Genomic DNA, 244,596 nt, shown 5'->3' on the forward strand with positions numbered 1-244,596 from the left:
AGGGACAGATTCTGAGCTGAGAGCCTGAGTAAATCCAAAGTCACCATCTGCCTGCGATGGAGTGTGGGCCAGAGTCTGATGTTGGTTACCTGGGATAAATCCAGAGTCACCCCTGACTGCACTGACATCAGGGCCGGATTCTGGTGTCAGCTCCCACAGAGCATATTCAGAGTCACCCCTGACTGCACTTGGGGTCAGAGCCGGATTCTGGTGTCAGCTCCCACAGGTTGTATCCAGAGTTACCCCTGACTGCACTGGGGTCGGGGCCAGATTCTGGTGTCAGCTCCCACAAGGTATATCTGGAGTCACCCCTGGCTGCACTGGGGTTGGGCCTGGATTCTGGTATCAGATATGAAATGAGGTTACTCCAGTACTGAAATGTTAATGAATAGAATTTGGGTGAGAGTGGGGTCTAGGATTGGAGCAGGAGGGCTGGGAGCCAGGACTTCTGGGTTCTATTTCCCTTTCTCATCCCTACTCATTGCATGACCCTGATTCAGTTCCTCCCCCATCTGTGCCTCAGTTTCCCATCAGTCAGGCAGATGCTGTGTGCGAGCAGGGAGGTGGTTGACTCCAGGGCTCTGGGCTGCACAGACAGGGAGCACTCTGCCCTATGAGGAGTTATTCCTTCACCTGGCCCATCTGTCCCCTCCACTGTGCCTAACCTGGGCAGAGTCAATCCCAGCAACCTCGGGGGCCCCAAGCCAGGGACTGCAGCTGGGGCCATCGCTCCCACTCCGTTTCCCTAAATATAAACAGCTCTGTGTGACCTGAATTCCTCTCCCAGCAACTCTGTTACTGCAGCCGACACACAGGCAGCAGACAGGGCTCGCCACCCACCAGGACACCTGGGTTCTATCCCCCACTCCTGGAAGGGAGGGGAGGGTCTAGTGCAGTGGTTCGCAACTTTTGGGGGCTCAGGACCCCTTTGTAAAAGTTTATGGCCTGTCGCGACTCAGTAAATAGTCTGGGGGGGCGGAGGCCTTGGGGGGGGTTTCGGTCAGCTCCTGCCCCCAGGATGAGGTTGGGCACTGCACGGCACTCACCCCACGGCGGCAGCTCCCGTGCTGGCTTGGGTAGTGCCAGGCATCGCAGCCTCTGGCGGTTGCGGCGTGGCTCAGGTTTGGCCCCGCCCACCTGATTGGACCAAATGTGTGTGGGTGGAGTTGTGACCTGGCTCATGGGGTTACAGGGCCGCCACTCACTCAGATTTGGCCTGTCTGGGTGGCTGGGCCAAACCTGAGGGGTGCTGGGACCGCAGAAGTTGCAGTGCGTGGAGCAGGGAGAGCCCAGCCAGCCCCATGGGCTAGGAGCTGCCACGTGACCCTTTGAAACATTCCGCCAACCAATTTTGGGTCCCACCCCCTGGGAAATGCTGGTGTAAGGGGTTTGAGCAGGAGAGAGAGGGAGAGTCAGGACTCCTGGGTTTTATCCCTGGCTCTGGGGTGGGAGTGGGGTTTTTTCCTCAGGTCTGCCACTGACTCACTGTGACCCGTAGCAAGCACCTTCCCCTCTCGAGGCCCCAGGGTGCTATTCTGCCCCCGCAAACCCTGCGGGGCACTGTTCCCTCTGCTCTGTGCGTGTTCACACAGATCCTAAACCCCCCACACACGGTGAAACACCGTGCACACAAAAATTTGCACAGAAGAAATTTTTTGCATACACGGCCTGTGAAAAATTAGAGGGAACAATGCTGGGGGGGGAGGGGCAGTTTTAGTGATTGTCAGCAGCACCTTTAATTACAGCTCCTCGACCCCCACACCTGAGCACAGTCAGCTCCCAGAACCCACCCGCACCTTGACCCCCATCTGAATGGGGGCTGCTGGGATAGCAGGGGGTTGGGACTGAAGAGTATCAGCTGAGCATGGAGGGAACAGGATCCAGGGCTGCTGCAGGTCAGGACTGAGGGGCATCGGCAGAGCTGAGCGCAAGCCCAGAGGTGGGCTAGCGGGGGGTTGGGGGCTGGGATGGAGGGGCACCAGCACTGATGCAGCTGGATCAAACTAGACAAAGAGAGATGAAAAAGCAACAAGCAGTGGGGTTGGACCAGGGGTGTGATGAGGAGAGAAGGAGGGGGTGGGGTACTGGGGTAGAAAAGAGGGGTGAGGGGATGGGAGGGGGTGGGTTGGTGCAGAGCCTTGGAAGCCTGTTGAAATCCCAGCCCCAGAGTAGTGTTGACACCCCCCCCAGCGGACCAGCCCCAGGGGCTGATGGGAACTTTGGGACCTTCCGAAAAAACATTTGAGTGACACAAACTTCAGCGCAACACAGCCAGCGAGAGCAAACCCAGGAGTCCTGCCAGCCCCCCAGCTCTAACTCACTAGACTCCCCTCCCCTCCCTGAGCTTGGATAGAACCCAGGAGTCTGGGAGCCCTGCACCCTTCATGCCACTGTCACTCATTCATGGCAGAGGACGATTGAGTGGACACCACATTTAAGAAATATAGGAATGACATGGGCGACATGGGCGGGGGGGGGGGGGGCATGGCAGTGGGTGAGGGGGAGGGTCAGACACAGACGGACACAGAGACAGACACACCTCTCCCACCACATCTATTGACTTACTGCCCTTGCCGGGTTCCCCTGGTCAATGGGACTCTTGAAGTCTGTGTGCAGCTCGTCAAAGGCGATGATCTGTGGGGGGAGCAGGGTCAGAGACAGCTGCAGAGAGAGACAGATACTCCCGGCCCAGCCCTGGAACACGGCTGAGTCTGGGGTGGGACATGGGGGCAGTGTATCCAGGGATCTCTTACCCAGTGCTGAGATGCAGCTGCCTCTGGGGTGGGGTGCAGGGGTTGTTTATACAGGGATCCATCCCCCCGACCTTCCCATGGGGGCTCCCCCATTCATTGAGGGAAGGGTAGGGAGTTCCCAGGAGGGTCGCCCCGGGGGAAGCAGGCGAGGGGGGGTCACACAAGCCCATGGTGGGGCTGCCTGAGGACATGATCACCTAGGCAGTGTCTGGCCCAACCCACACAATCTTATTTACGTATGCAAATCAGACCCCATCCTGCCAATTTGCACGGGGTGACCCCAACTGAGGGCTGATAAAGCCAGAGAGGAGCATCTGCAGTGCCACCCACTGGGGCACCCAGCCGGACCCCCTCACACACACATACACCTTCTCAGCTCCCCATTCTGTCACCCTTCCTCTCTAGCCCTTCTAGAGAATGGGATATGGGGCTTTCCCTTCTATGGCGCGCTGGCTCCAATCCAGCCCCAGGGCCAGGGGACTGGCTGGTTTGTGGATACAGGAGGTGGGGAGGAACAGACAGACCCTACTGCTAACAGTCACTGCTTGATAAACTCCCCAGAAGTGATCAAGCCGACAGGAATTCACCAGTCTCTGCTGCTTTGCACTTCCATATCAATAATAAAAATATCAAGGATCAGAGCAGGAGTCTGGCTCCCAGCCCCTCCCTGTTCTAACCACTAGCCCCTACTCCCCTGACAGAGCTGGGATGGAACCTGGAGTCCTGGCTTCCAGCCCCCTGAACTCATCTGCCCCCTGAAAGCCTGGATCCATCCTCCCCCAAGCGTTACCAGGGAAGTTAGCTCCCAGCAGGATGTGGAGAGACCCCGCTTCCCTGGGGGGTCCAGTTTCCTCCCCCGACTCCACATGGCTTTTCCTGGGCTCCTGCCAGCACAGCCGGCTCCGGAACAGCCAGCCCCGGAGCCCCAGCCAAATGGGGTGACTCAGCCACTGCCTCCCCATCCTCCGGGGGCTGGGAGAGATCCGGTGTGAGACAGTGGGGGGCTGGAGGAGCCCCCAGCCTGGATCAGAGCCGATACCCCCCGGCCTTCCCAAATGGAGATGTTTCTGTCACTAGCCTGAACTCAGTCCTGTTGCCGTGGTCTCCAGCAGGTGTGTCTGGGGGATTCCCTTCCCCCCTTCCAGAGCCCCTGCTCGTGAGTTTGCCCCCTCCCCCCACATTAAGCATGACCAGGTCCATCACACTCAGGCCCACTTACCAGCACCCAGAGCCTCCTGGCTCCCTGGCATGTGCCCCAGCCCCAGCTACTCCCGTCACCAGTTTCTGGGCTCTCAGAGCAGAGACTCATCAAGGTGATGGGCACAGTTCTGCTCTGCTGGTTCCCCCAGTCCTGACCCTCAGCCCCCTGCTAGCCCAGCCCTGGGCTCCCCTGACCCCCACAGCTCTGATGGTGCCCCCAAGCCAAACCAGAGCCCCCTGCTAAACCAGCCCTGGGCTCTCCCCCACCCCCACAGCTCTGATGGTGCCCCCAAGCCAAACCAGAGCCCCCTGCTAAACCAGCCCTGGGCTCTCCTCCACCCCCACAACTCTGATGGTGCCCCCCAACCCAGCCCAGAGCCCACTGCTAACCCAGCCCTGGGCTCTCCCCCACCCCCACAGCTCTGATGGTGCCCCCCAACCCAGCCCAGAGCCCACTGCTAACCCAGCCCTGGGCTCTCCTCCACCCCCACAGCTCTGATGGTGCCCCCCAACCCAGCCCAGAGCCCACTGCTAACCCAGCCCTGGGCTCTCCCCCACCCCCACAGCTCTGATGGTGCCCCCCAACCCAGCCCAGAGCCCACTGCTAACCCAGCCCTGGGCTCCTCTCCAGCCACAGTCAGATCTGAGCTGCACTTGGTACCTGTCAAAGCAACAATGAGGACTACAGGCGCCTGTCGGGGTTGCTTAGCAACCCTCACACGTGGCTTCTGTGCCTGGCAGGGGAGGGATTCTGCTTCAGCATCCTCCCCCCATAATCGGAGCCCTAGGAACAGCCTGCAAGGCCAGCTGGGGGAGCAGGGAGCCAGGGATGGGGTAATGAGGTGGCTGGCTGGACCATTTAGCTGCTGCTCTCTGTGGCTGGGTGCCTGCCCCACACAGAATGAAGCTGAGACCCCACAAATTCACTGCACATACCAGGCCCTAGACAGGGTCCAACACTCCAGCTTGTGCTGGGACGGACATAATTTTGTGACAGGCACAGTGGGGGAGATTAGGGGTCAGTGTGTGCTGGGGGTGGGGGTGGGAAGGTGGTAAACCCAGGGCTGGAATAGCAGGGGATTGGGATTGAGGGGCACCAGCAGAACAGGAGGGCTGGGGGTGAGGATTGAGGGGCACCGGCAGAGCTGGGGGGCTGAGGGTGGGATTGAGGTGCACTGGCAGAGCTGGGGGGCTGTGGGTCAGGATTGAGGGGCACTGGCAGAGCTGGGGGGCTGCAGGTCTGGATTGAGGTACACTGGCTTTGCACGGCTACAAACTCCATCCCCTCCATTTCCCCCACGCCCAGCACCTGCCCAGAACTGGAGGGAGAGAAACCAGCGTGTGACCCACCCACCATTGGTCGCCTGGGAGCCGGTCACCGGGGCAACAGGATGGTTTCCATCAGGGGGGAGTGCGCGGGAGGAACTTTCCCTGCTGCTCCGAGGGGTCAGGCACCTTGATTCCCAATCGCCTGAGTCCCCCCGATCGCCTGGGTCCCTGATCCCAGTCACCTGGGTTCTGAACCTGGGGAAGGGCAGGATCAGGGGACATCCAGAGCAATTCACTCCTTCTATTGAGAGAGGAGCCCTGGCTGGGGGAGCTCCCCCCCCAAAGGTGCTGGAACTAGGGGTGCGGGGGTGCTACCGCACCCCCTGACTTGAAGTGGCTTCCATTCTATCGAGGGTTTACAATTTGGTTCAATGACTCTCAGCACCCCCACTATACAAATTGTTCCAGCACTCCTGCCCATCCCTCCACACAAGGATCCCCCAGGACTCTGCCTCGAGTCCGGGGAACTATTCAGCCTCTGGGCTCCCCGGTGGCAAGAGGGCTGCTTACTGCTGGGGGGGGGAAATTACAGGGGGGCACTATCTCTGCTAGGAGCTTGGTTGAGGAGACCCAGCAAAGCAATGTGCAGACACATATGGGCTCTCCCATGCAGCCAAGCCCCTGCAGGGGCCAGGCCCTGACAGGGGAGTGGGGGCCCCAGGGCTGGGGCTCAGGACACCTGGGTTCTGTTCCTGGCTCCCCTGCAGATTCCCTGCATACCACTGTGCAAGCTGTTTGACCCCCTTGCCTCAGTTTACCCTCCACTGCTGGGTGGGGAGGGGAATCTATGGTTCCCAAGGGCTCAAGTGGGGGCAGCGAGGGAATGGGGCAGGGCCCCCCTCAGCACTCAAAGTATTATGGGATGTGCTGCATGTTCAGGGAGGAAAGGTCACTTATCTGTGGGGTGCTGGAGTTCAATGCAAACCCCTGACCCCCAGCAGAGAAAGGAAGGAGGGCACCACAGTGAGCTCCCCCTCAGCACACCTCTGGGGGATACTGGGCTGGATGGGCCATTGTGTGGCCCTGGGGCAGAGCACAGAAGGGTGTTAATGGCCGGGGGGGGAGGGGCCGGGCAGTAACCAGTGCTTAATTTGTAATGAAAGAGGTGCTGGGGCTCAAGCAATTCCTTTCCATCCGTAACTGATGCAGCAAGCCCAGGGCGCCGGGCTCAGCCCTGGCACAAATTAAGCACTGGCAGTGACACAACTTCACTGTCAGGACCCCTGGGGGGTTAGATGCAGGGGCCAGCAAGGCACAGAGCAGCCCGTATCTCCATCCCCACAGCCGCCTGGGACAGCTGCTCCCAGGGCTCAACCCCGGCCACATCCCGCCCTAAAGCCTCCACCGCTGTGCTGCAGGGTGGGCCTCAATAGGGGGCGCTGTGCTGCAGGGAGCAGAGCAGGGGGCTCAAGAGGGGGCACTCCCTCCTCCAGTCATTACTGACCCCACTGTGGTGCTGTGACGCGAGGAGCGGGGCAGCACAGGGGGCGCTGCAGGGAGCGGGGGGGGGCTCCGCAGGGGGCGCTGTAGTGCAGGGAGTGGGGGGGCTCCACAGGGGGCGCTGTAGTGCAGGGAGCGGGGGGGGGCTCCGCAGGGGGCGCTGTAGTGCAGGGAGCGGGGGGGGGCTCCGCAGGGGGCGCTGTAGTGCAGGGAGCGGGGGGGGGCTCCGCAGGGGGCGATGTACTGCAGGGCGCAGAGTGAGGGGCTCCGCAGGGGGCGCTGTAGTGCAGGGAGCGGGGGGGGGGCTCCGCAGGGGCGCTGTAGTGCAGGGAGCGGGGGGGGGGCTCCGCAGGGGGCGATGTACTGCAGGGCGCAGAGTGAGGGGCTCCGCAGGGGGCGCTGTAGTGCAGGGAGCGGGGGGGGGCTCCGCAGGGGCGCTGTAGTGCAGGGAGCGGGGGGGGGGCTCCGCAGGGGGCGATGTACTGCAGGGCGCAGAGTGAGGGGCTCCGCAGGGGGCGCTGTAGTGCAGGGAGCGGGGGGGGGCTCCGCAGGGGCGCTGTAGTGCAGGGAGCGGGGGGGGGGCTCCGCAGGGGGCGATGTACTGCAGGGCGCAGAGTGAGGGGCTCCGCAGGGGGCGCTGTAGTGCAGGGAGGGGGGGGGCTCCGCAGGGGGCGCTGTAGTGCAGGGAGCGGGGGGGGGGCTCCGCAGGGGGCGCTGTAGTGCAGGGCGCAGAGTGAGGGGCTCCGCAGGGGGCGCTGTAGTGCAGGGAGCGGGGGGGGGCTCCGCAGGGGGCGCTGTAGTGCAGGGAGCGGGGCAGGACAAAATCCTTACAAGTCAGGGGCTCTGTTCACACTCTGTTTGGTACATTCCCTTTTGCTTCTGACTGGAGCTGAAATTTTTCCTCGGACTGTTTCTTGATAAAAATGCCATTTCTGGCCAAACCCGACTGGCCTGTTTGCACGTTTTTGGAATGAAAAGGTTTGGCAGTGGGTTTTGAAAAGACTTTTCAGAACGAAATTCGTCGTTTTTATATAGAAAACCATTAAAAGTTGGAAAAGGTTGAAATGGGAACCAGACGCTTCCATTAACCCCAAATGCCTGGGGGAGGTGGGGGGGGTCGTTTCCTTTTGTGGGAAATTTCCAAATATTTTGCTTCTGTTCCAGGAAAAAATGTGGAATTTGTGGAATTTGCCATGAAATGGGAAATGCAGCTCACACCCAGCCCTACTCCTGTGTCCTCCTAGGGCACTCTTCAGACAGACAGGATTCTGCTTCACTTTCTGTCCTAAACTGTTGTGTGACACTGTCCTATTATCACACACACACACACACACACACCCTGCCCCCCTGAGGTGGCTGCAGTTGAGTGCCAGGCAAGGGATCCCTGTATAAACAGCCCCTGTGCCCCACCCCAGAGGTGGCTGCATCTCAGCACCAGGGGAGGAAATAGCTGACAGCCTGCAGCTCCCAGACCCACCTGGATCGTTGCTGCCAGGGACAGATCCCTCTGGCCAGGGGTCAGGAGTGGTCCCTGTTTCAAATGCATCCTATGCCCCAAACACCGCTGGGGCCCCTCACTCCTGTAGCCCCCTGCTATCCCAGCCCTGGGCTTCCCCCACCCCACAGCCCTGCTGGTGCCCCGCACTCCCAACACCCACAACCATATTTTCATCCCTGACTATTGCAAAGATCATTGCTCCAGACAGCTGTGGTTGGAGCCCTCCCATGACAGGGGCAAGTGCCAAAGCAGTTGGGCACTCTGGGGGTGGGGGGTGGGCAAGGAGGGGGATGACACAGCTGTGCTGTGATGCCCATGGGGAGGGGGCAGGGATGAAGAGGCAGTAATCTGGGATACAGGAGAGACAGGCCCAGGCTGTCTATGCAGTGGAAAGCCAAGCCAGACCCGTGTCCGTGTGGGGGAGCCCAGGCTGGGATAGCAGGGGGCTGCAGATGGGGATTGAGGGGCACCGAGGCAAGGGTAGGAGGGGGGGCTGCAAGGCAGGGCTGAGGGGCACTGGTGGAGCTGGGGGTGCAGGGCTAGGAAGGGGAGCGATGGGGAGACCTCCCGCCCAGAACCAGAGGAGTTAAACCCACCACCCTGTTATTGATACCCAGAGCCCATCTTGTAAACAGATGTAGTTCCCATGGCAACCAGCGCCGGGTTCCCTAGCTACGGCTGAGAGAGAAGGGGGGCTACATCGCGGGGAGCCCGGGATATGCAGCAGCCGTGGAACAAACGGGGGGGGCGATCCAGCGGAGGGCAATTTGGGGGATCCACGGGGGATCTGGCTGGGGGCAGGAGGGATCCTGCACGGGAGGGGGTTGGGACTCGGAGAGAGGGATCGGGCTGCGGAGGGGAGGGTGTTTGGGGAAGATCCGACCGGGAGGGGGATGGGAGGCAGTTGAGGAGACCCGGGGGAGCTGGGATACAGTGGGGAGCCACGACGGGGGGGGGGAGGGGCTAGGGGTTCTGGGGGGCAGCGCAGGCAGCCCGCCCCAACCCTGGGTTTCTTAGCTACGTCGGCTCCATATCACCACCAGCACCAGCATCGCGCGCGCACACAAACACACACACACACACGCGCACACACTGACGGGAGCCCCGGTCCGGCCCAACGCCTCCCAGCAGCCCGGTCTGGGGAGCAACCCCCAAACTGGTACCGGGCAGCCAGGGCGCAGGCCCAAGGGGCTGGTGAGAAGGGGAGCCGGGCGATGGGAACTGGGGCTGGTGCGGTGTCGGGGTGATGGGGGCAGGGGGCGACGGGGGGCAGAGGGGAACTCTCTGTCTCTCTTTCATTGCACAATTATTCACGGTTCTTGCTAGTCTTGAAAGCGGAGACTCAGGCAAAGCCTGTCAGCCAGGGACCGAGAGACGCGGGGGCGGGGGGAGCAAGTAGCTAGACAAGCCCGAACCCCAGAAACGGGGCAGCATGAACGGGGTGGATCCCCCCCGCCCCCGGCCCGATCTCCGGGGGGCCTGGCTGGCGGAGGAGGCGGCCTGACAGGGACACGGGCAGCCTCCCAGCACGCCCATCCCGCAGCCCGGATCCCCCCATCCCGACCCCCCCCCAGCACCGAACCCCCATCCCGATCCCCACCCTCCACCCGCACTCACATGCCAGATGACGAAGAAGATGAGTGAGGCGCACAGCACCAGGGTGAGCATGTAGCAGAAGGCGGCGAAGGTGAACGCCATGGTGCCAGGACGCCTGGGTCCCTCCGAGCCCGTCCGGCGTGGGGTCTCAGCCCGTGCGGCCGCCCATGAGCTCGGGGCGCCGCCGTGGGGAATCGGGCGGACCCGCCCGCCTAGGAGCGCTGCGGAGCCCGGGGCCCCATGGCTCGGGGATCCGCCTCAGTTCCGCTCAGCTCCCTGCTCCGGTTCTCGACCGGCTCCACCGCGACTGCCAGCCCCGGCCCCGCTCGCAACCAGCCGGGAGGAGGAGCCGGGGCGCAAGCGCAACCGCGTGTGAGTGTGGCAGAGAGAGGGGTGTGAGTGTGAGACAGGGAGGGGGGAGTGGGAGTGGGAGTGGGTGGGGTGAGTGTGAGGGGCTATGAGCGTGAGACAGGGAGGGCGTGAACCAGAGACAATGGATGGTGTGCATGGGTGAGACACGGAGGTGTAGTGTGTGTGAGACAGGGAGAGGTGAGTGTGTGAGAGACAGACGGGGGGGGTGAGACAGGGAGGGGGTGAGACAAGGAGGGGGTGAGTGTGTGAGACTCGGAGGGGGTGAATGACAGGGAGGGGGTGAGTGTGTGAGACAGGGATGGATGTGAGTATGAGTGAGATGGGGGTGGGAGACAGAGGGGGTGAGACAGGGAGATTGGTGAGGGTGTAAGACAGGGATAGGTGTGAGTATGGGGGGTAAGAGTGTGAGACAGGAAGGGTATAAAACAGGCAATGGATAGTGTGTATGGGTGAGACGGAGGTGTAGTCTGTGTGAGACAGGGAGGGGTCTCTGAGTGTGACAAAGGGTTTGAGGCAGAGACAATGACAATGGTGTGTGAAACACAGAGTGAGGTGAGCTGTAGCTCACGAAAGCTCATGCTCAAATAAATTGGTTAGTCTCTAAGGTGCCACAAGTACTCCTTTTCTTTTTGCGAATACAGACTAACACGGCTGTTACTCTGAAACAGAGTGAGGTGTGTGTGAGATAAAGAGGGGCTAGGGGAATGGGAGTGTGTGTGAGACAAGAAGAGATGGAAGGGGGGGTGCCAGAATGAGAGACAAAGGGGCTGTGTGAGAGAGACAATGGTGAATGTTGTGGGAGGGGTGGGGAGGGTGAGGGAGACAAGGAGGGTGTGAGTGTGCAAAAGACAGAGAGGGGGCGTGTGTGTGAGACAAAGGGTGGGTGAGGGGGGTAGGGGTGTGTGTGAGACAGAGACAAAGAAGGTGTGTGAGATGGGTGGGGGGGGTTAAGTCTGAGTTAGAGAGAGGATGGGAAAGAAGTGTGTGTATGAGTGAGTGTGTGAGAGGGTGTATGTGAGAGAAAGGGCGGGGGTGTGAGACAGACAATGGGATATGAGCAGAGACAGAGACAAAAGGTGGGGTGAGACGGGGTGGGTGGGTGTTTGGGAGAGGCTGGGGAGAGGACTGTGTGGATGAGAGAATGTGATCCAAAGGGTTTATGTGAGTGATAAAGACAGGGATAGGGGGAAGTGTGTGACAGACAGAGAAGGGATGAAAGAGAGATGAGGGAGACTGGGAGGGGTGAGTGTGAGAAGGAAGGGCGGGTGTGTGTGTGAATGTGACAGAAAAGGAAGTGTGCATGGGAGAGACAGTGGTGTGGCTGTGTGCACAAAGGGACTGGCTTTAGAAAACCATAACCAGGGGGCAGGACATGTAATTGCCTGGCTCCATATATGTTTGCACACACAAACATCCATGTGGCCTCCTGCCTCTCTACAGGGGCAGGTGGGTAATGAGGGGGAATCTTCGCTACAGGGTCTGTGTCAGATGGGGTGTGTGTGTCTGTGCTGGGTTGTGGGGTGGAGCCTGTGCCACCTGCAGGGGGATTCAGTGCGGGGGTTCTCCCTGGTCAATGCTGTCAGGGTTTGGTCCATCCTCCTCCATCACGCACCAGTAGGATCCTCTCTCCATTATTTCATTAATTGCTTTGGGTTCCCAGGAGGGGCAGGAATGGGGGGAGGGAATCCCTGAGGTGGGGCATGGGGAATTGAGAGGGGATACCAGCTGGATCTTGAGGGGATGGCAATACTGGGGTGGGAAGACTGGGGGAACTGCAAGGAGAGAGAGTGGAGGATACTGGGATTGACATGTGTGGGGGCTGCTTTGTGGAGGGAGCTGAGTATGGTAGGTTGTGTAGCTGTTCACACCACAACTACACTACAGAAACATCAGCCCCACCTGCCCACCCCCTCACTATGATCTGTATACACACTCTACAGACGCTGTACACACGAACGCACACTCTGCAAACACATGCACACACAGTGGTAAGCCAGGCACAGCAAACAATATGCTGTTTAAGATGGCCAAATGAAAAGTTATACATCTAGGCACCCAGAATGTAGGCCATGCTGACAGGATGGGGGCCTCCATCCTGGGGGCAGTGACTCTGAAGAAGACTTGGGGGTCATGGAAGATAATCAGCAGAACATGAGCTCCCAGTGCAATGCTGTGGCCAAAAGGACTCATGAGATCCTAGGATGGATGAACAGGGAAATCTCGAGTAGGAGAAGGAAGGTTCTATTACCCCCGTATGTGGCACTATTGTGAACATTACTGGAATCCTGTGTCCAGTTCTGGTGCCCACAATTCAAGAAGGAGGTTGATAAATTGGATAAGAGTGTTCATGGGTTCAGAGAAAAGCCAAGAGAATGATTAAAGGATTGGAAAATTTATAGCAAGAGATTCAAGGAGCTCAGTCTATTAAGCTTAATGAAGAAAGGTTAAGGGGTTGACTTGATCCCAGTCTGTAAGTACCTACAGGGAGAACAGAAATTTGATAACAGGCTCTTTGATCTCATAGACAAAGGTCTAACAATAGCCAAGGGCTGGAAGTTGAAGCTGGACAAATTCAGACTAGAAATAAGGCCCAAATGTTTACCAGTGAGGGGAAGTAACCACTGGAACAATTTACCAGGGTCGTGGTGGATTCTCCATCACTGGTAATTTTTAAATCAAGATCTGATGTTTTTCCTAAAAGATCTGCAGTAGTTCAGCCAGGAATTAATTCAGGGCACCTTTGGTCTGTTATATAGGAGGTCAGGGTAGATGACGACAGGGGCCCTTCTGGCCATAGAAACTAAGAATGTGGACAGGCACACACACCCTACAACTTCCCTCCATACTCAAATGCACTCAAGCACCTGTCTACACATAACACCTGCAATGTCACACCGCAGATACTCCTATTGTCTCTAAACACACAACCCCCTTTGAAGCACACACACTCTGCACAACCACCCCTATACATACACATGGTGCAGTGACACATAGCCAGACAAATGGATAGCAGCGCTACTGTGCTTGAAAACACACAAACACCTCAATGAACCATACACAAGCACCCTTACCCTAATCTTCACAAATACACCCCCTCTGCCACAACAATTTACATACATGTACCCTGTACACACACTCACGCCCCAGCCATGTCCACCAACACACATACCCCTCCGCATTTGTGTTGCACGGCACTAGGCCAGGCCATTCTCAGCTGCCTGGTCTCATCGCTCCCAATCTTCTGGAGCCCTGATGAGCACCAGCAGAGCTGCGGAGTCGGGTGCCCAGGGCTGGGACGTCAGGGAGCTCTAGTCAGGACTCAGAGCTCTGGTTGAGCTGTGGGTTGGGGTTGAGGGACACTGGCAGAGATGGGAAGGGGCCCAAAGCAGAGCTATCTGGGCTGCAAGAAGGGATTGAGGGCCACAGGCACCATATCACAGACATTAGGCCCCTCGAAGAGATCAGAAATTTCCCTCATATGAAGGTGGGGAACTCGTTTGCAGATTTCTGAGCATGTTTTTGGGTTAATTAAATATTCATAATCTGGTGTAATTACATGATGATTCATATGAGCAATAATTTTAATAAGAATGAAATGTATTATTCAAGTTTTGTTTTACTTTACACCTGACGCCTTCCCTTCCACAACACAGTACAGAACCAGTCTGTGACTGAGCGCGGGAACAACGCACCAGCCCCACCTGCCCTGTCTGACAGGGGAATGGGAGCTTGGAGAAGGCTGGGTCTCCTTGCTGTGACCCACAGCTGCCTGCTAGCCCAGCCCTGGGCTCCAACCAACCCCCCCAGCTCTGCTGGTGCCCCTCAGTCCATGGGTCAGCACCGCCACGTTGTGCAACGGACACTTGACAAAATTACCAGACTTAGTGATGGACATTGACAGGGGGCAGGAGGGGGCTCTGGGCTGAGGCAGGAGGTTGGGGTGTGGAGTGTGGGAGGGGGTACAGGCTCTGTGCTAGGGGTACAGGTTCCAGGGTGGGGCCAGAAATGAGGGGTTCAGGATGCAGGAGGGGGCGCCAGGCTGAAGCAGGGGGTTGGGGTGTGTGAGGACTCCAGCTGGGGGTGCAAGCTCTGGGATGGGGATGGGGATGAGGAGTTTGGGGTGCAGGAGGGTGCTCCAGGCTGGGATCAAGGGGTTCAGAGGACGGGAGGGGGATCAGGGATGGGGCAGGAGGTTGGAGTTTGGGAGAGGGGGAGGGGTGCAGGCTCCATGCAGTGCTTACCTCAAGCAGCTCCTGGAAGCAGCGGCATGTCCCCCCTCCGGCTCCTACATGGAGGTGCGGCCAGGTGGCTCTGAGCACTGCCCCGTCTGCAGGTGTTGCCCCTGCAGCTCCCATTGGCCAGGGTACCTGGCCAATGGGCTGGGGGCCACGGAGTCAGCGCTCTGGGTCAGGGGATGGAGGCAGCATGCAGAGCCGCCTGGCTGCGCCTTCACCAGCAACAGCAGAGATGGGGAGCCACCCGAGGTGAGTGCCCCCATGGACCTCAACATTTTTACCATGGACACTTGTGTCCATGTGAGGACACGTTGCCAACCCCTGCCTCAATCTCAACACCCAGCTGCCTGCTATCCTGGCCCTGGCCTCACTGGTGCCCTCAAGCTTGATGCCCAGCCCTCTGCTATCCCACCCCTGAGCTCCCCCTCCACACACACGCAGCTCCGCTGGTGCCCCTCAATCTCACCCCGCACCTCCAGCTCCCTGCTATCCCAGCCCCAGGCTCCTTCCCTCTGCTCCCACAGATGCCCCTTAAATGTTTGCAGGGTTCCAAGCAAGGGCCCTAGAACAATTTTTATAACAGGGATGCTGAAAGCCAAAGAACATAACTGCAAATCTGTGTGTGACAGAAGCTACTTCAAGCCAAGGGGTGTTGCCACCCCTTGCACCCCTACTTCCAGTGCCTCAGTTCCACATGGGGAGATAGGGCAGGTAGCTAGGCCAGGCATTTATACATTTCTAGCCTTCCTGCATCACACTACAGGCTTTAATGACATTATCACAGACAGTTTTTCCACAACACCCCTGCCTCATTCAGTGCACAAGCTGGACCTTCTCTGGACCCTGCTGGGTGGCTGGTGAGCAAGGAAAAAGGCAGGGGGCTGCAGGGAGAGAAAGGAGGGTCTCGTGATTAAGGGAGCTTGAGAACTGGAATCTATCCCTGCCTCTGTGGCACCTGGCAAGTCACTTAAAGCAAAATGCTCACCAGTGGTCACTAATTGTGTGTTCATCACGCTTGGTGCCGAACTTGAGTCCCTGGGGTCTGTTTTGCAGAAGTGCTGAGCGCTCACCACTGCAGCTGAATCAACTGGAGCTGAGGCTGCTCTCGCAGTCAGGCCATGTGGTCGGCAAGGCTGAGTTTGAATTCTGCGTCTGCCATGGCTCACTGTGTGGCCTTGGCAGAGTCACTATCTCAGGTCCCTTTCTCTAAAACAGGGATCACACCACTCTCCTGGGAAGGCAACTTGAAACAGGATGGTGCAGGGTGTAGGGTGCCAGCCTAAGCCCCTGGAGACCTGGATCCCAATTCCTGGGCGACCACGGGCAAGTCACCGAATGTCTCTGCATCTCACCTTCCCATCAATACAATTTGGCTAAGAACCCTTCCCAGCAGTGTATGAGACTAAACACACTAAATTCTGTGAGGTGCCCTGATGCCATGGTGATGGGCCTCCCCCTAAAAAGGACTTGAGAGTGATGAGGCAATTGGTGGGGCTCAGAGTTGGGGGATGGAGGGAGGGGGAAATGCTGCAGAAATGGAGCAGGAAATTTGATCATTTCCCATTTTGTGAGGTTCAAAAGGGCCCCTATTTTTGTCCCATTTTCCAATCAAACACTTTTATCATTGCTTTGGGGGGGTTGACCTAGATCGGGGGGGAGGGGAGGGGTTGGTGAAGGGAAAATGCTATTTTTGCTAAAACATTGGATAAAAATTGTTGGGAAAGTACTTGAGAAACGACAAAGAGGGGGTGGGTGGGTGTGAGTGAGAAAGAGAGAGAAATAGGTCATCCCTCCTCCCCCAGGAAAGGTCATTTCTCCCCCGCTCCCAACCTGAAATTTCAAGCAACTTTCTGGGAGATTCCCAGGCCTGGATCTGCCCTGGGGTCTAGGTGCTGCCAATGCACAGAGATGGAACCATACATGGCAGAGAAAGGAACTGCTACCAGGCACATTCCTTCATACCAGCCATCCACAGCAAGGAGCGAGGCAGGGCCCTGGGGCAAATATCCAGTGGTGCCTGCTCTCAGGATCTATCCCAAATCTCACACTGTTGGGCACCTTTGCTGGACTCACAACAAGCTGGCAGAATGTCACCTTGCAAGGTGTAAAATTTTTAGGGGAGAAGGGTTTACAAACATGAGCCTGAAAGGTTCAGGGATGTGAGAGGAAAGAGAAAGAACCTCCCAAGTGATTATTTTTAAAGCTGCAGGATCAACTGATGGTGTGAGCTTGGCACCGGTGGTGCAGCCTGTGACCACATGGTCAAAGTTGGACCTCAGTGCATTGACACAGGCAGGCAGAGTTCAGAGTAAATGGGGCAGCCTTTGTTGTGACATTTCTTACCTCCTGAGGGCTTGAGTTCCCAGCCTAGCTCATGTGCCTTTAATGGGGGGGGGGGGGGAAGAGGCAGTTTCCCAAGTTTTTATTTTTGAAAGGAAAAAAAAATTCTCATGTGCAACCCTAAACTGTTCAATTGTGTGCCCTCCATAGGATTTCAGCTCTCCCAGTCCCTTCAGCATTGTCACCCAGACTGCTACCACTTGAACCAGCAGCCAGAGATGGTTGTTATCCCCTGCGACCAGCCTCTAGCATAGCACATAGCACCACCCCTCTCTTTGCGGTCACTGCTGACCCCAATGCTCAATAAGGAGCTAGAGGACACTGTACTGCAGGGAGAAGGGCAGGGGCTCAGAAGGGCGCACGCTCCCCTTACAGTCAGTGCTGGCTCCAGGGGGTGTTGTATTGGAGGGAGCAGGGCCCGGGGGCTTGCCCCATGCAGTCTGTGCTAGCTTTGATGACCCAGCATAGTGCTAGTGGGTACTATGCACCAAGCTGTGGCAGGGGAGCTCTGGTGGGCAGAGAATGGGGTCTGGGTACTGTTCGCAGGGTGTGTAACCTCACGGTGGGCCCTTAATAACAAGCCTCTGTGCTTTTTGCTCTTTGCACAAACTGCGTAACAGGAAGGAACCATGGATTCAGACAGCCCTGTTTACTAACTACACACGACATGCCAGGCTTAGCTCATGACACACAGCTGGTCTGGCCAGGGTCTGAAACAGAATATGGCAAGCCGTAGGGGAGGATTCACAGACACGGCCGCTGAGGCAGGGCAGGGGACAATGGCCTAGGGCCCTGCATGATTTAAAAGGGCCTGGGAGCACCAGGCCCTTTTAAGTTCCCTGGGCAGGCCACAGGGCTCCTAGGCGCACACAGGGTGGTACCGCTGGTGGCGAAGGCCACCGGCAGGCACATGGAAGCCTTGGCCGTGCAGGAAGTACGCCCATTGACTGTTCTGCCCTGAGGTCCAGAATTGCTGTCAGCAGGCCTGCTCCCAGGTGTTTAAAGAGACACTACCCACTCCCCCCACGCTGAACTAGGGGCTGTGAAGTGCACAGAATTATTAACAGCAACCAATAAGAAACTCTAGTATAGCAGGTTCCCAGCCCAGCGCGCATTCTCCTGGGCCAAAGGGTACTTTGAAGGTGATCCATTGTAGCTGCGTTCCAGCCAGGGTCAGAGGTGAGATGCCACAGAGAGGCCACAGGCAGGGCTGGTGAATGCTGACCCTCCTAGTCTTGCTGCCAAAATCCTGCTGGATCAAGCAACCACAGGGAGGAAAGGGCCATTTTCAGCAGCTTAAAGAAAAGGAGTACTTGTGGCACCTTAGAGACTAACCAATTTATTTGAGCATGAGCTTTCGTGAGCTACAGCTCACTTCATCGGATGCATACCGTGGAAACTGCAGAAGACATTATATACATAGAGACCATGAAACAATAGAGAGTGGGGTGGGAGGAGGTATTGTTTCATGGTCTCTGTGTATATAATGTCTTCTGCAGTTTCCACGGTATGCATCCGATGAAGTGAGCTGTAGCTCACGAAAGCTCATGCTCAAATAAATTGGTTAGTCTCTAAGGTGCCACAAGTACTCCTTTTCTTTTTGCGAATACAGACTAACACGGCTGTTACTCTGAAACTTTTCAGCAGCTTAAAACTCAGACAGACAGGCACCAGTTTCCATGAAACATCAAAAGGCAGGTCCCTGGCCCTAGGGCTACCTGCAGCCTGATTTCAAAGGGCAGGTGCAAACCACAGCCATATAAGAACTTTTCAAAAAGGCCACTGGACTTTCTTGTAGTAAAGGGTTCAACAGCATAGCTTCACACAGCCCAGCTCTGCTGAGAAATAGGCCCAAGTTTGGACACTTTCACAGCAAGATTTTCCATATTTCAAAACCTTTCATCCCAAAGCCTTTGGCAAGCTGTCTATCCAGAGATCTCTGGCTCAGTGCTGAGATGCAGCCACCCCAGGGGGTGGGAGGGAAGTGCTGGGCTATTGATGCAGGGATTTTTTGCCCAGCATGGGGATCCAGCTGCCCCTGGGGTAGGGCGCAAGGCTGGTTATACAAGGATCCCTTGGCTGGTGTGGAGATGCAGCCACCCTGGGGAGTGGGGGGCATGGGGAGGGGGGGGGGCATGGGGAGTGTTTGTGCAGGGATCCCTCACCTCATGTAGAGGTACAGCAACAAGGGTGTGTGCATACCCACAGGTGTGTTTAGGGGGGAATTCCTGCTGCTGGGCAAACTCATGCTGCTGTTTCTCCTGGCTTGCAGTGACCTTATTTCTTGACAACAAAGGGCTTAAAATAGTGGATTGGTCTGTGGACAGGGGACACAATGGCTCATCCTGAGCAGCAGAAATAGCCCGCCCTCACCTCTCACCCCAGCAACCATTGGCTGAACCTGTGCTGAATAAAGGCATCTGCTATTTCCTCTGCAGGTCAGGGGTGGGGCAGGGAGATGTGCCCAATGTTGCCCCTTAGCACAGAGATGGTATTAGCAGCACACATGCACCCGTCAAGTCTGGTGTACTCCAGCTGGGGCCCAGCTCTCTGACCCACGCCCCCACACAGGGGACAGATAGCCAGGCAGGACCTGCCCCTCCCACCAGGCTCCCAGCTGCTGCCCTAATTCCCCAACTCCTGTCCCAGATCCTCCCAAGTTGGTGCTGCTTGTGGTGGCAGATCCAACCCCCAGCATAGAGGGAGCCAGTGCAAAGTGAACACACTCTCCTCCAACAGTGTGGGGGGGGGGGGGGGCGCAGCCACAGCCACCCTGGAGAGAAGACCCACAGTTCGCAGTAGCAATTGTAGGGCCCAGTCTAAGATGCTCATTTTCCATACCTCACTTAACCAGTTTCATATGGGGACCCCTCCCCAGGCAGTGTTGGTGGATGCAGGTCTATCACCCACTCAGCTCATTCCCAAGGTGGGCACAGGCACCAATCAGGGCTGAGCCAGCCCCTCTCTGACAGCCTCAGCCAGCCCTGGCCCCTTGCCACAGTGAAGCAAGTCAACAATCCAGGACAGGACTGGGTCTTAGTATTAAGGGAGATTGGGGGGGGGGGGGGTGTGTGTGCAGTGATTTCCTCTAGGTGAGGGTTGTACACTGTCCCCCTGGCCATGGCATCAGAGAACCTGCCAGGGGCTCTAGCAAGATTACTAACACCTGCATGCACAAACAGCTAAGGCAAGGGAGGTGTGATACAGTTGAGCAGCGAGCAGGAGCAAGGTATGCGGGCAGGGCCGGGGAGGTGTGATGGGCTAGGGCCCCACCCCCCTACAGAGGGATCCTATTTATGCTGCTTGGTGCAGAGACTGTGGTCCAAGCCAACACCATAGTGGGGGCTGATTGGGGGCTCAACCCAAGGCCAGAGAGGGCACTGCCACACACCACAGCCCTCTGGGCCATGCCCACACAGAGGGGCAAGCTGCTTGGTGTACCATGCACCAACTCAGAAGACATGAGGTGAGCAGAAGCATACGTGGCATGTCCTGGGGAACAGCCCCCTTCTCACCCCCAGAAAGAAGTGCCATACAAAGCCTTGGGCCCAGCCCACATAGTAGGCAGAGGGTACAACACAATGTGTGTAAATGAAGGGGAATCTTGCCTAGTCAGAGCCAAGCCCCAAAGTTCTCTAGGCCACCCTGGCAGCACCCTAAAGACTTAGTCCCTGCAAGGAAGAACTAGGAACTGCTCCAAATGGGGCGGGGTGGGGGTCCATAGGCTTTAGCAGCCCTCACGTGAACTTGCATGTCCCTCCTGCAGCCCCACAACTTGGCAAGGCTTGAAAGCGAATTCCTGCCACCCCCCACACTTTCAGTAACATCTATCCCCAGCAGGTCTCACCATAGCACAGAAACACCAGAACCCTGGGGACTCCCAAAGGGGGTGTTATCCAGTCCTCTTGCCCCTGCTCCATTGTGAGGCAGTGGCCCAGAGGCCACACATGGCCGTGAAAGAATTACAGGCACCTGACAAGCAGGAGAGGGAGTCATGCCCAGCCAGCAAGATGCCACCCCACTGCTAGGGGGAGATAGTTGCCCGAAAACATGCCCAGCTCCGTAGCTCAGTGCAACAGGCCAGCACTCCTGCTACTGCAACAGTCTAGCCCAGGATTAGGATTTTACTCCCCCCACCCCTTTGGCAGGTGTACACCTGCCCTGCTCTAAAAATGAACACAAAGCTGGGTCAAGGGGATACAGTCCCCCTCTCCCCCAGCTTTGAATCTTCCAAAATGGCAGGGGAGCTCTCAGCCCAAGGACACTGCTGTGTTCCATGGCAGCCACAGGCAGGTGAGCTCAGCTCTGGGCACTCCCAGGGAGCAAGAGTAGCAGGTACAGCTAGGAAAGGAAGATTGGGGGGAGAGGAGAGTTTAACAATGCAGCGCCTGCTCAACTGACTGGGGGCCACACTGGGGAAAGGAGGCAGAAGGTGCCCAAGCTCAGCTGTACTCAGTCTAGCTGGGGGACCCTAGGCAGGGGGCTGTACAGTGCCTGCACTGTACCAGGGCTGCCTGATCCAGGGGGGAGGGGCACCTGGCCCAGCCCATGTGTCTCCCACCTTTCTTGCGGTGCACACCCCAGCAGGCCTACTGACAAGAAGAAGGGTGCAGGCCGCAGGAGCCTCCCCGCAGAGGCACTCACCTTTATTTTGGAATTTTTTTGTTCCATTTTTTTTTTTTTTTTTTTAAAATGATGTCACTGGTGGAAAAAAAAGCCAATAAATGAACCATCCAGGCAGCTCCTCCCACTACCCTAAACGGGCATGACTGAGCCAGGCCAGACAGTGGGCACAGCAAAGGGACACACACTCAGGGCCCCAGCTTCCCCTTCTTGCCAGGGTTGGGGGTTGGTCACAATGGGAAGGGCTGACGCTGCAGAGGGGTGAGCTGAGCAGTAGAGGGCTGCCCCCATGCACTTGCCCCACAGAAAGAATAAGAGCTTCCCAGCTGGGGCAGAAGTAGAACAGCTGCTCAGTGCATTAGCCCCCCCTGAGGGCTGAGGTGCTGGGAGCTCCTGAGCCATGAAGAGCCCTGGGGAAGGGGCTGGGCAAGCAGCTCATAGGCCTCTGATCAGTTCTAAGGCCCCCAACTGTCCATGCTACCCTGAATACATTCAGTGGGCCTGGCATGGGGTGGCCCAGGGATAACTGCCTGCCCCACTTGGCTGGGGAGCACTGGGAGACAGCCTCAGCAGGGCGAGGTGAGGAAACTGAGGGATGGAGGTGAAGTGGCGGTATCAGGCTCCACTCAGCGTTCCTGGGCCAGCCCTGCGTCACAGCCACTCTGTGGCACTGTGTGAAGGTCTGCAGCAGGGGTATAAATATTGAACTAGAGCAAGGCAGTGGGAGGAAAGGGGACCCCAAACTGCAGCAGAGAGGGGATTAAACAGAAGTCTCTGCGCTGCTGGGAGTGAGAGGAATGAGAAAAGACATGGAGCCAGGACAACACAGACCCCTTGAGTGGAGGCAGGGGGCACAACCCAGAGAGTAGCTTGAGCAGTTCAGAGCAGCCTATGCCCCCACCTCCATTATTTTGCTAGTGACAAGCAACTGCCCCATGGAGACCAGGTACCAGGCAGAAGAACCGCTCCAGCCAGCCTTGGCTCAACCTTAACCACACATGAACCTTCCCAGGAAGGGAGAGAGAGAGGGGGGTGAGCCTGTCACCATCCGAGACCCCCCATATCTGAAACTGGAGAGAAGGGGACTGCAGGCAGCAGAAGAGCAGAGGCTGGGGGTGGAGATGGGGGCAGCCCCATTCACCCAGCAGGAAGGGGAGGGGAGCAGCAGCAGAGAACCCATGAGAAGGAGCCAGGAATCCTGCCAGCCATTGGGCACCAAGGACCAAGGCAAGAGGCTGCATAGAGGGAAGTTCTCAAGGGTGGGAGAGCACACCTTGCAGTCTGTCCCCACCACACACTTAACAAGGGTAAGTAATTAACACAGGCAGAGAACCCAAACCACCACCCCACCAGAGAGGTCCCGTCCCCCTGCATGGTATCATCCGGGAAAGTTGCTACTCCACAGGAGGAGGGTGCTGGACAGCACTGGGTTGGACGGTCCACTCCCCTCCCCTCCCCATCCCACCCCTCAGTCCTGGGCCTCAGCAGCAACCTCCACCCGCTGGTTTGACTGGAGTGCTGTCGATTCTGAGATTGGGTCTGTCCCCGCCAGTGGTGGCGCCAGGGCCCATGCGCTTCTTGATCTCAGCTGCCATGGTCATGAATGACTGCTCCACGTTGGTGGCGTTTTTGGCGCTGGTCTCCAAGAACGGGATGCCCAAGGAGTCTGCAAATTCCTAAGCAAAGACAGGGGAAGAGAAAGGGTTACAGACTGGCAAGGCCTCTGTCTGTGGCACAACACGGGCAGGGCTGCCCCTGTCCCAAGAGTCACCTACCCAGGAGGGCCCTCATCCCTTTGGGGAGGGGGCAGTGCTGAGATCCCTAACCAGACAGGCACCATTCAAACCCCCAACACCCAGGCAGTAGGTCTGGTCAGTCATTAGCCCCAGTGTAGATGGGGAAACCAAAGCACACCCCAGGGAAGTGATTTACCAAAAGGGACACACCAAGTGAGTAGAAGAACTGGAAAAATAAATCAGAGGCCCCTGCTCTAACTAGACCCCACTTCCCTCCCAGAGCCAGCAATAGAACCCAGGCGTTCTGGATGATGGGTTGGAGATCCTAACCACATCCCCAGCTTCTTGGTGCCACAGTGAGCTGTAGCTCACGAAAGCTTATGCTCAAATAAACTGGTTAGCCTCTAAGGTGCCACTAGTACTCCTTTTCTTTTTACAGGAGAAGACTGCTACTTCCCAGAAATTAGCCTGTTTCACCCCATCACTCCTAGTTCTCTCCCCAGACACCTGTGTCCCCCAGCCAGGCAGGTGGCTAGGAGCCTGAGCCCATGGCTGGCAGTGGGGATGGAGGCAGCCAGCACAGCCCTGGAGATCAGCCCTACTGCTGGCAAATAGCAAGCCCTTCTGAGCTACAGCCAGGCATGGCGGGGAGGAAGCATCTGATAGGACAAGTGCTGCCCCCTGGTGGGGCTTCCCGGTACTGCAGGAACATACTGCAGTGGGGACAGCCACTCAGTTGTTAGGGCCCCACCTGAGAGTTGCTGCCTGTCTGCATCTGCCAGACGCCGGAGGTGCCAGAGACAGAAGGGGGAGTTCTATCCACAAGCATCAGAGGGGCTTGCTGTGCCCTGCTCACCTTGGCGGTGGTGTAGTCCACCACTTTCTTGGTAGTGAGGTCGCACTTGTTGCCCACCAGCAACTTGTTGACATTCTCGCTGGCATAGCGCTCGATCTCCTGCAGCCACTGCTTCACATTGCTGTAGGACTCCTGCAACAGGGAACGTGGGCTCAGCTGGACAAAAGCAGGACCCCAGACACCCTGCCAGCATGCTTACAGCAACAGCTCAGAGCACCCACACAGCGGGGAGGAGGTCCCCAGCACCCCTCAGCAAGGGTGCATCTCCATTTCATAGGCAGGAAATGGATACAGGGGAAGCAACTGGCACTAGGGTCACAGTGAGTTGGCAGCGCAGCTGGAGACAGAACCCAGGAGTCCTGCTCCCAGTGCTTTCTCTACCAGTACAGCCCTTCCCACATTCAGCAACTGTTCTTAGATGCTGTTACCTTGATGTCCTTCCCACCTACTCCAGGCAGCTGCTGCCAGCCTTGCCATCTTCAGAAACTGCTCAATTCCCTATCTTCAAGGTGAATATGGAAATGAAGGCAGCGCAGCCCCCTGGGCCTGGCTTTGCAACCTGCTCGATGGGCCAGTCATGGGTACACCAGCTGCTGGCACAGAGCAGAGTAGCTGCTGCCATAGCAGTGCACAACACCTGCATCAGCAATGTCTGGGGCAGATGTGGAAGGAATGCAATGCCCCACTGGCACAGGAAGGGGCAGTGCCCAGCACAAAGGACATCAAAGGGTGCAGGAATGGATGTCACTTGGGAATAGTGATCAGGATCACTCTCTTCCCCAACAACCCCCCACCAGCCAAGACCCAACAACTCTGGGAGGACTGCCTGGTCTCCACTGTGCCACCCAGCAGGCAGGGTCTGGCTACCAACAGTCAGGCATTCTTACAGCACTGCTCTAGTCCTGGAACCAGGACAGAACCCAGGGGTCCTGGCTCCCTAGGTGCCCAGCAGGCAGCCCATTGCCTGAACCTGGAGGGACCCTGGATGCAGGGAGGTCAGGGAGCTGTCAGAGGACTTGCAGGGCCAGAGTACTTGGAGCAGCATTACCTGATCTGTTACATCATACACCACAATGATGCCATGCGCCCCTCTGTAGTAGCTGGAGGTGATGGTCCGGAACCGCTCCTGACCAGCGGTATCCCACTGCAAGAGAAGGGAAGGGAGGGGAGGAGGTGGACCATTAATCCTCTCTAGAGACAGACAGCAGCCCCTAGAGGGGAAACCCCCATATTCCATTCCCCCATGTTTCTAAGCCAGCCAGTCCCCTACCCTTGTGTAGGATAGGAGCTCGCACCCTCAGAAGGGAAAGGCCTGTATACCATTCCCTGCCCTCCAGAGCCAGTCCCCAGAGGTCAATGCAGCGGCCAGGGGCCAGATACTCACAATCTGTAGTTTGATGGTTTTGCCGTCCAGCTCAATGGTCCGGATTTTGAAGTCCACCCCAATGGTGCTGATGTAGCTCTCTGTGTAGGTGTCATCCTGGAGGGTGCAGAATGAGGTGATTACCAGGGCAGCTGGGGTCTGTGCTGAACCTTTTTCAACACCCAATTCTAGTGGTGGGGAAAGGTCATGAGCCCTGAATCTAAACACTCCTCAGACATTAACAGCCACCACTCAAAGGTGAACAGATGTCAGCCCAGTACTGGGCAGAGAGGAGGGTTTGGGATTTCTTTAAATAGGGGGCTTTTATTAAGTGCTTTGGGAGTTTGGAGATCCTGGTCAGGAGCTGCTTAGCTTCCAGGAAGGTTCTGCAGTTTAAAAAGCCTATTTTAATCAACTGTCATTCTAGCAAGACAACTCCTTGGTACCTGCCCATTGCCAAAGGACATGCAGCACCAGCCACTCAGCTGCCCTGTAATGCTTGGTATTCCCACCCCAAAGTGCTTTATGACAGACAAGACTATATGCAGCCACCTCTGGGGTGGGGTATGGGGACCATTACGCAGCACACAATGATGTGCAAGTTTAGGAACCAGATGTGGAGTTACAGGAGGCCAAATATAATCTCTCAAGATGGAAACTGACCAGGGCACCAGAGTGATTATAGAGCCTCTTGGGACAGTGTCACAGGGTCAGGACCCCAGTTTTAAGTCTCTTGCAAAAGGCAGCACCTCCAACAGCAATGTCCTCAAGCATTGCACTGGTGCAACACTGACTACAAGGGCACAGAGGTCCCTATTGAGCCCTCCCTGCTGCTCAGCACTCTCCTCCCCAGCATGATACTGGGGTCAGACTGAGGGAAGAGGGCACCCTATTACGTCTCTGCTGTTCTCTGCAGCGTGGCAATCTCTTAGCCAAGCACTGACAGGCCTAAATGTCTTTAGCTTGCAAATTTGACTAGGTCAATGTAGGATTGTTTGAGTTTTCATAAAATATGCCCAAGGGTGATGAGACCCAAGTACCCACATCTCAGACACCACAACCTCACTGCAACAGCTCTGGAACAGATGTGGCCAGCCTGTCACCATATGGCTAGCTGCCCACTGGATCATGAGGGGCTCTGCACAGGGCAGGGACACTCACAGCAAATCGCAGCAGGAGGCAGGACTTCCCCACACCTGAGTCTCCAATCAGCAGCAGCTTGAACAGGTAATCGCTGAAACAGACAGATGGAGAATGAGGAAAACAGAACAGTTCCTGACTTTAGTAGTGTGGATAACTGGGGACCTCTCTCCTGCTCAGACCAGGGAGTGTTCCCAGTTGAAGAAGATTAGAGGGTCACATTCCCACAACCCCAGCGGGCAAGGACTTGGAGTACATGTAGTGGGGAAAAGTGTATGTGCTGGCAAACAACTCTGGTGTAGGGCATGGGGGCTCTTTAAACAGGGATCCTTAGTCGGATCTGGGCAGTCAGGACTCTGCTCCCTGCCACCCACAGTGTTCAAGAGACAACAGGGAGCATCAGATGCTCCACAGGGGATGTAATTAGAACCCAAGGATCGTGGCTCCTGGCCCTCCTGCTTTAAGCACTAGAGCTCACTCCCCCCTCTCAGAGTGGGGAACAAAAGCCAGGAGTCCTAATTCCAACACTCTCCCTTGCTTTGGATCAGTGCACACTATACATTCAGATCAGTCTATTAGGAATTGCCTACAATGGCAGTATCTTACAGAGCAGGGTCACCCTCTCAACCAAATTTTGAGAGGTCCACTTTCCAGGGTGCAGCCCATGGTGGAGGTCAGAAATGCAGGGAAACATAGCATGGGGTGCTTGATTTTAGTACTTAGACTGCCTCATGAGTGGGGGCAAACTCTCTACAGGGCCCTCAGGACAGACTTGTTGCAGGCTCAGGGGATCCCAGAGACTAAGGCATTAAAAAATCCTGGAAACATTAAGAATTTGGGAACAAATGAAGCCATTCAGAGCTGGAGGCCAGAAAGGTGATCACCCAGCCATTCCTACATCTAGGGCCTTTCAGCTAGGCCAAGCCTAAAGGCCTTCACACAGCCCCTGAAATGCAGCCACAGCACAAGGATTTAGAATTTTTGATCAGGCAAAAGCCTGCCTTTAAGTCAGGTTTTAGATCTCCACACAGCCATGTGGGAGCCTCCACATATCTGCTGGTGCTGTTGGTTCTGCTGGGATTGGAGGAGTCACCCCAGGACACACTGTGGCTCTGTGGGTTGACACTGAGCACTGGGGTGGTTCTCAAACCTCTTGAGCAGAGACCCAGGTATTTAAAGTTTTAGGATCCCACTTGGTTATGGCCAGCCCTTTGCCCCCATACCAAAATGCTCACCCAGTTCTGGGGAACCTACAGCAAAGCAGAGATCCCAAACTGGAGTGTCAACTCCAGGGAGGGGGAAGGAAGAGGGCCTTTCCTAAGAGTCCTGCATGGACCATGCACCACAGTGCTGGCCTCTAGGGCTGGGTTTCTACAGAATGCAGGTGCTCTGGGGCAAGGCAGCTTCAGCTCTGCCCATCCTAGGGAGCTGGGCTCCTATCCTGGACTTGCAAGGTTGCTAAATTCAATTCTGAGGGGGTCAGTGGTGACCCTTAGCAGAAGGACAGCTAGGGCTTGGCAGTCAATCAGAGAAGGTCTCCCAGCAGTAAAGGGTCTGGAAATCTCCAGACTGTTTTTAAACTCCCTTTGAGGGAAGCAAACAGATCAAAGCCTCCAGGTCCGATCTCCGAGGAGCAAGTGAGCTGACCATTCCCCACTTCAGCCCTCTGCTCTGGGTGGGTTATAGGCTGCTCTGTCACCCACCACCCAGAACAGCTTCAACCCCTCAAATGCTAGCCAGAGATCTCTGGTCTCCAGTGACTTTCTCTGCATCCCTCACCATACTGAGCCAGTGAGCATAGCCACAGCAAGGGAAGAGACCCATTTACAGAACAGCCCAATCCCAGTCACTGCAAGTGTAATCCATCACCCCAATACATTGCCATGGCAATGCCATGTGCAATGAAGCTGGTACCACCTGTCCCTCCTTGCACAGGAAGGAGGTGACCCAGCCAAGCAGCAACTCACCCTCAGCCACTGCGACCCAAGGCAGCAGCAGAACTTCCCACATGGTGACAGTGACATGGGGTGGCCAGGAAGGGGTTGCAATGGCCAGCCTGACTACAGATCTCATGGGAAGAGCTGCTGAGTGGCTGGACATTAACACAAAAGCAGCTTAGCCCCAACCAGCTCCAGCTGGAGACTCTTGCTGCTCCCCAGTACTGCAGCTGGGGGTACTGGCAGTAAATCCCTGAACAGAAGAGGCTCATGATACATTCAGGACAGCCTGAACCAATCCCAGACAGAGACCAAGCCCTGGGACAGACTGACTGTCCCCTGCTCAAACACACATGGGCCCTAAGAGGGATTGCAAAGCCAGAACAGACTTCCATGTCATCCAAGAGTTCAGAAGGCTCTGGAAATTAGAAGCTGCAGAGCACTGAGGTAAATCACACAACGCGAGTCTAGTGGTCACAGTCTAGTGGTCACAGAAGGGGGCTAGGACTCCTGGGTTCTCCTCCCAAATCTTAGATGAGGTGATACAGTAATAGCCCCCCATTCTGTGCCTTGGGCTGCTTCAGCTACTAGATCCCACTTCCTTCCCAGAGCTGGGGAAAGAACTGAAGAGTCTTGGCTCCCAGCCCTGTGTTTAATTCCATCCGGATGTCCATCCTGGATGCCAGTGCAGTTTCAGGCAGAACAACTGTTGTCTGTGGAGAGGGACTGATTTATCACCGAGAAGGATAACCTGCCCTAGAGTAACATTCAGCCCTTTACAACCTGACTGAGGTTCTGGCCATTGGACCCCACTCACTTCCCAGCACAGCTTGCCACTAGCAATAGCAGGGCCCTTCATGTGCTTTCCACCCACACCACAAGCCAGGAGGAACTGAACTGAGAGGCCTCTGCACAGACCGTTTTACCATACAACACCAGAGACATGGTAGCACCTATCCCAAGTACAGCCCCTCCTCTGCCTCACTCTCTGGCCAGCTGAGCTGAGGCCTCTGACCAGCAACACAGCTCAGCACAGTCGCAAAGCCTGGGTGCATAAGCACTACATCCTGACAGCACAGCAGTGACACAGAGCTATACCCCAAAGCAGGGTGCAGGACGACCTATTACTGAGGCAAACTGTTTACACAGGAGCCCTGGCCTGGCCCCTGCCCAGTGCTGCATGACAGTGCAGGCAGAAGTGAAGGTTAATCAGACTCAATTGCATTGAGGGAACTGTGGGGAAAATGAGTTGCTACCAGGCCATCAACATCTGGGGGGGGCGGGGGGGAAGGAAGGAAGAAAGGCATCCCCTCTCAGCACCTCCAGCATAGGGGGAGAGCACCCCTTGTGGAGACCAGTAGCACCCTTTCTTAGAGCTCAGCACCACGACACTAGATTCAGTGCCTGCTCAGACAGAGAGCACCCACTACAGAATCACCACTACCCCATGTGGCAGCTTAGGTTTTCCACGGAGGTCTCCTATCCAAGTAGTGACCCTGCCCAGCCCCACTTTTCAGTGCTGCTGCATTACACAGCTATAGTTTGAATCCATGCAGTACCCCCCCAAATGAGCAGTAGGAACACGCAACAAGGCTCTGCACACCCAGAGCTAGACTCAGCTCTCACCCTGCCCTCCTGGTGTAGATCTAGCACTTGCCCCTGGGGAGGCTGCCTGGCTGTCGGGTACACCTGCTACATTCAACCCCTGCTTTATATTGCATACAGTACAAGCCTTTTCTAAAGGCTCATTAAGAGCCAGCCAAGGGTAGCCCTGGATACACACCAGGCTCCGCAGAGACAGCTACCCCCACAACTCACCACAAGCCCTAATTAACACCTGCCCTTTTCAAGCCTCATAGGCTCTTGCAAGTACCCAGGCTAGGCTATCAAGGCCCATTACTCCTCACAACACAACCCACTCTTAGAGAGCAACTGATAATAAAACGTAAGCCCTGAAGCTCTGGTGCTGGCAACAGGAGAGAGAGAGAGAGATCGATCCAGGGAATAACTGCTCAGAAGAGTGCTGGTAAACTGGAGTCTATGATCTCCAGACTCAAAGCCTCACCCACATGAGAAATGTATACCAGTCAGATCAACACTATGTTTGTACAGCACCTGGCATAACAGGGTCCATGTCCAGGACTCCTAGGCCACAAACTGGTGCAAATCGTACTACAGACATTTGGCTTTACAGTGGCTTGTTAAACTGCTGGAAGTTAAAACCAGGTACATTGAAACTGGAATTAAGCAGGCCTGGCAGAAGTCAATTTTTATGATTTTCTTTTCCCCCCCAATTGACAATTTTTATTTAAGAGTTTTCTTCTATTTTTAAACTCCCCCCCCACAGTTCCAGAGGTTGGGCTACTGCAGTGTTGATGGCAGGGGGTTCCCTCTGCGGCCAAGAGGCACAATATATGGGGAGGCTGCAGTCCTGGCCCAGCAGAGCAGAAGCCCCTGGTTGTGGGGGAGGCCATCCCACTGCTAAACAGCTCCTGCCCAGAGACAGCGCCCACAGACCTGGCTCATGACACCCAATCCCTGCAGGCACAAGATGTGAGGAAGGCTGGGGTCCTAGTAGGGAACTGCGGACACCACTGGCCAGGGCTTTAAGGAGTCCTTGTGTCTAGCTGTGGTGGGGAGGCCACCCTACTGCTGAATGGCTCCTGCCTGGGGTGGCCTCTTCAGTGAGCAGAAACAACTCCCATACCTTGTGCCTTCAGGGATTGGGCATCACCAATCCTGCTCGCTCATTCACTAGTCAGGAGCATGGGAGCCATCCCCAGGCAGTTGTTCAGCAGGGGGTGGTCTCCCTGCAGAGGTGGGGGCAGGTCTTCCTCCTTGCAGTCCTGGAGGAGGGTCTCTGTTTCACTGGGCTAGGAGCGCTGCAGCTTCCCCAGACTTTGCGTCTGCAGAGATCAGGTGATGCTGGCCCTTAGGAAGCAGAACTCTGCTGACACAGACCAGCTCACTCACTCCTATGACAGCAGGGATGCAGAAGGCTCCCCACACATGACCCAGTCCCCGCAGTCATATCAACTATTACCAACTGATTTGTTGATTTCAGTGTGTCAGCTGAAAGACGTTTACTGACAGTTCTAGATTAAAATCTAATCTATAAAGTCTAGAAATAACGCACCAGATTTTTAGCCAAAGGAAGTGGCAGATTCTCCATGCTGTGTTGGTTTCAAATCCAGACTGGATGCTTTTCTGGAAGGTACTTTTGCCAAACCCAAATAATTGGACTTAATACAGGGGTCACTGAGTGACACTCTGGCCTGTGATATACAAGAGGGTCAGACTAGAGCAGCGGTTCTCAAAGCTGGTCCGCTGCTTGTTCAGGGAAAGCCCCTGGTGAGCCGGGCCAATTTGTTTACCTGCCAGGTCCGCAGGTTCGGTGGATTGTGGCTCCCACTGGCTGCAGTTCACCGGTCCAGGCCAATGGGGGCTGCAGGAAGCGGCGTGGGCCAAGGGATATGCTGTCCACACTTCCTGCAGACCCCACTGGCCTGGAGCAGCGAACCACAGCCAGTGGAAGCTGTGATCAGCCGAACCTGTGGATACAGCAGGTAAACAAACCGGCCCGGCCCACTAGGGGCTTTCTCAGAACAAGTGGCAAACCAGCTTTGAGAACCACTGGACTAAAGGATCTAACTGTCCCTTTTGGCCTTAACTCTGAATCTTAAGTTTTGTTTCAGTCACGAGGAATCAGCTGAAGCTAGATTGTTTTGAGAGTGATTTATATTAAAGATCCATAGATTGTGGTCCTTTCTTTCCAGCTACTCTGGCCTACTGTGTGACATAAGTACCAGACAGCCTACAAAGGGGTTTGCATTGAGTAAACAAAACCAGCTTACACTTATTGATGTTAAATCAGTGGTTCTCAAACTGTGGGCTGGGACCACATTTTAATGGGGTCACCAGGGTCATTACACTTGCTGGGGCCTGGGGCTGTAGCTGAAGCCTGGAGTAGTGGGGCTTAGGCTCCACCTCTCCTCCGCCAACCTGTGGTGATGTAGTCATTTTTGTTGTCCGAAGGGGGTCACGGTGCAATGAAGTTGGAGAACCACTGTGTTAAACTGATGCAGCTTTCCTTGTGCAGTGCCTGCGGCAGCAAGGCCCATGTAGGGAGAGTGTGTAAACACACAAAGTGGCTCACTGCCAGCACTAAGTCCGGTCACTGCCAGGAGCAGGACGATTTTATAAGTGGAAGCCTCTGTCAGCACAAGCTGGGCTGAGGGTTCCACCTCACCGCAGACTTAACTTGGCTTCCAAGGCAAATGCAGTCCCTAACTCAAGCCCTGTTCACACAAAAACCCATTCCCCTCAAGTGTGGTGGTTTCAATTTGAGCTGGCTGGCTTGTAGAGGCGTAGGCTACAGCTCGTGCGAGCACACCTCACCCTGCAGCGTGGGTGCAAGCTAGTACCACTGGAGTGCCATGAGTCCTCCAATGCCTCCATTCCCTGAGTCTCCTTCCCAGAAAGGACAGGCCAGTTGTCCCACAATTCACTAAAGAACTCAGAGCAGCTCAGCTGACTCTAGTGCTAAGAACAATGGGATATGCTCTAAGAAGTCTTAGTGCCAAACACAAGGGAGCCCAGTACCAGCATGGCCACAGCAGCTCCAGTGTTTTCAGGCAGGGTGGCCACTGGCACTTGAATGAGGCCAACTCCAGAGCAGGTCGCTCAAATTAATGCTGGGTCTGAGGGTCTCTCAGCACTACACCAATGCATTTTATGTAGAACAGGTTTTGCTTGTCACTGACCTGTTCTGGATTCAAACCTGTGCCATGGGGTTTCACTGCCCTGTCAATGAAGGGGTGCTAATGCAGTTCACATGCCAAGCTTCAACATCCCATGAAGTTATTGCTCAGATTTAAAAATGAGGAAACAGAAGTCTAGAGATGGAAGCAACTTGACCACAGCTGCTTGATGAGTTAGTGCAAGAGCTGGGACTAGAACCCACAAATCCTGACTTCCAGCCCTCCCAGCTATCTGATAGCCTCTGCCCACATGCTATACAGATAAGAGTGACTGGTCTCCAGGGCTGTATGCAACTGTATGAAGACCTAATGGGTGAGGCCTCTGACAACTTCTCTGCTGCCTCCCACAGCCCCCTGCACAGGGATTGTGAGAAGAGAAGTGGTGTCTGCTGCATGGAAGTAGTTTGTTCCCCAATCCCAGACTGGAGACTCTCACTTCACAGCTGACTCAGGAAGATCAGACATACAGGATACAGGGACAGATGTTTCCCTAAGAACCCAGCCACATATGAGCTACTGTGACAGCACAACACCCACCCCTTTCTTGACTGCTCTTGCAGACACATTGTTCCATCTGACTTGGGGAGAACTGGTGCGCTGCCCTCCCATCTCCACTAGCTGGGGGCAGCAAGGATGGCTCCCCATCCATATACCTCACCAACACGTTGGCAGGGGCAGAGGTATTTGTGAGCAGAGCTGACAGAATCTGGGCAGCATCTCTCTGCAGGCAGTGCTTTGCTGTAACACTGTTTCCCAGCAGCCCTCACTGCAGGTGCCTGAGCCTTCTCTTCTGCAGCACCTGTCAACTGGGACCTGCTCCCAGGCTTACCTCAAAACCACACCACACCCACTCCACTATGGCAGCAAGCTCCTCAGATCCATGTCAAGCTGGGTTCTGTTGTAACAACTGGCCTACAAATTTACTCTATTTGTGAGCTCAGCTATGAAAGTGAGTTTATGAAACATCACAACAGCCTATAACAACAAGTGTAGATGGGAAAAGGTGCAAGAGAGACCAAGTACACCTCTTCATTTGGACTAACTCAGTCTGATAACTAAAATGGTGTTGAGATCATTCCCTGGTAAACAAGATAGCAGTAAGACTGGAAATCAGTGAACCAGAACTGGTGTCAGAAATTAGGTCTAATTAGACAAAGTAATGAAGGAATAGGCTATTCCACCCATCACTCCCTTTGGGAGAAAAACTGGAGGTGAGAGAAGGGGAATGAGTGAGCTTCACCATCCTGGCTGTCATCCCTACTGTCTGTGTGGTCTTCTGACTTTCTTCATCCTAATCTGAGAGATGTCCTGATCAGACTGGGCAAGAGAGGGGGATTCAAACATTGCCACCTCCACTACTTCAACTGAATCTCAAACACCAAAAAGAATGTGTGACTTTAAGCCCTCCCTCCCCACGCCGTGTGTCCTTTTCCTTCCCTATTTTATTCTCCTTTTGTCCTCTGTTTAATAAGCATCTCAGTTGGCCAAGACTATATATTCTGCAACACAGCTGTAAGCCTGTGACCAGAAAGAGGCAGCTAAAAGCAATGCCCTAGACAGCTTGATGCTGATACAAGTTTGCCAGGTCTTTGAGTGGCTTATAAGACCATGTGCTGTGCCTGTCTTTCTACAGCACTGAGGCAAGTGAAACATAACCCAAGACAGAAGTTGCATTTTCTAGCTTTGCTGTCCTTCTCTCCCCTTGTGTGTTTGTCTTGTTTGGTCTTAGAAACAGGATCAGGTTTTATCAGCAACAGTCCTAGCCCATCTCTACTAACTTTTCTTTCCCACAAAAGGGCAGTTACCACCATCTTTAATGCCATGTAAGAAACTGTCAAACAAGGGGTTGTGTGTTCTAAAACTCTACAGCTAAAGAGAAAGACCAAGGGAGCTGTTAAAATGAAAATATTTAAAAGCCTTTGAAATGTAAATAAAGTATTAACTTTCCTTTTTCTGTATTTGCAATAGAAGGTTTAAAGAACAGTGATTGCGTTTACACCATGGTACTAAGCAGGCTGAGGTCTCTGTATACCTAATTCAGACCCTTGTTTACCACTGTTTAAGGTTGGACAGTGACTGGGTTATGTTAACACCTTTGGCCCACATTTTCCATCTAAATTGGTACAAAAGTTCTACCCTGCTCCTCAGCTACTGCAAGCCAAATCCTGCTCTCATCCCACAATACCCTCTTCTGCTTTCAGGTGTCCCCAGGCAACCCCTCCACTTTTCATGCTTCCTCTCAGGACTGTGCAGGCAGCAGGAGCTCACCCCACTCATTGAAACCTAGCTGATGATTCTGTCCAACAGGCAAGCCAGGAGAGAACTTAACTCCAGCACCAACAGCAGCATGGGGTACAGGCAGGGGATGCTGTGCTCTGCTTGGTAATAGCAGGACAGGGGGAGGACTGAAAGACTACTGAAGGCCACTGTGACCAGGACTCGCAAAGATCCACAGATTGGAGCTGGTGGGCACACTTTCCTCCCAAACAAAAGGTGTTGCTTGGGAAGATATGTCTGGGAGAAAACAATCACTATGAGATCTCAGACCACACAGGTCCCAGGGCAAAGGAGGAAGCCCCACCTGCTGGGATGTCAAAACCCCACAGGGCCAAGCACCACCCTAGCCTAGCTGGGATCCAGATGCAGAACTGTCCCATGAGACAGTTTATATAGGAATAATACTCACACCCAGCCAGAATGGAAGCTTTATACAGCTGAGTCCAACAGGGGGCAGGGCTTTGGGAAGGTCTTTAAGCGCCCCCTCCTCCCAAAGAACAAAAAAGTGGTGTGAAAGAAAAGACCCAGCAGGAGTTAAGGGGGTTCATTCTCCCAGCACTCTGCTCTCCAGACCCCTCCACGTGTGCCGAGATGACACTACTTTCACAAGAGCACAGGGGTTGAGTGACTCCTATTGTTGTGCAGAGCTGGAGTTTGTGACAGGAAGAGTTCAGTACCTCATCCAGCCCATGCAGAATGGCTTCTTAGTGCTTGGCTTAGTACTGTGGTGCCCCTGCTGCCCTTGGGTGGAGATTCCTTGCACCAGAGACTCCACTGTTAGGAAGGGCTTCCCAATATACAAAACTTCCTTCCCCCAGCTTTATTTATCTGCCCCCTTACGCCCCCTCGACAATGCTTTCCCCTTGCTGATCGTCCCAGCCTTCAGATACGGGGCAATTTACAATCCTCTGAGACAATACAGAGCAACAGGTAAGGCTCAGGCACTGGCACCCAGGACTCCTGGGTTCTAGCCTCAGGCACAGATGTCACTGGCACAACTGGTTCCCCCTCTGAAACACAGGAACAATATCGACCATGCTTTTTAAAGCGCCGAGTGTTTGGCCCAGCCATACGTATACAGCCCTTCGGCATCCCCAGAAGCCAGGCTCCCGGAATTCTCAAGTCAGTACCCAGGCAACAGTCAGTGGTCACCATGTAGTGCGAGTGCCTAACTGCCCCCAGCATTGCTCAGGTACAGAAGCAGCCCAAACTGAATCTTGGAGCCCAGCTTCCCTTACCACCACCCCCAGTGGAGGATCAGCATTGTCATAAAAGGAACAGACTCCGTCTCAGCCCCAACCAGAGCTCTTCAGCAGCTACCATGACTCCTCCTTCCTCGGATCCCATCCTGCCTCTTCCAGCCATCATGGTGTCAGTACAACACTTCAGTTGCCTGCACAATGCAGGCAGGAATGAGCACTGTCACCACTGCACCGGAGATAGTTGCCACAGCCATTGGGTGCATCTGAACAGACCTCTCTCTCATCACCACCAGCTTGATGCTGCTGCAAGGAGACAGCAACACCTTCCATGATTACTTGAGGTCTCTGCACAAGGGGTATCCAACATGTCCCTTGCCTCTCACAAGTGTTTCTGCTCCAAATGGCCCAATAAACCTTTGTACCATCCCCATGATACCTCCAGGGGCTCCCAAAGGAATTCGCACAATTAATTATGGGGCATTTGAGTGCTTCCAGCATTGGAGAATTGTTACATCGGTCACCTCAGACCAACGGAATAAGGTAGCCCGGCTGCATTATTCCTCATTGACCCAGCTAGCCTGGTGACACAATCAAGTCCTGCTGGCAGCAGGCAACATGAGCGCCATTTCCTAATGAGTGTGTTTTGCTGGTGGGGAGGGGACAGGAAGCCCTGACTCATGCTATCTCCGGTCACTTTTCCTTTAATTCAACATACATTCAATACAGATGCTTTGGGGCGGTCCCTAGTGGGGGAGCATGACTAGCTATCCGAGAGAATGCACCCACAGGTCAAAAATCCAGCAAAAACAGTGCTGGCTCAGTCTGAGATTGTCCCCAACCCCCACTTCTGGAGTTCCCATGCTCCTGGTGCCTTTCACACCATAGCCATCTCCATGCATATCAGACATCACTTCACCCACCACTTCTGGGGTGGGAGACAACAGCTGTTTAACAGCCAACAGAGATACTAGCAAGAGCAGAATCCTGTATCCATTTGAAACTCAGGGTGAGGGATTTAAAAGGAAGAAAAATGGAATGGCCCCAAGAAAGGCTGGGAAGAGAAAGGGTATTGGGCTCCAAGGAGTCAGGACCTATGCTAAGTCTCATCTGAAAAGCAGAATCACAGGAGCTGCCCGTCAGTGCCAGATCTTGGCTCTGACAACCTGCTACGAAAAGTGTGTTGACAGCTTCATTCAGAAAGGCAGCCAGCGCCACTTGAGAAGTGTGTGTGTGTGGGGGGGTGTCTAGTTTGCCCCCTAGCAGCTCAAGAGGGAATGCCACCAGCCAGATGTGCAGTTCCTTTTCCAGAAAGCCTCACTCTCCACAAAGCCACCTGTCATCAACACTAACTGGCTGTTCAGAGAGGCCATGGAGGCCAAACTCCTGGCTGCTCTGATCAGCGCATTATTTAACCCCAGAGCTGACCAGGTTGCCGTTGCCATTGCCTTCACCTTCTCCCTCCAACAAGCAGACAATTTGGACAAGGACTTCTGCCCACAGCCAGCTAGAATGCAGCTTCCCTGTGTGCCCACTTAGGGGATGGCCCCTCTGGAGGCACATCTGAGCTCCCTCAAGTGCCCCAGAGCTGCAGTCACATACACACTCTGGAAGCAGTCAGAGCACTTCCCATTTCAGTCAGTGCCAAGTCAGCCTAGTAGGAAGGGCACTCCACATCCCTTGCTGTGGAAGCTTCAGTGAAGAAGGATTCAAAGCATGCCTATGATTTGCATCAACTTGACTTTTTCCCTGTGCTATTGACAAGCAGCTATGATAATTAGCACTAAGTCCACTTGAAGCAGCCAAGATGCTGCCCTGTAGAACCACCACCTCATGGGGGGAAGGCTGAAGCCCAACAGAATTGCATTGAAATGCAACAGAGTTTGTAAGGGGTCTGTTTGGCTCTGAGGTGGAAAATGGGGTTTTCCCCTACAGGCCACTAGCTCCAGCCAGCCTCCATGGTGGAAAGCTGTTCCCATCTTATGTCTGTTTGGTGGCCCATCCCCCTGAAACAAACTGGGGTGTGGGTGGTCTCACCCCAGGTCACATGAGGGCAACCATCTATATCACCTGTCCCCCAACCCAGTGGACACTAACCAGTCCCTTGCTGGCCTCCTCTGCCAAGGCCTGAACGGGTCCCAGCACCGACTGAAATCCCATCAGCCCTTGAGAGAACAGCTGGTGTAGTTGTTAGGGTGCCAGCCTGCACAGGGGAGACCTGGGTTCAGCTTCTCCAGACTCCCTAGGCCAGTAGTTCAGGGCTCACATACACACTGCCCTGCTTTACTGACACCAGTCTAGTTAATGCAATGCAAGGCCCTAGTGTGGCTGGAGTTACTCTGCTGTACAGGTGCTTTACACCCATACAGTTACCCCCGGGCAGCAAGGAGGAGTGGGGCGTTTTAGCCCAGAATAACCTTGCCCACCCTAGGTACTGTTCTAGAACGAGACTGCTACAAAACCGCCCGCACCCCCCGCTGCCTCAGCTCCCACTGTAGGGCTGGACTGACCCCCCCATGGCGAGGATAAGACCCGCCACCCTCCCGGGTTCCCCGCAGACACCCAGTGACGGGGCGGGCGCCGGGGCAGAGGGACCCAGCCCCGCAGGGAGCTCCCTGGAGCCAGGTCTGCTCTCCCCTGGAGCCGGGTCTCGCCCCCCGAGGCCCCTCAGCCGCCCCAGGGAGGGGCCGAGCACGCGGCTGGCGCCGGAGCGGGGGGCCCAGGGACGCTGGTGAGGGGAACGGACCGGCAAGTGAGGCAGGGCAGTGCCAGGGGAGGGGAAGCGGGGGGCCCGGACCCCGGCCGGGGGACGCTAGGGGGCGGCGGCAGGAGACGCCCCGCGGCCCCGGAAGGGCAGCAGGGGCGGGGCTACGGGGCTGTAAGGCCCCGGCGAGAGCGGCTCAGGGCCCAGCGGGGGCTGTGGGGAGCGCTCTGGGATAGGGTCCTAGCCACTGTGAGGGGGCGGCCCCGAGGGGCTTCGGTCCGCCTGAGCCACGGGGGTCCCGGCCCTGCCCCTCCCCGCGCACTCACTACTCGGGGTTCATGGCGGCGCCCCCGCGGTGATTTCGGCTCCTCCTCACTCACAAGATGGCGGCGGCCTGCGGCACCCCCCTCGGTCCTCCCCCCACCCCAGGGGCGGCACCGCCAATACGCAAGTGTGGAGTCCTGCCTCGGGCACCCTGGGATATGTAGTCTCCCGCTCACGCTTGGCCACGCCCCTTCCCCTGCGTCCGCGCGACCTGCGGGGAAGTGCGCATGTGCGAAAAGCGCATGACTTTATGGGATGCGTAGTTCCTCTTACCCAGGCTTCGCGCGCTCTCCGTGCAGACGCTGCTTGTCCCGTGCACAGGCGCCACACACGCAATCCCTCACGGGATATGTAGTTTACTTGCCGGACTCTTTGTCAGACACGTGTTCAGTGTCTCCTTCGCAAAGCCCTCAGCTGCAAAGACCCCTGGGGGATGTAGTTTATTGACCAGTTCAAGCTAACTTCAGAACCCAGGAGACCCCAGAGCACAAGGGAGGGGGCGGGAGCCAGGACTCTTGGGTTCTTCTAGCCCTAGCTCTAGGAGAGGTTTCAGAGTAACAGCCGTGTTAGTCTGTATTCGCAAAAAGAAAAGGAGTACTTGTGGCACCTTAGAGACTAACCAATTTATTTGAGCATGAGCTTTCGTGAGCTACAGCTCACTTCATCAGATGCATACCGTGGAAGTGAGCTGTAGCTCACGAAAGCTCATGCTCAAATAAATTGGTTAGTCTCTAAGGTGCCACAAGCTCTAGGAGAGGAGAGGAGTGGGGGGTCTAGTGGTTAGAACCAGGGCCTGGGTATCAGGACCGCTGGGTTCTAGCCCTATGTCAGGGTAATAGTGAGGTTGTGACTCACGCACAATGACTGGTTGGGTGAGTCACTATTGCTTTTAGCCTTTGTTGCAGTTACCCCTAGTTAATTTCAGTGAAACACACCCTTGTTCTTGCATCACAGGCAGGGGAAACCAACACTCCCAATCTCTCTTTCCAACAGGCTCCTGCCCTCTCTAGGGGTTGTTAGCAGCACTGTGCTACAGAGTAGGACCTGGGCCTAGTACTTAGTTGTGGGGCTGACTGCAGAAATGGTTGGGGACAGGCTGGCTTGGGTGATAGATAGAGGATGTTTCTTCTAATGATGGCCCTTCTGGTTCTGTGTCTGTTCATCTGTAATCCTAGGGGACCTCACACAGCCCCCATGTGGACAGTTTTAGATGCTCAAGAGCTCCACTCTCTGTGCCATAAGTGCCCATCCCCTAAAGTCCCACCAGAGGGGTCCAGAGGGAACCTCCAGAGCAGTGGTATAGAAGAAAGAGACTCAGAACAATCACTGCGTGGGTGGACCCTCAACTTCCTGACTGTCTAGATGCTGTTGGAAGCAGGACAGGAACACTGGCTGCAGGGGCAGCTCACAATTACTCCATTCATGGCCTCTCCCAGCAGGGGGCACTGTCAGGAGAAGCAAAGGAGCACTAGGTGTACAGGGAGCTCCTTCCCGGCTATTCCAGGGGCTGCCTCTGTCAGTGAGGAGCAATGGCAGCAGGTGGGAGCTCTTGGCTACTCCAATCTGGGATACTCCTACAGGAAACACAGTGGGGAGGAGAGCTGGCTGAGCAGGAGATCCCAGCCTCTCCCACCAGGGGGTGCTGTAGGTGTGGAGCAGGAGCTCTGGCCAGGGGGACTCCTGGCAACTCCAGCCCTGGCCTTTACAGGGGTCACTGTAAAAAGCATAGCAGGGAATAGCAGTCCCAGGCTGGCACCTGTTATATTTCATAGCATACAAATAGAGAAGGAGAAGAAAACACAAAATATTCCTGTCGGAAGATTGAAACATGATGCTACTTTATTTCTGAGAAATCAGAACGAAAACACACACAAACCCAACAACAGAGAGAGACGAAGCAGGCTGCTCCTTATAAAACCAGAATGATCCAGTTCACCTCAAGTTGCTGTAGGCTGACTAGCTGCAAACCAACTCTGCTCAAACACATGCAGGCTTACTATAGATCCCCCTAACCTGCAAGCAGAATCAGGAACCCTTACTGAGCCTTTAAAGTGATAGCATGCAATTCCAGCATAGGCCTCAATACCCCTCACACTGGGGCTACCCTCCTGGTGTCCCATTGCTAGGGCACTCCCATAGCCAAGTGATGGGGAAATTCCCCCTGGGGCCTGCTTGGGCAAGGGCACCTCCCTTCCCCCAAATAGCCTGACTCCTCTCTGGGATTGGGGAGAGGGGCAGCCAGGCCTTGAGGAGGGGCAGCCGGGGGGGGGGGCTTCCAGGACCATTAAAAGGGCTAAGGGCACACAGGTTAGATTAGAGGTGGGGGAGGAGCCAAGGCTGCTGGGGAAGGGTCTGGCTGCTGCAGTCCATCAGCATATCCAGCTTAGTTTCCTTTCTCTAGGAGGCCAGGGAAAGGCAGCCAATCAGAGGGAGCTTCCCAATAGCATGGGCTGGGGTGACAGTGACTGTGGGACAAATGGGGACTGGGAGCATGTAGAATGAATACAAGGAAATCTCTGTGTTTGGGGTAGGGACAGGCATTGTCCATATGCAAATTTATGTAAGTGTATTCAAATTGCAGGCAGGGGCACCCGAGAAAGTGCTTTTCTCCAAGCCCCAGCTCTCAGAGCCCTGAGATGGCGAGCCAATCACAGCCTTCCCTTCTGTACTGGTGGTGGAGAGATGCTGGGAAATGACTCCCCTGGTAGGGGCAAAGCAAGGTCCTCCACGTGCTAAAGTTCTCAAGCCTCATGCTGGCCTTAGCTGAACTCACACTGCGGGGCCTGGTGCGTGGTGGCTGAGCCCTGGGGTCAGGAGGCACTAACCTGCTTCCAGGAGAAAAGCTCAACTGAAACTGCAGCTGAGGTCTTAAACCACAAAACTGGGCCCCCTAGGGGGGCTGCCGGACTTGGCTCAAGGGGGCAGGGTGCATTGGCAGAGGCCAATTCCACAGATCTGGATTCCCCAATAATATAACCCCTTAGCGCTGGGTCAGAGCTAGCATCTCCTAGAGGGTAACAGCCCCATGTCCCACCCTGGAGCCAGCCCATCCTCTCACCCTGGGGTCAGATCAGACCCAGCACCCCCTGGAGGGGAAGGCCCCAGATCCCAAAAAGGCAGAGCCCCACACAGAGATTTTGAAGTACCTTTTATTTCTACAGCAACACTGGTAAATCCAGAGCGAACTCAGCAGGTGCCCCACCCCGCAATGGTCCCCCAACATGGGGACAGGCAGGTGGGTGAAGCAGTGAAGGCTCAGGGGCCCCCAGTGAGGGAAGGATTAGGAGGGACCTAGCTAGACCCCTCTCAGGTTAGGGGGAGATTTTCCATAGCAGCCTCTCCCCCCGGCCCCCCTCGGAGGGCAGTAACAGTGCCACCTCCCCGCTGAGGCACAGCAGCGGTTGGGGACTATGCCTGTGTCCAGTGGCAGAGTAAAGAGATGTGACAGGCTGGAGAGGGAAATGAATTGTGCGACATCGCTATCTCCATTCCTGACCCCCAGGTCCCAGAGGGGCTAGTGTTTTCCAGTGTAAGGTGCAGGCTTTAGCTAGGAGGAAATGAGAACCCCCCGCCACAGCAGTGGAATTAGTGTTGAAAGGCTGGGGGGGCGGGGAGGGGGGTGTCACCAGCTTGCACCAGGACCATGCAAACCAGGGGGACGGTAGTGACTCGCTAGCCTCCTTCAGTAAGGAGGGTTTGCCCCCTGCTGTGGGGCAGAGAGGATTCTGGGTAGGTGGGGGGTGCAGAGAAGGTGAGGGGTGCGGAGAAGGTGAGGGGAAGACAGCTCAGAGGAGCTAGATACTGAGGAGCAGCAGCAGCTGCATCTGAAGGGACAAAGGGGGAGGGATTTCCCAGCCGGTCTGGGGGCAGCATGGAGCAAAGGGGGGCTCCCACCAGAGGGGATTCCCTGAGAACAAAACATAAATACAAAGGAAAAACGAGGTGATCTGTGACCCAGGAGTGAGGAGGGCAGATGTAACTCACCTCCTGCTCCCCTTCTCCAACCCAGCAGCGGAGTTCCAGAGGTTTCCTCCTGAACGCCCCCCCCACACTTCCCCACCAGCCCCACAGACAAGTCTCCCCATCCCATCCAAGCATCAGATCCCCAGCCCAAGGGGTGAGGGCAGCTCGGAGCAGCTAAGGGGATGGGGCTGGGGGATGAAGGGGTGCCCCCCCAAATAGGGAATTGTCCCTCAGCAGCATGTGAGCGATTGGCCTGAGATCCCAGAGCAGGAGGGGCCAGGCCGTGCCACGCGGCGGGTGGGGAGCCCCTAGTCTCTATGCAGGGAGTACGGCCCTCCCCCATCACTACACACTGGGTGGAGAGGGGAGCCAGCCAATGGAGGTGTAACAGCAGGGGTTGTCTCCTCTACTCTGGCCCACGGGGCTTGTGGAGGTGTCCGTGGGTGTCTGTGGGGGGCCAGGGTCACCCCAGCAAGGAGCTGCGTCTGGACAGGTCCACAGTGCTGGCGCTCAGGCCCCGGCTCTCGGTGAGGCTGCTGCTGGTTGGCTGCAGGGACAGAGAAGTGGGGGGCGGGGGGGTTAGTCAGGGCTCACTCCCTTAGAGAAGGGGGAAGCTGGGCAGGGGAAGGTGTCAAGGCCTGAGGCAGGAGATGGGGACTCCTGTGACCCTGCCTCTCCCCCTCCACATACATACAGGGGAACATTCAGAGAGAGTTTCCCACCCCCCACCCGAGCACCTGTGGGACCCCCTGGCCCTGAGGGCTGTAAGCTAGACATGGTCCTGGGGTGAGGGGGCTTGGGGGAAGTCAGTGCTGACAAGGGCTCAGTGGGGAGAGAAGTGCCTGGGCCGAGCAGGGAGTTCCCACTACGGGCAGATGCCCACACCTCCAGGGGTGTGTTTGCGTGTGGCCCCTTCCCCTCCCTGTGCAGGGGGGCCTGGCATAGGCCCAGTTCGGCATCCCCACGGCACCTGGGGGGCCCAGCTCAAGGGCATGACAAGGTTCCCTCCCCCCAGTTGTGACCAACACCTGCCCCCAGGGGACAGGGCTGCAACAATGTTTGGGGGCAGCAGGTGGGGGCACGAGGAGGGTGGCAAGCTAGAGGGGAGGGGCCCAAGCTGCTCGTCCCCCCTTCTGCCCCTGCCCACTTCTCACCAGGCTCGACTCTTCCACGCTCTTGTTGAGGAAGTTCAGGGAACTGGCCCGTTTCATCCTGAAGAGGAAGAGAACAGAGTCCCAGTAAAGTCAGGAAGAGAACCCAGGAGTCTGGGCTCCAGTTCCCCCACCTATCCTCCCAGAGATAGAACCCAGGAGTCCTGCCCTCACCCCCCAAGGCACACATGGGCAGAGGCTGGCGAGGGGTAGAGTCCAATAGGGAGGGCTGGGAGGAAAGGGGACGCCCAAGACACACACAGACAGCTGGGCGGCGGCATAGTGGGGTTGAACTCACCCCAGGTTCCTGGGCTCCTGGGGGCTGCTCCCCTGCAGCTTCTTCACCAGCATCTCGCTGCTCCGGCGCAGGGCGTCCCGCAGCTTCCCAAAGGAGCCGCTCCGGCGCAGTACTCCAGAGCCATCCTGGGGGGCAGGACGAGTCACACGGGGACACCCCGACAGAACCCCCGATACTCCCCTGCCAGTACACCCCATCTGGGGCAGGGCTCTGGAGCTGGCCCTGGGGTGGGAGATGAGTTCTGTGGGGGGTATCCCCATGTGATTCCCCCCTTATCCCAAACACCCCTGATTTCCCCCCCATGGCTCTGCTTGGGGTGAGAGGAGGTGGGGCGATTGAGCCCCTGGGCTGACCTGGGGGTGGGGGAGATGCCCGGTGGGGGCTGACTGGGGGGAGGAGGGGGTGGGGAAGATGCCTGGTGGAGATACCATGCTAAGTGGCCCCTGGCATTGTGGCCCTGCCTGTTGATCCCTGCCGCTGCAGCCATGTTTCTCACCCCAGCCCATTCCGTGCCCATCCCGTCCGCGGGCTCGGGCCCGTTCTCAGCCTTGGCAGCACTGTTGCTCAGGCTCTCCCGGCTGGGCCGGCGCTCCGACCGGCCCCCATCCTTCAGCAGCTCCACCACCCTGGTCTGGCTGATGGCGTGCATGCCCTGTGGGGAGACCAGCAGCACCCGATTGTTCTCAGGGAAATGAAAGACACTCTTCTTTTTTAAAAATAAACCCCCTTAAAATGACATTTGACATCCTGGCAACCTGTGTTAAGGGTGGGAGGGGACTGGGAGCTAGGACTCCTGGGTTCCATCCATAGCTCTGAGATGGGAGTTTCCTGCTTCCTGATTTCAATAATAATTAAAATCATTCTACTGTGAGGGAGACAGAGATCAGAACACTGCAACACAGAGAGAATCCAGGGGTCCTGGCTCCCAGTTCCCTGCTCTAACCCACTACACGTCCCCTTCCTTCCCAAGTGGGGTGGGGAAGGGAATTAGAGGAAACCAGTTCAGTCCCCTCTTCCCCCGGACCTGGTGATACCTGCTTGCGGGTTTTCATGGCACACTCCTCCAGCGTCTCGGCGGCCTCCAGCTTGCCCTGGCGCCGGTACAGAGCCCCCAGGCTCTTCAGGGTCGTGTTCACTGTGGGGCTGTGGGCAGGAGAGGGGACCCAGAGGGAGCAGTAAGTAACAGTGTGCTGAGGAGACTGTGTGCACAGAGGAAACGGCTCAATCAACATAAAACAGGGACAGAGCTGGGGATAGCAGCCAGGACTCCTGGCTCCCACCTCACCTGTTCCAACCCACTAGACTCCCACTGACCCCCAGAGCAGGGATAGAAGCCAGGAGTCCTGGCTCCCAGTCCCCCTTCCTCTAATTCCCAGACAGTTGCTGTGAGGGGGTGGAGCCTGACTGCTGGGCAGGGTGTAGGAGAGCACTGCCACCCTCCAATGGGGCTCTGGATGTTGCCCCCCCCGGAAGCTGAACTCACCTGTCCACCTTGCAGGCCTTGTACCAGCTGCCATACTCCCTGTAGGGGACACTGTCCTTGCTTCTGTCCTGTGGGGGGCACAGACACACAGGATAGTCCCAGTCACTGTGCAGGGGGAGCAACCAGGGCAGGGTCCCCCCAGTCCCCACGACAGCCCTGCACTCCCATGCCCAGGTACCTTGCTCTCCTCGCGTTCCTCTGCATGCATCCAGATCGGCTTGTTCTCTCCTGCAGGGACAGACGGAGGGTGGGGGGGGGGGGTTATAGTAGCGCTCCATCAATTCCTGCCCAGCACTGGGACACAGCTGCCTCTGGAGTGGGACTGCGAGAAGAGACCCCGCAACTGAGCCCCATCCCACTCCCTGCAGCACAGCGCCCCCTAGTGCCATGCTGGGGCATTGGGACCAACCCTGACTGCGAGGGGAGCGTGCCCCCCCCCCGGCCCCCCCGACTCACCATTGACTGAGCCAAACTCCTTCTCGTGCGCCCGAGTCAGGATCTCCTTGTACAGCGCCTCGGCCTCTTTGTACTTGCCCTGTTTCAGGTAGCAGGATGCCTGTAGGGCAGAGCCAGGGTCAGCACGGGCGTCTACTCAGGGACCCTGAGGGCAGGAAGGGCTGGGCACGGAGGGCTGTCTCTGTCCAAGCTGCTGGGCACAGACACACCTGGTGGTTCCCCTGGGCTACCCAGCTCTGGCCTGCACTGCCCAGTCTGGACACAAGGGGGCGAGGCTGGGCCACGCAGTCTCCGAGGTGGGGGCAGCATTCTCTGCCTTCCCACGGGGCCTTTGCCCTCATCCCTTGAGAAGCCCAGAGCCCACATTCAGCCCTGGGGAAGGGCAGATGCTGCCCTTCGCCATCTGCAGGGGGAAACATAGACACCCGAAAGGACGGGACCTGGGACCTGCACATGATCCCACCGAGTCAAAGGAGGGGCTAGAACCCAGGAGTCCGGGCTCCCCTACCCCGCCCGGCGTGCGTGTGCGGTGGCTGCCTGCCTGCCTGCCTGCCCTCGGCACCAGCTCTCACCAGGTTGTTCTTGGTCTTGGCAACGTTAGGGTCGTCGGGGCCCAGGCGGCTCTCGTAGATCTCCAGCGCCCGCCCATAGTAGTACTGCACTTCCTCCACCTTGCCCTGGTTCTGGCACAGCAGCGCCAGGTTGTTCAGCTGCTTTGCCACGTCGGGGTGGAACCGGCCCAGCACCTGGGGGCGGGGGGACGATGACGAAGAGGGAAGTTTTGGCAATAGATTTGACAAAGCCTATGTGTGCCTCAGTTTCCCCTGCCCTTTCCCTGGCTACCCGGGGTGAGGGGAAGGGATGAAGCTGGCTCTCAGGGCAGGCTCAGAGACCCAGGGGTGGGTGTTCGTCACCTAGCTGTCCGAGTGGAGTGAATGGGTCATTAAAAGGGCCATGAAAGATCAACCAGGGGAAAACCCAACCAGACAATGGCAAACCCAATCGCCAGGACACTGATCCCCAGCAACCAAGGGAGGGGTCCCCTGCCTCTCAGCAGGGAAGCAGGAGCAGAGACCCCAGCTGGAGACCGGAGGGCTGGGAGGAGACAGGCTGGCTGCTGGACGGGGCTTGGGCACTCTCCCCTGAGGACTGACTGTCAGAGAGCGACAGAGCCTGGCAATGGGGTCGCTGCAGCCTGGCTGGGCTCTGGGCTGACCATCAGGCGTTACCTTCCTTTCCCTGTGCTAACCTGGGGGCTTCCCACACTGCATCCCGGAGACCATGAACCCATGATGTCAGTGCATTAACCCCTGTAGAGTGGGCAAGTCTCCACCAGGAGCAGGGGAGCTGAGGGCCAGTCTCAGCAGGCAGGCAGGGAGGCCGCATGGCATGCCCTGGAGGAAGAGTGAGGCCCCGGGCTCTGGCATGCTAAAGGGTTTCTCCAAGAGACTGTTCAAGAGCTGTGGGTGCAGCCCAGATCCTGTAGATCCGGGATAGGGGATCAAAAAGCAACCTGAGGACTCACCCAGCTCTGCCCCCAACTCACACGGGATCCCCTGCCCTGCCCCTGCCCAGATCACGCTGCACCGCCCTGCCATCCCCCCAACTGCACCTGCTCCTGGGTTCCCCAGCCTGCTGCCCTGCCCGTACCACCCTCCGGCCCCATGACACCACCCTATCACTGACCCCCTGCCTGTCCCTCCAAGCCCCCTCATTGACCCCACCCTCAGCTGTATCCCCTCTCGCAGACCCACCCAATGGCCACGCCCACTTGCCAGCCCCCACCAGCCTCCATCCATCCCACCTTACTGATCTGCAGCCCATCCTTCACAGCGGTCCCCCAGCACCACCCCCACCTTCTCGCGGATCTCCAGCGCTCTCTTGCACAGCGGCTCGGCCTCCTTGTACTTGCCCCTCTTGCCGTACAGCACAGCCAGGTTGTTCAGGGTGGCAGCCACCTGCGGGGGCAGAGGAGCGTCATCATCCACCCTGCACAGCAGCCCCTGGCCACAGCTCCCCCCAGAGGGTCCCTGTGCGGCTTAGGGAAAGTTCAAGCTCTGTGGCACTTTCAGCCCCCCAGCCCCTGGGATGAGTCTGGGGTAACAGCGCAGTGCAGACCTGAGCCACCCACCTACAACACCCAGCCCTCCTGCTCTAGCCACCAAACTTCACTCCCTCAGCCAGGGACAGAACCCAGGAATCCTGGCTCCCAGTCCCCTCTGCTCGAATCACTACACCCCACTCCCGCCATCCCAGCCAGGGAGAGAACCCAGGGGTCCTGGCTCCCAGCCTCCACTCTAACCACTACACCCCATTCCCCTCCCAGGGCTGGCGACAGAACCCCGGAGGAGTCCCAGCTCCCTCTGTTTAAGCCATTAGGCCTGACTCCCCTCTGTGAGCTGAGGATAGAACCCAGACGCCGTGACTCCCAGCCACCAGCCATGGCACACTCACAGCGGGGTGGTCCTTGCCCAGGGTCTTTTCCCGGATGGCCAGCGCGTCGTTGAGAAGATGAGCAGCCTCCTTGTACTTGTTCTGGTCCCTGTGGTGGGGGGATGGTCCCTGGTCAGACCCATGTGCTATGGGCATCCAGGCCTGGCCCTGAGGCTAGGGGCCCTGAGCATAGCCCTGGGGTGGGGGAGGCTCTCACTGTCCAAACCTATCAGAGACCCCCATTTCCAAGGCCCACCCATTTATGGCCAAAGGGGATGGGTACTGCCAGGAACCGAGACCACCCAAACTCCAGTCAGACTGGGCGGGGCGGACTTTCTCACTGGCGCCAGATCAGAGCTGGTGCCTCTAGAGGGGAAAGACCTCCTGTCCCATTCCTTGCCCCTGTAAGCCAGCCAGTCCCTGCCCCCTGGTGCCAGATCAGAGCTGGCGCCCCCTAGAAGGGAATGGCCCCATATTCCATTCCCCAGACTCAGCCAGGCCCTGCCCTCTGGCACCAGATCAAAGCCAGTGCAACCCAGAGGGGAAAGGCCCCACGTCCCAATCCTGCCCCCTGGCACCAGGTCAGAACTGGTGCCCCGTAGAGGTGAAAGGTCCTGTGTCCCATTCCCCACCTGTACACCAACGCCAGGATGTTGAGCATGGTGGCCACATCGGGGTGATCGTGGCCCGAGGTCTTCTCCAGGTCCTCCAGTGCCTGCTTGCAGAGCGGCACGGCCACCTCGTAGCGCCCCTGCGAGGCGTACTGGATCACCAGGTTGTGCAGCGTGCGTAACCGCGCTGGGATCTCATAGCCCCCATGCTGGGCCGCAGCCTCCCCGCTGCCGGGCGTCGGCCCTGCAGGAGAGAGAGGCCGTGAGGGCCCGTGGGCAGAGAGCCAGCCCCTGCCCTGCAGCGCTCACCTTGGCAGCCGGGCAGCTCACCTTGGCTCTGGTCGTCATCGCTGGGGAACAGGTCATCTAGCGAGTCCTTGGCTGCCTCTCCATTCTTCTCCTCCTGGGCAGGAAGAAGGCTATCAGGGCTGGAGCTTTCCCATGCCAGCCTGGGGAGCATGTGGGAGCCTAGCCCCACGCTGCTACTCTAATCACTAAACCTTGCTGCCCTCACAGAACCGCTGAGAGAACCCAGGAATCCTGGTTTCCTGCCCACCCTGCTCTAACCCACTAGACTCCACTCCTGCCCCAGAGCTGGGAGAGAACCCAGGAGTCCTGGCTCTGGGGGACGCACCGAGGGGGAGATGTCGTCATCAAACTTCTTAATCTGGTTCATGAACTCCAGGTGCTTCTTCTCCTCCTCCAGTTGTGCCACGGCCTGCTCGCTACGCTGCAGCTTCTGCTGGGTGCCCGCCAGCTCGTCCCGCAGCCACTGGTTCTCCTGCACCAGGCGCCGCACCTGGGCCCGCAGCTTCTGCTTCTCAGACTCCACCGCACTCAGGTGGCTCGACAGAGCGATGATCACCTGGGGGGATGTGAGATGGGGACAAGCCCCCAAGGCAACCACAGCCTGCCCCCCACAACCACAGCCCTCCCCTTATCCCCCGGCATCCACTGCCCACTGTGACTACAGCCCTCCCCCTTCCCCCTGGCACCCCCTGCCCCCCTACAACTACAGCCCTCCCCCGGCATCCACTGCCTCCCACGACTACAGCCCTCCCGCTTCCCCTCCACACCCCCTGACAGGCACCCACTGCCCCCACACCTGCCACTGCCTACCTGCATTCCCCAGCCTCTACCCCCCCTCACCCTCCCCACTCCCCTTGCCCCACCACCAGCCTCCCTCTCCCCCACAAGAACCCCTTGTCCTCCTCCACCCCACAGGCTCCACTGCCCCCCCCATCACAACTCCCCAAGAGCCCTGACACTACCCACAGGCCACATCTGATCTGGGGGGAAGGGACGACTGTCTCTTTTCAGAGAGAAACTGGACTTGCCTCCACGGTCATTCTGCCAGTGACATATCTGGCACTAGAACCCAGGAGTCCTGGTTCAAAGCCCCAGCCCTAACCCACTAGGTCCCAGAACTGGGTACAGAACCCAGGAATCCTGGCTCTCAGCACCCCCACCCCCAACAACTATAACCAGTTCACATCCCTGAGCTGGGGCAGGAAGCCAGGGCCCCTGGAGGCCTCACCTGGGCCTCCCCCAGCCCCAGCTCAATGGCCTCCAAGGACTTGCGCACCAGGCTGGACTTCTCCTGCACAGCACTGGCCTCGTGCTGCTTGTCCAGGCAGTTCCTGGTGTCCAGCAGGGTGGCCAGGATGGAGTGGTGCTCGCTGCGCAGTGTCTCCAGGCCTTGGATCACTGCCTTGGTGCCCAGCACGATCTCGTCCTGGCTCAGCTTCTCCTCTCGCGGGTACACCATGGTCGCCATGGCCGGGCTCCTGCGGGGAGTGGGCTATGAGACAGGGACCTGGCACAACTACACTCCCCCCAACACGCATTCAGGGACTTGGCACAACCACCCCTCAGAACGGAACCCAGGAGTCCTGGCTCCCAACCCTTCTGCTCTAACCACTAAACCCCACTCTCTCCGCCCCATCCCCTGACATGGAAACAGAACCCAGGAGTCCTGGCTCCCAGCCCCCTCCCACGCCCCCCCGCTCTAACCAGTAGACATCAGCCCCGCACCCTGCTCCCCAGACCTGGCAATAGAACCCAGGAATCCTGGCTCCCAACCCTCCCGCTCTAACCAGTAAGTAGACCCCGCCCCGACCATGAAACAGAACCCAGGAATCCTGGCTCCCAGCCCCCCTGCTCTAACTACTAGACCTCACTCCCCTCCTAAAGCTAGACTAGAACCCTAGTCCTGACTCCCACCCTGACCCCCTGTACTCCCAAATGTAACCAATAGATGCCACTCCTTGATGCCCCCCATGTCCCTTTAACTTCCTTAGATGCCCCTTGTGTCCCTTTAATTTCTAGCCTCACTCAGCTGGGGAGGGGAGTGTGATCATGGTACAGGGGCTCCCTCATCTTTCTGGAATGACCCCTGGTTCCGCGGCTGCAGTTCCAGCCTCCCCCAGCAGGGGGCCGGCGGCCCAGACGATAGCGACGCAATGCGGTGCAGGCCGCACGCGCTGCTCAGCCAGCAGCTCCTTGCACAGCTCTGGGGTAAAATGGGACCCCAGTCACCCCCCTCGGGGAGGGAGAGACAGAGATCGTTCTCTGCCCCCACCTTCCCCCCAGCTGCCCCCACCATCTCCCCTCCCGACTCCCCACTGCACCTGGAAACTGTCCCAGCACTTTAGGCGCTAGAACTAGGGAGGGGGGGTGCTACTGCACCCCCAGGCTTGAAGTTTTTTCTATCATACAGAGGGTTTAGTTTGGTTCAATGTCTCTCAGCACCCTCACTGTCCAAATTGTTACGGTACCCCTCCCCAGCGCACCCCGCATCTCCCCCGAACCCCCCACTGCTCCCCGAAACTGCCCCACTGCTCCCCTCATCTCCCCCGAACCCCCCACTGCTCCCCTCATCTCCCCCGACCCCACTGCACCTTGAAACTGCCCCACTGCTCCCCTCATCTCCCCCGACCCCACTGCACCTTGAAACTGCCCCACTGCTCCCCTCATCTCCCCCGAACCCCCACTGCTCCCCTCATCTCCCCCGACCCCCACTACACCCTGAAACTGCCCCAGCACATCCCGCATCTCTCTGCCCACCACACCTTGCATAGTCCCCATCACCACGCCCAGCGCACTCTGGAGCTCCCCGGCGGGACAAGCTCCCCCCTACACACACCCCGGTGTCATTCTGAGACTCCCCCCGGACCCACCCCGGAGGACCTCGCAGCCCCCCCAGGACATGCTCCCCTGGCCCTGAGATTGCCCCTCCCGCCCACCTTATACCTCAGCGCCCCGTGCAATTCCCCCGGGCTCCTCTGCACCTCCACCCGCCGCGCCCTGGGCGCCCCCCTGGCTCCCCCGGCCCCAGCCCCGGCCCCGCCCGCGTCCTTCACCTGCCCCCGGCTGCCCAACCCGACGCGCTTGGTCCGCAATGCGCCCTCCGTGCCGCTGCCCCGCCTCCCCTGCAGCCGGAGCGAGGGGAGCGGCGGCCTCGGCACTGGCCGGGCAGACACAACCCCCCCCCCGCCCCGCGCATCGCCCGGAGCCCTTCCAGATGTGGGGGAACTCACCCCAGTACCCCCAAACCACCTGAGACCATTCCAGATGTGCAGTAATCCCAACACCCCTCCCATACCACTAAGGGCCATTCCAGATGTGCAGTAACCCTCCCCCACTGCACTCTCATATCTCTGGGTCCCTTCCAGATGAGGAGAAGCCACCCCACAGGGCTCGGGGGCCAGGCCAGAGATGGTGTAATCCCCCCAGGCCCTCTGCCCTGCCAGACACTTCTCCCCTCAACACATACCCCAGAGCCGGGGCCACTCCAGATCTGAGAGCAACACCCTCCGTACCACATCGGGTCATTCCAGATCTGGAAGAAATCCCCCAATACCGCCCTCCCCGCACTGGCGAAGTCATTCCAGATGTGGAGTCCCCTTTCCCCAACCCTAAATGTCATAGTCCCCTCCCCGCACCACCCAGGCCCATCCCAGAGGCGATGACCCCCAGCCCCTCTCCACCACGCTAGACGAACAAATTCTGCAATACCCCCTCCCGCCCGGGACCATTCCAGATGTGTCCCCCTCCCAGCCCTTCCAGGTCCCCCGTGGACTCTCACACAACCAGAGCCCCCACCCAATGCCCAGCCCTTCCAGGTCCCCCGTGGACTCTCACACAACCAGAGCCCCCCCCAGTGCCCAGCCCTTCCAGGTCCCCCGTGGACTCTCAGACAACCAGAGCCCCCCCCCCCAATGTCCAGCCCTTCCAGGTCCCCAGTAGTCTCTCACACAACCAGAGCCCCCCCCAGTGTCCAGGTCTTCCAGGTCCCCAGTGGACTCTCACACAACCAGAGCCCCCCCCCCAAGTCCAGCCCTTCCAGGTCCCCCGTGGACTCTCACACAACCAGAGCCCCCCCCCCCAATGTCCAGCCCTTCCAGGTCCCCAGTAGACTCTCACACAACCAGAGCCCCCCCACAGTGTCCAGGTCTTCCAGGTCCCCAGTGGACTCTACACAACCAGAGCCCCCCCCCCAAGTCCAGCCCTTCCAGGTCCCCCGTGGATTCACACACAACCAGAGCCGCCCCCCCCCCCCAGTGTCCAGCCCTTCCAGGTCCCCAGTAGACTCTCACACAACCAGAGCCCCCCCCCCAGTGTCCAGCCCTTCCAGGCCCCCAGTGGACTCACACATACCCAGAGCCCCCCCATTGTCCAGCCCGTGGACTCACAGGAACACACACACCCGATCCCCGCTGGACCCAGAGCCCCCCCAGCCCGACAAACACGGGCTGACCCCAGCGCCCTGCTAGACATACCCCCCCACACACACACACGAGTCCTGCCCCGTGTAGCCCCGCCCCTACCTGCTGCAGGCTCCGCCCCCTTCTCTCTCTCTCTCTCTCTCTCTCTCTCCTCCGGTCTCAGCTCCGACCTCCAGCTGCCGCCAGCCCCATCCCGCCCCGCCCCATCGCTACCCAGCAGCCTCCGCGGCCGTACCACGTGATCCCCCACACTGCCTGCTGTAAAGGGGAAGCGGCTGGCGGCGGTTTAGTGTCTGGTGAGCAGAAAGCCAGCACCTTAAAGGGGAGGAGCAGAGCGCTAAAGGGAGGGGGCGGTAAAGGGGAGGTGTCCGGAGGGGGGCGGTGCACAGTTAAGAAAGATGGAGCTGGGTAGAAAGGGGCTGGGGCCCCGGACGCCTGGGTTCGTCCCCAGCGCTGGGCAGGGAGTGGGGTCTAGTGGTTAGAGCATGGGGGGGGGTTTCAGGGAGCCAGGCCGGGCCAGGACTCCTGGGTTCTACCTACGGGACCGGGCTAGTGCCACCCAGGCGCACGATGGCCGGGGGGGGGGGCAGTGCCCCCCTTGCTGCAGCAGTTGGCCAGAGCAGTGGAGGGGGCAGGGGGCTGCAGGGAGAGGAAGGAGGGGCTCATGATTCAGGCAGGTGGAGTCTGCCCCTGCCTCTGCCATCGAGTTCCTGTGGGCTGCTGGGCCAGTCACTTCATCCAGACTTTAGTGATCACTAATGGTGTGTTGTTCGTTCTCTGGCCGTGTGGCTTGAGCCCCTGGGGTCTGATCTGCAGAAGCGCCGAGCACTCACCGCTGCACCAGAAGTCCTCGGGAGCTGAGCTTTGCACACACAAAAGCCAAGTAGTGCTGAACCGGGCACTAGCTGTCTCCAGTGGGCACTCCAAATTACTGGCGATTTTTGCCTTTCATCTGTCTGGGCCTCAGCTTGCCCTGTGGTACACAGGGATAATACCCCCCTTTCACCTCAGCAGGGTCTTGGGAAGACAAATTAATGTACAGGGATCTCGGGTTCCCTTCTGGGCTCTGAAGAGGTGAGTACTTCAGTGGGCACAGACTTCTGCCTCATCCCCTCCAAACTGCCCCAGGCCTGTCTCTTTCCAAGCCTTGGGTCATCATCCCCCAACCATTTTTCTCAGCGAGCCAGGCCCAGGCTCTAGTTATCAGACTTCCTTTCCTAGTCCCCGTCACAACCCACAGCCCCTGGTTGCATTTTCATTTGCCCCAGCATGGTGGCATCAAAAGCAGGAGTCATAACCCTGTGGTGCCAGGCTAGGCCAGTCCAAGTCCCAGTCTTCATCCTCCCAGCCTCAGCCTCCTCCCGACCACCCCAGCTCATTGGGCCAGTGTACTACTTCCTGCTCTCTACCCCACCCCCGCTCCAGCTCTTGGCCCCCTCTGCATTTGAATCAGGCAGCTTCCTCCTCTGTGGTGTCTGGGCAGACAGGTGGGGGAGCAGGGAGGTCATGGAGAGCACACGAAAGACAGGGCCCCTGCTCTCAATTCCAGCACCCAGCCTGCAGCAGCCCAGAGCAGCAATTATGGGGAAAGCCCTGCACCCCCAGGCTGGAGCCTGCTCAGGGTGGACTGAATCTGCCCAGAATGTAGCTGGAAAGCTTCTAGCAAGTTTACTGTGCAAACTGCAATTCTTCAAAGGTTTATAACTTGGCCAAATTTGGGCAGACTTCGAAGGGATGGCAGAAAGCACAGCCCTGGCACACAGGCCAGCCCCTGGCCACGTTTCACCATACAGAGTTCCTCTCCAGTTCCATCCTAGCCCTACTGCAACCCCATAGCACCCCATGTACTCCAATGAAACCACTCTCACCCGGTCTCTAACGACCCCTTCTCAGCCAAAGCTCAGAACCAGTACTCCATCCTCATCACCCTTCAACTGGCAGCCGCCTTTGACACCATTGGCCATGCGCCTCTTCTTGAAATCTTGTCCTCTCCTGGTTCCCCTCCTAACTCTCTAATCATTCCTTTAGTTTGTCCTTCAGAAGATCCCCCCCACCCCACCTCTCCTGCTTTCTGTGGGCAATAGGGCTCTGCCCTTGGTCCTCTTCTCTCCTCCCTCTTCCCCTTAGTTCTGGGTAATCTCATCCGCAAACACAAATCTCAGCTACCATCTGTATGCTGCTGACTCACAGATCTGCCTCTCTGCTCCAGACCTGTCTCCTCCTGTCCACACTGAAATCCCAGCCTGTCTCTGCCATCACCTTGTGGCTGTCTAGCTCAACATGGCTAAAACAGAGTTTGCTACCCCCTCCCTGCTACCTCCTTGGTCAGTCACTGAGGACCCCATCACCATCTAGTCTAGGGGAGGGCAAACTATGGCCCGCGAGCCACATCCAGCCCGTCAGACCATTTAACCCAGCCCTCAGCTCCCGCTGGGGAGCGGGGTCAGGAGTTTGCCTCACTCCAGCCGGAGAGCAGGTTCGGAGGTTTGCCCCTCTCCGTGCGGCTCCCAAGAAGCAGCCGCCATGACCCCGCTCCAGTTCCCACGTAGTATGCAGAGGCATGGCAAGATGGCTCTGCGCACTGCCCTGTCCGCAGGCACTGCCCCCGCAGCTCCCATTGGCCATGGTTCCCAGCCAATGGGAGCTGCAGGGGTGGCATCTGTGGACGGGGCAGCGCACAGAGCCGCCTGGGCGCGCCTGAGAGCCAGAGGGGGGACATGCTTCTGGGAGCTGCTTGCTGTAAGCGCCGCCCAGAGCCTGCACCCGAGCCTCCCTGCGCCCCAACAGCCTGTCCCATCTGATCCCCCTCCCACCCTCCGAACCCCTCAGTCCCAGCCCAGAGCCCCCTCCTGCACCCCAAACCCCTCATTCCCAGCCCCACCCCAGAGCCCTCACCCCCCCACCCCGAACTCCTCATGTTTGGCTCCATCCCAGAGCCCGCACCCCAGCTGGAGCCCTCACACCCCTCCTCCGTACCCAACCCCCCTGCCCCAGCCCTGATCACCCTACCACCCTCCGAACCCCTCAGTCCCAGCCTGGAGCTCCCTCCTGCATCCCAACCCCCTCATCCCCCCACACACCCTGAAACTCCTTATTTCTGGCCCCATCCCAGAGCCCGCACCCCCAGCTGGAGCCCTCATTCCCCTCCCGCACCCCAGCCCAATTGCATGAGTATTCATGGCCTGCCATACCATTTCCATACCCCAGTGTGGCCCAGGCCAAAAAGTTTGCCCATCCCTGATCTAGTCTGACCTCATGTACAGCACAAATTTCACCATTTTCACCAGAGAATTTCACCATTAACCCTGTATTCAGCCCAATCACTTGTGTTTGACTAAAGCCTCTTCCAGAAAGGGGTACAGTCTGGATTTGAAGACACCAAGAGATTACGAATCCACCACTCACTCCGTTAATCAGCCTCTGGTTCCTTATTTCTAATGTGTCTGCCTTCAGCTTCCAGCCATTGGTTTTTGTTCTGCTTTTCTCTGCTAGGTTAAAGAGCCCTTTAGTTCCCAGTGTCTTCTCCCAGGAAGGTGTTTATATCCCATAACCAAGTCACCTCTCAATCACAGACTGAGCTCTAAATCCTCAGGCGGGTATTTTCTCCAGCCCGCTAGATTTTTTTGCGGCTCTTTTTTGCATCCTCTGCAATTATTCAACATCCTTTTCAAAATGTGGTCCCAAGAACTGGACGCACTGTTACAGGGTGGGTCTCACCAGTGCCATAGACACAGTAAAATCCCCTCCCTGCTCCTACTCATGCCATGGGTCGCACTGGCCTGTTCTGCCACAGCATTGGTTTGTCCACTCTGCTCCCACGATCGCCGCTGTCCAGGATACAGTTGTGTGTGTGTGTGTACGTGTGCATGGGAGCGAAGATCTAGGCCTCTGGCTGCAGTGGCTAGGGACAGTTACATCCCTGATGTAGCTTCCTGAACTTCAGTGGCATTGCTGGTGCACCCAGCAGGGTGTTTATAGAGCTAGTTGCCAACGGTGAAAGCAGTTTCTTGTCCCCACAGCTGCATTGTTGGCACCCAGGTAGTTTGTCTCTCTGGCAGCCCCCTATTCACAGGCAGGGGGCTAGTGTGATGGTGGAATGAGCCAGGATCCAGGGCCCAAACTGGCAGCCCCTAGGCCCAGCTGGTGCTGCTGCTGCTCTGAGCTGGGACAATGCAGGCTGCAGCCGCTCCATGGGTGTTTTTCCATACAAGGCCTGGCAGGCGGCATGGTCTGGCTGGGGGTGGGTTGCCACTGTATGGTGAGAGGGGCAGGCTCTCTCCCCCAGGGGGTGTGTGTGTGTGTGGGGAGGGGGGCATGTCTCTCTCTCTGGCCCAGCGGGAGCATTTCCCCTCAGCAATTCTCCACTGCAGCCAAGTTTGAGCGATCCCCTTGAGCAGTCCCGGGCCACAGAGCTGAGGCCCAGCCCATCCTGCCTCCCTCACAGTAGTACCACAGGCTCTTCGCCAGGCAGCAGCAGCCCTAAGGCAACAGACCCCAGCAGGAGGATGGTTCTTGAATGGTGTAGTGTGTGTGGGGGGGTTGGCAGGCCAGGGCCATCACACTGACTGGGGCAGGGCACTAGGGGTGAGGCAGCACCCCCTAGCTTGAATTACAGCAGCAACCGAATGCCTGGCTCCCATCATAGAGGCTTCACAGTTTCATAGAATCATAGAATATCCGGGTTGGAAGGGACCTCCGGAGGTCATCTAGTCCAACCCCCTGCTCAAAGAAGGACCAATCCCCAATTGTTTTTGTCCCAGATCCCTAAATGGCCCCCTCAAAGATTGAACTCACACCCCTGGGTTGAGCAGGCCAATGCTCAAACCACTGAGCTATCCCTCCCCCTATTTCAATGGCTTCCAGAACACACCCCCCCCCCCCGGTCTAAAATGGTTCCAGCACCCCAGGGAAGGGGTTTCGTCATTCTGCTGGAGTCGGCGTGACCCTGCAATTCCAGCCTCCTCCTGGCCTCTCCCAGCAAGGGGCAGCAGTGGGAGGGGTGGGAGTCTCTTGTGAGCATGTGTCCATTAGGGTCTAACAGACAATGGCCCACGTCACACAGCATATGTCTACACTGCAATCAAACACCCGCAGCTGGCCTATCTTAGCTGACTTGGGCTCACAGGGCTCCGGCTGCAACAGAACCCAGGAGTCCTGGCTCCCAGCTCTGACCCCCTGTGGACTGGGGAGGCCCCTGCGGACTGGGGAGGCCCCTGCAGGGTTCAGGCTGAACAGACACAAACTGATTAAATAAAGAAATGCCTTCTAAGAAATAACCACAGTTTATTTAATGAAAAAACTCCAAAAAAAGGGGGGGACAACAGCTCCCCCAATAAAATGTGTCAAATACAACAGGGGTCTCTCCCCAACCCCAGACAATGATCCCAACGTGGACGGTGTGCGCAAACCAAACGGGAGAGGCACTCACTTATACACACCAGGGGGCTATGTACACAGTGCCCTGTGTGCCCAGCCAGCACCATGCGCGGGGATGGGGGACAGATCGAGATTCCCAGCCCACATAGGCCCTGTGGGCTGGACCAGGCGCCTTCCGGCCCCCATGTACTGGACCACAGTCCTGCTGGGTGCTCGTGCAGCTCCAGCCTGAAGCCAGAGCTCACTGGGGCCGCACACAGCTGAGGGAGTGCAGGGAGTTTCTGGAGTGATTTGTGGGGGCACAGATTGAGATGGGGACCCCACCAGCTCTCATGGAGATTGGGGTGGCCAAGAACGTTCTGACGACTCTGGCCATGGAAGTGTGTGTAGGGATCATGTGGGCCTGGGGTGCCTGGTGGTAGGGCAGCTCCCTCCACCCCCACAGCAGCCAGCCCAGCCTGTGGGGACACCGGAGCTTTGTTGAGGTCTCCTGGGGGCTTTGGAGTGCCTCAGAGCCCTAGCCTAGTGCGCAGGCCTGGGAGACACCCCGCACCCAGCCCGCTGACTCCCCCCCCGTCCCCAGCCCGATGCAGCTGCCAGGCTCGGAGCACAGAAGGACAGGGAGCCCTGGAGAGAGCCCGCACTGAACAGGCCACGTTGGAATGCAAAAGGCAGAGAACGCCGAGCAAACATGAGACCCCTCTGCGGGGCCAGCTCTGGCTGCAGCTCTTTGTGCTTGGGAGAAACTGCAACGTGGGGGCCAGGCTGCAGCGAGTGAGACCAGAAGATGGACGGGACACACTCGGTCAGCAGGGAGCAGCTGGCCTGCAGGGACTTGCGTTGAGGCACCTGTCTGCACTGGCAATTCGGCTTGGGATGTCTGGCCCCCCAAGCACCAGTTCGCAGCTTGCCCAGGCCACCTGAGCAACCCTCAAAGGAATTGCCACATCCAGGTGACTGACCCACCGTGCAGGCAAGCGCTGGTACGGACACTCGCTACCCGGCTCTCTCACTCGCAGTGACTCAGACACAGGGACCGTCCTGCAGCTTCCCTGTGACTGCAGGGGTGGCAATGGGGCGGCTACTGTCTCAGCCAGCAAATAAACAGCTTCCCAGGGAAGCCAGGCAGGCCTATGAGTGCCACCTGTCACAGCCGAGTGACCTTCCTCCCCACCCAGCCAGGCCGGCCTGGAGGGCAATGGGAAATCAATGGAGGCAGCGGGGCACGTGGTGTTTGTGTGTTGGGGGGGAGGAGGGGAAGGGAGACGGGCTCTGCCAAGGTTCAGCTGGCTTTATTGCTAGCAGGTAGGTGGGGGAGATCGTCTGGATTCTCATGCCCTCTCCTGCCCGCTGCACGGAGCGGTCGGGGCTGAGTGCTGGGGGAAATAGGGGGGCTGGGATGCCAGAGGGCTGGACTGTGGCTCCCACCTGCTCTTTAAGACCCCCACACACCCTGAAAGTGGGGGTGCCTATTGGCAGAGGCACTCCAGGCCCATCAGAATGAGGCTCAGGGAGGCCCCTTTCTGATAATTGTGTCTCTTTCAGAGCTGGGGTACGGGGTGTCCTGCTCATGGTCCGTGTGGACCTCGCACATGGCACAGGCAGGATCCACAGGGCCCAGGACTCAGCAGTGACCAATGGGAATTATTGGACACATTCATGGACCCACTGGACCACGCTTGCATGGACTGCGAGCCCCTGCCAGATGTGTGGGGAGAAAAGAGCGGAGCTCACAGTGAGCCTGTGTGGGAAAATCCAACCACTTAGCTGCTGCCTGCTGGGGGGAGGGGGTCAGAAAGACAACAGCTGGGGGTGGGAGAAGCAGCCCAAATATGAGGCTCAGTTTAAGGGGGCTTCGTAATGAAGGTGCTGGCTTGAGATGGAGTGGGAGGGATGAAGTGCAGCCAGGAATGAAATTGGCATGGGATGGCCAAATGCCGCTTCCTAGCTCCTGCCACACCTGGGTGCTAGAGAACAGGGTCGGGAACTCAGTGCTGTGAGGGGCTCAGGGCAGCTGGGACTGGGACCCAGTTGCCTGCTGCTTCACTCTTAAAAGCCCATCTGTGGACTATACCCCCCCAGCCACACATAGGGTCTCTCTCTGCCATGCTCAGAGCTGTAATAAACTGGGCCAACCCCAGTGACCTGGTCCCTATTGAACCAACCTACTCTGCCCATAGCTGGCCTGGGGCTGGCCCCTGTTGGGAGCAGACTACATTCAGGTTGCTGGCTTTGGGGAAAGAGACACCAGCTGAAGCATGGCAGCTGACACAGCCGGGGGCTTTCTAACCAACCGCTGGCAGCATGGGGCAGGGAGGAGCTCAGCCAGCAGCAGAGCATGGGATGGGGGGAAGGGGGCAGTGGGAAAGCCAAGCCTGCAGTGACTCAAGAGCTGACTGTTTACTGTCCTGTAGTGCCTGGCAAGGCAGCGTGATGTGGCAAAGGTGACTGACATGGGGCGGGGGGGCACTGATGAACTGGGGCAGGGATAAATTTAAGCAACTCGGTCTTGGCAACCATTTAGGATAGAAACAAACACAAGTGCCCAGGGGATGGTTACACACAGCTGGAAGTCCGAGCATGCCCCTGCCCCAGGCCAGGCAAGGCAGACACCCCTCCCCCCACCTCCAAACCCTCATCCCTGGCTTCACCAGCAAGGGGCCCCCCTCATGGGCTCACCTTCCACCAGGACACAAAGCCATCAGAGCAGCAGCATCACACACCAGGGCTCTCCTCCGCTTGTGAACAGCGGGGGCCACGCTGCCTGGAGTGCAGTGGCCCTCGACATCAGTGAGTGCCCACTGCCTACAGGAGGGGGCAGGCTGTGCTGGAAGGGGCCCCCTGTGCCCACATGCTGTGCCGGGGCAGACAGCTGTGGGCACCCAGCCTGTGGCCTGGCTGCTTGTGCTTTTGGAGAAGGGCTACAGACGGGGATGAGGGGTGTATGGGCCACAGGCGAGGGCAAAGCCACTGGCCAGCTGTGCCAGGCAAGAACCTTCTCACACACTAAGCACTCCCGGGCCTGTCCTGGGAGTCACAGCTGCTCCAGGCTGGACGGGGGAGTGTGTCTGGGGCCGGCTGGGGTCCCTCCCCACTGGGCACTAGGACCCAATGCGGTGCACACTCCCTCCCACTCACCCACACACACACACACACACGCGCGCGCACGCATAAGGAAGCGGTCGGTGGCAGCTGGAGACAAAGCTGGTGATGGGGGGATGACAGGTTGGCACTGGGGTGCTCCCTCCTCCAGCCCTCCCAGTGCAGAACATACCAACACAGTTACGCAAGGAGGGTGGGATGTAGCCAAAGAGGCTTCCCACTGGTTGAGGGTTCGGCCAGGCTGGTGGGTGCGGCCCGGCAGCAGGGCGGGTGCTGTCACGCCGGCTTCGAGCCAAAGAGTCCAACGGGGAAGTGTTTGACGTGTGTGGGCCACTGCGCGGCCAGCTGGAAAAACTTGATGTCGCTCCACTCCACCCCGTCGATGGACACTGCGAAGGAACGAGGGAGGTTAGAGCAGGGCCTAGGCAGCTGGCTCGTGGTGCAGAGTGAGGCCTGGGGCATCTAGCCCCTGCTGAGCTACAGCTCTGAGTGTCCTATGCCCCTAACCTACCTATGCTTCCCCCACAGGATGGCAAGTAACACTGCCCCAACCCTGGAACTGAACAAACAGACTGGATAATTCCCACCTGCCTCCCCAACATTGGTGCTGCAGGGTGGTTGTTAAAAAAGCTGCCCCACCCCAGAAGTGGCTGCATTTCAACACTGGACAAGAGACCTCTGGATCAACAGCTGCCTCGCCTCAGAGCTGGTTGCATCTCAACATCCCTCTATAAATATCCCTGCGCCCCCACCCAGAGATGAGAGATGAGGGACCCCTGTATAACCAGCTGCTTTGCCCCAGAGGTAGCTGCACTGCAGAGGCAGGCCTTACCTTTCAGCATGGTTTGCTGCTGCTTGGCAGAGCAGATTAGCCGGCTGATGCCCTCAATCACCTGGCTCTTGGAATCCACTTCCTTTTCTTTGGGTTTCTTACTCAGAAAGATGGTGGGGACTGGAACGAGAGGCAGGGGAGCCGGGATTAGCGTGCGCTCAGCAGAAGCCTTTAGACGGCGGTGCTGAGGGGAGGGCAGCTGGGTGAGAGGCAAGATGTGGCATCCCCAAGGCTGGTGGTCACACATGGACCCAGCCTCGCCCAAGTCCTGCCGTGGAAGGATGGAGGAACTGGCAGCCACTCTGCCCCATGGGCTGGGAATGGCAGAGGGAGAACGCTCCCTGCTGGGTGCAATTCGAGCACTGGCTGTTAGAAGTACCTTGGGGCCCTGTGCTCAGCCTCCCAGAGTCTCTGAGGGGTCAGTTGGGAGCCCACACGGGTGCTAGTGGGTCATATATAGCTCTCAAAGCACTTCTAGAGTCTGTGCCCCATCGCGTGTGTTTCGCGGGGGTTGAGGCACGGGGGGTAGTGATGCGCCCAAGGTCACGCCGTGAGCAGCAGAGCCAGACCCAGGAGTCCGGGGCCCCATCTACTGCACCCCAATTTGTTTCTTAGGGCAGTGACTCAAACCTGGCTCGACTCTGGCTCCCAGCTCAGAGGATAACAGCTGGTAGCAGGGGGGGCTGGACACCCTGTGACCAGGGGACAGCTCTAGAGAGGGGGCTGGAAGCTGGAGTTGGCCGAAGGGGCCTCACCTGACTCCTTCCTGCCGAGCTCCAGACTTGGGGCACGGCCCCGCACTACAGCAGCACCAGCAGCAGCAAGGGATAGGCCACTTTCCTGGGCGAGGTCTGGCCAGGGAGACGCTGTCCCAGCCCAGAGCTGCCAGGAGGGCTGTGGGGGGAGCAGAACTTGCCCTGGGAGCCAGAACAGCACTGAACTCAGGGCCCCATGCAGAGATCCTGGGAAAGCCCCATAGAGACACACAGCTGCACACCACCACCCCACAGCCATGGCCCCAATGTGAGTCAGCGATGAAATGGGGAAAGAACCCAGGAGTCCTGGCTCCCAGGCTCCCGCTCTTCATCGCAACAAAGCCCTCTGGCCAAGGTGGGAGGGTCATTTCAAGGCCCTGTAGTGGTTAATTCAGCGGGCTGGGGGCCCAACACAGCCCTGCAGGCCAAAGCCCTGCCCCTATCTCCAGCTCCACAGAGCTGAGGCCCATTTCCCAGGCGGGGTGCCCTATGTTCCTGGCTGAGCCCGAGATCAAGGACAGACAGGTTTTGCCTGGGACGAGAACAGTCTCTGGTCTGGATTGTAAACCCTGAACTTCTGGAGCTGCCCCCACAGCGGGGAGCCCTGGGGTTCATCTGGCCCTTCCCCAGCCCCAGGTTGGGGAAGGGAGCCTTTCTGCCAACACTGATGCATGGCAAAGATGGATTAAATTGTACTCGAGCAGGCAAGGGCCGGAGAGCGTGGACTGAGCCCCCAGACCAAGCCGCCCCATCACGCAGGCAGGGCCCCCACGCCGTGGCCTGCCCAGCCAGCCTGGGGCGAACGCCTTCCCTCTTGACTGACAGGCGGCAAGCGCCCGCCCATCTGCGCAGTGGGAAAACTACCAGAGCTGCACTTTCAGCCAGCCTGAGGCCGGAAGGACATTGTGAGCCTCCAGCCTGACCCCTGTCTCGCCCGGCCCAGGGAGCCCGCCTCAGCACTGGGCTGGAGCGGAGCTTTTACAGAGAGACGTGCTGCCTGGACTGGGAGTCGGCTGGAGAACCTCCCCACCACCACCCCGGGGCAGTTTTTCCAACGGTGAATCCCCCTGCCTGTTAAACACTGGCCCCTCAGTTCCAGGCTGAATGTGTCGGGCCTCACTCCCAGCCCTTGGCCTGCATCTGTGCCATTAAAGAACTTTAGCTTATCAACATGGTCAAGAGGCAACTCAGTCCTGGGTCTGAGTACCACCTCCTTCCTACGGGGCCTCTCCATTCCTGGCAGCCTGAAGCCGCGACAGCTGGTTCGGTACCATCCTCTGCTGGTCCCTGCAGACCAACAGCTCCTCGGACCCACCCAGAAGACGCATCATCCGGCCAAGAGCTGCTTCCTGCCTCCTGCTCTTCTGCCACCAGCTCCCCTTCCAGCACCCACACACAGGCATCACCAGCTGAACTCAGCAGGTGTGCCCTGCAGTCCAAATCTGCCTGCCAGAAGTAGCTAGCGGCTGCTGAGCTCCAGTCCTCTCCAATACTTTTCCGCAGGTCACTCAGCCTACCTATCGTGTTTTCAGAATTCCTCTAGCCCCATATTTGGAGGGACTGTAAGGACATTCCCAGGAAGAAAACCCCAGGCACTATTGGGCTCTTGAATGTAGCAGAAAAGGTGGAATGAGAACCAAGGGGTGGGAGCTAAAGCCAGACCCATTCACGCTGGAAATGAGGCACCAACATTCCCAGTGTGGGGGATTAACCATCAGGGGGGATTCCCCATGGCTCGGTGTCTCCAAATCCAGCCTGGCTGCCTTTTGGGCAGATGCTTTCGACAAACCCACGCGCCGAGGCTCAGTGCAGGAGGTCACCCCTGGGAGTGGGGTGACGTTCTCTGGCCTGGGCCATCCAGGTCAGACCAGATGATCTAAAGGACGCTTCCGGCCTTAGTGTCTATGAACGCACTGTCCGAAAGCTCCTCCCCACCCACAGAAGTACTGGTAGCTGTGAGTGAGTCTCCTGCGAACTGCCTCAGCCCACGCTCCTGCCAGGGACTAGACGGCGTGCACGTTCCATTTCTCGCCATCGGCCGCAGTGACAAAGGCAGAATCCAGCGCCCAGTGTGAAGGAGCAGGGGCCTGTTCAGACAGTCTCCCAGTGACACCCCCACTCAGTCAGCTCCTCCAGCGCACGGGGTGAACAAGGGGGCTGGGAAAGACGTGGCAATAGCACAGCTGCCAATGATGGAGAGTGGGGAGGGAGGGGCGCATTTACCAATGCCTAGCTGCCTCCTGCAGAGGGAAGGCGGAGCTGGGTTGCAAATAGCAGCACCTTGCAGGCTTAGCCCCGGGCAGCCTGCAGAGGGCAGCGTCCTGAGGGCACAGCCTTGCCTCTTGCAGCCCCTTGGCATTTTTTGTGGGGAGAAGAGGGGCTGGCAGAGCCCCTAGCCCGGAGGAGGTACAGAATGGGCTTCCCCCTTAGCTAGCAGGATTTCTCTGGGGCAAGATGGGGGTCCACACCCAGGGCCTAGCCAGTCTGCTGCCCCTAGCATGTCCAAGGAATGCCCATTCTGGACAGTTAGTGCCAATTCCGGAGACGACACATGGACACGGTTCCATGGGGCCAGATTGGAGGCAGCACCCCTAGAGGGAAAAGGCCCCAGCTCCCCATTCCCCACCCCCTCAGAGTGGGCCAGTGCTACCAGCCTGATGCCCGTCCAACCCCCGCACACCCACCTTTCTTGTTCTTCTCTTTGGTGACGACCGTCATGGCCATGGTCCCCGAGGGCTGGCTCTCCCCGCCGCTGGGCAGCCGCGACACCTGCACCGAGCGGAAGACACTCTTGAGGGTGTTCTTGGAGCTGGCGTCTCGCTTTTCGCCCTCCTTCCGGCGCTCTGTGGGATGGGCGAGCCAGTAGTCCACCTGCAGGCCAATGACGTCTCCATAGGGGCTGCTGGGGGACCTGGGGACAGTGGGGAAGCATCAGCAGCAGCTGGGCAGAGCAGGGGTTCACCCCCCAGGGGCAGGACAGTACCAGCCACATCACAGAGATGGGGAAACTGAGACATGGGAGGGCCCTGCCCAAAGGCCTATAACAAGTCAGTGGCAGAGCTAGAAGAGAACCCAGGAGTTCTGGCTCCCAGTGCCAGGATACTGGGGGCCCAGCAGAGCAAACAGATCTGAAATTCGATGCCAGAATCCTGGGCTGATGGCTCCTGGAGGATCCCAGTGCCCCCTGCAAACAGTAACTAACTCAGATACCTTTGGGAGTCAAGTGAACACCAGCCTGCTTTGCCAAGGGCACAGGAAGCACAGAGGTAGTGTGACTCGACCCAGAATTAGGTACAGAGCCTAGGTCCCCCTCTTCTAACCCACTAGACTGCACGCCCCTCCCAGATCCAGGGACAGAACCCAGGAGTCCTGACTTCCCGTGTCCTTGCTTTAAGCACTAGCTCAGAGTGAGCCCCTGATGCAGGACTCAAGATGACTGCCCCACCCTGCATGGGTGGAGGTATGGGGGCACCAGCCACTCAAGGGCACTCAGAGGGAAGGGGTCTGCCAGCACCAGTGGCTCCAAGAGCTGGACAGCCCCGTCCCCACGATGGCAGAGGCTATTACTGAGCACATGCCCCCACGGGCAGGAAGGCAGAAACAGGCACAGACAGAGAACCAGTCTACCGGGATGGCCTCGCACACAACCAGGCACCCAGACGCCAGGGTTCCCCCAGCTGCTGCTGACTCCCTGTGTGGCTCAGCTTGTCCCTTCCCCTACCCAGGCCTCATTCTCCCCAGCTGGAACATGGCAGCTATGATCTGCCCTGCGGGACGCCCAGTCACAGCCCCGCCCCAGTGTGCTAGGCCCTGCACACACACGGATGGTACCAATCTGCCCGCCGGGGCATGAGCTTCCTCATTAACGACCATGGGGCCGGTGGCCAAGGCTGCCTCACCCCACGACAGCGAGCCCACTGCTCATGGACGGCGAGGATGGGGGGGTGGCGCAGACGTCCTTCACCAGGCCAGAGGAAGAGGGGGGTGACGTGGAGGGAACTGTCAGGCTGACCACGGGCATATCGTCTCCATCTCCTGCCGAGAGAGCAGAGGGGGCGGCCGGGGTGAGGCAGGTTCTGGGCTGTGCCACTCAGACTAATTTCTCCATGGGAAGCCCCAGACCTCCTGGTTCCCCACAGGGCACCTCGGCCTCCCACAGGGGCTCCCTGCCCCCCTGGGGGCATCCTGGCCTCCCCAGGAGCTCCCCAGCCTCCCCATAGTGGCTCTGTGGCAGGCACCAAGTCCCCGATGCTGGTGCATTCCTCTTCCCTGGGTTCTCGTCTCCGGCCGTGACCCACTTGGAGCAGGCCCAGGCCCTGTTGTAGGTGTCTCAGCTGGGCCCCTACCCATTCTGCTGGGCTGGCGGGAGAGGAGCTCACTACTGCCACCAGCCTCCCAGTCACTCCTGTGGCGTGAGAGCTCCCAGGCCCTTTTCAGCGGAGGACTTGGGGATGGGGGCACTCTGGGGGTACCAGGCCAATGGGCGTCCTGAGCCACGAGGCGCTGTCGCCTCCATGGGCAGGTTCCACAGCCCTAGTGACTCCCCTTCAATGCTTGAATTCTTGCACTGCGTCATCCCCCTGCTCCCCAACCCATACGGATTCAGCCCCCAGCCTCCCTGCGGGGATCCGACCGTCACGCCCTGTCCAGCCGGAGTGAGAAGTGAACAAGCCGAGCAGCAGCCTGGAGCTGGAGGGGAGGGGAGGGGAGGGGAATCCCAGGGGCAGACCCCGTTGCTTGGACAACTCCCCACTCCAGCGGCAGCAGGGGGCAGTAAAAGCCCAGCTGGAAGCAGGCCCGTTGGGCTGAGGTTGGGCTATGGGCAGAGGGTGAGAAGAGGAAGGATGGAGGGGGGATGGGTGGGAGGGGAGGGTGTCTCAGCCCGAGGGAACCTCACCCTGCCTTTAACCAACCATGGTTCCTGGCCCAGCTGACTGCAGAGGGAGCCCTGGGCCTGTCCAGCTCTGCACAGAGCCTAAGAGCAGCTCAGGGAGGCGGGAACTGTGCCCCTGGACTCCCGACGTGGCACCAGCTCTGAGGCTGCGAGTCCCAGCCGGCCTGGACCCAGCCGGGGGCCAGCCTCACAGGGAACGTACCTGTGGCTGCAGGGGAATCTTCGATGAGGCCCACTTTAACCACCTGCAACGGGGAGACAGAGATCAGTAATTCAGGCCGGGCTGCCAGCCCGTCCAGGAGAAGACATTTGAGCCTGCTCCTCCGGGAGACCCAGAGCTGCAGTGCCAAGATTGCCGTTAACCCTTCCCACACCATGGGGAAAGGACTCATATCCCCACTTGCGCTCCACGAGCTCCATGCAGAAATCTAGGTGGGCGGGACCCCCCAGGATCATTGCATCAGGGCTGCCCTCATCCCAAGCACCAGCCACCCCTGGGGTGATAGCGAGTGGGGGATGCCCTCTCCCAGCCAACCTCCCAGTGCCCAAAGCAATGGCAGCCTCACCCCCTAAGACATTGCAGTGGGGTGTTTACAATGGAAGGGCAAGTGCTCGGAAAGTATCCAGACAACAGTGAATTCCTCCAGGCAATGGGGGCTGCCCTCCCACTTTGTTCCTTCTATCAGAGAGTGTCACCCAGCTGATGCCCCAGGAGACTCTATGCAGAGCCAGGCAGGCTATAGCAGAAGCATTATCCCATTTTACAGATGGGGAAACTGAGGCACAGAGCGGGGAAGTGACTTGCCCAAGGCACCCAGCAGGCTGGGTGGCAGAGCTGGGAATGGAACCCAGGATTCCTCACTCCCAGGCCAGTTCTCTCTCCGCTAGGTGACAGTGAAGGGTGGAAACACTAACTCCAGTCCTCTAAGCAGACCTCTATGGGGAACGACACAGCGGAGAGGCTCTGATCACTGTTGATTATTCCCAAGGTTTAACCCTCGCAGGCCCATGCCCCTGGAAGAGGCCCAGCCCTGGCACGTCTCTCCTCTGGGCAGCCTGGGCTGAGGCCCTCAGTTTCGGGCAGCCTGGCTCAGGGCCCAGCGAGCTCGGAGCAGCAGTCCCAGTGCTCTATGGGGAGAAGGGGCTCTTGTGCGGAAGGCACTGCATTCCCTGCTCAGCGGGGGGATGGCGCCCACTGGTGGCCAGCAGAGCTCATGCCCCTCTCAGCTGCTGCAGTGAGTCTGGGGCTGAGCAGCGTGATCCAGGCCCTCTGGGTGTCGGAGACGCAATGTGGCTGGCACACCCCGGAGAGCCTGGCTCTGGAGAGGTTTTGTCTGCGTGGATCCCATGACAGCAGGAGAAGCATCGAGAGTTACCTACTTACTAGGGAGGGGGATTAACCCCCGGAAGAACTGACCCAGGGCCAGGGCAGGGATTCTCCAGACCCTGGGGGGTTAATTCCAGCCTGCTTTAGCCCCAACACTGATGGGCTGGAAGCAGGGAGCCCTACCCTGGGTGAGGCAGGGCTCAAACTGGAGGGTCACAATGGGTCTTGCCCCACCCCAGCCGCACAGCGGTATTCCTGGGCCCTCACTGGAGGGGCCCCAGGGGGCAGCCTTACCCCAATGAAAGGAATGAACTTCTGGTAGGAGTCTTCATCCGGGCTGTGGGGAGAGGAAGAGACAGCTCTTAGGGTCTGGTGGGCGGTGGGCCGGGGCCCAGCAGGCATGGAATGCCTCACCCTGGATACACGAGGGGCATCCAAAGCTCGCCAGGCTCAACGACCGCCCCCACCCCTGCCCCACCACGTTAATGACAGTGACCACAGCACATCTCCCGCCTGCTGAGGAAGGTAAGTTCCCATCCCCATGCCAGAGGGGCTGGGATACAAAGGGAACTGGTGCTCCAGAAACACACCCAGATTCGGGGCAGCTTTGAGAGAGGTGGAAAGAAGGCAAGGCACAGAGAGGCCACACACTGAGTAGTGGCCGAGCCAGGACCAGAACCCAGGAATCCTGGCTCCTAGCTGCCTGCTCTAACCACCAGTCCTCACTCCCGTTCCCACTCCCAGAACAGGGACCAGAACCCAGGAGTCCCAATCCCAGCCCCCTTCTCAGTGATCTTTAACAGCTTTGCTATCCCAACTGAAAGGGTCTTTTGGGTGCCTGTAACGTGCGACCAGCCCCCTGTCGCAGGAGAGTCGCCCGGGGGACACTTACAACTTATGCTTGCAAGTCAGCATGGCCTCGGCCACAGGCAGCTGGTGGGTCACGCTGGCTCCACCCACATACTGCACGATGCGGCCCACCACATCGAACGGCTCTGGGGGCAGAGGGGAGAGAGGGATGTGACCAGCAATCCCCACAGAGCCCGCTCCCTGACTCCTTGTCCCCGAGCCCGCAGCAGGGGTGAGCTGCACAGCAGAGCCAGGATGCCCCCCGCTGACTGAGTGGCAGCAGAGGAGAGGGTGCTCTCGTCACAGAGGGGAATGGGGTGTGTGGGTCAGAGAGGATTCTGCCCCAGGCAGGGGCGGCTGAGGGAGAAAGCAGGTGGCCAGGCCTCTGGCTTGGCTGCAAGGCTGGAGGGCCAGAGCTTGCGCTGCAGTAGGAAGGGGGCAGGACACATTCTCACACAGAGCTCCCCCTGGCCCCACTGGAGACTGCCTCCCGCACTGCTCACCGGGCTGGAGCTGTGACCCCTTCAGTAACCCCTGGTGCTGGGGGCAGGCCCCAGGGAATAAACCAGGGCTCAGGAAGGAACTGGCCAGGCCTGCTCTGTGCAGACAGAACAGCCACTGCCATAGGGGAGCCCAGGCCACATCCCAACAGCCAGGCCCGCCACATCCCACAGACCGTGCCCAGCTCTGGCTGCTCCCTCGCTAGCCCCTGGGGAACAGCGACCCACAGCCCTCCCTGTCCAACGGCATGAGGGCCATGGACACAGTGCTCGGAGCTGCATGGCCCCTCACCTGTCCCGGGGGGCTCGGCCCTGCCGAACAGCTCCCTCCAGGTAGAGTCCAGGAACGTGCAGCTGTACCTGCTGTCCACCGAGCCCAGGTACTTGGCTACGGGATGGGAGCCTGTGGAGGAGAGAAAGGGGGGTGTTGCTGTAGTGCCTTCGGGGGGGAGGTTCTTAGCTGTGTACTACAGTGCCTGCGGGAGGGGTCCTTCAGCCGGGTGCTTCCTGTTACCCTGCTCCTCTGAAAGCAGCCTTCCGCAGGGCCCTGTGACAGGAGCGATGGTCTAGCTGTCCCGTGGATGCCACACCCCAGGCTCCCACCCCATCCTGGGCCTTTACCCAGCTCCATGGCAATGCAGAGGCTGGGCTGCCTGGGACCCCTTTCACAGCTGCTGTGTTGGTATCCCCACCATGAGGCGGCCTGCTGGAGCTCAAGCCACCAGCAGGGCTAGCTCTTGGCTCGGCCCCTGGGGGCACCCGCTACAGACCCAGGCGTGCTTTGCTCAGCCGCCCCTCTGTGCACCCCTGGGTGTCAGCGTCGGACCCCCCACCCATGGCATCGCCACACGAACAGGGAGAGGCTAGAACAAGGCCTGCACCGACAGCCGCACTCTGGCTGCAGGGGGGTCAAGCAGGACTCGCGCCAGCTGGGCGGGGTCTGGGCAGAGGCGCCTACCCAGCGGGACGATGAGGAACCGCATGTAGCTAAGCCAGTCTGGGGTCTTGTTCGCCAGCTGCTTCACAAAGAAACGGAGGATGGCACTGAGGTAACTCTGCCCCCCCACAGCCACCACCTTCACGGGCCGCGGCACGGAGGAGTTGCAGTTGCAGCTGGAAAAGAAAGGACAATGGGAACGTGTGCACTTATTGCACCCTTCTGCCTGCAGGGTACGACGCTAAATCACGCTAGGCAGCGAGCCCTCGCCTGGCACTGAGACATGACCAACTCTAGGTTGGGGCACGGGGGCTCTTTATACAGGGATCCCTCATCCTGTGGTGAGATGCAGCCAGCTCTGGGGTGGGACCCAGGGGCCATTTATACAGGAGTCCCTTGGCCAGCGAGGAAGACAACGGATGCCCCTCCCCATTCACTGTGGTAGGCAGTACAGGCAATGAGGGCTGCTGTTCCTTCCAGGCACAGAGTTGATGAGCGACTGCTATCTCCGGCACTGCTGTGCCCAGCTGTAATTACCATGCCAGGAAGCAGGCCGTAAATCCCAGCAGAGTGCTCCAGCGGGACTCGCAGATGAAAAGCTTTGCCCTGAGCAGGGCAGCAGACCGTGGAGCAGTGACGTCAGCAACCCACCAGCTAGACAGAGCAGCTGCCGCCCGCACTGAGGAAGGTCTCCTCTGAGGGAGGAGCCAGCAGAGCCTGGCATTGCCGCTCTCTGCCACATGGAGCATCCTGGGGGGCCTGATGCCGCTCCAGCCGCTCTCAGCCCTGGGACCCAGGGTGCCCCCACTGAGCTGTGGAGGTGGCTCTCAGAGCAGCTCCCGATGGGTTGGCCCCCCTGCCAGGCCCAGCGCATGTGCTCAGGACCAAGGACCCCTCCAGCATTGCTAACGCCCAGCATGTCCATGGGCCTGGCGCCCTACAGCCCAGCCCAGCGCTGCGTTTCTAGCAGCTGATCTAGGGCAGCTGCAGTTAAACGTGCCACACAACGGCCACCACTAGAGGGCACCAGAGAACCACCAACTTCCTTTAGGCAGCTAATAGGGCCAAAGCAAGGAGCTACCACATGGCTTTGGGACAGCCTGTCCCCCAGGCAACAGAAAAGATCAGTGCTACAGTGCAGTGTCATGGGCCCTCCCGGCTACGCCATCCTAGACCCCCCCTTGCTCTAGTCCACTCCCTGTATTTCACTAGCACTGCTTCCTTTTTCACCAGCATGCAACTGCTGATGCAAGAGCCTTCTCCTCTGCAGTTGCTCCCCATCTCACCTGCCCGAGCTGACAGCGTCTCCTCTCCCCTTGGCTTAGGCCTCTGCCTCTCCCCTCCTCTGTCAAGCAGAACAATACTATACCTCTTCCTCCAGGAGCGCAAGTCGCTGCAGGCGTTGCCAGCCAGCCTCCAAGCCATCAGTACTCAAATCCCCCTTCATGGGGGCCACCAGATTCAAGGCCTGGACCACAGGTAAGAGTGATTTTGCTGGAAGCTGTAACCACTGGGGCTGCAGTGGATTCTGTGACAGCCTGCAATAGCAGGATCAGGTCTTGATGGCCCAGAGGGCCACTTCTAATCCTATGTCCAAATGCAGAGGGCAGGGATGTTCACACTCACACAGGTTGTCCTCTCCCCGGGAAAGGAGCGTGGGCCCAGGTTTCCCCTTCAGACAGACCCCCCGTGGGGGAGGGCTGCAGGCTGACAGATGTGGGTGATCTGCAGAGGCAAGTGATGGGCTTCCAGCCTTTCTTGCATTTTTCTGATCTAACCAGCCAGGTTTGCTTTCGGCACCTATCTCTGCAGGATCTGATGCACAAAGGCAGGTGGGAGAAACAAACTTTCATTTATCTACTTCAGAAGAAAGTGAAGTCGGAGCGTTCCTGGAGGTCTCCGTGGGTGTGCCGGGAGATTGGGAGCTCACTCCCCTTTGGTGAAGGGAGGAGGTGGAACTATTAGGAAAGAACATTTCTCCCAGCTGTCTGTAGAGCAGTGGTTCTCAAACTTTTGTACTGGTGACATAGCAAGCTTCTGAGTGCAACCCCCCTTATAAATTAAAAACACTTTTAAATGTCTTTAACACCATTATAAATGCAGGAGGCAAAGTGGGATTTGGGGTGGAGGCTGACAGTTCGCGACCCCCTCTGTAATAACCTCGTGACCCCCTGACGGGTCCCGACCCCCAGTTTGAGAACCCCTGCTGTAGAGCATCTAAGGCCTTGTCTACACTATGGGGGGAGACTGATCTAAGTTACGCGTTGAAGTACTTAGATCTACTTTACCGCGGGGTCCACACTATGCGATGTTGATGGGAGACGCTCTCCTGTCAACTCCCCTTGTGATTCTCATTCAGGTGGAGTTCAGGAATTGACGGGAGAGCGATCAGCGGTCAAGACCCGATAAATTGACCGCCCATGCGTCAATCCCCTGGTAAGTGTAGACAAACCCCAAGTTGCAGGTGTTACTACGTCCTGCCTGTCTGACTCAGCCTGCCCCTTTCTTGGTACCTGGACTCGTAATTCTTTTCCTAGCTCTCCAGGTGCCCACAGAGTCTCCTGGAGAGAGACAAGGCTGATGGGACCTGACTTTCTAACAAGCACATTTCGACTTGGTTTTTTTAGGGGAATCTTTCATACCTTTCTACATCTTAAATAAGCCCCAAGCTCCTGTCTCTCTGCCATGCAGGCGGAAGGAGAGATGGCTCTATGGAACAGTTAGCCGTCTGCATTACAATCGGCTCACCTGAAAACAACCTCAGGGAACAGACAGCATTTTAAAGTGTGGAGATGGGCAGAAAGAGTGGGTAAAAATAGCCTGGCTGCATCCCCAGCCAGCTGCTGCTGAGTCACGGCCGCAGAGGTCAGGGAAAGGCCCGCATACCTGCACTGCTGGCAGCGTCTGCAGAGCACCTCTAGCTGCAGGGAAGCAGCCCAGTGGCGGATCCGCTGGCAATGCACGACCTGGGTTAGGAGCAGAGCCGGCTGGGGCGCAGTGGGGATTGCAGACTGTAGGCAAGGCCTAGGCGGCTCCACTTGTGCATGAAGCAGGCTGGGGTTTGTCCCTCAGATACCACAATATTCAGAGTCATAGGCAAGAGAACCATGGAAAGACTCCAGCCCTCACGTCCCTGCACTATGATGAAGTATCTTACACATCTGTGGCAGCCTTCACCCTGCAGGCCCCTGCTGTGCTATACATGAATCATCCACTACTGGAATGCAGACTTCTCTGGGGTGGAACACAGCAGCTATTACATTGAGATAGTTCATCTAGCAATGAAATGCAGCCAGCTCTGGAGAGAGATGGGGGAGGGAGTTATACAGGGAATGCTTGCCCAGCAATGAAATGCCTCTGGGGTGGGGCAAGGGGCGATTTGTAGAGGGACTTCTTGCTGAGGGGTGAGATGCAACCAGCTCTGGTGTGGAACACAGCAGCCGTTTGACAGCTTAGAGCACATAAAGTGAAGCAGCCACGGATGTTTTAAACGGGTGGAATATAATTACCATGCTGGACTCTGGGCAGGACCCTGGGGGCTAACGGACAGGAACATTATACGGTCAGGAAGCCCTTGAATGAACACAAGTGGCCAGGATCTTGGTTTTATTTCCCATCTGAAAACAGCATCTCAAGTGGCACGGGACTAGCATCACCCTGGGGCCGTGGTTCAATCCTGGATCCGAACGAACGATCCCCTATTGGGTCAACAGCCCTTCCTCCTACTTTACCACACTGCCAACTACCGCTCAGTCACTGGCACCAGGACTAGCCTGGAGGAGAGCACCCCCTGCTCAGTCCCCCACCCAGCTCCCTGCAGCACAGCTCCTCCTAGTGCCATGCTGGGGTGTTGGGGCCTGCATTGACTGTGAGGGAAGAGCACCCCCAATTGAGCTCCTGCCCCCCTTCCTGCAGCACCGCACCCCCTAGCCCCACACTGGGGCATTGGTTTGTTGTCAACTCCAAGAGGAGAGTGCCCTCTAATGAACCTCCCACAACACTCATGCCACACCTTGGTTTTGCCTAGTGGCCTCCCCTTCCAAGCACTGATCTGGCCCCACCCTGCTTAGCTTGTGAGAGCTGACTCATAACTCATGGCAGGGTTAGCTAATAGAGCAACTCCACCATACCCATATCGACAGAAACCATCTGCCCCCGGCGCAGGGACCAGAGGGCCACCATCCTTTACTCACTATCTCTGGATCCTGGTGAGGACAGCAGACAGGACAGCCTGTACTTCCACGGTGGAGCAGGTGCACACGACTGGCTTCTTCTGGTCCCGAAGCAGCTCGGCCACATACTGGCAAGGAGAGGAGGAAAGGTGAGCACAGCACGCCCGTGTGTATGGGAGCAAAGCGATCTGTTACAACACCTGCCACGAATACTCCCCCTCTGTGTTTAGCAACCAGAGTCCCTGGGGACAGGTGGGTAAGCCTGCCCCTCCCTGCGCCGGTTGGCTGTTGCTGCCGAGGGCTGGCAGGCTAAGCGGGGCACAGGCAGGACAGGTGGCAATGGCCATGGGGCGTGTGTTCATTCCAGACTGCCAAGGGCCGGGAGCGCTGTGGCTGCCTAGTGAGTGGGAAGTGGCAGCTGTGGGGCAGCAGAGGCTGGTTTGCTTGGGGCTTGGCAATCTCAGGTGTGAGATCAAGGCAAGTCAAGACTCCCCTTCATGGCTCGCAGAGGCATGTTGCCTACAATGCCCACGCAACAGGCTCCAGTGAGGGACCTGCTTGGGGGCGGGGGGAGAGAAGTCAAGGCTACACAGCCCTGGTTTCTCCGCTGAGCGTGCAAACAAGAGTGGGCCTGTCAGCTGCGATCCGGAGGGTGCTGTGTACTCTGGGGGTGCCACCGTCCAGGGCAGGAGGACAGGCCTCGAGAGGTGTTTGGCATTGCAGTGAGGAGGGCTAGCGAGGGACACGCAGAGACCCAGAGCCGACAGATCACACGCTTGCCCTGGTCCGGACTGGGAAAGATCAGCATCCGCCCCAGAGCTTCCAGTCCACCTATAGCCACAGCTTGGGGAGACTCCACGCCAGGTCAAGGGGGATGCTCAGATGGGATTCAAACTCGGCCATGCAGTCACAGCAGCAGCATTAACGCTCACCTGCAGGGAAATGTCTGTGGGCAGCCAACCCGGCCCCGCCCCCTGGCCCTTCCCATTCAGCCCCCTCCTCAGCTCAGCCCAGGCAATGCCCTGCACTCCCATTGCTCGCACAGACCGGAGCACCACCCAACAGGCCCCGCTGCCTGCAATGGCTCCCCGCAGAGGCTGGGTCCAGGCGACACGGCCAACGGCCCCTCTGCGGAGCAGCCATTTCCACTCCCAGGGCAGCAGGGCTCCAAGGGCCCGGGTGACCCGAGCTGTGGCTCAGTTTGCATTGGAAAAGGCAGGCACTGGATGGCAGCAGAGCCCAGAGACTGGCAGGGCGGGGGACAGGCCCCATCCCCTCGCTCAGGGCTGAGGCATGTCAGCGGAAGACAGGGAAACAGAGGGGCCTCGTCTCCATGGGTCACTGCCACCCTGCCCAGCAGCACCTGCAGGGTCCCGTCCCAGGGCCGGCCTCCTTACCTGGCCTTGCCAGTCGGCCGCATTCACCAGGATGATGTTCTCGGGCAGGGCCGTGTCTGACACCAGGATCTGGTTCAGCTGGTCATAGATGATCTTGCGAGGAATCTGTTGGGGAGGGAGGGTGAGGGGAGGGCTAAGCCTTGGCAGGGCACAGGCAACACACACTGGGCTGGGCCAGAACCCTGGAGGTTCCCCTGGTGAGCTGCTTCTCCTTTGGTGCTGTTACCCGGAGCCCAGTCCCCTGCCTTTCCTTCAGCTCTGTGTATCCAGCCACCTGCCTCAAGGCCCCTGCTGCCCCCCACAGCCCGCGTTGGTAGGAAGAGGAGGGAAGGCAACTCCTACAAGGGGAGTTCAGAGAGGTAAATCCATTAGCTGAACTAGAATGTGGCCAGGACACGGGATCTAGCTCTGTTATACACAGTGCCTGGGATATGTGCTGAGTGCCAGCGGGCAGGACACAACTGTACAGATCGTCAGGAAGATGGAAAGCTACTGCACAAAGTCTCCCCTAGTGCCGCGCTGGGGCACTGGAGCCAGGACTGACCCAAGGGAGAGTGCCCCCTACTGAGTACCCGCCTCTGCTCCCCGCAGCACTGCACCCCCTGATGCCACTGATGTCACTCATTCCAGCCCCTGGCTCTCCGTAGAGGACTCCCAGGCAACCGACTGTGTGATGAGCTCCCAGCTGTAGGTGGTGCAGGCTGGGCTCACCCCCCATAGAACAGTGCCTGGGGTTGCATTCACATCACCTGTGTGCTATGGCCCAGGTCCGGGGACCTCTCGCTGTCCGAGCTGTTGGTCCGTTCGCTCAGGGGTTTGGAGAGCTGTCTCTCCTTCAGCGGAGTGCTTCTCTTCTGCCGGGGCGTGTGCGCTGCACCTTCCATTCTGCTGCAGCATACAAAGGACAGTGCTGTTGGCCTGGTTCCCCGGCATGGCATAGCATCCATGGGAGAGCAGGGTCCTTCCCCCACGCACCAGGGTCTCTGATTGCAGATACACACACAGGCCCCGCTCAGGTCTAAGCCACGCCCTGGGGCTCCTGTGAGCGTTTGCACCAGGACAACACTTGCCCGCTGGCAAGGGGACAGAGTGGCATGGCCATGTGACTTGGGCTTCCTGGCACATTGCCAAGAGCGGGAGCTCAGCAATGCTGCTGGGTACAAACAGGACTGGGTAGGCTGGTTAGACACAGGGAGAGCCCATGTACAGTCTGTAGCCAGCACAGGCCGAGAGGGAACCCCAGGGGCGGGCTGGGTCTCCTCCTCTAGCAGCGGATCCAGGGCGGGCTCCTAGCCAGTTCAGAGGGCTCTCTCCCATGATCCAGATTCCTGCAGCAATCTCAGAGCAGCAGAGGGGGCTGTGCTAGGTGTTGGGGCTCGATCCCCACAGGAATGCAGAGCCCGCCAATGGCTGGCAGGTTTGGCATCTCTCCTGGAGGGCGAAGACCATACTGTGCAGGCCTTGGACATACGAGCTAACAAAGCATCATGGGGGGCCGCGGGATCCAGAACATGGTCAGTTCAGAGCACAAAGCTCCACACTCCTGCCCACACCCTCCTCCCTCAGTAGGGCAAGAAGGGCATGCTCTCCAGCCCAGGCCCCTGTGGGATGAGGTTGGCACCCTCTCCAGCCTACACTCCCAACCATGGAGCTGGGGCTAGAACCCAGGAGTCCTGGCTCCCAGTCCCCTGCTCTAACCACTAGACCCTGCCACCGCACTGCTAAGGGATATTTGTCAGTTCCCAGAGTGTGCCGCTCCCCTGAAACGTGACCTTGGCTCAGATGGTCCCACCTGACTGCACAGCCCAGCTTGGGTACTGGAGGCCCAGCTCTTCCACCACTGACTAGAATATGGTTTTAGTCCTTGCTCCTAGATTCAGACAAGTAAAGGCAGGAAGGGCCGGGTTTGATCATACCGTCTGAGCTCCCCACCGGGGGCCAGCCCAGCCAGCTGAACTAGAGCTCTGTTAGTGCCCGAGAGCCAGCCCAGCTCTGGGGGAGGAGAGGTGGAATGTTAACCAGCTCGTGCCCCCCCCCCCCAAGAAGTTCAGACTCTCCCCTGCTGGAGGCGGGAAGCCGGGGGCTTGCAGTGCTGGCAGGCGGGAAACAAGAGCTTTTCGCTTGTAAGCCGAGCAGATCTGATCTGGAGCCTGGCCTGAATGAAGCGGCAGCGCTCCCAGGAGCCCGAGGACACAGCCGCCTCTGCTGCCACCTGGCAGCAATTAAGCAAAGGCATTAACTCCAGGACAAAGCAGCCTGGTGCTTTGCTCCAAGAAGGCACTGCTTCAGCACTAAGACAAATGGGGGGGGGGGAGGGGTATTGATGGTGTCGTCCCCGCCCCCATAGCATCTGGGAGAGGAGCCAGCACAGCGAGCCTGCGTCGCACGCTGAAGCTGCACTTTTGTCCATAGCGTCTCCAAGCAAAGCAGGAGGCAGATGGGGCAGGTTTCCATTGGGAACGTACGGACATTTGAACACACCAGGTATGTGGATCCAATCTTTCACTCAGTGCAGCTCCGGCACGGCCCCACTGCCTTCACAGCGGAAGAGGCCCAGTACCCACAGGGAATATCGGGGACGGGATGGGGGCCCGACACCACACAGTCAAAGGTTCAAATACAGCCACATCGAGATTGCCCACAGACCATCCAGTGCTGGAGGCTCAGAGCCATAAGGCATCGCCACCCTCCCTGGCCTGGGATGGAATGGGCAATAGCAGACCGGACCAGAAACCCCTAGCCAGGGGAAGATGCCTAATGCTGGGTACTGGATGCAAAATGCCACACAGTCCTCTGAGCGCCCAACACCTGATATGGGGAAACTGAGGCGACTTAGTGAAAACCACACATTCCAAGGGCAGAGCCAGAGATGCCACCCAGGCCTCCTGACTCCTGCAACATCCCCTTTCTCTCTGGGAGGGTCTCAGGCTGTTCAGGTGCAACACACCAGGTTGTTCTGGCGGGGAATCTCGGCAGGGCCGTAACCAGCAGTTTGCTTTGAACCGCTCCAGTTCAGGGGCAACTCATTGGAGAGCGCAAAGCAGGGATTGCCTCCGAGGGGCAAACCCCACTGATCCTGGTGATCTCATCCCCCAGCCTGCTAGTGTGCGACATCAGTGACCTATGACAAGCGAGGGATGCGTGCCCCTGGGATTTTGGGGCTGGAGTGACAGTTCAAGTAACGCCCGCAGAGAGCCTGTGCTCAGGGAGAATTCAATAAACCAGTTCAATAAGAGAAATCGAGTTCCACTGGCTGTGAGGTGAAGGAGCCTCCTCCCTGGGTGTCGAGCAGAATCTGACCCCAACCCTGCAGAGCACTGGGGAAAGGGCCCGCCTGGGAACGGACAAGGAGGTGGAACCTGTCTATTAAGAGCTACATCAAGACAGGTCACGGAAGGGGAGCAATGGCTGGTAGCTATCAGCCTGGCTAGAAGCCAACTCTCTAAAGGGGAAAGGGAAATGACCTATTCTCTGCCCTCTGAGCCAGCCAAGCCCTGCCCTGGGCTGGCCTGGAGCCAGTGCCCCTAGAGGCAGTCACCTGCTGTTCTATGCAATCCACGTCTCCCATCCCTGGTTTCAAAGCAGGCAGCTTACCTGGGTGATGCCATGCTCTGAAGCTCCCCCTTGCTGCTCTTCATAGGCGTCTTGACTTTTTCGGGGATGACTAACGTGGTGCTGGAGTCTCCGAACGTGTCCTGCTCGCTCGCTTCCTACGGACATGGAAAGGGAACGAGGAGGTTCCAGAGCTCCTTCTGGCCATCAGCAGCTGGGGCCCTAGCGGGGGACAGTTCGCAGCCAAAAGCCACCGACTATGTCGTACCAAGCAGCCACTGACTGGAGGTGCCAACTTGAGACAAATTGGGCTCCATTATCAGAGGGGCTGTATGCCCCCATCCTGAGCTCAGCTTCCTGGCACTCTACCCACTAGGCCATGCTGCCTCCTGGGGCAAACGGGCACCAGCACAGGGTGTTACCTTGGGCATGTGAGCTCCCCCAAAAGGGAGGGGCCTGTACGTGCCATGTCCCCCTTGCTTCAGCTCCTAAGCCAGGCAGAGCACCGAGGGGAGAGCAAGCCAGCGTGGCTGGGGCATATTACCAGGGTGTCTATTTCGTTGAGGCTGTCGTCCAGGTTTTTATTCCGCGAAGGTTTCAACTTGTCCCCGACGGCTGCGTCCATCTGAAAAACCAGCCAAGGGCAGAAGGATGGGGGGTTTACAGGTCTGGGGCAGACACTGCCCTACTGCGCTCACTCCTCCTCAGCCACCCCAAGGGCCGCTGCTCAGAGCCACTGGCCCAGCCAGGACCCAACAGTGCTTCCCAGTTCATCCCCTGGAGTCCTGTCCCCCTTGGCTGAGTGCTCCGTCGAGACAGTGAAGCTCTTTGGGCAAGGTATGAAGGGCCAGGCGCACTCCGGGCATCCCCTGGCAGCACTGCCACTGTGCTGAGCAGGAACGCTTCATGGCCTCCTTGGGCTTCACTGCCCGTCTGCCTGTGTCCACCAGCCGGCTTCTGGCTGACACTGGACTGGCAGCTCTCAGTGTTCGTACAGCACCTAGCACACCGGGGGCTTGGCCAGTAGTGGGGGTATTGTATGTTGCCGAATACAGATAATCAATGCTGATAAGAAGCAGCTTGGCCTTTTACAAACACTGGTGTTAGAAAACCCAGTTTGTATGTGCCGGGCTCTCAGGAAGCAAACTCTGCCTAGGAGCTGGGGAGCACCGTGGTGCCAAAGGGGAGGCCCCACTGCCCTTCTGTGCACCAAAGCTGCCTGGACTGAGGGAGGATTGGGGGGCAGTTCCAACTGGCCAGGATAGGTGCTGGCTAAGATTTTAGTGACTACGAGGCACAGGCAGCTGCCCATTGCACTGACAGGCCACGCTGCTCTGCCTCAGCCAGTCCCCAGGCCAAGCGGCACGCGGCCGTTCAGCAGTGCTCAGGGAGGAGATGGCACCTGTCCGTGCCCAGCACTCCCGCAGCCACCTGGCTCCAGCAGAGATCCTGCGACTGCATTCACATGCGTTGGAAGTCGAGGTCCGAGCCTCAGCGTGACACGTACCAGCTGCGAATCACCACGCAGCCAGACCCACATGGGCCCCCACATGGGCCCACTACGTCTGGCACCCCCAGCTGGAACACGAGACCCACTCCCTCCCTGTGCGATGACTCACCGGGCTGGTGGCATCTTTGCCCAGGCTCCCCTTGCTGTTAAGGCTTCCAATTTCTGTCTGGGAGCTGGACTGAGACATCCCTTCGAAGAAAGGCCTAGCAGGGAGAGATGCAGTGGATCAGGGAACAAAGTGCTTCTGCAGACCCTGGCCCAGGGCGAGGAGAGGGTTAGAGGGATTCAAGCCCCAGGGACGGCCTGCGCGAATCCCGGGCGTATTTCAGTGCCTATGGGCCAGCCTGCACGGCGGAGACTTTGGCTGATATTTAAAGACCCATTTCCTCCCACGGTTTGCACGGCTCTGCAAGAGGCACTCCGCACTGGCACAGCAATCAATGCTAGCGCAGGGCTTCCCGTCCCTTCCAGGTTTCCTGGCACCATCTCCGCTACGGAGCATCTAACGCCCAGCCTGGTTTGGAGCGACAGGCTCACCTTACCCACAAGGGGCTCTCTCCAGGGGCCTCTCTCCCTGGAAACGCTGCAGTGCTGCTGGGCCCCTCCTAGCTCCAAGCAGGGAAGGTTGGGGGCTGGGCAGACACACAGCAGGCCTCGTCTGCGTGAGAAAGCTGAGACGGCGTCACTTACAGACCGAACTGAAACCGCTCCAGCTAGCCTGGTGCCAAAGGCCCTGTGAACGCTGCAGCTCAAGTCGACTGGGAACAGGGTTAATTCAAACCGAGATCAGAGTGTGTCCGTGTGGGGATTTGCACTGATCTCCCTGACACCACGCGAGTGCGCCGATCAGCCTTGCTCTGGTACCAGAGGGGCCTACGTCAGGTTAGCCTGAGTCCTGGGCCACCCACAGAGCTGCAGTACCATAACACCCTGCAGGAGTTCAGTCAGCACACAAGCCTGCAAGGCTGGTTTGGGCTAGGCCTGGCTTCTCTCCGTTCGACTCGCATTGGTCCATTTACTGGGAGCGCTAACCCCATTGCACCAGTGTGAAACCAATACGAGTCCAAACGCAAAAGCTGCAGCGATTTCCCACAACCCAGTGCAACGTCTGGGAATGGGTTACAGCTAAATCGCAACAAGGCCTTCTCTTACATCCGGGCGGCCTGGTATCCTGGCTTCCATTCACAGCTTCAGTCACACCAGTCTCTGGGAGAAACGTACACAAGCCATCCATCTCGCATGCCTTCCCCAGGAGATGGGGGAGCCGAGCTACAGAGAGGGGAAGGGCGCAGATGCCAAGGCCCTTGGGTGGCAAGACTGGGGCAGGACAGAACCAGGAGATCCAGCACCTCGTCCCCTGTTGTAGCCTGTGTGTGGCCGAAAGCTTCTGCACAGTCAGCTACAGCTCAGTGCTCCTGATCCGGTGTTTGAACCCCACCCCACCAGGCCTTGAGCCCAGCAAGTCCATCTCAAGCTCTGGCTCGCGGCAGCCCTAGGGAGCGGCCTGGCGTCAGGGATGCAGTTCGGGCCAATCAGAGCCAGGCTGGCGTTTAGGAGAGCCGCGCAGCCCTTCGCCGGGGCTGTGGTGCTATGCCAGGGCTGGATCAGAGCAGCGAGGGACATGAGGAGCTACAGTGATGCTGAGAGCTGGGCAGCGCGGGGGCAGCAAGCACCAGAGCCTGGGGGGGCGAGATCACTGGCTGTGCTCTGTGGGGGAGAACAGAGCACAGCTCAGGTGCGGGAGGAGGAGATGGTGTGTTATTGGTAGGGCTGGACTGGCAGCCCACACTTGCTTTGGGAAGGGGTGGGGGGGGGGCCTCAGATTGCTACTGGTGCCTGATTAAGCACGTGCGATGTTGGCCTTGGCTGTGACTCACACCGAATGTGGCCCGTGATCTAAGGAGCCGGTTTTCCACAGCCCCTGATCAACCTCTCAGCAACAGCAGCTCCCAGCCCATTTGGCAATGCTGGAGAAGGGCCCCCATGCCCCCTGCGATGGAACTGCACTCCCCACAGACCGCCATGTGGGTAAGGCACAGGGCTGGGAGCCAGGACTCCTGGGTTCTCTTCCAACTTACGGGAAGTGATTGGGGTCCAGTGGGTTAGACCAGACCAGAGCTGGCAATGGGGATTCCTGGGCTCTATCCCCAGCTCTTGGAGGGGAGGGGAGTGTAGGGGTTAGAGCAGAGGTGCTGGGAGCCAGAAATCCTGGGCTCTGTTCCCAGGTTTGGGAGGGGAGGTGTGTCTAATGGTGAGAGCAAAGGAATGAGCTCCTTACTGGGGTCTGTGAAGCACCGTGACTGAAGCCATAGCTCTAGGCAGATGGCAGGAATCCTGTTCAGGCAGCCTCTCAGAGTGCCCAAGGGCTTGTGAGGGCAGGTGCGGTAGAGGTGTTATAGACTGTGATGTTGAGGGGGGGACTGGGTGGGGTGTTGAGGGGGGGGACACCCTCAGGAGAAGGGTCTGCAGCAGCAGTGGCTGGCATGCATGAGCAAAGCAGGGCGAGAAACAACCTAGCTGAACAGATCACTCCTTTCATCCAGGCATCTCCAAGGGCTGCACAAATCCTAATTAATCCTCAGTTCCCAGGGGAAGGCATGTGACACCAGTCTCAGCTGCAGGGGAAGAGCCCTAGAGCATCAGCGCTCTGATTCCAGACTGGATGGATGTACTAACGGAGATCCTGAGTCTCAGCCCATTTGGGTAGTTTCCATGAGGCTTGTTGGATGGGGGGCTCTGAATGTGCAGTTGAGATGCAGGGCCCTTTTCCCCTCTAGTGTCCTTAGCCAACATGCACCCTTATGTCACTGACACAGCAGCGGCTGCGCTCCACCCCAGAATTAGCTGCACTTCAATGCAGCTGTTTCCTAAAGCACTGTGGAGACTTACACTGTCACTCATGGAGAATTACAATAGTTTTCAACCATCTCAGGGGCACCCTGTGCTCCCTTCCCCTTGCTGTCTAGTCTCATGGCTGGATTGTGAACTCTGTAGGGCAGGGAGCGCATCTATGTTACAGGTTCATACAGCACCCAGCACAATGAACCTGGGCCCTCTGGGAGCTACCACAGTGTAAATAACAACAGTGTTTCACAGACAGTCACGGAGCACTGTAGATACTTGCTGCATCAATGTCATATGGGAAGAGACTCCCAGAGCCCTGACTCCTAGTCCCCCAGCCCACACTATCAGTAGTATTACAAGAGTGCTTGGAGGCCCCAGCCAAGATCAGGACCCTGCTACGCCAGATGCTGCACAAAATGTGTGGCAAGATACTAGCCATGGCCCTGAGGAGCTCTCAGTCTAAACAGATGAGACCAGGAGAAGGTGGGAGGGGAAACTGAGGCACCGAGAAGGGAAGCGACTTGCCCAAGTTCACTCAGCAAGGCAGTGGCAGAGCTGGGAGCAGCTGCCGTGTCCCATGGGTCCCACCAGCCCAGGTTCACTCCCTGTTGCAGCTGTCGCTCACCGTGCTGCCAGCACTCACTTGAGCTTGGGCTTGGGCGTGCTGAGGATGCTCTCCGTCTCCTCCATCTCCGGGCCACTGTCGCTGGGGTTGTACATCTCCAGGCTGTCGTACAACTCGTCCAGGTCCTCCTCCACCTCTCGGATCTGCTCCCTGGAGACGTGCTCCAGGCCAAAGCCAACCTGCGGGCAGGAGACTCCAGACTAGACCAGGGCCAGGCAACCCGGAGTAGAGACTGCATATTTTGTGGAAGCCCACGGGAGTGAGTGCTAGAAGAAGCCTGAAGGACCTCCTCCTGCTCGTGGCTCTCCTTCCCCAGCCAATGGCATGTCAAGGGTCTAACACCCCACCAATCAGCTGTCGGTTGACATCTCCCAGAGAACATCGAGAGTCACCCACAGAGCAATGGCCCGGCCAGTCCCAGATCCCATGTCAGAGAACGGCTATCACCGAAGGTTCAGGAAGAGTTCCAAGAAACCTCCGAGGCAGATGATGGACTACACTGCTCTCACAGGCATGTCTAACACCCAGCAGCACACGGCTGCTTTAGCCCATGAAGCAGGAGGGGCCCCTACTTAGTCTCATTCACCTCCTGATCCTTTGGTTGTTAGAAGGTTGAGGGGAAGAGGGATCTTGTAGTCAGAATAGGGGGGCTGGAATTCAGGACCCCCGGGTTCTATCCGCAGCTCTGAGACAAATGGGGTCCAGAGGTTGGAGCTGGGGGTAACTGGTAACAGAGGTCAGACTGCTGGAAGGGGAGTGTGGGAGGGAGAGATGGCCTCATGATTAGAGCAGGGGATTGAGAACCTGGCACAGAAGTGATGGGATTTGCCATGAATGACTCAGTGGAGGAACTAGGACAGAACCCGGAAGTCCTGGCTCTCAGCCCCTCTCTGCTCTAGCCACTAGACCCTACTCCCCTTCCTTCCAACAACAAAAACGAGACAAACCATTGAAGGACTTGAGTTCTGAGCTCACACTGCCATTCATCTGGAGGAGGGAAGAACAGTGATGAGGGATGCATTTCACCTGATCTGGATCACAGCCCATCTACCAACAAGAGACCACGGAAATAGCGAAGGCATTTGCAACAAGACAGGGAAGGGCTGCACCTACCTCATCCGACACCTTGAACCTCTTCAGTAAAGCCACAAACTTCTGCTTTATATTTGGCTGCTGTGAAGAAACGGTGCCATTGACTCGTTACAGTGACACCAAGAAAGGGAACAGGAATCAGGGGCCCCAATGAGGGGGTGCAGGCCTTTGCTGTAGGCGCGACTGAGGGGCCAATGGAAGGAGAATATCACATTGCCCCACAGATAATCCCAGTTACCCTAATCAGGGGTTCTCAGGACAAATTTTTTGGTGGCCTCTGAGTGCGGCCACCAACTTTTGCTGGTGGCCACTTTCACACTTTTTCCTAAAATACTTGATTAATTTTAGGAAAAACAAACAAATATGCACATATACACGTCCAAATCATGGTCATTTATTTATTGCTAGCTAGTAAGACCGTTGTGAAAAGTGATATTAGCAAACATACAAGTATCACATTCCACAGCAGACTTACTCTGCCCTGGCAAGCCTGGGGACAAATTAAACCCTGGATGGGAGGCCAGGGGAGGCAGCAGCGGGCTAGAACCTGAAGCCCCACCGCCAGAGCCTGGGGCCTGCCACCTTGCCACCCCAGGGCTGAAGCCCAAAGCCTGAGCCCCACCGCCTCTGGGAAAGTGGAGAACTCACTGGGTGCCACAGTGGCCGCGGTTGAGAAATGCTGCCCTAAGTGACAGTTCAAAGTCCACCAGTTTCCAAACCTGATGCAGGGCTGGACATAGGGAACATGCAGAGTGAAGCACAGCACTCCCTAGCACCATGCTGGTGCACTGGGGTTAGTACCAACCCAGAGGGGAGCACTACTCCTCCTGAGTCACCCACACATTTCCACGCTGCACCTCTGGCTCATCCTCCGGAGGTCTAGCCCAGAGCAAGCCTGCTTAGCTTGCAAACCAGCCAAGCTCACTGTGCGAGATGGCGAGGCTGAAAGCAGGCATAGCAGCTGCATGCAGCTCAGAGGCGGTTATAACAGCTAGGTGTTAAAGGAGAGGCATGCAAGCAGCTCTGGCAACTGCCTTCTGAGCAGGGCATGGTGAGAGGCAGCATTACTGCAGGCCAGTTCCTAGGAGACAGGGCAGAGCTTCCCAGCCACAGCTTAGGTCAAACAGCCACGCCTGGACAAGCGACAGTGCGGTGGAAAGGGGACAGCCTGACAGCTCTGGAGATTGCCGCTGCATAGCTCCCCCAGCAGCGTGTCTGAATGTGCTGAATAGCGGTCACTTAGAGAGGCGAATGGCTCCTTCTGCCCCATCCCAAGTCCCAGAGCCATCCAGTCCCCCCGGAGGCTGCTTATGACCAGTTCAGAGACCCTCTTGGCCCGGCCGGCATGCACCAGGCCTCGCACCAGACTGGAGCCAGAAGGCGACCAGCCAGCCAGTGCACCCGCAGAACACACTCACCCGAGTGATTGCCGAGGCCGAGGCCAGTTTCCGCCTCGTTTTCTTCACCTTCCGGAGATCCTCATCTTCGTAAAATAAGTCCTTGTGGGGCAGGGGAGACAGCACATTCAGAGAAATAATACCCCCAGGCCCTGGGGCTATGGAAGCCTGGCCACACTGCCATAGCTAGCTCTCTTAACCAGGATCTCCCTGGTCCTCGGGCCACAGCAGCTCAGCTCCAGGCAGGTACAGTTCCACATAGGCTGCCTCTAGCAGCAGCCCAGTCATAGGTGACCACTTGGGGCAGCCAGCCAAGGGATCAGTGGCCTGGAGTCCACAGTCCTCAGCTAGATCCCAAAGGGAGGCTGCTCTGCAGCTTGTCTGCCTCTCCCCTCCCTTCCCAAAGGGGGATGGCTCCCAGAGCCAGCTCCCAGCCTGGCTTGCACAGCACCACCTCTTGCTCCCTTTGCCCCCAGAGGTGCAGGCTGGAAGGGGGAGCTACTTAGCATCTTTTTCAGAGCTCGCTGGGGGCACTCGTCTCTGCCTTGATTCAGCCACTGAAGTAAACGGGGCTGGGGAGGGTTAAAGGCAGAAACCAGGTGAAAACCCCCCCTGCTGCGGAGAGATCAGGACTGGAGGAAAGCCTGAACCCATGGAAAGAGGGGTTTGCAAATGGAGGCAGCCAGGCCCAGCCAGCCTATTGCTTTGTAATGCCTTACAATGGAGCTCTGCCCTGAGCACTCTGAGGGGGCAGCAGACTGGGAAGGGGGAGGTGCGGGGTTACCTGTCCGTGTAGGGGATCATCGCTGCCCTCCTGCTCCGAGGAGAAGCTCTCCTCCTCCTCTTCCGAGTAGTTGTCGATGTCAGGGGACCGATCTGGAAGACACAGCTGGGGTTAGGCTGGAAGTCCAGCTTGAGAGCTTAGCACTGTCAGCAGAATTCGCATAGGGTCCAGGACACCACACATCACAGCCTAGCAGGTCAGAGCGTGCTCAGCAGTGCAGACTAGTCCTCCAGGGCAGTGCAGTCCAGCCAGAGCCCTAGTCTCTGTGTAGCCTGGCCTACGTTACAGATGGGATAGCAGGCAGCCGGCACTGGGCCTCTCCACCATCAGACAAGCACACGCCTTCTCTAGTGGAAAATACCACGCGGCCATATGTAGCCACAGAGTGGTCAGGACTCAGTTTTAAGGGTGATCCGAAAGAGAAGCGTGTGTCCTTTTTTGGTCATGCACAATATAGACGAGAGAGGCTTTAGTGGCTTGGCTTTCCATTAGAAATTCAGACCTCGGCTACCCTGGAAGGTTCTGTGGGTGACCGGAGAGCTAAGAGGGCTCCGGCACCATGGGACTCACCGAGGCAGGTCTGCTTGAGAAGGCCTTTTATGCCGACTCTTTCGAAAGCTGGGTTGTGCCACAGTAGTGCCTGGATGCCCTGCTCTGCTGGGGGGTGGCACAGACACCAGGGGAGCTAGGACCCGAAGGACTTACAGTCTAAACAGGCAAGAGGCTGAAGAAAAGCCGGATTAGTGACCCAACTGGGGGGATGGGGAAACCAAGGCACCGAGGGAAGGGTCACATTTGAGTGGCTTAGATTCATAGACTGTAAGGGCAGAAGGGACCATTGTGGTCATCTAGTCTGAGCTCCTGCATAGCCAAGGCCTCAGGGCTTCTCTGCACCAACACCTGGTTGAACTAGAGCAGAGCTGTTAGGAAAACAGACAACCTTGGTTTAAGAATTACCAGTGATGGAGAATCCAACACAGCCCGTGGCAGGTTGTTTCAATACTTAATTACCCTCCTTATGAAAAATGTATGCTTTAGTTCTAGTCTGAATTCATCTAGTTTCAACTTCCAGCCCCTGGCTCTTGTTAGACCTTTGTCTGCCAGACTGAAGGGCCCATTAGCCAATTTCTGTTCCCCGCGTGGGAGCTTACAGACCAAGTCACTCCTGAACCTTCCCTTTATTAAGCTAAATAGCTTGAGCTCCTGGAGACATGTATCCCCATCCTTTACTTCGGCACGTAAGGCCTTCCTTCCACGGTAACTCGGGCACTTCGGCACCTAAATCCCAGTGACTTTCAATGAGACTCAAGCTCCCTAAGTCGTGTTTGGAAATGGGACTTAGGCACAGTTACCATAAGGGACTTACTCAAGGTGGCCCAGGGAGTCAAACCCAGGTCTCCTAGGCAAGTGCTGAGCCACCAGACCAGCCTTCCACTGGATGAACAGCTGGTAGAAAATAAAGTCTGTTGAAGATTCAACCCCTCCCCACTTCATTTAAGGGATGAGAAAGCTCCCAGGCAGCTTCTTTGGGGTCTCAAAACCCCAGGGAACAGCCATCCCTGATACATCTAAGGTAAAAGCAAAAGAATCCTTTCAAACGCCCTAAAGGAGCAAATAAACTAGCACATGCCCAGTCAATCCTCCTCTGCCCCTCTCCTTCAGTCATGTCCAAAGACAGCATCCCCATGGCCCATAGCAGCCCATAGCCCTTCTGATTGCAGCCCTGCCTGCATCCAATGACTAGAGAACAGTCGCTCTGTGCAGGGTGTGGAGAAGTGTGGAATATGGAGCCAGCCCAACATCTGAGAGGAGCTGGCCATGGACTGACTGATGAACTTGGGAACTGTGCTGATTATTGAGCTGCAAACAGCTCCCTGCACTCCCTTTGGGACCATCTGGTATTTCCCATTATTTGACAGACAGTTATTTGTATCTGGTTAGTGTCTTTTGGGGGTGGGGAGTCATCCTTGGACACTATTAAAATAAAATAATTGCTTAAATTCCCACTCAAGGACAAAGAGCAGCTGGTGCTGGAGTTTGAGAGAGAGGATTTCATGGCTCACAATATTTACATTCCTGTTTCCTCACGCAATCTAGCAGAGTAGAACCACCTCTCCCTTTGCAGCAACAAGCCTGGCCCCTCTTTAGTGCCTTTCATTGGAGGCTCTCACAGCACTTTACGAGCATTAACACACACACACACACACACATCCAGACTTCCTAGAAGATAGGGCCAAGGGGTGTGGCACACACACCACATACACACTGGGGGGATATCTCCACTAATATGCTCAGCAGCTAAATTGTTAACCATATTGACATGTACATTGTCATCGGTATGCTTCAGAGTTAACATCCTGTTGAGATGAATGAGGTTCCATTTGATGATGCTTGTTTCAGGCTGCCTGCAGACTAAGGCAGACACTACTACATCCTTCACACGTGGAGCAACCATAAGAACTGCACAGATTTGTTTTTAATGAAAGCTAGATAAAAGAGTACGATTCTGTGGCAAAGACTAAATTCTGCCACCACAGAGGAACTTAGGCTCTGTCTATGAGAGACCTGGACTGATTTCTATTTGCCTCAATATGCCAGACAGGAAAGGGTGCAGATTTCCAGATTAACAGGTGCCCCCGCCCCCCATCAGTGCCCACTGCCTTCCCTTGTCGGGTCACGCAGTTACTGGTAATAAACCCAAATATTAAAATAAATCCAACACAGAGCCTGCATCTCCATCAGTTTCCCTGGCAACCAGATTTACTGCCTAGGCAGCCATCCACGACAGTATCATAAACGGAAGGATTCCAAGACGCAGGGCTAAATATAGCCGTGTTGGAAGGAATTAGTCTCCATTGTTCAAACAAGATCTGATGCGAATGGACATGGTGGAACTGGGCCCTGAGCAGGGTTTTGCCTTCACTTCTGCAGATTAAACACATTAAAACCCGAGACTGAATCGCTGTACAGGTAACCAAGAGGGGGCTGATGCCCAGCCAGCTGCTGTTCGCACCTGAGCTGTGCCACAGAAGCACCAGGAACACATGTAGCTGCGCGGGGATAGAATGTAACTGAAGAGGCTCCATGTGCTTTCTAAGGCACTGCCTCCAACCATGCATACAAGAGACTAGCAGAGCTGTACAATGCAGAATGGAACCAGCAGGCATGTGGCTTTTACAGCTGGTAGGTTTCAGGGATCAAGAAAAATCTGTTCTGCTTCTGAGACTTTAGTCAAGCCAAGCCTCTGGAGAAAAGTGTTTTTGCCACAGTGTGGAAATGCAGCTCCCTCTGGGGAGGAACGTGTAGCCACACTCTATAACAGCTCAGGACAGGAAGGAAAGAATTCTCGGTCCCAGGGAAAAGGCAGAGCGGGGAGGGAATTTAGGGAGGTAGAACATAATTCCCCCTGGTGGAGTTTGGCCAGGACACTGGCTCCAACACCCCAGTTCTAGCAGACAGCAAGTGACTCCCTCAGGAACTTTAATGACCAGGTCAGGACACTGGCTCTGCTTCATCTGAAGGAGGCACCACCTCCAGCACAGTGTCCCCTGCCACCCACCCCTCTCCCAGCAAGGAGGGAGGGGGGCACATGCTCAATGGAGAGGATCGAAAACACCTGGGCCCCATCTTGGCAATAGCTGCAGCTCGCTGTGCTAACTGAGTATTACCGAGCTGTGCACCTGCCTAGGGATGCTGGCTCCACGGCAGCCAATGAACTTCCCCTCTGGACACCCCATGCCCAAGCCCCACCACCCCAAACTAGTCCCCTCCTTACCGGACAGTTTCGACTTAAGCCCTTCGTGATCAATTGGCTGGCTGGACAGAGAGTAGATTTTAATCTCAGCAACGGGCACAGAGACGTCCTTCACGTTACTGTGGAGTCCAAGCACCAGAGCTCCTTCGCTGGGGTGCTGCATGACCTGGGCAGGGGAGACACCACGTGGCATGTACTCCCAGCGGGCCCCGCAGGAGGCTACTGAGACTACCGAGCCCATCACCCACACCGAGACTGTGGCTCCACATGGGCCAAGCTGACACAAGACTGAGACAGCTCTGCTGGTCTAGGTGTCTCTGGCTAGGTCCCACCCCTGAGCCCAGCCTAGGGACACAGCACTCTGCCTCTGCCTGAGCTAAAGAGGGGGGGAGGTTACATGTAATCACTTCTTCCCCATGGCCGTTCCTGGGGCCTCCCTCCTCCTCCTCACCTCAGCCATGTTGATGAGCCCAACAGCCAGAGTCTTGTAGCCCAGGATGGTCCGGTTTTTGTATCTCTTCCTTCTCTGTAGCATGATCTGCAGTTTGTTGGCATCTCGCTTCAGGAAGTGGGGGTACTGCAAGGGCAAGTGACAGTCAAGGGAGCAGCAACAACAGGGGGCCGCATGAGAGCCCAGTATGTTTGGGGTGCCAGGTGGCCCAGTGCAAGGGTGTGGGGGGCAGAGATCTGTCTGGGGGCTCCCATGGGGGTACTCAGGAAGGCTGCTAAAAACCCCATGTCCAGCCCTGCTAGAGAGAGACTCTCCCAACACACATCACGGGCTGATGGTGAGTGCGGGCACACTGCTGAAGACCGGCCTAGCGGACACTTGCTCGCCCAGGCTGGCAGGTAGCCAGGAGGAAGCGTGGTGCCCTGCTTATAGCGGACGTGCAGAGGGTGGTCAATACATGCCACGGCTTCCACTGGAGGAAGACCTGTCAGGTCATGCGGAGCCTCTGAGGCTCAGGAGAAGGCTTATTGGCCAAGCTACGATGATGATCACATCTCATGTTTCCAGGGGTTCAGAGGAGAGCTCTAGTGCTCAGGGAGGCATCCCCCCATCCTATCCCTCTTCCATGGACAGCACTGGGTAGCAAAGCCTCGTGCATCTTCCTCCCAGGCACCAAACAGCAGCTCCCACCTTAGGCACAGTGCTTGGTCTGATCAGTAAAAGCAGGCGGCCAGGCTACATGGGCTGGTGCTCAGAGCTAGTATGACAAAGCCATGGAAGTGGGATCTAAGATCCCGTCCACACCTGTTTGGTGATCAGCCCCCTGGTGGGATCCAGCTTGCATGGTGAGCAGCAGCCAAGGCTCAACAAGACCATAAGGGGCACACATTTACAATTCTCAGAGCTCGTAACTGCTTGTCCTGGGAAGCAGGGATTTATGCAGCACAGCGGACAGTCAGGCACAGAGGGTGAGCTGTTCTGTCCGGGGGCAGGGCGGCTGCAGCTCCACTGGCAGGAGAAAGAGGATGGGAAAATCTCATGCCACTACCTGCATGAGTAACAACGTGAGCAGAAGTGTCTTCTCTGGAAACAACCCATGCTAGGTTTGCAGATGGCAACTAGCATTGCGCAGGGAGACCAAGCACAGAGGGAGGGGGAATAACGTTCTGCCCTCCTGTCATGTCTTCCTCCAGGAATCCAAGTGCTCTACGAACTTTAATCCTCCTCTCTCTTTGGGAGGCAGGTAAATTATTCCCATCTTACACGTGGCAAAATTGCAGCACTGAAAGATGACGTTTTCAAAAGCACTAAAGTGATTAAGGAGCCTAAATCCCACTGAGTCCGATTTGGGCTCCTAAATCACTTTTGAAAATGGGTCTTTAGAACTGCATTTTTAGAAGTGCCAGTGATTTTACCCTTGAGCCAAGGACAAACTGAAGGAATAGCAGAGCTGGGACTAGAACCCACGACTCCTGGATTTCAGTCCCTGCTCTGCCCATTAGCTCACATTCCCTTCCAAAAACCAAGAACAGAACCCAGGAGTCCTGCTTGACAGTTCCCTGCCTTCCCATGCCTCCCACTGATTATACCTTCTTCCTGAAAGAAACCAAGTTAATTTCAAGAAGTGCCTGGAAGCCAACTGTTGAAAGAGGCAGTGTTCTGGATGGCTATTCTGAGCGTATCGCAGCTTCCAAAAGCTGCTACACAAGAGAGGCTTTAAGGAAGGGATCAGACAGGTCATGAACACCTTGAAATAATCCAGGAAGACAAATGTGTTATGCTCAATGTCTGAGCACAATACACAGCTCCAGGATACGCAGTCCAGGGCAGTACTTTGCATTCACTGGCCAATGAGGTGTGGCAAAAGCTTCATTGCCATTTTGAGCCTGTATTTAAAAAAACAAAGGGAGGATACAGTATCCCACATGAGAAATAACAAGGCTCTTTCTACGCCACTCTTTTGGCTGAGTGCAGGGAAGAAGGGGACATTCAGAACTGCTCCAAGGACCTGTCCCAGGCCAGGACTGGCTGCAAACACTTTCAATTGCTAAAAGAGATGGAAACTGCCAAAGGATGTCGTTACAACAGTTTAATTAATCAATTCTTATTACTGCCCACTGTGCATTTTCCTGCAGGATTAAAATCATTTGGAAATCCTCTTATGCTGTATTATCAGCAACATTTGGGTGTTTTTAAAGAGGGCAAAAAACTGGGGACGTGGGGGAAGCTAGTCTGCTTTGTGCATATCACTCTGCTTAGGAAGTTATAGTAGGCTGGTCAGTTTCACTCTGTGATCAGTGACACTGGCTCATATACTCTAGGGATGCTGGTTGGTTCCCCACATGAAAGGGGAAGGGTCACATCTCAAAAAGATACAAAGCATATCAGGAAAACACAAGAGTCCCATGGTACAAGGCTGACATTTGGGGCCTGAACTATCACACAGTCGCTTCTCTGCTGCCAAGATCTTACAAGGGTGGAGGGAGTTGTCAAAGGAGTCAAGCAGCAGGGACGAAACATGGCACGCTGCGTGGAGAGTGCAGCTGTAAGCCACTGATTTTGGGATTACTGCCTCATTCAATCTAGGTACTTGTACGGTCCCAGCACTGGAGTATCTGCATCCTCCATCATTAATGGCATGGCAGGGTTGCTTACAGTACCACGGGAATGGGCTCAACGACCCAGGAAGTCCAGTCCAATCCTGCATTCCTAAGAATGCTCCCATTTTACAGATGGGGAAACTGAGGTAGAGGGATGATAAAGGACTTGCCCAAGGTCACACTGGGAATATAATTTCGGTCTCCCACCCAACTGTTAGACTGGATTTAAGGCAGAGGGCAGGCAGGGGGAATGTCAAACAGGAGATGATGGTATTGTCATTGCTTGGAGCTTTCAAGGAAACCTGGTGTTATTAAGTGCAACTGTGCCTGTTCAGCTTGCCACTTCCAAGAGCTTTGTAGCCCTGTGGGCATTAAGGACTCTGGAAGGCCCCTCCAGCCAAGAGCAGAGGCTGTCTGAGCTGCTGAGGGACTCCAATTGTAATGCAAAGTTTCTCTCTATGGCTATGTCTACACTACCACAGTAAGTTGACCTATGCTATGCAACTCCAGCTACATGAATAACGTAGTTGGAGTCAACGTACCTTAGGTCGAGTTACTGCGGGGTCTACACCACAGGGAGTCGACAGGAGAAACTCTCCCTTCGACTTACCTTACTCTTCTCGTCGGAGGTGGGGGGGCGATGTAGAGTACAGGGGTCGACTGGAGAGCAATCTGCAGTCAATTTGGTGGGTCTTTACTAGACCCGCTAAATCAACCACTGGTGGATCGATCTCAGAGCGTGGATCCCGGCTGTAGTGTAGACCTGCCCTTGGGTATATTGGAAGAGACATAACCTTAAGCTGGTGCCACACGGGAGTTCCCACCTGTCAAGGAAAAGGCCTCTCCAGTTCAGAGCCCCACAGCTGCACGCACTCACCTGTAGCGAGAAGGTCAGCTGAAGCTCTGTCTCTACAAGTCCGCTGACCGGCAGAACAATCTCATTGGATCTCAGGATCCTCTTTGAGCCCTGTAACCAACACAGAGCAGACAGTGTGACATGCGTTCAGGATCAGGACAGGCAGAGAATAGTGCCCAAATCAGCACCAGCAGGGCAACCTGGCCCAGCACTGCCCCCACATCAACCTGTGCCAACCCCACCCTGGAGGGCCCAGCTACATGGAGAGAAGGTATCACAGCCTCCTGCTCATGCTGATCCTTGGCCACAGCTGTGAAGGGGGCTTGGGGGCGAGGACGGGATTGAAATCCACCCTCCATCTGTCCCAGAGGCCAGCTCTCCAATGCACTGCCTGGCAGATCTCCGAAGGGAGCGCCAATGCCACACCTGCACGTGTCCTGTAAGAAGCAGGCACTCCCCTGCTGCTGTTTCACTTTCAGCACCATTTTAAATCCCCCGGTTACCGAGCTCTGGATCCGGCAGCAGGCAGAGCGCTCCTGGAGACAGACCCAGACATAAGAAGAGCTTGTGCTGTGGGAATAACACTGGCATTTTCCAAGCGCCTGTCATCCGAGATCTCCTAGCACTTACCCCGCCCTCTGCCCCCACAGCATCTGGGCACCTCACAATCTTTACTGGGAGGTAGGGAAGGATTATCTCCGCTGTCCAAATGGGGAACTGAGGCACAGAGGCCCGAGGTCACACAAGCAGTCTGTTGGAGCAGGGAATTGAGTTTAGGTCTCCCAGTCCCATGCTAGCACCCCAACCACCGGAGCAGCCCTTCTCCTCCAGTCTCAAAGCTGCTTAGAGACATGAAGGCTCTGGGGATTCTCCCCATTCCCAGCAGAGGGGAAGTTACAGACTAAGTGGCAGAGCCAGGAATAATACCCAGCATCCCCTGCTCCAGTCACTTCTCCCAGAGCACACAGACTCCCTGGGTGGCAGAGCCTCGCCTTCAAAGCCCCTGGCATCTTGTTACTACGACCACAGGAATCCTGACTCCAATTGCTCCCTGCTCTTACCACAGACAGTGGAAGACTTTGGGTACATGTGGCATGTCCCGCTCTGGGAGCTGATCCACACAAAAAAATAGACTCTTATCCCTACCAGAGAAAGACCGCACGAGAACCAATGGCTGAAAGCTGAAGCCAGAAAAATTCAAACTGAAACAAGGCACAAAGATTTAACAGTGCAGGTGATTAACCATTGGCACAGACAGCCAAGGGAAGTGTGTGTGTGGCGGGCGGGATTCCCCATCTCTCAGTGTCTCCAAATCCAGCCTGGCTGCCTTTTGTCAAACACTCGCATCTCGCCCCAGGGCAGGGGGAATGGGTGACGTTCTTTGGCCTGGGCCATCAGGAAGGTCAGACCAGTTCATTAGGGCCCTACCAAATTCATGGCCATGAAAAATGCACCACAGACTCTGAAATCTGGTCTCTCCCCACGAAATCTGGTCTTTTGCGTGCTTTTAGCCTATACTATACAGATTTCACAGGGGAGATCAGCGTTTCTCAAACTGGGGGTCCTGACCTAAAAGGGAGTTGCAGGGGGTTGGCAAGGTTATTTTAGAGGGGTTGCGGTATTGCCACCCCTTACTGCCTTCAGGGCTGGGTGGCGGGAGAGCAGCTCTGAAGGCAGCGTCCCACCAGCAGCAGCGCAGAAGTAAGGGTGGTAATACCATACCGGCCACCCTTACTTCTGCGCTGCTCCTGATGGCAGCTCTGCCTTCGGAGCTGGGCTTCTGGCCAACAGCCGCCGCTCTCCAGCTGCCCAGGTCTGAAGGCAGCACCCCGCCAGCAGCAGCGCAGAAGTAAGGGTAGCCGTACCGCAAACATCCCTACAATAGCCTTGTGACACCCCACCCTGCACAATTCCTTTTTGGGTCAGGACTCCTACAATTACAACACCATGAAATTTCAGATTTAAATAGCTGAAATCATGAACTGTAAAATTTTCAAAATCCTATGACCGTGCAATTGACCAAAACGGACTGTGAATTTGGTAGGGCCCTATAGATGATCTAATGGGCCTTTCCAGCCTTCCCATCTCTGAATCCCTTATTAGCTTATATGGTTACTGCTTTAGCTTTAGTGTTAGAGGCCTGTGCTTTTGTTGCAGAGGGTTACAGGATCTATCCCTGCTGATGACCTGTGGTGGGAATCAGGCCAATGCTGCCTAAAATGAGAAACAATAGGAGCACCCAGACTCATTGGACCCATAGCCAGCCTAGCCCAGAACCCCACTGCTGAGAGTGGCCAGCACCAGGTGCTGCAAAGACAGACACACAAACCCTGCAGCAGGCATGCAGTGCCAACCAAATCTGAGATGGTGCTTGTGAACTTAGCAGAGGGGCCCGTAGGTGGGGCCCTCCAACTGCTTTCTAGATGTTCAAGGCCTCGCTCATCAAAGAAAGTCCTGAGCAGAAACCCGCGATGCACCTCGCATCTCACCAGGCACCCACACATTTGGCAGCCTTGTCACACCTCAGCTGACACCCTTAGACTGAGAGGAAGGTGCACTGAGTTGCAAACCAGGAGACCATGAGTTTGAGGCTTGCCACTTCCATGGACTGCTGTTAATATTTCTGCAGGGTGCCTATACTGCTATCTGGGAACAGAAGCCAGGTCTCTTAATAGGACAGATCTTGTCCCACTGAGCCACATGATTTTCAGAGTGAATATGCCAGGTGCGTGCTCTTGGCTTTGCTGTCAAGAACCACCGCTCAAGCCATCAGACCCCACACGTCACCCAAAGCACTTCCTCACTGAGGGCAGGCAGGATTTGCATCAAATTCACACAACCATTTTCAAGCTGAGGTTTACGCTTTTATGCTAATTAGCTCATTAAATAATTTGCATGTATGTCCTACAAAAGAATTGCCCTGGACTCAGCAGTGATGCAAGTGCCTGAGGTCAGAGTTCCTCTGAAAGTTCTTCCTTGGCTCTCCAAGGCAGCGGTGTTGTGGGGGAAGTGCCACTCAAGCCCTGGCACTTGCAATCAAACGCAGGCTACTTCCCTCCCTCCCCTGACCCGCTGCGTGCTGTGATCCACACTGGTAAATGGCTGCTGCGTGTTGCAGAGGTGGCTGCATCTCAGCAGGGACAGAGCGAGCTATATATAGTTCCTAAAGCACTTTGAAATTCTTCTGCATGAAAACCTAATAAACCCAAGTTATTAACAGTGAGAAACATGATAGGGAAACAGCAGGAAGCAGACAGCAGTAAAAGGACATGCTCTCTTGGTAACAGCTCTCCTTAGACTGGACACAAATTACTGGTTCAAAACCCCCTAGCATTGGTTGGTAAGAACTTTCGGTGAGGTTTGGAGGTGGGACGGGGCGCGTTGCCATGACATGGTATCATTTGTACAGTCTATGGAAACCCCAGAGGGGAAGGGTTAAAACCCCCAGCAGTCAGTCAGTAATAAAAGCATGTCATCTCAGCTGTAACTAATTCACACTGGGATAAATTTTTAATTAAATGCATAGGGCTCTCTGGTAGGAGTGAGGATGAAGAAGGTCATCCCCCCCTCTCCTGTGATTAGACAGATGAGCTCTTGGCCTGACATATTTATTTTCCTCTTTGCCTTACACAGGAAGTGTGGACTGAATGGACTGAAGAGTTGCCGGGTCCAACGGGAGCTGCTGGAAAAGCCCCCAATGCAATGCTGATTTGTCCCTTACTGCAGGCTCTTTGGCTGGTCACTGCTGTCTTTAGGTCTCTCTCCAAATCACTGCTAGGCTGCTGGAGGAAAGACTAGTTCTTTTTTCAGTCATACTAGTTACACCTGCTAGATTAGCCCCAGCTGCCCCCAGCAATGCAGCATGGCTTCCACTTTGAGTATGATTAGTAATCCTGTTTATTGCTGTAGTGCCGAAGGGCCAGCCCAGAACGGGGCACCACTGTGCTAGGCCCTGTATAGAGTAGATGGTCCCTGCCCTGAAGAGCTGACAATCGAAACAGACCAAATGCAGGGTGAAAGGATGTAACACACAAGTAGAGTGAACTATGTAGTGGCAGTGAAGGGACACTGAAGGGAAGGGGGCCCGCGGCAGATGTGGAGTGGCGTAGTGGTGAAGATACTGTAAAGGAGGGAGAGAGTTGGAGCAAATCTCTAAGGCTTTGGCCCATCTCATGGGATGTTTCTTAGGAGAGACTATTCCCCAGCCTAGCAGATCTGACCATTAGGAAGCTTATTGCTCCTAGGAAGAGGCCACAGAACCGGGATCAGCAACTCCATTTCCAGTCCTGGCTCTCCCCCAGACTTTGTTCTGCTATCTCTGTGCATCGGTGAGAGGCAGGGGATGGTATTCCTGGGGCAGGCTAAGAGAGTTAATGTTTGCAAAGAATTTGGAAGATGAAGAAACAGAAAAAAATGTATTTGCGCTTACCTGAAAATTCCCTTTTACCGAGCAACAAGGTCCCCAGATCCATTACAATGGGTACTTCCATCTGCTTGAAGAACCAGGCCTGACAGTCACTGGCAGCAGGGGAATGCCTCACTAGTGAAGTCCCCTGCAGCCAAGAACTTTCACAGCCAGGATCATTCAGACCTAGTTTCCTAAATTACAGATGGTGGTAAATATACTTCGTGGGAAAAGCACAATTTCTCCTATTTCAAAGCATGGGAAATTTCAATGACAACAAATCCAAATCCTTGAACGTCAATTTCCATCTCTAGCCTGGATGATTCGTCTCCTGGGTGGGCTGGATATGTGGACCTTATTACTTGAAGAAAGGAACTTCGCAGGTAAGCAAGGATACATGTTCTTATACTTCTTCATGCTAAGGCTACAATGGACTTTCCAGGCACGAGATCTGCTACACTGTGATTTTCAGAGCAGCGTGCCCCCAGAGCAGGAAGCAGGATCATCCTAAACAGACATCCAAAACAAGGTAAATTATATCTCCTCCATCTTCCCCGGGGCACTAAGGCATGGAGAAGATTTCTCGCACTGGCTAAGATGCAGAAGTTGGTGAACTTACATATTGATGGCCATGTGGCTGTCCAGCCAGTCTCAATACAGGAGACATCACTACTCTGCTGTCTGACCGTCTGCGCTCCTATGGACGGGATTTGGATGCTTACCCGAAGGAGGACTATTTCTTGAATTTACGTAGGGAACAAAATGACTTCTGTACATTAAAAGAACAATACAGGGTCTCGTTAGAGAAAGCTCCCAACTTCAAACACCAGGAGGCCTGCTCTACTGGACAGGAAGTATGACGACACCTCCACAGGGGTTCAGTCTGGGTAGTGCTGTCAGGAGCAGAATGAGGATCCAAAGGTCGTGCCCTATGACCTTGCAGGTTGGAATAAAGCTGATGCCCTAAGAAAGCATTTAATATTGGGATCTGCACAAAATGTCCTTTGCTTGAACATGCTGAGAACATTACTCTGCAGAGACTTGACCTTTTTGCTTGGACACGCTGATACATTTGCAGTAACGCCCTCAGGGAGGTTCTCAAGGTTACATTTCACCAGGTTAGCATGGCAGTTAAACCAGGGACTTTGCACCCAGCCAGTAGAATACGTTCTGTTTGCTGAGCTCTCCTTCGGGGTGCATGGGGACAATGATCACCTCAGCCTGTATTCCTTTAAACCTGTCTGGTCACGGATGGGGGGCTGGTCTTGCAATAGCAGACCTCGTCTGTGAGCTAAAGACAAGGTGACAATCCTACACTCAGTTATCAGGTCTGAACGCCATTGCCTCTTCAGCCAGAAAGGAATAAAACGTATCACCACTTCTATCTCCTCACTAGCTTTTGTACTGCTCTGGGGAGCAGCGCCATAGGTAGGAAAACAAAGCAGGGACCTCACCCAGGTTTGCAAGATGTCATTCACCACCTTACATTCCAATACAGAGAGGCTACAGGGCACTTTATTTACAGTTTCCAGATGCAAGGCAGTTGATCACCAGCCCACCAAACTGGTTTACAACTAGAGATATTTCTGGGCGTAGGAGTTACTCTGCTAATCCGACTTCTGCTGCGAAAGTCTTGGTGTTCATCTCCACCTTGGTGGGCAACGTACATAGAGATACCAACTTTGCTCTGCCCAGGACAGGAGAGTTTCTCTCTGGGGAAGGGCTGATAGGGTTTCCATACACACTAGGAAAAACACAATCACACACGCTGACTGTCATGACCAGAACAGGTCTGTTATCCGTGGAAGCTCCGAGACCTCAATGAATCACTGGTCCAGCTGGTGGATGTGGTACTCTCATTCTGGTTCCCATTCCCTGAACTGAATGAAGAAGATCCCTTAAAAAAAAATCTGATTCTCTGCGTTCTCCAGCTGTGGGGGCGGGGGATGGAATATACACTTAGAGCTAGATCTCTGCCAATGGATGTGACAAGGCAAGATGTAGAGGGGATACCCAGAATTACTACATAGGACTCAGAGGAAGTCAGGATCACTGAAGCATGCCTGTCTGGGAGATCAGAATTCTCCATAGGCTCCAATAAGAATTGGATAATTTCTCTGGCACACCACTTGTTTTCCTTTATGGCCATCATCATCTTCTGAGTGGAGTCCTCATACCTGCTAGTATTGGTCCTAAGCCCTAGCTTATGATCGACTTTCCAGGCACCATGTGTCTGTGTTTGTCCTGAAGCCAAGCTACTCCAGGAACCATACCACTCATGTGTTTGCTTCAGCTTTCTCTCTGTACAGAACCCCATCAGAAAAGTCGTCCAGGAACCGATTAAGTGAATTTCCTTCTTCCCTAAGGACAGTTTTACTGCTGCCATGATCCTGGAGAGGGACCCTGGGAGCACACGTCAGAGCAAAGGGAAAAGACTGCCATCCATCTGCAAAACAAGAGAATTGTCTGGGGATGGGAAAATGGGAATGCTCTGAAGTCAAGCCTCCTTCAGGAACATATTTAGTTATTTCAGACAAGGCCCTGCTCTGCTCGTTTGGGGTTTCCCTCAGCAGAGCTCAGCAGCAGGGAGGGGTCAGGGTTGCCACTGGGGAGGCAGAGAAAACTGGAGGGGGTGCTGCAGCCAGTGACTCTCAGGCTGGGTCTGCCCCGAGCTGAAGCAGGCTGGCATATCCACTGGAATGGCTCTGCAGACCTTAGCATGTAAAAGAAAGCACCATATGTGCTTTTTAAGGCCATCCTGAATAATTCCTCTTCCCTACTGGCATTTACAACCCCGGCCAGCAGCAGTGTGTGTCTCCCTTTTCCTCCAATCGGTTTTTCTGATTTTCACAAAATCAAAGGGTGCTGTCCATGGATGCCTAGAACACTCCCTGGAATTTTGGAATCTATTGGATGTAGCATTCAAAAGCTATCGCAGAGCAGGCCAACAGAGAAGTGTTATTGATTTGGGCGTAAGACCTCACTGGGCTTGGCCAATAAAGCTGCAGATACAGTTTTTAGTTCGGCTGTAGTTCTACAGGCTTTGCACCCAAGATTTCAGAGCACTTTGCAAAGGGTGGCAGTCAGGAGCCCCCTTTACAGATGGGGAAGGTAAGGCAGAAAAAAGGTGAGATAAATGACCTGCTGAAGGCCTCAGAGAGCAGGATCTGAAGTGGGAACAGAACCCAGAATGTCCAGTTCTTATAGCTGCAGGCTACTTTCAGAGGTGAACCCAGCATGAGTCAGAACAATCCAAGCTGCACAAGCCTGGCAAGAGCCTACAGGAGGTGAGACTTTGCCCCACTTTCTCAGACTAAAATGTTAACTCTGGGCCCTAATGACAGCAACACCAACGTTAGAAGCGGGAAAGTTCAATTTTGAAGATCTGGACAATATATTGTGAATGGATTCTCGTTCTGATGGCTCAAGTGTCCAGAATGTAATGTGTGGTGGAAATTCTGAGGGCATCCCTTTCCACCCCGGGTAATTAATCATCCAAGTGTCCTAGCTAAAGGGCTGCAGACATAGTGACACTGCCTGAATTAAACCCCCTGAGCTCCTGAAAGGAGGGGTTAATTTCTTCATGCCCTTTCAAACACAGAAAGCAGCTGCACAGATTAACCAAAAGTGATTCAGCCCTCAACCTCCTCTCCAAGTTCTGCAGGGAATCCCCACAGGGCATCACAGCCGGAGATCTGGATCATGCTGGCTCTCTCAGACAACGGGGGAGAGAGACAGTGGTAGGGAATGTGTGTCAAGCACGCCAATGATCTCTTGCAAAGCTGACAATCTGAACGGTAGGCAAGAGCAACCACTTTTAGCGAGACTCATTACAGGGGAGTGGGAAAGAAGAGCTCCCGGGCATCACCTGACATACAGCTGCAGACATCGAAACTGGCACAGAAAGATGCACAACGACAGCTTGGATTAAACATTTATTGATGATGCAGGGCTTACATTACGTTAGCAGATCAGTAAGCAGCGGACGGGCCAATGTTCATTCCTCATGCGCCCAATTCAAGAGGATTACCAGAAAGACCACAACAAGTTACATCTGTAACAGCATTCACCTAACTGGAGCAGGGACAACACTGACCTCCTAGCGTTCCCCAACACCACCAGTGTCCCACGCCTCCCTCTTGTCCAAGGGCTGGGTGCACAGAGAAAATCTTGTTGCTTGCTTGTTTCCCCAGATCATCTCTCGGCTCCAGACTCTCTACAGAGAATGATCCTGCCCAGGTCTTCATTTTCTGGCTTGGCTGCTGTAACCCGCTCCCTTCTGGGCTCTCTGACACGCCCCGTGTCCCACTCCACACCAGGAAAAGCGCATCTGCTAAGATCACGAGCCTGATCTGACCCTGTCACTGGCTCCCCTTTCTCCACCACTACCTTTGACTGCAAAACACTGCTCACTCTGCTCCCCACCTGGCTGTCCTCTCCACTCAACAGCCTGTCTGGCCACTTCCCCTCCCCCACACACACCAGGTCTGCATGGGGCTCCTCACCTAGGCCATTCCTCTGCCCATCAGTCAAGTCCCTCCTAAGACCTGCCTCTTTCATGATACCTTAGAAAAAATTGCTCTTTAAACATTCCGGTTTGATTTACATCCTTGCCCTGCTGGGCTGCTCCTCACTGCTTGAATAATGTCAACTCACCCTCATCCCCTGCTGCTTTGATTCCCCCCCTCTCCCTCGTGGACCCCTACCACCACCACCACCACCCACACACAGCCCACCTCATTGTAGCAGTCCCTTGTCAGCACTTTCTTGTTCTGAGGGAGGAGAGATTGGCTGGAGGGCAGATTGTTCTGGAGGGCAAGGACCTCGCATGTTAGAGATTTCCCCTAAATTATACCTATCTTCTAGCTCTTACATAGAGCTCTTCATGCGGAAATCACAGTGTGCTTTACACAGGTGGGCATAGCCTCATTTTCAGATAGGGAAACTGAGGCACCAGGCAGGGAAAAAGTCAGCAGGAGACCAGGCAGGCAGCAGCAGTGACTAGTTAGCTTGGAACCCCTCCACCCTGCTCCCACATGCAAAACACACCACCTTCAGCCGCTGACTGGGCACACTGACCTGCAGCTTCACAGCGATCACCACCGAGTTTAGGTCCTTGTCCATCTCCTTCAACATGATAAGCTTCTTCAGGGTCAAGCTGAACAACCTGTCAGGAGAAGAGAAACTGTCAGAACCAGGACGGAGCAGCTGGGAGATGCAGGAAGAGATGAAGCATTCCTGAAGCTAAACAGGGAATCAGAGGTTGTAACAGATGCAATCCACTCATGGCTTTCTACTCCATCAGGCAGCTCTTCAGAGCTTTGCGCTACAAGCAGGTTGGAGTAGACACTCCCCAAGGCTGTCTACATGCTCTTGTGCATTTCTGTTGTGCAAATATTTTCCCAGCTATGTGCCTGGCCCATCCAGCCTCTTGCAATACAAACAGCGCTCAGAGAAAGAGAAAGGAAGCTCATGTGGGAGTCAAGCCATACTGCAGCTGACCTGCTTTGAACTTATGATCTTTGACGGCAACTCAAACCTGTTCCGTTCAGTCTGAGCCTCTGGCAGTTCTGGGCTTGATGTAGAAGTTACCGGGTGAGGTGCTATGGACTGTGATAGGTAGGAGATCAGATTAGAAAAGAACAGGCCTTCCGGCCATAACATCTATGGACTGCACTAAATGCACGGAAGGCACATAGGTCAACACACAGGTAAAGCTCTGATTATCCAGAGCCAGGTCTCGGGGGGGGCCATGCCAAACCTTTGAGTAATGGGGGTTTTGGCTACCAGTGATTTTCACTGGTTTGCACGGTCTGTGTGCTGTCATGAGCAGGGGGTGGTGAAGTGCAGGCCACACATTAAAGGATCTTTGAAAATAGATTTCAAAGGACGCCCATTGTGAGAGACACTTTGTACTTTACCAACAGCCTGATCTGTCCCAGAAAAGTCGGGACATCTCCTTTCACTGAGCAACCAGCTCCACCCACATTATAGTGGGTCTGCAGGTTTGGGGGGAAACCTGACCTGCCAGTCACTGCCAGGAAGGGGTACAGCCCAGGCCCCAAGGACCTTCCTGCTCTGTGGAAGTTACCTGCTTGGCTGACTGACAGAATCCTCACAATCTGCTTCCAGAAAAACTCAAGACCGCTACGTACTGCAGAGCTCAACAGAAACAGGCGCGTTTCTCCACTGAGCCAAACCCTGCACCAGCTCCTGTAGCAACATTCTGGGTCTGTGGACCTCATTATGCAGAGAAAGAAAACCTTCAGATAGCTCAGATACACTCTCCTCTTTTCCCTCCTATTAAAGTCCTAAGATCCATTCCTGTGGGACCCTGATGGCAGTATGGACCTGGGCAGGGAGACTACCTACAGACAGAGACTGAGCGGCGTTTTCATTTGTGCCAAAGGGACTTAGGAGCACAAATCCCATTTCAAGAGAACATCACTTGGGTGCTCTGAAAATTCCACCCACTAACTGCATTCTCTGTACTGGAGGGACCAGAGATTGGAGCAAAGGGAGAAAACTCCTAGTAGATCTCCCACTAGGACACATGCAATTGTCCTTCAAAGTGGCCACCACTGTCCCCTGGCAGTGAGCTCTGACATTAGCCACATAACCTTTCCACTGGGTAGACCCCAGAAACACACATCAGCCATTTGAAAATGACAGGCTAGGAGGTTCTCTCTCCCTTTGATTCTCGTTGGAGAAGGCTATCAAATGGCAGGACAGCTTAGGGTCAATCTTGAGGGCTGACTCTGGACAAAGGACCTCTTTGGGAAACGGGTTATAGTGTTCACAGCCCCAGTGCGCTTCTAAGGGCAGAGAGAGCAATGAAGACTCCAAACGTAGGGGAGGGGAGATAAGGAGATAAAGAGACACTTCCTTCGCGGTGCAAATGCATGTTCCATGAGAGCAGTGGGGACCAGATCCAGGTGCCAGGGGCTGAGATGGAATGACACTGCCAGAGATGCTGCCTTCTGTGCTAAGGATAGTGAATAACCACAGGGATCTTTCTGCGCAGGACAGGTACAGTTGCACCTCCCTCTGGAGGCAGGAAAGCCTCCTTCCCAGCTGTCCAATTAGCACATGGTAAATGGAACTCTTCACTCCACAATGCCCCTTGCTTATGCAGGGAAAGCTGGGCCTTGGGCTCCATCCACCTCTACCCTGCCTCCTCTCCAAGGACCAAGCCCCAGGACTGGGCACCCCCCTCAGATGGACGCTACAACCTTTGGGGGCGCCAGCGAGTGCTCTCCAGCTTGCATCTGAAAAGGCATCACTCCTCAGCCACCAGAGAGGTGACTGCAGAAAGGCCCCTCCTGCCGGGGAGCGCTGGAAGTGCCGATCTCAGAGCAGTGCCGTTAGTCAGACAGGCACCATCCCTGTTTGCTCCCCGGAGCAGAATTGTGTGCGTGGCTGGCAGACTCTTCTGATCAGGACACAGCAGTAACTCCTCCATGTGAACCCGTTGGGGAGCGTCTGCCACTACTGTCTCTCAGTGGTCCCCCACTGTGGCAGCCCAAGAAGCAGTAGATGGGGATGCCTTCCTGCCAGGGTTCCTTTCATGGCAAGCCCTTGGTGAATACTCTGGGAGCAGTGGCCAGAGCAAGAGGAAAACCCCATGCCGGAAATGCTATCTTCCTAAAGTAAAGCACAGGGGCCTGTGTGGCATCAATAAATGGTGATATGGAGGAAGCGTCCTTCTCATCTCTAGGCAACAGGGAAATCATCTGGGTCGGCCGGCGCCTGAGTAGCTTCGGGGATCTTGTGTTAAGTAAGGCACTTGATGAGAAGCTAGGAGGTCTGGTTCTAGTCCCCGCTCTGCCACTGGGCGAGCTTGAGCAAATCACTTCCCCTCCATGCCTCTGTTTCCCCATCTGTAAAATGGGAGTAACAAGACTTCCCCACCCCACAGAGACAAGATGCTCAAATACTTCAGGATGAATCCCTATTGCTCAAGACCAAGCCAGTGGCTCAGTCACTAGACCATGGTAACTTAAATGCCATGGTTTTGTAGCTGTGCATCCTTAGATTTCTATCAGATCCAAGTTCTCATTTGCAGGTTTTAGTGACTACTTTACTAACTCCTCATATCCATACTCGAGGAGTAATGAAGTCCCAGGATGCACCGAAGGCAGCACCTTCCTCTTTCAGAGATGAAGGGGAAACAGAAGGCTAGAAGGAAGAAACAGATGCTTTCCAGAGTCCCTCACACCACCACCTTCTCTCTCCAGGCTACGTCACTGCAATAGAAGCCCACTCGAAGCACTGCTATTAGACAGGAAGCCAGCAGCATGACAAAAAATGAGTCAGGAGGACAAAAAAGAGTTTGCAGGGCAGATGGTTCCACCTAGGACTCTTTCAGGGCCGAGTTCAAACAGACGTGAAACCCAGGTTGAGGCCTCACAGCTGTCTGACCCCCATCACCACTGGAGCTGAGCACCTTGCCCTCTTTAACACAATAGGTTTTAACCTGCACCCATACCATGAAAAAGGGAACCATCGCCTCTTTGCCGAGCTCACTGACCCAACTCTCAGCGGCATGAAGCCTCCAAGTTCTCTCCTGATCAATCTTTGACCTGACGTCAGAGCCAACACCACTCTAACTTTTTGCTAGGACTAGTTTAGAAGGTTAGGTCTGTGCTATTTATGGACAAACTAAGGAGGCCAGACCAGATGAACATGTAACAGGTCACCATGTTCTATTAAGAAAGGTGGGGGTCACCACAGCTGGGAATTTAGGGGAGATCTGCCCCAGGGCCCTAATCTACAGCAGAGCCAAGAACTGAACTCAGATTTCCTAAGAGCAGTCCCGTACTTTACATCCCATCAAGCCCAGGACAATCTCTAGCAGTTGGAAATAAAGAAGCAGAAGAGGAATAAAAGGCAGGTGGCACCAGAATTGGTTAATTGCAAAGAGAAGCCTCTTGAGATGCAGCCTGTGTACTACCAGGCACATGGTAGGTCATCCATGACTCACTGTTCATCTGCACAGATGACTGCAACTGCAACAGTAGCACATGCCACAGCTCAGGAAGGAGACAGGTAAGTGCACGGGGTTCAGGGAGGCATAGCTTTATTGTGAAGGTGAGAGAAACTGGGTAAGGACCTGCCGCCAGCTTACAGCAAACACATAAGGTGCTGACTGAGGAAACATAATGCTGCTTCTACTTCCAAAACAACTTTGTCTTTCAAGCAGTGTGATCTTTTTAGAGCCACAGGAGCTAAGTGGAGCCCAATGTAGGAATATCTATTGTTATCTGCACAGCTGCTGTGACAGATAAGAGGCCAGCACAAGGGAACTCCAAACCGGCAGCCTTTTTGCATAACATGGAACCTCACAAATGCTCAGTACAGTTACATACATTCTTCACTTACATGGGAACTGCTGTTGTATGGGTTTCCACATGCTCTGAGAAAAGTTAAAAAACACAGGCAATTCCCAGGCAAAAACCTCTGTTAAAAGGGAGTGTGACAGGGTTGGGCCAGATGGCTACAGCAGAGTGATTTTTTTCATGTTTTTGTATATTTATTTCTACAACCATGATGGCTAAAAAAAACACTATTTCATTTCAAACAAAATTGTACAATTAGGAACCACTGAATGTTCCCCACAACACACAGTTTTTTAACAGTTGTAACTTCTCTTCTTCCCCCTCACCTACTATTAAGGATAGATTGCACAAAGAAGAACTTCTCCGATAGATAGCAGTACATGAAGCTGTAACAATCTGCTCATCGAAGGCAGATATATTAGCCCCAGGTTAAGTAGGTCCCTTTTCCCTGGGTAAGGTAACAGGGAAGGTTCCAGAACAATCAGGAACTTTCTGGAAACAATTAAGGCAGACAGGCTGATTAGAACACCTGCAGCCAATCAAGAAGCTGCTAGAATCAATTAAGGCAGGCTAATCAGGACACCTGGATTTAAAAAGGAGCTCACTTCAGTTTGTGGTGCGTGCGAGGAGCTGGGAGCAAGAGGGCTGAGAGTGAGAAGGCGTACTACTGGAAGACTGAGAAGTACAAGCATTATCAAACATCAGGAGGAAGGTCCTGTGGAGATAATAAAGAAGGTGTTGGGAGGAGGCCGTGGGGAAGTAGCCCAGGGAGTTGTAGCTGTCGCACAGCTGTTACAGGAGCCACTGTAGACAGCTGAAATCCACAGGGCCCTGGGCTGGAACCCGGAGTAGAGAGCGGGCCTGGGTTCCCCCATCCCTCCATCCCCCCAACTCCCTCACTGATACTGGAGGAGTTGAACTGGACCGTGGGTTCCACCAGAGGGGATGGTCTCTGGCCTGTTCCCCGATCCACTAGGTGGATCAGCAGAGACTGTGGGGATTGTTCTTCTTCCTTTCCCCATGCTGGCCAGTGATGAGGCTAACTGAGTGAACGGCAGATTTGAGCCACAAAAGTGGCCAAACTGAGGGCTGCCGTGAACCTCTGAGGTGAGAAAATCCGCCAATAAGCGCAGGACCCACCAAGGCAGAGGAGGAACTTTGTCACAGGAGATAAGGTTGAGCAGATGCATCCCAACCATTACCTAATACCGTCCGTGAGCTCCCAGCATATGGAGAGTTAACAGAAGATGTCTTAGTCAGAAGAACGATCAGTGCTGTCCCCAGACGGATCAGGCAGGATTTGAGGGGTGGGGGGAGAGCGCATTGTTCTTGTTTTCAGAAGCAAAGGATAAAATCTTCAGACTTGGGTGTCTCTAGTTAGCCAGCTCAGAAGTGGCCTGTTTTTCAGAGTTGCCCAGCTGCCATTAAAGTTCGGCCCCCTATCAGCCCCACATTGCAGTTTGGAACGAGCTGCCCCTGGGATCTCAATCTTGCTCTCTCCATGTCTTTCAAGTGCTTCTACCTGCACGTCTCCTGGAATGGAACCATGAGTTTCACTTCACTTTAGAGAAGATCACCAGGCTACAACACCCCCTGTTTACCAACCATATTACCTCAACCGGACCAACTGGCTTTGGGTCTGGCTGTAGACTTCTCAATGGGAGCTTGTGACCAGTAAGAATCAGCAGTGACTCAGGATAGCTTCATCAAACCTAAGTATGATTTATTGATTCACAGAAACTTACTCTGAGAGAAACAAGGCAGACTGTCATTCATAGGCGTGTAGGACACAGAACTGCAAGGGCCCTTCTGGGTGACCAAGTCCAGTCCCCTGCTGTCGCAGCCAACCCTGTCATAGAATCCCATTCATAAATGTCATTTCAAAATTCCTTTTTCATCCCTGGGTTCCTGGGTCTGGTCCAAACTGGGTTATTCACCGTGAGGTCAAGGTTGGACTTCACAGCAGTAGGTTCTCTGTTTTGTTCTGTAACTACCAGTGAATAGGTGGGAATTAGAATTGTTAGTCTCATCTGCCTATGTGCTTGCTAGTGTCTATCTATATGAGGCATTTGTGTGGAATAGCTAGGGTGTGAATCTGGAGCATAAGAGCCATTTCACACTAACTCCCTGTGTGGACACTCTTATTCCGCACTACAAATGCCTTTGTGCACTTTAGCTTAATCCACTAACCACACAAGGCATGAGTGTGGAATAAGAATGTTCACTTGGGAAGCTAGTGCACAACAGCTATTGTGGGCTATTTCCCTGGGTTGACAAGCTTTCAGCATCTGCTGGAATTTACCCTTCTTGATCCCATAACCCCCAACACAAGAGCAAACAAACAAGGACATAATTTTCATAAAAATACTACAAATATCGACCACATTCTTCACATCCCATATATACACTGAGCAATGGGGGAGGTAGTTGGGATTTTTTGACAGCCTTTCATGACTACACCCTCAGAGAGAAAGAACCGTGTTCCAAAAATACCCTCGGATGGAAAGGAGTAGCCAAAAGCAGGCTCATCTATTGCAACAGGTCTACAAGAGTCACCGCCGCCTTATGATCAATAGTACTGAAGGTAGATCTAACTAGTTCAGCATGGACACCTGATTTTCATCTCCTCTCCAAGTGAAGATCATCTACCAGTCTCCAAGCCATGCCCACATCTATTCCCAGATAAACAAAATCTAGGAGTTCTGAAGCTGTTTAGACACAGCAAGAATTTTCTTGCCACAATGCCAAGAGATACCTAAGATTACCATGGAGGAAGTTACAGGTCACTTACAAGACTTGATTGCAAGTTCAGGGAAAATTACTACTCAGGTGACATAATCTAGGCCACCTCCTGCATTACACTTCTTTAGCCTAAGCCACCCCACATCAGCCAGGAAGGTAGGTGATTGACTAGGACTGCAAACATGAATTGTGATCGTTCAGAATCCTCTCCCCATCCCACTAAGTTTAGAAACCATCCTGGAGTAATAACCTCACTTTCCTCACGTGTGCCACAGGGGAAAGGGGAAAAGGATTACATATAGTAAGAGCCACAACTTCCAAAGGAAGATCTATGATATGTTGCAAACCCAGGAGTTTCTGATGTACCGGGGGCTGCTGCAGGAATCCATCATTGTGAAATCTTTTGGGAAACCATACAGCTTTGTCAGGCAGAAAACTATCACTACGGAGTTCCTGAAAGAGTTCCAGTCAGCGTCACTGAAGCTTTCACAACTTAGTCACTCGGGTCAGGAATGAGACAGCAGGCCTGTACGGGATTGTTCTGCACTTGGTTCCCATGAACAACCCCCCTGAAAGCTACCAGAGTTGGAATGCAGGTCATGAGGATAATGCACTTAGCTCTTTACCAGCTCTTTACCAGCTTTGTCTACCACCACCACCTCTCCTCTCACCCCAGCTCCTTGAACTTAAAGTTTTATGGCACTGAGGAACTCAGCATCCCTGGGAGGCAGGGGTTGTCTCCAAACAACCTAGGGAAGCTGGTCTCAGGGGTTAAGCAGCTTCCCTAGGTCTGTGGCAGAGCTGGGAATGCAACACAGCCCTTACTACCCACTCCATTGCTTTAGCCATGAAACATGGCCTCCTTCTCCTTATAACTTAATGGTGGCAGCAGACGACTGAGGGGCTGGATGCCTGGGTTCTATTTCTATCTTTGCTACCGACGTTCTGTATGACCATGGGGAAGTCACTGCAGCTGGGATTTTCACTCTTGGGCTCTTTGAAAGTCCCACTCATGCCTCAGTTTCCCCATCTTTCAGCTGGGTAATGTCCATAGGCGCGCTGCCAGGCCAAAATATCCCCAGGCACCTCTTTGGTCAGGACTTCCCCTAATGGCAGCCTTTGAACTGCTCTGGCCAATTGGTTTTCTGCTTGGTATTTAATAGAGCCAAATGCAAGGTCACACATCTAGGAACAAGGAATACAGGCCATGCCTACAGAGCAGGGCCTGTATCATGGAGAGCAGTGATTCTGGACAGGATTCAGGGGTGATAGTGCGCAAATAATTGATCAGGAGCTCCCAGTGCCACACTTGGCAAAAAGGGCTAATGTAACCCTTGATTGTGTAAACAAAAGGGTTGTGGGTAGGAGTAGGGAGAGGATTTCACCTCCATATACAGCACCAGGGAGACTTGCCCTGGAACAGCCTGTCCAGTTCATGGGGGTCACATCTTAAAACAGATGTTGAAAAATTTGGAGGTGGTGTAGAAAGGAGGCATGGAAACGTCTGACTCCAGGGCTGGAGAAAATGCCTTGGAGTGAGAGACTTCAAATGCTCAAAGAGAAGATCAAAAGGTGACTCGATGGTGTCTCTTTATGAGGAGAAAATGCAGGATACTCACAGGCTCTTTAACCTAGCAGAGAAAGGCAGAACAAGAACCAGTGGCTGGAAGTTGAAGTCAGCCAAATTCAAATGGAAAATAAAGCATAAATGTTTAACAGCCCAGCTGATTAGTCATTGGAGCAACCTGCCAAGGGAAGTGATGGATTGTCTTCAAATCCAGCCTGGCTGCCTTTCTGGAAGACGCTATAGTCAAACACAAGTGCCTGGGCCCAGTGCAGGGGTAACATTGTCTGGCCTGTGCCATACAGGAGGTCAGACCAGATGATCTAATGGTCCCTTCTGGCCTTAAAAACTATTAATCTTGATATTTTAGGGTACCCAGTTCAATAGGTAGGAGGGGTACATGCTTCCTGCTGTGGAAGGAAAGGCATCGATTGGTCTACATTATGTCTGTCTGTGTAGCATATGGACACACCTTAATGCACGTAATCAAACTGGGATGCTCAAAGCAGCTCGCCAGCAGCCAGAGGACTGCACCGAACATGTGTAACTCTAGTACCGTAAATACTCGCAGGCCAGAGGAATTAATTGCAATAATTAGCTTTTATTGAATGGTGGCTAAACTGAGCCTCTCTCACACCTTTTTGTCACACTAGTTGGGATGTCAGAGTCCCTGCAGAGCTCTGGGGTGTAGCATTACTGGTGGATAAGTGGGGACATGCTGCAGCATGGGTTTCACCGGATCTAACACTCTTCTCCGCTAGCTAGAGGAAAAAGCATTTGAAAAGGAAGATTTCTAACCAGAGGAGTGTGGTTCTGGAACGGCCTTCCAAAAGGAAGGTTATTTGTCCCCGCTGCAACTAGTTTGAAGATGGAGCTCGACATGTTTCTGACCAGGATTCTCTGATGAGGTTGGCTGCAATAGCAAAGACTAGATTTGATGACCCTGTAGGCCCGTTCTAGTCCTATGTTCCTAAAAAGGTCACCTTCATACCAGGCAGTTTTAAACGAGCAAACTATTAATTTTAGAGCCTCTTCTGTTTACCAGTTCCATAATAATTAGCTTCTAGTGCATCTCACTGCTCGATCTCAAAAAGAAAGACAAGGACTGGCACCCTTGTACAGATGGGGAAACCGAGGCACAGAGGCTTGTTAGAGGTTAATGGTAGAACCTAGAATGGAACACAGGTCTCCAGACATCCGGTCAGGCTTCATGTCATCTCTAAGTCACCCACCACTCCTGAAGTAGGGAAGGATGAGCTATCCCTGTTTTATATGGGGGAAACAAAGCAATGATGTAACTGGTAGAAGTCTGTAGTAGGGCTGGGAATGGAGCCCAGACCTCAAGTCCTGTCTTTTAACCCCAAGATCAGCCTTCCTTTTTTGTGCTTAGAGAAATAAACAAAAAACAGACCAAGTTCAGCTTTGACCTAAAAAATATGTAAGCAACATACTTGTCTTCACACTTAATTAGGCCACTAGCTGGGGACAATCTTGGCACTCCGGCTATTTTCCTTTGAAAATGGTGAAACTGGTGCATGAATATGGAAGGGCTGGAATTCAGCCAGTAATGTTTAAGGGCAGCTGAAAGTTAAACAGAGCATATGCAAATCAGAAAAGGGTTTCAGGAAACCGCCACTCTCTATGAGAAACAAGCTAAATAGTGATGTACAAAGGATAACCAGAAGCAAGCTTCAGACACAGAGATTTCACAGGTTCCATTGTTACAACGCAGTGTATAACAATCATGCAGGGTGCACGAGCAAACTAGTATTCAGGCCTGGCTAGGAGGAATCTATGGTGGTCGGGTATAGGGGACATTCTGGTGCTCAGCTCCGCCCACCACCCCAGAACACCTAGATAGACAAACAAATCAACATGAGCTCCCAGTGCGATGCTTGGCAAAGAGGGCCACTGTGACCCGCAGCAGGGAGGGAGCTTTGGATAAGGCACTAGTGGGAACAATACTCGAGTACCGCAGCCAGTTCTGGGGGCCACGTTTTAAAAAGGTTGTTGAAAAACTGGAGAAGACACAGAGAAGAGCCACAAAAATGATCTGATGGCTGAAGAAAGTGCTTGACAGGGCGAGACTTACAGCTCACTCTTTTGGCTTATCAAAATGAAGACTGAGAGGTGACTATTACAGTGCATAGCTACCTTTATGAGGAAAACAGAGCGGGTAGCAAAGGGCTCTTTAAGCTAACAGAGAAAGGCAGAACAAGAAGCAATGGCTGGAAGCTGAAGCCAGACAAGTTAGAAATCGAGGCACAAGTTTTTAACAGGGACAGTGATTAACAATTGGAACAAACTGCTAAGGAAAGCGGTGGATTGTCCATCTGCTGGTGTCTTCTGATCAAACCTGGCTGCCTTGCTGGAAGATGCTTTAATCAAACACAAGTGACTGGGCTCAATAAAGGGTGAAATTCTCTAGCTTGGGCTATACACGAGATCAGATTAGAGGATATTGATGCCCCCATCTGGTAGAATTTAAGGCCAGTCTAGATACTTGAGGGGGTTTCCAAGCTTTTAATTCTCAGAGCTCCACATTCCTTCCCAACTCCACCATAACTCGCTCCTTATATTTTTCATTCTGCTGAACACACTTTGCAAAGCCCTGCTCTGGTTAAATGATCAGCAATAAGAGTTAATGGTGACATTCAACATTTCACCATTAGGCCCTTTAACTAACACCTGCCTTGAGATTAATGAGAGCATCATGTGGAGCTCAGAGCTACTGTCACCTACTAGCATGCGGAGACAGCACTATACCTGGCTATGCTCGGAGAGATGGGTGCCTGAGAAGTGCTGCTGTGATCTACCAGCTCTGTCTGACACACACATACTAGTAGAGTGCCTAGGATGGAAGGCAACAGATGTAAAGAACTCCATTTCCCCAAGGATTAGCCAACGTGATCAGAGAGAACACAGAGCCGAGAGGCTCTTGCCGTCGGAAGCCAGTGGGGTCTTGTGTTTGTTTGTTTAACTCAGTACAAGTGGGCACTTGTCCCATTCAGCCAGCTAAGGAAACCCACAGGAAAGTCTTCACACACTCCGTTGCTGGCGGTGAGCAGCCTTTTCGGTCCCATTTGCATGGAAAAAGGAGGTCAGATGTGCAAACTAAAATAACCAAAGTAAAGACAGACACTTCTGAACATCTTGATTTATGATTCTTGCTTTCTCTCTTGTGGTCATGCTGCTGTACAGAAGAGTAGAGGCGTGTGACTTCCTTAGTACTGCTATGGATGCTAACATATGCCAAGCATATAAAGATGACTGACATACAGAAACAACACCCACTGTGAAGGGTCCTATCTTTACCCCAAGAGCCTTTTACCCAGTCCTTCTGTGTGTCAGCAGCTACTGAAGACAGGAAAAACACTATGTTTATTATAATAATCTCATATGGCTCTTCCTTTTATGTTGATTTAACATGGTTAAAATGTTACTGTTCAGAAGAGCTACAGGTTTCAGCTTTAGCTTTGTAATAGGCTGTGTTAAAATAAATCTTCCCCAGCTTGATCATTATCTGGTGTCAGCAGGATGCAGACAGATTCAGTTCTTCTCAGAGCGAGCCATTGAGCAAAGCACACACAAACTCACTGGGGATTATCTGAAAATACAAGAAGAGCACAAAGAGAAACATACTGTTCCTCTGCAGGGATGCCCAGCTGCTGTATGCAGGCAGCATAAACAGAGCACTATGCAAGGACAAGAGTCACAGGAAACCATCACACATTGCTACATTCTGCTCTGCAAGTGAGAGAGCCCAGTGAGTGGTAGGGGTGCTTTTCTTTTCTTTCTTTTTTTTTTTTTTTTATTGCTAGGGAGAATTGAAAGATGCCACCAGTATGAACAAGCCAAACCAAGTCATTACTTCTCATTGGAAAGCGTTCAGAGATACCACAAAATTCCAAACAGAACAGTCACACATAAGGAACCTGATCTGTTTAAGAGAAGGGACCTGCACACTCCCTTTGTAGCGATTTGTACAAACAGTAGCAGTCAGAGGCCCCAGGCAAAGGGATCTAGACTCCTGAGTCACTTTGGTACTTTGGAAACATTTACTTTAAGTAAGTCAGGGATCGTGCCAAGCTAAGTCAATATAAGTCATTCTCATAACTGGCTGAAGAGTGTCTGCACAAGGAGTCTGCAGGGACTTTGTTAAACTGGTGCAACCTGTGTGTTTAGACAAGGCCTTTCATCTGAAGTGACCCCCCTCCGCCAATGTGGAAAACCACAGGGCCGCATTGGTAGCCTGTGCTTAGTAGTGACCCAGAGAAAACAGAAGCATCTATTGCTGGTTACGGCACCAAATAGTGAGTCAGGACCCACGGTTCCATTCCTCACTCTGCCACTGTCACTATGTGACCCTGGGCAAGTTACTTCCCCTTTCCTGCCTCAGCTCCCATCTGTAGAACGACACCTTCCTTCATGACATGCTTGGAGATCTCCAGATGAAAAGCACTGAACAAGCAACATGTATTATCACTGAATCGCCACTGACACACCCAGCAGGCCTGCATCTCCAGAGCCAACAAGAGGCGCAGCAATGTTGGATACGCCTGTTTTTCATGTCTCTCTCTGTGAAAGCTGAGGACGAGGCTACATATCCAAGATCTGACTGCTCTGAGACATCACAACTGCTCAACTCCATGGCTAAAATATTCCATGATCTCTGTGTGCCTTCCATTCATGCTACTATCCCTATTTTCTCCAGCCCATCTCTTATAGTCCTAACTGCCTTCTGCTGCTATGATCTCCAGTAGCAGCTAAACATAAAAAAATCCCCATATTACCTGTACACATCCTTAAATGCACAATGTCACAACTAGCACGGAAGAGATCATACTGTAGCAAAGCACCTGAGATAAAGAGAGGTGTAACCAGTAAATCTTTCCCCTGTTGAGGTTATTCTGCCAGGCAAAGCTTATTGTGTATATGAGTGACCATGCTGCTGTGGAAGTGTTTGTTTGGGGCTGTTCAGTTTCCTCTGAAATAATTTTAAAGGAATCCTCAAACAACAATAGTTGTGTATTCCATCTGTTTCCAGGCAAAAGTAATGGAGCGAAGGACAAGATAAGACATCACTTGCTGTCATCTGTGGCTTTATTAAGAATTATGCCAACTGTCTTCCCAGAAAAGAAACCCTCCTGAACTTGCAGTCATGGCAGCTGATCACCCATTTAGAAATCAAAGCCATTTTTGATATCTACAGATCATTAGCATAGTTGTTTTGCATAGTGTTGCTAACTCAGGATTTCATCATGCTATTCAATATTCTGGAGTCACGTTAGTTTGTGACAATTTCAGCTTTCAAAAAGCAAGGCTTCATGGTTATGGCAAAAAGCTTGGAAAATGTGACACCCTAAAGCAGTGTTTCCCGAACGGTGAGCCCTGACCTACCAAGTTACAGGAAGGTTCTAGATGGGTTGCCATAGGCAAACATACATTTGTCCCAGCTTGGTAAAGTGCAGTGGGTTAGAGAGCACATCCACCCTGTATTCACCCTGCAGCAGCCGTTTGTCCAGGCTCCTGGCTCTGGGAATTATGACCTGGTACACAAGGTTGCAGTGTCACTCAGGCCAAACCTAGTGGTGCTGTGATCCCAGGTCATAATGCCCAGGGCGGAAGGCTGGACCCAGCCTTGTGGGAAAGGAGCCACTGCTGTGGGGTAAACTCACTTTCCAACCCCACCGGAGGCAGGGTGTGTGTGTCATGTGGGGTCATGTGCCCACTCAGATTTGCTGCTTGGCTTGTACTGAGCATACTCAATAACACCACTGAAGCCAGCTGCCCTCACTCTGCCCCCACACTATTGGCAGGCCTGGGTCATCTCTGAACCCCACCATAACCCCAGCATCCCCTCCACACCAGGCCGGAGTTAAAATTTCAGTGCCAGAGCAGAAGGTGCATATATGTAATAGGGTGTTGCAAAAAATGACAAAATGCAGTTGGTGGGTTGCCTTAATACTGTTTGGGAGCCAGTGCCCTAAGAGAGACTACCATGTATTTTAAAAAGCCTCAGGAGTTTGGAGAGCCTGACTCATGATCTTTGAATGCTTGGTATAGGCAGGAGAGTGTGGAAGAGCACAGAGGCCCCAGTCTAGATCAGCACCCCATTGTCCTAGGTGCTGCACAATCAGACAGGAAGACAATCACTACTCAAAAAGTCAAATACGCAGAAGTCCAATGTCTGGGTATGGCAAGAAACAGGCACACCGAATGCAGACTGCAAGCAGCACGTGACTGACAACCAAGGCAGATGTACAAGAAGGACCATGAACAAGACAGACACCATTTTAAACTCGCTCCCCAGATCTGAAGGCAGCCTGTTGGAATGAAAGGGAGAGAGCTATTACAGGTTGGGGGTGGGGTCAACAAGCCATTAAATCCATAATTTTGTACGGATCATGAACAAAAACAGAGATTCAATTTACTTCGCAATTCCCTTTCATTAAGCAGCGTTTAATCACATGTGAAGAAGATACCCAGGACCCCACATAGAAGCCTCATCAGCTAATGAGGAGACTCGCTATTCACAGATCCCTTTTGCTTTGGAGGCCTATAAGGCAGCACCCATACAAACTGATGCTAGTAGCAATAGCGTCACGTATCCACCACTGGAATGGAATTTAATTAACTAACTCTTAGCTTCCAGTCCCAACCCCAGAAATCTGCACCACCACCATCTGCGTGGATCTCTCTCTGCTCTGCTTGGTGGTTAGCTATTTTTCAGATCTAGGGGAAAGTGAACCAGCAACTGTGAATGCTTATGGAAGCGCCCCAGAGACACCCTGCTTGGTTCTTTAGTATTATTTATTGGTACTGTGGTTGTGTCCAGGCAGCCCAGTCATGGACCAGGACCCCGCTGTGCTAGGCACTGTACAAACAAAACAAAGACATTCCCTGACCTAAAGAGCTTACAGCTACTCTGTAAATAAGAAATATCTTTATTGTACTATCAGATGTAGTCAGGTTTGGTTTGTGGTTGCAGTTAAAGCAATATGACAACAGACAAAGATCTAAAAAGATCCAATGGCTGGAAGAAGCAGCTAGACAAGTTCAAGCTAGAAACAAGGTGCAAATTTTTAACGTTAAACTTCCCGACCAACTTCCCAAGGGCTGTGGTGGATTCTCCGTCATTGGCAATTTTTAAATCAAGACTGGATGTTTTTCTGAAAGATCTGCTCTAGTTCAAAGAGGAATTAATTCAGTGAAGTTCTATGGCCTGTTTTACACAGGAGGTCAGACTAGATGATCACAATGTCTCTTCTTTATTTATAAATTAGGACTATATGACATACACAGAGACAGTGAATTTAGTTCTAGTCTAGCCTGTGTAGGTGAAGCTGAACTAATCAGCTTTGTACATCTTTAATTTCTCTGAAAAACAATTTTGTAGACTTAAAAAAATTCTGTAAGAACTACACCTTAGAGGTACATGTAATAACAGCCTTATATTTATATTGCTCCAGATACAAAGTCTTCATGAAACAGGAATCTGTTCAACTCAGAAAAGCAGCCAGTTCTGGGGTGGAACATGGCAGCTGTTTAATAGCTCAGAGCAACACTATGCAACAGTTTTTAGGCCAGGGATATCACGCACAATTCAACTGCAGGATAAATCGGGGCAAGTAGAACATAGTTCCCTGAATTTGTCCAGGACAGCACAGCTAATGCTGTAATGCTCTAATATCATGCCAGCCTCCCAACTTCCCAGTAAAGTTTTACTCAAGTGTTAGCTACCTAGAGGGCTGGCAGTTTCATGGTTTCTCTAGCACAGTGGGGGGGGGGAGGGGAATTCCCACCCCCTAAAGCCAGGGGAATCATGTTGGAAATCTGTTTGCAATGTGAGCATTTAAATACATAGCTACAGTTTGCACCCCGGGGTGGGTAAGGCACCTGCAGCCTTTGCAAGTGTTTAAAAGACCAGCCTTTGCTTTTTTATAACAGAGGCAGCTTGAATGAACTCTCTCTCCACCTGCCAGCCAATCTGCCTTGCCTGCAACCAACTTCTCAGTGCTGGGAGGAGTCAGAGGAAGTGCTGCTCGCCTTGATAACAGGAAGTCTGCCCTCTACCAAGGCCCATAGAAGAAAGGCTGTATAAATTCTTTGTCAATTTCCTATTTACCCCTCACAGCAACTCTCCTCCCTACCTATAGCTTTCATGGGGAAAACCTGAAAAGCCAAAGAACTCTCCAAGGAAAAAAAAGCTTTCCTAGGCATCATGAATTAACTGATAACTTGATCAAAACCCCTTTCACCTAAAGTAGCAGCATTGCAGAAGAGAATTCAGGAGTATAAGGTTTTATACTGAATAGACTGGAGTGGAAGGGGTGTGATAGACACACTTGGCCTTTGTCTAAGGTTAAAGCAGGCATCAGATTCAGGGTAACCCTGACAAGCGTTTAACAAAGGGGGAAACGTTATTTTTTAAGACTGCTGAAGGAAGCTTTTATATAAAAGGAAAATTACAGTCCAATTATCTTGTAAAACTTCAAACTGTTAGAGGGCGGTCACAGGAATGAGCTCTTCAACAGAAGCAATTTTAATAGCTGCATTAACTCTAGCAGCCAGAGGAAAGAGCTCGCAAGAGAGTATTTGCTAGAAGCAAGATTCACATCCTCAGGACCTTACGGTGCACCGAGGCTCTTTATTTGGAATAATTCTCCTCCCACAAACATCTAAAGCTGCCTTCTCTAGCAGACACCTGTCCTCACCGGCTATAAGGTTCTACATTTCCAACTACTCTCAGTAAAACACACTGGATTTTTGCAGAATGAAAATACATTGAGAAATGGAAAGGGGATGCCTAACGTGTGTGTGTGTGTGAGAGAGAGAGAGATTATATAACTAATTTACTACTCCCCTTGTAGCTACGAAATGTATATCAGTACTCTCCAGTTCAGCTCAAAGACTCATCACTGGGATTCTGAGTTGACAAATGTTCCCAATCTATTATTTTTCAAAGCATGCATCCTTTCACATGTCAATGTCAGAAATACGGAATGGAGCCAGTGATCAACACTGGGCTGGGAGAAATCCTTCTCAGGCTGCAGAATTATTTTCCAATCACTGGAAGTGGGACCAGGAGCTGGGCCTGCTCATTCACCTTGCTCAAAGACAGACTTCACTCTTTGTATTTGGGGTATTTTGTGCAGATCAACCAATGTAGTGGTTTTCAAACTGTGGTCTGTGGACCCTTGGGGGTCTGCAGACTATGTCTAAGATTTCCAAAGGGGTCTGCACCTCCATTCGAATTTTTTTAGGGGTCTCCAAATGAAAAAGAGGTTGAAAGCCACTGACTAATGTTTCCCTTCCAAACCAGGAAAGGAGAATACAGTCAGAAATCCCCTGGCTGGCTTGACAGGACTGATAGCCCAGCACTGTGCAGCCGGGCAATTGTTCACATGGGACTTTTTGTAGCAAGAACCATAAGGCACCTGATCAATAACCACTGTGAAGCAAAGGCATCATTCACAGAACAGACACAGCAAAGGTAGCAGCTGCCACACATCACCTACCCCCACCACTAGTCTACAGGAAGCAGATGGGAGTTCAGCCTTTGGCTCCTCTAACTAACCTGTGCCATTTAGCACCAAATATGTCTGCATTCCAAAGCTGCCATTCTCCCTGTTCAGAACCCCACCAGCTCATTCTACTCTGCCCACTGAACAGGGTATAGGCCTGCTTGCACGTTTTCCACTGGCAGGATCCTCTCTGTTAGGGCTGTGATTATTTACCCATTTATGTACAGCAGTACTGCCCCTAGTGTGGATGCAGTGACACCGGGATCAAAGTGCCTTATACCCGCACAGTTTATTCCCCTTCCCAGGAAAACACACACCCCTGAGCGACGTAAGTTTCGCCAGCATCAGTGGTAGTGTGCACAGTGCTATGTCAGCAGGAGAGCTTCTCCCGCCAGCACAGCTTCTGCTGCTCATTGAGATGGTTTTATTATGTTGACGGGAGCGCCCCTTCCCATCGGCAGAGAGCGGCTACACAGCAATCTCACAGCAGTGCAGCTGTGTTGGTCTAGCTGTGCCGCGGTAAGATCACTAGTGTAGACATGGCTTAGTGTTTGATAATTAGCTGTTGCCATAAAACCAAAAAAGGAAGCTCAGGACTAAAGATACTGGATTTTGGGCAGGCCCTACACAAACAAGTGATATAGTTTTGTTTGTTTACATTTCCTCAGCAACAGGAATGGTATATTTACACCCCCAGCCACCCTCACCTATTTAGCTTAACAAAAAGAGGAAGTTAAAAGGTGACCAGATTCCATTCGTAAATACCTAAGGAGGAGAAGATTTCTGGTAGCAGAGGGCTCTCAAACAAAGACCCAATGGGAGCAAGCTAGACAAAGTCAGGCTAGAAATAAGGTACAAATTTCTCACAGGAAAGGTGATTCCCACTGGAACAAACTCCCAAGGAAAGGGGTGGATTTACAACTGCTTATTCTCTTGAAATCCAGCCTGGCTTCCTTTCTGGAAGATCTGATTTAGTCAGACGGGTGAATGGGCTCAAGGTAACTGAGTGCAATTCTCTGGTCTGTGCTGTATTGGAGTCAGACTAGATGATCTAATGGCCCCTTCTGACCTTGAACTTCCTGAATCCATAAAGAAAGGATTTTGCGCTCCAGTGTGTTCAGACAGGCCAGAAGCCCAGTAGCTGTTTGCCTCACTGCCGCAACTCCAGAGCCAGAGCATGAAAAAGGAACAAGAAGTCAGACAAAAAAAGGCAGCTTCATGCTGCAGCTATGCAGGCCACAGCTCAGGAAGGAAACACAGCTCAGCCTTCCCACCAAGTCCACCTAGATCTCAAACCCTTCCAACGGCTCGGTGTGCAAGCTGCAAACATGGATGTAGGCTGCCTCCACCTAGCACACCAAGCACGGCAGGATTTGGGAGACAGCAAGATTACAGAGAGCAACAATCTGCAAGCCTCCATTAGCCTCCCTGATATAACTCATGGAGCAGGTAGGGGGGTTCATTGTAGGGAAATCTCATTAACTTGCCATCAGGAAAGTAACAACGGGCTAGTTTGTCAGGGCTGTCATAGTGGCGAGCTCCATCATTAATGAACGTGCAGCTTGCCACACCTTGAGAGATTCAGCGCCATTAGTTGTCATGGTAGATAACAGAGATTTTCCCGAAGACAGACCACCAGTGGCCCGGGAGGATAAGGACATTGGAATGACACTAGCACAGCACGTAGGGCACTGGCTGCTGTAATGACCTATCAAAGGAAACCTGCTCAACACTTTCAAAAGACAAGCCTGGGAGCTTAAATTCATAACTCATTCATAATTCTGATAGACACTAAAAATCAGGTCTGAAAAGAGACCCTGGATTTATGGCTGATTACCACAATCTGTAACCCACTAACCCCCCTTTTTATCCTATGACTACACGGGTGTTAATGGGCCACTTCATCCTGAATGGTCCCTTAGAATATGTGTTTCAGAGTAGCAGCCGTCTTACTCTGTATCCGCAAAAAGAACAGGAGTACTTGTGGCACCTTAGAGACTAACAAATTTATTAGAGCATAAGCTTTTGTGGGCGACAGCTCACTTCATCAGATGCATAGAATGGAACATATCTTCTTACTATAGATAAATATACACACACATGCTCTAATAAATTTGTTAGTCTCTAAGGTGCCACAAGTAAGGTACTGTTCTTTTTTTAGAATATGTGCTTAGCTACTTATGCTAAACTAGCCCTTCGATCTTGTATTTGCTGTGACACACCGTTTTCCAGACCTGAAGAAGAGCTCTGTTTGGCTCAAAAGCTTGTCCTTCTTCCCCACAGAAGTTGGTCCAATAAAAGATATTACCTTCGCCCCCATCCTGAGTCTCTCTAAATAATTCACATATTTTCACTGAACATTTTGGTTATAATTATAGTATCTCCAGTTCCTAACAGGACAGGGGCTTTAACGGCAGGCTCCAAGGACTGAATGGGCTACTGAGGCTTCACTCATCTCCCCCAGCCCCCTCCAGGGCAGTGCAGGCTCCAAGGACTGAATGGGCTATTGAGGCTTCACTCATCTCTCCCAGCCCCCTCCAGGGCAGTGGATGACAGAGTCATACCCTGTATCACCTGTTCTGGAGCCAGGAGACTGGTCTGCAGAGGCTGCCAATCCAGCAGAGTATTGGGGGGTTTTTTCAGTGCAGCTGAAAAGGAAGCACAAGCCCAAAGTGCGTTGACCAATTTAGCCAGCCAAGCTGAGCATTACAATTACAAATTAGAGTGTTTAGCCTCGGAGATTCCTTAATTGGACATTACTAGGCCAGATGAAGGGAACTCAGACTGCCACACCGCTTCGATGTGCCCACAACACACACTATTCTCTTCTTCTGCACTTGATGAGCTGGGCAAGACTCCAGACTTGCTTCCCAACCCGGCCGGGAAGGAGCGCACATTTCTGAAGTCATTTCACACCCTCCAGCACCTCAGCTAAGGGAAACGGGAAAGCACAGGAATAACAGCAATGCTCAACTGAAATGGAAGGGCCCGACCGTAGCAGAGCTTCGGTGTCACTGGGATGTGCATGTGGCCAGGAGAGGGACTTAAAGCACCTGCAAGTCCCTGCCACAGTGGTACTGGAAAGGCAGTTTTGGTATCTTGTTCTCTCCTGTTACCCAGATCTTTCTGATTACGTTTGATGCTGGCTATTAGGGAGCTCTCTTCGCTCCAAGATACTAAAACTACTACATTATTATTTGTATTGACGTGGACCAGAACCTCACTGGGCTAGGTGCTGCCTAGTCACAGAACAAAGACAGCCCCAGCCCAAAAAACATATACTATGTATGTGACAAGACAGCAAATGAATGCAGACAAACAGGGGAGGCTCAGGGAACCCAGTCAGCACTATGGCCAGTGGTCTCAGCACACCAGCTGCCTAACCCTTGTCTAGTGTTTTGTAGGCATCATGGCAAAGGAGAGATTTGAGGCGGGATTTGAAGGTAGATAATGAGGTAGCTTCGCAGATGTTTATAGAGAGCACCTCCCCAGTGTGTGGGGCAGCAGGGAGAAAAAACAAAGGGAGATTTTAAGAGTGGGCGATGAAGACAGGTGAGGGAGACAGGACTCAACATCTCAGTAGCATGGGAGAGATGACAGTAGGGTGGGGATGGGCCATGAGGGGCACGGAAAGTAAGGACAAGTAGCTGAGGTTTGATGTGATGATAGAGAAGGAGGAGCCAGCAGTGGGATATGCGAATAGGGGGACACGTAAGAGCAACAGGCTTGGAAAATGGATCTTTGCAGCAGCATTTTGAATGGACTCAAGCAGGGCAAGGTGTGAAGAGCAGAGGACAGTGCAGTAACCAAGATGCAAGATGAGAGCCTAGAGGACAGTTTTTGCTGTGCAGCCACATAGGAGAGGTCAGCTTAGAGATGTTGTGCAGAAAGAATCAACAAGATTCAATCTACATCAATCTTAAAGTTGAGACTTTTACAGCAGTATATACCCCGGCTGCCTTCCAACACACAGCTGGCTGCCATGAGCACTACTCACAACATTCATGGTAAGCCTGAAATTATATTAGTAGTAAAGCCCTTTACACACTGCACGGATGTTTAATCCTCACAACCTGGGGGGGGGGGGGGAAGGGGCGCAGACCAGTTGGCCATCTAATCTGGTATCCCATCTGACAGTGGCCAGTACCAGATGCTTCAAGAAGAAGGTTAAAGAAACCCGTACAACTGACCATCATAGGGCAAGCTGCCCACAGGAGAGACTTCCTGACTCTTCTGGGCCGTGCTGCCCCCTCCCTGGTCACCTCTGCAGGGTGCCCTCCTCCTTCACAACACCCCTGGGCAGGGCAGTATCCATTCTCTAATTGGAACTGCACTGGAGCGGAACGGGGAGACTAAGCCAAATACAATCACACACTGGAATTTGGCCAGGATGCAGGCTCTGGTACCCATCTCTTACAAAAACACCACAGGCCCTCATGTCCCAAGCAATCAGCATTCATATCTTACATCTCACCTGAATGATGGGCGCTCCACCAACACAGCACCCTCTACCACCACCCGGGGGACAGTGGTCCTAGCAAGTCTCTCCCACTGCTCCCTGCAAACTAGCACAGCCTCTGGGCACGGGGTTCAGTGCCATACTGGTTGGTATGTATCACCACCACTACCACCTGCAGTGCCATGGGGACCACTTGGGGAGTTCCCACAGCCAAGTATCAGTCCTGCCCCTGGGTAGCTTGTGAGCTCACAGTTCAAGTTAACCAGTTGCAGGCCTCACCCGACTCATCTGGGTGACAACAATAAGGTGTCTGGAAGCTGGCTGGACATGCTGCTGGAAGTACTGCAGTGCTGGCAACCGAGGACCATGAGAATCAACACATGTGCAATACACACCCAGATGAAATTCCACAGTCTCCCTTTAACAGCAGCAAACCCCTTTGCAGCTGCAACAGAATCATTCTGGGGAAATGACAAAAAGTAGCAACTGGAGCACAGAAGGGGTCTCCTCTGACCAGGCCTTGCAGGGGTAGAGCTTTCCTCTTTCATTCTCCAACCACCATCGCCCCCTCCCTCATTCCACCCCACAACCTCTTCCTTGGGTGGATGGTAGTAGCAGGGGATCTCAAAAAGCCAAAGGAGAGCTAGGAGTGTAATTAAAACTTCTCTTCTCCCTCCTCTCCCACTCCCCAATTTGGTCCAGTGCATCACAGCGTTCTGTTCATTCACCCACATTCAATCTCATCCAATTCATTCACTCTGCAATGCCTCTGTGTCTCTACCATATTTTGGTCTGTTTCAGCTATAGCTTGCATGTTGCATTTACATCTTCCAATATTTCTAGTGATCAGCTGCGCCATGCACAGAAAGGCGTGGTGAGCCATGCTTCAGTGTGGGGGCGGGGATCTCAAGAGACAACAAAAACTCTTCTCCAGGCACTGAAAAGCTTCAATCACCCTCTTCTGTTATCTTTGATCTTCAGAGAGTTACAGGCCCACCCAAGCTTTGCTCTTTTAGATTATGGAGTGATCCTGGTGCACCAGTATATCTAGATCCTTATTGTTTATAGTTGTCTCACTCAGTAAAGAAGCTCCACTCTGGAAAGCGGCATCAGGGGGTTCAGTTAATTTTCTCAGTTGTTCCTGATCAAGTCTGTTTGGCCTGAACAATTACTTTCCTTTACTTTGTAACCCGAAGCCCTGCACATTCAGCCTGGGATCTGAGAGCTGAGTTCCTTCTGGCTCACATATCAACAGTAAAAGAATCTGCAACGGACACACTTAGTTGGCAGATGGAGCTGAGAGTGCATCAGGCCAGGATGGAACACGGCGCCCTCTTCCACAGTTCCACTCACAGCACCATGTTAACAGTGGAAGTCACAACCCTAGTTTTGTCACTGCAAAGGAAATTCTGATCCCCCCGGCAGAAGTCAATGTTGGACTGACATTGATTAGAACTACATTTTAATATCTAGTGTCTTGGGTTGGGTTGAAGCAGTGGCTCTGGGAGCCAGCACTCCCAGTTATGATTCTGGTTCTGCCACAAACTCTTGCTTTGAAAACCTTACATGAAAAGATACTTTCAAAGCACTGTTAGCACCAAGGGGGAAAGCACAAGGCACCATTAATAGCTACATCCATATAATTTTTTTTTTTTTCAGATGGCTTGTTCTTGACCATATGCTCATTGCAGACAGTGCTACACAACCACCTCTCATTATACTGGCCCTAATGGAATTAATTGCCATCTAAATAATAAATCCCCTTTTGCAGCAATAGCTCTGCAAGGGTCCTCGAAACAGATGGCCTCTTCAATGAAACAAATTAAATCAGCCCAACTACCATGCCCAGACTGGAATCCTTGTTAATTTCTTCCCTTTGATGATTGTAAAAATAAAACATGGTGGCCCCAGGTGGAAAATCTGGGCTTGTTCAGAGCTCTTCCTCTGTCACTGCAAGCTGGGAATCTAGCAGGAAATACTAGTCTAAGACAGCTGGGCTAAGAAGTGGGCACTGCTTTGGAATCATGGGTATTTAATGCCCTAGGAAGAAATGAAATTCTGATGCAGGCACTCAGATATCAGGGGGAAGTTCCTTAGACACATCACACAAATCTGGAGATGGATTAAAAGGCTATAATGCAATAGAGGAGCTCTGACAGAGCCCAAGATGGAAAGCTTCAGTAGTTATTGCTCTGCTCCATCTGTTTGCTAAATAAAAATAGCAATTTAGAGTGTTTGATGCCAGAAAATTACTGTGCAAAGATTGGCACTTTCTTCCTTAACATCTCAGCTCCCTGTGTGTTTTAAATCATATCTCTGGGTTCCCTGAAAAAAGTTTGCTCGCAGGAGCAATGTGAGTAGGGTGACGAGATGTCCCAATTTTATAGGGACAGTCCCGATTTTTGGGTCTCTCTCTTATATAGGCTCGTATTACACCCCACCCCATCCCGATTTTTCACATTTGCTGTCTGGTTACCCTACAAGTGAGAGGCAATATAGCTAGCTTGAGCTAACTATCTGGACTTGTGAGTCATCCAAACGGACCGTAACTAGAGATTAGGGGACATCACTAACAACGGGGTGAAGACAGCTGTGTGTTCAAATCTTTTGGATGTATTAAACTGAGCACAACAGATTAGACAGAGCTGGCACAAAAATGGAGGGGCAAGGGGGAAAATCTCATGGAAAAAATTGACTTTTTGGAGAAATATTTAAATATTTTGGTTGAAAACCAAAGTATTTCATTTCAAAACGGCACTGTTGTGCCTCACATGAGTTGCAGTTTGGGTGCTTTGTTCTCATATTCTCTTCTGCGGGTCAAGCTCTGTGGCTGAACTTCATTTCCCATGATGCATGCTCTTGGCAAGCGGTGTTGGGGAGCGTCACCGGAGTCATGGAACTTGTAGTCTGTCCAAGGCGTCTGGCTCAGAGCAGAATGGAAGCATGGCAGTGCAATTTTGAATCAAAATATTTTGGATTTGGGGCATGTGTTTGTCTGGCTGAAAGCAGATCCTTTTTGCAAAAAATTTTGTTTAGTGGAAAACCCAGTTTTCTGACAAAACAGTTTAGACAGAAAGTTACCGGCCAGCCCCCCGTTGGATATGGATATCGTTGAGAAAGAACAATCAGGGAGCCTCACTGGGCCATTTTCCTGATCTACTGTAACCCTTCATACATCTGTGCGGCCACTGTCCCTTTGATCTATTCTCTTGAGCAGTAGCACTGCTATAGTTAAGGTTGATTTATTTAAAAAAAAAAAGGTTCCCAAGAATCTGCAACTCTCGCGTTGATATTCACTGTATTGTGCACCTCTCCTACGTCCCCTCTTATTCACCTCCTTCGTAGGCTATGTAAATCCTATTCTTTTTTAATCTCCTCTTGCATGGAAGCCTTTCAATGCCTCTAATCAGCTTTTATTGCCCATCTCTGGGCCCTTCTCACTTGATTTTTCACTTCACTGAAAATATTCAGTGCAAGGAAATTTGAGACAGCACATCTTGGATCCTGCCACATTCGGAGAGAGATACAAGCTCAAATGAAGATTAATGTTGCAAATATATACAGCTTTAAAAACCCTTTGATAGCAGCCAGCCGCCTTCAAAGCAGTGATGATGAAACAGCTCCTCTCCAAGCTGGTCCAACAGAAGTGGAGCTTTTCTATCTGTGCTGAAGCAGTTGTTCCAGCAATAAAGTTCTGAAGCAATGTTCCATACAGCAGAAAGGAAGATAGCTGCAGTTTCAAAGCTTTTAGCATTTTAACGGTCACCTGTACCAAGCCAGAGAAAGGCAATTATTCAGGCTTGAAAGAGGGCAGAACTAGCCTGAAGGTAGGCAAGGAATAGTTTAAAACTCTCTAGACAGTAAGGAAAGATTCTTAACAGCAAGAGCAATTATAAATCTTTCTCCATCACCAATTCTAGTAAGAAGTTTTAAATCTAACCATGTAGGTAGCTAGTTATAACTGATTTATTGAAACCTTAGCTACCTATGACGATACAAATTCTATCTAACAGGATTTCCCTGGGTTCAGCTTACACCAACACTGGGGTCATAGGCTGACACACAAGCCAATAATGCTATTTTAATTCAAGTGGTACTTTAATGAACTGTGGCTACCAATAAAAACATCCCAGACATCTAAGCCTGGCAACTCAATCTTCAACACCAAAAGCATGAGTCCATATCACTTCAGCTAAAGGAGTGAAACTCATTTAAGCTGCACGTAGAAGGCCAATATTGTGAGGGCCAGTCATCCTAGGGAGACATATGCACACGCACTATAACATGTTATGGGATCCTGTTTTGTATACCACTGGTGGAACTCCCTGCCTGAGGAATGGATATAGTTCCTAAAAGTTTATGCCCATAGATCAGCAAAATTCTAGAAAATTTACAGAGAACAAACAGTGCTTCTGTTTGTTGGAATACTGCTCAACTGGAGCAAGGAGTCAAAGCAGAGGTCGTTAAGGCTATGAACCAAAACCAAAAAGTCTTACTGCAAATTTAGAGAGGATTACACGTAAGGAATCATCCACTCCTAATAGCATAGAGGGCTCTGACATCCAGCCATTCATTCAGACATTCAGAAAGGCTAAATTCAACAGTTGTGAAATGTTGGAGCCTTGGGTTAGTGCTCCATCTGCCAGGCATATACCTGGGTTTGATACTAACTGTATTTTCTATCACGCCTCCTTTACAGTGATCATGACAAGTACCTAATTTATTCTCAGGCTGCTAAGCATCAACAGAACATATCCCATGTCCTTCCCTCCCTAGCACCAATCTTTCCAAAGCCAAGCAAGGTTTACTCAGTAAATAGCTGTCAACCAAGGTCATCTCAAGGACTCTTCTGCCCACTGCAGGAGTCTCCTGCTGAACGCAATGGACCGTGTTCCAAGCTCTGCCAGAGGCAATTAGCCACACTGACTCAGGTCAAAACCTGCTCCAAGTGGCAACCGGAAATTCACACGTCAGGATACTAGATGGAAACTTTGTTGAGACTTGCATGTTCTGACATCAGTAAAAGCGATGTCTTGACACCCTTGACTGTTAACAGCAATTGAAAATGATCCTGCAGGGTAATAGGAAGCCTATCATTCCTATACAACCCAAATAAAGCTTCCTCCTTCCTTCTCAAAGAGTTGGAGGAGCTCTGCTCTATGTACAGTCACCCAGTAGTATTACAGAACAGACACAGCAGTAACTAACTGGAGGGATGATCTGGCAAGTGCTGTACCTGGCAGCCATTTTAGCTTTGATAGGCTGCACTGTGCGTGTGGGGGGGCTGTTGATGTTCTCCGACGCAGAGGTACAGTAGCAGAGATATGCTCCTGGCCTCCTCGTCAGATGTGCAGGCAGCCTAAACCATCACGCTCCAGAATTAACAGATACATAGGTTTTAAGGCCAGAAGGAATTATAACCATCTAGTCTGACCTCCTGCATAACAGAGGCCAGAGAATATCCTCCCGGGGTTCCTGAGTCAAGCCCGTCACTTCTGGCTGAGCTACAGAGCTATCCAACTTTGATTTAAAGACTGAGTGATGGCACCGCTACCACATCTGCAGGTAAATTGTTCCAATGGCTAATTATCTTCACTGTTAAAAGTGTGCCACTTATTTCTAGTCTGAACCTGTACAGCTCCAGCTTCCAGCAGCTGGCTCTTAAATTTCAACTATACAGTTCCTCTCATGGCCCTGATCACACTCATATCTGAATGGCTCACAAACACTAATGAATTTATCCTCACAGCACTGCTGGATGATAAGGGCATATTACCCTGATCTGACATATGGAGAACTGAGACAGAGTACAAGACTTGTCCAAGGATAACACAGGGAGTTTATGACAAAGGCAGGACTTGATCCAGTCCAGCGTCATCTTCTTATCTAAGTATGAATGAATACCAGCTCCTGGGGGGACAGGAAGTGGGGAACAACATTCACCATATTGTTTTTTTTTACCTAGCTCTACCTAGCAGGCTTATTTAGTCCTCTGGCTATTGATGCCTGGCAAGTTTTCAAGCCCTGGCCATTTCAGCCAGTGCAAGTTTCCAGACTCATTAGTACAGAACAGAAGAGTCTCATCCATTCCACTCAGGCTTTCTTCCAAAAGGAAGAGCATTTGCGATAGCTCTCCAAGACTGATCCAGACAGCCCAGCACAATACCTCAAAATAGAAGTGAAACAGTCACCTCAACTTCTTATTTAGGCTGCACTGGAGAAAAAAAAAATTAAGCAAGTCAATATCTGAAGATAAAACTGAGTAATACACGTTCTATAAACAGTGCAAATGTTGGTTACAGAAAAGATCTTGAATCATAAAAGACCTTATGCTGCCTTCCCAACACACAAACCCCTCTCACCAGAATACAAATGTTTGTTTCCTCCTCCGGTCCCAGACCCATATTGACTTTTGATTAGAAAGCCATTTCCCGCCAATAATCCAGTTATCAGTTTAGATCAATTCTCTCGCCATGTCTGTATCAAGACACTGGCTTTGAAATGAGACATTATGTACAGGCAGAGAGCTCTAAACCACTACCAGTGCCCTGTTAATTTCATTAATCCTCCATTTCCCATAACTCCCCGGGACTCACATTGTCAAGTAACCTCTGTGTGAGTAGCTTCAGTGGCCAGGTAGCACCTTCACATGAACAGAGCTCCACTAGCATGGAAATACCATGTGGTGCTTTTAAAAATCAGATCATGTTTTCCTCAGCTCTAAGAAGTGCTCAGCTGTCTCGGGTGAATGAAAGAGGCCAACTATTAATTCTGGAATTTGACTGCCAGCATTTCCAGTAAGGAGTGGCCTGGCAGTCATCCCAAATCACACCTGCCTCAGAGATTAGAAGGATTTGTATGCACAGGTACCAATGTATTCAGTTCTCATCAGCGGAGCAGTTAGCACAGGTAGCTGCAGAGTCAGCAATGCTAAACAAGTGTCAACTGGAGAGCAAAGGAAGCCTCCTTGATGCAGGAGTGTAAGAATCTATGCAAAAGAGAAACCATCATCATGCATTTCACTGTCTTGCCACCCAAAGCTGTGTGCAAATTTAACACACAAGAAATGCTTCACCCACAGTAGAAAGGCAGCTGTTGGGAATGGAACACAGAGGCTCTCATTTCAACAGCATCTTCCAAACATCCCACCCACTCCCTCTATTTCCTTCACCCGCTCTCAACTTCGTGCCTTCTTTCCCACACTAACCCTTTATGCCAAACCAGCCTCCCTGTCACTTTCAAAGCATCGTGAGGCTTCTCCAAATGGACTTCTGGAGACCCAGTCAGGGCCGGATTACGACATTCTGAGGCCCTAAACTATGTCAAGTGTAAGAGCCCCATACGATTAAAAAAAAATTTATTATTTTCACAGAAAGGACATTGAATATATAAACATGAAAGCTTTATATTTGCATATATACAAAGGCGAAGTCGTAAAAATAGAATAATCTAACTGAAACATCTTTCAATATGCCTGTTTGCATTATAAAATAGTTTCAAACATATTTTCATCTATGATTTTTTAATTAGTAGATATAAAAACTATATCTACAGCAACACAAAAACAGTTACAGTTACACAGACCAGCTCACTTAATGGAAGCAGTTCAACCTGCAGTATGTCTGTTTGCACATCACATTCATTTTAACACTGAAATTTAAAGCATTTTCTTTCGTGATTTTTGGAGAGCAAAGTCTTTGATGATGTCCTCAAATGATAAGCAACAGAGTTTGTCACTTTCGATGCACAGAATTGTTTAGGGAAGATCGCTTTTCTTGTGGCATTTTCAAGGCAGACATCTCTCTTCACGTTCGCTTCTCAATCCTCCGTCTCCCTCAAGACCACTAATTAATCTTGAGTGAACACCTCGGACACACAGAGTGACAATAAGCTATATGCACAAAAGAGAAAAAGAATTTACCAGAAAAAAAAAAGACTGGCAATCTCTAGACAGGCACCGAGAAAGTGAGAAAATTTAGTCTATATTCAAGCAAATATAATGACTATTATAGGTTTTAATAGCCTATAAATTATATATGCATATAATTTGAAATTACTTGCTCCCCAAGTACTCAGAATATTTTGATATATATGTATATCTTCCTTCACTTCTCAAAACCCTCTATTTATCCTTTCGTCAGCACTCTCTGATATTTACTGTGAAGGCTCCTGAAACTGATGGAGGGAAGCCAACACAAATTAATCCTCCTCAAGATCGACTCAACCCAAGTCCATAAGATGATCACCAGCAAACTCAATCATGTGAAGCCCAGATCGTGCACGAAGCAGAAAGCCGTGTGCACACTAAAATACACAGTTGTATGTACCGATCAAAAGAAGAACACACTAACACTTAAGAAAATGAAGAAAAACAGGAGCGAAGACACTATAAGACTGAGCTGGATTGTAAACGAAAGACGGCGGCCTTCTGGCTATTACCAGCCAAAGGGGACACTATATGTGATGTCACTTCTAGGACGAGTCCCATACGAGTATGAACTTTGCGGGATGGCTTCACGGCACTGCCATCTAGTCCGACCTCACATTTTTCCCAGGTTTATTGGCAGTGAGATTATTTCTTTATTTAAATAAGTGATGATGGCACGGTCAGAATTTTACCAGTAGCACCTGGCCAACAAAGCGCCGCCTTAGAAGACTGATATAGCAGACTTACTTGTAGAAACACTAATTTTGCAAGTGCTTTGTTTTTTTTCCCTCAGCCCTGGCCTCCCACCTGTCAATAATGAACAATTAGTGGAGAGTAAGGGTATTTGTGTAGCCAGATTTTTGTCATATTTGAACGAAAATGTCTACATTTGGAGAGAATCTTCTTTTTCCCATATCTCCTTTCTTTATCAACCGACTTTGATGACATTTGAAATGGAGTCAGTTTTTTCATTTTTTAGAAGCCCCTCATAGTATTGCCAGGCCCTAAACTGTAGCTTGGTTAGCTTCTGCCCTCATCCGGCCCTGGAGCCAGCTGGGCCAGGAAGTACCCCAACTACAAAGACTATTCAATATTCCATTCAAAATGTTTCAGCTGTGAAAAACCAGTACTCCGGTGGCAGCATCCCAGCTCTGAAAACCACCACCCCACTCTAAAGTTCAACCCACTCCCTGCAAACTCTTCGGAGTAGATCTGTATTGCAAATTTAACCCTTTGCATGCTTCCGGCATGACCCAGGCATCCCAACAGGCCAAGATTCCTCACATCTCAATAAGAGGAACTGAAGCATTTGGTGAATCATCTGAATTTACTGCAATTAAGAGACTAACGAGATTTAAGCAATATAGAATGACAAGACTATTTGTGGGCAATCACCGCATGCCTCAGATGCTGACTAGAGGGAGGAAGCCGAAGGCTCTGTGGCTTCAGCCATGCGAGAAGTGCCAAAGCCCCCTACAGTCACACTGCCAAGTGGAATGAGTGGCAGCAGGTGGTAGCGGTGGTGGGCGCAGCATTCCCTGGGCCTTAGTGACTCCAGCAGGACATTAGCTGCAATTAAACAAGAGCCGCCATTTGTGACAAGCATTCTAAAGCCATTTCAGAGCTGAGCAGTTAACACAGGGTGGGAACGGTTCTGCTAGGACTTTAGGTCTTTTAAAGAGATTCAAGCCCTTGGTGCTTTTCCATTTTTCAAAGCTAGCTAACTTTTGTCCTAACCACCCCTCTGGGAAGCAGCTGGGTGTTATCCTGATTTAGAGTGACCAGACAACAATGTGAAAAATTGAGACGGGGCGAGGGGGGTAATAGGCGCCTATATAAGATAAAGACCCAAAAATCGAGACTGTTCCTATAAAATCGGGACATCTGGTCACCCTATCCCAATTTTATAGCTGGGGACCCTGAAGAAGAGGGATTAAGTGACTCATCTAAGGCCTTAACAAGTCACTGGCAGAGATGGGATCAGAACACAGAAGATTTTGGCTCTTGGTTGAGTGAGCTAATCACTAGGCAAGAGGGATGACTTACAAGTGCCCAAGTGATTTAGGTGCAGGGTGGCATTACAGCCATGTTGGTCCCATGATATTGGAGAGAAAAGGTGGATGAAGGAATATCTTTTATTCGACTAACTTGGGTTGGTGAGCGAGACAAGCGATCAGGCTTACACAGAGCTCCTCAGCCCACTTTCAAATGTGATTTAGCAGCCTAAGATTCAAGGCCCCAAGTGCCTCAGTCACTTTTGAAAATGGTACTTAGGTACTTTTGAAAATTCTACCCACAGTTCCTTTCTCTGCCTCTGGCCAAAAGCAAACACTGTAGGCCCTTTCCCTGCTAGAAGAAGGACACATTCTACAGTACGCTCCCTGAATGGAAAGCTTCTGTTACTCTCCACTCACACCACCTCTTGGAAATTCTCAGTGAAATTTTGCAAAGACAGTATTTCAGAGCTTTCTGAGGGGGACCATATCTAACAGCCAAACTTTGTAAGTTCCCTTTAAAAAATAATAAGGCTCATCTCGATCTCTCAGACTTCACGTCTCCAAGGGCAATGGAGGACATTTGCTCATCGGGAATGACCTAACACCAGTGGCTCATCATGAATGTTAGGTCATTCTTGATGAATGATGGCAGGATGACTCTCACACGCACACCTGTCTGAACACATTGCCTTGTAAGACTCCAGGTATTTGTCACTGAATCAGGTAAGAATTAAATCGTTCACTTAGCTGCTGCTAAAGAGCATCTCTGACATCATCATTGGTCTTCCTAATATGTCAGTATGAATAACTGTCAATTAGTTTAATTAACTGACGTCTAAATATTTCGCTACTAATTAGACGAAGACTAAATATTTAGCTGCAATTGCCTGTGGCAATGAAATATTTAGTCATGAAGTTGTGGATGACTAAGTATTCCCATGTGCAGTTGCTGCTATTAACTAGTGTTCAAGGGAACTGAATTTGTTTGTAGATCAATTATGTTCAAAAGTTATCTTATGCATAGAAAAAAAAAAATTTAAGGACATGACAAGCTTGAAGCCGAAGGTTAGAATTATTCAGAAGACTCAGCTCAGAAATGCACTACAGTCACTTCACTAGAATCTAAGCCCTGGTCTACACTAGGACTTTAGGTCGAATTTAGCAGCGTTAAATCGATGTAAACCTGCACCCGTCCACACGATGAAGCCCTTTATTTCGACTTAAAGGGCTCTTAAAATCGATTTCCGTACTCCACCCCTGACAAGTGGATTAGCGCTTAAATCGGCCTTGCCGGGTCGAATTTGGAGTACTGTGGACACAATTCGACGGTATTGGCCTCCGGAAGCTATCCCAGAGTGCTCCATTGTGACTGCTCTGGACAGCGCTCTCAACTCAGATGCACTGGCCAGGTAGACAGGAAAAGAACTGCGAACTTTTGAATCTCATTTCCTGTTTGGGCAGCATGGCAAGCTGCAGGTGACCATGCAGAGCTCATCAGCAGAGGTGACCATGATGGAGTCCCAGAATCGCAAAAGAGCTCCAGCATGGACTGAATGGGAGGTACGGGATCTGATTGCTGTATGGGGAGAGGAATCCGTGCTGTCAGAACTCCGTTCCAGTTTTCGAAATGCCAAAACCTTTGTCAAAATTTCCCAGGGCATGAAGGACAGAGGCCATAACAGGGATCCGAAGCAGTGCCGCGTGAAACTTAAGGAGCTGAGGCAAGCCTACCAGAAAACCAGAGGGGTGAACGGCCGCTCTAGGTCAGAGCCCCAAACATGCCGCTTCTATGATGAGCTGCATGCCATTTTAGGGGGTTCAGCCACCACTACCCCAGCCGTGTTGTTTGACTCCTTCAATGGAGATGGAGGCAACACGGAAGCAGGTTTTGGGGACGAAGAAGACAATGATGATGATGAGGTTGTAGATAGCTCACAGCAAGCAAGCGGAGAAACCGGTTTTCCCGACAGCCAGGAACTGTTTCTCACCCTGGACCTGGAGCCAGTACCCCCCGAACCCACCCAAGGCTGCCTCCTAGACCCGGCAGGCAGAGAAGGGACCTCCGGTGAGTGTACCTTTTAAAATACTATAAATGGTTTAAAAGCAAGCATGTGAAAGGATTAATTTACCCTGGCATTCGCGGCTCTCCTGGATGTACTCCCAAAGCCTTTGCAAAAGGTTTCTGAGGAGGGCAGCCTTATTGCATCCTTCATGGTAGGACACTTTACCACACCAGGCCAGTAACACGTACTCGGGAATCATCGTACAACAAAGCATTGCAGTGTATGTTTGCTGGCATTCAAACAACATCTGTTCTTTATCTCTCTGTGTTATCCTCAGGAGAGTGAGATATCATTCACGGTCTCCTGGTTGAAATAGGGTGCTTTTCTTCAGGGGACATTCAGAGGAGCCTGTTCCTGCTGAGCTGTTTGCCTGCGGCTGAACAGAAATGTTCCCCGCTGTTAGCCATGGGGAGGGGGGAGGGGGTAGCCACGCGGTGGGGGGAGGCAAAATGCGACCTTGTAACGAAAGCACATGTGCTATGTATGTAATGTTAACAACAAGGTTTACCCTGAAAGACTGTAGCCACTGTTTTATAAAATGTCTCTTTTTAAATACCGCTGTCCCTTTTTTTTCCTCCACCAGCTGCATGTGTTTCAATGATCACAGGATCTTCTCCTTCCCAGAGGCTAATGAAGATTAGAAAGAAAAAAAAAAAAACACGCTCGTGATGAAATGTTCTCTGAGCTCATGCAGTCCTCCCACACTGACAGAGCACAGACGAATGCGTGGAGGCAAATAATGTCAGAGTGCAGGAAAGCACAAAATGACCGGGAGGAGAGGTGGCGGGCTGAAGAGAGTAAGTGGCGGGCTGAAGAGAGGGCTCAAGCTCAAATGTGGCGGCAGCGTGATGAGAGGAGGCAGGATTCAATGCTGAGGCTGCTGGAGGGCCAAACCAGTATGCTCCAGTGTATGGCTGAGCTGCAGCAAAGGCAGCTGGAGTACAGACTGCCACTACAGCCCCTGTGCAACCAACTGCCCTCCTCCCCAAGTTCCATAGCCTCCACACCGACGCCCAAGAACGCGGTGGGGGGGCCACCGGCCAACCAGCCACTCCGCCACAAAGGATTGCCCAAAAAAAAAGAAGGCTGGCATTCAATAAATTTTAAAGTTGTAAACTTTTAAAGTGCTGTGCGGCATTTTCCTTCCCTCCTCCACCACCCCTCCTGGGCTACCTTGGTAGTCGTCCCCCTATTTGTGTGATGAATGAATAAAGAATGCATGAATGTGAAGCAACAATGACTTTATTGCCTCTGCAAGAAATGATTAAAGAGAGGAGGGGAGGGTGGTTAGCTTGCAGGGAAGTAGAGTGAACCAAGGGGCGGGGGTTTTCATCAAGGAGAAACAAACAGAACTTTCACACCGTAGCCTGGCCAGTCATCAAACTGGTTTTCAAAGCTTCTCTGATGCGTACCGCGGCCTCCTGTGCTCTTCTAACTGCCCTGGTGTCCGGCTGTGCGTAACCAGCAGCCAGGCGATTTGCCTCAACCTCCCACCCCGCCATAAACGTCTCCCCCTTACCCTCACAGCTATTGGGGAGCACACAGCAAGCAGTAATGACAGTGGGAATATTGACAGGTTTCAGAGTAACAGCCATGTTAGTCTGTATTCACAAAAAGAAAAGGAGTACTTGTGGCACCTTAGAGACTAACCAATTTATTTGAGCATAAGCTTTCATGAGCTACAGCTCACTTCATTGGATGCGCATCTGATGAAGTGAGCTGTAGCTCACGAAAGCTCATGCTCAAATAAATTGGTTAGTCTCTAAGGTGCCACAAGTACTCCTTTTCTTCTAGTGGGAATATTGGTTTCGCTGAGGTCTAAGCGAGTCAGTAAACTGCGCCAGCGCGCCTTTAAACGTCCAAATGCACATTCTACCACCATTCTGCACTTGCTCAGCCTGTAGTTGAACAGCTCCTGACTACTGTCCAGGCTGCCTGTGTACTGCTTCATGAGCCACGGCATTAAGGGGTAGGCTGGGTCCCCAAGGACACATATAGGCATTTCAACGTCCCCAACAGTTATTTTCTGGACTGGGAATAAAGTCCCTTCCTGCAGCTTTTGAAACAGACCAGAGTTCCTGAAGATGCGAGCGTCATGTACCTTTCCCAGCCATCCCACGTTGATGTTGGTGAAACATCCCTTGTGATCCACCAGAGCTTGCAGCACTATTGAAAAGTACCCCTTGCGGTTTATGTACTCGCCGGCTTGGTGCTCCTGTGCCAAGATAGGGATATGGGTTCCATCTATGGCCCCACCACACAGTTAGGGAATCCCATTGCAGCAAAGCCATCCACTATGACCTGCACATTTCCCAGGGTCACTACCCTTGATATCAGCAGATCTTCGATTGCGTGGGCTACTTGCATCACAGCAGCCCCAACAGTAGATTTGCCCACTCCAAATTGATTCCCAACTGACCGGTAGCTGTTTGGCGTTGCAAGCTTCCACAGGGCTATCGCCATTCGCTTCTCAACTGTGAGGGCTGCTCTCATCTTGGTATTCATGCGCTTCAGGGCAGGGGAAAGCAAGTCACAAAGTTCCATGAAAGTGCCCTTACGCATGCAAAAGTTTCGCAGCCGCTGGGAATCGTCCCAGACCTGCAACACTATGCGGTCCCACCAATCTGTGCTTGTTTCCCGAGCCCAGAATCGGTGTTCCACAGCATGAACCTGCCCCATTAGCACCATGATGCATGCATTGGCAGGGCCCATGCTTTCAGAGAAATCTGTGTCCATGTCCTGATCACTCACGTGACCGCGCTGACGTCGCCTCCTTGCCCGGTATCGCTCTGCCAGGTTCTCGTGCTGCATATACTGCTGGATAATGCGTGTGGTGTTTAATGTGCTCCTAATTGCCAAAGTGAGCTGAGCGGCCTCCATGCTTGCCTTGGTATGGCGTCCGCACAGAAAAAAGGCGCAGAACGATTGTCTGCCATTGCTCTGACGGAGGGAGGGGCAACTGACCACATGGCGTACAGGGTTGGCTTCAGAGAGCTAAAATCAACAAAGGGGGTGGCTTTACATCAAGGAGTATTTCAGGCAGGACTTCACGGAGGGTTCCAATAAGAAATGGTGCACCTAAGTTATTGTTCTTATTGGAACAAGGAGGTTAGTCTGGCCTCTGATTGATACATGGCTAGATTTACCTCGCTGCACCTTCTCTGTGAGTGACTGCAGTGTGACCTAGAGGAATGAGTCCCCTAGACAGGAGAGGCGGGGGAAGCAAATGAGTACAAAACAAATCTGGTCTATTTCTTATTTTGATCCACTCCATCTATCTTTTACATCTTTGGCTGGCAGCAGACGGTGCAGAAGGACTGCATGCCATCCACATCTCATGGCTGCTCGGCAGAAGATGGTACAGTACGACTGCTAGCAATCCATATAGTCTGCCTGCTCACCATAAGACGGTTCAATAGGACTGACTGCAGGACTAAAGAGAATGACCTGGTCAAGTCACTCCAAATTTAGTCCCTGCACCCATGTCTGCTCAGGCGCTCCTGGCTGACGTGGCCAGGAGCATCTCAGACATGACGATGACGGCTACCAGTCATAGTGCACCGTCTGCTGCCAGAAGGAAATGGGTTGCTGCTACTGTGTAGCAATGCAGTACCGCGTCTGCCAGCACCCAGGAGACATACGGTGACGGTTACCTGAGTGGGCTCCATGCTTGCCGTGGTATGGCGTCTTCACAGGTAACTCAGGAAAAAAGGCGCGAAACAATTGTCTGCCCTTGCTTTCACGGAGCGAGGGAGGGAACGGGGGCCTGACGATATGTACCCAGAACCACCCGCGACAATGTTTTAGCCCCATCAGGCATTGGGATCTCAACCCAGAATTCCAATGGGCATCGGAGACTGCGGGAACTGTGGGATAGCTACCCACAGTGCAACACTCCGGAAGTCGACGCTTGCCTCGGTACTGTGGAAGCACTCCGCCGAGTTAATGCACTTAATGCACTTAGAGCATTTTCTGTGGGGACACACACACACTCGAATATATAAAACCGATTTCTAAAAAGCCGACTTCTATAAATTCGACCTAATTCCGTAGTGTAGACATACCCTAAAATGCATACAGCAGCTTGGGCATTTCTCTGCAAGCTTCCTGAAGTCTGGGACACAAGAATTTTCTGTGCAAAAAGAGGGGGTTGCAAAATTAAAGGGGAAGAGAGGTTAAAAAAAAAGGGGGAGGGGGTTTAATACTGACAGTACCCAACTACAGAATTAGAGCTTTCCCGTCCTGTGCTGTGGAGTGAATTCCATTCTGTAACAGCATTCCTCCATAGAAGACCATACCTCCTGTCCCCTAAGAATGCAGTAAAGGAGCCACGAGTGTATGCAGCCACATGGTCCCAAGTGCAATGTGAAGAAACTGAGAATAACTGATCAGAGACACTCAAGCCGTTTTAAGTGTTACTTATAACAAGAGGAGGTGCGAAATCTGCAGACAAGAGGGATTTTCAATTCAAGAGCATCCTTTTGAAATTAAAAAAGACAACTTCTGTGCCTACTTGAGCGGTGAAATGAGAATGACAAGCCTTGGATTTCTGAGCTAATCAGACCTTTCTGCGGTCCGTTCAAGCCCTCCTCCACCGCGAAGGCCACGGGCGGTTGCAACATGCCTAAGATAACGCTCTTTGATATTAATTTCCAGGAGCATTGGGCACTCACTTATCCAGCTGAAGTCAAGAGGAGCTTTGGGATATGGCGAGATTCTCATACAGCAACATCACTGCCTGCCACAGAAAGGGCCTCGCTAGCTGGAACAGCAATTAGCACCTTAGCTGATCAGGACTTTCACTCTCCACCACCTGCAAGTTCATTACACCAGCAAGTTCCGCTAACAATCAAACATGACAGCACTATGTTGATGAACTAAAGATTAGCCGCACTGAGTCACTGTCAGGAAGTTGTTTGTTGCATCCTGGTTAGTAGCTAGGCTCCCTAAAAGAGAAGTGATAGAATCATTATGCTTCAGGACAGCAGCTGACTGCCAAGAGGTCAGGAAGAAGTTTCATCCTCATGAACCCCACACTGTGCTGCTCTAGTGGCCCATGGGGATATGGGATTACCCCCCTCTAAAGCAGCATATCTCATCTGGTGGGTGGCAACCCTCAGGGAGCTCATGAAAGGCAATCAGAGGGGTCTTGAGGCATTGGGATTTTTATTTCACTTCTAAAGCAAAGCCATCAAAACATTTATAGAAATATTAAAATAATGATATAAAAGAAACTCATACCACCGCCCAGCTATTACCCAGTGCTGTTCATCAGTAGATCTCAACGCGCTTTACAAAGGAGGTCAGAATTATCACCACTACCTTACAGGGGGGAAACTGAGGCACCAAAAGGTCACCCAGCAAGCCAGTGGCGGGGTTGGGAGCAGAACCCTTACCATTGCTATTTTTGATATGTTTGTACTCATAGGAAATTAAGGAGGCTCTGAAATCGTTTGACTTTGAATAAGGGATGCCCACCTGACATGATTGAGAGACACAGCTCGGGAGGAGCAGGTAGGTCCCTGCCTGCTGTGCTTTGATCAGCAGTGAAATAGTTAATGCTGGCATCCAAACTCACCATTAGGCTTCAGAGTTAAGCTCTGCCAAGAGGCAGGAGCAGTTCCCAGCTCTTTCAGGGGCCAAGGAGTCACACCATTACATCGGTTATAATCTGTTGCCATTTTTAAAGGTGTTCTTTGCAGCCGTATGGCTAGAAAAGTCATTTCTTTTAAATGTCAGCTTCATTCGTGGAGCAGACAGCATTCTGCTGGGGGGCAGTGCACACTGGCTGGGCTGCTCTCATCTGATCCAAAGACACGCTGGCATGGGACTGCTGAAAAAAGCAGGGCACTTTCACTGCTGGGTGTCACAAGGCCCCCATGTGACTGATCAGCTGCCTCCCAGCTGGGGAAACAAAAGGCAGCTCACTCAAGGGGGAGGGGGAGCTGCAGGGGGGAGGGCGACCCCAGGTCAGGGAAAGGATCTGGAAGGGGGGCTCAACACTACCCAGGGGAAAGACCTGGCTTGGGATCCCTGCAGAGGCCCGAGAAGGGCCAGGAGGCAGGACCTGCTTTGATAGATTTCAAACAAACAGTGTTTGACCAATACACACACACCCCTGGGGAAAAGAGACTTAAATATCTACGCTGTAGGGGGCGCTTCACTGACACTTGCGAGTAAGCTAGCCTGCCACCTTACACAAGAGCAGGTGCCTGCCGGCCCTTCTCAAGGAGAACCGCTCCCACCCCACCGCCTGCCTAGCGCCTTCCCGGCCTTTCCCTGAGGAACCGCTCTCACCCACCACCTGCCTGGCATCCTCCCCTCCCTAACATTTTAGGAAAGATTTGATTGCAGGAAGATCCAGCACAGTGTCCATGGGCAACCTTGGAACAACAGCACAAACCTGACTGGGACTGTGTAATTGCACTGTTAGAGGGGGAAGGGCTTATTCAGGAGAGCCCCAGGGCTGGATTCAGATTGCCCTAACACAGGCTGGGCTGTGGCAAGGCTCTCTTGTACACCAGTGTAAGCAAGCCTAGCAGAAGGCCTCCAGAAAGGAAGCTCCCCTTAACTGGCAAGGGGACAGATGTCAGAGAACCAGCCTGCGGAAGATTAATCACAGCTTCCTCCTTAGCCTGCCCGCCTCCCTAGCCAGGAGTATGGGTTCTAGTCTGACCATGGAGTAGTTTCCAGGGGAAGTGCATTGCCCTACCCATTTAATGGTACCCTGCGCTTACACAGCAGTGTTTCAGGCCAAGCTCCCTCCCTGCTTTACAAAGAGAGCAAGGCAGGCCCAGAGAGACCAAACAACCATAGTCACTGAGGACTGGAACCCCATTTTTATTTTCACTGCAGCCAGCCCAAAGCAGAGCCTGGGGCTCCTTCGAGAGAGGCGCTGCACCAGTGCTTTGTCCACGGCACGCCCGGCTAGACAAAATACAGGCAAACAAACTGCAAGACGCTGATAAGCAAGCTGGCCAAGATGATCTCCGGGGCATTACAAATCTAATTGCAATTTACCAAGCCTGCTGAGACAACAGGATAGGACAGTAAAAATGCACAAGCCCTGTTGACACTAGATCTGGCCCTGGAAAGCATGCACCGGTGTGAATTATGGGTCCTGCTTATGCCAGTGTAGACACAGCCAAACAGGGGCATGAGGTGGCTAAGCACTGACTAGGTAGCAGATGCACAGTTACTGTTTCCCTAGGTCTGGGTGAATGCAGTTAGTTTGCAGTGATTAGCTGAGTCACATTATCTAATATCACCAGAGATATCAGCCTTGTCTCAGGCTTCACAACAATGAAAGGTCAAAATCCCTCTAAATAGTGCCTGCTCCATCTGTTATCTTGATACTCAGGGTGCTGGGGAGGGGACCCAGGAACAGAGGAAGGGGCCGGGGCTGGGTGGCAGGCTAATTACTCGAATTTGGGGTTTCCTGACAGCAACACAATATGCAAGATGGAAATGTTTATAGCTAAAGAGGAAAGCAAGGAACCACACCAAAGTCGTGTCTGTACAGAGCACCCTTGTCCCGAGAGCTTACAGGCCAAATGCACAAGACAGGCAATGCGGTGGGGAAGGGAAGAATCATCATCCCCATTTACAGATGGGGAAATAAGACAGAGAAATTAAGTGACTTGCCCAGGGTTACAGAGTCTGTAGCAGGGCAGATAGTTTAATGCAGGGCCGAGTCCCAACCCAGTGCCCTGATTCCATGTTAGGTTTGGAGCCATAGTGGGAACAGTTATGTTAACTGAGAGGCAACATGGCCCAGGGGATAGAGCACTAGACTGGGACTCAAGAGACCTGTGTTCTACTGCCTGCTAGATGATGCTGGGCAAGCCACTGCTCTTTGCTCAGTTTTCCCCAATCTGTAAAATGGGGCTAATGATACTGACCTTTGTAAAGTACTTTGAGATTTGCTGATGAAAAGTGCTACAGCAGAGCTAGGGATTAAGGACCCTCCCTTCCCCATCAAGTGAGACAGTTAGAGAGAAGAAAAGCCAACACTTACTTCCTGTTTTTGAAACTAAAGCCAGCATGTTGATATATTTACCCTACATATGGGGAAGTAAACAGCATGGTGTTACAGAACCACCTCTGTTACCCATAACTATGTGCTGTGAGCTGCAGAAGGCTCGGGGATCCCAGCAAACGAATGGAGGAGAAGCGTTCTACGCTGTGCTGTTGAAGACCTGCGGGATAGCCAACATTTCTTCAGTCACCTCCTGCTCAGGCAAGCTTTCAGAGCAGTTTAGCCAAAGGGAAAACTTACCAGAAGCAACTTAGTGTGGCGCCATCAAACGGCAATGAGTAAACAGAGAACACTGAAATCTCGGTTTAATTCCTATTTCCAATCCTCAGGAGCCCATTTCTGCAGAGTCATTCTTGGTGCCCAGTAATAATAATTTCATAAAATGTTTTAGTAATTGCAGTTTCATAAACAGTGCATTAAGGTTGGCTGAAGATCTGCCACATCATTTATTCATGACTGGGAGAGTTCTTCGACTGAGGACACCTTTGCCGTGACAGATAATGGAATCTGCAGCAAGGGAAGCATGGTAAATGTAGGCCAACATGCTGCAGAGGACCAACAGGGAGGGGTTATTCTGATTAGCCATGGAGGACTGAATGAGCTCGTAAGGACAGCAGAGGAGATTTAGGTTAGACATGCAGCACTGCTGATAAGCTTTCATGTTGATTTTGCAACAATGATATTAGTTTTGTGGTTAAGAAAAACTTCATAGGAAAATCACTGCTTTATTATTATAACTATACTAAAAGCACTTAAGCATGTGCTTAACTTTAGCTGCTTGAGTAATCCCACTAAAGACAATGGAATCCTCGCGTGCTTTGCTGGATTGGAACCAGAGCCCTCAGCACCTGCCATGACTGAGCCCTGTTTGTAGTAGATACCATAATAAAAATACACTGAAACAAAGCAACTCCGTGCCAGGCAATGGGACCAGCTGCTAAGGACGCTTGTGGAATGGCCAGCACTGGAGAGAATCAAAGCTCCAACTAGACATCTATGCATTGAGGATGGGTTAAGGAGGATTACACTGACTCTGTCCTGATGCAGACAGACTGGGCAAGTCCCCGAAGGACTCTCCCACTATACAGCACTCTGGGCTGTAACAGGTTGGGGGCACTACCAGTGCTGCAGGCGATTCAGGTCCCCAGCATCATTAGCAGGCAGAGGAAAGTGCAATAAAATGAAACTGATAATAAAGCTCAAATATATCTGAATATAGTTAGAATCATATTTGGTGTCTGAAAATGGAAGAGCCTCCCTCACTCCCTAGCCCATGCTAACTTTGCTAATTACATTCCCCAGCAGCTTCGATTAGCTATGGTATTAGTCTTCACTTCCTGTCCTAAATGGCTGTGCTCTGTCTCAACTCCTCCCACCTAGTTACAGGAGTTCAGATTTGGCGATATACAGAGTGCTACATATACTGTTCCTTTACTTACACAGAGACAAAACGTCGGTCACAGAATGCTCCACCAGTTCAAAGCAAAAGAAATCAGACTGGAACACTGTATAGGAATGCGACTCCCTCAAACACACACAAGGACAAAAAACACTTTGTTTGAATACAAACCTTATTACAGGCAGACTGTGTATTGGTGCTAATAAGGTCGGAGATCAGGCTTCTGGTGGCGTTGGAGCATGTAGGCACCATACCTGCTAGATGTGGCAACTATGAAATAGGTGACACACTACTTTTTCATTCTGTCCTTCCTGACAGCATGGTTGTTACAGAGTAACATGGGAGAGCAGTACATTCAGGATCCAGAGGGAGCCTCTGGCATTAATGGGGAGTAACCCAGCCTGGCTAGTCCTAGCAGCAATCTTGAGGGACCCCAGGGGCAGAGAGAGAGAGACAGACAGACAGGTGTACATACATAACAGGCACAGCTGGTACTGACACTGATATTTAGTGTCACTTTCCATTTAAGCTCTTGTTTTCTGTTGCTTATAACTTTACCAAAACTTTCACCAGTGAAGCTTTCCATACTTGTTCTCTGCCACAAGCTGAGTTTTGGAGGTAAGTCTGAGCACAAATGAGGTTAGGGAATAACTGTTAGTTTTGCCAAGATTAAACTTCCTTCCACCATCACTCCTTTAAAGAGCTATAGCACTGCCAGGGTTTCAAGCAGGAACTTGCAATCTCACAGGGGGACAGTGCTGTGCTCATAGGGGTCCTTTGCTGCCTCATGAAAATCTACCCAGATCTGGCAGCCTAACAAGCAGCTGAAGGAAAATCACCTTTTGCACATGCTCCATACAGCTTGCTAGAAGCTTGATGCTAAAAGTCTCTGAACTTTTCATCTTCCCAGGAGCACGCTCCTGGCCCCATGCTGAGCTCCCATGGAACAAAGCAGCCAATATCCCTATGGTCAGTGGGAAGAAGTGCTGGAGTGGGAGCCAACAGGAAGCCATGAGTTCTAATCTCAGCTGCTCCACTTGCTGATAATAGTTATCTGCACATCACAGCTCTTACTAGCGAGCAAAGCAGCTACCGTTCATCCTGTTACCTATGGGGGAGCTGAGAGGTCGCACACAAGGTCATTTCAGGCAAAACTGGGAACAGAATCCTGCCGCTATTAGAGCGAACCCACCTCTCATCCACAGGCATACTGCCTTTCAGACCTGACACATACATTCTGTCTGACTGTGCTGTCATCACACCACACTCCCCTTCAGAGCCAGAAAATTAAAACCTAGGATTCCTGACTCCTGCTGACAAGGTCTGTTACAGACAATGATGGATCCACAGAGGATTACACCCTACTACTGCTAGCAATCAGTCCTTTTGCCCAAGTGGTAGAGGTCCATGCTGTGAAGCTACAGGTCCTGGGTTCAAACCCTGCTGCTGACCCAGGCAGGGGCCAATATAGCTCTTTAGGATGGGTTTAGTTTTTTTTAAATCTAGGAAATTTCTTACAAAAAAACTACACGGAAAGAACACTGAAGCTGCAAAATCATGGACTCAAAAGTTAGGAAATGACAGAATTAAGGTTGTATGAGCAACCTTCATAAGCCCCCTTTGCATGTATGCAAGGTAGTCTTTAATGACATTCACATACTATTTGTTCTGCAGGACCTTTACTTCATTCAGGGCACAGGATGAATAGGAAATAAGGAAGGGGGCCGTAGGAAGTGAAGATTAGTATTAGAGCAATGGTGTTCTCTTGTGATGAAGGCACTAGACTGGAACCCAGGACAGCTGCATTCTACTCCTGACTGTGCCACAGACTTCTGTGTGATGCTAACCAAGACCGTCACAATGCATATAGATGATCCAGCACTACAGAAAGTGTGGCACTATGGAAAACTAAGACAGGCAGAGCATTATTTCTGATTGTCCTACAGGTGTCAGTTCACCATCATAAAAAGCAATGCAAGGCCTCCCGTCCTTTTCCATGTACTGCATTAACAATAAGATCACACGAACAAACTTGGGGGTGGAGGGAAGGGAATGGCAGCTCACTCATCACCAGTCCCAATCAGAAATTCAGTAACTGATTCACACCCATCTGATTTCATTCTGCATCTTCTATCCAAGAGGGATTCCTGACAGCCCCATTTCTGGGGCCTGGCCTTGGCCTTGGATCTTTAAGCTGAGATCCCACCAGTTCTCCTTTGCTAATCTCTGTGTGCAAATCATTATTTAGCTTTGTGACAAGGCTAATGAGTTCTGACCAGGTCATTCTTTAACTCACTGGCTAGCCAAAGTAAGCCTTTGGATTTTTTGGCCTACCTTGTGCTGTGCTTTGAATAAGGACTAGCATACGCCGTTGTGTGCACCTCCATTTATTTATATTAATAGAAAATCATTTCCATGAGCTCATCATGCTTCCAATCAGAACATCCTCCAGTGCTCTTTAAGACTCTACACGGTTACTGATGTCTGTAACATATTGATGGTAGTTTATGGACAGACAAAAACACTCAGTAAAAATGATAATGTTTACAAACTGGTGCCTCCTGAACGGTTTTTAGAAAATTGGGGGGGGGGGGGGAGGGGGGAGAGAATCACCTCCTACCATCACAGCAAAGCAGCTACCTTGGTCATGGAAAAGTTATCTGATTAACAGTTAAGTACAAAAAGACTGTATCCAATGGCAAAAAGCAAGGACATACTTGCTCAGGATAATGGAGTTAATGTACCACCCTTTGAAAATGGGATCTCTTCTCCCCCCCCAACTTTTTGGGTGGGGGGGAACACAGGGTGCCCCCTCAAACACTGACTGCCAGGGTACTGGGTTCAATACTGACTTTGGAGGAGGACCAGCTACTAAGCCACCCACTCTACTCCCTGCAGCCCCTATTTTCCCCCCACACAGATCCCCCTTCACTGTTTAGCTTGCAAGTACAGTGCTGACAGTTCCTCCATGCGATGAAAATAATTAACAAAATATATTGCATTAACAAGATCAGGCTGATCTGTGCCAGAGTTTACCTTCAAACACCCTGGGTTAAATCAAACCGTGTCAATAGGAAGCGGGTGTGGTGGCCGTCTAGCATTACTCGTTCCCTTTGAAGACAGGGGATCTTATCAGAAAAGCCATTGCCTCAAATGAATTAATTAAGCAGGTTGTTTGGTTACAAGAAGGGCAATGCAAGACTGCGAAGGGAACATAGGCAGAGAAGGAAGGTGGTGTGTCTTCAGCTTGTCCCACAAGAGACCATTGCTCTACCTTCTCCCCCCATCCATTGCCTACCCCAGGGGTTAACCTCCTAGCCCACCTGACGTTCCTATCCACACCCCATGACAGATTCAAATTCAGGCTGAGATGGGTTCATTTTCTGAGCCCTTCTTATTAAAAGACTTCTGACTAGAACCTGAACATTAGAGTTTTTAACAGCTCTCAAAGAGGGGTGAGCTAATCCCGTTCATATAAATGGGATGCTCATTCTGGCACCTAACATGACACAAGGGGCACATTTCTGGGTGGGCCACTGTGGTGTCTGCAGCTAAAAATCAGGTAACTGTGCTGACAAATGGTCTGATGAAGGATAGAAATAGCTTAAGGGCCAGGACCCCCTGGATAACTATGATGCATTGAAGCACTTCATGGCTTCGGAGAATGATTCCCCCTCACCTCACACTCTATATCACCATGTAGAAAAACAACTTGGGCTAGTTATGAACATGCACTGAGGCTTAGCCTATCCCAGCAAAGCCAGACGGTATATGAAATATAGAAACAAAACTTCTCTTCAAACAAAATCAGTCTGCCCCCTACACACAGTGCTGTAGTTTCAGCATTAATTTATGTCCCTAAATTGTACAAGAGGTGAAATGAAAGGGAGTTGGTCTTCTTTATAATGTAGAAAGAGCTCAAAACTGTTCCATACCCATTAAAAATTCAAGTCTTCCATAGAGACTCCCAGGACAAAAGACTAGATAAAACTAGGATATCATAGATAATTAGGAATAACTTTTATTCAGAGTATTGAAACCGTTGTTTGTGTTTGGGCCTATAACAGACATCTAGCGAACGCTTGGGAAAAGAGGGGTCTTGGTTACAGATCTGACACCTGAGAAACCTTACAATTCACACATCACACCTCCCAAGTGTCCTCCAGAAAACCCCAGTTAGTGCAGACTTGACATGCCTGATATTAGTTAGGGAAAGGCAAGTAGAGAAAAAAAAAAAAAAAAAAAACACTGAAAGGGATGGCTTTTTAAATACATTATTAATAAGGCACTAACCCAGGTTGCCTTATATTTGCAGGCCACTTATTTTCAAACATTTCAAATTTCAAAATTTGAACTATTTGACAACAGTGATTTTATAACAACTGATGGAACTTTGTTTGTCATTTCCCCTTGTAACAGTGAGAGGAGAGATGTGCTGATCAGGCCAAAGTGAAACTAAATGGAAATATTCCCCACATCAACACCAGAGATCTCCACGCTGTCAGCTTTTCCCTTGAAATGACCTTGCTCATAAATTCCATAGGCTGCATGTTTTTAAACACAAAGTGTCATTTCTGCACCATTTCTTGACAGACTTAAGCAGCTCAAGAAAAGCATCCACTCTGCTGCTCCTTTAATTGAGAGGTGTCACCTAAATCGCCAGAACCATTATAGCTATGTTAAAAAGCAAGCAACGGAAGTCAGAGGAGGTACTGCCCGAGAGGCGTGAAATGTTTACTGTAATAAGAACATATTTGGATGGCAGTTTAATATTCAGTTTCAAAAGCACACTGGTTACTTTTTTAGCACACACGGGACTAATCCACCAAAGGAAAAACAGTCCTTTTAAGCATTGATGCAGCAACCAAATTAGTGTGTTTCACACATTTTGCTATGCATCTCTCAGGCCCCATCAGCACATTTCAAGGTCTTTTTTCAGAACAAATGAGTTGCCACACTGGATCAGACTAATAGTCCATCTACTCCAGCTTCCGGTCTCCAGTTTCCAACTGTGGCCAGTACCAGATGTTTCAGAGAAAGATGCAAGAAACCCCTATAGTCATCAGTAACAGCCCTATGTTTCTTCCTAAACCCAGATCAGTGAGAGAGATTGGCTTATACTCAACATGCACCTTAGATGTTTTTAACCTCTCTAACATAGCTTCGGGTGTTATTCAAATAAGCATCTCAAACCTTCCTAAGATCTTGGTCTCAATATCTTGTGACAACGTGTTCCACAGGTTAATTATGCACTGCACTAAAAGTTATTACTCTTATCGGCTTTAATTTGCCACCTTTTCATTTAGGTCAGTGGGGTTTTTTTGTATTGGAAAGAGTCAATTAGGAGCATGTAATTGAACTTTTCAACACCACTCATTTTACACACTCATTTTACACATGTTTTCTCTTACTCATCCCTGTGAGCTAGACCTCTCTCAGGGCTCTGACATTCTCTTTTTACACACCCTAAGATCTTGTCAGCTGGTTTGATTTCCCCTGCACAGAAGGAGGTTTTTATTGAGCCTTTCACCAGAACACCTAGGGATCCTTTTCTGAATGGCTACAATTAATCTAGAAGCCATCAAAGTTAGCTTCACACTTTCACAATGCTTCATTAAATCCCAGTAAGTGCTTTACCACTGAAATATTTTTTTTAAATATACTAATACTCACACTCAGGCTTCTAAATTTCCCAGTGGATACTAGCTTCACTAGCCTATAAAACAATGCAAGAAAAGCAGCTCTCTGCAACATTTCAGATGTTAAATACAAGATCAAATATTTGTTTAAAAAACTTGTGTAAACATTGAAATCAATATATTTGTTGCCAATGACTTGAGATCTTAAGGAACACAATCTTAGAGTCTTACATTGTAAACAAATGTCTTAATTATTAAAAGGGGCTGTTTTCAATCTTAAAATAAAATTTACATTTGGGCCTAATTTAAAGGGACACAACCTGTTTTTCCCCCCCATTCCCTACCCTTCAAGGGCAGGATCTTAAAGGCAATTAAAAATCTACAATGATTTCTCTCTCCCCCCTTATTGATGTTTTTAGGAAAGAAGAAACTGACTAGCCAATCAAGTAGGCAGGGAAATAATGAAATTGAATATACACAACTCACTGTACATTGCACAAAGAAAAATATACTTGGTTACCTTCCTTCAGTTATAGGCCTTTTAAGTGTCACTTATCTACCAAAGGCACAACATTTTCAGACAGAAAGGAGCATTTTGAGTTCTTTGTAAACACAAAGATCTCCTCTCCCAATTGTTTGAAGTGTCCAAGTTCCTTGAGAAATTTGTATTTTCTTTGAAACCAAAGCTTGTTCAGGTTTGCTGACTAATGATACCTGGGGTCTGAGGTTGAGTTCGCTTGTTATCTAAGTTCCATGGAGTTTTTAAAAAAGAGTTTTGTCCGAGAACAGCAAGATTTAATTTACAGGTGTGCATGTACACACGCGCGCCCTAGAACAGCACGATTTTATTCTCTAATTTACAGCTGGTGTGTGGGTGTGTTTCTCATCTGTTCCTGTCTTATGAAGTAGCAGGGCAACGAAATATACAAGGATTCAGCTCAGGTTTTGCATGCTCAAATTCTGAGCATCTTATCACCACAGGAGGCTAAGACTTTCATGGCATCCTTCAGCATGGATACTTCCACAGCTCTGCATAAACATTACTCCTCACAATCTCTGGTAAATAGGCAAGTAGCCCCCCTTCAGAGCCAGAGAAAGAGAGACAAAGTGACTTGCCCCAGGTGATAGTTAGTGGCAGGGCAGGATTAAGACTCTGGAAATCCTGGCCTCCTTTCCTCTGCTTCTTAGTCCATTGGTGTTCTACCAATTAATCCCAGAACGTGCTGCTTGCACACTAAACTCAAGCCTTGACAATTCCTGCTTTTCCCACACATTTGCAGGGGTCTGCATTTTTCATAGCTATTTTCAGATTTTGTTCCCAGTCTGAAATCTGATCAGTCATGTTGCTGTTTAAAAATGATAATTAAGGCTCTAAGGCAAGGGCACATGTAAATTAAAGATGATCTTGTATACCTCCATACCCTCCCTGGCTGGCAGACACTGTGCAATACGAACGTGCTCTAGCAGGAGCCAGCCAGGACTCCTAGGTTCTATTTGCAGCTCTGGGAGGAAGGGTTAGAGCAGGGACCTTAGAATTTGGAGATCCTGGTTCCATTTCTAGCTCTGCTAGAAATTCATTTGATTTCTATAGGACTCCAATTCCTCCATCCATAAACTGTGGCAAATACATGAAGCACGTCACAAACATGGTTAAGTTGCTCAGGAACCAAACTCACAGACAGCAGAAGACCCCTCTCATCATGCCACCTCTGGAAGGTAGGAAACATGAAACAAGTTACCGCCAAGACACAGAAACAGGTTACAAAACCATGGAGGGCTTTCTTGTTACAAGATTAGGGAAGGAAGGGAGAACAAAACCACCAAGGTTGATAAATCCCTGCCTGCGTTTATTTCTTAATGCAACCATGACAAATCACCATGGACGCTTGCCAATGCAGGCACATTTTCTCACTTTGCCCTTCACCTCAATAATTGAGGATAATGGGGAAAACACATTTCTTGAATTTATATTCCCCCCCCGCCCCCCGAGGGCAATGGAGCGCTGCACGGCAGGTATAACAAACCAGTCTCTGGTACAACTGTGTTTCAAAACTGTCATAGGACTCTAACAGCAGCAGCCGCCGCCAACAAGAGGAGGCCTGGCCTGCTGCATTTCCTCAGGAACTCTCTGCATGCCAGTTACATCTACCAAAACACCAGGGATTAGCAGATGGGCAAGATACAAGAGACAAACAAACCCAAGCGGCTCAGAGTTTTATGTGAGAGACACAGGAGCCAGCCTCTCCACCAGAGCCATGCCAGCTACGGTGATGTACGGTAAATGGCGAGGCCATAAAAATGTAGTGCACAAATCACCCCGAGTCTATGGGGCAAAAAAGGAGGTCCTGTCAAAATTCGGGCTGAGATTTTATCTAGGAATGGTGGATCAATGTAAAAGTATTTCTGGAGTAATGACCACAAGAAATAGCCCTGGAGAACAAGCCCCCAGTTTAGCTACAAGGCCGTGAGCATGCAGTACCCACAACCAACATGCCTCAAACCTAGCTCAGATGGACTCCCTCTAGGGGAGAAAGAAACCAGGCTCCATGGTCCTTTGACTCCTGGGCCCCTAGAAGCTTGACTAGCTCAGTCAGTAGTGCCTCAGAGTCCCTGTTCAGGCTGTAGGTTTTCAATTTGCTTTGTACATGAGAAGCTAAATTAATCCTTGTGATATCCTCACTGACTTAAGGTTCCTTATCCAGGGAAGTCATATGGCCTGCAATAGACAGTAGGTCAGAGCAGATGATCACAAGGGTCCTTTCTGGCTTTATAATCTAGGAATCCGGCTAGTGACGGGGGGGATTACAGCAGGCTCTCTGCTCCCCCTGCCCCCTCCCCACCCGCTGTCCACTAAAATGAGAAAGGAGGCTTCCATCTTGTGAAGCCACTTGAACTAGCACTGAATGTTCAGCCACAAAGAGCCAAGATCCCAACAAAGGGGTGGTCCTGGGCAGCCAAAGCAGCATGCTGAAATGCAGTACAGAACCCTGGTGCAGAACATGGCTCTACATTCTCCTTTAAAGCTGACTAGGACCAAAACATCAGCAATCTGTGGGTACTGGGAAGGCCTACGCTAAGAGTCTGCTTTTCAGACAAGTGGCAAGTTTCCCAAGCTCCAGCTGAAGTGAATGGGAGCAGGAGCTGCTCACGACCTCTGGGGAAAAAACATCAGGCCCTAAATCTGCTTTCTTTTTGGATGGATGATGAAACAATTTAACTACCAGCCTGACAGGCTGGGAGGTGAGGCATGTGTAGCACAAGCCTGACCTTAGCAGTCCATCTGAAAGAGAAGCAACCACATGACAAAATGCTACAGGAGCTGATAATTGGCAATCAGGGCACCTTTCCTAGGAGGAAAATGTGGCACCTTAGAGACTGTATTTGAGCATAAGCTTTCGTGAGCTACAGCTCACTTCATCGGATGCATTTCTGTTTGCCAATACAGACTAACACGGCTGCTACTCTGAAACCTTTCCTAGGAGGGTTTCAGAGCTCTTCCTGAAAATGTCAGTGACTTTGACTAGGACATGCACAATGAGCTAAGTGCTGAAAGAGAGACAAACGGCAGCCTTTACAAAGAGGGCACATTCATCTGGAATGGTCCTTTTCTCCCAGGTAATCAACGTAACTCTTTGACCAGCAGAAACTGTGTGCACAGCACAGTTTTATAGCAAAAGCTCACAGGAGGGGAGAGGAGAATGCAGACAAGAAAAGTTTGCCATGTGTGGCAGGCCCAGAAATGCCTCAGGGAGGGCAAAGTAGCCCAAGGGGAAATATACTGAGATACTGAGCCAGTACTCAAATAGCGCTGAAATATGGACCTTAATGGCCTAGAGGTGTCTAGTTATAAAGCACAAAGAACAGTAGTTAGGTTTTAAAAACCAAATGCACCTTATTACCTCTTATGGAAAGGTCACGATTCAGTTTAGAGAGACAAGGTGGGTGAGGTAATCTCTTTTATTGGACTAACTTCTGTGGGTGAGAGGAACAAGCTTTCTAGACACATACAGCTCTTCTGTCCTGAAGATCTCTGTGTAGCTCAAAAGCTTGTCTCTCTCCCCTGCAACAGAAGTTGGTCCAATAAAAGAGATTACCTCACTCACCATGTCTCTCTAGTATCCTGAGAACCAACATAGCACAATACTGCATAGATTCAGCTCAGTCTTATAGTACTAACTTTCAGAGTGACAGCCATGTTAGTCTGTATTCGCAAAAAGAAAAGGAGTACTTGTGGCACCTTAGAGACTAACCAGTTTATTTGAGCATAAGCTTTCGTGAGCTATACGAAAGCTTATGCTCAATAAACTGGTTAAATTGGTTAGTCTCTAAGTGCCACAAGTAATCCTTTTCTTAGTACTAATTTTGTTAGTATTTTTATAAGGCCCTCCTGACCATCACATCCAAGTGCCTCAAATATTACTGAATTTGTCCTCAAAGCCTTGTGGGCTGGGAGGTTTAATTCCCTATGTCATGAATAGGAAACTGAGGCCCAGAAAGATGAAGGGACTTGCCCAAGGACACACAGGAAATCTGTGGCAGAGCCAGGAACTGAACTCACATCTCCTAAGGCACTTGCCCAGGACTGAATTATGAGACCATCCTCTCAAGTGAGCATAATTTAGCTTGGTATAATCACACACGCAAAACTTTCACTCCATTTGTTTTAGAAGTAGCTTTCTCCTAGAACAACCAAGGTCTGCATACACAGCACATTAAACCTGCCACTTCCTCAGAAATGGACCCCCATAAGAGAGACATGGAAGACAGGAGTGAAATTACAAACATTATATACCCCATCCAAGGCAGACCACAAGCTACCTGAGGCAGCCTGTCCCCTCTACAGTGAGCCTCACTCATCACTAGCTGCATAGTTTGACAGGACAATAAAATACAAGGGATTTAGTGTCTTGAGCAAACTGTGAAAAAAAATGTACACCAGTTACCTATTTAGACAGGGAAACCTGGAGGATCCACCGCTAAGAGTTCTCTGGAGAAGCAGGATTGCTTACTGGAGGTGGACCTCGGTGCAGGTTTGGTTCTGTGGGCTACACGCATTGTTCTTAAAGGGGTGTTGAATGCATTTGAATATAGAGCAGATCCTAAATGCACTGGGTGGAAAAAAACCTGAATTCTCATCCAAACGTCCAAGAAATCAACAAGAACAGTTGGCTGGTTTTTAAACTCTCCAGTGGGGTGGGAGGCAAGCCTGAGGCCAATGCTCTGTGCGCTGAGAAATGTGCAAGTAAGTGTGTTGTGCCGCCACCGTGTTTGAGATTGGGGTGCCCTTTAGCATGTGGGAAGTCGCCTTGGTGACCACAAATCGCCACAATACAGCAACAGCCGGATGTGTTGGAGGTAGCAGAAAAATATCCCAAACAACAGATAAGCACAGCAATTACAATCTCTGCCACAGCAGCAGCACGGGAGCAGAATGACAACGAGTCACCTGGACTCTGGCAGAATCGGAGGAACGGCGCTAAAAATAAACAATCAATGAACTGTGAGGGCTGATTATTTCCCACTAGCCACATGCCTCTCCCTAACCAGGCACAACCAGGCAGCAGCCCCCACCCACCAGCCCAACACCATCAATTGGGCTTTCACAACAACTAGCATTTTTAGAAAGGTGGTGTGTCCCTGGTTCAGGCACAAGGAGAAAGGGAACACAGTGGGCCCTTGAGCACACACCTGAGAGAGACAGAGAGAGAGAGAGAGAGAAGGGTGCTTTCCCCTGAGGTGGCTGTGGGCATGTTGCACGCACAAGATGGGGAAGTTGAGGGACGTGTGGGGCAGAGGAAGTTGATCTCTCTCCTGGATACTTGGGGGAAGAAACAGAATTGGGTTTCACCTAGCTTCCAGAGGGATGGTTCCCCTGGGGATGGATGGACACTGAGCAGGGAGTGGGTGCCCCATGCTGCTCCCTCTGGGCTCAGGAGCAGACATATGTTCCCAAGCAGGTACCGCGGTTCAGGTGGGCCGCCACAGCAGTGGGGCCCTGGTATCCTACAGAGCCCACTTCTGGGATAGGAGGGCCCGGAGGTTATCCCAAGGGGCTGGCCACTGCTAGGCTAAGCAGGGAGCTGGGTCCAGGAGCAGGGTCCCCTGAGGCCTCTCCATGGAAGAGCAGGGTGGTGGCAGGGAGGAAACAAGGGAACAGCAGGGCAGAGAGAGAGAGGAGACTCCCTAGGAAGGAGCAGCAGGGCAAGGCGGGCTCTGGGGGGAGATGTTGGGGAGACAAAGCAGGAGAAGGGACCAGGGGTAAGTGAAGGTGAGACTCTCCATGGGCAGGGGGCCTGGTCCAGCCAGGTCACCCAGCACGGGGGGCGGGGCTAGGGGTCCGGTCCAGCCGGGTCTCTCCGGGGAGGGGGAAGGGTCCGGTCCGCGCCCCACCAGCCTCTCACCTGGGCACGCAGCTGGGCGAGCTCCGATCCACCTCCCAGGTCGCGTACAGGTTCATCTGCACCGGGCGCCCCGCCGCCCCGCCCGGGGCCGCCCCGCCGGGGGTGAGGGGCCCGGAGCCCGGCTTGGGGGGCAGGGGCGCAGCGCCCGGGGGCTGGGCCGGGGGCTGCCCCGAGGGAGATTGCTGGGGGAGCGCGGCCGCCGCGGGCTGCGGGGCGGGGGCGCGCTGCCCCCCGCCCCCGAGACCCCCGCGCTCCGCCATGAAGCCGAGCCGGACCCGCACCGCTGCCCGGCCCTGCCTGTTGCCCTGGGCGCGCTCCCGCCCGTCGCCGTTCGCTCCCGCTCGCTCCCGAGGGCAGGAGGCGGGGCACGGGGGAGGGCTCGCCGACCTGATTGGTCACAGGGGGACTCGCGCCTCCCCACGGTTCCACCCCGCAGGAGCGCCAGGCTCGTGCCCATGCGGAGGGGCAAGAAACAGAATATGGGGGGGGGGGGCGCTGAGCCCTGCGAGGACCCGCTTCGGGGAGCGCGCCTCCAACTCCTGCGCGCTGCCCCCCACCCCACCCCACCCGCCTGTCCCAGCCAGCCCCCTTCCCACCCCCACCCTAAACCCTTCAGCCTCCTCCCCACCAACCCAGCCCCCCCTCCCACTAACCCCCTCTGCCCACCCATCCCACTGCCTCCCCCTCCCCACCAACCCAGCCCCCCCTCCCACTAACCCCCTCTGCCCACCCATCCCACTGCCTCCCCCTCCCCACCAACCCAGCCCCCAGCCCTCCCTCCCACTAACCCCCTCTGCCCACACACCCCACTGCCTCCCCCTCCCCACCAACCCAGCCCCCAGCCCTCCCTCCCACTAACCCCCTCTGCCCACCCACCCCACTGCCTCCCCCCTTCCCACCAACCCAGCCCATTCCTCCCCCTCCCCACCAACCCAGCCCCCAGCACCCCCTCCGCCCACTCATCCCACTGCCTCCCCCCTTCCCACCAACCCAGCCCCCAGTCCTCCCTCCCACTCACCCCCTCTGCCGACCCATCCCATTCCTCCCCCTCCCCACCAACCCAGCCCCCCTCCCACTAACCCCCTCTGCCCACCCATCCCACTGCCTCCCCCCTTCCCACCAACCCAGCCCCCAGCCCTCCCTGCCACTAACCCCCTCTGCCCACCCATCCCACTGCCTCCCCCTCCCCACCAACCCAGCCCCCAGCCCCCCTCCCACTAACCCCCTCTGCCCACCCATCCCACTGCCTCCCCCCTTCCCACCAACCCAGCCCCCAGCCCCCCTCCCACTAACCCCCTCTGCCCACTCATCCCACTGCCTCCCCCCTTCCCACCAACCCAGCCCATTCCTCCCCCTCCCCACCAACCCAGCCCCCAGCCCCCCTCCCACTAACCCCCTCTGCCCACCCATCCCACTGCCTCCCCCCTTCCCACCAACCCAGCCCCCCCTGCCACTAACCCCCTCTGCCCACCCATCCCACTGCCTCCCCCTCCCCACCAACCCAGCCCTCCCTCCCACTAACCCCGTCTGCCCACCCCCACCCCCTCTAATCCTCTGCCCACGCATCCCACTGCCCACGCATCCCACTGGCTCCCCACCAACCCAGCCCTCCCACTAACCCCTTCTGCCCACCCATCCCACTGCCTCCCCTTCCCACCCTCCCACTAACCCCCTCCCCACTAACCCAGCCCCCAGTCCTCCCTCCCACTCACCCCCTCTGCCCACCCCCACCCCCTCTAATCCTCCCCACCCACCCACCCCACTGCCTCCCCCCCAACCCAGTCCCCAGCTCCCCCTCCCACTAACCCCCTCTGCCCACCCATCCCACTGCCTCCCCCTCCCCACCAACCCAGCCCTCCCTCCCACTAACCCCCTCTGCCCTCTAATCCTCTGCCCACTCATCCCACTGCCTCCCCACCAACCCAGCCCCCAGCCCTCCCTCCCACTAACCCCCTCTGCCCACCCATCCCACTGCCTCCCCTTCCCACTAACCCCCTCCCCACTAACCCAGCCCCCAGTCCTCCCTCCCACTCACCCCCTCTGCCCACCCCCGCCCCTCTAATCCTCCCCACCCACCCACCCCACTGCCTCCCCTCCAACCCAGTCCCCAGCTCCCCCTCCCACTAACCCCCTCTGCCCACCCATCCCACTGCCTCCCCCCTTCCCACTAACCCCCTCTGCCCACCCATCCCACTGCCTCCCCCTCCCCACCAACCCACCCCCCAGCCCTCCCTCCCACTAACCCCCTCTGCCCCCCCACCCCCTCTAATCCTCTGTGCCCACCCATCCCACTGCCTCCCCCTCCCCACCAACCCAGCCCTCTGCCCATCTATCCCACTGCCTCCCCCTACCCCTTCAGCCTCCTTCCCACTAACCTGGCCCTGTCCACCTTCCCATCCTCCCCACTGACCCAGCCCACCCTCCCAGTAACCCCCTCTAATCCTCCCTTGCTGTCCACCCTATTGCCTTGCCCCCTTCCCATCCTACTACTAACCCCCTCCCCACTAACCGGTCCCCCAGCCCTCCCTCCCATTAACCGCCTCTAATCCTCTTGCCCCCACCCACCGCACTGCCTCCTCCCCCACCACTAACCCCCTCAGGCCCCTCCCCACTAACCTGGCCCGTCCCCCTTCCCACCCTCCCCACTAACTCTCTCTGCCCCAAACTGGCCCTCCTTCTAATCCTCTCCTTCCCTTCTCACCCTCCCCGCCTAACTAACCCAGCCCATCTCCCACATTAACCCTCTCTGCCCCCACCTGCTAATCCAGCCCCTGTCCCTCTTCCCACCCTTCCCACTAACCATCTCTGCCCACCCCACCACACTGCCCTGGCCAGCCTCCCCCTCCCCTCCTAACCCAGCCCCCTTCCCACTGCCCCCACCAAGCCTCCAGGTAGGTAGAGCACCTACTCAAGCACACATTTCTCTGCCCTCTACTGGCACCATCCACTGCCCCAGTTATGCTAGTGCAGGGGGGCTGGGCCCATGCTGGCTTGGGAGAGCCCTCCCCAGCTTGGGAGTCACTCAGCCCAACTCTGGGCCTCAGGACCCCTCTATGCCAGTAAGGGAATGGTGGGGGGGGGGAGGAAGGGCAGGAAACCAGACTGAGGGCACTGGCCCACTTTTCTCCCACTACCATAGGTGCTGGAACTAGGGGTGCTGCTGCACCCTCTGGCTTGAAGTGGTTTCCATTATATACAGGGTTTAGTTTAGTTCAGTGGCTCTCAACACCCCCACAACACAGATCATTCCAGCAGCCCCATCCACTGCGATGCACCAGCTCGGGCTCCAGCCGCTAGCCCCAGCCCAAGAGCTCCCCACAGCAACTGCAGGACTGGAGCTGGAAAAGGGAGCAGCCTCTGGAACAGAGTGGGGACAGGAGTCCCGAGGTCTAGGCCCAGCTCTTCATCTGTTTCCCCATTTGCAGGGGTAGAACGGAGAGCATGAGAAGGGTCATAGGTGAGTACTGGGGAACAGGGACCTGTCAGGAACCCAGTCTGACCCCTTGCCATGCAGCCAACCTGCTGCACAGGCCCCAGCTACCACTAAAGGGCAGCAATAGGTCACGGTGCTTACCTGGCCTCAGCTTTCCCTTCCCCAACTCTGGGAGGCCATGTAAAGAACATGGCTGGCAGAGCTCTGGCCTGCAGCCACCTTGGGCCAGGCAAGCACCAAGACTGTGCCACCCACCTGCTTTCCTCAGGGGGCAAGCCCCAGGCTGCAGCTGGCAAGGTTAGTTACTGCAAAGGGGTGGGGGTCCTCTCCCCAGTGAAAGAATGCCCCCAGCTTCTTCAGTGCCATCCATGCCCAAATGCTAGCTCAGCATCAGACAGCAAGACCTATCCACCCCTCTGCTCTGTTCTCAACCTGTGAGGCAGCTACTAGTAGTCCACTCTCCCAGGCACATGGCAAAGACCTGCATGCTTGCTGGCAATTGGGGGTGGGGAGGGGAGGAGGAGGAAGAGGAGGACAGCACCTCTTTCCTTGAGCAGCTTTAGAGACTCTCCCAGCCGCTGAGTAAGGCAGCCCCTAACTCCCTCCTCCCCGCTGTCAAGGTGATGGACAGTAGGAAGCCCAGTCCCCCTGCCATCCCTCCATGTGCCCAAAAGCTCCTGTCTAACCAGAGCAGAACCCCACCCCTGTGCCAGGGCTGTACTGTGCCCACTGCTCTGCATGGCAGTGAGTGTACCAGGATCACAGGCATTGCCATGCCACCATGCTGCAGCTGCTGGGCCCAACAGCAGGAAGCAAAGCGCAGGCATCAGGGCAGAAAGGAGCTAGAGTTTGGATCCCACCTACCCAGCCACTAGTGAGGACAAGGCTGTGGCTCTGACCTGGGGTGGGGTCCACACTGGGCTGACTGAGCTAGTTGTCCCCTGGGGGCACACTCCTGGCTAGCACCCTAGGGTGAAACAAGAATCAGGTTTCCCAGCAGGGCCAAGGGCACAGATCACCTGTGCTGAGGACAAGGAAAAGTTTCCCGTCTCAAACAGCCACAGCCAACACTGCCCCAAGCTCCAGGACAGCTGGTGCCTGCTGGGGGGCCAGCAGCCTACAGCTATGGCACAAAGGCTACAGCCTGATGTTTCTAGCTCGTTGCTGGTCTAGCAGGACTCCTGGGTTCTCGCCCAGCCCATGGTCACACAGAGCAATGGCAAGTCACTGCCTGCTGCATGGGAATGACTGGCAAGCACTTTAAGATGGCTGAGCGGCAGTGCTGCTTCATATGCAGCTGCCCCTTGTCCCCTCTGCCCAGGGCCAGCTCTTCCCAAAGCAGTGAGGGCTGAGACACTACAGTAGGGGCTGCAGCCCCGGGGGGGCAGTCAGTGACCCAGCTCACAGCAGTTTTGCTACAACAGAGGGGGCCCTGCCAGAGGAGAGTACGTCTCAAAGCACAGCCCTACAAGGCAACCTACTCCTTTGCACCCACTGGCGTTTTACAATAGACCGGGAGATCTCACCTGCCTGGCAGAGCCACACATGGAGCCAGCAGGGAACTGGAAGCACAGTGCACAGAGATCACTGTACTCCAAGGCCTGGCACCCAGGCAACAGAAAGCTCTACGTCGAAGTCTCCACAGCGTGGCTTATTGCATGAGGAGCACACCCCCCCTTGTCTGCAGTTGCCCCACAGCATTTGGCCAGAGGGGAAGGTGCAGCGGTTGATGGGATCCTGAGACAGCAAAGGGAGGAGGCAGCGCTCGCCTCCTAGAGACAAGATCAAAGGGGCCAGTCTAAGACAGAGCCCAGGCAGGGCCATTGCCCCAGCACCCTGGATTTTATTTACAAAAAAAACCACAAAACAATTGGAGGGGGCTGAGCAGCAGGGAGTGCAGTTCTCCCTACAGAACAGGAACAAGTGAGTTAAAAACAGAAGGGATGGGGCTAGAACTTGAACTCTTTGTACTTCTTGCCACCCCCACGCGTGTCCTGGGGCTGTGCTTTCCGCTTCTTCTGCTGCAGGGGGGGGAAGGGGGAGGGGAGAAAGAGAGAGAGAGAAAAAGTTCAGCCAGCAAGGGATCATAACCCCCTCCCTGACCCAGACTGTCCCCACATCCTGGGGCTGGACAGGAGCTATGGCACCCCCTAGAGGGGACAGGCTCTGTATCCCAATCAATCCCCCTACCCTGTGGGGCCAGATAGGAGCTGGCACCCCATATAGAGGGTTCAACCCCATATCCCACCCCAAACCCCTTCCCACAGCCCTCACCTTCTGCTTAGCTGCATGCTCAGCCACCATGTCACTGAAGTCCTCCTTCTCCACCTGGGCCTGCTGCTCCCGCACGTGCTCTTCGTACTTCTGGGTCATGGCCATCGGGTCAAGCTCCAACTCCTCAGGAGCCAGCGCCACCTCCACTCCCTGGATCTCTGGCACTGGCCCCTTCCGGCTCATCACCTGCAGGTGAAGGGAAGGGTGAGACGCCAGCACTATGGATGGGAGGGGGAGCCCCTGCCCCCCAGGGAACAGCAGCCAGGGGCCAAGCTAGCCTGGTTTATCTTATGGGGGGGGGCGCGACAACGGACGGATGGACACACAATCTCTCCCAGGCCGAGCATTTAGTATTCTCGCCTCAAATGCCCAGGGTTCCCACAGAAACACCCAGACCCTGCGTGGCTCACAGCCACCATGAGATCCTGTGGGCAGTGAGTCCCACAGGCCAACTGCAGTGGGGAAGGCCAGGGCCTTGCACTTGAACTGAGCTTGGGTGGTCTCACTGAATACCCCTTTGTTTGGGATGATGAGACAGGCCTAATCACTGCCCTGAGAGCAGCCCCTGAACCCCACTCCTCTGCCCCTGTTGGGCCCATCCTCTACCTCTCCCCAGCCACATGTTCCTTCCAGCCCCCCCAACAGCAGCACTTGACCAAGCCATTCTAAACCAGGCATTCAAATCCCAGCCCCGAGCCGTTCTCTGCTCAGAAGCAGGGGACTGTCTAGGCCCGAATGCCAGCCCACCTCCATTTCGGATAGGGTGCCCTGAATGACTCGCTGCATCCAGGAGTCCCAACTTCAGTTCTAGCCTGGCCCTTCAGCAGCCAAGGGCCACCTTTTGCCCTCCATGCTGCTCAACCCCTTTCCATAGCCCATCTAGCTGAGTCCTGCCCCCTTCCCCGCACCATAGCTTTCCAGCTCCCTCTGCTCCAATGCTGCCTGCTTCCCCCAGTACCCGATTCCCTGCCCAGCTGGCCCTCTCCCTGCTCTAGATCACTAGTGAACACAGAACAGTGGTTATGCCAAGGATGAGCAGCCCCATCCCACTGCCGGGAAGCCTTGTCACCACAACTGCTCCAGGGGCCCAGAGAACATAGGTGGGTTCCAGAAGTACAGGCCCCCATCCCGCCAAGCCGTTGGTTCTGGTCCCATAGCTCACCCGGCTGGCTGGCCTGTGTCACTCACCGTGGACATGTCATAGATGTGAGTGGAACCCATCATAGCACCCCCAACCGTGGCTGTTCGCTTCTCTGGCAGCACTGTGAAGAGCTGGGGCGTCTCGCTGCTGTGGGTAAAGGGGGGGCAGAGACAAGATCAGCACAACAGGCCATGAGTGCCAGGGAGACAGAAATGCAGCTACCTCGGGGGTGGGATGTTTGGTATCCAGACAGCAGTTTGGGACAAGAAGTGGAAAAGAGAGTCTGACCCTAATGAAACAGCAGGAGGGATTTGGGAAGCAGAATGGAAACAGCAGGGCTGAGACTGGGCCAAGAGAACAGTGCTAAGAGCCCCAACTGGGAAAGTAAGTGACTGAGAGCCCTCCAAAATAACAGAATCACCAATAGCACCCTACCCCACTCCCTGCAGTACAGCACCCCTTAGTGCCACATGGGAGCATTAGGGCCAGCACAGACTGCACAGGACGATGCCCCCTGGGGTTCCATGGGATTCTCCCTGAGTCCTGCTCACCCCCGCTGTCTCTGGGGGAGTGGAGTGGCCCAAGCAAGGCAGAGGCCTGACTTACCCATCCATGGCCTCCTCTATCTTCTTCTTCCTCAGCTCAATGAGCTCGGGAGTCTCCATGCCGGCAGGGACAGAGGAGAAGCCGCCTGGTGTGATCAGGCCACTGAGGGGGAAGGGCAAATGGTTAGAGACAGCACCTGGGCCACATGGCCTGGCTGGAATGGAGGAGCCCACACATGGCCCCCACTGACCATGCCCCCACCTGCCACAACCCCATGGCAGCCCCCACCCCGGATAGGCATCGACCTGTCAGCTGGGGTAATGAAGCCCGTCTCATCTGGCTTCTCCTCATCACTCTCCTCCTCCTCTTCCTCCTCTGAGGATTCCTCATCTGATGGCTCCAGCTCCCCCCAGGGTGTCCGGTCGATTTCCTCCTCTTCTGCCTTGGTCTGAAATGAGGGGAGATGGGTTGGACAGAGGAAGGTGTGGGGAAGAGGGGCCTCTCCCCACTGGAGGGTGCTGCTCCGATTCAGCTGCCTAGCAGGCAGACAGGCTGGCTCAGAGGAGTAGGGAATGGGCTTTCCTCCTCTAGGGGGCACCATTCCACCCCCAGTACAAGTAGGAACAGGGGGTTCAGTCTCCAAGGTTCAGGGATCCAATCTTTTCCCCAGCACCAGCCTTGCTGCCCCTTTGCTCTGCCTCAGCTCATCAGCCCCACTGAGGAGCACAGTTCCAGGGGTCCTACTGACACCCAGTGGGGAGATAATGGGTCAGTGCAGGCTGTGTATTCGTCTTGGTTCCCACCACCCTGGAAGAGCCCCAGCCTGGTTGGCAGTACCAAAGAGGGGGAATGCCAGCCAGTGGGTGGCCCCTAGCTCATCCCACTGCACCTAGAAAGCTACAGGAGTGGCATGTGACCCCAATACCTCAGGCAATGGCTATTCCCACCCCCCACATAGTCTCTCCAGGGCCATGATCACTTGGCTACCTACCTGGAACTCAGAAGCATTGGTCCCAAAGACGTCTCCATACAGGGGCTTCCCAGTCTCATCAACAGGAGGCTTCCCCCAGCCCCCGGCATGGTACCCGAACGAGCAGCCCTGGGACAAGAGGAAAGAGTTATTCAGGCTGCAGAGGACAGTGGAGTCCAGTGGGTTAGAGCACTGTTAGGGGGTGACTGGAAGCCAGGACTCCTAGGCTCTGGTCCTAGCCCAGCCACTGACTCTGGCTAAGTCACCTCCCATTTGTGGGCCTTAATCTGGGGCTGGGAAGCTGGGCCAGTGCTCCTCCCATCCCTTGTGAGCACGCTGGGTTCTAGGTAGAAAGGGTAGATTCCACCCCGGGATGGTTAATGCAGGTCTCTGGATGGTACAAGTGGGGCAGGGGGAAGAAGAGCATATAACCACGTGGAGTGTGGAAACACAGGAACAAGAAGATGCATGGAGTGCCGGATGAAAATGATGGGGGGGGGGGGCAGAGGGCGGCTCAGGAGTGGGAAGCAGGAAAGAGGCCATTGCTTCAGCTTGGTCTTTGCTAGGAAAAGGGAAGTCTCAGGGATAGAGTCACACTGCATTGGCAGGCTGAGCTTTTGGGGGAGCCCAGTGCCTCAGCTGCACAAGTCCCCCTTTTCCCACTAGTGAAAAGGGCCAAACAGGGAGGGGCTTCTTGGAATGGGACCACTCCAACAGACACCCTGGCACCAGTGACAGTGCCATAGGCCATTCGAGAACCCCGCAGACACTCGGAGCACATGCTGGGGTGAGGGAACATTCCTCAGCGCCCTGTAGGACAGACACAGCCACTCACCTCTGGGATGGGTGAATTGAGGCCTGGGATCTTCAGGTTAGGGTAGGAGGGGGGTGGGCCATAGCGCTGCATGGCAATCAGCCATGGGGGTGGCACTTTGTGGGCATTCTGGAACCAGGAGAGACATGGAATTAGCCAATAGGACAGACTTACTTGCCCAGCCCTGGCTAGCCAGCCCCCAGGACCATCAGCAAGGAAGTCCCAGGAGGGGACCAAAAAAAACTCATCTCTCGCTCACACAGGCATCCCTCAGTCCCAACCTACAGCCCCCTGCTACCTGCCTCCCCACCACCACAGCTCTGCCAGTGCCCTGCAATCCCACCCTACAGCTGCTCTGCTGTTCTAGCCCTGAGGTGCCCAGCCATGCAGTGGCCATGACTAGCTGCCTCCCAAAGGCTGGCTGTAGGATCAGCAGGTGAGGGTCGCACCAGCTTACGCCCCGCCCCGACAGGCAGCTTCCAAGAGCACTTACCGGGCCAACGGGCATCCCCAAGGCAATACGCAGTTCATCTGACAGGTCCCCCGGTTTCTTCTCTTTCAACCGCGTCTCAAACTCCTTGCCCTGGTGAAGAGGGGAGTCTTGGTCAGAGCACCAAGGTGCCCTAATGCTAGTGGGCTGATCACTGCCTAGCACCCAGCTTGAGGGAGAGGCTCCAGCAATCAGAAATCCAGGGTCAGAGAGAGCCAGGTCAGGATGGGTTTTCCTTCCCAGCCCACAATCCCCAGCTGTCTGCCAGAGATTAAGACTGCCCCCCTGAGTCGCAGCATGGGGCACGCCCTGGGCACAGACCCAGCCAGAGCCACTGCCCCATCTTAGGGAGTCCTGTAGGGACAGGGCTTCCCCTGGCCCTACACCCACCTCATAGTAGAGGTCTCCATGGATGGTGAGCTTGGGCTTGGTCTGCCACTTGAAGAAGGCGTCATGCAGCTTCTGGTAGTCAATGTCGATCTTGCCCATCTTGGGGCGAACCTTCTCCCGCATCTTTGACTTCATTGTCTTCTGCTCCTCCTACAGGGGGGAGGGAGAAAGGAGAGGGTGAGCACACCTCAGCCATGCCACGGGCCCCCTCCAGCTGCAGGGACAGACAGTACCACCAGACACAGCCTCCTGCCACCCCCTGCAGGGCCCAGGATGCAAAACCATCTCCAGGAGGCAGACCTGACCTACCAACAAATGGGGCGGGGTGTGTGTGGACGGGAAATATGACAATGGATAACGGGACCAAGTCTTGCAATCATCCGAGGCAGGGAAATGTAGCACCAGCCCCCCCAAGTCACCACACAGCAACTGAGATCAGAGGGGGAGCTGAGAGTAGGGACTGTTTATATAGAGGTCCCTCGACTGGCACCGAGATGCAGCTACCTCTGCAGTGTGGGTACCTTTTCCTGCAGCGCCTCTCGCATCTCCTGGATGCCCGTGCGCTTGATGAAGTCAGGCAGCTCGAAAGGCGGCTTCTCAATGCCCCGCTTGCCCTGCAAGTATTTGCGCTTGAAGCACCAGTGCCGGGGCACAGGCACCGAGTTGCGGGTGGCCTTGAGGTGAACCAGCAGCTTGGGGTCCTGGGCGGTCACATCATGCATCTCCACCACATCCGGACGTGCCACAAGCTGGGGACAGGACAGCAGAGGCTTAACCCTCCAAGTGCCCTCCCATTATCCCTACCCCAGGCCATCAGCTTAACTTTTAGAGCACCAGAACCTTCTCTCTTCCCTTCCCGCATTCCCAGCGACTGTATCAGATTCCCCCTGCTCCATCAGCCCCAGCCCAGCCAGACAGCAGAGGCCGAAGGGTCCCAACAGGACCCGAGGCAAGTTCATCCTGGGAGATCCCTTGCTGGTACCATGTCCCCAGCGAGAAAAAGCACGGCCCAACACCCAGCTGGGTCAGTTTCACTCTTGCTGCTTAAATAGTGCCAACCCAACTGGCCAAGCTGGGCCATCAGCCCAGAGGGCACCAGCCCCAATGCAGAGTCCCCTGAACCAGGGCTCAGCCCCATCCCTCCCCACAGTGTCTTGAGCAGAGCCAGCTCTGTTCCACAGAGGATGCCCCTTCAGAGAAGCTGTGACACCCACATGACCATCTCACCTGTTTGAGCTCTGCCACCGTGAAACGATTCATACGTCTCAGCTTCTTCTTAGACAGTTTGGGGGCCTCAGGTTTCTTCTCCTAGACCCAAAAAAGCAGCATAACAGGCCCGGCTCATCCAGCGCGAGTCCCCTACACCACTTCCACCAGATCAGACCCATGGACCCAGTACCCCCCCCCCCCCACACACACACACTAATACTGGCCAGTGCAAGCTGCAGATGAAGGATCTCCCACTCCCAATAAAGCACCTCCCTGCAGCACTAGCCCAGCTTTGTAGCCCCAGGGCCATGACACCAACTGGGGTCAATGCAGATGCCAGCTTAATTGATCCCTAGCAATACCTGCCCCCAAGTCTCTCCTGAGCTCTGGGCCATTGTGGTGCCAGGAAGTTCCACTGGCTAGCTGCCTGGCCCCACCCCCTAGCCCACCTGTTCATCATCAGAACTGTCATCATCGCTGCCCTTCCGGTCCTCCTCGAAGCCCTTCTTCTTGGGTGCAGCTGCGCTCTCTGGCTTGTCTGCCTTGTCAGGTTCCTTCTCTTTATCTTTCTTTACATCATCCGTCAGCTGTGGAGGCAAGGGAGGGTGAGAAGGGGCCGAGGCTGGAGACTCCATCCCCAGGGAGGGGACACTGACTGGATGGAGATTTAAGCAGGAGCACATGAGCTTGAGCAATTGTCCCCCAAGGAGCAGCTGGGAGCCCCACAGCGACAGAGGCACAAGACTTGGGAGGGGGGGAACAGAGTGAAGAAGGCTCCTTTCCCATCTCCTCAGAGGAGCTAGCAGGACCCCAAAGGGAGCAGATGGGGGAATACAGGCCATGTGGGGGTGCTCCTGCCCTGGGGGATGAAGATCTCCAAGCCAGGCCCTTAAGGAAGAGGAGGGACTTCTGAACTATGGAAGGGAAGGTTCCCCTCCTCTCACCACCAGGTCTCCCCTCCCGCCTACCCAGGGATCAGCCAAGGCTCCCAACTCAGCAGCAGATGCAAGAACCCAGCTTGTGCCCACTCCCAGGCTGCAGGGAACATGATGCTGGAGGGCAGACACCGATCTGTATCCTGATGAGGCAGGAAGCACTGCCCCCAGAGTCATGGCAGATGGAGCTTGCAGCTACTTCCCCTGCCCCATTGCAAACAGATCACCACAAGATTTGGGGCTCAGTGCAGCCTGTGAGTCTCCCCTTGCCCCACTGAAGAGAGGGGTTTAAAAGAGCTGGGGATAGAACTCAGGAGTCCCGACTTCCAGCCCCACTGTTCTAACCACTAGATCCCACTGCCCCACCCAGGAGTCCTGGCACCCTTCTATGATATAACCACTAGACCCCACTCCTTGGTCAGATGCCAGGACTTTAACCACTAGAGGCTCCTTTACCTGTGTAGCGCCAAAACCCCAGGGCTGCACCCTGAGCCTGGCTCACCTTGAAGGCATCGAAGATCCTCTTGAAGAAGATGAAGTTGGGATCATAGATCTCCGGCTCCTCAGTGACATACTCAATCTCCACCACTGACTCGCTGTCTTTGGGCTCAGTGCGTGGCGATTCCTTCTCCCCTTTGCCCTCTGCTGCCACACGTGCCTTCTTCTTCTTCTTCCGGTTACGGCGCTTACGGTTCCTCTGCCGACAGAAGTGTATTAATACCTACAGATCCCTCCCCTGGTGCTCAGATGCAGCCACCTCTGGGGTGGAGCAGAGGGGCTGTTTATACAGGGAACTCTCCCCAGTGCTGAGATGCAGTCACACTTCATCCTGTAAGTGGCAGCTCTTCACCTGCACATGACAGGGCTGCACCATATATGGCAGACATGAAAAAGAATTCTGGAGGAGGAACTTTATGGTGACGGCATGAAATGATTCTGACAATCATCCTGCAGGATGCTGGGCTTGGCACAGCAGCTCTCGTGAGGCTAGAGCCTCAGCTTTACGTGGCAGTTCCCAGCTGCTGTGAAGGGTTTTCAACCTAAAGCCCCCTGAATGCAAAGGGAAAGATCTCCCACCTCCTTTCACTCCTAGCATCCCTGTTGCAGGAAGTGGTAAGTTTCACATGCCACTCAGTCAATTTCACTCCCATCCCTCCCCACACTGGCAGCTAGGGAAAATTCAAACGCCTTAATTGGAAACATGGTTCATAGGAATCTATTACATTCCAAGCCAATGTTTTCAGCCTCAGCATCAAGGCCTGTGCTCAGCTGATGCAGTCACTTTAAATCTACCTGTTGCTAGCCAGGCTGAGGTTAGACTAGGGCAGGAGTTCTCAAACTGGGGGTCGCGAGCTGTCAGCCTCCACCCCAAACCCTGTTTTGCCTCCAGCGTTTATAACGGTGTTAAATATATTTTAAAAGTGTTTTTAATTTATAAGCGGAGGGGGGTGTCACACTCAGAGGCTTGCTGTGTGAAAGGGTTCACCAGTAAAAAAGTTTGAGAACCACTGGACTAGGGGGCAAGTGCCCATCTCAGCATCTAACAGAGCTCTCTGCTTCTGAAGATAGACAAGCCTCATTCAACAGAAGAAGGGAAAACCAAAGCACAGAGAGATGAAGGGGTTGACCAGACCTTACACAGCAAGCCAATGACAGACTAGGAATAGAATCCAGGAGTCCAGGCTCCCCTGCTCTCCTCCCAGAAGTGAGGAGAGAACCCAGGAGTCCTGGCTCCCAGCTTCCCCCCTCTAAGCCACTTGACATGCTGGAGCTGGGGACTAAAGTGAGGCACGCAGCCTGCTCACCTCTTTCTTTGATAGAGCCATGTCTTCCTCTGTCTCGGAAGCAGAGATACTGATCAATGCCTTCAAATCTGTCTCCATATCATCATCTACTGAAATACAGTGATATCAGCAAGGTGTGTGGGGGTCAGACACACTGCAGCAAGCTCTGGGGGAAGAGAAGGAGGGGACAGCCCTGCCAACCCCTCAGAACTGCATGCTGGGAGCAGGAGTGACCAACCACATTACAAGGGAGGCCAATTCTCCCACGCCCCCCCTTAGACACATGCCAACCAGCCCCCATTTGTCACAGTACAAGAGTTGGCTTAGTGGGGGGTGCAGCATATAGAAGGAACACAACCCAGGTGGGTTAGTTGCCTCTGCTTTGTGGGGAGCAATACCAAGGGACAGGAGATGGTCTCCCTAGGAGGCACCTGCCAATCCTGTCTTCTGGGGTATGGACACTGCAGAGAAGGGTTAATACTGGGGTGCGCCTGAAAGGCAGGATTCCACCTGCCTTCAGACAGCACCAAGCTCTTGGGTAAGTCCCAACAGCAGCTACCAATGCCAGGGCACAACTGAAAAACAGGGCAGGAGAAGCAAGAGGCTTGAGAATGATGAGGACACAGATCACTGGCATGCAATTCCAGGCTCTAACCTCTAGGCTCCATTCCCACATGAGCCAGTAGTACAATCCAGGAGTCCTGACTCCCAGTCCCCCACCAGCTCTAACACATTAGACTCTCCTCCCAACCCAGAGCTGGGGATAGAACCCAGGTGTCCGTCCTGACCCTCCAGAGCTCCCGCCCTTGCTCCCTACAGCATCTCCTGCTGGGAGAGGCCAGGGCTCTGCCTTCAGCCAGAGCTCCTGCCCCAAACCACACAGGAAGAATGGAAGGAGCCTGTTACCTGTGGTGCCAGGCACAGTTATGAGCTCCTCCTGCCGGATCTCCTTGAGTTGCAGGATCTTCTCCAGGGCCTGAGGGATCTTGGGGCCAACAGTGGAATCGTCTGTCTACAAACAGAGGCGATCACTAAGCAGGGGGATGCACCACAACAGGACCCACAGGCTGGCTTGGACAGGAACAACCCAGGAGTCCTGGCTCCTAACAGCCCGCCCAGACCCCATTCCCTCCCAGAGCCTGGTACAGAACCCACCCTGTGTGAGTGGATATGAATTCTTCTCTTTACCTCCAACACGTCTCAGAAAACTGCCCACCTGCAACAGGCCACCCTCCAGCCACCACCTTCTATATCCTTACCTCTCGGCCTTCTTCCCCAGGAGGCGGTGGTGGCCCCCGCGGCCTTGGGCCAGGGGGACCAATAGGAACTCCAGGCAGTGGGGGTCCTACAGGGGCACTACCTAGATGGACAGGAGAGACACACACGAAAGGGGTGAGTCCCCATAAGGAACTGATCTGAAGTAACCAGCCCCCTGCTGCTTCCTGACACCTGCTTCCAAAGCAGGGGCAGCATCCAGGGCCTAGATCAGAGCCAGAGCCTGCTAGAGGCAAAATCCCCAACTGTGGTATGGAATCTGGGGTAATAATCTCACCTCGTGGCACCATTGGGGGCCTTGGTCCTATGGGTCTGACAGGCCCCACATCCAGAGGGGGTCTGGGCACCGGGGGGGCCAGCTTGGCCATCTCTTTCTGTCGCTCCTGTTCTAGTAAGACTGCAGCCTGAGACAAGGAAAACACATGCAGAGGTCACTGATGGGTGGGAGCTGAAGATCAGCACCCTCCCCCTCAGCCTTCCCCACAGGATGTCTGAAGGTTATTGGGGGAGACTGTAGGCTGAAAAAGGGGACACCAGGCTGGGTGGGCCCTTGTTACTGGAGGGGCCCACTGAGTGGGGTACCAGTGCAGACAGGGGAGACATATGGCACCGGTAAGCAGCAACCTCACCAGTTAGTCCACCCCACCCATGTCCCAGCCCCGAATGCCCAGTGCGATGCCGCTGCATGGGGCTTTAACCGTGTCTGCTGCTCCAGCAATTCCTGCTCCTTCAGCTTCTCCCTGAATGAGTGCTCCCCCTGCAAGGAGTGAGGGGGAGGGCAAAGCGCTGGGAACCAGCTGTGAGCAAGTGGCACCCATCCCCTGCCTGCTCAGGGCTTTGGGAAAGGACCAACAGGAGACGCAACAATCTGGGAACGGGTCAGCAGGGGCGTGCAGAACTTTTTGTTTTTTTGGGAGGGGCTGGGAGGGCAGACAGGGAGCTGAATGGATCACAGCATCTGTTCTCTGCCAGAACAGGACAGCAATTGGGTCCAATTCAGTTCAATATTAGAGAGGAGAGAGCAGCGTCTCTTCTGCAACTTGAGGAGGGAAGGAACCGGATCAGGCTTCTTCAGGCCCCGATGCGACATACAGACCCCACTGCTCTGCTACCTGGTCGGTTTCACCCACATGTCTCTCCCTATTCCCTGGCTACAGGCAGACAGAACAGATTGCACAAGCTAGAATTTGAAGGCGAACTTTCCCTCACCCAGCGTTGAGAAATAGCTGCCACCAAAGTGGGGCACAAGGCTATATATACAGGGATCCTTCATATAGTGCTGAGATGTGGCCACCTCTGGGGCACAGAGGCTGCTCAGCATTAGCACTTCACAATAGTTTAGGGCAGGATGTGAAGAATCATATACACACCTAACACTGCACTTGGGAAGGAGGGATTTGAGGAGGCCAAATGGCCAGGACCCCAGAATTAAAAAGCCCAGACTCTTGGCAAACAAAGTGGTTGAATCTTCATTATACATCATCTGGCAGATATCCTGCAGCACAGGGCTAACCACACTGGGGCATTCGGGTCAGCACTCACTGCCAAGGGAGAGTGCCCCTGAAGATCCCTGCAGCATAGCACCTCCTCACACCACATAGGGGGCACTGATGTCAGCACTGACAGACAGGGAAGAGCACAAAGACTGAGCCCCGACAGCACAGCACCCCTTAGTGCCACCCTGAGGCCAGCACTGAGGGAGAGCACCTCTGACCTGCTGCCGGCAACACAGCCCTTACCTGCTTAGCCCTCTCTTCCTGCTGCATTAACATGGCTGCCTGCTGCTGTGCCAGCTTCAGACGATCTTCCTCTGACAGAGCCGAGGGGTCCACACTCTGCATGCGGAGGGGGGGGCCCATGCCTGGGGGCGGCGGAGGGGGCCCCACGCCCATGGGGAAGTTGAGACTGATGCCAGGGGGAGGAGGAGGGGGTGGCGGGGGCTGCATGGGTGGCATCCCCATGGGGGGAGGGGGCAAGGGGATCCCAGGGAGCTGTGAACGAGAAAAAAGATGACGAGATAAGGACCAGCACAGAGTGTGCAGGATCACAAAGCAATTCATAGGTTATTTATACCAAGATCCATTGCCCAGCACTGAGATGCTGTGTCCCACTGCAGAGGCAGCACTAACAGCCCAGGAGCCACAAAGCAACACTGAGCATGCTCAGCATAGGAAGAGGAGGTGGCTCCTGGATCCCAGACACAGTTGGAGGGACTTCGGAAGGTAGAACAGCATTGTTCTTCAGGATGCTGGGGTTAGCAATAGCTCCTGGCAGGAAGTCCCAACAGATGTCAGTCACCCTGAGAAGCTGCACAGCAGCTGTTGCATAGGAGAGCTATGGCAGGGCAGTCAGCCCCTGTGACCTAGCCAGGCCAGGATTCCTCCTCTCCATATCCCCCTCACTTACCTGTCCAGGTATCGGGGGTGGGGTGGGCTTGTCACCATCATCTCCCCTAAGAGACGGCCTGCTCAGCACGATGCCAGTCTGCGGAGGGAAGACACAGTAAATGCAGCTGCAAAGCAGGTGAAAGCCTATCCACTGGGGAGCCTCTCTCTCAGACTCCCACTGACTTGTGCTGGGTCAGGAGAGGAACTCCAGGCTCTGGGGAGGCCAATACACCACCATGGCAAGGAAAGATATTAGTGTGGAGCTCTCCAAGCAAGATGGAGCCTGGGGGCACTGCACATACACCCCCACAACACAGAATACCAGAGTCTCCATAGCCAAGACAGAAAGCAGGATGGGGATACTGATGCCCACAGGGCATGTGGCTCAGAGAGGGGATAGAAGTAAGGCCACCCCCGGCAGCCCACACACTAGCTTCATCCCCGCAGGTTGCACTATAATTGCCCTAATTACTATGAACACGAGCAGACATACTGGAAAGGTGAGGCCTCAGCAGAACACTTGCCATTAACCCTCTGCTGCTGGGCGGGTGGGTGGGCTGGCTAGTCAGACCCTACTGTCTTTTGGGACAGGAAGGAATACAGGAGCCCAGATGAAATCTCAATGACCCTCACTAGGACAGAGCTCCTTGCTGGCACCCAAACAGCGCTGGCTATGTCACTGGTGCCCCCAACTCCTACCCAACATGGCAGCAGCAACCACATGTTCCAGTCTTAAGATAAAGATCACAAGGTTCCTTCCACAGGTCGCTAGCACCCAAGATGGTTCAATCAGGTGATTGTCACAACCCAGCTTACTGTTCATGCCGAGTGGTACCTCTCAGGCCCCTGTTAACATAGTATCTGAGCGCCTCCCAGTTGTTAATTTGTTTATCCTTACAGGTATGGCATCACTATTATCCCCATTATACAGATGCCAAACTGAGGCCTAAAGAGGCTGGGTGACTCACCCAAGATTTCTCGGGGAATCTGTGGCACAGCAGGGACTAGAACCCAGATCTCCCGAGTCCCAGCTAGTGCCCTAACCACTACAGCAACCTTCATCTTCTAACGCTGCTCATTTACTCTAACACCAGTGAATCCAGGCTGAGAGCCTCCTGGCTCCTAGTCAATGTCACTAGACACAAGGCTGTTGCGTGCCATTACTGCTCACACTGTGTAGTTGGCATGGTGTGCATGTGGCTATGGGGGCGTAAAGGTGGGAGCCCTCTACATGCCCCCATGCATGTTTGGGGTGTGACACTACAGTACATGCCAAGCAGTAAGGTCTCCCACTGCCAGTTGCCAGCCCCAGGTTTGGGCCTCCATACGGATGCCTTTCATATAGAAGAGTTGGGATGTGGGTGCCAAGCAGGGGTGAAAGTAACTTAAGGGACTTACCAGTACTCAGGACTGCCGGGGTCCTGAGCAAGGTTGGGGTGGGAGGGGCAGCTCAACCAGAAGGGGCGGGGCTGGGGCCAGACTCCCCCAGCCAGCCCTTCAGCAGCAATTTAAATGGCCCAGGGCTCCCAGCCGGCGCTGCCTCTACTGCAGCAGCGACCAAAGCCCTGGGCCCTTTAAATTACTGCCAGAGCCCCGGAGTAGTGGCAGTGACTTAAAGGGCCCGGGGCTCCAGCCGCACGGTAGCAGCTTTTAAATGGCCTTGCCCCGGGGAAGCTACCCCTTTTGGCCCCCCTCATCAGCGGCCCTGCCGGTATGGTCGGCTGTGTACCGGCTCTTACTGATACGCAGCTGCGAACCGTACCGGCCTACTTCCACTTCTGGTGCCAGGGCTCAAGCTTGGTGCACTGGGGCGGCCGTTTCCGATGGCAGAGCAAGTCCCTCGCCCCATGTGAGTAGCGTGCGTTTGGCGGTGTGTGCGCACGGGAGAGAGGCTGTTCCTCACCTGCAGCGTGTATGTCTGCAGCCTCTCCACCAGCTCCTCACGGCTGCCTGGAAAACACAGGTGAAGGATCAGCGCTCACAGACCAACACCGACGCTGAGCCACCACCAGCTGCCTTCCCCACCCTAGGGCTCCCCCACCCCTCGCAGCCCAGTAGGCTCCCGTCCGCCCCCAAACCTACCCCACGTCTCTGGGCTGCCCGGGAAACGCAGCTCGGAGCCCGCGGGACGGCACAGAGCCTGCCCCCCTCACCCCCGCATACGGCTCCAGCTCGCCCACCGCCAGTGGGGCTTCCCGCCCCCCGGGCCCCAGACGCCCCCTGACAGGCGCCACCCCCACTCCCATCACCCCAGCAGCTCCCACCCCCTCTCCTAGGTGGGGTTCCCCTCCCCCAGCGGGGCTCACCGCTCCCCCCCCCCCCGCATGGGCCCCGGATGCCCCTGGAGGGAGCCGCCGCCCCCCACTCAGCCAGTTCCCCCCCCCGGTCCGGCCTCCACCTTGCACCGGGGCCCCGATCTCGGCCAACTTCGCTTGCAGCTCGGCGGGCGCCCAGGCCCCGTAGGCCGGCAGCGGCAGCTCCCCCTTCGGCGGCTCTGGGTGCTCGGTCGCCATCTTCCCGCCAGCTCCGACCCTGAACAGCCGCCGTAGGCACCGCCACCACGCAAACACGCGACGGGTGACCCACAGCCTTCTGGGTGTTGTAGTCCTGGGAACTTCCCCAGTAGGGTAACGTCAGCGCGCATGTAATGAAGCGACCAGTAAGGAAACAAGGTACCGCGCTGTCCACTGGGAGTTGTAGTTCTGAGGCATGCGGGCGCTGACCCCCTCCAGTAGCTTTGCTTGCTGGGAATTGTGGTTCTGAAGGGCTGGAGAGGCCAGCGCGGGACTGGTCGAGGCTTAAGGAAGAAGCCTGTGAATTAAGAACTGTAACATCCAGTGGGTGGGAAAACTGCTAGATCTAAATACTGCCTAGTGTAATAAGGTTTAAGATTTGGCTTGTGCCCTTATCTTTTATTTTCTTTGGTAACTAGCTCTGACCCCTTACATCTATCACTTTCCCAACAGCATCACAGTGTAAGAGGGAGCCCAGGTTGGTGAGACAGGGGACTCAGCAGTCCCACAGTTCAGATTGCACCCCAGGAACTGCAACATGCCTACACATCGGTGGAGCACCTCCACCACACAAGGAAGCGACCAAGGAAGAGCAAAGAGGACATGTTTCAAGGGTTGCTCCAATCCTCAGGCTGAAAAACAAGAACACAGGGCATGGAGAGAGACTTTAAAAGAAAATTATAAAATAGACAGGCAGGACAGAAAGGAGAGCCAGGAGCAAATTGTAATGGGCCAGGAGTGGATGATAAAAGTGATGGAGGAGCAAACAGAGTTGTTGAAGTCCCTAATCATGCTGCAGGCAGAATTCATGTGTGCTCTGCTCCTTCAGCCAATACAGAACTGCTTTCCATGCCCTCCCCAAATTCCTCCCACACATACCTTGTAACTTCCTGGCCCGTCTCAGTACCCCTTCACTCTACCCCTTCGGACAGTTTCCAGAATGATAGCTGGACTTACACACAGCTATAAGAGCCTACACTGCCCTTCATTGTTATCTCCCTTCTCACGAAGCCTTTTGTGTGTGTTGTTAATTGGTATTTAATAAAAACATACTCTCTGAATGATAACCAATCTTTATTTGTCTGCTACACATGGTGGTTGCTGCCGGAATTAATACACAGTTAATCATTTGCTGAGAACAAATCACGGTCAGGAATAATCAAGGTTTTCATGCATGGCGGCAAGTTAACAAAGCATGGCAGAGTGCTGTATAGAAAGACATCTTTCTGGATGCTTACTGGAGCTCATTGTCAAAATGGTGCCTTAAAGCCTCCCTGATTCAAATAGCACCCTCCACCCTTGTACCCTCCTAATAGCCCTGGCATCTGGCTGCTCAAAATCAGCCTCTGTGTTCCACCCTGGGGGAAACTTTTAACCTCAGTTCACAAATAATATGGAGCTCGCAGCAGGCTGCTGTGACCATGGGAATATTTTCCTCATTTAGGACTAACCTGCCATAAAGGCAGCGCCAGCATGCTTTTAATCTGCCAAAGGCACATTCTATGGTCATTCTGCACCTGCTCAGCCCATTGCTGAAGCGCTCCTTGCTGCTGACCAGGTTACCTGTGTAAAGCTTCATGAGCTGTGGGAGTAAGGCATACATTGGATCTCCCAGGATCACTATGGGCATTTCAACATCCCCCACTGGAATCTTTTGATCTGGAAAAAAAGTCCCTAGTTGCAGCTTTCTGTACAGGCCAGTGTTCCTGAAGATGTGTGCATTGATTTCAATGAATGGCCACGGTGATCCACAAGTGCCTGAAATACCGTAGAGAAGTATCCCATTCTATTGATGTACTCCATCGCAAAACGATCCAGGGCCAAAATTGAGATATGCATACCATCTATCACCCTGCCCCAGTTAGGGAATCCCATTGCCGCAAAGCCATCTACTATTTCCCGCACATTGACAAGAGTCACAGTCCTCTGTAGCTGGATGTGATTAATGGCCCCTGCACACTTGCGTTAAAGCAGCCTCAGCGGTGGACTTCCCAACTCCAAACTGATTCCCGACTGACCAGTAGCAGTCTGGAGTTGCCAGGTTCCATACAGTGATCACCATATGCTTTTCCACAGAGAGGGCAGCTCTCATTTTGATGTCCTTGCACCACAGTGCTGGGGCGAGCTCTCCACACAGTTTCAGGAAGGTGGCTTTGCACATCTGAAAGTTCTGCAGCCACTGGTCATCCCAGACCTGCATAACGATGTGATCCCACCACTCAGTTCTTGTTTCCTGAGCCCAAAAGTGATGGTCCACCATGTGCAGCTGCCTCTGTGAATGCCAAAAGTAATCCAGTGTTGTTGTTTGTTTGTTGTTTCTTTCCATAGCACACAGCAGATCAGGCACCTCTGATTCCTGTTCAGATTGGGAGCTCATGATATACTGCATGACCATCCACAATGTGTTCATAACAATGACCACAACAAAAGAGAGCAGTTCAGGATCCATCCATTCAGACAGAGATGGTGGGTGCACAGAAAACATGGACCCTTGAAAAATGCCACGAAACACAGTCAAAAGCCCATGGAATGATGGGATGGAAAAAACTGCATCATGGGACGTTGAGCCCGCACCCAGGATTAAGGCTACGTTTTAGTCATGGTTATTTTTAGTAAAAGTCATGGACAGGTCATGGGCAGTAAACAAAAATTAATGGCCCATGACCTCTCCATGACTTTTACTATATATCCCTGACTAAAAGTTGGGGAGAGCGGCTCCAGGGGGCAGCTTGGGGGTGCCATGGGTGCTGGAGGGGTGGCCCGGGGGACGCCGTGGGTGCTGGAGGGAGACACAGGGAGCACTGCAGGTACTGGGGGGGGGAGCCCAGGGGCACCACGGATGCTGGGGTGGGGGGTTGGTGGGGCTGGGGCAGGTTCCCTATCCCGCTCCTGGGAAGCCCCGACCTCCAGCTCCTAGCTCCATGTGCTGCCTCCATTCCACCCCAAGCCCCACTTCTGCAGCTCCCATTGGCTGCGGTTCCCAGCCAATGGGAGCTGGGGGGGCGGTACCTACAGGCAGAGGCAGGCCATGGAGCTAGGACAGGGGTAGGTAACCTATGGCACGCGTGCCAAAGGCGGCACGCGAGCTGATTTTCAGTGGCACTCACACTGCCCGGGTCCTGCCCACCAGTCCTGGGGGCTCTGCATTTTAATTTAATTTTATATGAAGCTTCTTAGACATTTTAAAAACCTTATTTACTTTACATACAACAATAGTTTAGTTATATATTATAGACTTATAGAAAGAGACCTTCTAAAAACGTTAAAATGTATTACTGGCCCGCGGAACCTTAAATTAGAGTAAATAAATGAAGACTTGGCACACCACTTTTGAAAGGTTGCTGATCCCTGAGCTAGGAGCTGAGGGATGGAAGTTCCTATAGCCTTTCTGGGGAGCCTACCCTAGGTAAGCACCACCCAGCATCCCAACCCCCAGCCCTGAGCCCCCCCCAAACTCCTGCTGCTGTGGGGTGGCAGAGGGGCGCCAAGACTGCCCCAGCAGTAGCCAGTGCGACTAGCCCAGGGGCTGCCTGAGCTGGTCAGGCGGCTCCCGGGCCAGCCACATGGGCCTCTGCAGAAGTCACAAAAGTCATGGAAAGTCACGGATTCCGTGAATTTCCGTGACCTCCCTGACAAACACAAAGCCTTACCCATGATACACTTCGATCCATTCTGCCTTCCCGCAACTCCTAGCTGCAGAAGGTGGTGAGTAGCACAGTGGGATAGCTATCCACAGTGCACTGCTCTCTCTGTTGATGCTCCTCTGCAGACAGAAGGAGCATTGTGTGAATATGCACAGGAGATGTAATTATACCGGGTTTTGATCATCGGCATAACTTGCATCAACAAAACTGTAGTGTAGATAAGGCCTAAAAATCATGGACTGAACAGAGACACTGGATTTATGGCTGATTACAATAATCTGTCACCCACTAACCCCCCTTTTTGTCCTATGACTGCAGAGGTGTTAACAGGCTTGAATGGTCCCTTAGAGTATGTGCTAACTACTTATGCTAAACAATCTGTTTCATCTTGTATTTATTTGTGACCCTTGGAGTACCTTTCCTGGACCTGAAGATGACCTCTATGTGGCTCAAAAGCATGTCTCTCTCACCAGGGCCGGCTCCAGGCACCAGCGAAGGAAGCAGGTGCCTGGGGTGGCCAATAGAAAGGGGCGGCACGTCCAGGTCTTCGGTGGTACTTCGAAATCGGCTCAATTGGGTTTTTCTTTTTTTTTTTCTTCGCCACTTGGGGCGGCCAAAAGGCTGGAGGCAGCCCTGTCTCTTACCCACAGAAGTCGGTCCAATAAAAGATATTACCGCTCCCATCTGGTCTCTCCGACTTCTGTACACATATGGAGCAGGCTTTTACGTCAATGCTCCTGCAGTCTCAAAGCCCCCACCTGAGGGCAGTACATGCACGGCATTGTCATGTCCCATGGCAGTGAGCCTTTTGTCTCTGTCCCGGCCTGTGCCTCGCAAGGGGCACTGACTAAAAAGAGGTGAATGAGGTCTAACAGGTAGGGCTGGAAGTCAGGACTCCTGGCTTCTGTCCCTAGCGCTGGGAGGGGAGTGGTGTCGAGTGGTTAGGCATGGGGTGGCTGGGAGTCAGGACCCCTGGGTGGTTCCCTGGTGTGGATCTGTGCCCGTCTTTCTGACATGGGAATGTCATGCAGACTCCCAGAGGGACGCTGCAGTGGGGGAGGGAGTGTTGTGGTGCCCCCCTGTCCCTCTGGAGAGATAGACCCAGACCTCACGGTGACCCTCATTGGCTGGCTCTCTAACGCTGGGGGTGGCCCCTCCCCTCGTATCATTTGGCGGCTCTCTCTGGAACTTGGTGGATACATCAAGGACTGGCAAAAAGAAAAGGAGTACTTGTGGCACCTTAGAGACTAACCAATTTATTTGAGCATGAGCTTTCGTGAGCTACAGCTCACTTCATCAGATGCATACTGTGGAAACTGCAGCAGACTTTATATATACACAGAGAATATGAAACAATACCTCCTCCCACCCCACTGTCCTGCTGGTAATAGCTTATCTAAAGTAATCGTCAGGTTAGGCCATTTCCAGCACAAATCCAGGTTTTCTCACCCTCCACCCCCCCACACAAATTCACTCTCCTGCTGGTGATAGCCCATCCAAAGTGACAACTCTTTACACAATGTGCATGATAATGAAGTTAGGCCATTTCCTGCACAAATCCAGGTTCTCTCACTCCCTCACCCCCTCCAAAAACCCACCCCCATACACACACACAGACTCACTCTCCTGCTGGTAATAGCTCGTCCAAACTGACCACTCTCCAAGTTTAAATCCAAGTTAACCCAGAACATCTGGGGGGGGGGGTAGGAAAAAACAAGAGGAAATAGGCTACCTTGCATAATGACTTAGCCACTCCCAGTCTCTATTTAAGCCTAAATTAATAGTATCCAATTTGCAAATGAATTCCAATTCAGCAGTTTCTCGCTGGAGTCTGGATTTGAAGTTTTTTTGTTTTAAGATAGCGACCTTCATGTCTGTGATTGCGTGACCAGAGAGATTGAAGTGTTCTCCGACTGGTTTATGAATGTTATAATTCTTGACATCTGATTTGTGTCCATTTATTCTTTTACGTAGAGACTGTCCAGTTTGACCAATGTACATGGCAGAGGGGCATTGCTGGCACATGATGGCATAAATCACATTGGTGGATGTGCAGGTGAACGAGCCTCTGATAGTGTGGCTGATGTTATTAGGCCCTGTGATGGTGTCCCCTGAATAGATATGTGGGCACAATTGGCAACGGGCTTTGTTGCAAGGATAAGTTCCTGGGTTAGTGGTTCTGTTGTGTGGTATGTGGTTGTTGGTGAGTATTTGCTTCAGGTTGCGGGGCTGTCTGTAGGCAAGGACTGGCCTGTCTCCCAAGATTTGTGAGAGTGTTGGGTCATCCTTTAGGATAGGTTGTAGATCCTTAATAATGCGTTGGAGGGGTTTTAGTTGGGGGCTGAAGGTGACGGCTAGTGGCGTTCTGTTATTTTCTTTGTTAGGCCTGTCCTGTAGTAGGTAACTTCTGGGAACTCTTCTGGCTCTATCAATCTGTTTCTTTACTTCCGCAGGTGGGTACTGTAGTTGTAAGAAAGCTTGACAGAGATCTTGTAGGTGTTTGTCTCTGTCTGAGGGGTTGGAGCAAATGCGGTTGTATCGCAGAGCTTGGCTGTAGACGATGGATCGTGTGGTGTGGTCAGGGTGAAAGCTGGAGGCATGCAGGTAGGAATAGCGGTCAGTAGGTTTCCGCTATAGGGTGGTGTTTATGTGACCATTGTTTATTAGCACTGTAGTGTCCAGGAAGTGGATCTCTTGTGTGGACTGGACCAGGCTGAGGTTGATGGTGGGATGGAAATTGTTGAAATCATGGTGGAATTCCTCAAGGGCTTCTTTTCCATGGGTCCAGATGATGAAGATGTCATCAATATAGCGCAAGTAGAGTAGGGGCTTTAGGGGACGAGAGCTGAGGAAGCGTTGTTCTAAATCAGCCATAAAAATGTTGGCATACTGTGGGGCCATGCGGGTACCCATAGCAGTGCCGCTGATCTGAAGGTATACATTGTCCCCAAATGTGAAATAGTTATGGGTAAGGACAAAGTCACAAAGTTCAGCCACCAGGTTAGCCGTGACATTATCGGGGATAGTGTTCCTGACGGCTTGTAGTCCATGTTTGTGTGGAATGTTGGTGTAGAGGGCTTCTGTATCCATAGTGGCCAGGATGGTGTTATCAGGAAGATCACCGATGGATTGAATTTTCCTCAGGAAGTCAGTGGTGTCTCGAAGGTAGCTGGGAGTGCTGGTAGCGTAGGGCCTGAGGAGGGAGTCTACATAGCCAGACAATCTTGCTGTCAGGGTGCCAATGCCTGAAATGATGGGGCGCCCAGGACTGGGGCAGGGGTGGTATCCATGCCTCATCCTGCCAGGCATGGGCATGGGCAGGATGCAAGGGCAATTGTGTGGCCATTAATCACAAGGGATCTTAGCCCAGTGGGCAGAGAAACCCCTTTGTGTGGGCCCCCTCACTCTCTTGTTAGAGGGGACAGAGGGGCACAGCCCTCCTGGCCTAGGAGGGGCCGGACCCTGCCAGCCCGCCCCAAGCCCAGCCCTAGGGAAGGAGACCCTGTAAACATTTAACCCTGTAATCACTCCCCCATGGGTCTTCAACACCCCCCGCCCCTCCAGGGTCAGCAGCTTCCAGCTCTGAGCCAAACCCTCCCATAATAGCTCCTCAGAGCAAATCCCCTGCTGGGATGCCTTCATCAGAGGAACACTGAGCGAATGGCTGAGAACAGAATAGAACCCAGGAGTCCGGGCTCCCACCCCCACTCACTGCCCTGGCATGAGGCAGGAGGCCAAGCTGCAGAAAACAGTCTTCTTCCCTGCAGCCTCACTGGCATGGAGATTTTTGGGGACGTCACTCCAGCATTGCTCATACCGTGCACTGTGGGGGGAGCTCGTCCGTCCCACCTGAGGGTGCCAGGTGAAAGGGGAGCTGCCAGGGCTGCTCGATCCCAGTGGGATGCGCAGCCAGCGTGCCACAAGCTCACATGTGTGCAGGGTGGCCCAGCTGGGCAAGCTGCAGTGGGGCTGGGAAAGCGGGGGGTGGGGAGGCAGCATGTGTGGGTGCTGCACCGTGTCCTGCCTGGAGACCGGGACAACTGCTTCTTGGGAGCCAGGCTGGAGTGGGTGGCTGGGGATCGGTGCCAAAGCTCATGGGCGGCGTGCGGAGGAAGGTAGCACTAGGAAATCGTCCCTCTGCTTCCTCCCGGGGCTGTGCCCCACTAGGGCTCCGGCACTGTCTGTATGTGAGCAGATCGCCCCAGCCCCTGGGGTGCCCAGGAATCACCCCCCAAGGCCCTAGACCTCGTCTGCTGCTGGCCTGGAGGGGAACCACTTAACTCTCTGTTGGGTGCATGAGACCACCCACATGGGAGGGCACTCGGCTCCCCCTGAGCATGGCAAAGACGCGGCCGGAGGGAGGGCTTGCTGGCTGCTGGCCCCTTTGCTGATCTGCTGAGTGACGGGAACAGCCTTAACTCAAACCATAATCGAGAGCGTCTGCCGGGGAGACACTGCTTGGACCTTGGAGATGGGGATCCAGGGCCTTTCGCCTCCAGGGGCACCAGCTCTAACCTGACCTTTCCCCTGGGGGAGCACTAACTCCAGCCCAGCCCCAGGGTGGGGAGGGGGTGGGCTGTCTGGTTCAGGGTAGGTGAAGAATGAGATCCAGGCCCTTTCCACTCTAGGGAGCCCTTGCCCCAATTCAGCCCCGGGGCAGGAGGACTGGCTGAGAGGGCCGCAGCCCCCATGGGACTGACTGCGGCAGGAGCCCCTCCCCAAGCACCAGTTCCCACATGCGCCTTCCCAAGATGAGTCACTGTCTGCTTCCAGCTTCTGCTGCAGAACAAACAGCTATTTATACTGGCCTCCTCTCTGAGGCTGCTCTGCAACCCCTGCCCCCCCCCAGCCCCTGCTTCCAGCACTGGGGGTTGGGGGGTGGGGAAGGGACCTGGGACCCCTGAGTCCAGTGGGGTCTAGGAGTTGGAGTAGGGGGGTCGGGAGTCAGGACTCCTGGGTTCTATCCCGGGGGAATGGGAGTGGGATCTAGAGGTCAGAGCAGCGGGGATGGAACGGGTTCTATTTGCTGTCCTGCCATGGGAACACAGATGAGTCCATTCCCCTCTCTGTGCTTCCGTTTCCCCTGTGGGGTGAGTGAGTGTGCGGGGCTGTGTGACCCTCAAGAGGCGGATCCCAGACTACTAGCTCGCTCTGCCGTCCTGCCTTGGATCCACAGCCCCCTAACATACCCACCCCTGTGTGGCAGACTCAGCCCAGCCCCAGGGATCCTGCAGAGACACCGCCCCCCGCCCCCCACATGGGTGTGATGATTCTGCCAGATTTCAGCCCAGCTCGCTATCCTCCTGGGCACATATAATTGGACCCTTGATCTGACCAAGGTGCGGGGGCCCAGACCCCTGGAGAGGTCCCTGCAGGGCAGGGGGTGCCAAGTTTGCCTGCCAGATAAAGGGTGGATTTACCCCTTGTCCTGTCAGGGAGCTGGTCCCTCACTCCCCATTCCAGACAACACACCCCATTGTCCTCGGCCCCAGATCCGATATCAATTCCCAGCTGCCCCCCACCCCCCCCCCCAGCAGGAGTCTCCAGCCACAATGACGGCTTTGTGGACCAGGTGGTAATGTGAGACAGCCCAGTGCCCCCGCCTGGCACCGTCCCCGGGTACCCTTCCCCCATGCTGCAGCCCTGCAAGGTGCACAACCCGGGGAGAGGGTGCCCGGGGGGTGTGCGTGTGCGTGTGCAGGAGGAAGGGTAGGTGTGCTTGCCTGAGTGTGCAGGTGTGATTGTGCGCATGCAGGAGCAAATGGGCTGTTGCGTGAGTGCGTACACGACAGAGTGTGTGTGTTGAAGTGTGTAGGGCAGACTGTGTGTGCAGGCCCCTGTGTGTGTTTGGGAGGGTGACAGAATGTGTGATGCTTGCTGTGCACTGACCTGCATGTGGTGACGGTGATGATGGCTGTGCTGAGGATGTGACGCTGTGTGTGTGTGTTTGTGTGTGTGTGTGCTGCCCTCCACTGAGCTGGTTGTGTGTGTAGCGGGGAGGTGTGTGTCTGTGTGAGCTCCTCTCCCCTCTTACTGAATTTTAGCTACAGTGCAATGTGGAGCAGCAGGGTGTGCACACAAGAGAGGGGTGTGCATGTGGGTCTGTGTGTGTAGGCAGCTGTCCTGGTGTGTGCATAGGTCTGTGTGTGTAATGGTGAGTAGGTGTGCAAGTGTGTACAGTGTGCATGTGTAGCTATGTGGTGTGTGTGTGTAGTTGTGTATGTCTATGTGCCGCGTGTATAGTGATGTGTTTGTAGCGGTGTGCAGTGAGCGCACACAGTGTGTGTGTAGTGTGGGGTGCAGCAGTGTGTGTAGCTGGTGCAGTGTATGGTTAGCGAGGGGTGTAGGAGTGTGCAGTTTGAGTGTAGTGGTGTGGGGGGGCACAGCAGTGTGAAGTGTGTGTGCGTAGCAGTGTTGTGTGTTCAGGTGTGGGTGTGTGTAACTGTGTGCAGTGTGTGTGCAGCAGTGTGCGCAGTGTGGGTAGCTGTGTGTATAGCAGTGTGCAGCTGTGTACAGTGTGTGTGTAACTATATGCAGCAGTGTGCAGTATGTGTATAGCAGAGTGTATCTCTGTGTGCGTAGCTGTATGTATGTGTGGCAGTGTAGTGTGTGTGTAGCAATGTGCGGTGTGCGGTCAGTGTGTAGCTGTGTGCAGTGGGTACGTGTAGCTGTGTGTGTAGCAATGTGTAATGTGTAGCGGTATGCAGTGTGTGTAGCTGAATGTAGCAGTGTGCAACTGTGCAGTACATGTGTAGCTCTGTGTGTGTAGCTGTGTGCACAGTGCAGTGTGTGTAGCTCTGTGTGTGTGTAGCTGTGTGCACTGTGCAGTGTGTGTGTAGCTGTATGTAGCAGTGTGTGTAGTTCTGTGTGCACTGAGCAGTGTGTGTGTAGTTCTCTATGTGTGTAGCAGTGTGTGTAGCTGTGTGCACCACGCAGTGTGTATAGCTCTGTGTGTACGTAGCAGTGTGCACTGAGCAGTGTGTGTGTAGCTGTGTGTGTGTACCACTGTGTGTTGCTGTGTGCACAGCGCAGTGTGTGTGTCTGTGTGTAGCAGTGTGTGTAGCTGTGTGTGTCTGTAGCTGTGTGCACAGTGCAGTGTGTGTGTAGCTGTGTGCACAGTGGAGTGCGTGTGTAGCTCTGTGTGTGTGTAGCTGTGTGCACAGTGCAGTGTGTGTGTAGGTCTGTGTGCGTGTCGCAGTGTGTGTAGCTGTGTGCACAGTGCAGTGTGTGTGTGGCTCTGTGTGTGTGTGGCTGTGTGCACAGTGCAGTGTGTGTGTAGCTGTGTGCACAGTGCAGGGTGTGTAGGTCTGTGTGTGTGTAGCTGTGTGCACAGTGGAGTGTGTGTGTGGCTCTGTGTGTGTAGCGGTGTGTGTAGCTGTGTGCACAGTGCAGTGTGTGTAGCTCTGTGTGTGTGTAGCTGTGTGCACTGTGCAGTGTGTGTGTAGCTCTGTGTGTGTGTAGCTGTGTGCACAGTGCAGTGTGTGTAGGTCTGTGTGTGTGTAGCTGTGTGCACAGTGCAGTGTGTGTGTGGCTCTGTGTGTGTGTAGCTGTGTGCACAGTGCAGGGTGTGTGTAGCTGTGTGCACAGTGCAGGGTGTGTAGGTCTGTGTGCGTGTCGCAGTGTGTGTAGCTGTGTGCACAAAGCAGTGTGTGTGTGGCTCTGTGTGTGTGTAGCTGTGTGCACAGTGCAGGGTGTGTGTAGGTCTGTGTGTGTGTAGCTGTGTGCACAGTGCAGGGTGTGTGTAGCTGTGTGCACAGTGCAGTGTGTGTGTGGCTCTGTGTGTGTGTGGCTGTGTGCACAGTGCAGTGTGTGTGTAGCTGTGTGCACAGTGCAGTGTGTGTAGGTCTGTGTGTGTGTAGCTGTGTGCACAGTGCAGTGTGTGTGTGGCTCTGTGTGTGTGTAGCTGTGTGCACAGTGCAGGGTGTGTGTAGCTGTGTGCACAGTGCAGGGTGTGTAGGTCTGTGTGCGTGTCGCAGTGTGTGTAGCTGTGTGCACAGTGCAGTGTGTGTGTGGCTCTGTGTGTGTGTGGCTGTGTGCACAGTGCAGGGTGTGTGTAGGTCTGTGTGTGTGTAGCTGTGTGCACAAAGCAGTGTGTGTGTGGCTCTGTGTGTGTGTAGCTGTGTGCACAGTGCAGGGTGTGTGTAGGTCTGTGTGTGTGTAGCTGTGTGCACAGTGCAGGGTGTGTAGGTCTGTGTGTGTGTAGCTGTGTGCACAGTGGAGTGTGAGTGTGGCTCTGTGTGTGTAGCTGTGTGCACAGTGCAGTGTGTGTGTGGCTCTGTGTGTGTGTAGCTGTGTGCACTGTGCAGTGTGTGTGTAGCTGTGTGCACAGTGCAGTGTGTGTAGGTCTGTGTGTGTGTAGCTGTGTGCACAGTGCAGGGTGTGTAGGTCTGTGTGTGTGTAGCTGTGTGCACAGTGGAGTGTGAGTGTGGCTCTGTGTGTGTAGCTGTGTGCACAGTGCAGTGTGTGTGTGGCTCTGTGTGTGTGTAGCTGTGTGCACTGTGCAGTGTGTGTGTAGCTGTGTGCACAGTGCAGTGTGTGTAGGTCTGTGTGTGTGTAGCTGTGTGCACAGTGGAGTGTGAGTGTGGCTCTGTGTGTGTAGCTGTGTGCACAGTGCAGGGTGTGTGTAGGTCTGTGTGTGTGTAGCTGTGTGCACAGTGCAGTGTGTGTAGGTCTGTGTGTGTGTAGCTGTGTGCACAGTGGAGTGTGAGTGTGGCTCTGTGTGTGTAGCTGTGTGCACAGTGCAGGGTGTGTGTAGGTCTGTGTGTGTGTAGCTGTGTGCACAGTGCAGTGTGTGTGTGGCTCTGTGTGTGTGTGGCTGTGTGCACAGTGCAGTGTGTGTGTGGCTCTGTGTGTGTGTAGCTGTGTGCACAGTGCAGTGTGTGTGTGGCTCTGTGTGTGTGTGGCTGTGTGCACAGTGCAGTGTGTGTGTGGCTCTGTGTGTGTGTGGCTGTGTGCACAGTGCAGTGTGTGTGTAGCTGTGTGCACAGTGCAGGGTGTGTAGGTCTGTGTGCGTGTCGCAGTGTGTGTAGCTGTGTGCACAGTGCAGGGTGTGTGTGGCTGTGTGCACAGTGCAGTGTGTGTGTAGCTGTGTGCACAGTGCAGGGTGTGTAGGTCTGTGTGTGTGTAGCTGTGTGCACAGTGCAGTGTGTGTGTAGCTGTGTGCACAGTGCAGTGTGTGTAGGTCTGTGTGTGTGTAGCTGTGTGCACTGTGCAGTGTGTGTGTAGCTGTGTGCACAGTGCAGTGTGTGTGTAGGTCTGTGTGTGTGTAGCTGTGTGCACAGTGCAGTGTGTGTGTGGCTCTGTGTGTGTGTAGCTGTGTGCACAGTGCAGGGTGTGTGTAGCTGTGTGCACAGTGCAGGGTGTGTAGGTCTGTGTGTGTGTAGCTGTGTGCACAGTGCAGGGTGTGTAGGTCTGTGTGCGTGTCGCAGTGTGTGTAGCTGTGTGCAGAGCTGTGTGTGCAAGGCCCGCGTGCTGCGTGCGGGGCTCGGTGCGGGGAGGACGCGGCCACCTGACCCCACAAAGGACGCGGCTCCGGCTCCCTCCCTCGCTCGCCTTCCCAATTTCCCCGGCTCCGCTGCCCGCGCGCAGCCGGCAACATGGCGATGGGGCGCTCCCCGGCCGGTCGCTAGCGCGGGGACCCCGCTCCGCTCCGCTCCGGCCCGCCCGGGGAGCGATGCTGCCGAGGCGCGCCCGGGACACTTCCCCGCCCCTCGCCGCCTGCGCTCGCCCGGCCGGTGATGGACTGAGCCCCGCCGGCTCCCCGCACTCCCAGCACGGGGTGAGTATGCGGCCCCGGCCGGGGGGGTTTCGCCCGCAGAGCCCCCCCCGTCCCCGCAGCGAGGCGCCGTGTGGCTTTCAGCCCGGGCTGCGGGCTCCTTCCCCCCCTTGCATTGACTGGGGGTCTCGCCCTGGGGGGCTGCTTTGAACCCCACTAATACCACTGCTGTTTTTAATAATCTCTTTCAGACCCCCCCCCCGTTAAACCTCCCCCCCGCACCCGCCTGGCTGATTGGGGCTATTCTGATGTGATGTTTCTTGGGTGGGGGGGGGGGTGTCACTGTGCTGGGCAAACGCGGCTGGGGAGTTCCCAACCCTTGGCACCCAGGCACGAAGTGTGGCAGGGGCGAATGGCCGTGCCCAGGGGGAGATGCTTATCCAGCCCCAGCGCTGCCTGTGTGCAAATGAGAGTCCCCCGGCCTCTGCGTGTGCCGCCTTGGTGCACCACGCAGCTGATCTCTGCCCCCTCCGTGCCCCAAGGCAGAGATGTGGGCACGTTTGCTGCCCTGCGGCTTCAGAGCGGCCCCCAGAATGCGTGTGCGCAGAGCAGAGAGCGGGGCAGGCGTGCTCTTTGCACCGCGACATCCATCACGCCACCCAAACTAACCTCCCACTGGAAACAACAGCGGCACCCACGGCAGAGAGAAAGATGGGAGAGGGATTCCGGCTGGCTGAGCAGCCACAGCTTCCCTGGAGCAGAGATGCTCAGGACCTTTGAAAATTGGGCCTGTCAATTGCCAGACATACCCCCACTCCCTCTGCGTATCTATCACTATGGCCCCCCCGCGCCTCTTTATCTCTATCGCCGTATCCCCAGGCTCCAGTATCCTCAGGAAGGGCCCTGGGGGTGGGACTGGGCCCAGTGTTTGCTGGCAGGATAGATCCCCTCCGAGATGGGGCGTTAGGAATAAAAGGAGAAACAAGGACGCCCTGAGTTAAATCAAGACACCATGTGCTTCAGAGGCGTGCGTGCATCTGCAGCCGTGTATGTGCAGCTGTGTGTTGGGTGTGCGTGTGAACCTGGGTGTGTTTGGCCCCAGGTGTGTGCACGCCTGTTCTGGGTGCACACGACTGTGCATGTGTGCACACACACATACACACCTGGCATGGGCGTTCACACAGACATGGCAGGGGCTGGAGGTGATTTCCATTGTTGGCCTGTTCAGCTTAAGGAGCAAATCAACCCCCAAATAACGTGGCGTGCCAGTGACGCCTGACCCAGCTGAGGGGTGGGGTAGGGGTTGCTGATCTGGAGACAGGCAGCACCGGGCCACGCTGACTGGGGAGTCTGCATTTCCAGAGTCACGGCAGAGCATGGCAGCAGCCTGCCTACAAATGCTCCTGCGTACCAAGGGGATGGAGACATCGGTAGATGTACAGCGATTTTAGATGGGGATAGATAGCTCGATAGCTAGACAGAGAAAGCAGGATTAGGGCTGGCAGTTAGATGGCTAGATAGATGGGTACGTGTGGAGAGAGAGCGCAAAGGATTGGGGCCTGTATCGCTCCATGAGGCCAGATCCCTCCTGCGCTCTCTCATCTATCAATCTGTGGAGCTGCGCACACGGGCGAGCAGTGCAGAGACACACACACGCAGCCTGGTTCTGCGTTTCAGTCATCCGCCTTAACAGCCCGGGGACCAGTGCGGGTGGAAGGTGCACAGGGTTGTGTGGATATATTAACACATATAGAGGTGTGTGAGGGGGTCTTTATATACACATTATCCAGTTGCCTGTCTCCAAACGCACCCCTCCATCCATCCATCCATCCATCCCAGGCCTTATGGGGGAGGGGGACACAGGTGGTCTCCCTGCTCTGGACGGGGCTCAGTGCCATTCCTGCCCTGTAGAGGGTGGGTTGGGGACACAGCTAGAATGCCCTACGCTGCGGCTATTCTCTGCTCCCAGGGTCTGGAGGTGCCAGGTGTAGTCTGGAGTAGCCCCAGGCTGTCCTTCCTAACCCTGCTGCCTGTGCATGAGCAGAGTCCGTATGAATCAGCCTAACAGCCTCTGGAACTCACTGCCACAGGAGGTGGGCGAGCGGAGCTGGAAAAGGGGCAGGTGCTGAATTACTCTAGTATCTACAACAATATCTGCCAAGCTGCTGTGCTCCCTTAGTCAGTAACAGTTACTCCAGGGCCTCACCCCGGGAAGCCAGAAGAGGTGCCCGCGGCCAGGGGAATGAGTTCTGTGAGCAAGGGGGGCAGGGGCACCTTGTGGGCAGGGCACTGGGGGATCCCGGGCCACGGTGACACTTCAGAGGAGCTGGACAGTGCAGGGTTGGCTGCACGGCTTTGTTATTGCAGGGCCTCTTGGGGGTGCTGGGGCTGCACAGGTAGATTTGTTACTCAAGGGTCTCTCAGGGGGGCTGGGGCTCTCTATCCAGCACTTCCTACCCCCTTAGGTCTGTTTCTCCCTTTACTGAGTCACAGGGGGCATCCACATTGAGAGACCAGGGAGGAGAACCAATCTTGGTAGCAATGAACAAGCTTTTGTTCTGGGGTGGGGGGGGTGGAGGGCGCTTGCTGAGCAGCCGGACTCACGCGTTCTGTCCCTGGCCTGGGACAGGCTGTGCGGCATGCGCCATTGCTCATCCCAGCCCCTTGTCCACAGCCCAGCTCCAACCCACGTGTCCTATTGATTGGGGCTGCCCTCGATAGCTATGTGCCTGACACAGCCTCGGCTTCTGGCCTGGGCCAGAATGCTAGTTAAGGGAGACCGGGTGGGGCTGGAGAAGGTTGCACATAGGTTGTGTGTGTGTGTGGAGGTCCGTGTTACCACCATCCTCTGCCTGCTCCTGCCCCCACCCACAGCTGCCCCCGGAGTCTCTCTCAGCTCTGTTCATTCAAAAGAGCATTTTGAGATGAGAAGAATCTTTGTGCCGCGAAGTTATGTGTGGAATGGACTCCAGGCCTTTCCCTTGAGGGGATACTGGCTCCAGTCCAGCCTCAGGACAGGGAGACGAGCTGGCTCAGGGGGAGGGGTAATGGGGCCTTTCCCCTGTAGGGTCCAGTGTAACCCTTCCTTTAACTGAGAAACTGCACAAGGTCCCTTCAGGCAGAGCTAGGATCAGAACCCAGCTCTCTACTATGCGACACCCACATCTCATCCACTTTGCCACAGTGCCTCCCACACTGGACATGCCAAATCTATGTGCTTGGCTGGACACAGCTGCTGCTCTAAGAGCACTCTCTTCCCTCCCTGAGTCAGGAATAGGAGCCAGCCCCTACCCCAGGGGTCACAACTGAGAGCGCGCCAAGGGGCAAACTTATCCCTGGCTTCTCCAAACCTGCAAGGGCTAGACTTTGCAACCAAAAGATTCTGTTCAAACAGACAGATGGGTACATACATAGCCATCACCTCTCAAGCCAGCCAGCCAAGAGAGCCACCTGCACCGTAAACCCTCATAGGGAGTGGTTCTGGTCCGGTGTGCCACACACCAGACATGATCCAAAACTGTGCATTGAAAAGCGTTTAAGGAAAATGCCTGGCTGAGCAAATGGAACATTTTTGATTGGTAGAAATTTGATTTGGTAGACAAAAATTTTCAAAACAAAAACTAAAAATGGTGGTTTCGTTTCAGTTCTTGACCAACCGACCAAACAAAGTAATCTTTAATTTTGGTTCTCTTTTGGGAGTCTTTTCCCCATTCTCTTTCTTTAACACCCCAGCCCCTATTTCCAGGGGCGGGGGAAAAGGTTTTTTTTTTAAAAAAAGAGGAGAGAAAAATAAAAATTGACACCATTTTTGTCTGTTTTCTCAAAAAAAGAAAAGTTTGCTTCCCTTCAAAGTGACTGTGTTTCCATTTTCCCCCAATCAAAAACAATAAAAAACTTCAAATTTCATTATTTTTTTTAAAAAGCATGAAAATTCCCAGTGCTGATTGTAGCGGCCCCTCTCCAGGGCCAGGAAGAGTCCAGCCGAGCCCGGCAGGGGTTAAAAGTCCCTCCCATCTGTGTGGGGGTCCTGTCTGAGGTGAGTTTGGGAGATGTTCCCCCGTGCTCTGCACTCACTCAGCAGAGGGGCCAAGAGCCACCTGGGCTGTGGGGACTGAACTGCCCCATGAACCTGTGAGGCAGTCCCTCCCCAGGCTGGGGTGAGTCTGGCTGGAAGCACAGGGTGGGACACTGCACCCAAGGCTGGCCAGACGGAGCATGGGGAGGCTGCATGTAGCTCAAAGTTCTTTCCACAGCCCCCATCCATCTGTTCATCCATCTGGTCAACACTTGGGGTTTCCAGATCCCTCCTCTACGAGGGTGCTGACTGCGGCTCCCTGGATCCCTCCTCAGGGAGGGCACTGTGTGTGGGGGCCTCTACGCAGCACCCTCCTTTAGCTGATACCTGCGAAACACCCTTCCCTGCCCCCACCATCCTGCTGTGTCTGTGGGTGGGGCCTTTGAAAGGCCCCACCCCCTCCACTTTGCACCAGGCCCCCCGCGACAGCTGAAGTCCAGCGGGCCTGGCTGGATGCAGTGCTGGAACAATGGTCTCTCTTGCACCAGTTCCAGCGGCTGACCTGCACAGAAACTAGGCTTGCCAATTTTGGTCGCACATTCTCCTGGAAGTTTCCTCACATAACATAATCCTTAACTCCTGGAGGCTCCAGGACTATCCTGGAGGGTAGGCAACTCGAGCAGAAACCCATCCACAATTGGTGTGGAAGCGATTCCCTAACTCAGGTTGCAGTGGTTGGGTGCAGTGCCAGGTGCATGGCCCAGGCTGTGCGCTCCAGCCATAGCAGGCAGGCAAGGGCAGGTCCACTGCAAATACAAATATTAGCTCTTGGGAGACTCAAACGTGAGGCCACAGAGAGCTGGCAGGGGACCCCAAACAGGCTGGGCCTGGGGACAGCTCCCATCGGCCAGGTGGGACTCAGCCCAGGATATTATTGTAGCACCCCAAGGCTGGGGTGCATCAAGGCAGCTGCTCCACACACCTACCTCACAACAGAGGCCGGGTGCTGCACAGACACCCCCCCTCCCCACAACTGAGGTCAGGGCCCCTGCAAGGTCAGGCTCTGCACAAACCCCAATAGAGATTGGGTGCCCCCATCCCATCATGGCAGGCACTGCACACACAGTGGGAGACAAACCCTGCACCGAACAGCGCATAGTCTCAACAGAGAAAGGGCAGGAGGGGAAACTGAGGCACAGGGAGGCAAAGGGACTTGCCCAACATCTTACAGTAGGTCAGTGGCAGAGCTGAGAACAGAACCCAAGATTCCTGGTCCCTAGTCTTCTGCTCTAACCTAGGCCCCACCACTCTCTCAAAGGTAGGAGTCGAACCCAGGAGTCCTGGCTCCCAGCCCAGTGCCCTACCCACTGGAACATGCTGTTCCTGACACCCATGCAAACCAGTAGCTAGATCAACACCTGTGCTTGCAGCCCCATCTGGGAGAGGTCTGCACAGGCCCCAAGGACTGAGTCCCCATCTGCCCCCTAAAGCAGTCCCTGTGGGGCAGGTGAGTCCCATGGGGGAGGAGATGTTGTGGGGGGCTCTCCCTGGAGGCATCCCTGTGGGGCCGGGTGGGAGAGGTCTGTGTGCTGACGGGCCTATCCCTGCACATGCCCCTGCTCTGGGATCACACTGATCCAACTCCTCCAAGTAGCCCTGTCCTTGGGGACGTGACTGTGCATACCAAGGACTTTTCCATAGCCTTTGCCAGACCATGCTCAGGTATCTGGAGATCTGCATGCCCTTGAGCAGTGTCACAGCCTGGCATGGCTCCCTGACGTTGCCGTGATATAAATATGCACTCAGCAGCCCAGCCACATCTTGTTGAGGGGGCCCAACCCTGGGATCCCGATCCAGAACACACACAGATTCTGATTCCAGCACCATCACAGGTAGGTTTTGATCCAGTATGGCCACACCAGGGGGTATTCAGTCTGAGCTGGGAGCCAGGGCTCCTAGGTTCTATCCCAGCTCTGGGAGAGGAGTCTAGTGGCTGGGGGAGGGCAGGTTTCCTAGGTTCTGTTACCAGTTTTGAGGGGAGTGGGGCAAGTAGGTTAAAGCAGAGGATCTGGGAGCCAGGACTGCCAGGTTGTATTCCCTACTCTCGTGCTATGGCAGGTTTGTGGTTGCAGGAGCTTTCAGAGGGAGCTGAATTGAGGTCACCTATGCTGTGTCCCAGCCTCGCTAATACCTGTAACTCTAGCCCGTTGTCTGAGCTGGCAGAGGAAAGGTTGCACTACAGTAAATCTATCTCTCGCTGCGCCAGGGTGGCAGAAGCCAACCCGGCAGCCTCATTGTGTTTCCATCTGAAAGGCTGCTCCCCTCCTGCATGTCACCTAAGCGGGTGGAATCTGTTAAGAGTGGGGCACACTCAGCCCTGCTGAACTGAGCAATCTGAGGGAATGGGAGCCAGGAGTGTGGGGTAGAGGTTACAACCAGGGGGCTGGGAATACAACCAGGGATCCTGGGTCCCATAACCTCAGCCCCTGCTCGAACCACTAGATCCCCCTCTCCTGCAAGAGGCAGGGAGAGAACCCCCGAGTCCTTATTCCCTGCTCCTCACAGCTCACGAGAGCCCTCTCCCCTCCCAGAGTTAGGGCTAGCACCCACTAATCTTGGCCCCCCAGCCCCTGGTGCAGTTCTGTAGCTCCCTTCTCAGTTCCCAAGCTTTGCCCCAGGCCCTGGGCTGAGGCACTAATTAACCAGCTGGCTCACTCTCTGCCGAGCGAGCAGGGACTTTAACAGCCGAGCAAGCTGGCTCTGCAGAGACTGGTGCTTGCCCTGGGGGACTGGCGCAGGAATCAGTTCAGCTGGTATCTGCGACTCATCCACCTGCTCTTCGTACCCCTGGGCAATGGGAATGGATTTATTGACAGTCGGGCAGCCATGGCAGGCAGCTCACCCCCAGGGCCGACTGACCGGTGGGGGAGCTGGGCAGCACCACTCACGTCTGGCCTGGATTATGTGAGTGGCACGGCTGGGACAGTGGCAGCTCTGTGCTGGTGGAGATGCATTGGGCTCCCACTCCGCTGCCCTAGTGCTGCGCTGGGATGGACTCAGAAGCCAGGGAGGTTGAAGGGATTGAACATGCATCACAGGATTTGAGGGAATTGTGCTGGCGAATCTAAGCGTTCTTCTTGTGGTGTCTGCATAGCCGTGGGCTCCCCTCTGGAGGGGAATCAGAGAGGCAGCAGCTAGGCACTGTCAGAGTGTAATGTGTTTATTTACACGCTATAAGCCAGTCCTGGGACGGATATGGTCACAACCCACACGTGGGCAACGCCCCTGCCCATCAGGGATCTCAGCTCAAGCCCAACTCTGTCCCCAGAATTGACCATAGGGAGAGAGAGTTGGACAGGGAGCAAGCTCCCTTGTTTGCAACAGCTTCCCCAAAAACAAGGTGCATCACAAATCAAACAACAATGCAGCATTCTTCCAAGGAATAACATCGTACCCTCAAGAAGAGAGCTGGAAGGCCATGGGTAACAGCACCACCTTGTGACTCCCACCACAACACATCCCCCGTGCCCTGTAGCTTCCTTTGGATACAGGACTCTCCTTCGCTTCCTGTCCTAAATTGTCACAGGGCAGTGGTGTGCAGCTGTTCACAGGGACAGATCATCAGCTGGAGTAAATTGTCCTAGCTCCATTGATTTCAACCAAGCTATGACAGTTTACACCAGTTGAGGATCTTGCCTGTAGAATCTAATGCCAAAAGGGCCTGTTCTGATCTTCCAGTCTGACCTCCGGCATCATCCAGGCCAGCCCCCAAGGACTCCCACATCCCTCCCATCATTTCTGTCTGTGCTGGAGCAGAGCCTAGAGATACATACCCCTGGTCTGGATTGAAAAACTCCAGGTGATGGACAATTTGCACATTAAACAGTCCTGCACCCCAGAGGCAGCTGTATCTCAGCACCGGGTGAGGAATCCCTGTATAAAACAGCCCACACACCCTACCTGAGAAGTGGTCACATCTCAGTGCTGGGCAAGGGGTCTCTGTATGAACCCAGTTTGTATGTTCATTAAAGGCTGTGGGTTTTCTGAATGCAAGGCCAGGTATAACCAACAGTTATTCATGCAGTAATTAATGTAAGAATGTTAATCCACCACTATTAAACATTTTTAGCTTGGTATCTTGCACCCAAGAGCGATCTCTGAACTGTTAGCTTTGCTTTTTAACAAATCTTGGAGCAGTGGGGAAGTTCCAGAGAACTGAAGGGAAACTAACACTGTGCCAATATTTGGAAAAGGTTAGCAGGACAACCCAGGTAATTATAAGTCTGTCGGTCTGACATTGATCCCAGGCAAAAATCATGGACCTCTGAGATGGGACACAACCAGTAAAGGATATAATGTATGCCAATCAGTATGGTTTGCTAGAACACACTTCTTGTCATACAAACGTGGTATTGTTTTTAGATGAGTTTGCAAGTCCGGTTGATAAAGGTGTTGACATAGCAGGGTTAAGTAAGACGTTTGGCTTAGTCCCATGTGACATTCTGATTGAAGTTATTAGCACTGAAATTGCAAAACACTGTCTTAATGCAGGGTTAACATTGCCCACTGATAGCTCGTGTCCTTCTAGAACATCGGGGTGAGCAACAAACGTCTGAAAACCCGGAAATTCCGAGTTAAGGTAAACGCCCACTCAGCCTTAACTCTGCCCCTGGAGCTGGGAGTAGCCATTGGGAATTATCTGCATGCACTCCAGCTGCCGTCATTGTGTTAGGTGTAGCCATACTGCAGGGGGGAGGAATGAGTTGGAACAACTGGGAAGAGCTCTATGATAGGAGGAGATCTGGGTGTGAGTCCCCCTGTGCGTGTTCTCAAAGGGGAGAGGTTCCAGTCTGCATTGTCACAGTACAGAATTGTGTAGGATGTGTTGGTTGCAGGGCACTGGGGGTATTGTCCACAGTGAGTGGGATCGGAGCGTAGTCTGGATTTCATGAAGGGTAAGGGTAGTACAGGGTTTGGTGGTATCCTGTGTGCAGCTGTGACCGGGTTATAAGAGGGTGGGGAGTGGCTGTTAGAGTTTGCAGCTGTGTACTCTCTCGGGGGAGTATTGGAGGCCAAGTGCAGCTAATACCTGTGCCTCCTGGTGAAAAGGCAGAGTGAGAGGGTGTGTGTTATGGGGCATTGCTCAAAGAGGGCAGAGCTGAGGCTATGGGGGCATTTACCTTAACTCTGTATTTCCTGGTTTTTACATGATGGAGTTTTGCTGAGCTTGATGTTCTGGATGGGCATGAGCAGTCGCCAGGCAATAACTCTGTGTTAAAGTGCTCTGCCATTTAATTTCCTAGGTTTGTAAACAGAAGGAAATGTTTGCTAGGAGCAAGTGGTCATCAGACAGCTCTAGCTCTTCCCTAGGTTTGCAGCTGATCTGCTTCTGTGGCTAGGTAACAATTAAGAGACCTAGTTTTTCTATAGTGCTTTTCATCAGTGGATCATTACATCATTATCCCACTTCACAGGTGGGAAACTGAGGCACAGAGAGATGAAGTGACTTGCCCAAGATCACTCAGCAAGCCAGTGGCAGGAGGTAGGAATAGTCCCAGATCAGTGGGCTTTCCTGTAGGCTACACAGTTGCCATATGATTCCTCAGTGCTCCTCCCGCTCCTGTACATTGTGGTCTAGTGCAGTCAGGATACTGGTGGTGCTTTAAGATGCTTGCCACCCAACTAATAGGGGTCCCATCTCTGGGCTGGGCCCCCGCCCAAGTTAATCCTTGGCAGTCGTGTTACACAGCGTTCCTGACATTCCCCATGAACTGGGCTCATCTCCCGTATACCGCACTTGTCAAACTGCAGTGCTCCCGATTTCCTCTGTCCTCGGGGCTGGTACGGCCTGGGCTCAGCTGGTTCCTCAGGCTCCACGGCTGCTGGGGGCAGAGGTAAGAGCAGGGACTGGAGTGGCCGCTGTGGTGCCTGGGGTCAAGCTAGGGAGCAGGTAGGAACTGGGGTGATTGGGCCAGGAGCAGCTATCCCCAGTGAGAGATGTGCACTGCTGGGACCCCCTTCCCAGCCTGCTCCCCCACACCCCACTGTATCATCCTTCACTCCCCATGCCAAGTGCCCCCCTCAACTCCCTGCCTCCACCTGGTGGCATGGTGGCTGCACCACACAATGGTGCCCTGTAGTGAAAGCATTTGACCCCCTCAGCTGGGGCCCTGTCGTCCTCCGCCCTGCCTCCCCACTCCCGCCTGTGCCCTCCCTCCTAGGGTGGCCAGGTGCCTGGTTTTCGACCGGAAAATCCAGTCAAGAAGAGGACCTGCCACTGTCCAGTCAAATCTATGACCAGACACCAAGAGTCAGGTTACCGTGGCCAGGACAGGTGCCAGGTCATCACCCGCGCTAGCCTCTACTCAGCCAGGGCCACCTCCTACCTGCATGGGGCGGCTGCAGCTCCCAGTCTTGGCTCTGCAGGCCAGTCCCGGGCAGGGGGAGAAGGGAAAGAGTAGCAAGTGATGCTGAGTGGGGGGAAGGGGTGGGACAGGGGAGGGTCCAGCACTCCTGCTGGAGTACTTGGTTTTTAAATATTACAAAGGTAGCAGCCCTCCCCTCCTCCCAGGCTCAGGAACAGCCAGCCAGCGACCCCAGCCTAGTGCTCAGTGGAGTTTGCAGCCTGCTCAGTGCAAGCGAGACTTAGCAGGACGGTTGGGGATTACAGTACGTTTAATCATGCGAGAGATGATTGGTGTCTCCCTTCCCCACCCTACAGCACTGGCCTCCCACCCACAGTTCCCTTCTGCCCCATTAAGCCACAGCACTGGAGAAGGTGTTTATGTGTAGGAAGTTGCTCCTTGCTGGCCCCTGCCCTAATCTGCTGCCTATGTACATCCCAGGCAGCAGCTAACTGTGGGCCACAAACTTACTTGGTTGTGTAGCCAGAGCATTAACTTCAATCCCCCTCCCCCCGCAGATGCCAGCTCACATGGAGGGCAGGTAGAAGGCCTCAGACACCCCAAGAGGAGCAGGGTCCTCCAGGTCCCAGAACACATTGCAAGGATCTCAGCCCCTCCCCCTGCCCAAAGGGCTAGGGCTCCCCCAGATCCCAGCTCACCCACCTGCTTGTTGGGTGACCTCAGAGCTGATAGGTCCCCCCAACCTCAACCCCCAACTTCCTCTGTTACCCCTGACATTTTTCAGCCCCTCATCTCTCCCCTTCCACCTCATCTGAGCACCCAACCACCCATTCCCATAATCCTCACATTCGTTGCTGCAGACCCTAGCCCCTCTTCCCCTATGAGGATCTCCTCTTGCACCCCGAGCAGTAACATGTGCAATTTAGTCTCTCTTCAGAAATAGTTTCAGCATCTCCTGAATTCTCTGCTGTGTTCAGCTTACAGTTCTCCACAATCAATAAATAAAAATATCGACCGAGGTAGATTTTCCCTTTCCACTTCCTTCTCAGATGTCTGCCCAGGGTGGCTCTCAGACTGAGCCCATTAACATAATGAAACGCTGTTGAGTTCTCCCCCAGGCAGGCAGTATCTCAGGAAACTCTGGCTCAAATAACCCCAAGTCCAGGTCACTAACCCTCCCCTATGCTCCCATGAGACACAGCAAATTTCAAGACAATCCATATAAGCAGGCGGGATTTTAGAGCATTTAAAAGAGGCATCCTTTAAACAGGAGGACTTCCCAGGGCAAGTTTACCTGGACAGCTGTGCCGCTGCTCTATGCCGACAGGAGAGTGTCTTCTCCACCATGAATGGTGGAAGGTGTGTCGGTGGGAGACGCTCTCTTGCTAGCCTAGCGCCGGGGGGATTATTCACACCCCCAAGTGACATAAGTCATGCTGCCAGAGGCTGTAGTGTACACATAGCGTTAGTTGGAGCAAAGCTGGCATGTGCCATGAGACTAACAGAGTAGAGGGAGAGTGGGGCGGGAGGGACTCTATACATCCATCAGTAGTCAGGCAGCCTCAGATGTGGTAAGTGGCCCCATTCATCTCAATGAGCTGTTTTCAGCTGAAAGAGAATGCTGAATGGAGCGGAGCACATCCTGAAGCGATCACTCAGAGACCTGACCTGCTCCATACCGGTCAGTGGGTATCCCTGTGCCCCAGCCCCAGGGCTGGACGCGTTCTCAGCGCCTCACCCAGTGTCAGCAGCACGTTCTTGGGACCCTAGAATCGGAACTGTTGGGCTGGAAGGGACCTGCAAAGGGCAAGTCCAGGTCCCTGTGCTGGGGCAGGGCCAAGTAAACCTAAACTACCCCTGACAACGTTCATCCAAGGTCTTAAAAACTTCCAGTGGCAGAGATTCCACAGCCTGTTCCAGAGCTGAACTGCCCTTAGAGTCAGCAAGTTTCCCCTAATATCCATCCTAAAGCTCCCTCACTGCAGATGAAGCCCTTTACATCTTGTCCTACCTCCACTGGGCACAGGGAACAATTGTTCACCAGCCTCTTTATAACAGCCACAGGTGCGAACTCTGAGGCCTCACAGTGCCAGGTAGAGCAGGACAATTCCCTCCTGTGTCTTACACATGACACTCTGTAACAGGGTTCACTCACCACAAGAGCACATCCTCTTGGCCAGGCATAGCAGAGCCGCTTCCTTCCTGTATGGCACCCCCTGCGGATGGTCACTCCATTGCTGCAGTGCCCTCTCTTCACAACTCAGCCCTCCTCTAGGTTACTAGATAGTCCCCCACTTCCAGGGGATCAAAGTCTCACCAGACCAGCTGTCCGGCTGGTGCCTCCAAGAGTCCTGCATGTCTACGCAGTGGCTGGTTGGGGAACCCAGCCCCCGCCCCTACACTGGAACTCTGTAACCAACAGCCAAGGTCTACAAAGGCCCCCCTCCTTGATGTGGTTTCCCTGGACTACTCCCTAGCCTGCCTTCTCAGGCTCTTTCCCCACAACACCTCTGGGGTTGAGCCTTCTTCCAGGGCCAGGATCCCAGGGCTTATTCTCCCCAGCCAGTTTCCACCTCCTCACAATTCTGCTCCCACAGAGCGACTACAGATTCTCATAGAATCATAGATATTAAGGTCAGAAGGGACCATTATGATCTAGTCTGACCTCCTGCACAATGCAGGCCACAGAATCTCACCCACCGACTCCTGCGAAAAACCTCTCACCTATGTCTGAGCTATTGAAGTCCTCAAATCGTGGTTTAAAGACTTAAAGGAGCAGAGAATCCGCCAGCAAGTGACCCATGCTACAGAGGAAGGCAAAAAACCTCCAGGGCCTCTTCCAATCTGCCCTGGAGGAAAATTCCTTCCTGACCCCAAATATGGCGATCAGCTAAACCCTGAGCATATGGGCAAGATTCAACAGCCAGATACCCAGGAAAGAATTCTCTGTAGTAACTCTGATCCCATCCCACCTAACATCCCATCACAGGCCATTGGGACTATTTACCATGAATGGTTAAAGATCAATTAATTGCCAAAAATCATGTTATCCCATCATACCATCTCCTCCATAAACTTACCGAATTTAATCTTAAAGCCAGATACATCTTTTGCCCCCACTGCTTCCCTTGGAAGGCTATTCCAAAAGTTCACTCCTCTGATGGTTAGAAACCTTCAAGTCTAAACTTCCCAGTGACCAGTTTATATCCATTTGTTCTTGTGTCCACATTGGTACTGAGCTTAAGTAATTCCTCTCCGGTATTTATCCCTCTGATATATTTATAGAGAGCAATCATATCTCCCCTCAACCTTCTTTTAGTTAGGCTAAACAAGTCAAGCTCCTTGAGTCTCCTTTCATAGGACAGGTTTTCCATTCCTCGGATCATCCTAGTAGCCCTTCTCTGTACCTGTTCCAGTTTGAATTCATCCTTCTTAAACATGGGAGGCCAGAACTGCACACAGTATTCCAGGTGAGGTCTCACCAGTGCCTTGTATAACGGTACTAAAACCTCCTTATCTCTACTGGAAATGCCTCACCTGATGCATCCCAAGACCGCATTAGCTTTTTTCACAGCAATATCACATTGGCGGCTCATAGTCATCCTATGATCAACCAATACTCCAAGGTCCTTCTCCTCCTCCGTTTCTTCTAATTGATGCGTCCCCAGCTTATAACTAAAATTCTTGTTATTAATCCCTAAGTGCATAACCTTACACTTCTCACCATTAAAATTTCATCCTATTACTCCTGTTTACAAGGTCATCCAAATCTTCCTGTAGGATATCCCAGTCTCTTTAAATTGGCAATACCTCCCAGCTTTGTATCATTCGCAGACTTTATTAGTCCACTCCCACTTTTTGTGCCGAGGTCAGTAATAAAAAGATTAAATAAGATTGGTCCCAAAACTGATGCCTGAGGAACTCCACTGGTAACCTCCCTCCAGCCTGACAGTTCACCTTTCAGTAGGACCCGCTATAGTCTCCCTGTTAACCATTTCCTTATCCATCTTTCAATTTTCATATTGATCCCCATCTTTTCCAATTTAACTAATAATTCCCCATGTGGCATAGTATCAAACACCTTACTGAAATTTACATAAATTAGATCCACTGTGTTTCCTTTGTCTAAAAAAATCTGTTTCTTTCTCAAAGAAGGAGATCAGGTTGGTTTGGCATGATCTACCTTTTGTAAAACCATGTTGTATTTTGTCCCATTTACCTCAATGTCCTTAACTACTTTCTCCTTCAAAAATTTTTCCAAGACCTTGCATACTACAGATGTCAAACTAACAGGCCTGTAGTTACCCAGATCACATTTGTTCCCTTTCTTAAAAATACGAACTATTAACAATTCTCCAATCATACAGTACAACCCCTGAATTTACAGATTCATTAAAAATTCTTGCTAATGGGCTTGCAATTTCATGTGCCAATTCCTTTAATATTCTTGGACGAAGTTTATCTGGGCCCCCCCGATTTAGTCCCATTAAGCTGTTCGAGTTTCGCTTCTACCTCAGATATGGTAATATCTGCCTCCATAGCCTCATTCCCATTTGTCATGCTACCATTATCCCTAACATCCTCTTTAGCCTTATTAAAGACTGAGGCAAAGTATTTTAGATATTGGGCCGTGCCTAGATTATCCTTGACCTCCACTCCATGCTCAGTGTTTAGCAGTCCCACTTATTTATATGGCTATAGAACCTTTTACTATTGGTTTTAATTCTCTTTGCAAGGTTCAACTCTACTTGACTTTTAGCCTGTCTCACTTTATCCCTACATGTTCTACCTCAATAAGGTAGCTTTCCATGCTGATCCCTCCTTTCTGCTTTTTCTTAATCACCTCTCTGAGATGCTTGCTCAACAACTCCTGCCTATGAAATTTTTCCCCTTTCTTGGGATGCAGGCTTCTGATAGTTTCTGCAACTTTGACCTGAAGTAATTCCAGGCCTCCTCCGCCTTTAAATCTACAAGTTCTTTAGTCCAATCCACTTCCCTAACTAATTTCCTTAATTTCTGAAAGTCAGCCCTTTTGAAATAAAAAACCCTAGTTGCAGATTTTTGTTAATCCTTCCATTCAGTTTGAACTGAATTAGCTCATGATCACTTGAGCCAAGATTGTCCCCTACAATCATTTTTTCTATGAGGGCCTCACTACTCACAAAAACCAAATCTAAAATGGCATCCCCTCTAGTCGGTTCAGCAACTACTTGATGAAGGAATCCATCAGCTATTGCATCTAGGAAAATCTGAGCCCTATTACTAGCACTCGTCCTCCAGTCTATATCTGGAAAGTTAAAGTCTCCCATGATCACGCAGTTTCCATTAGTATTTACTTCATTAAAAACATTAAAGAGGGCTCTATCCATAGAGAAATTAGATCCTGGCAGTCTATAGCACACCCCAAGCACTATCCCAGGGAAGGCTCTAGTAGTTTTCTTCCCCAGTGTAATTTTTGCCCAGATGGACTCTGTCTTATCCATTCCATCACTTCTTATTTCTTTACATTCTACCTCATCATTGATCTACAATGCTACTCCACCACCTTTGCTTTTATTTCTGTCTTTCCTAAAGAGTACATACCCATCAATACCCATAGTCCAGTCATGAGTACTATTCCACCAGGTTTCTTTTATCCCTATAATATCTGGTTTCACTTCCTGCACCAATAGCTCTAGTTCCTCCATTTTGTTACCTAGGCTCCTCGCACTGGTGTACAAACCATCTTAATTTTTGCTGTTTGGCCTCACTCACATTCTGTACCCAATTAGGTATGGTCATTGTACAGACAGTATAACCTATTAGACTGGTATCCACACTACCCGTCCTCCTTATATCCATTCTCCTACCCACGGCTGTATCCTTTCTTACTTCGTTTTCTTCCCTCTCAATGCTAAAATCCGGCATGGAGATTACCTGGCCATCTCCCAACCATCTCCCCCAAATTCCTAGTTTAAAGCTCTCTTAATCAGTTGTGCCAGCCTCCATCCTAGAAGTCTATTTCTTTCCCTACTCAGATGAAGTGCATCCTGAGAGAACGGTCCTCTGTCCATGAATGCCTCCCAGTGGCCATACATCCCAAAGCCCTCCTTATAGCACCACTGCCTAAGCCATCTGTTGATAGTCAATCTTGTCACACCTTTGTTGCCCTCTGTCAAGGCAGAATCCCACTAAAGATCACCTGAGCCTTGATTTCCTTAAGCATCTTCCCCAGCCTAGCATAGTCTCCCTTAATACTTTCCAGCGAGAATCTAGCCGTATCATTTGTTCCCACATGAAATAATAATTAGAGGATCCTTTTCAACCTCAGGTCTACATCCCGTATCTTAGCACCTGAAAGACAGCACACCCTTCTATTCTCTGGATCAGCTTTGGTTACAGGCCTGTCTATTCTTCTCAGTAAAGAATCCCCGATCACATAGACCTGCCTTTTCCTGGTGATGGTGCTATTCTCCAGTCTGTCCTCTGGCTGGAAGTTCTTTCCATTCCTATTCTCCCTTGCAATCCTCTGCAACCTATCTTGTATCCTCCTGGGGCTCATATTTGGTGTAGTCTCCATTGACTCTTCCCTTTTTCCTATAGGACTAGCCGCTCTTCTCTTCTTCCTTGCCCTTCCACCTTCAGTGACTACCTGCTGAGCCCCTTCTTCATCTTTCAACTCTACAAACCTATTCTTGAGCTCTATTTCTCCTTCACTGCCCATCTTTTCCTCTGCCTGGTTCTCTTAGTCACATGCTTCCACTGACCACTTTCCTCACCCAGCAATCTCCCTTCAGAATTCCCCAGTCCTGCCTCCATCTGCAAGTCTGAGCTATTCCCTTCAGATAGCTCATGTCTTTGCTCTATAATCTGCTCAAACCCCTTTCTAAACTCAACCAGATTTTCCACCTGCATCTCCAAACCTCAAATCTTTTCCTCCATCAGATGGTATTTCATGTAGACAAAACTCTTACCAGGTACCCCCTCCAGGATCATGTACATACCACAGCTTCCACATCCAGTCATCTTCATTGAGTCTTCCACAACATGGGTCACTCCCACTGCTGCCTCTGTATCTGTCATGGCCTTCCCACCTAAATCCTGTTCATCTGGGAAACACAAACCACACCAAACCCCCAACGAGCACCACAAGACAAACTCCCCCTGAAACACCTCTGTTTACTAGCTCCTATGCTGCTGGCTGGCTGCCTTTATAGGACCCCTAGTCAGAGAAACTCCACCCCCTAATCAGGGCTCAGCTTCCCTCCCAGCACAAAGCCCCTGCGAGCCTCTACACATACAAATAATTCTCACCCTGCTACCTCCTGCTACCACAAATGTCCCCTCACTATCATCCCTTCCCAGCAGAGTTTCATCAGCAATTAGTGTTTATAATTCCCTGGGCCTCCCATCAGGTGCAACTGTGAAGGTTAATTAATCCCTTCTTGGCTGGTGTGGGGAAAACACCCTTCACACACTCCTATTAATACACCTCAGAGTGATATTAGCCTTTATTGCAGCTGCATCTCATAGCTGACTCAAATTTAATTTGTGATCCACTATAACCCCCAGGATCCTTTCCACCAGCACTACCGCCTGGTCAGTTATTCCCTATTTCGTAGCTGTGCATTAGATTTTTCCTTCTGAAGTGCTGTACTTTGCATTTGTCATTACTGAATTTCATCTTGTTGAATTCAGGCCAATTCTCCAGTTTGTCAAGATCATTGTGAATTCTAATCCTGTCCCCCAAAGCGCTTGCAACCCCTTGCAGCGTGGTGTCATCTGCAAATTGTATAGTCATACTCTGCATTTCATTATCAAAGTCATTAATGAACATATTGAATAGTACCGGACCCAGGACTGACCCCTGCAGGACCCCCCTAGCTACACCCTTGATGTTTGACAATGAGCCGTTGCTAACAATTCTGAGTGCAGTCCTTCAACCAGTTGTGCACCCGCCTTATACTAATTTAATCTAGACCAGTGCTTCTCAAGCTATCTGATGAGGGGGACTGGCAATATGTTTTTCCAATGTGCGCGCAGACTGGCAGCTGATGGCACCGGTCCGTGGACCACCACTTAGAGTAGCACTGATCTAGACTATATTTCCCTCGTTTGCTTATGAGAATGCCATGTGAGACTTTGTCAAATGCCTTACTAAAGTCAAGATATGTCTGCTGCTTCCCCACTATCCACTGGGCCTTTAACCCAGTCAAAGAATGAAATTACATTGGTTTGGCATGATTTGTTCTTGACAAATCCATGCTGGCTATTCCTTAAAACTCTATTATCCTCCGGGTGCTTACAAATTGATTGTTTAATAATGTGTTCCAGTATCTTTCCAGCTATCAACGTGACGCTGAGTGGTCTGTAATTCCCCGTGTCCTCTTCATTCCCCATTTTAAAGACAGGCACTGTGTTTACCCTTCTCCAGTTTTCTGGGCCCTCACCTGTCCTCTATGAGTTCCCAAAGGGAATTGCTAATGGTTCTGAGGTTACTTTAGCTAGTTCCTTAAGTACCCTCAGATGAATGTCGTCAGGTCCTGCCCTCTTGAATACATCTACCTTATCGAAATATTTTTAACCCATTCTTTCCCTATTTCCTCTGTGTTGTTCATATTAATTGTGTTGAGTATCTGGTCACCATTAACCTTTTCAGTGAAGACTGAAACATAATAAGCTTATTATTATTACTCAGCTTTCTGGAGTCATCGCTTATTAGCTCTTCTTACCTACTAAGTAGAGGACCTGCACTTTCCTTCATCTCTTTCTTGCTCTTAATACATTCAAAGAACCTCTTTTTATTGCCTTTTATGTCCCTTGCCAGGTGTAACTCATTGTGTACCTAACCCTTTCTGATTTTGTTCCTATATGCACATACTATTCTTCTGTAGTCCTACTCAGCAATTTTTCCGCTCTTTGTAGGATTCCTTCAGGTCATTAAAGGGCTCCTTATCCAGTCCTATTGGCCTCTTACTATTCTTCCTATCTTTCTTTAGTATTGGGATAGTTTGAAGTTATCCCTTTAATACTGTCTGTTCTAAGCAGCCCACCCAGAGAGGTAAGGCTTCCCCAGATCACATTGGGGGAGGGGGGTGTAGAGAGTGGGTCTTAGGCCCTGCTCAACAGGTGAGTCCTCCAAGAACCCAGGACACACGCAGGGGCCATGAAAGGGGGGGTCAGAGCCCCATAGATGGGCAGGGAACCCCAGATCCTGGCACACACAGGGGCGCAGGGAGTGTGGCTCAGACATCCCTAGGAGGCAGGGACCCCAGGTCCCAGCTCAGATGGAGGAATAGGGAAAGGGCTCAGACCCACCCCTCCCAGAGGGGCGGGGGCCCCCTAGATTCTGGCACAACACTTGAAGGTAGAGAAAGGAGCTCAGACCCCTCCAATCCTAGCACACACAAATGGGAGAATGTGGGGCTGACAGACACCCCTGTTCCTATTCTCCCCAGCCCCCCACTCACCACCAAGTCCCCTTCCCAATGTCCCTCAACTGAGTCCCCCAAGCCCTCTCACTTCCTCTACCACCCATCTCCATTCATCCCCCTCCCCTCAATGCAGACACAACCCCCTCCCATCCCTTCCCCCTCTTTCACTCCCTAAAATGCCACTCCCTTGCCAGCAAGCGTTCACATGTCTAATTTTCTTTTCACAAAAATACTTTCACTGCAGATCCCCCCCCCCAAAAAAAAAAGAAAAGAAAAAGATTTAGTATTAAGGGTAAGATTTTTCTCGGCTATTTTCAGTATAAGTCAGGGACAGTCACAGGCAACAAACAGAAATCCATAGAAGCCTGTGACCTGTCCCTGACTTCTACTGAAAATAACTGTGACCGGGTAATGATAAAAGGGGTAAAAAGCAAGGGTGATTTCATGGTAGGGGTCTCCTACAGACCACCAGAGCAGGAAGAAGAGATGGGTGAGGCTTTTTTTAAACAACTAACAAAATCATCCAAAGCACAGGACTTGGTCGTGATGGGGGAGTTCAACTCCCCAGACATCGGTTGGGAAAATAACACAGCAGGGGCACAGATTATCCAACAAGTTCTTGGAATGCATTGGAGACCATTTTTTTATTTCAGAAGGTGGAGAAAGCTACTAGGGGAGAGGCTGTTCTAGATTTGATTTTGACAAATAGGGAGGAACTGACTGAGAATTTGAAAGTGGCAGGCAGCTTGGGTGAAAGTGATCATGAAATGGTAGAGTTGATGATTCTAAGGAATGGTAGGAGGGAGAACAGCAAAATAAGGACAATGGATTTCAAGAAGGCAGACTTTAGCAAACTCGGGGAGTTGGTAGGTAAGAGCCCAAGTCTAAGGGGAAAAACAACTGAAGACAGTTGGCAGTTTTTCAGAGAGATATTATTAAGGGTACAAGAGAAAACTATCCCCCTACGTAGGAAAGATAGAAAGTATGACAAGGGACCACCCTGGCTTAACCAGGAGATCTTCAATGATCTAAAAATAAAAAAAGAGCCCTACAAAAAGTGGAAAGTAGGTCAAATGACAAAGGCTGAATATAAACAAATAACACAAGTATGTAGGGACAAAATTAGAAAGGCCAAGGCACAAAACGAGATCAAACTATCTAGAGAAATAAAGGGTAACAAGAAAACATTCTACAAATACATTAGAAGCAAGAGGAAGACCAAGGACAGGGTAGGCCATTTACTCAATGGGCGGGGGGGGAAATAATAACAGAAAACGTGGAAATGGCAGAGGTGCTTAATGACTTCTTTGTTTCGGTTTTCACCAAGAAGATTGGTGGGGATTGGGGGTCTAACACAGTGAATGCCAGTGAAAATGAGGTAGGGTCAGAGGCTAAAATAGGGAACGAACAACTTAAAAATTACTTAGACAAGTTAGATATCTTCAAGTCATCAGGGCCTCTTGAAATGTATCCTAGAATACTCCAGGAGCTGACTGAGGAGAGATCTCAGCCATTAGCGATTATCTTTGAAAAGTCATGGAGGATGGGAGAGATTCCAGAAGACTGGAAAAGGGCAAATATAGTGCCAATCCATAAAAAGGGAAATAAGGACAACCCGGGAAATTACAGAGCAGTCAGCTTAACTTCTGTACCTGGAAAGATAATGGAGCAAATAATGAAGCAATCAGTTTGCAAACATCTAGAAGATAATAAGGTGATAAGTAACAGTCAGCGTGGATTTGTCAAGAACAAATCATGTCAAACCAACCTGATAGCTTTCTTTGACAGGGTAACAAGCCTTGTGGAGAGGGGGGAAGTGGTAGATGTGGTATATCTTGACTTAAAAGCTTATTAAAGCTTTTGATACTGTCTTGCATAACCTTCTCATAAACAAACTAGGGAAATGCAAACTAGATGGAGCTGCTATAAGGTGGGTGCATAACTGGTTGGAAAACCGTTCCCAGAGAGTAGTTGTCAGTGGTTCACAGTCATGCTGGAAGGGCATAACGAGTGGGGTGGTCCCGCAAGGATCGGTCCTGGGCCCGGTTCTGTTCAATATCTTCATTGATGATTTAGATCATGGCATAGAGAGTACACTTATAAAATTTGCGGATGATATGAAGCTGGGAGGGGTTGCAAGTGCTTTGGAGGATAGGATTAAAATTCAAAAAATTCAAAATGATCTGGACAAACTGGAGAAATGGTCTGAAGTAAATAGGATGAAATTCAATAAGGACAAATGCAAAGTACTCCACTTAAGAAGGAACAATCAGTTGCACACATACAAAATGGGAAATGACTGCCTAGGAAGGAGTACTGTGGAAAGGGATGCGGGGGTCATAGTGGACCACAAGCTAAATACGAGTCAACAGTGTAACGCTGTTGCAAAAAAAGCAAACATCATTTTGGGATGTATTAGCAGGAGTGTTGTAAACAAGACACAAGAAGTAATTCTTCCACTCTACTCCGTGCTGATTACGCCTCAACTGGAGTATTGTGTCCAGTTCTGGGCGACACATTTCAGGAAAGATGTGAACAAATTGGTGAAAGTCCAGAGAAGAGCAACAAAAATGATTAAAGGTCTAGAAGATGTGACCTATGAAGGAAGATTGAAAAAATTGGGTTTGTTTAGTCTGGAGAAGAGAAGACTGAGGGGGGACATGATAACAGTTTTCAAGTACATAAAAGATTGTTACAAGGAAGAGGGAGAAAAATTGTTCTTCTTAACCTTTGAGGATAGGGCAAGAAGCAATAGCCTTAAATTGCAGCAAGGGTGGTTTAGGTTGGATGTTAGGAAAAACTTCCTAACTGTCAGGGTGGTTAAGCACTGGAATAAATTGCCTAGGGAGGTTGTGGAATCTCCATCATTGGGGATTTTTAAGAGCAGGTTGGACAAACACCTGTCAGGGATGGTCTAGATAATACTTAGTCCTGCCATGAGCCCAGGGGACTGGACTAGATCAGTAGTTTTCAAACTTTTTTTCTGGCAGTTTTTCCAGTTGAAGAAAATTGTTGATGCCCACGACCCAGCAGAGCTGGGGATGAGGGGTTTGGGAGGGGCTCAGAGTTGGGGCAGAGGGTTGGGGTGCAGGGGTGAGAGCTGTGAGGTGGGGCCGGGAATGAGGGGTTCAGGGTGTGGGAGGAGGCTCTGGGCTAGGGCAGGGGGTAGGGGTGCAGGATGCGGTCAGGGCTCTGGGCTGGGGGTGCAGACTCTGGGGTGGGGCCAGGGATGAAGGGTTTGGGGTGCAGAAAGGGGCTTCGGGTTTGGGTGGGCTCAGGGCTGGGGCAGGGGATTGGGAAGCGGGCTTACCTCGGGCGGCCCCCAGTCAGTGGCGCAGCGGGGGTGCTAAGGCAGACTTCCTGCCTGTCCTGGCACCGCAGACCATGCTGCGCCCCGGAAGCGGCCAGCAGCAGGTCTGGCTCCTTGGTGGAGGTGCGCAAGCGGCTCCTTGCGACTCTCGCCCGCAGGCACACACTCCGGGTGGGCCCTCCCCACCTAGGAGCTGGACCTGCTGGTGGCCGCTTCTGGGGCCCAGCGCGATGTTGGAACAGGTAGGCACTAGCCTGCCTTAGCCAGGCAGCAACGCCAACGGGACTTTTAACGGTCTGTTCGGTGGGGCTGACTAGAGCCGCCGTGACCCAGTGCCTTCCATTCCGCAACCCAGTACTGGGTCTCAACCCACAGTTTGAAAACCACTGGACTAGATGACCTCCCGAGGTCCCTTCCAGTCCTATGAGTCTATGAAAAGGCTCAGAGCCCCAGCCCTGCTGCAGGGGATAGATGGGGGGAGGAGGTGCAGCACCCACCACTGCTGCGGCTGGGAGTTCTGGGGTCCCCCAGATACCTGCAGTGGCCTGGAGCTGTCGGACCCCAGCTTGGGGCTCCAGGGATGGCAACTAGGAGCTCCGGGGTCCCCCTGCCGCCTGTGGCAGCTGAGAGTTCTGGGATCCCTTCACTGCCCACGGCAGCTCGGCGCTGCGGGGTCCCCCCACTGCCTGAAGAGGCTCAGAGCTGCAGGTTCCCCCCACGGTGACTGGGAGCTCCGGGTCCCCCCATGGCGGCTGAGAGCTGCCAGGGCCTCCGCTGCCCACAGGTGCTCAGAGCTGCAGGGCCCCCACTGGCTGACACCTCCAGCCACACTGCCCTGGGGCTGAAGTGGAAAATGTCACGGAGGTCACACAAAGTCACAGGTGACATAATCTGAGCCAGAGTGATTATTATTAATAATAATTTTAAACATAACGGACAGAGGCAGATTTCAGCAATACACCTCCTGACCTTTTCCAGCTTGCTGCCTAAGGTGGGACTTTAACTGACACTTGTGGGTGACTGTGACACTTTTTGGGGTTCTCCGAGGTGAATCACTAGCACCTGCTTACAGCATGAGAGAGCCTTGTCTGTGCCCACAGGGGAAATCCTCTCAACTTGGCCAGCCATGGATCACACAAGTTCTCCGCTCTGGGCTCTACGAGCCCTGCTCTCTGTCTCTGCAGGCTAGTAACATACACACCCCACTTCGTTACACTCCAGTGCCTGGTCCCATGTCTTCTGGACACCGGTAATGTACGCCAATCTGCTGCCTCCATGGAGCCAGTGAACCCTTGTTTACCAATTTCACCTCAGTTCCACACCAGCCTTAGCACAAGGCACTCAGACGTGTCTCCAGTAAAGCCAAATTGACATTCATTATCACCCTGTAGTGAGGTGGTGTGACTTCCCTCCGACCCAGAGGAGGAGCCACGCTTCGTGCCCGAGTGGGCGGAGCCAGGCCTGCCTTGCTCCTCCTTCTAGAAGTGTGTCACCGGGATAGGGAGTATAAAAGGCAAGGCCGCCTCCTGCTCAGCTGGAGCGGAGGCACCGTAGGAGGCAGATGGACCCAGCTTGCTCCCGCCCACTGCTGAACCCTGCAGTGCCCTGCCCACCGCGGAAGCTGCTTCTGCCACAGACCTGCCGGGACTGCCACTGGCCACCTACTCTGAGGGGAGGGGAGGAAGTGGTCCAGAGGCAGCTGACCTTAGTCTGGCTGCAGCTTTGCCTGAGGCACTGCCAGCGTGTTGTGATTGAGACCCCCGCTGACCTGGTGGTAGACCACTCCGTCACTGTTAGGGCTCTGGGTTGGGGTCCAGTGGAGTAGGGTGGACCCGGACCGCAACGGCCACCCCACCCCTGGGATGGCAGCCTCCCCTCGCCAGGGCAAGTGGCCTCTGCCTGTTGGTTGTCCGCTGGAGCTAGAACGCCCGGCCCCTGGAGTTTTCTCTGGCTCTGCTACAAGAGCCCAGAACTACTTGACTACTGGGTTTGCTCTGTCTCTGCAACCAGAGACCAGAGCTGACTGCCTAGTGGATTCGCTCTGTCTCTGAACCAAGAGGCCAGAGTTAATTGACTACTGGCGTGTCCCTGCCCTGGGCTGGAGGGCTTGGAGCTACTTAATGCTGGTGTTGGCCTAGGCCCCTGCCCCAAGGGCCCCAAGGCCATAGACTAAGGTGGGCGCAGCCTCCACTTGAAGGGTCCAAGGGCCCTAGACAGTTGGACTGCACAGCCCGTAGAACCGATAGGGACGCTAATGCCTAAGCTAATTGCCCTGATACTAGGCGGAGACCCCAATGACAGAGTGAGGCAGTGTGTCCTCCCTCTGACCCAGATGGGAGGGATAACCGCCTCACCACTACACACAGCTTGAGTTAAAGATTCAAATAAAAGCGAGTAGAGGGATTTGGAAACATAAGGTAAACGAAACATATAAAGTACAAAAAGAAAAGGAGTACTTGTGGCACCTTAGAGACTAACCAATTTATTTGAGCATAAGCTTTCGTGAGCTACAGCTCACTTCATCGGATGCATACCGTGGAAAATACAGAAGATGTTCTTATACACACAAACCATGAAAAAATGGGTGTTTATCACTACAGAAGGTTTTCTCTCCCCCCACCCCACTCTCCTGCTGGTAATAGCTTATCTAAAGTGATCACTCTCCTCAGCAGGAGAGTGAGGTGGGGGGAGAGAAAACCTTTTGTAGTGATAAACACCCATTTTTTCATGGTTTGTGTGTATAAAAACATCTTCTGTATTTTCCACAGTATGCATCCGATGAAGTGAGCTGTAGCTCACGAAAGCTTATGCTCAAATAAATTGGTTAGTCTCTAAGGTGCCACAAGTACTCCTTTTCTTTTTGCGAATACAGACTAACATGGCTGTTACTCTGAAACATATAAAGTACAATCTCTAGCCTAGTTTTATTAACAAGTGACTTTCCTGTCTAACAAGGTATTTCTCACCCAATGGTAAGTCTTTACCATGCTTGTCCAATCCAGGGAGCTGGGACTCACTTTTCATGAGACACTCCCACTGGCAGAATGTGGCCTCCGAATAGATAACAATTTGTGCCTTCTTTCCTTCTCTCCAGTCCCAGGCCTTTGTCAATGCTCATGTCTACATCAGCCCCAGACTGTAAAACAGGGCTGCACTGAGTTGAAGAATGTCAGTTATTCTCAGTGTTGATTGAGTCAGCTGGGAGACCCACCCCACCTCAGGTGACATGTTTCACCTCCCCCAGTTTTGGAAACCAATATTCGACAAGTTACATAACTCGAAAAATGCTTCCCATACAAACATCCTGCGATAACCTTGACAACCAGCTAGCTACTAGCTTTTGGCAGAGGCCATATATGACCCCTTCAGTCAACAATTGAGAAGATGATTGGATGCAGATGTAGATCGTGCAGATCATCATGGTGGACGTCACATTTCCCTTTGAAATCAGAACCCCGGCCTTCCGCGATGCCTGATCTCAAAAGCTGGAGAAATATGCCCCTCAGCTGACACCTTGGGGCTACAGCTGACAGCTAGGGGCTACAAGGTTCAAACTCACACCCTGATCGTCGGAGCCCTGGGCACATGGGACCCCAGTAACAAGCGACTGCTGAGAGAATGTGGAATCAGTCAACGCTACGCTCAGTTGATGTGGCAACTCATGGTATCAGATGCCATCAGGTGGTCGAAGGACATCTACCTAGAACACATCACCGGACATTGGCAATACCAGGAGGGATGAGCTGGAGTGCTGATGTGAAGTGCAGTAGGGAAAGTAACTGAAATACTTCCTTGATGGATTGTGTTTTCTAATGGACAACCTACCCTCAATTCTCAATTACTGAGGGACAATCTTCACTCATTGCTATATGCGCTTTCCACAACCCACTCTCTGTGTAACTTTTTATGGGTGATGTACCCAAATACTTGGCTGCTAATATCTAAACTGTATTGTTAAATTCATTCACCTAAATTTGGGCTAGTGCTGATTATGCACCATATGTATCTTATGACTTTTAAAACAAACTTTGTATATTTGTGGATAATCTAAGCACTATACCCAGATGTACAGACACTCTTTTCTTAACCTGTGTATTATATAATCTTTTAACATTAGCTTTAATAAAATTTGTATACCTGCCAGGGCGTGCCTTGGCATATTTGTCACAGTGAGTCAGGTTCAAATGATCGCTGCTTATCTGCTTGAGCTATCCAGCTAGAAACCCTGTCAATTCCTATCTGTACATGCTTAGTGTAATCCATGGGGCAGCTCCCTGCACCTTGGAACTGCTTGGAGCATGCCTAACTGGAGAAGCAAACTCTTTTTCAAACAATGTTGTAATTTGACTTTCCCCAAAGGGCTGGTGGGTGCCATGCACTCTGTTGGGTAACCCTCGAGTTTTGGAGAGCATGAGCCCTGGTTTGATCTCTATCTGTGTGCAAAAAAAATGCAGGCAGAATGGGTCAACTTTAAGAAACACTGTTTGGGGAGGGGCTGTACCTCAGGAACCCATTGGCCAAATGGCCCCCAATTTGGATCACTGACCCGACCCTGAACCTCCATAAGACACACCAAATTTAAAGGCAACCCAAGTAACTGTACAGATTTTTGAGCACTTAGAACAGTCAAGATTAAAACAGAAAGTTGGTCTTAACTATAGCAAAGCTGCTGCTCTGCTATAATACAAAAACGCTGCAGCCCTGTGATAGGGTATGCCAGCCCCACACTGGGGCCCGGCCTATACTACAAAGTAAGGCTGATGTAAGCTGCCTTGTGTCAGTCTATCTGTGAAAAGGCTATAGTGAGATTTGTCTCTAGCTGAGGTAGGCACCCCGCAACAGTGACCCGGTGCAACCACCTCTCTGAATGCTGTGGAGCCAGGGCTGCCCTAATGAGGTCAATGTGTGACCTGTGTCGACCCTAGCAGTCCTCCAGCACCTGTCCTACAATGGCTACTCCCTGCAACAGTGACCATTGTGGTCACGATTATGAATTCCACAGCTCAGGGGTCACGGAGAGCAGAAGCACCCCTTTAAGCCCCCCACCTTTGTATTTTTGATATGCTTTTTCCTGATTGCCCAGTTCTGGAAGCACACCAAGCAGCTCTCCCTTGTGTGCAACTGCCCTCCTGACCATGCTGGTTCCAGGCACTAGACATGCCCTGCTGGAGTAGACAGGAGGGATTGGCTCTCTTGGGCCCATGGGAGAAGAGGCTGTGCGGGCACAGCTATGGATTAGCTGTAGAACAGTGGACATCTATGAAAAGATTGAACGGGGGCTGCAGGCAAAGGGGTACGGCCGGGATCAGTAGCCGTGCCCCGTGAAAATCAATTGCAGCAAGCACACACGAGGCCGGGAAGCACAGCCATCGATCTGCTGCTGAGGCCCAGTCCTGCTGCTTTCCCAACAAGCTGCATGACATACCTCATGGAGACCCCACCAGCACCCTGCAGACCACTGTGGGTACCTTGGAGGAGCCTGAGACAGAGACTCCTGCTAGGAACAGCGGGGAGGAGGAAGACGAGGGGTAGACGTAGCTGGGGGGCTCCAGCCATGCCATGAGCCAGGACCTGTTAGAGACTCCACCACCATCTAGCCAGTCCCACCAGTTGAGCACGCACAAGCCCAATCCAGGGGAAGGGACCTCGGGTAAGTGTATGCATGCATTTTTCCTTATGCTGTTTAAATTTAAAGATGGTGCCTGGCCTCTTCTATGCCCACAGGAGCCCCTTGCAGTCAGAATGACATCTCAGTGGCAGGAGTGCCCAGAGATTTCAGAGCTAGTTCAAGGTCTCCAGAACCAAGTGGCCCAGCTACAGTGGGAAAATATCTTCCTGCACTTGCAGGTCCCAGTGGTCCTGGACCCCCCACATCATTAGCTGAGCCAGCCCAAGTTGTATGCTCCAAGATCCTGCTATCAGAGCAGTTTGATGGGGACCAACAGATATTTCAGGGGCGTCTCAACAACGTCGCCTGTTGCTCCTATTGTTTTAAATGTACCTGAACGACCAAACCAAGGTAGGGGTCATCAGCTTATCGACAGACAAAACATTAGACTGGGTGATTTGATTCTCTACAACTTTGATGAACTCGTTGGTGTCTTTTTGCTCACATTTGATGACCCAGCCTGTGCCCATTCTGCCAAAACTGCCCTGCAGTTACTCAGGGCCCCGACCGATCACAGCCGACGCCACCCGTTTCCAGCACCTGGTCACTGACACTGCTGGGAACAAAGTGGTGCAGATTTACCATTTCTGCCTAGGCCTCAGTGATGAGATTAAAGATGAACTTGACCCCCCCCACTGCATTTGCACCTCTACCTTGAGTTGTGTATCCAGATTGACAATCAACTGTTTGAGTGATGGCAGGAAAAAAGGAAGGCTCAGATCGAGAGAAGAAATATCGTTGTTCAAATGGCCTCTGCCTGTACTGTGGGGAATGAGGCTACTTTGAGTCCTGTTCTATGGCTAGTCTAGGAAGACGGGAGGGATCACCCTCACTAGAGGGGATGTGGCTGGACAGAATGGCAACATCAGGTTCCCTGAGCAGACTCCCTCTGCTTCCCTAACGTGTACCCTAACCATCGTGGACAACAGCCAATCCCGCCTCCAGATCAAGTGTCAACTTGGGCCCTGGCTACGCCCAAAGCGAGCTGGACTCTCAGGAACGTCTAGTAATTTCATGGACACTGGCTTTACTAAAACAAACCAGTGCCAGTGCAAAGGAAGCTCCCCTGTGGTGGAAGCAATTCATGGCAGCTTGCTGTCCTTGGGCCTGGTCGTCTAGGAGGCTCCACTGCTTTGGGCTGTAATCCAAGGCCACCAGGAAACCCTGCAGTTCAACCTGATTGACTCACCTGACTTCTCGATCATGCTTGTCATCCCCTGGCTCTCCCTCCACAATCCAGACATTTCCCGGGGAGCACGAGAAGTGCAGTTCGGGTCTGATTTTTGTCAGCATCGGTGTCTAGTCCAACCTGGTGTTGAAGACACTAGACACTATCTGGGCAAGGCCACCATTTTCTGCTCACAGCGGGCTCTGAGTGAGGATAACTCGCCAATTCCTGTGAAATACTAGAACTTTGTGGACATAGTCAATAAAAGAAACAATAATGCCCTAGCCCCACATAGGCCTCACAACTACTCCATAGAACTCCTTCCAGGGGCCAAAATCCCCTTCAGGCAAATTTATGCTTTGTCAGAACCTGAACTCACGGCCCTGTGGGAACACCTCAATGAAAAATCTAGCGAATTATTGTATCTGTCCTTCTGTGTCTCCTGCCAAGGCCCCAGCCCCAGTTGTCAAGCAAAAGGATGGTACCCTGTGCCTTTGTGTAAACTATCAAGTGCTGAACAATATCACCGTCAAGAATAAATATACTTTGCTGTTGATCAGTGAACTACAGGAGAGGGTTGGGTTGGCTAAGCAGAACCTATAACCTGGTCTGCATCCAAGAGGGCAATGAATGGAAAACAGCCTTTCATACGTGGTATGGACATTTTGAGTACCTGGTCATGGCTTTTGGTCTCTGTAATGCCCCTGCCACATTCCAGCACTTGGTAAATGATATCTTCAGTGTTGTTCTGCACAAGTTTGTTGTAATCTGCCCAGACAACATTCTTATTTTTTCAGAGGACCAAACCCTGCATGACCAGCGTGCCTGGTTAGTACTCGAACGTCTTCAAGCAAACAGTCTGTATGGGAAATCTGAGAAATGTGAATTCAGTGGCACCTCTGTGGATTTCTTGGGTTATATTTTTTTTCCCAATGGAATAAGTATGGATCACAGAAAACTCTCTGCAATTTCAACTTGGGTTACACCCAAGAGCATCCATGATATCCAGTGCTTCCTAGGATTTGCCAGTTTCTATAGATGATTCATTCAAGGATTTTCACAAGTGGTATTTCCAATTAGCCAGCTGCTGTGGAAGAACTCTCCCCTGGACGCCAGAAACCCAACTCGTCGTTGATCGGCTGAAGGACGTGTGTACTTCTGCCGCCATCCTAGTGCACCTGGATCCATCAGAACCTTTTGTCATCAAAGCAGATGCCTCTGATCCCGCGATTGAGGCAGTGCTATCACAGCAACATGGGCCCCCGAATGACCTTCGCCATTGTGCCTTCTCTTCTATGAAACTGACCCCTGAGGAACAAAATTATAAAATCAGTAATAAGGAGTCATTGGCCATCAAGGCTGCATTTCAGGAGTGGCACCATCATCTAGAAGGGGTATGCCTTTCCGTCCAGTTGTTCACAGATCATAAAAATTTGGAACATCTCTCTCAGCAGCCCTCAACCAACGTCAGCTATGTTGATCCCTCTTCTTCTCTAGATTCAACTTCACCCTGACCTACCAGCTGAGAACCTGGAATGGAAAACAGGATGTGTTATCTCACAAGGGAGGGTACATAGATAAGGGGGTTAAACCTTCCAAGCCTACCACTATATTGAAACCCTGGCATTTTGTAAATATGCTGATCAACACTGATCTTTTGGCCACTGTAAAGGCCTCACTGCCCAATGATCCACTTGCAGTGGATGAATGTCAGCCAGTTCTGACCCAAACATCACAGTGAAAAACAAGGTACTCTGGTTGAAGGATTGCATTTATGTCCCTGACGGAACATCTATATAGCCATACTCTCGCTATGCCTCGATTTCACGCTTGCAGCCCACTTCAGGTACTGGAAGACAGTGAAGCTGATTTCACATAATTTTTGGTGGCAAACTATTCTGATCTGTCAAATCTTACATGGCTTCCTATGAGACATCCAGCCAGATGAAGACCACATGCCAAACTTCCAGGTGCCTTGATCCCACTTTTGGCCTCACCCCAAACTTGGGTATCTATCTAAATGAACTTCATCACAGATCTCCCCAACTCATAGGGCTGCACAGCTATACTGGTTGTCGTCGATTTACTCAACAAATGGGCACACATTGCACCTTGTCAGACGATCCCCATTGCAAAAGTAACTGCTCATTTATCTTTCGACGACACCTTCACGCTCCATGGATTACCAACCAACATGACATCAGAATGTGGGCCACAATTTGTCTTCCCTTTTTGGAGAGAATTGGCCAAAGTCCTGAAGTCACCCTACATATTTCCTCTGCTTACCATCACCAGACGGATGGACAATTGGAATGGGTAAATCAAATTCCAGAACAATAACTCTGCTGCTTTATCAACTACCATCAAGATGGTGGGTTCCAACTTTTACCTTTCATTGAATTTGCTTATAGTAACACCAGTCAGAGATCAACCTGCCAAAAACCCTTCTATGCCAATTGTGGCTTCCACCCTCGATTCCATCCATCCGTCCCACCAATCTCCCATGTCCCCACGGCCTCTGATTTTGGTTCAACACCTCCACCTCTTTCAAGAGGAATTAAAATCACACTTAAAGTCAGCCAAGGACAACTACAAATGATACACTGTCCTCCATCAACGGGACCCTCCTCCATTATCAGTCAGAAACAAGATATGGCTCTTGATTCAACACTTGGATACCTCCTCAAGGAAACTAGACCACCATTACCCTGGCCCATTTTGATCATCCAACAGATCAACCCAGTGGCCTCCATCCACTTGCCCCATGCCATGAAGATACATCCAGCATTCCATGTTTCCTTGTTAAAGAAATAGGTGGCCAACTCTTTTCCTGGATGCACACAACCACCCCCACCCCCATCATGGTTCGGGGGCAGGAAGATACCTGGTGAGAGAGATGCTGGATTCTAAGCTCCTCTAATGATGACTTGTGTACCTTGTGGACTGGGAAGTGTATGCCCCAGTGACTGGGGGGTGATGTGAGGTGATGAGCTAGAGCCTGATTAAGCCACACGCAGTGTTGAGTCACTCCTGAGCTAGGCTCCAGCCAATCCACAAGCCAGGCACTGGTCTGGTGGCTCTCAGAGCAGGATTATAACCCTCACAGGAGATACAGCAGCTCGGTCTGCCCAGTGTCACTTCATGGCTTGGAACTCTCCCCGGCCTGAGAGTGGTGACAGACTCCACAGGCCTTAGCCTGCTCCAGCCCTGCTCCAGCTCCAGCCCGGCTCTTAACTCCTGATTCTGGCTCTGACCACTGGCTTTAGTTCCTTGCCCGACTTCCACCACACCAACCAATAGGCCCATCCATCTCAGTTTCTGAAACCAGCAGCAGCTGAGCTCTCTGCGGCTTTGCTACCCTCAGGAGTGAGATATCAGCTAAAATCACCAGCGCCCGTGGGATGTAGTGTCAATACCCAGTGCCACTGCCCTATACCCGTACCCATGGAATAGGGACTGAAATGTGACTGTTCTATGCAACCAAAATTCCTTCTCCTCCGCTCGCCCCTGGTGGGCCACATTCGTCGCTGGGGCTGGAGAGTGGTGCTGTGCAGGGGCACTCCAAAGCTGGCATGTCAACGAGCACGTCGTATTCAAAGTTTTTATGGGAATAAAGCAAGGGAGTTTTGAAACGTAACTTTCTCTTTGCATTGTGACGGTAAAGCCAGTGATACATCTGTCTTGCTATCAGCAACTGCTGCCACCGTTGTGGACTTGAGGGTGCCCCCCCGCATACACACCTGCAGAACACCTGACCCTAATAAGGAGGAGAAAGAGGAGGACTAGGGAGGACATGTTCAGCAAGCTCCCGCCAGCCAGTGCTGCATCGGACCATGAACAAAGGGCCTGGAGTGGAGGGCCAACATGGCAGACAACGTGGAAAAGGAGAGAGGAAACGGAAGAAGCACCAGGACATAATGGGTCATCTCAGGCAGCAAACTCAGATGCTGCAGACCTTGTTGACCTGCAGGTCCAAAAATCCCAAACTCCTCACCCTTTGCAGTCCTTGGAGAACTCCATGCTAGCTGCTCTCAATGCCACCCCTACATAGCACTCGGCATCATGGGCCGCACCCTTACCCCTACCGCTCCAGGGCAGGGGACTCCAAGGGAAACCCCACCTTCACACACACTGACCTGTGGGTTACTTCTGTGCACTGAAATGGACAGAAATATTTGCTGCCTTTTCAATTTCAAAGTCCCATTCCATTAATTTATGTTTAAAATCTGTATGGCGATGCCTGTCTTTTGGGATGTTGTTTTTCTGCAGTGTTTTTGCCGCTCAATACATTTCTATTTATGGAGAATAAAGTTCTCTTTCTTTGTGCCCAGCACGTACGGCAGAACGCACGGTGGTACTCACAGCACACTGTACTTGTCAATGTACAGCAAGCACCACGCCACTCAGCGGTGCAGGAAACCAGCCATATTTACAGATGTGCAGCAAGTGCGACCTGATTCCCAGCAGCACCCGCAGCTCCTGGGCCAGCACAGAACCCTCCCATGCCAAAGCCTCCCTCAACCACATCGTTCCACCTGGAGCAATGGTAGTGGCCCTTGTGTCTGGCTGTTGAAACTCGGCAGACAGCCGCTCCACCTCTGCCCTGGTGGCAGCTTTTCCCGCTTTGTCTCACAGATATTACACAGCAGGCAGCTACAACCAGTGGGATATTTTTCTCCCGGAGAGCCAATCCAGTGAGTAAACACCACCAGTGTCCCTTCAGTCCACCAAAAGCACATTCAGTTGTCATTCTGCACCTGCTGAATCTTTCCGTGGTGTTGTCGAAGTGGCCAGCAGACAGCTTCGTGAGCCAGGGGAGCAAGGGGTAGGCTGGGTCCGCCCAAATCACCACTGGCATTTCCATATCACCAATAGTAATCCCCCGGTCAGGACAGAAGGTCCCTGCTTGCAGCTTTCTGAACAGGCCTGTGTTTTTAAGGATGCGAGCATCATGCACCTCCCCTGACCGGCCCACCCTGATGTGAGTCAAGCATCCCTGGGGAATCCACCAACGCTTGCATAACCATGGAAATGTAGCCCTTTCTGTTGATGTTCTCTGTGGCAAGGCAGGCTGGGGCCAAAATAGGGATATGTGTGCTGTCTATCGTGCCATCATAGTTCGGGAACCCCATTGATGCAAATCCAGCTGCTATGTCCTGCACATTACCTAGTCACAGACCTGCCTAGCAGGAGACGGTTAACGGCCCTGTGCTCTTGCATGACAATGGCCCCCACGGTGGATTTTTCAACTTCAAAATGATTTCCCACTGATCAGTAGCAATTTGGCATTGCAAATTTCCAAAGTGCAATCACTGCTGGCTTCTCTACTGGCCGTTCAGCTCTCACTCAGCTGTCCATGCGCTAGAGGGCTGGGGCAAGCTCGGCATTCAGATCCAGGAATGTGGTCTTTTGCTTCCAAAACTTTTGCAGCCACTGGTCATCATCCCAAACCTGCAGTATGATGTGATCAAACCAGTCAGGGCTCGTTTCTCAGGCCCAGAAGTGGCGCTCCACCATCTGCAGCTGCTCCGTGAATGCTACCAACAACTTGGAATTGTTCTTTGCTATGTCCTTCAGCTAACTGTCCTCAAATAAAACCGTATGTTTCCCACTGTTGCGTTACTTCCTGCAGGTCTGCAGATACAGGAGGACTGTGCAGAGCTGTGAGAGCGCCGTGCTTCTGTCAGAAACGGCGGACACGGAGAAGTTCACATGGGTTTGTGGGATTAAAAAAAATTAAAGGTGCAAAAATGATGGGCTGTGGATGGTATTAGCGGATAGAGGAAGTTGCATGCTGGGAACTAAACCTCACCACCAAGAGATCCCTCGGTAAGTCGCTTCTATCCCATAGCACACACTGAAAATTCCCTCAAGGGCATTGCATGGGACGGTGGCGCATGGCGCACTGTGGTACCTGCCCGCAGTGCACTGCACTTTGCATTGGCACAAGCATTCCTGGTGGGTACATGCAGCTCCAACACAAGCAGCCAAGCGTGCATGCACACGAGCAATATACACACTTTGGTGACTGTGCGCCCATGCAACTTGTGCTGACCAAACTTTGTAGTGTAGACGTGGTTAGCAAGGGTTAATGAGGCGCTATGGATCCACTGAGCCCTGCCCCATTGCATCGACACCCGCTGTCAGGTAAAGTTAGGAGGGGAGGGCACTGGAGAACAGCTCGGTAGCTGGCTGATCAGGGTGGAGAACAGATCTCCTTTCCTTTGCTTCCTGGGGAGAGGCCCAGCCCAGCCCCTCTGCTGAGACTGTTGATTGCCAGAGTCCTCCAGAAGACGCTAGGTCTGGCACAGAACTTTTGGGTTTGGGATTATTTCTTTCCTTTAGTCCAAAATGACTGTCGGGCTGTCTGTGGTGCCTGGGCCAGGTCTGCAGGGCCTCATGGGGATCGTTGGGATCCCCTGCCCAGGGAGGATGTGGGGAGCTGCCTCAAACTCCGTGGACTTTTGCTCCCTCTGGAGTCTGCCCTGAATTGTGTCTTGGACCCTGAAGAGCGCAGTCGCAAGCCCCTATTAACTAGATTAAAAACTGTCTAACTGATAGAGCTCAATGCGGGATTGTCAGCCAGTGGGGCTGCTTCTAGTGGGGTCTGCAGTGAGGGTTGTAGGCCTGGCGCTATGCAATAGTCTGGAAGGAAATGCCAGCTCAGTGCTGGTAACGTGCTTCCATGGCACACAGATTGGCAGGGCGGTAAATAATGCTGGGGACAGGGCCGTCATGCAGAGCGACCTGGCTCACGCGCTGAGGTGGGCTCGTTTCAACAACATGCATTTGAACACAGCTACGTGCAGGGCCCAAGAACGTCCGTCCCGTTTATGAGATGGAAACTATAGCCTGGAACATCCTGTTTCCCGGGACGCATGCACAGGTGGGCGTGAGGGTCAGTGTGAGTGCAGGAGTGTGAAGCGGTGGTGTGCAAAGGGGACCAGGCATGCCTGTGAAAAGGGGCATGGGCTGGTTGTGAGTGGCCCAAAGGGGCAGGGTGGGGGGCGTGAATGTGAGAAGTAGGCATGCCCCCATTTCACCTGTCCCTCTTCCCCCAGGCCTCCCCGGCGTGAGGCTGGCCCAGCTGCCCGCCCGGTGGCTCCATGACAAGGGAGGTGCCCAGCTGGATGGGGCCCAGGTAGGGGGGAGACAGCACCCACCATGCCCTACGCCCTCCCTCCTCTGCACTGCGCCCTCAAGATGATGTCCCGCAAGAAGGCCCTGCTGCTGCTGCTGCTGGCGCTCAGCACCCTGAGCCTGCTCATCCACCAGAGCACGCACCTCAACTGGTACAGAGCAAGGGAGGGGGAGGGGCAGGGCTGGAGGATGGGGGTCATGCGGGAGTAGGGTAGAAGAAGGACTGGAGCACGGAGGGGGGTAGAGCTAGGGGATGGGGCAGGGGGCACGTCAAGTGGGGCTGTGGGGACAGGGCTAGGGAATGGGGGCAGGGGTGGGTGGAGTGGGGCATGGATAGTGGGACAGGGTGGGATGGTTCAGGGGCAGAGCTAGTGGGCATGGGGCTAGGGGCGGGGGCAGATGGGCATGTGGGGCTGGGACACGGGGAGGAAAGGAATGGGCCCATTGGGCTGATCAGGGCAGGGGTCCAGGGGAGCGCTGGGCTGGCCATGCCCCTCGCTCTGACCCCCCCTCTCCCCAGCAGGTCCCCCAAGCCTTCCTCCCCAGGCTGCCCCCCAGCCCCCTCGCCCCGCCCCAAGCACACCTCGGTGGCCTTCCTGAAGACCCACAAGACAGCGGGCACCACGGTGCAGAACATCCTTTTCCGCTTCGCCGAGCAGCACGACGTGACGGTGGCGCTGCCCCACCACGCCTGCGACCACCAGTTCTGCTACCCCCGCAACTTCTCCGCCCGCTTCGTGCACCCGCACACCCTGCCCCCCCGCATCATCGCCAGCCACCTGCGCTTCCAGCGCCAGGAGCTGCGCCGCCTCATGCCCAACGACACGCTCTACGTCACCATCCTGCGCGAGCCCGTGGCCATGTTCGAGTCGCTCTTCACCTACTACAACCAGTACTGCGCTGCCTTCAAGCGGGTGCCCAACGGCTCCATGGAAGCCTTCCTGGCCAACCCGCTGGCCTTCTACCGCCCCCAGGAGAAGTTCTCCATGTACGCCCACAACACCCTGCTCTACGACCTGGGCGGGGACAACGACCACAGCCCCGCCGACCCCGCCTACCTGCCCGGCTTCATCCGCCAGGTGGAGGAGGTCTTCTCGCTGGTGATGATCGCCGAGTACTTCGACGAGTCGCTGGTGCTGCTGCGCCGCCTGCTCTCCTGGGACCTGGAGGACGTGCTCTACGTCAAGCTCAACATGCGCGGCCCCCGGTCCAAGGGCAACGTCAGCTCGGAGGTGCTGGCCGCCCGCATCCGCAGCTGGAACGGGCTGGACGCCCAGCTCTACGACCACTTCAACGCCACCTTCTGGCGCAAGGTGGCGCAGGCGGGGCGGGGGTGCGTGGCGGCGGAGGTGCGGGCGCTGCGCCGGGCCTGCCACCGGCTGCTGCGCCGCTGCTTCGGGGGGCGGCCCCAGCTGCGCCCCGCCACGCAGATCAAGAACAAGGAGCTGCGACCTTGGCAGCCCAGCTCCAAGGTGGACATCGTGGGCTATGACCTGCCCCCGGCCGTGCCTGGCTCAGGTGCCCCCCCCGAGGAGCGCTGCCTCAAGCTGGCCATGCCTGAGGTGCAGTACTCCCGCTACATGCTGCGCAAGCAGAGCCTGCGTGCCCGCCGCCGGGCCCTGCTCCCCCGCCCGCTGCCCCCCCGGGGAGTCCCGCGCCCAGCCAGGGCCCTCCCCCGTCGCCACCCCACAGTGCCCAAAGCGGCCTGAGCAGGGGCTGGGACCTGAGCCCAGACTAGACACTCACGCCGGGGTGAGGGGCTGTGCGGGCGTCGTGGACATGGCTTCCTGTGCCCCCCCCGCCCCCCCGCCCTCGGGTCAGCCCTGGGGAGATCCCTTTGCTGGCCCCCTTCTCCCTCCCTGTGACAGTCCCCGTCCTGCACAACAGCCCCACGCCCGCCCCCTGCATCCCACGCCCCTTTGGGAGGGCTGGATCGGAACTGAATGCCACTGGGGCCTGAGCCGGCACTGGGAAGCTGCCACTCCCCCCTTCCTGAGCCTGCGTCAGGTCTGTTTGCAGGTTCTGGGTGGTTTGCACATGCCCTGGATTTGGAAATCCACCCATCACCGCCTGGGGACTGAGGCATCGGGGGGCCTGGGAGGGAAGCCCAGCAGCTCAGCACGGAACAGCAGTGTTATGGTTTGGGGCCTAGATGGTGGCCCCCCCCAACTCCAGCCTTTCTTCCCTAGTGCTCCCTGCCCCAGCACTGGCCCATACCTCCCCCTCGTGCCACCATTCACATGGGGACATAGCACTGCATGGAAGACACAGGGCCCAGCTAAACCCTGGGGAGGCGGGACTCGAACCCCTGCCCCAGGCAACAGATCAGGGCACACAACATCACACACCCTATCGCACACACAGACACCCCCCATCACACATGGCGCACACATCCTATCTGTCCACACATTCCCCCCATCAGTCCCCACCCCCGCTTCCGTTTACCCAGACACCTTGCACACAGTGCTTACTTTGTAATGAAAGAGGTGCCGGGGCTCAAGCGATTTTTTACATTCATACCTGATGCAGCAAGCGCAGAGGTGCTGGGGCTCGGCACTGCCAAGCCCTGGCCCAAATTAACCACTGTTTGCACACATGCACAGTGTCACACACACACAATCACTCACAGCTGGCCCCCCGTGCAGTCACACACACACACACACACACCCACCCCTTGCCAGTGTGCCACACTGGTGTGGCAAGGTGACAGTGTCCCAGCCAGGAGTAACTCCCTCCCCGGGCTCCCAGGGGGGGCACTGTCTGGGCCCTCCCACCTCATGAGCCATTCCCTGGGTAATGGGTTCCCAGGAAGAGGCTGATTCTGAGCAACTGCCATCGGGGAGGTTTAGGTTGGATATTAGGAAAAACTTTTTCACTAGGAGCGTGGTGAAGCACTGGAATGGGGTTACCTAGGGAGGTGGTGGAATCTCCTTCCTTTGAGGTTTTTAAGGTCAGGCTTGACAAAGACCTGGCTGGGATGATTTAGTTTGGGTTGGTCCTGCTTTAGCAGGGGGTTGGACTAGATAACCTCCTGAGGTCCCTTCCAACCCTGATATTCTCTGATTCTATGATTCTATGAACTGTCAGGGGGATGGGAACCTGCCCCCAATAAAGGACTCTGTGAGGTGCCTGGTCTGCTCTGGTGTCTGTGGCTCATGCGGGGCAGGTGGAAAGTTCTGGGGGGTGGCTCTCTGTGGGTCATTGCCCATGGGTACCACAGGGTGTGACCCCTGACCCTCAGCAGACACTGCAGCCTGTAGCAGACAGCAGTAGAAAGTTGTTATCTTCCATGTGGCCAGAGCCTGAGGTGGGGCAGTCAGGCACACATGGTATGTGTTGCACACACACCTTGAGTGTGACTCTAGGAACCGATGCAGCTGCATCTGGGAAGGAATTGAGGGCTGGTTCCTGTGGATGGTGACTGGCTTGCTGGCATCGATGGGGGCTGGATTCACTGCAGGAGTGTTGTCAGATAGAGGGGACCAAGTGCCTCATTCCCAGCCCCCACCCTTGTTGCCCTTCCAGCAGGTCCCCCAGAGCTGGGTTTGCTAGGTCTCAGCCTGGCTCCAAGCAGAGCAGGGGTCTCCCTGCCCATAAGCCCCTGGCAGGGACCCTGGGGGGCATGGGCCACAGAGATCTGCCCCTGTAGAAAAGGGGTCAGTGTGGGGCAAAGGCAAAGGTATTGGTGGGTTGCAGGGAAGAGGAGGTGCAGCTGCACAGATGCCTCCAGGAGGCCTAGGCAATGGGCATGTTGGCACAGGGTGAGGAGGGCATCTAGCGGTCAGACTGCATGCCCCAGGGATCTTGTGCCCCACTGTCCTGGACCTGCTTATGCAGAATAGGGTTGGGGGGTCACAGAGTGGAGGACAAGGGGGGCAGCAAGTAATTGCCCCCTTGTGCCATAATGGTGAGAGAGTGAAGCCAGTGGCAGCATCTGGCTTCACACATCCCTGGCAGAGGGCAAAGGACCATCCTGCACCATAGACTGTACCCAGCCCAGGGAGTGGGATATGGGGCTTTTTCCCTCTCGAGGGCACTCGACCCAGGGCAGCAGGACTGGCTAGCTCAGGGGAGCAGTCAATGGGGGGCTGGTATGTGGGCAGAGGCTGTCTCTCTCCCCTCCCCCCAGCCCCAGCAATCTCACGCCGAGCATGCCAGTGCAGATGGCAATGTGGAGACATGGCAGCTGATAGCTCCAGGGAGTGGAAGGAGCGACCCACAGAGATGAGGACACCCCGATGGTGGTGGTGGGGCACTGCTGGGCCAGGAGGATGAGGGCTGGCTTGATCTACTCCTCACTGGGGCCATTCACAGCCCCTCGAGGAACACACCTCTCTGCCCTTGCTTCTGCACCGCTGGGAGCTGATGCGGGGGGTCCTATGTGCAGGGTGGCAAGACCTGTCTGGATGGGCCCACAGCTCTAATGCGGGGTGGCAGAGAGGAGGGGATACCAGGGCCGACTGGCAGGAAGGGGGAGGAGATACTAGGGCAGATGAGTGGCAGAGGGGAGGGGATACAAGGACGGACAGTTGGCAGTGGGGAGGGGATACCAGGGTGGACAGGCTGAGGGCTGGCTTGATCTACTCCTCACTGGGGTCCACTCACAGCCCCTCGAGGAACACACCTCTCTGCCCTTGCTTCTGCACCACTGGGAGCTGATGGGGGCGGATAAGTGGCAGAGGGGAGGGGATACCAGGGCAGATGGGCAGCAGGGAGGAGGGGATACCAGGACGGACGGGCAGCAGGGGATACCAGGGCAGATGGGCAGCAGGGAGGAGGGGATACCAGGGCAGATGGGCAGCAGGGAGGAGGGGATACCAGGACGGACGGGCAGCAGGGGATACCAGGGCAGATGGGCAGCAGGGAGGAGGGGATACCAGGACGGACAGGCAGCAGGGGATACCAGGGCGAATGGGCAGCAGGGAGGAGGGGATACCAGGGCGGAGGGGTGGCAGGGTGGAGGATAGTATTGGACTGATAACATTGCCAGCACACCAGCCCCTCTGTGTCCAGAGTCTAACTGAACCAGTTCTGGCTGAGATACATAATGCTAAAATCTCTACACTCATGCAGATTAAAAAGTAATCTTCTATCCCCCAGCACTGGGGGACTTAGGCAAGTGCCTAGTCACGGGCCTGAGCCATGGAGACACGGGGCTGGCAATTATGATCATCACAGATTTCTTACACTCCCAAGCTTCAGGCTCATCCCTCCAGTGCAGAGAAGCAGGCAAAGCCACAGAACCACCCCCAGAGAATATGGGACACAGTTAAGCTCCATAGCCCAGCCCTCAGGCGGCTGATTTCTGCAAAAAGATTTGCTCGGCCCAGATTTCCCACGATTTCAGCCCAATAAATGGCTCCCGGTGGCAATAGGATATCACAAATATAAATGCTACTACTGTGCGTAGCTCACACACTGAGATGCAGCCACCCCGGGCACAGGGATCCCTATACAAGGATCCCTCACCCAGCCCTGAGATGCAGCCACCTCTGGAGTGGAGCGCAGGGGACTGTTTAACAGCTGAATGTGTGTTTGTGACAGGGAGTGGGGAAGGACAGTGAATTGAATTTAAGCCATAAGGCGGAGAAGATTTCAGAGCTGCATTGGGGCATTAGGACCAGCACTGACTGGGAGGGGAGATAGGCCCGCCACTGAGCCCCATCCCACTCCCTGCAGCACAGCACCCCCTAGCACCACACTATGGTATTGGGGCCAGCCCTGACTGTGTCCCATGCCTGTGGTGTCCCAGCCCAGCCCTGCTCAGCGTGGGAGTCCTGACTGGGCTGGTCAAGGCTGCAGCTATTCTAGGCCCTGCAGCTCCCCTGGGCCCTGTACTGACAGGCAGTCCCAGCTAATTACAGCTGCAGAGATTAACCTTGCCATGCAGAGGTGTTGGGGGTAGCAGGGACACCTGAAGGATGCAGGGCGGGGGGGGGGGGGGGAGGAGGGTGGAGAGCAAGGAAACGGTCCATGCACTGGGCCCGCCCAGCACCCCTTGGCCCCCTGCCCTCCCCCCCACAGCTGGGGCTGAGACTCTGCAGGGGCGGGGGCAAACGACTTGGCAATGGGATTTTCTCACTAATCCCCGGGGGCCGCCCTTGATTGGCTCAGTTAGACACTGGGCTGTGGGTCAGACGACACAACAACTCCTCCCAGCGGAGCCTTGTGCCCCCCCCCCGAAGCTGATTACAGGGAGCACGTCCGGGATGAGCTCCCCCCTGCCTGGCCCGGGACAGAGCCACAGGAGGCATCGGAGGTACTTGCACTGCCCCCAATTCTCCCCACAGGGACTGGCACAGCTCCCCCCCCCCCATAGGAACTAGCACCTTCCCCCCCTCAGGAACCAGCACAGCCCCCCCCCCCATAGGAACTAGCACCTTCCCCCCCTCAGGAACCAGCACAGCCCCAACTGCCACAGCACGGCCCCCCCACCCCCATAGGGACCAGCACAGCCCCACCTGCCACAGCACGGCCTGCCACCCCCATAGAAACCAGCACAGCCCCACCTGCCACAGCGCGGCCCCCACCACCCCCATAGGGACCGGCACAGCTCAACCTGCCACAGCACGGCCCCCACCCCCATAGGGACCAGCACAGCCCCATCTGCCACAGCACGGCCCCCACCCCCATAGGGACCAGCACAGCCCCACCTGCCACAGCACGGCCCCCTCCCCCATAGGGACCGGCACAGCCCCACCTGCCACAGCACGGCCCCCACCCCCATAGGGACCGGCACAGCCCCACCTGCCACAGCACGGCCCCCACCCCCATAGGGACCGGCACAGCCCCATCTGCCACAGCACGGCCCCCACCCCCATAGAAACCAGCACAGCTCCACCTGCCACAGCACGGCCCCCTCCCCCATAGGGACCAACACAGCTCCATCTGCCACAGCACAGCCCCCACCCCCATAGGGACCGGCACAGCCCCACCTGCCACAGCACGGCCTGCCACCCCCATAGAAACCAGCACAGCTCCACCTGCCACAGCACGGCCCCCTCCCCCATAGGGACCAACACAGCTCCATCTGCCACAGCACAGCCCCCACCCCCATAGGGACCGGCACAGCCCCACCTGCCACAGCACGGCCTGCCACCCCCATAGAAACCAGCACAGCCCCACCTGCCACAGCGCGGCCCCCCCCCCACCCCCATAGGGACCGGCACAGCTCAACCTGCCACAGCACGGCCCCCACCCCCATAGGGACCGGCACAGCCCCAATTGCCACAGCACGGCCCCCTCCCCCATAGAAACCAGCACAGCTCAACCTGCCACAGCACGGCCCCCTCCCCCATAGGGACCGGCACAGCCCCACCTGCCACAGCACGGCCCCCCCCACCCCCATAGGGACCGGCACAGCCCCAACTGCCACAGCACGGCCCCCACCCCCATAGGGACAGGCACAGCCCCACCTGCCACAGCACGGCCCCCACCCCCATAGGGACCGGCACAGCCCCACCTGCCACAGCACGGCCCCCACCCCCATAGGGACAGGCACAGCCCCACCTGCCACAGCACGGCCCCCACCCCCATAGGAACCGGCACAGCCCCACCTGCCACAGCACGGCCCCACCCCCATAGGGACCGGCACAGCCCCACCTGCCACAGCACAGGCCCTCCCCCCCCGCCCATTCCCATAGGCCCCCACCCCCATAGGGACCGGCACAGCCCCACCTGCCACAGCACGGCCCCACCCCCATAGGGACCGGCACAGCCCCACCTGCCACAGCACGGCCCCACCCCCATAGGGACAGGCACAGCCCCACCTGCCACAGCACGGCCCCCACCCCCATAGGAACCGGCACAGCCCCACCTGCCACAGCACGGCCCCACCCCCATAGGGACCGGCACAGCTCAACCTGCCACAGCACGGCCCCCACCCCCATAGGGACCGGCACAGCCCCACCTGCCACAGCACGGCCCCCACCCCCATAGGGACCAGCACAGCCCCACCTGCCACAGCACGGCCTGCCACCCCCATAGAAACCAGCACAGCCCCACCTGCCACAGCGCGGCCCCCCCCCCACCCCCATAGGGACCGGCACAGCTCAACCTGCCACAGCACGGCCCCCACCCCCATAGGGACCGGCACAGCCCCACCTGCCACAGCACGGCCTGCCACCCCCATAGAAACCAGCACAGCCCCACCTGCCACAGCGCGGCCCCCCCCCCACCCCCATAGGGACCGGCACAGCTCAACCTGCCACAGCACGGCCCCCACCCCCATAGGGACCGGCACAGCCCCAATTGCCACAGCACGGCCCCCTCCCCCATAGAAACCAGCACAGCTCAACCTGCCACAGCACGGCCCCCACCCCCATAGGGACCGGCACAGCCCCAACTGCCACAGCACGGCCCCCACCCCCATAGGGACAGGCACAGCCCCACCTGCCACAGCACGGCCCCCACCCCCATAGGGACCGGCACAGCCCCACCTGCCACAGCACGGCCCCCACCCCCATAGGGACAGGCACAGCCCCACCTGCCACAGCACGGCCCCCACCCCCATAGGGACAGGCACAGCCCCACCTGCCACAGCACGGCCCCACCCCCATAGGGACCGGCACAGCCCCACCTGCCACAGCACAGGCCCTCCCCCCCCGCCCATTCCCATAGGCCCCCACCCCCATAGGGACCGGCACAGCCCCACCTGCCACAGCACGGCCCCACCCCCATAGGGACCGGCACAGCCCCACCTGCCACAGCACGGCCCCACCCCCATAGGGACAGGCACAGCCCCACCTGCCACAGCACGGCCCCCACCCCCATAGGAACCGACACAGCCCCACCTGCCACAGCACGGCCCCACCCCCATAGGGACCGGCACAGCCCCACCTGCCACAGCACGGCCCCCACCCCCATAGGGACCGGCACAGCCCCACCTGCCACAGCACGGCCCCCACCCCCATAGGGACCGGCACAGCCCCACCTGCCACAGCACGGCCCCCTCCCCCATAGGGACAGGCACAGCCCCACCTGCCACAGCACGGCCCCCACCCCCATAGGGACCGGCACAGCCCCACCTGCCACAGCACGGCCCCCATCCCCATAGGGACCGGCACAGCTCCACCTGCCACAGCACGGCCCCCACCCCCATAGGGACAGGCACAGCCCCACCTGCCACAGCACGGCCCCCTCCCCCATAGGGACAGGCACAGCCCCACCTGCCACAGCACGGACCCCTCCCCCATAGGGACCGGCACAGCCCCACCTGCCACAGCACGGCCCCCTCCCCCATAGGGACCGGCACAGCCCCACCTGCCACAGCACGGCCCCCACCCCCATAGGGACCGGCACAGCCCCACCTGCCACAGCACGGCCCCCTCCCCCATAGGGACCGGCACAGCCCCACCTGCCACAGCACGGCCCCCACCCCCATAGGGACCGGCACAGCCCCACCTGCCACAGCACGGCCCCCTCCCCCATAGGGACCGGCACAGCCCCACCTGCCACAGCACGGCCCCCTCCCCCATAGGGACCGGCACAGCCCCACCTGCCACAGCACAGGCCCTCCCCCCCCGCCCATTCCCATAGGAACCAGCACAGCTCCCCCCACACCTCCACCGAGACCTGCACAGGCACCACTCCCACCGCCTCTGCAACTGGAACAACCCCACCCCCACCATAGAGACCAGCACAGCCCCCCTTCACCTTCCCTCCACAGGGACCAGAACAGCCTCCCTTCCCCACAGCACAACCACCCACCCACATAGGGACCAGCACAGCTCTTCCCCTCTGCTGCAACTGCCGCCCTTCCCCCCCCCAGCAGAGACCAGCACCGCTGCCCCCTGCCACCCTCATGCCCCTGGGACCAGCACAGTCTTGAGTGAGATGAGTGCCTGGGGGCAGTGCAGGGGTGTCAGGGGGACACTCCCTGGCCTAGGCCATTGAGGAGGCCAGCCTAGAGGCTCTAAAGGACCCTTCTGGCCTTAACATTTGTGAATGAACCTACGGCTTCCTCCATTCTCCACGCTCACCCACCAACCACCCAACCTGCATGCTCACCCTTGCCTCGTCTATCTGTCCATCCACCCTCCCATCCCACACACTCAGCAGCAGGAACTGGGGGTGTTCCTGTGCGGGTG

At 53.9% G+C, this 244,596-nt stretch overlaps 6 protein-coding genes across 13 annotated transcripts in view; 1 reads left to right on the forward strand and 5 right to left on the reverse strand.

Moving 5' to 3' along the window:
* Positions 1-9,918, reverse strand: part of CNIH2 (cornichon family AMPA receptor auxiliary protein 2) — an 18,613-nt gene extending 8,695 nt beyond the window's left edge. The window contains exons 1-2 of the mRNA XM_077822410.1: positions 9,838-9,918; positions 2,566-2,634 (exon numbers count right to left, since the gene is read on the reverse strand). Coding sequence (XP_077678536.1) covers positions 2,566-2,634; positions 9,838-9,918 — 150 coding nt within the window. The remainder of the gene's footprint in view (positions 1-2,565; positions 2,635-9,837) is intronic.
* An 11,460-nt stretch (positions 9,919-21,378) lies between these two features.
* Positions 21,379-39,824, reverse strand: RAB1B (RAB1B, member RAS oncogene family). The gene is made up of 6 exons (XM_077821993.1): positions 39,685-39,824; positions 26,503-26,575; positions 25,363-25,458; positions 25,027-25,122; positions 23,979-24,110; positions 21,379-23,062 (listed from the first exon to the last, which is right to left on the reverse strand). The coding sequence occupies exons 1-6, from the start codon at positions 39,696-39,698 to the stop codon at positions 22,868-22,870; spliced, it is 606 nt and encodes a 201-aa protein (XP_077678119.1). The 5' UTR covers positions 39,699-39,824; the 3' UTR covers positions 21,379-22,867.
* A 3,010-nt stretch (positions 39,825-42,834) lies between these two features.
* Positions 42,835-55,008, reverse strand: KLC2 (kinesin light chain 2). 4 transcript variants are annotated; one of them, XM_077821965.1, is made up of 16 exons: positions 54,907-55,008; positions 51,663-51,864; positions 50,712-50,942; positions 50,408-50,480; positions 50,099-50,321; positions 49,488-49,575; positions 48,890-48,991; positions 47,606-47,779; positions 47,034-47,133; positions 46,756-46,805; positions 46,578-46,645; positions 46,129-46,237; positions 45,591-45,746; positions 45,095-45,219; positions 44,800-44,857; positions 43,984-44,192 (listed from the first exon to the last, which is right to left on the reverse strand). In XM_077821965.1, the coding sequence occupies exons 2-16, from the start codon at positions 51,852-51,854 to the stop codon at positions 44,109-44,111; spliced, it is 1,833 nt and encodes a 610-aa protein (XP_077678091.1). In that variant the 5' UTR covers positions 51,855-51,864; positions 54,907-55,008; the 3' UTR covers positions 43,984-44,108. The 4 variants fall into 4 exon arrangements, 3 of the variants coding, with proteins under 3 accessions (XP_077678092.1, XP_077678091.1, XP_077678090.1); XM_077821964.1 differs by having other exon boundaries at positions 51,615-51,864; XM_077821966.1 differs by lacking the exons at positions 45,095-45,219; positions 45,591-45,746 and having other exon boundaries at positions 42,835-44,192; positions 51,615-51,864.
* Positions 55,009-60,067: 5,059 nt separating this feature from the next.
* On the reverse strand, positions 60,068-164,169 carry PACS1 (phosphofurin acidic cluster sorting protein 1). Of its 4 annotated transcripts, none has more exons than XM_077821070.1 (24): positions 163,910-164,169; positions 107,895-107,982; positions 98,432-98,521; positions 94,955-95,080; positions 94,525-94,669; positions 90,750-90,841; positions 89,987-90,067; positions 88,590-88,649; positions 87,495-87,655; positions 84,117-84,210; positions 83,042-83,122; positions 82,540-82,655; positions 79,695-79,833; positions 78,946-79,050; positions 77,570-77,676; positions 73,398-73,552; positions 72,732-72,842; positions 71,983-72,085; positions 71,385-71,427; positions 69,966-70,008; positions 68,769-68,904; positions 67,554-67,780; positions 64,115-64,234; positions 60,068-63,671 (listed from the first exon to the last, which is right to left on the reverse strand). In XM_077821070.1, the coding sequence occupies exons 1-24, from the start codon at positions 164,167-164,169 to the stop codon at positions 63,559-63,561; spliced, it is 2,796 nt and encodes a 931-aa protein (XP_077677196.1). In that variant the 3' UTR covers positions 60,068-63,558. The 4 variants fall into 4 exon arrangements, with proteins under 4 accessions (XP_077677196.1, XP_077677198.1, XP_077677197.1 ...); XM_077821072.1 differs by having other exon boundaries at positions 88,590-88,646; positions 163,910-164,043; XM_077821071.1 differs by having other exon boundaries at positions 79,695-79,830; positions 163,910-164,043.
* A 4,972-nt stretch (positions 164,170-169,141) lies between these two features.
* SF3B2 (splicing factor 3b subunit 2) lies at positions 169,142-184,110 on the reverse strand. Of its 2 annotated transcripts, none has more exons than XM_077822355.1 (21): positions 183,956-184,110; positions 183,461-183,507; positions 181,577-181,654; positions 180,910-181,161; positions 179,448-179,574; positions 179,155-179,255; positions 178,802-178,907; positions 177,917-178,002; positions 176,614-176,808; positions 175,626-175,763; positions 175,195-175,275; positions 174,489-174,716; positions 173,968-174,117; positions 173,581-173,670; positions 173,109-173,216; positions 172,295-172,402; positions 171,609-171,751; positions 171,364-171,465; positions 170,805-170,904; positions 169,617-169,802; positions 169,142-169,363 (listed from the first exon to the last, which is right to left on the reverse strand). In XM_077822355.1, exons 1-21 carry the CDS (start codon positions 184,068-184,070, stop codon positions 169,292-169,294), a joined length of 2,613 nt encoding a protein of 870 aa, XP_077678481.1. In that variant the 5' UTR covers positions 184,071-184,110; the 3' UTR covers positions 169,142-169,291. The 2 variants fall into 2 exon arrangements, with proteins under 2 accessions (XP_077678481.1, XP_077678479.1); XM_077822353.1 differs by having other exon boundaries at positions 177,917-178,005.
* Positions 184,111-234,532: 50,422 nt separating this feature from the next.
* GAL3ST3 (galactose-3-O-sulfotransferase 3) lies at positions 234,533-236,217 on the forward strand. Its single transcript, XM_077823219.1, has 2 exons — positions 234,533-234,660; positions 235,029-236,217. Exons 1-2 carry the CDS (start codon positions 234,533-234,535, stop codon positions 236,215-236,217), a joined length of 1,317 nt encoding a protein of 438 aa, XP_077679345.1.
* The last annotated feature ends 8,379 nt before the right edge of the window (positions 236,218-244,596 follow it).

Source organism: Eretmochelys imbricata, chromosome 7, assembly GCF_965152235.1.
Source record: "Eretmochelys imbricata isolate rEreImb1 chromosome 7, rEreImb1.hap1, whole genome shotgun sequence".
Lineage (NCBI taxonomy): Eukaryota > Metazoa > Chordata > Testudines > Cheloniidae > Eretmochelys > Eretmochelys imbricata.

Bases quoted from the DNA above. Each gene is read 5' to 3' on its own strand.
- GAL3ST3 (XM_077823219.1), top strand. From the start codon at position 234,533: ATGCCCTACGCCCTCCCTCCTCTGCACTGCGCCCTCAAGATGATGTCC. The intron at 234,661-235,028 runs GTACAGAGCAAG...CCCTCTCCCCAG, and splicing joins CAGAGCACGCACCTCAACTG to CAGGTCCCCCAAGCCTTCCT.
- KLC2 (XM_077821964.1), bottom strand. From the start codon at position 51,854: ATGGCGACCATGGTGTACCCGCGAGAGGAGAAGCTGAGCCAGGACGAG. The intron at 50,943-51,614 runs GTGAGGCCTCCA...ACATCCCCCCAG, and splicing joins TGGGGCTGGGGGAGGCCCAG to GTGATCATCGCTCTGTCGAG. The intron at 44,858-45,094 runs GTGAGTTCAACC...CTTCCTCTTCAG, and splicing joins CAGGAGCCCAGGAACCTGGG to GATGAAACGGGCCAGTTCCC.
- RAB1B (XM_077821993.1), bottom strand. The intron at 25,459-26,502 runs GTGAGTGTCCCT...TGCACCCTCCAG, and splicing joins GCCTCCTGCTGCGATTTGCT to GATGACACCTACACAGAGAG. The intron at 24,111-25,026 runs GTAATGCTGCTC...TCCCTGTTGCAG, and splicing joins TGTATGATGTAACAGATCAG to GAGTCCTACAGCAATGTGAA.
- SF3B2 (XM_077822353.1), bottom strand. From the start codon at position 184,070: ATGGCGACCGAGCACCCAGAGCCGCCGAAGGGGGAGCTGCCGCTGCCG. The intron at 175,276-175,625 runs GTGGGCTAGGGG...TTTTGGGTCTAG, and splicing joins ACAGTTCTGATGATGAACAG to GAGAAGAAACCTGAGGCCCC. The intron at 173,671-173,967 runs GTGGGTGTAGGG...CCTCTTCACCAG, and splicing joins ATGGAGACCTCTACTATGAG to GGCAAGGAGTTTGAGACGCG.
- PACS1 (XM_077821070.1), bottom strand. From the start codon at position 164,169: ATGGCGGAGCGCGGGGGTCTCGGGGGCGGGGGGCAGCGCGCCCCCGCC. The intron at 90,068-90,749 runs GTAACCCCGCAC...CTGCCCCACAAG, and splicing joins ATGATCCCCTACACGGACAG to GACTTATTTTACGAAGATGA. The intron at 73,553-77,569 runs GTGAGTAAAGGA...TTTCTTTTCCAG, and splicing joins CTCACCAGGATCCAGAGATA to CTGCAACTGCAACTCCTCCG.